The 254,501-nt window shown below is 43.7% G+C and overlaps 3 protein-coding genes across 5 annotated transcripts; 1 reads left to right on the top strand and 2 right to left on the bottom strand.

Moving 5' to 3' along the window:
* Positions 1-14,969: 14,969 nt before the first annotated feature.
* knop1 (lysine-rich nucleolar protein 1) lies at positions 14,970-53,230 on the bottom strand. Its single transcript, XM_041206226.1, has 5 exons — positions 53,165-53,230; positions 44,821-45,985; positions 44,520-44,603; positions 36,931-37,023; positions 14,970-15,747 (listed from the first exon to the last, which is right to left on the bottom strand). The coding sequence occupies exons 2-5, from the start codon at positions 45,982-45,984 to the stop codon at positions 15,436-15,438; spliced, it is 1,653 nt and encodes a 550-aa protein (XP_041062160.1). The 5' UTR covers position 45,985; positions 53,165-53,230; the 3' UTR covers positions 14,970-15,435.
* A 112-nt stretch (positions 53,231-53,342) lies between these two features.
* iqck (IQ motif containing K) lies at positions 53,343-216,721 on the top strand. The gene is made up of 9 exons (XM_041206229.1): positions 53,343-53,419; positions 89,522-89,649; positions 93,374-93,518; positions 100,970-101,067; positions 105,586-105,638; positions 109,775-109,852; positions 166,285-166,369; positions 177,209-177,323; positions 216,558-216,721. The coding sequence occupies exons 1-9, from the start codon at positions 53,362-53,364 to the stop codon at positions 216,677-216,679; spliced, it is 882 nt and encodes a 293-aa protein (XP_041062163.1). The 5' UTR covers positions 53,343-53,361; the 3' UTR covers positions 216,680-216,721.
* Positions 216,722-217,776: 1,055 nt separating this feature from the next.
* LOC121288013 (G-protein coupled receptor family C group 5 member B-like) lies at positions 217,777-231,764 on the bottom strand. 3 transcript variants are annotated; one of them, XR_005945293.1, is made up of 5 exons: positions 231,439-231,764; positions 222,282-223,306; positions 221,683-221,792; positions 218,025-218,157; positions 217,777-217,905 (listed from the first exon to the last, which is right to left on the bottom strand). XR_005945293.1 is itself a non-coding variant. In XM_041206227.1 (4 exons), exons 1-4 carry the CDS (start codon positions 231,483-231,485, stop codon positions 218,113-218,115), a joined length of 1,227 nt encoding a protein of 408 aa, XP_041062161.1. In that variant the 5' UTR covers positions 231,486-231,764; the 3' UTR covers positions 217,777-218,112. The 3 variants fall into 3 exon arrangements, 2 of the variants coding, with proteins under 2 accessions (XP_041062161.1, XP_041062162.1); XM_041206227.1 differs by having other exon boundaries at positions 217,777-218,157; XM_041206228.1 differs by lacking the exon at positions 231,439-231,764 and adding an exon at positions 230,830-231,258 and having other exon boundaries at positions 217,777-218,157.
* Between the last annotated feature and the right edge of the window lie 22,737 nt (positions 231,765-254,501).

The raw sequence follows: 254,501 nt of genomic DNA, 5'->3' as shown, positions 1-254,501 counted from the left end.
CAAATGACATCCTTTGAGTGTGACCATGGTGCACGATTCCTCCTCCTCGTGCTCAACTTCTCTGTAGCTTTCAACATGGTCAACCCACACCATTCTCCAATACATTGAATAAAGGCTTTGCAGGTTAATCAGCAGGTGAGCAATGGGGGGCCTTTTAAAGAGATGATACAGGCTGGATACATTTGCACCTGGGGAAAGGAAGGGCTAGCTTAGCTACAGCTTCCTGGGTGGTTAAAGGGATATAAATTAAAATAAAACCGATAAGGGAGGCTTATAACAAAAATAGTAACAGAAATACCTGGAAACTCAGCAGGTCTGGCAGCATCGGCAGAGAAAAGCACAGTTGACGTTTCGAGTCCTCACAACCCTTCAACAGAACTACGTAAAAATAGGAAAGGGGTGAAATATAAGCTGGTTTAAGGGGGGGGGGGCGGGGTTTGTTGGGACAAGCAGCCAGTGATGGGTGGAGATAACCAAAAGCCGTCGCAGACAAAAGAACAAAGAGGTGTTGAAGGTGGTGATATTATCTAAAGGAATGTGCTGATTAAGAGTAGAAGACCCACATGGATTTCAACTGAAATTCCATCCCTCATCTTTCGAACCCACCCAGGATTACAGGTATCTCCGGGACATACAATGCTCCTTGGACTGCTGTTCCCATCGCATTCTGAGATCCACACTCAATGCCATGCACCACCATATGAACACACTCGACCTCTCCCTCCAGCAGCACCACCGTACCCTTTTTCAAAGCTGCGCGTGCCCCCAGTTTCATTTTAATTAGCACATTCCTTTAGATAATATCACCACTTTCAACACCTCTTTGTTCTTTTGTCTGTGACATGTTTTGGTTATCTCCAACTATCACTGGCTGCTTGTCCCAACAAACCACACCCCCACCTTAAACCAGCTTATATTTCACCCCTTTCCTATTTTTACTTAGTTCTGTTGAAGGGTCATGAGGACTCGAAATGTCAACAATACTCTTCTCCACCGATGCTGCCAGACCTGCTGAGTTTTTCCAGGTATTTCTGTTATTGCTTTGGATTTCCAGCATCCGCAGTTTTTTGTTTTATTTAGGGGAGGCTTATAACGTGAGGCTCCTAACACACTGGAGAATCAAGCTGAACACAGGAAGCAGAGTAGAGAACTGAAAAAGGAAATGAGATGGATAAATGATTTGCTACTAACACGAAGGGGAACCCCCCAATTATTGAATGAAGGTGGGACGATTTGGACTCGAAGCTGTCCTGTGGTGGCAGAGGGCATAACAGATCCTAAATGAGTTCTTTGGCAGAATCCTCTTTAGTGAAGAGTGGGGCAATAATATCACTGTAAAGGAGGAGGAGGAAGAGAAAGCAAATAGGGTAAAAATAGATGAGTTATTTAAAAGGATGCCAGAGCTCAAAATAGAAGTCAGCCGATATATCCTAAGCTGATGGGGGTAAATAAGGGTTGAGATAGTGGAGTATCTGACCACAGTCTTCCAACCCTCCTTAAACTTGGGAGTGGTGACAGGGGACAGAAGAATTACAAAAAAATGTCCAAAAAAGAGGAAAAATCAGAAGGGCAAAGGTAGCCTAGATGAAGAATTCATAGAATGTTTTCAGGATAGTTTCTTAGATCACATGCTGGCAGCAACCAGAGAGCAGGCTGTACGAGACCTGGTATTGTGCAACAAGATAGGATTAATTAATGACCTCGGAATGAAAGTGCTCATAGTCATTGAAACTCCCTGCCTCAAAAGGCAGTGGAAGCAGAGTCTTTGATTATTTCAAGGCAGAGCTAGATGGGATTCTTGATGAGCAAGAGGGCGAGAGGTTGAGAGTAGGAGGGAATGTGGGTTTGAGGTTACAATCAGATCAGCCATGATTTTATTGAACGGCAGAGCAGGCTCGAGGGACTGAGTGGCCTACTCCTGCCCCTAATTCGTTTGCGTGTATGTAGATAAATGCACATAGAAACATAGAAACTAGGAGCAGAAGAAGGCCATTCGGCCCTTCGAGCCTGCTCCGCCATTCATTATGATCATGGCTGATCATCCAACTCAATAGCCTGCTCCTGCTTTCTCCCATATCCTTTGATCCCTTTCACCCCAAGAGCTATATCTAACTCCTTCTTGAAAACATACAATGTTTTGGCCTCAACTACTTTCTGTGGTAACGAATTCCACAGGTTCACCACTCTCTGGGTGAAGAAATTTCTCCTCATCTCAGTCCTAAATGGTCTACCCCGTATCCTCAGACTGTGATCCCTGGTTCTGGACTCCCCCACCATCGGGAACATCCTTCCTGCATCTACCCTGTCTAGTCCTGTTAGAATTTTATAGGTTTCTATGAGTTTCAACATTTGTTGGAGTTCACTTTATCCAGAGGTTTAGCTGCTTTTGCAATGCAGGGAACAAACCAGGACATAGACAGCAGCACCTGTCCTGTCAAAGGTCATCGTCACACTCAACCTTCAAGTCATGAGTTTCTTTCAAGCTGCAGGTGCTAATGGCAGCAGCAGAATAATAATTCACAATCCACAGATGTATCAGGAATGTCACTGAGGCTCCATACACCATGAAAAACACCTACCTCTCCTATTGACATAGAGAAGCAGGAGGATAGAGTACAAAGTGTTGCCTATTTATCCTGCCACCCAGTACTGTACACTGCCATTGGCTGATTACCATGCCGCCCAGTACTGTACAGTGCCATTGGCTGATTACCATGCCGCCCAGTACTGTACATTGTCATTGGCTGATTATCATGCTGCCCAGTACTGCACATACCTATAGAAACTTTTAGTCAGTTTTTACGTTCCCTGCAAGCTTACTCTTGTACTCTATTTTCCTCTTCTTAATCAATCCCTTGGTCCTCCTTTGCTGAATTCTAAAGTGCTCCCAATCCTCAGGTCTGTTGTTTTTTCTGGCCAATTTGTGTGCCTCTTCCTTGGATCTAATACCATCTCTAATTTCCCTTGCTAGCCATGGTTTGGCCACCTTTCCTGTTTTACTTTTGCACCAGACAGGAATAAACAATTGTTGCAGTTCACTCATGCGCTCTTTGAATGTTTGCCATTGCCTATCCACCGTCATCCCTTTAAGTAATGCAGGCCAATCAGCCAGATGTCAACACTGGATATACATAGGTCAATAAATGGTCAGTGTTGGCATGTGTATATATAAATTTCAAAAAGTGCTAAACTAGCACAAAATAGACTTGTTAGCAAAATTGCAGCCCATGAAGTTTAAAGTGCTGTGGCTGCAGGATATGAAATCAACTAAGGGACAGAAAACAGAGAAGATTCAGACTCAAGTGAAGTGTACAGTGGTGTCCTTCAACCCTTCTATTGCTTCATAAGAACTAGGAGCAGGATTAGGCAATTCAGCCCCTCAAGCCTGCCCCACCATTCATTACGATCATGGCTGATCTCATTTCGGCCTCAACTCCAATTTCCCGCCCTCTCCCCATAACCTTTCAACCCGTTACTAATTAAAAATCTGTCTATCTCCTCCTTAAATTTATTCAGCATCCCAGCATCCACTGCACTCTGAAGTAGTGAATTCCACAGATTCATGACCCTTTGAGAAAAGTAATTCTTCCTCATCTCTGATTTAAATCTACCACCCCTTATCCTAAAACTATGGCCTCTCAATCTAGAATGTCCCACAAGGGGAAACATCCGCTCCACGTCTACTTTGTCTATCCCGCTTTAGCATCTTATATACCTCAGTTAGATTTCCTCTCATCCTTCCAATCTCTACCGAGTATAGGCCTAGATTCAGTTGTTTAACTGCTTGTCTAACATCCAGTCCTGGATGAGTCATAATTTCCTCCATCTAAACATTAAGATTGAAGCCTCACTTTTGGCCCCTGCCAAAAGTCTGTATCTTGCTACTGAATCCATTCTCCTCCCTGAGCACCAATAGACTGTTCACAACTTTAGCATCATACTTGACCCCAAGTTGAACTTCCAATCCTCTACATGCTCCGTCACAAACTGCCTACTTTCACTATCATCTCCATTTCAGCCCAGCTCCTACTAAAATCTCATCTGTCTTTGTTACCTTTAGACAAAGACAACATTTTCCTGTCTAGCCACCCGTTCACCTTTAGCTTATCCAAAACTCTGCTGCTCTTTTGTCGCACTAAGTTTACCTCACCCATGTAAGGACCCATGTCCTTACACACCTGCAGTGTCTGCATGCCTCCAAATGATCATTCTCCTCATGTTGAATTTCATTGTCTGTACTTGCTTCTGTAATCTCCTCCATCCCTACAACCTATTCCCTCTGTCCTCCAACTGTGACCTTTGTGCATTACTTCAGCAATGACCTTCCTAACATCACAAAGTCAGAAATGGGGATGTTCACTGATGATTGCATAATGTTCAGCACCATTCACGACTCCTCAGATACTGAAGCAGTCCATGTCCAAATGCAGCAAGACCTGGACAATATCCAGACTTGGGCTGACAAGTGGCAAGTAACATTCACGCCACACAAGTGCCAGGCAATAACCATCTCCAACGAGAGAGAATCTAACTGTCACTCCTTGATATCCAAAGGCATTACCATCACTGAATGCCCCACTGTATCACTGTTCCCACTGGCACTGGTTCAAAATCCTGGAACTCCCTCCCTAACAGCACGGTGGGTGTACCTACACCACATGGACTGCAGCGGTTCAAGAAGGCAGCTCACCACCACCTTCTCAAGGGTAATTAGGGATGGGGCAATAAATGCTGGCCCAGCCAGCGAAACCCACATACTGTGAATGAATAAAAAATAAAAATTGCTCCCTCTCTTTGCTCCACCATTAGCTATACTTCTCCACTTCTTTGACCATGCTTGTGAGCACCTCTCCTAATAGGTTGTTTGGCTTGGTGTCCGTTTATTTCTGATTATGCCTTTCTGAAGTGCCTTGGGATGTTTTTGTGTGTTAAAGGCAGTGTATAAATGTGACCTGACACCATGGTGAAGCAGGAGACTCCCTGGAGGAGGGAGTGTCACTCCATGTCACATCAAGGCCGATTACAGTTTTAACACTGGCTTTCCATTACTGAAATATTTGGCATTGCCCTTTTTGAACAACACTGCAAGATGAGGTATTGTGGATTAGGAACAGTTAACCAGCTGACGGATAAAAACTGTAGCTGGTTAGTGCAACCTGGAACCTTAAAGCAAAAAGAAAGACATTAGGAGAAACTGAGTGATTCGGAAGGAAGTAAAGGTAGCAAATCCAGTTTGTATCTTTGATTTTCAATTTAATTATTGTCTCTGCTGGAGGATTTCAGACTTTCATTTTTATTTTTAGAATTCCAAATGTCTACAATGGTGCGAGTGGGTAGTGATCAAACTGAGTGCAGCCCATGGTTGAGTAAAAAATAAGGTAGTGCCAGATGTGCTCCCTCTTTCCAGCATTTTCTGATTTTATCTCTGATTTCCAACATCTGCAGTACTTTGCTTTAAGTACATCATCTATCATACAGACCAGGCACTTGTACAGGTATTAGATAACATATAATAGATATTGCAGATTGTAATATGACTGGAAGGTGTCTATTGTCTGTGAATAAGCTCTTCTCCGAACACCCCCGTCCCCCCAAAAAAAGGTTGTAACTAGTTGTAAGCAGTTGATTTCTGTAACCTTGTGCAAGCCCAAGGATACAGCATTACCTCGGAATTTAAATAACAGGCCAGCTTCATATGCTTAGATAATGAAAAGTCACAGCAATGGGAGGGTACATTCTGCTCAAAGGCCTCAGTCCTCCTGGAAAAAGCATGAGTTATAAACAAAGGATAGAAAAATTGAAATTCTTGAACCTTGATAAATATGATTCCATACTGTTAAAGATGTTCAAAAGAGCAACACCAATCAAAAGACTTAACCACCCTTGAATTTTTTTATATAAAGTAAAACTGCTGAGTGCTAGAATGTGGAATTCTCTGCCACAAAGCAATGTTGAAGTGAAGGCCACAAAAGTTGTGGGAACAGAATGGGAGTCAGAAGCACAGCAGCATTAAACTCGTTCAGAAAAACACCAGTGCAACTCGTTTGGTCAAACACAATGTTTTGGGGCTGTAGTGTTCTATGATAAGTAGATTGTAACCCACTATCTATAATCATTTCCAAAGGAACATACTGCATTGTGAGAAAACTGGATTAGACATGGTCCACAGCCCCAGACTGAAAGTGTTAAAGCCGTTAGAAGTTAGATTATAATTGGCAGATGCTAATTATAGAAGATTGATGTTGGGGGATATAAGTGTATACCCATCATGTAAAGTATTACAAAAACAGAAAATGCCTGTCTGAAAAAGATCACTAGCCTTCGTTCTGATGAACAGTCACCAACCTGCAACATTAACTCTTTCTCTCTCCACAGATACTTCCTGACCTGCTGAGTATTTGCAGCATTTTGTTTATATTTCAGTTTTCCAGGATCTGCTGTTGTATGTTGCACCTTCTGTCACTGTTTTAGCTTATTTGACAGAAGGGCCCTGTATCCATCTAATCTGACATAAATTGATCAAATTAATTATTAATTTCAAAATATACCAAATGTGTAGTAAAAACTGACCTAATTAGCCATAATGATCAGGGTCTTTGAACTGTTTGGTTTGGATATCAGATAATTCCAAGTCCAAATGCAGCAAGAACTGGACAATATCCAGGTTTGGGCTGACAAGGGGCAATGCATTTCATCTCAGCAGCACCGGGACCAATGTCCTTGTGGGATGAGGGTGTTTGCTAGTGCAGTCGGGGAGGGTTTAAACTAGAATGGCAGGGGGATGGGAACCTGAGCAGGGAGACAGAGGAGGGGGAACAAGGATAGAAACAAAAGGCAGAGAAAAGTAAGAAGCAAAAGTGAAAGGCAGAAAAAACAAGGGCGAGAAACAAATGGGATCATAGTGCAAAATAAAGCTCAGGTGACTAACAAGGTTAAAAAGACAAATCTAAAGACACTGTATCTTAATGCGCGGAGCATTCGCAATAAGGTAACTGAATTAACAGCGCAAATAGATCTAAACGGTTATGATGTAGTTGCAATTACAGAGACATGGCTGCAGGGTGACCAAAGATGGGAACAGAACATCGAGGGGTATTAAGTATGTAGGAAGGACAGACAAATAGGGAAAGGAGGTGGGGTAGCGCTGTTAGTAAAGGAGGAAATCAATGCAATAGTGAGGAAGGACACTGGCTCGGAAAATCAAGATGTGGAATCTGTTTGGGTGGGTATAAGAAACATCAAGGGACAGAAAACATTGGTGGGGGTTGTCTATAGTCCCCCAAACAGTAACGGAGATGTAAGGGAAGGTGTTAAGCAAGAAATTAGAGATGTATGCAATAAGGATATAACTGTAATCATGGGTGCCTTTAATTTACATAGAGGATTAGCAAACCAAACTAGCAATAATACTGTGGAGTAGGATTTCCTGGAGTGTGTTTGTGATGTTTTTTTAGACCAATTATTGAGGATCCAACTAGAGAGCAGGCTATCTTAGACTGAGTATCGTGCAATGAATTAAGTTACAATTTTGTTGTGCCTTCCCTTGGGGAAAAGCGACCATAAAATGATAGAATTGTTCGTTAGGATGGAGAGTGAAGAAGTTAAACCCGAAACCAGGGCCCTGAATCTAAATAAAGGAAACTACGAGGGTATGTGATGCAAGTTGGCAATGATGGATTGGGGAACCTTACTAAAAGGGTTGACGGTGGATAGGCAATGGCTAATATTTAAGGAACGTATGCATGAGTTACAACAATTATTCATTCCTGTCTGGCGCAAAAATAAAACAGGAAAGGTGGCCCAACCATGGATTGCAAGAGAAATTAGGGATAGTATTAGATCCAAAGAGAAGACATATAAAATTGCCAGAAAAAGCAGCAAGCCTGAGGATTAGGAACAGTTTAGAATTCAGCAAAAGTGGATAAAAGGATTGATCAAGAAGGGGCAAATGGAGTATGACAGTAAGCTTGCAAGGAACATAAAACTGACTGTAAAATATTCTATAAATATTTGAAGAGAAAAAGATTAGCAAAGGCAAATGTAGGTCCCTTACAGTCAGAAACAGGGAAATTATAATGGGGAACAAAGAAATGGCAGAAGAATTGAACACACATTTTGATTGTGTCTTCACAAAAAAGAGGACAAAAATAATTTGCCAGAAATGTTAGGGAACCAAGGGTCTAGTGAGAGGGAGGAATTGAAGAAAATCAGTATTAATAAAAAAAATAGTGCTAGAGAAATTAATGGGGTTAAAGGCTGAAAAATCCCCAGGGCCTGATAATCTACATCCCTGGGTACTGAAGGGAGCGGCCTTGAAAATATTGGATGCATTGATGGTCATCTTCCAATATTCTATAGGCTCTGGAGCAGTTCCTACAGATTGGAGGGTGGCAAAAGTAACCCCACAATTTAAAAAAGGAGGGAGAGATAAAACAGAGAACTACAGACCAGTTAGCCTAACATCAGTAGTGGGGAAAATGCTAGAGTCTATTATAAAAAACTTAGTAACAGAACACTTGGAAAGCATTAACGGGATTAGACAAAGTCAGCATGGATTTATGAAAAGGAAATCATGCTTAACTAATCTACTGGAGTTTTTTTTGAAGATGTAACCAGTAGAATGGATAAGGGAGAATCAGTGGATGTGCTGTATTTGGATTTCAAAAGGGCTTTTGATAAGGTCCCACCTAAGAGGCTAATGAGCAAAATTAAAGCACATGGGATTGGGGTTAATACTGGTATGGATTGAGAATTGGTTGACAGACTGGAAACAGCGGGAATAAAAGGATCTTTTTCCAGGTGGCAGGCGGTGGTGTATCTCAGGGATCAGTGCTTGGGCCCTAGCTATTGGCGATATATATAAATGACTTGGATGAGAGAACCAAATGCAATATTTCCAAGATAAAAGCAAAATACTGAGGATGCTGGAAATCTGAAAGAAAAACAGAAAGGCTCAGCAGGTCTGACAGCATCTGTGGAGAGAAAAAAAAGTTAACGTTTCCAGTCCTTATGACTCTTCTTCAGAACTAAAGAGAAGTGGAAATGTGATGAAGTTTATACTGTTTAAGGGGGGGTTGGAGTAGGTGAAGCTGGATAGGCGGCCAGCGATAGGTGGAGACAAAGGAGAGATTGACAAGGATGTCATGAACAAAAGGACAAAGGGGTGTTAATGGTGGTGATACTGACTAAAGGAGGTGCTGATGGTGGCATTAAGGTCAGAAAGCAGAATGTGATAATAGCAGGTCAAGGGTCAGCACTCTGGAAAGAACAACATGAACAAGTGAGAGATGGTCCTTGTGGGGGGAGGGGAGGGGATGGTGGTGGGGAAAAAAGATTGAAAATAGGATACAAGGTGGGGATAAAACAATGAATAAAAATGAAAATAAATAAAAATAAAAATAAGTGGATAAAAAATTTAAAAATTAAAATTAAAAAATGAAAAATAAAAATTAAAAACTAAAAATGAACATTTTAAAAATGGGTAGGGACAGAGGAGAGAGTTCATGATCTAAAGTTGTTGAGCTCAATATTAAGTCCGGGAGGCTGTAAAGTGCCTCGTCGGAAGATGAGGTGTTGTTCCTCTAGTTTGCTTTGAGCTTCACTGGAACAATGCAGCAGGCCAAGGACGGACATGTGGGCAAGACAGCAGGGTGGAGTGTTGAAATGGCAAGTGACAGGGAGGTCTGGGTCATGCTTGTGGACAGACCGAAGGTGTTCTGCAAACAGTCATCAACCTACCAGAGAAAAAGTTGTGGGAGAGGGCCTGAGTAGTACTAGAACTAGGAATGTTCCACATACCCCATAAAGAGACAGGCATAACTGGGGCCCATGTGGGTACCCATAGCCACACCTTTTATTTGGAGGAAGTGAGACAAGTTTAAGGAGAAATTGCTCAGCGAGAGAAAAAGTTCAGCCAGACGGAGGAGAGTAGTAGTGGATGGGGATTGTTCGGGCCTCTGTTCGAGGAAGAAGCTAAGGGCCCTCAGACCATCCCGGTGGGGGATGGAGGTGTAGAGGGATTGGACGTCCATGGTGAAGAGGAAGCGGTTGGGGCCAGGGAACTGGAAATTGTTGATATGACGTAAGGCATTGAGGAATCGTGGATGTAGGTGGGAAGAGACTGGACAAGGGGAGAGAGAATGGAGTCAAGATAGGAAGAAATTAATTCTGTGGGGCAGGAACAGTATGACACAATTTGTCTACAGGGACAGTCCTGTTTGTGGATTTTGGGGAGGAGGTAGAATTGGGCTGTCCAGGATTGAGAGTCTATGAGGTTGGAAGCTGTGGAAGGAAGATCTCCAGAGGAGATGAGGTCAGTGATAGTCCTGGAAACAATGACTTGATGTTTGGTGGTGGGGTCACGGTCCAGGGGGAGGTAGGAGGAAGTGTCTGAGAGTTAGCGATCAGCCTCTGCGAGGTAGAGGTCAGTACGCCAGACAACAACAGCACCACCCTTGTCAGCGGGTTTGATAAAGTCAGGGCTGGACCTGAGAGAACGGAGTGAAGCAAGTTCAGAAAGAGGTTAGAGTGGGTGAGAGGAGGAGTGAAATTGAGACGGCTGATGTCATGCTGACAGTTCTCAATGAGAAGATCAAGAGCAGGTAAGAGGCCAGAGGGAGGGACAATACTGGAGGTGGGTGAAAGGATCCGTGGAACAGCTTGTGGGGGAGGGGGGGAGACTCCTGCCCAATGAAGTGAGCACGGAGGCGAAGACGGCGGAAGAAGAGTTCAGCATCGTGCCGAGCCCGAAATTCATTGGGATGAGGGCGTAAGGGTATGAAACTGAATTCTTTGCTGAGCACTGAACGCTCAGCATCGGAGAGGGGAAGGTCAGGGGGTATGGTGAATACACGGTAAGAATTAGAGTGGGATTGGAAGACGGGATGAGATCAGAGAGACGGGAAGGGGTGGAGGATCCTGGATGGGTGTTGGTGTCGATGAGTTGTTGGAGCTTGCGTTCCTTTGCACCTGATAGGAAGAGACAAAGTTTCTTGTTGAGGCTTCGGATGAGACGAAGATTAAAATGAAACTGGGGACAAAGACAGCTTAGAAATAGGGTGTGTCAGTGCTGCTGGAGGGAGAGGTCGAGTGTGTTCATATGGCAGCGCTGGCACTGAGTGTGGATCTCAGGATGTGGCGAGAACAGCAGTCCGAGGACTGTTGTCCTGGAGACACCTGTAATCCTGGATGGATTGGAAACATGAGGAATGGAATCTCAGTTGGAATCAATGTGGGTAAGTCGGAGATGGAAACAGTCACTGAGGAAGGAGATATGGCTGTGAAAAACTTTTAGTAAACACCTTGTCAAACACCAGAAGGGAAATTCAGCGTTTTATCCCCACCTTTTATCCTATTTTCAATCGTTTTTCCCATTACTGTCCCCAACCTCCCCCCCCACCCCTCACCCATCCCACAAGAACCATCTCTCCGCCCCCCCACACACACACCTTAAACCAGCTTATATTTCAGCTCTTTCTTGGACTCGAACTCAAGTTCTGTCGAAGGGTCATGAGGACTCGAAACGTCAACTCTTTTCTTCTCCGCCGATGCTGCCAGACCTGCTGAGTTTTTCCAGGTAATTCTGTTTTTGTTTTCTCACTTGTTCATGTTGTTCTTTCCAGAGTGCTGACCCTTGACCTGCTATTATCACATTCTGCTTTCTGACCTTAATGCCACCATCAGCACCTCCTTTAGCCAGTGCCACTACCATTAACACCCTTTTGTCCTTTTGTTCATGACATCTTTGTCAATCTCTCCTTTGTCTCCACATATCGCTGGCCGCCTATCCAGCTTCACCTACTCCACCCCCCCCCCACCCCGTTAAATAGTATAAACTTCATCACATTTTTACTTCTCTTTGACTCTGAAGAAGTCGCACAGACTTGAAATGTTAACTTTTTTTTTCTCTCCACTGATGCTTAGACTTGCTGAGTTTTTCCAGCAATTTCTGTTTTTGTTGCAATATTTCCAAGTTTGCTGATGACACATAACTGGGTGTGGTTGTGAGGAGGATGCAAGGAGGCTTCTGGGTGATTTGGACAAGTTGTGTATGTGGGCAAACAAATGGCAGATGCAGTATAACATGGATAAACGTGAAGCTATACACTTCGGTGTGAGAAACAGAAAGGCAGAGTATTATTTAAATGGTGATATACTGGGAAATGTGGATGTACAAAGGGATCTGGGTGTCCTTGTACACCAGTCAATGAAAGTAAACAGACAGGTGCAGCAAGCAATTAGGAAGGCAAATGGTATGTTGGCCTTCATTGCAAGAGGATTTTAGTTCAGAAGTAGGGATGTCTTACTGCAGTTATACAGGGTCTTGGTGAGACCACACCTGGAGTATTGTGTGCAGCTTTGGTCTCCTTACCTAAGAAAGGATATAATTGCCATAGAGGGGGTGCAGCGAAGGTTCACTAGGCTGATACTGGGGATGTTGTATGAGGAGAGATTGGTTCAACTGGGCCTGTATTCACTAGAATGAGAGGGGATCTGATTGAAAAGTATAAAATTCTAACAGGGCTAGACAGACTGGAAGCAGAGAGGATGTTACCCCTGGTTGGGGAGTCTAGAACCAGGGGCCACAGTCTCAGGATACGGGGCAGGCCATTTAGGACTGAGCTGATTAAAAATTTCTTCACTCAGAGGGTGGTCAACCTGCAGAATTCTCTACCACAGAGGCTGTGGAGGCCGGGTCACTGAGTATATTCAAGAGAGAAATTGATAAATTTGTGGATATTAGGGGCATCAAAGGGTATGGAGAGAAAGTGGGAATATGGCGTTGAGATAGAGGATCAGCCATGATCATATTGAATGGCAGAGCAGGCTCACAGGGCCGAATGGCCTACTCCTGCTCCTAGTTTCTAAGTAACATTCGCACCACACAAGTGCCAGGCAATGACCACCTCCAAGAAGATAGAATCTAACCATCGCCTCTGATGTTCAAAGGCATTGCCATCACTGGATCCCCCACTATCAACATCCTGGGGGGTTACTATTGACCAGAAACTGAACTGGACTAGCCAAATAAATACTGTGGCTACAAGAGCAGGTCAGGGGCTAGGAATCCTGTGACGAATAAATCACGTCCTGACTCCCCAAAGCCTGTCCACCATCTACAAGGCACAAGTCAGGAGTGCAATGGAATACTCCCCACTTGCCTGGAAGAGTACAGCTCCAACACTGAAGAAGCTTGACACCATCCAGGACAAATCAGCCCACTTGATTGGCACATCCAGAAACATTCAGTCACTCTGCCACTGACGCACAGTAGCAGCAGTGTGTGTACCATCTACAAGACTGCAGGATCTCACCATGGCTCCTCCCACAGCACCTTCCAAACCCATGGCCACTGCTATCTAGAAGGACAAGGATAGCAGATACATGAGAACACCACCACATGGAAGTTCTCCTCTAAGTCACTCACCATCCTGACTTGGAAATATATCACCGTTCCTTCACTGTCGCTGGGTCAAAATCCAGGAACTCCCTCCCTAACAGCACTGTGGGTGTACCTACACCACATGGACTGCAGCGGCTCAAGAAGGCAGCTCACCACCACCTTATCAAGGGGAACTAGGGATGAGCAATAAATGCTGGACTCGCCACATCCCTTGAATGAATTAGAAACATTTTTAAAAAATGTTTACACTCTGTTCCGGTTGAGGCTGAACTGGGATCATCAGTTGACATCAGAACCTTGAGTTAAGCTACGAAAAGAGGAAGAAAAAGTCTGCCTGGGTTCCTCCTCCTAATTGCAACCCAATAACATGCTGGAATCGTGCATACAGTAATAACCTTTGATGAGAACAGTATTGAGCTCCACACATATCTCTGCAGTTCAACAATCTTTCAATGTACATTGTCAAAATTTGTGGTCTTGCCACTTAGTGGGGGGGGGGGGGTGGGGGGGTTAGTGACTACCACCTTGAACTGTGTCCTTAGCAAGAGAGAGAATGACTGGAGTCTGGACAGAAAGAGCCCTGGGCCCAATAGATTAGGTTTTTCAATTGGCATTTTAAAAGTAGCAGTGATTCAAATCTGTACTGACTCTTAAGATAGCTAAACAAGTAATTTAAGATGTCACTTAATAATTGCAATTTCCTGCTAACTGAACTGCTCAATCTTCAGTATGAAATTTTGACCAATCCAGCTTTAGAATTAAGGGTCTTAAAATGCATTTCAGTTTTATGATGTCTTCTGTTGAAAATGACTAAATCTGTATGTGGTATTGTGGAGAAAGATTCACTAATTTCATTCTGAAATTAAGCTCAGTCATCATCACAGAAAATGTGGTTTAAACCTCAGCCCATGAGCACCAGGAATTGAAGTTCCTCCAGAATTGGGCAAAATTCCACTGAGCTGCTGATCTAATCGAAAAGACACCAGCAACTTGGACCAACTCTGAAGCAAGCAGCAGGCCTCAGCTAAATCCTGTGGAGGGGGCCAAATGTGGGCTGGCAATTGTGTTGTGGATCCTGAAGGAACACTGCTAATCCTCTTGGATGCACACTTAGGCAAGTTGAAAGTGAAGAACTTACCCATTTTGTTCCATTGTATGCTCAGTGCAAATGAGTTTCTGAGAGATCCCCTGAAACAGTTGATCTCCAAGGACAGAGCAAAAATGGCACTGAATGTGGCTGAGACACCCTGTCAACACAAGGCAGAACACGGCAGAATTAGCCGTTTCAGCAAAGTGATGAATGGAGTCCAATTTTTCATCCAGAGTTTCTTTTCATGTTAAGCAGTCAATTAGTTTGAACAGACTGTTGTATTACCTAAAGAACTGAAATTCAATCCTTTTGGTGCTCATACAGCTGCCAGTATTTTTTTGACAACTCTCATCCATTTAAAATTATTTTTAAAGTTTTTTATTTCATTGATTGCTTCATTTTAATTGCATGAAAAATCTGTAAACTTTCCTTCTCAGAACATGAGTTCCATGTAATTATACTGCACTAGGCTGCTTTTTAATTTTTGCATTTATTATCCAGATAAAAATACTGTTGACATGAGGGAATGGAAATAACAGTCCTAACTGATTAGAAGCAGAAGTAAAATAGAAAAATAAAATCACAGGAAAATATATAAATAAAGCTGCCAATCTGCATTTGGCCCATTCAATCAGGACAGGTCCAGCTCTCTGTTCAACGTGAAATCCAATACTGAACTGACAAAACGTGCCACTGAGTCTGGATTCCAGCTGCACCATTGAGTTTGGAAGTAATTGCCGTGCTTCAGATCAGAATTACAATTTGACAGGCTTGGATAAGACTAAAGCAAACAGCTGAACCCAGTATGTTTCATTCAGCTCCATTTATACAAGCATGTAACTTCAAAACAGGAAGAAGAAAATCACTTATTCTTCAAAATGTTACTGTACAGTGTTTCATTTTTTGAAGCAAAATCTGTGCCAAGATTGGTTAATTTTGTCTTCTAATCAAAATCAAACTTCTTTGATTTTGAGGCATTCTTATCTATGAAAAATGTTTTGTTCATTTGATTGGAAAAAGGCTGGAAACCCAGGCCAATTCCTCGATGTTGCTGAAGGTTCAATGCTTTGTCAAATTCCTTCTGCAGAGTCCTGTTAAATTTTTGTTCTTCTTCCTTGTTAAGTGCCATATTGTGCTTTCCAGAACTAGATGCTTGAGGCAGATTTGACGATTTAAATCCACCCATAAGTCTCAAGAATTTATTTTTCTGCTCCATATTCTCAAACGTGGCTGTGTCCCATTGCGTGCCAGTACACTACAGGGGGAAAGAAATATAAAAGTAAGGATAATATAAAAAGGCTTTAAAAGGATTAAAGATTGCAATATTCCAAAATATCTAATTCTTAGTATCCTGGGTTTATGATTTCTTCATTCATAGTCAAATCATCTCCAAATAGATTTTAACTTCCTTAAGTATAGAAAACACACTGGGATTGTTTTATAGAACAGCCAACAGCTGGAGTGAGCAATCGGGGGTGCTCATTCTGTGGGTGAAGAAGCTAGAGCCATTTTGATGTTTCAATCTCATTTCAATGGAATTAACAATTCCTGCACATCAAGCAAATATACCAATGAAGCGGCAGCAGCAAGGTAAAACCAGACATGCTGCAGGGGGAACTCAGATTGGCACCTTGCATTATTTCTGCCTCAGGAAAATTGTTTTAAGAACTTCCTTAGGTTGAACAGATAGATCTCAGAATAATGTTTTTCTTTTTAAATTGCCCTAGTTCAGAGGGTATTTAAGAGTCAATGGAGTCACATGGTCAGGCCAGACAGTTAGTAAACCAGATGGGTTTTATGACAATTAGCAATGGTTTCATGGTTGTCATCAGCCTTTTAATTCCAGATGTTTATTGAATTCTAATTTCATTATCTGCCATGGTGGGATTTGAACCCAGGTTCCCAGAGCATTACCCTGGGTTGCTGGAATACCAGTCAGTGACAATACCACTATGCCATCACCTCCCCTTTTATTTTATATGGCCTTTTAGACTATTGTCAGTGAAGCTATGAGAACATATTGGGCTTGTTCCAACCAATTCTATCCTAAAATAGTAATTAGATATGTCATAGGACTAGAATTAAAGCAGCCTATCACCAACAACAAAGGATGCCAGTGCTGAGAATGGCAACAGCTCGATCGCCGGCATTAATGGGATAGTAAATGTATTGACTCCAGTTTGAGGTTATTATTGCTCATTAAACCCAATTTGGGATAGTTAAAATCAACCCGATTGGAAATGCAATTATTGCTGCAGAACATGAAACATTTTACAGCTCAGACCACCAATCTCCTGCTTAGAATATATTATTTTGTAGATTAGACAGTAAGAGCTGTAGACATTTTCAGTGGCTCGGTGAGTCGCTCAGCCATTTCCTAGATGAAGAGTCCCATGTTGAATCACAGAATTTTAACAGGCACAGGAGGCCATTCGGCCCATCATGTCTTCACCGGCTCCCCAAATGAGTATTTTGACTGAGTCTCATTGCCCTGCCCTGTAACCCTGCACATTATTTGAATAGAAATCATCTAACTCTTGAATGAGTCGACTGAGCCTGCCTCCACCACACTTCCAGGCAGTGCATTCCAGACCCGAACCACTCGCTGTGTGAAAAAGATTTTTCTCACCTCACACTTCCTTCTTTTGCAAATCAGGTTAAATCTGTGCCCTCTCTTTCTTGATCCTCTTACGAGTGGGAACAGTTTTTCCCTATCTACTTTGTCCAGCCCCCTTATTATTTTAAGCATTTCTATCGTCTCCTCTCAGCTGCCTTCTCTCCAAGGAGAACAGTCCCAACCTCTCCAATCTATCCTCATAGCTGAAGTTTCTCATCCCTGGAACCATTCTTGTAAACCTCTTCTGCACTCTCTCCAATGAGTTCACATCCTTCCTATCGTGTAGCACCTAGAATTGTACACAATACTCCAGCTGAGGTCTAACAAGTGTCTTATATAAATTCAGCATAACCTCCATGCTCTTGTGCTCTATGCCCCTATTAATAAAGCCCAGGATACTATATGCTTTATTAACTGTTCTCTCCACCTGTCCTGCCACCTTCAATGATATATGTACCTATACACCCAGTCTTTCGGCTCCTGTACCTCCTTCAAAACTTCACCCCCCCCCCCGCCTTATTTTATATTGTCTGTCCATGTTCTTCCTACAAAAATGCATCACCTCACACTTCTCCACACTGAACTTCATCTGCCGCCTATCTGCCCACTCCAAACTTGTCTATGTCCTATTGAAGTTCCATACCATCCTCCTCACAGTTCACAACACTCCCATACATCGTATCATCCGCAAACTTTGAAATTGTCCTCTGCACACCAAGATCTAGATCATTAATATATATCAGGAACAATAAGGGTCCCAATACCGGCCCCTGGAGAACTCCACTACAAACTTTCTCCAGCCTGATAAATATCCATTAACCATTACTCTATGCTTCCTATTTTTCAGACAATTTTGCATCCACGTTGCTGCTGTCCCTTTTATTCCATAAGCAATAACTTCTCAAGTCTGTCGTGTGGCACTGTATAAATGCCTTCTGAAAGTTCATGTACACCACATCAATAGCATTATCCTATAAGACCATATAACGCAGGAGCAAAACTAGGCCATTCAGCCCCTCGAGTCTGCCCCGCCATTAAATGAGATCATGGCTAATCTGATAATCCTCAACTCCACTTTCCTGCCTCTTCCCCCATAACCCTTGATTCCCTTACTGATTAAAAATCTATCTATTTCAGCCCTTAATATATGTAATGACCCAGCCTCTATAGCTCTCTGTTGGAAAGATTTCCATAGAGTCACTACCCTCAGAAAAAAATTTCTCCTCATCTGTCTAAAATGGGCACCCCCTTACTCTGAAATTAAGCCCTCTGGTCCTAGACTCTCCCACAAGGGGTAACAACCTCTCATCATCAACCCCCTAACAATCTTATATGTTTCAATAAGATCGCCTCGCATCCTTCTAAACTCCAATGAGTACATCTCTGTAGCTACTTCCTTTAATATCCTAGGATGCAACCCATCAGGGCTAGGAGACTTATTGGCATTTAGCCCCAATAGTTTCCCTAGTACTTTTTCTCTAGTGATAGTTATCGTGTTTATTTCCTGCCCTTTTGTCCCTTGATTATTTAGTATTTTTGGAATGCTATTAGTTTCTTCTATCATGAAGACTGAAGCAAAGCATTTATTCAACTTCTCTAATTTCCCAGCCCCCCATTAATATTTCCCCAGCCTCATTCTCTAAGGGGCCTATGTTCACTTTGGCCTCTCTCTTCCTTTTTATATATTTAAAGAAGCGCTTACTGTCCGTTTTTATATTACTTGCTAGTTTACCCTCAAAGTTTATTTCCTCCCTCATTATTTTTGGTCATCTTTTGTTGGTTTTTCAAACTTTCCCAATCCCCTGGTTACCACTAATCTTTACCACATTGTATGTTTTTTCTTTCAATTTGATACAATCCTTAACTTCCTCGGTTAATCCTCATCAACCTTTTCTGTTACTCTTCAAAAAACTCCAGCAAGTTAGTTAAACACGATTTCCCCTTTAGAAATCCATGCTAGCTCTTCCTTATCAACCCATATTTTTCCATGTGATCAATAATTCTATTGCGAATAATTGTTTCTAGAATTTTGCCCACCACTGAAGTTAAACTGACAGGTCTGTAATTGCTGGGCTTATCCTTACAACCCTTTTTGAACAAGGGCATAATGTTTGCAATTCTCCAGTCCTCTGGCACCACCCCTGAGTCTAGGGAAGGCTGAAAGATTATGGCCAGCGCCCCTGTAATTTCTGCTCTCACTTCCTTCAGTATCCTTAGATGCATCTCAGCCGGTCCCAGTGCCTTGTCAACTTTAAGTACCGACAGTCTATTCAGCATTTCTTCCTTATCAATTTTGAACTCTTCTAGTGACAGTTTCCTCATCTGTCACCATGGCCTGGGTTGCATCTGTCTTTACCAACAAGATAGATGCTAGGTGCTCATTTAATGCCTCAGCCATAGCCCCTTTGTCCAAATGTAAATTCCCTTTTAACTCCCTAATTGGCCCTATTCCTCCTTTTACCTTTAGATTTATCTGACTAAAGAAAACTTTGGGATTTCCCTTTATGTTGGCTGCCAGCCTTCGCAAAATCCCTTTTCTCTTCTCCAATATGCTTTTTCACCTCTCCTCTGAACCTTCTGTATTCCTCTTGGTTCTCAATGGTATTTTCTACCCAATGCCTGTCATAAGTGCCCTTTTTCTTCTTTATCGTAATTTCTATTTTTTTTCATCCAGGGAGCTCTGGATTTGTTTGCCCTACCTTTCCCTTTCGATGGAATATACCTTGACTGTGTCCAAATCAATTCTTTTTTTGAAGGTAGCCCACTGTTTAGCTATGGTGTTTCCTGCCAATCTTTCATTCCAGTCTATCTGGCCCAGCTCTGTTCTTGCCCCATCAGAGTCGGCTCTCATCCAGTTAATTAGTTTTACTCTGGATTGTCCATCGTCCTTTTCTACCATCCTAAAACATACAATACAATGATCACTGTCTCCTAAATGCTCCCCCACTGACACTTGATCCACTTGGCCCACCTCAATTCCAAGAACCAGGTCCAACAGTGCATCTTTTCTTGTTGGATTGAACACAGTGCTGTGGAAAATTCTCCTGAACAAAATCTAGGAACTTTTGTCCCTCTCCACCCTTTACACTACCACTGTCCCAATCTATATTCGGGTAATTAAAGTCACCCATTATAACTACTTTATAATGCTTGCATCTCTCTAATTTCCATGCAAATTTGTTCTTCTACGTCCTTATCACTGCTCAGTGCAGTCTATAGACCGCCAAATAATGTAATTGCACCCTTTTTGTTCCTTAGCTCTAGCCAAATTGATTCTATCCTTGAACCCTCAAGTCTGTATGGAAGGGGAAATTTAGCCTTGGGCTGTTCCTGAGTGATCCAGCGTAACTTCAAATGGAATCTTACCACCCATTATGCTAAGTCCCTAGGATCAATTAACAGAAGAAATTATAAGTCAATGGGGTGTAAAATAAATTAAGTGTGAATTAGGTTATCGCTGTGCAGGTCAAGTTAAATTCAGGACTTGTGACTGCATGGCTGCTGCTGACCAATTCTTATTTTGAAGCTAGTTTCCCTTTTCCTGGTACCCTCCTCAATGCAAAATGAACTGCGATGGTTAAGGCATAGCCTGATATAGATTCAAGATGATCCATCACTGTCAGCATGGATTAATTCCTGTGCGTAAGCAGTGATGGACTCTTTCGCTGGTAAGACAGTAATAGAACATACATTTAAGATAATCACATAAATTAAAGGTGAAGCTAGAAACCAGTTATTCCTAAAGGATAACTCTGAAGAAGTCATATGGACTCGAAACGTTAACTCTGTTTCTCTCTCCACAGATGCTGCCAGACCTGCTGAGTTTTCCCAGTATTTTCTTTTTTTATTTAAGATTTCCAGCTTCCGCACCCACAGTATTTTGCTTTTATCTTTCCAGAAGATAGTTAGAATGTGCAATTTCCTTGTGAAACTATTGTTGAATCAGGTTCCATAAATTCTTTTAAGAACAGAATTAGATTAGTAGGTTGAGCAGATAGATCTCAGAATAAATATATGGAGAAGTGAGTATGAAGAACAAGAGAATAAATACCAAACTGTAACACTTTATAAGGAATACTGGAACAAAGAGACTTAAGGGGTGTAGATACTTATTTTAAATAAAGGACAAGTTGATTAAAGCTATTAAAAATCATTGGGGTCCTAGTTTTTGTAAGCAGGGATATAGGGTATAAGAGCAAAGAGCTAAAGCTAAACATACATTTTTGGCCAATCCAGTGAGAACACCAAGCGTAGCTTTAAGCACCTTATGTAAGGCTAAAGGCAAAAAAAAGTCTTACTTTTTTTGTGGCAGGTAATCATGTAATTAGGGCACTTTTTAGTCTGTAGTGTTATAACCACAGCTGGTGTTAAATACTGCGCAAACAAAATCCCAGGGGAAACTTGGCTTACAGGCCCATAACAATTTTTTAATGTAACGAGATGCTGTGGTACCGATCCCAGCAGCAAGAGGGTCCAGCGTCACTTCTGGGTGTTTTACATATTAAAAGTAAAAGTTTTATGAACAAAAAATAAAAAAATCTTAAGCACACAAGATTACAGTTACATAATTAAGGTTAATCTTACAAAACATTCCCCCCAAAACTCTCTACTTGGTCAAACCCACAAGTAACCACTTTCCAGGCAACACTCCCTTATAGATGTTTAAATGTGAAATCCAGTAATATTACACAAGGCAAACTGCAGGAGCTGCAATAAAGTTGTGCCATATGACCTTTACCTTCTTCCGCTCTGCAGTGGAATCCATAAGACCATAAGATACAGGAGCAGAAATTAGGCCATTCAGCCCATCGAGTCTGCTCCGCCATTCAATCATGGCTGATAAGTTTCTCAACCCCATTCTCCCACCTTCTCCCCATAACCTTTGATCCCCTTACCAATCAAGAACCTATTTATCTCAGTCTTAAATACACTCAATGACCTGGCCTCCACAGCCTTCTGTGGCAATGAATTCCATAGATTCATCACTCTCCGGCTAAAGAAGTTTCTCCTCATCTCTGTCGTAAAAGGTCTTCCCTTTACTCTGAGGCTGTGCCCTCGAGTCCTAGTCTCTCCTACTAATGGAAACATCTTCCCCACGTCCACTCTATCCAGGCCTTTCAGTATTCTGTAAGATTCAATCAGATCCCCCCTCATCCTTCTAAACTCCATCAAGTATAGACCCAGAGTCCTCAAACATTCCTCATATGTTAAGACTTTCATTCCTGGGATCATTCTCGTGAACCTCCTCTGGACCCTCTCCAGGGCCAGCACATCCTTCCTGAGATACGGGGCCCAAAATTGCTCTCAATATTCTAAATATGGTCTGACCAGAGCTTTATAAAGCCTCAGCAGCACATCCCTGCTTTTATATTCTAGTCCTCTCAAAATAAATGCCAAAATTGCATTTGCCTTGCTAACTACCAACTCAACCTGCAAGTTAACCTTAAGAGAATCCTGGACTAGGACTTCCAAGTCCCTTTGCACTCCAGATTTCCGAATTCTCTCCCCATTTAGAAAATAGTCTATGCCTCTATTCTTCCTACCAAAGTGCATGACCTCACACTTCCCCACGTTGTATTCCATCTGCTACTTCTTTGCCCATTCTCCAAACCTGTCCAAATCCTTCTGCAGCCTCCTCGTCTCCTCAATACTACCTGTCCCTCCACCTATCTTTGTATCATCTGCAAACTTAGCCAGGATGCTCTCAGTTCCTTCATCTAGATCATTAATATATAAAGTGAAAAGTTGTGGTCCCAACACTGACCCCTGTGGAACTCCACTAGTCACCGGCCGCCATCCTGAGAAGGACCCCCTTATCCCCACTCTCTGCCTCCTGCCAGACAGCCAATCTTCTATCCGTGCTAGTACCTTGTCTCTAACACCATGGGCTCTTATCTTACTGAGCAGCCTCCTGTACGGCACCTTGTCAAAGGCCTTCTGGAAGTCCAAGTAGATAACATGCATTGGCTCTCCTTTGTCTAACCTACTTGTTACCTCCTCAAAGAATTCTAAAAGATTTGTCAGGCATGACCTCCCCTTGATGAAACCATGCTGACTTTGCCCTATGTTACCATGCACTTCCAAGTACTCTGAAATCTCATCCTTAATAATGGACTCTTAAATCTTACCAACGACCGAGGTCAGGCAAATCGGCTTGTAATTTCCCGTCTTTTGCCTCACTCCCTTCTTAAACAGGGGGGTTACATTAGTGATCTTCCAGTCCTCTGAGACCCTCCCTGACTCCAGTGATTCCTGAAAGATCACCAGTAACACCTCCACTATCTCTTCAGCTATCTCCTTCAGAACTCTGGCGTGTAATCCATCTGGTCCAGGTGATTTATCCACCTTTCAGTTTTCTAGTACCTTCTCCTTGGTAATGGCCACCATACTCACCTCTGCCCCCCTACTCTCTTGAACTTTGGGGATGTCACTCGTGTCTTCCACCGTGAAGACTGACGCAAAGTACCTATTCAATTCCTCTGCCATTTCTTTGTTCCCCACTACTACTTCTCCAGCGTCATTTTCCAGTGGCCCAATGTCCACTTTTGCCTCTCTCTTACCCTTTATATATTTAAAAAAAACTCTTGCAATCTTCTTTTATATTACTGGCTAGTTTACCCTCATATTTAATCGTCTCCCTCCTTATTTCTTTTTTAGTTGTCCTCTGTTGGTCTTTGTAGGCTTCCCAATCCCCTGGTTTCTTCGCCGCATTGTATGCTTTCTCTTTAGCTTTTACGCTGTCCCTGACTTCTCTTGTCAGCCATGGTTGCCTCGTCCTCGTTTAGCAAGCTTCTTCTTCCTAGGGATGAATTTTTGCTGTGTCTCTCAAATTACTCCCAGAAACTCCTGCCATTGCTGTTCCACTGTCTTTCCTGCTAGGCTCATCTCCCAGTCAATTCTGGCCAGCTCCTCCCTCATGCCTCTGTAGTTGCCTTTATTCAGCTGTAATACCGTTACATCTGATTCCAGCTTTTTCCTCTCAAATTACAGGGTAAGTTCTATCATATTATGGTCACTTCCTCCTAAGGGTTCCTTCACCTTAAGGTCCCTTATCAAATCTGCCTCATTACACATCACTAAATCTAGAATTGCCTGTTCCCTAGTGGCTCCACCACAAGCTGCTCCAAAAAGCCGTCTCGTAGACATTCCACAAATTCCTTTTCTTGGGATCCACTACCAACCTGATTTTCCCAGTCTACCTGCATATTGAAATCCCCCATGATCACTGTAACCTTGCCTTTCTTACACACCTTTTCTATCTCCTGGTGTATTTCGTGCCCTACATCTTGACTACTGTTCGGAGGCCTGTACATAACTCCCATTATGTTTTTTTAACCTTTGCGTTTCCTCAACTCTACCCATAGATTTTACATCATCTGACCCTACATCATTTCTTGCTATGATTTAATTTCATTTCTTACTAACAAAACAATCCCACCCCCTCTGCCAACCTGCCTATCTTTTCGATAGGATGTATATCCTTGGATATTTAGCTCCCAGACCTGATCCCCTTGCAGCCATGTCTCCATAATGCCCACTTCAGAATAAAACTGCTTGATGCAGCCCAAGGCATTTCTGGCTTGACTGGATGTTGATTCAAACTGCATCCTCTCCCAGCACAGAGCTCCAGCTATCTCTAGCTCATCAGCTCAAATAGCTCCAGCTATCTCTAGCTCAACAGCTATAAACAGTAACTCCAATATATCTTTTGTCCCCTTTCATCTCAGTCCAATTTTTCTCACGCCTCTTCGAAACTCAAACCCATCTGAATACAAGATCTTTCATGTTTCTATCCTGTCTTTGCTGTTATATCAATAAAACATCATATCCCCACTACTTATTTACCTATGAACTCCTGCAAGATGCAGACATTTTCCTCATTGTCTCTGACTCTCCATTGATATTCAAACAACCTCTCAATTTATCTAAAAATGCAAACATTTGATCTAACCTATTCACTTGTACCTCAACTTAACACCTCTATCCTTTTCATGTTTCCAAACCCCCAGACACCCTGACTCCTATGAAACTCTTGGCCGGCTTAATTAAATGGCACACACTTACATAACAGCACAATATTCCCCCAAAATATATTTTAAAAAATCCATTCTCACAGTGGTAAAACACGAATGCTTCTAGGCTACTTCAAATGGGGGAAATTATTAGAGTTCAAGTGGGTGGAAAGTTAGTTTTCCCTTTGTTTACTTTCTACTATCATCAAGACTGCAGACCAATACGTTTGTATCAAATCACCAAAGTGATTTTAGCATTCAATACAGTTAGTGCAGTAATACAGGATGAAGTCCATACTGTTATGAGTATTTAGTTCATGGTTCATGTTACTATGTTAGAGGTAATATTTAGTTCTGGGAAGATTATTATTGTGAAGACAAGGTAGTTAAAATGCTGGGCTTGATTGACAGAACACTAACAAATGGCAGTTCAGAAAGTTACCCACGTTTGTTTAATAGGCTCAGAATACAAGAGATAGAGCTACAAAACAAAAGTGGACTTACTTAGCTGGAGAAATTGTAAACAAGGGATAATTAGCTTAAGGTCAGTTTGAGAACAGCCCAGTGCAGGCTAGGTCATCATGGAGATGGGTGGAGCTTAGGAAGGTTCTCTGGTTTCAATTTCTCTGTGCGTTTGCCAAGAGGTTTTTGTTTCAGTGTGGACCTTGTGCAGTTTGCAGCTTATAAAGTGAAGTTAGCCAGAGCAAATGACAGTTAGAGAGACCTGCACTGTAAAAAGAGTAAAACACTAGCTTCATCATTGACAACGTGGAATACATCTTAATCTCATTTCAAATCTTGAGGGAACAGAAGCTGGAAGATTGTCTAGTTTGAAGCAAGTGGGAGAATCTAGTGTGGGTGTCAGTGTCTTATTGCTAAAGAAAGTAATCAGCTGAGCTAACATGGAAGTATTGAAAAGTAACCGGAACAAGGAACTGGGGCTCTGGTAGTCAAGTGAGGGTAAAAGAAAACTTCACCTCTAAGAATAACTGGAGCTGAGAGGAATTCTCCGGAAGACTGTGGCATACTTATCGGTGGTCCCTATAAAAGTAAATAACTTTAAGACTGATGTGTTTTATAAAAGAATTCTTGTGGGGAAGTAAAAAGTAAATTTGAATGCTTAACATACACAGTTATCAACCAAGTTAACAGTGTTTATACAAATGAATCAAACAAAAAAGTTTGTGTTTTGTTAAAAAAAAGTGAAATCTTGTGGTGTAGATCTATTGGTTAAAATGGGGCATTTGGATTTCTCTTTAAATATCAATTCCCCCCAACCTCATCCTATCAATACTAACAGAACATGACCTTGCTGGATTATGTACATGCAAAGTGAAACAAAAGACCATGGCAGTGCTTTACAAACTAATTATTTCCAATGTGTCTTCATTTTAACTCACCACCTTCTCAAGGGCAATTAGGGATGGGCAAATGCTGACTTTGTCAGTAATCCTCACATCATGTGAAATATATAAAATAAACTTGAAAATTAACATGATCCAGACCCTAGCAAAAACAAAATAGTAATAGAGCAGCATAGTAAGATTCCATTCTGTTTACTATTAAAGTCTGCATGTTACAGATTAGCCTATAATACATCATGTAAACACAAGTGTTTTTAAAGTACTTTGTAAAAATGTTATTATTTTCATCTAGATTTCAGCCAAGCTCTCCATATTCCCTGTTGACAGAAGACTCAATGAAGTCCCTCTCTCCCCCTGACACATACATTGTAATCAGCTCCTCTCCTCCCACCAGACAGCAGCCCCTCTTCCCAACCCCATTCTCTCTCACACAGACACACAGCAGCCCCCACTCCCAACTCCATTTCCCTGAATCATTTGGAAAGCCGGTCTTTCCAACAGCCTTACAGCAACTGAGCCATACTGGGGCCCCACAGGGCTTCATTACTGAAAACTGCCACTGATTCACTACGAACAGCCAAGAGTTCTGCCTGCTGAACCCTGTGGCTCCACCAAGCAGCCAGCAACACAGCACGCCGCCCCCGCCAACCCCGGCTAAGAGGAGTGACGTGACAACAGTCGGATCCAGGCTGGCATGAGGCTGAGTAGCAACAGTTGGGAGTTTGGGTCCAGGCGTGAAGTGAGATGGGCTTCCTACTCTGGACTGTGCCTTGGACCACCCAGATTTCCAGGATCAGCTAAAAGCTCATGAGATCAAGGTCACGCGCACCAACCACGGAGAGTCAGAGGTCAGAACATCATTTCAAAGGTTGGAATTCCATACTTGAAAAGTTGGAATTCTGCCAAAAAGTGGAAATTTCTTATCCGTACAATTGGAGAGGACAGGTCATGGCTGTGGTAAGATAACAAATGTCATGTGAAGTTGATTCAATGGCTGGAAGTAGGTGTTACATTACTCACTACTGAGCAGGTGTACTTTAAAACGGTGCTAAAAATATATTTACACTTTAATGACATCACGATCCTGGAGATATGAAAGTAATCTTTTCCAACTTTAGATATCACTTATAATAAAAAGTTATCACTAGCTAAATCCTCAAATTGTGATACACATGAATAAAAAATTAGCACCCACTCAAGCTTCAGTGATGTATTTGCAGTACATGCTAGTGACATCTATTGCACACAAATGCTTCAACATGATCTGATTGAAAGTTCATTCCTGTTCCACTTGCTCCTGTGAAATGCAGCTTGCAACCGAATAATGAAATTCTTTAATATTTCAAAAATCCCCAAAGTATATTCTATGCATATCCTATGAAGTATTGTTACCAGTGCCAAACCTTCTATGCAAAAATGAAATATTTTAATTAATCAATCTGCTACCACATGCCATTGCCTGCACTATAGAAGCTAATTATTTGACAGAGTATATCTCTGTAATCAGCATAAATTATGCTCATAAAGTTAATTTCAGCTAAATTTATTCAGCAGTACTTTATCCCCCTTGATGTTGACCCATGTAAATATCTGTTGGCCTCCCTTTCTTGGACTTTGTCTATTTCTCTTCCACTTTTCTGGCTGGCTCAGATGCCTTCACTTGTATCCGTCTTTCCCACATTTTCCTGCAAGTTTCTACTCTGTGATTGAAATTTAAATCTCCAAAATAAGTGAGTTTAGGCCATGTGGGACGTAAAATCTCAAACCCAATGCAACCCATTTCAAACTTGCCTTGATAAGGTGTAATGGAGGTGGGGCAGGAACAGGTAACCATTACTTAATGTTTAGATTATTATAATAAGGCTGTGTGCTTCAGATTTAACATCCATTTTAAACCGTACCCTGGTCTGCCAAGTTTTCCAAACCCTGGACAAACGGGAGTTAATGGGAGATGAGGATTGCAAGTGCCTTCCCATTTACCTGCTGGATCCACCTTATTTGTTCTCCCACATTGAAAACCTCCTGTTTAAATCCTTTCAATCTCCCCGCCCCCTGCACCCCTTTGCATGACACCCACCCCTGACTCCTCTCCCATCTGACCTATCCCTCTCCCAGTGTTTTCCCCCCACTGCCCTTCACGTCTACTCCACTCCTCAGCTGCAGCCTGGTGCTGCAGGTCTTCCTTGCTGACACATACCAGCCTCTCAATCTGTCTGGCTGCAATTGGGAAACAGGCACAAAGAAAGTTAATCAGGCCCTGCTGTAAAATTCGCAGAGCCTAGGCTGGAGGGCAGGGGGGAAGAGAGGGGGAGAGAGAGAGAGAATCCATTCTTCTGGGTTTCCTGACCACAAACCAGCTGACAAAGCCTCCAAGTTAGTATTGGAGCCTGTATGTCTATTGAACAGTTTATATCTCTGAATGTCTTCAGGCCATTTTTAAAAAATGATGCTTTCTTTTTTTAAATCCCCTAGTCTCAGCTCCAGAGTCATGAGGGAGTTAAGGGATGGAACAGGAGGAGGCCAGGACCTTAGCGTATGGTTGCACTCAAGAGGGCAAATGTAAGAAATGAGGGGAGTAGACCATTCAACCTCTTAAGCCTTCTTCGACATACGATACCATCATGGCATTCTGCCTTGTTGAAGATCCCAATACGTGATTGATTATGATCTTGTTCAAAAACATTAACACTGTACATAAATTGAAATGCAAAAGACATAAATTGCTATGAACATATTTTTAACCAAACTATTTCTGTCCATTTGTAGGGTTACGTATAGTCGTATTTGCAAACAATATAAGCTTTTATTCTATAAAAGTTCCATGAACTGCAATCAGAACAGATTTGGATCAATATCACCCAGATCTCAACAGATGTAAAATTTTTTTACATTAAAAATTTTGCAGAGAACATGTACTTCGTGTTCACAAACTGTAACTTTTGTTATTACGTTTTGTATTATTGGAAATTGTTATTGTAACATTAAAATTTCAATTCTGTTGTCAACTGCAAAGAAAGGCTCCATTTCACGGGACACTGGCACCAGTAGTGGACAGGAAGGAACTGTACCATTGGGACAAGCTCCACCTGAACTGGACTGGGGCCAGGCTCTTAGTGGAAATGAAAAACATGGCGGTCACAATGACTTTAAACTACTAAGTGCAGGAGGCATGAGGTGGAGGCTCAGGTGGAAAAGGGAGTATAGATAACAGTTTGAAAATAAACTAAAGCAAAGAGAGTACAGTAACAGTCAGAAATTATGCTTTAGACACCACATATAAAAAGGGAAAATTAATAAATGTAGCGATTAAACCAAGAGAGAGATAAAGTAATAAAACATTAGGCAGGAGGACAGGTTAGAATGTGTGGTTCAAATAAGCATCCTTTATACAAACACACAGAATACAAGGAACAAATTGAATGAATTGCAGGTGCAAATTCAATTTGGAGGGCATATCCATTAGTGACACATGATTGCAGAGAGTCAGGATGGGTACTAAATATAACAGGTTATATGGTCTACAAGAGAGAGAAAAAGACAAAGGAGAAGGATCTAGTGATTAAGGATGAAATCACTTCAATGGCAAAAGAGGGTATAAAGGAAGGGAAACAGGCAGTGGAGGTTTTGAGAGTAGAATTAAGAAATAAACAAGGGTTTAAGACTGTAGTGGGAATTGTTTTTATGTCCCTGGTAGCAGTGGTAGATTGTATAAATGCAGAGATTAGACAAGCATGTAATGAAGGCAGGGGGTGATTTTAATGAGGGATTTTAAATTTCATATAGATTGGGGTAAGCAAATTTGCACAGGTTGGAAAGATAATGTATTTCTTGAGTGTGTTTGAGGGTTTTCTGCAACAACATCTCCTAGAACAAAAGGGCATGGAATGTTTAGTTAATAGCCCAGCAATGCGTGAATATTTATTTAACAGTGATAATGTGATTTTCTTTTATTCTTTCATGGGATGCGGACATTGTCGGCTAGGCCAGCATTTATTGGCGATTCCAACGTAGTATTTAAGAAGAAACAGCTTCTAATATACTAGATTTGCAGGTCTAGAGGTGCAGGGGGAATAGGAGAAAGCACCTAGTGGTAATGACTGAAACTCACCGCCCTCTGGGTGGTGGAAGCACAGGTAATCAATGATTTCAAAAGGAAATAAACTGGCAGGGCTATGGGGAACGAGCAGGGGAGTGGGACTGACCGGATTGCTCCATGGGGTACAAGCATGGACTCTTTCTGTACCATAGGTGGAGGTGATGGCATAGTGGTATTGCTGTTGGACTAGTAATCCAGAGACCCAGGATAATGCTTTGAGGAGCCGGATTCGAATCCCGCCACAGCAGATGGTGGAATTTGAATTCAATAAAAATCTGGAATTACAAGTCTGATGATGACCAGGAAACCATTGTCGATTGTTGTAAAAACCCATCTGGTTCACTAATGTCATTTAGAGAAGGAGATCCGTCATCTTGCCTGGTCTAGCCTACATGTGACTCCAGACTCTTAGTAATTTAGTAGTTGTTTGTTATCTGCCTTTTGAAATGGCCGAGCCAGACACTCAGTTGTAACAAACCGCTACAAAGTCACAAAAAAGAAATGAAACTGGGCTGACCACCCAGCATCGACCTAGGCACCGGAAATGACAACAGCAATCTCAGCCCTGCCGATCCTGTGGAGTCCTAATTACTAACACCCTGGGGCTAGTGCCAAAATTGGGAGAGCTGTCTCACAGACGAGTCAAGCAACAGCCAGACATAGTCATCCTCACGGAATCATACCTTACAGACAATGTCCAAGACACCACCATCACCATCCCTGGGTATGTCCTGTCCCACCGGCAGGACAGACCCAGCAGAGGGGGCAGCACAGGGTATACAGTCAGGAGGGAGTTGCCCTGGGAGCCCTCAACATTGACTCCGGATCCCATAAAGTCTCATGACATCAGGTCAAGCATGGGCAAGGAAACCTCCTGCTGCTGATTACCATGTACCGTCCTCCCTCAGCTGATGAATCAGTGCTGCTCCATATTGAACACCACTTGGAGGAAGCACTGAGGGTGGCAAGAGCACAGAATGTCCTCTGGGTGGGGACTTCAATGTCCACCACCATGAGTGGCTCAGTAGCACCACTACTGACCGAGCTGGCCGAGTCCTAAAGGACATAGCTGCTAGACTGGGTCTGTGGCAGGGGGTGAGGGAACCAACAAGAGGGAAAAACATACTTGACCTCATCCTCACCAACCTGCCTGCTGCAGATACATCTGTCCATGACAGTATCAGTAGGAGTGACCATCCATTGTGGAGACGAAGTCCCGCCTTCATATTGAGGATACCCTCCATCGTGTTGTGTGGCACTAACACCGTATGAAATGGGATAGATTTCTAACAGATCTAGCAATTCAAAACCGGGCAGCCATGAAGCACTGTGGGCCACCAACAGCAGCAGAATTGTACTCGAAAACAATCTGTAACCTCATGGCCCTGCATACCCTCTACTCTACCATTACCATCAAGCCAGGGGATCAACCCTGGTTCAATGAAGACTGCAGGAGGACATGCCAGGAGTAGCACCAGGCATACCTAAAAATGAGGTGTCAACCTGGTGAAGCTGTAACACAGGACTACTTGCATGGCAAACAGCATAAGCAGCAAGTGATAGACAGAACTAAGCGATCCCACAACCAACAGATCAGATCTAAGCTCTGCAGTCCTGCCACATCCAGTCATGAATGGTGGAGGACAATTAAACAACTCACTGGAAGAGAAGGCTCCACAAATAGCCCCATCCTCAATGATGGAGGAGCCCAGTATGGCAGTGCAAAAGATAAGACTGAAGCATTTGCTTCAATCTTCAGCCAAAAGTGCAGGGTGGATGACCCATCTCGGCGTCCTCCGGCCATTCCCAGCAACACAGATGCCATACTTCAGCGAATTAGATTCATTCCAAGTAACATCAAGAAACAACTGAAGGCACTGGATACTGCAAAGGCGATGGGGCCTGACAATATTCAGACAATAGTACGTCAGGCTTGTGCTCCAGAACTTGCCGTGCCCCTAGCCAAGCTGTTCCAGTATAGCTACAACACTGGCAGCTATCCGACGATATGGAAAATTACCCAGGTATGTCCTGTACACAAAAAGCAAAATAAATCTAACCCGGCCAATTACCGCCCCATCAGTCTACTCTCCATCATCAGTAAAGTAATGGAAGGGGTCATCAACAGTGCTATCAAGCGGCACTTGCTCAGCAATAACCTGCTCACTGACGCCCAGTTTGGGTTCTGCCAGGGCCACTCAGCTCCTGACCTCATAACAGCCAAACAGTTCAAACAAAGACAAAAGAGCTGAACGACCGAGGTGAGGTTGGAGTGACTGCCCTTGACATCTAGGCCACATTTGACCGAGTGTGGTATCAAGGAGCCCTAGCAAAACTGGAGTCAGTGGGAATCAGGGGGAAAACTCTCCACTGGTTAAAGGCATACCTAGCACAAAGGAAGATGGTTGTGGTCATTGGAGGTCAGTCATCTCAGCTCCAGGGCATCACTGCAGGAGTTCCTCAGGGTAGTGTCCTCGGCCCAACCATCTTCAGCTGTTTCATCAATGACCTTCCTTCCATCATAAGGTCAGAAGTGGGGATGCTCGCTGATGATTGCACAATGTTCAGCACCATTCGGGACTCCTCAGATACTGAAGCAGTCCATGTCCAAATGCAGCAAGACCTGGATAATATCCAGGTTTGGACTGACAAGTGGCAAGTAACATTCACGCCACACAAGTGCCAGGCAATGACCATCACCAATAAGACAGAATACAACCATCTCTCCTCGATGTTCAATGGCATTACCATCACTGTATCTCCCACTATCAACATCCTGGGGGTTACCATTGACCAGAAACTGAACTGGACTCGCCATATAAATGCTGTGGCTACAAGAGCAGGTCAGGGGCTAGGAATAGTGTGACAAGTAACTCACCTCCTGACTCCCCAAAGCCTGTCCACAAGGCACAAGTCAGGAGTGTGATGGAATACTCCCCACTTACCTGGATGAGTGCAGCTCCCACAACACTCAAGAAGCTTGACATTGTCCAGGACAAAGCAGCCGCTTGATTGGCACCACATGCACAAACATTCATTCCCCCCGCCACCGACGCACAGTAGCAGCAGTGTGTGTACCATCTACAAGATGCACTGCAGGAATTCACCAAGACTCCTTCAACAGCACCTTCCAAACCCATGACCACTGCCATCTAGAAGGACAGGGGTAGAAGACATATGGGAATACCACCAACTGGAAGTTCCACTCCAAATCACTCACCATCCTGACTTGAAACTATATCACCATTTCTTCGCTGTCACTGGGTCAAAATCCTGGAACTCCCTCCCTAACAGCACTGTGGGTGTACCCGCTCCACATGGACAGCAGCGGTTCAAGAAGGCAGCTCACCGCCACCTTCATAAGGGCAATTAGGAACAGGCAATAAATGCTGGACCAGCCAGAGAAGCCCACATCCCATGAACGAATAAAAAAAAATTCTATAACTCTATTTAGGCAAGGCTGGGATTAGACAGTTCGCAGTAAACTAGGCAAATCTGTTATTGGGTAAAATGAAAGGAGGTCAGTAAGAGGTGTTCAAGAAAAGAACTTAAATGCGAAATAGAACCAGTTCACATCCCTAAGGGACAAGAGTTCTACTTGCCAAAAAAGAATAGCCATGGTGTCTAAAGAGATAAGAGATAACGTAAAAGTAAAGTGAAAGCCTAAATCTTGGCAACTGGAAAAGATGCAAAGAACAAAGGGCGACAAAACAGATAGAGAGCGCTACAAAAATGGAGTATGAGAGGAAACTTGCAAAGGATATTAAAATGAACACAAAAAGTATTCAGGAAAACAAAGTGGCCAGGAGCAACATGGGCCCTTTGAAAACTGATAACAGTGATACTGTCAATGAAAATAAAGAAATGGCTGACATGCTGAATAATAACTTTGCTTCAGTATTTAGTGAAGGAAGAAATCAACATGCCAGCATACTAAATCAGGGATGGGGCACACCAAAACTAAACGCAAGCAAAATACAGAGGGAATCTATGGAATTATAAACCAGTTTGCCCATCATCTGTTGTCTGCAAATTGCCAGATTCCCTAATTAAAATTGAAACTTTTCAGCTGATCAGAAAGAGATAGCATGGATTTGTAAAGTGTAGATCATGCCGAATGAACCTGATTGTTTACCTCTTCAATTCAATTCAATTCAATGTGATGGATATGGCTTTATTCATAGTGCCTTCCAGAAGGCCTTTGAAAAAGTCTTTCATTGGAGACTGTTGGCTAAAGTTGAAGTTCATGGAATTGAAGGCAAACTATTAACCTGGTTAGGAAATTGGTTGGCTGGCAGGAGACAGAGAGTAGGAATAATGGGCAGGTACTCTAATTGATAGATTGTGAATAATGGTGTCCCACAAGCATTTGCGTTAGGGCCTCAACTATTTATTGTATTTATTAATCACTTAAATGATGAATAGGAAACCACATATCCAATTTTTCTGATTTCACTAAGATAGAGTGCTGGGCTCTGTGGCGCAGTGGATAGCGTGGTGGACTTCTAGCTGCTGTTGTGTAAGAGATTCACTAAAATAGGCTGCACTATAAGCAGTGTAGATGGATGCATAAAATTACAAAGAGATATTAGATTGTGAATAGACAAAATGGTGGCAAATAGATTTCAATAGAGGCAAAAATTAGGTCATCCACTTCAGGCCTAAAAGGGATAGAACAGTGAAAAGCTAGAAACAGTGGAAGTTCAGAGAGACTTCGGGGTCCAGTCATCAACAGACACAGAAAGTAATTAAAGAGATTAAAGGAACGCTGACCTTTATATCTAGAAGACAGGAATACAAATGGGTAGAAATTACATTACTGCCATTCAAAATCCTGGTTAGACCATCCCTGGAACATGGTGAGCAATTTTGGGCAATGCATCTCAGAGAAAATTATTAGCCTTGGAGGATTGGAATGTAGATTTACCAGAAAGATAATTGGACTCCATGGGTTAAATTATAAAGGAAACAAGAGTTGTATTCCCCAGGTTAGAAGGTTAACGGGAGACCCGACTGAAGTTTTCAAAGCATTAAAGGGGAGCAGATAGGGTAGATAACGAGAAACTATTTCCGCTGGTTGGGGAGTCTAAGACTGGGGGCGTGGTCTAAAAAAATTTGAGCCAGGTTTTTCCAAAGTGAAATTAGGAAACACTTCCATATACAAAGAGCGGTAGAAGTTTGGACCGCTCTTCTGACAACAGCAAATGATGTCAGATCAGTTGTTAATTTTCAACCTGAAATTGATAGATTTTTGTTAACCAATGGTATTACAAGGTATGGGGCAAAGGTTATGGAGCTAGCTCGCAGATCAGCCATTATCTCGAGGGGCAGAAAAGGCTTGTGGGGTGTAAATGGCCCACTCCTGTTTCTACATTTTCAAAAGGACCTCTGGTGGCTGCTCAATGTGTGTCTAGGAAGAGTGAGGAGAATTTCAAAGGATCTGACCCGTGTATCCTCCAGAACTGCTGTAACAGTCTCTTTTGAAGCTGAATGATTTCCCAGTTGTCTGTTTGACATCCACAGCTGTGGGCAGCATTCAAAATAGGCCAAAGCCCAAATAGATTTTGGCCTCTGAAGCCAGCTTCAGGTGGGAGAAGCCACGACTTCACTGACCTTGATACTACTTGGGGAAGAAGTTGAATTCTCCTCCCCCATCCTGCGTTTATCAGTGCAGTTTCCATCTAAAAAAATTTTTTAAAAATTGCTGACATTAGCTGACCACAGCCAACACTGCAGTCAATTTATTGGTCTTTTTAAAAAAGAGGGAGTCAGTAACTTGATCTTGGCTATTTTAGATCCACGCCTTGAACCGGTGAACATTTTTTAATTTGCAAAATACCAATTAATTTACTGTAGCTAATTTTTAAATAAAATTAGATTCTTAAAAAGCCTAACACAATTTGACCTGTACGTGACCTGACTAATGACTTTAAAAATGCACAGCAATTACAACACAGACAAGCCCTAAACTGTGGTAAAAACAAAAAAACTGCGGATGCTGGAAATCCAAAACAAAAACAGAATTACCTGGAAAAACTCAGCAGGTCTGGCAACATCGGCGGAGAAGAAAAGAGTTGACGTTTCGAGTCCTCATGACCCTTCAACATTAGGATAAATAAGAAATACCAGGCAATGACTAAACATTTACTCCGACCTTTCAAAACATAGCTGCAGAATTCAAGTGGCTTTTGAAAACTCCTTGAATCAATTTGTTCATCTAAAGTTAGACCTTAAAATATGATTTTGCAGCTAATCAATCATAACTTCTTATATTAGTATCCAGCCATACTGATTTCCGTGAGGATCACTTCTACTAAACATACATGTTAGCCATGAAGTCTTTACTTACTCTTGGTTTGCCTTCTGGGGAAGCTTTATTTTCTAAAGTACCAGTTTTGCCAGATACTCTGTCAATTTCTTCTTGCAAAGCTTGTCGCCTAGCCTAAAGTAATCACATGTGGAACAAAGTCTTATAAAGTTTAGTATTTAATGACATTCATTACTCATTGAGTGAAGTGTCCCATTTGTGTGCAAATAAGTTATGTAACAAAAGAGTGGTAGTAAACCCAGACTGCAACATTTATATTTAGGTTTGTTTTAGAAATTACTGTGCAAAATAAAGCAGACTTCAAATTATACAAATCTCTTGTTCCTTTTTGGAATTCTTAATGCATAAGTAGATCTTTACTTAAATATCATCAATTGGAGCACGGTTACAGCACAGAGGTGGCCACTCTGCCCATCGTGTCTGCACTGGCTCTCTGAATGAGCAACTCATCTAGTGCCTTTCCCTCACTTTCCCCTCCCCATTCCCCATAATCCTGCACATTCCCCCTTTTCAGATAACTCTCCAATTCCCTTTTGAATGCTTTGACTGAACCTGTGTCCACCACACTCTCAGGCAGTGCATTCCGGATCTTAACCACTCACTGCATCAAAAAGATTTTCCTCATTTTGCTTTTGCTTCTCTTGCCAATTATTTTAAATCTGTGCCCTTTCATTCTCGATATTCTCATGAGTACAGCTTCTCACTATCTACTCTGCCCAGAGCCCTCATGATTTTGAATACCTCGATCGAGTTTGGATGTGAAATATAAAAAGATAATTTCCAAATGAAGCAAAATTCAAACAGATCCTGTCACAAAATGGAAGGACATAAGCTTTCCTACGCACTGCAGAAACATCTTTGCTAAACTTAAATAAAGGTAATTACAAAGGAATGAGGGCAGAGTTGGCTGGAGCGGACTGGGAAAGGAGTTTAGCAGAAAAGGCGGTTGATGAACAATGGCAGACGTTTAAGAAAATAATTCATGGCTCACAACAAAGATATCCCAGTGAGAAAGAAGGATTCTAGGAAGTGGATAAACAAACCATGGTTAACCAAGGAAGTTAAGGATAGTATCAAATTGAAAGAAAAAACATACAATGTAGCAAAGATTAGTGGTAAACCAGGGGATTGGGAAGTTTTAAAAACCAACAAAAGATGACCAAAAAAAATGGAGAAAATAAACCTCAAGAGTAAACTAGCAAGTAATATAAAAACGGACAGTAAGAGCTTCTTTACATATATAAAAAATGAAGAGAGAGGCCAAAGTGAACATAAGCCCCTTAGAGAATGAGGCTGGGGATGTAATAATAGGGAACCAGGAAATGGCAGAGGAGTTGAAGAAATACTTTGCATCAGTCTTCAGGGTAGAAGACAATAATAGTATTCCAAAAATACTAAATAATCAAGGAGCAAAGTAAGGGGGTGGTGGGAGAGCATAAATACAATAACTATCACTAGAGCAAAAGTACTAGGGAAACTAATGGGGCTAAAGGCCAGTAAGTCCCCAGGACCTGATGGGTTCCATTCTAGGATATTAAAGGAAGTAGCTACACAAATAGTGGATGCACTGGTAGTAATCTTCCAAGGATCCTAATGTCCCAGGGGATTGGAAAACTGCCAATATAGCAACCTTATTCAAAAAGAGAGGGAGACAAAAAAAACAGGCAACTATAGGCGAGTTAGCTTAACATCTGTCATTAGAAAAATGTTAGAGTTTATTATAAAGGATGTAATAGCAGAGCACTTAGAAATACATAATCTAATCAAGCAGTCAGCCTGACTTCATGAAGGGGAAATCATGCCTGACAAATTTATTAGAATTCTTTGAGGTGGTAACAAGCAGGATAAATAAAGGGGAACCAGCAGATGTAATATATTTGGATTTCCATAAGGTGTGGCACATAAGGCCACTTAATAAGATAACAGCCCAGTGCTGGCAGTAGAATATTAGCATGGATAAAGAATTGGCTAACTAATAGAAGACAGAAGGTTGGGATAAGGTGGGCATTTTCAGATGGCAGCCTGTAACTAGTGGAGTGCCACAGGGATCAGTACTGGGGCCACAATTATTTATTATATATTAATAACTTGGATGAGGGAAGTGAATGTACTATAATATTATGATATACTATCGCCAAGTTTGCAGATGGTACAAAAATAGGTGGGAAGGCAAGTGGTAAGGATGACACTGAGTCTACAGAGGGATTTGGACAGGTTACGTGAGTGGGCAAAAACTTGGCAGATGGAATACAACGTGGGAAAATGTGAGGTTATGCACTTTGGCAGGAAGAATAGAGAAGCTGAATATTCTTTAAATGGAGAAAGACAGCAGAAAGCTGCTGCACAAAGATTTGGGGGCTCTTGTGCATGAATCACACAAAAAGCTAACGTACAAGTTCAGCAGGTAGTAGGGAAGGCAAATGGAACATTGGCCTTTGTTTCAAAGGGAATGGAGTATAAAAATAGGGAAGTCTTGCTAAAACTATTCAAGGCTCTAGTTAGACCACACCTAGAATACTGTGAACAGTTTTAGTCCCCCTATCTAAGAAAACATATACTGGCATTGGAGGCTGTCCAGAGAAGGTTAACTAGGTTGTTCCTGGGTATGGAGGGATTTTTTTTATGAGGTAAGGTTGAGTAGTTTGGGCCTGTACTCATTGGAGTTTAGAAGAATGAGAGGCGACCTTATTGAAACATATATGGCAGGATTTTTAGGCTGGCATGTGGGCGCATTCAATTAACGGCCAGTCAGCTTGAAGCGCATGCTGAAATGCTCAGCACAGCCGAGGTGGGGCCGGGCGCTGAGGTAGCACAGGCAAGCGCTGAATGAAAGTGCCCTGAAGCCAAAGAGATGCCTCAGGGAGCTGAAGACTTTAAAACCAATAAATAAAGCTTTTAAGTGCCCACGCATCACAATCAGTCACCTGAACATATACATGATGTAAATTCTGACCATACATTTTTATTTTTAAAAATTTAATAACAGAAGCCCTTGGATGAGGTTTGCTGAAAAGTGCAAAGGCTGCCTGGCCAATTCGCCCGTCTGCCGACCATAAGGTTGGGCGGACTACAAAAAGCTGGAGATAATTATAACTTTAATTGCCTTAACTGCCCTCTTAATTGTTGGTGGGCACGATTCTGACTTTTGTGCGCGCCTGCCGATTGAAATATCTCAGGAGCTCGGGATGATGTTGGGACGCCTGCCTAATGACATCTCGCGCTATTTTGCAGCCGATTGGATTGGCGCACATCTGCACTGCGACCTAAAAATTCTGCCATAACATTCTTAGGGGGCTTGACAGGATAGATGCTGAGAGGTTTTTTGACCTTGTGGGAGAGTCTAGGACCAGAGGGGATAATCTCAGAGTAAGGGGTTACCTATTTAAGACAGAGATGCTGAGAGGGGGTAGTGAATCTGTGGAATTCTTTAGCACAGAGGGCTGTAGAGGTTGGGTTGTTAAGTATGTTGAAGACTGAGATAGACGAATTTTTAATCAGTAAGGGAATCAAGGGTTATGGGGAAAAGGCAGGAAGGTGGAGTTGAGGATTATCAGATCAGCCATGATCACATTGAATGGCGGAGCAGTCTTGATGGGCCAAATGGAATACTTCTGCTCTTACGTCTTATGCATGCCACAAGGAGTGGTATGGAGGAAGGCAGGAATATTGATTCAAAGAAAGGAAAATAAATAAAATTCAGAAAATTGAGACAGGATAGTCCACTTGCTCAACAGATCAGGATTCAGAAGGTTGTAGAGATCAGCAGTAGCCCAACGGGAGAAGCGCTGCTCTACAGCAAAAAGACTCTTGGGGCAGGATTTTGGGTTATGTCGCTGGGGTCAATTTGGGGTCCAGGAACAGTTAGTGGACGATAATTGCCCCTGACCTGGGCCAGTTGGTGGGCAAACAGCATATTTGTCATCTAATTAAGTATGGCAGGCAGGCTCTCGAAGCTGGAGGGCGAATAGGAGGTCCCCCAGCTCAGAAGGGGCAGCAGTCTGCTGCTGTAGCTAAGAACGTGCAAGAGCGTGAGAGCAAGAGGCACCTCTGGCTTCACCAACTTTTAAATTACAAATGACCACAGTTGCTGGGCACTATTGTGCAAGGGGAGTCTGTAACTGGGGGTGCTGTGGGGAGGGCTTCATAGCCTGTCCGGAGAGTTGATCCCACCACTCTACTTGTCTATTGCTAGGGGGCTGATATTTTGCCATAAACTTACCTCAATTGGCCTGTCCTCTTCTGGGCCAAAATTTCTGCCCTTGCCTTATTGGTCCTGTGACCCAGATACAGTCTTCCACAAACAGCCTGGTGCCTACATCTCCTTGTTCAGGTTGCTGTTCTTTTTCCTTCTCCTCCATCCAAAACAAAGAAGCAAGAATGACAGTCGCTTAAACCCTTTGACTGCTTATTCAGGGGCGACTATGATTGTTCTACTGCAGGCCCTCCAATCTTTTCAATACTGTTTCCAGTAACCCTTTGCCTAAAAAATATGGATTAAGTGGCAGCACGTACCAATGGGGTAGTAGGTTTAGAGAGAAAATTTTAACCATGCAGTTGTCCAGTTCCAATTGGGCATAGTCAGTTAAAAACACCTCCCAAAGTTTTTCACATTTTTTTAGATTGTTCTTTCAGATTATGTATTTAGAATGACAGAAAAGGAAACAGTAACAGCTCAAATTCAAGTAAGTTTAGTATATGTCTTACAAATGGTTTTCATTCTCTTGCGGTGCATTAATTTGTGCAACTTTGCAGATTCCAAATATAACAGCACTTTAATAAATATCTCCCATGCATTTGGTAAGTAACATGGCCAAAGAGGATAAAAACCTAAAAAAAATTGGAGTGGCAAATATTAACAATCCTATTCCTGCAACAGAGCCACTTTTCAAAACAAGAGTATCAAGTTCCCTCTTTGGCAGGTGAAAGCATTAGCAGAATGGTAGCGCTTGCCAGAGTCAGATGATTATAGGTTCAAGGATATTGCCTAGGCTGATACTCTGAGGGAATTAAAACTAACGTCCTATCCAAATAAATGGATATAAATGATACAATGGCACTGTTTGAAGATTGGGGAGCTCTTCCGATGCTCTGTGCAACTTTAATACTTTAACCAACACCATAAAGACAGGTTATCTGCTCATTTCTCTCAATTACTTTATGCAGAATCTTCCTGTGCACAAATTGGCTGCTGTGCTTACCTATAAAACAACAATAATTATACTTCAAAATTGCTTTGGGATTCCTGAGAACATGCAAGAAGCTATAGGAATGTCATTACCTTCTCATTTCTCCCCACACATCCATGCAACCCACTCGCCCACCTAACTCACTACTCCCAGATTCCTCCATTCTCCTAAAAGAGGCAATAAATACTGTTAGGATGGCAACACTTCATTTAAATAATAATTCTTTATGTGAGCTTTCACATGGCACGTCATGGGGCTAGACAACCGTGGGTGGTATTCACAGGAAGTTGGCTCATCTTTATATTCAACATCCACAGGTAGGCTTCCAATAGAGTTCTCACAATACTTTGATGATGGTGTACGCAGGGGTTATTCATTTATATATATGTACATAAATGATACAAATTGCCAGCAACAGGACTTAGTTAAGTGGCTAGACAAGTGCAGATGAAACTTAATGCAGAGAAATGTGAAGTGATACATTTTAGTAGGGTGGATGGGGAGAGGTAATATAGACTTAACAGCATAGCTCCCAAAAGTGTGCAAGAATGGAGGGGCCTGGGGGTACACGTGCACTGATCTTTGAAGGTGGCAGGACAGATCGAGAGTAGGTAGCTAAGCATACTGGATCTTGAGCTTCATAAATACAGACATTGAGTACAAGATCAGAGAAGTTATGCCAAATCTATATAAAGCTCTGCTACGAGAGTACTGCATCCAGTTCTATTCAAGGACACTTTAGGAAGGCTGTGAGAGTCCTTGGGAGGGTATAGAGGAGACTTACCAGAATGGTCCAGGGATGTGAGATTTTAGTCACAAGATTAGGTTAGAAAAGCTGGGGTTGCTCTCCTTGGAGCAAAGGAGACAGAGGGAGGTTTGACAGAGGCGTACAAGATTATGACAGGCTTAGGCAAGGTAGACAAGGCCCTTAGCTAATTGTCCCTTAGTCCTTGCAAACAAATTCAAGATTTTGGGGAAGAAATGCAGGGGGAATGAGAGGAAGAATTTTTTTTTTTTTGCACGAGTGATAATGATCTGAAACTGGCTGTACACAAGGGTGGTGGATGCAGAAACAATCAATTATTTCAAAAGGAAACTTGATGGGAACTTGAAGGAAATAAAGTTGCAGGGTTATCAGGAATGAGTAGGGGAGTGGGACTGACTGCATTGCTCTACTGGGGACCAGCATGGACCCAATGGGCCAAATGACCCTCCTTCTGTACCATAAATGACTCTATAACTTGTATGAGCTTGATTTGGGAATTAGTTTATATATAAAATTGCTTTAGCAGCCCCAGTGTCTTAGCCAGTGAATAACTAGGCTCAGGAAGGACTTAGCTTTGATCCTCACTGTGTGCTACACTTGCTAATCTGTCAGAGCAGTTGTACAAGTACTATTATTGACTTCATAGTGCCTGAGTTAGAGATAAGAGGCAAGGTTCCCACTCCTGATTGTTTTACAGCTAAAAGGTGTGCCAGCAAGGAAAGCAATGGATTGGGGTCCAACTATGATGCCTTCCATGGAAAAATAGCTAATTAATTCACATACAAGGGCAAGTTATTGGAAGGCAGCTGGTTCTAGCTGAACCATATTTCAGTCAGGGGTCAACCCTTTCAGGGGAGAGGAGAAAATTTGCAATAGAAAAATATCTGTTATTGTAAGTCAGCTAATATATTTATTGGGCTCTCTCAAATGTGTTAGTACGGTGATGGAAAAGCATACCATATATACTCATGTAAAAGACAAGTTTCATGAACAAATTTTAGCCAAAAAGTAGGTCAACTTATATATGAGTAATATGTCAGGGGTTGAAATCCACCTTCTCCCAGTCTTGCTACTTGTTTATGGGATTGGCAAGAACACTACAGCAACACTTGGTAGCCCATCAGTAAGGTGGAAAACCTTAGTTTGGCGGTTTGTGTTGACATGCACATACACAAGAAGCTGAATAGCCACAGTTGATGGTGTGCTATTCTATGAATGAGTAGGATTGCATCAGGATGAGTTTGAGTGCAGCTGTTTTGCTGTACAGACACATCAAGCAGAAGGTGGGTGCTCATAAGGATAGAGTTTGTACACCAAACAAAAACAGCGAACAGGAGAGTCAGGCAGCAGGTGGTGAGTAAAAAGAGTTAGGATATTTTGGCTAAAAAAAACCCAAGGGTTGACTTTCACACGAGGTCAGCTATTACTCAAGTATATAGGGTAATCAAAAACCCATTTTCTTCTCTGATTTTTTTCCTATTAAAAGCTTATTTATCTTCCTCTGCCCCTACACACCTTAGTTGGGTTTATACTGGATGAGAGCTGAATCACAGGCAACTAAAGTATTAGAAAGGACTATACAATCCACTTGGACAGCCTGTCCTTGTTGTTTAGAGCCTGTTGCTGCTAGAAACTAGGAGTTCAATGTATTTCTGTACCTTGTCTATTGTCACTTCAAATAAATTCCCTTTCTTTTCAGACATAATCTGCAAATCATCACTGTCGCATAGCTCCTCCTTTACCTGAGAAAAGAAAATTCAGTTACATAGCACCTAATTATAATTATGCATTTATAATTCTATATTGAAATAAACAAATTACTGTTAATCTGTTTCCAACCAGCAGAAACGATGCTCAGGAGGATCACAGTTTTATGGCTCAACATCAACTTACTGCAGATTTAATGCATTTAAAAAAAATTACTACTATGGTTTAAACACAAAAATTATTATGGTTTACTTTACAAACATGTATCCCCGATGAGGTTTCTTTCTTTTTCCTTTTCTTTTTGGTTTCTACAGATTCTTCAAGAACACTGAATGCTGTCTCCTGCTTTTTCCCTTTTGCAGTAAACGTGGAATTCTGCAATTTACAAACATTGTTAGTTTCATCAAGCTTCATTCTCTCTCTGTCCAATGCCTCAATTTCTTCCCGTTCAATTTCAATTAATTTTTTTCTTTTCTTGTTAGATTTTGTCATGTATTCCGTGTCATTTTCTATTTGCTCCACTCCTTTTCTCTTCTCAACCGTTAGAGTTTCTCCTTCGAGTGCTCTTTCTGGCTCCTCAGTATGCAGTTTATGTTTCTTTCTCTTTTTCATGTGTTTTTGGTCTGTATTATTGCTAAGAGCGTCCACTGTTTGTTTATCTTTTCGCTTCCTTGAGTCTGCTACTTTGAATTTGTCACTCCCAGCTTCAGGCTCATCGGTATTTCTGTCTCTTTTCCGTTTCTTCATTGATTTTTCATCTTCAGATGTGATGTCTACTGAATGAGACCGCTTCTTCTTCTTCTTCCTTTTCTTCACACTTATGGCATCGGAAACACAAGGCATTTCTATTGTTTCATCCAATTTGTCTGCAGCGCCATTTGAAGTCTCATTACTTTTCATTAATCCTTCTTCCATATCAGCATTTTTGGAATTGATTTTTCTCTTTTTCTTATTATTACAGACGCCTTCGTCTTGAACTGTGCTTGGGTCATCCTTACAGATATTTCTTTTACATCGCTTAGAAATTTTTTGAGGGTCAGAATGATCATCTGGCTTAAAGTTTTTTTTTCTCTTTTTCCTTTTCAAACCATCATATGTGTCCTCATCAATTTCACCTTCTCGTGCACTCTTCTTTGTCATTTTTTCCTCAATCTTGGAGTCTCGTTCTTCATCTCTAACGCTTGACTTCCTGGATTTGCTTTTCTTCTTCAATCTCTTTAAATCACTACACTCATCAACATCATTGGCTTCTATTAGAATATTTTTCATTTTGGTCTTTCTCCTTTTCTTTTTTTCTCCCTCAAGCTTGTCTCTTTCCTCATATTTTTTGTTTTGGTTGACAATGATGTTTATTTCAATTTGCTTTTTACTCCTCACTGATTTTGTTTGAGTTGTTTCAATGTCATTTTTGAACATTCTACAAAAGTTAGAAAATATATTACTACCATACATAATGATTTAGTATTTCATCAACATATACAATAAATTAGATAAGCAAATTAAATATTATGTTCAAGAATAATGATCATTTCAGATAAAATCATGTATTTCATCCTTATATTCTTTAAATAATTTGTAAAAACTATTGAGCTCTTTACAATGCATCCTGTTCAGTGAGGAAAAGGTTATGTGAAATCTTGGAAACCATGAAAGCTCAAGTTTATTACATCATTAACAATACTCACTTCATTAAATTACCTACTTTCACTATTTTCCAGAAAAGATTGATCTAGCCTTTACCCACCTGACTTCACAGATTAATGGATTGCACTTTTAGGAAATGCATGAATCAGTAACTAATATGATTTATTTAGAATTAACTAAGGCATCAGGAAGTTAATAATACACATTTATTTATTAAATGTTATCATGCCTTATTGGCTGTGCAAGAAAATGAAAAATATTTGGTAATCAAATCCCAAAAGTCCTTTCAATAAATTATCTTAAACTAGTGTGAAATGTTACATCTTGGATGGAAAATGAGGGGCAATTCAATGGTACAATGTTAAAATGGGTGCAGAAAAGAGGGAAATCTGGGGCCTCACATACACAAATCTTTGAAGATGGCAGAACAAGTTAAGAAGGTTGTTTACAAATACAGGATCCTTGGCTTTATAAATAGAGGCTTCGAGTACAAAAGCAAGCAAGTTATGGTAAAACTTTACAACTCACTGGTTAAGCCTCAGCTGCGATAATGTATGCAATTCTGGGCTTCACACTTTAGGAAGGACGTCAAGGCCTACAAGAAGGTTCAGAGATTTGCCAATATGACATCAGTGATGAAAGACTTCACTCAAGTGGAGATACTAGAGAAGCTGGGATTGTTTTTCTTAGGGCAGAGGAGATTATGGGGAGTTATTAAAATTTTCAAATGGTATTTATAGAGTATTTAGGGAGGAACTATTTCTACTTTCAGCAGAGGATAAGCAGAGGATACAGATTCAAGATTATTGGGGGAAAAAAGAGGAAAAATAGAAGCTATTTTAAAAAAAAGATATAATGGGTTGTTACAATCTGGAAAATACTACCCTGAAGTGTTGTGGAAGCAGACTGAATTAGTTACTTTCCAAAGAAATTTGAGTATGCAGTGGGAGAGACAATGGCAATGTGGTAATGCCACTGAACTAGCATTCCAGAGGCCCATGCTAATGATCTGGGGATATGGATTCAAATCCCGCCACGGCAGCTGGTGGATTTTAAATTCAATTAATTTATCATCGAAATCATAAAAAAAACCCCATCTGGTTCAATGACTTGGATGAAGGGATAGATGGTATAGTCGCTAAATTTGTTGACAACACAAAGATAGGTAGCAAAGTAAATTATGAGGAGAATGTAAGGGGGCTACAAAGTGACATAGGTTAAGTGAGTGAGTAAAGACATGCAAATGAAGTATAATGTGGGCAAATATGAAATTACCCATTTTGGCAGGAAGAATAAAAGAGAAGCATATTATCTAAATGGTGAGAGATTGCAGAGCTCTGAGATTCAGAGGGATCTGGGTGCCTTAGTGCGTGAATCATAAAAGGTTAGTATGCAGGTACAGCAAGTAATTAGGAAAGCTAATAGAATGTTAGTATTTATTGTGAGGGGAATTGATTACAAAAATAGGGAGGTATTGCCTCAGTTGTACAGGGCACTGGTGAGGTACAGTATTGGTCTCCTTATTTAAGGAAAGGTGTAAATGCATTAGAAGCAGTTCAGAGAAGATTTACAAGGCTAATACCAGGAATGGGTGGGTTGTCTTATGAGGAAAGGTTGTACAGGTTGGGCTTGTATCTACTGGAGTCTAGAAGAGTAAGAGGCAACTTGAGTGAAACCTTTAAGATCCTGAGGGGTCTTGACAGAGTGAATGTGGAGAGGACGTTTCCTCTTGTGCAAGAACCTTGAACAAGGGGGTCACTGTTTAAAGTCATTTAAGACAGAGATGAGAAGAAACTTTTTCTTTCAGATGGTCGTGAGTCTTTGAAACTTCCTCAAAAGGCAGTGGAAGCAGAATCTTTGAATATTTTTAAGGCCAACCTAGAAAGATTCTTGATTGACACGATAGATGCCACATATGCCTGGAATATTGTCAAATAATTAATTTCACACAATCTATCGAACCACCATGCAAAACTGGTTGAAAATAGCTAATGAAAATATAATAAGGCAACACATGCATATTCTAATTTCTTCACCTCCTCTCCACATCAACTCTATTCTTTTCTGCACACTTATGACTGATTATCTCATGTTGGGCAGGATGGAGTTAAACAGGGAACACAAAAGTAAGCATTTTTCTTCTGCTGGCTTAGTGAAACATGGACTCAGCATTCTGAGAAAAGAAAAGCAATTTGATGCTGAACAAGTAATGAGTCAGTGGAGAGCTGTTCACATTGATTTCTGTTCCAAGGGCTTAAAAAACTTTCAATGGAGTTTAAAGGACCTGGACTTTATTTAAAATAATATATAAAAACAAAATATGCAAGGAATTTTCCAGAAAGCATAGATGATGAAAACTTTCCATTCTAGTACAATTTCAATGTTATAAATTACTGGTTGATTAGGAAGAAGACAGTGTGGTTAATTATATTTTCTGAATGTTATGTAATTATTGCATATTCTGACATAATAACAAAAAGGGCAGTGTAATTATGCCTGAAGAAACGAAGGAGGAGATGGATATCCGAGAGAACTGGCAAGTCTGATTTTGATTTGGCCTATTGGACTCAAACTAACAGGCACCTGATGTGCCCAGGATGTTGACTTTGCAGTTACCTCACTATAAAGGAGCACAATACGAACCGTACTGAAGTATCAGTGATAGGAGAAGGTGTTTTGGGGATGGGTGGAAACAAAGTCCCTCAAAATGCCAACTTCCCACTGGGCGAACCTCCTGTTTTTCAAACAGTATCTTGACATCTTTAATATGCACAACAAAAGCAGACAGATGGGGCCTCAGTATAATTTCTCAAAGAGTAGCATCTCCACTAATACAGAAACTCCAGAGGGGTTACTGCACTGAAATGTTAATCTACTTCATGTGGTTAAATCCTGGAGTGGAGCTTGAACATACCTTGTAACACAGAGGCTTAAAGGAACCCAACTGAGTCAAGCTGACATTGTCAAAGATCTGAAGAGTTTGTTCCAGGTTTTTAAAGTGACCCATGATAAGAAAGGATAGTCAGCAAGGATTCATTCCCCTTAATATGTATACTTGATGTAGGAAGATTTCCATGTAAATCTTGATCAGCAAATCAGCCTTTTGCCTTTAATTCTTGAATCAGCTTTACAAAAGACTCATTGAGCAAAGAAAATTACATGGAAAGGGAAGAAGATCATCATTGTTGAGGAACACAATTCAAGAACAGGTGAAAAGAAAAAGTTTTTTTCTAAAAAGAGGGAAAAATGTCTTTGACTCATCCAGGAATTGTTAGGGACCAGTAACTTTTGTTTATAGATGACAAAACTTGAAATGCTAGTTATTTACTAAGAGAATAAAGCAATAAGATTCCACAGTTTTAAACAAACAAGAAATTTTACGACACAAGAGGCAACAAAGCAAACAGTGAATACTATATAATTTATATGCTAACATCCAGAATTAACATGAGGTAAACAAGAATTAACAGGTAAATTGTTGTCGAACACATCACAAACTGCACATTAAATGACAGACACAGCCCAGACAGATCCCTTGAATTTCTCAGCAACCCACCAAGACATCAGTGATCACTAAGTCACAGCTCTTCTCCTTCTAGGATATAGCCTCCGATTTCCCTCAACAGCAGCTCCAACTTAGCCAGCTCCAACAACTGCTCACCTCCCAGCCATTCAATCACTTCACCCAAGACTGCACGCCACAGTATTTGCCAGGCTGCACTATGGAGTCTATACTCAGGCACAGTTCCAGCTCCCAAGCTGCGCTGCAGCCAACCCTTCTTCCCAGCTGCACCAAGCAGTTACTGCTCCCAAGGCTTCTCTGAGCCCCAACTCCCAGCGGCCTGTCTCCTGCCATGCTCTGCACTTGCGCCGGAGCCCTGAGCATGCTAGAAATTGTAGTCCTTGGGACTGAAAATGCACACCTTGAATCCAAGAATATGGTTCCCTTCACAGAATGAACACTACTTTTGAATCTAGTTGTTCTGGAATAGGAGAATGTAAGTCATTCCATGCCCTAACTGGGTAATTCTGCGAATATAGTAAGGAAACTATACCACTGTTTACTATGCCTGGCGACCATTCAAATTAAGCTACTTTTCAAAAATAGCTATGTTTTGCCATTTTTTATTGCTGCTGCGGTGCTTCTGTCTTATCTCTTTGGGCCTATGGGAGAAAACATTTTGTGGTATTGAGGCTTCTAGAGATTATAAATTAATGATGGAATCAAAAAAGTTTTCAATGCAAGAATATTTCACCAAATTTATGATGTTTCAAAAAAATGTTCTGCTTTAATTCCAATTGTTGAATGATTACCCATTTGATAACAGTGGGTAAATAATTTACCCAGATAAAAGCAAAAAACTGCAGATGCTGGAAATCCAAAACAAAAACAAAAATACCTGGAAAAACTCAGCAGGTCTGGCAGCATCTGCGGAGAGGAGCACAGTTAACATTTCGAGTCCGAATGACCCTTCAACAGAACTAAGTAAAAATAGAAAAGAGGTGAAATATAAGCTGGTTTGGTGGTGGTGGTGGTGGGGGGGGGGGGGGGGGGGGGGGGGGGGGGGGGGGGGGGGGGGGGGGGGGGGGGGGGGGGGGTGGGTGGTTGGACAGGTAGAGCTGGATAGAGGGCCAGTGATAGGTGGAGATAGCCAAACGATGTCATAGACAAAAGGACAAAGAGGTGTTGAAGGTGGTGACATTATCTAAAGGAATGTGCTAATAAAGGGTAGAAAGCAGGACCAGCAAGGTACAGATAGCCCTAGTGGGGGTGGGGTGGGGTGAAGGAATCGAAAAAGGCTAAAAGGTAGAGGTAAAACAATGGATGGAAATACATTTAAAAATAATGGAAATAGGTGGGAAAAGAAAAATCTATATAAATTATTGGAAAAAAAAGCTGGCGGGGGGGGGGGGGGGGGGGGGGGGGGGGGGGGGGGGGGGGGGGGGGGGGGGGGGGGGGGGGGGGGGGGGGGGGGGGGGGGGGGGGGGGGTGGGGGGGGGGAAGAATCGGAAAGGGGGTGGGGGATGGAGGACAGAGTTCATGATCTGAAATTATTGAACTCAATATTCAGTCCAGAAGGCTCTAAAGTGCCTAGTTGGAAGATGAGGTACTGTTCCCCCAGTTTGCATTGAGCTCACTGGAACAATGCAGCAAGCCAAGGACGGACATGTGGGCATGGGAGCAGGGTGGAGTGTTGAAATGGCAAGTGACAGGGAGGTCTGGGTAATGCTTGCGGACAGACTGAAGGTGTTCTGCAAAGCAGTCACCCAGTCTGCGTTTGGTCTCTCCAATGTAGAGGAAACCGCATTGGGAGCAACGAATGCAGTAGACTAAATTGATGGAAGTGCAAGTGAAATGCTGCTTCACTTGAAAGGAGTGTTTGGGACTTTGGACGGTGAGGAGAGGGGAAGTAAAGGGGCAGGTGTTACACCTCTGCGGTTGCATGGGAAGGTGCCGTGGGAGGGGGTTGAGGTGTAGGGGGTGATGGAGGAGTGGACCAGGGTGTCCCGGAGGGAGCGATCCCTACGGAATGCCGCCGGGGGGGTGAAGGGAAAATGTGTTTGGTGGTGGCATCATGCTGGAGTTGGCGGAGGATGATCCTTTGAATGCGGAGGCTGGTGGGGTGATAAGTGAGGACAAGGGGGACCCTATCATGTTTCTGGGAGGGAGGAGAAGGCGTGAGGGCAGATGGGCCGGACACGGTTGAGGGCCCTGTCAATGACCGGGGGTGGAAAACCTCGGTTAAGGAAGAAGGAGGACATGTCAGAGGAACCGTTTTTGAAAGTGGCATCATCAGAACAGATGCGACGGAAAAAATTATTTACCCATCTCTGCATAAGTTTTTTTTGTAAAGCTGAGTTTTACTACCACTCAAAACTAACTGAGCCAGAATAATTCCCAGTTCCTTGATTTCACATTTTGATATCTGAAGTGTTTGTGCATCACTTGTAGAATAAACTTCCGTACAAAAATAGAATCAGCCTTGGCATTTGTACAGAATGTCAGAAATGATTATAAACAAGAACACAACTGTTATACCACAATACAGGTCATGTTGTTTCTTACATAATTGAAAAATCCAGACTAGAAACTGACTTATATTATTTAAAACTAATTGGATGGCAAGAGGCAGTGGGGAGTGAGATTTGATGGTATGATTATTTTCATGTTCATAAACAAATGTTACAAGTATTAATTGTATTTTAGACTTCTATTAACTTATGCATTCTTACATGTATCTTAGTATCATGATAAAGCCTTTATATTTCCTAGAAAAGTATCAACATTTCGCACCTTAACCATTCAGGGGTCAGCTATGGCTCAGTTGGTAGCACTCCCACCTCAGAGTTAGAAAGTTGTGGGTTCAAGACCCACTCCACGACTTGAGCAGGTTGATGCAGTACTGAGGGAGGGAGTGCTGCACTGTCGGAGGTCCCATCTTTCTGGTGAGACCTTAAACTGCGGGTGCCCTCTGTGCTCTTTGGTGAGCGTGGAAGGACTCATAAAACTAGGAGTTACCCCTGATGTGCTTGCTTCAGTCAATCATCACTAACGCGGATTTTGCGGTGAGGGTCACATAGCTGTTTATGGGATCTTGCTGCGCACAAAGTGAGGGTTGTGTTTCCTACACAAAAAAAAAATACTTCCCCGGCTGCAAAATGCTTTGCGATGCCCTGCGCGGTCACGAAGGGTGCTATCTAAATGCAGGTCTACACGTTATCACTTCACCCACACATTTAATTTACAGCGAATGCAGCAACCGATTTCAGGCATTAAAAATCTATTCACTTTATCCACACATGCGGCTTCTTACAAACACCAACCTGCAGCGCTTAGTCTGGAAATATAACTCCCCAAAACCAGCCCCCAAAACCAGCCCCTCCCGAATTACCGAATTTAATTTTTAACAGTTAAATCCCTGAACGAGCCGCACAGGACGCGGCCTCTCACCTGAAGCTCGGAGACTGTGAGGGAAGCTCAGGCTTCCCGCTCACACCAGGCCCCCTAACCCCTGACCCCCCGCTGACCTCCCCGAGCGGAAATCAGACACACGCCCGACCTTTCCCCTTTCACCCTCCTCCCCCCAACCCCCCCCCCCCCCCCCCCCCCCCAAAACCACCTACTTCCGGCCCCGTCTCCTAGCAACAATGGCCAAGCTCATCGGCAAACGAGCGCAGAAAAGCCTGTGGGAGGAGATCTGTGCAGGTAGGAGCGGGATAACTGGGGCACCCCCGGCCCGGCCCGGTAGGAGCGGGATAACTGGGGCACCCCCGGCCCGGCCCGGCCCGGCCCGGTAGGAGCGGGATAACTGGGGCACCCCCGGCCCGGTCCGGCCCGGTAGGAGCGGGATAACTGGGGCACCCCCGGCCCGGAGCTGTCCCGGTAGGATGGGGCCCGTTCCCGGCTGGCCTCCCCGCCTTTGGCTAGGATGCATCTAACTGGTGTTGCAAGCCGGATCCGTCCGGCCCTGGAGCGTAAGGCCACCCCCGCCCCCCGGTCCCCCCCCCTAGGAGCATATGGGGCCCCCCCCCCCCCCCCCCCCCCCCCGGTCCCCCCCCTCCCCTCGCCCTCCCCCCCCCCGGCCCGGGCCCCCCCCCCCCCCCCCCCCCTGACCCCCCCCCCCTCCCTCGCTGCCCCCCCCCCCCCCCCGCCCCTGCCCTGCCTCTTCCCTCAGGCCTCTCTCCCCCCTGCTCGCTCTCCCCCCCCCCCCCCCCCCCCCCCCCCCCTCACCGCCCTCGCCCCCGCCCCCCCCCCCCTGCTCCCCCTCCCCCCCCCCGCTCACTCACACCCCCCCCCGCTCCCTCCCTCGCCCCCCTCCCGCCCTCGCTCCTACCCCCCCCCCCGCGCCCTCACCCCCTCCCTCCCCCCCCCCCCCCCCGCCCGCTCTCTCCCCCCCCGCCCTCGCTCTCTCCCCCCCCTCGCCCTCCCCCCCCCCCCACCCACCTCCTCGCCCCCACCCCCCCCCCCCCCCCCTCCCCCCCCCCCCCCCTCCTCCTACCCCCCCCCCCACCGCCCCCCCCCCTCGCCCCTCACCCCGCTCCGCTCCCCCCCCTCTCCTCCCCACCCCCCTCGCTCCCCCCCCCCCCCCCCCCCCCCCCCCCCGCCCCTCGCTCTCCCCCCCTCGCTCTCTACCCCCCCCCTCGCTCTCTCCCCCCCCCCCCCCCCCCGCACCTCCCCTCTCCCCCCCCCCCCCCGCTCCCCCCGCCCCGCTCTCCCCCCTCCTCCCCCCCCCGCCTCTCTACCCCCCTCCCCCCCCCTCCCCTCCCCCGCTCCCTCCCCCCCCCCTCCCCCCCGCCCTCCCTCGCTCCCCCCCCCCCCCCGCGCTCGCTCCCCCCCCCCCCCCCCGCTCTCGCTCCCCCCCCCCCCCCCGCCCTCGCTCTCCCCCCCCCCCCCCCCCGCCCTCGCTCTCTCCCCCCCCCCCGCCCCTCGCTCTCCCCCCCCCCCCGCCCTCGCTCTCTCCCCCCCCCCCGCCCTCGCTCTCTCCCCCCCCCCCCCCGCCCTCGCTCTCTCCCCCCCCCCCCGCCCTCGCTCTCTCCCCCCCCCCCCGCCCTCGCTCTCTCCCCCCCCCCCCGCCCCCTCGCTCTCTCCCCCCCCCGCCCTCGCTCTCTCCCCCCCCCGCCCTCGCTCTCTCCCCCCCCCGCCCTCGCTCTCTACCTCCCCCGCTCCCGCTCCTGCTCTCCCCCCCCAACTCCCGCTCTCCCCCCCCCTGCCCTCACTCCTTCTCACTCTCCCCCCCCCCGCCCCCACTCCTTCTCACTCTCCCCCCCCCCCGCCCCCACTCCTTCTCACTCTCCCCCCCCCGCCCCCACTCCTTCTCACTCTCCCCCCCCCGCCCCCACTCCTTCTCACTCTCCCCCCCCGCCCCCACTCCACCTCACTCTCCCCCCCCCCGCCCCCACTCCACCTCACTCTCCCACCCCCTCCCCCCTCACTGTCTAGCCCCCCGCCCCCACTCCACCTCACTCTCCCGCCCCCTCCCCCCTCACTGTCTAGCCCCCCGCCCCCACTCCCCCTCATTCACTCACTACTCACTCTCTGGGACAATAGCCACTCTATGTGACTCCCCTCCCCTCCCCTTTCCTCCTCCTCCTCTCTGGGGAGCTGTCTCTGACCGTGTGGAGAATGCAGGACAGGTCAGACGAGGGCTGGATCTTCCTCGGTCCTGACTCCCCAGATCCTCTCCACCACCAGCTAGGCACACGTCAGGAGTCTGACATCGGAGATTATCCAATTGGCTGGATTCAGTGCTCTACCTACAGTTTAAATTGCAACAATTTGCCACCATTTCTAACAGCCCCTTCCAAGCCTGTGACTATCCCCCATGAATATAGATTGGTATTTGGTCTCTCAGGGAATTAAGGGATATGGGGAAAGGACAGGAAAGTGGAGCTGAAGCCCAAGATCAGCCATGATCGTATTAAATGGCGGGGCAGGCTCGATGGACCATATTGTCCACCCCTGCTCCTATTTCTTGTGTATCCCTTGTTGCACTTGAGAAGGTAGCGGGCTTTCTTCTTGAACCTCTGCTGTCCATATGGTGAAGGTGTTCCCATAATTCTGAGAGGTGGAGAGATCCAGACTTTGACTCAGTGATAATTAAACAATGGCAGTATATACCCAAAGTGGGGTGCTGTGCAGTTTGGAGAGGAACTTGGAGATGTCCATAAGGACAGGGCAGGAGGTTTGTGGGTCATAAGAACAGAAGAAATAAGAGTAGGCCATTCGGCCCCTCAGGCCTGCTCCGCCATTCAGCTAGATAATGGCAGATCTTCTACCTCAATGTCATTTTCCTGCACTATCTCCATATCTCTTGATATCTTTACTCTCTAGTAATCTATTGATCTGTTTCTTGAATATACTCAATAACTGAGCCTCCACAGCTGCTTGGGATAGAGAACTCCAAAGATTCACCACCCTGTGAGTGAAGATATTTCCTCTCATTTCAGTCCTAAAGAGCCTACCCATTAATCTGAGACTGTGTCTCCCGGCTCTAGACACCCCAGCAAGGAGAAACATTCTCATGCCTCTACCCTGTTGAGCCCTGTAAGACTTTTGTATGCTTCAATGAGATCACCTCTCATTCTTTTAATACAGGCCCAGTCTCCTCAATCTCTCCTTGTTGGATAATTCCATCATCATCTCCAAGTTCCTCTCCAAACCACACACCGTCCTAATTTGCACATATATTGCCATTGTTTAATTATCACTGAGTCTGAGTCTGGATCTCTCTCCCTAACAGAATTGTGGGAACACCTTCACTACACGGACTGCAGAGGCTCAAGAAGAAAGCCCACTACCTTCTCAAGTGCAACAAGGGATACACAAGAAGTAGGAGCAGGGGTGAACAATATGGTCTGTTGAGCCTGCCCCGCCATTTAATACAACCATGGCTGATCTTGGGCTTCAGCTCCACTTTCCTGCCCATTCCCCCGTATCCCTTGATTCCCTGAGAGACCAAAAATATGTCTACCTCAGCCTTAAATATATTCAACGATGGAGCATCCACAGCCCTTTGGGGCAGAGAACTCCAAAGATACACAATCCCATGAGTGAAGAAATTTCTCCTCATCTCAGTCCTAAATGATCGGCCCCCTACCCTGAGACTGTGCCCCCATGTTTTAGATTCCCTGACCAGTGGAAACAATCTCTCAGAATCTACCCTGTCACGCCACTTCAGAATCTAGTACGCTTCAATGATTTCACCTCTCATTCTACTAAACTCCAGAGAAAATGGACCTAATTTGTTCAGCCTCTCATCATAGGACACCCTCCCTCTCATCCCAGGGACCAATTTAATGGAACTTTGTCATTCCACCTCCAATGCAAGTATATCCTTTCTTAAATGTGGAGACCAAAACTGCACACAGTATTCCAGATGCGGCCTTACCAAAATCCTGCACAGTTGTAGCAGGACTTCTTTATCCTTGTACTCCAATCCCCTTGCAATAAAGGCCAACATGCCATTTGCCTTCCTAATTGCTTGCTGTACCTGCATGCTAACTCTGCGTTCCTTGTGCACGCACACTCAAGTCTCTTTGAACATCAACACATAAGTTTCACACCTTTTAAAAAGTATTCAGCTTTTCTATTCTTTCATTTAAATGGAATAACTTCACACTTCCCCACATTATACTTGATCTGCCATCTTGCTGCCCACTCACTTAATCTGCCTCTATCTGTTTTAAAATTAGGGGTCGCCTTTTAGGACAGAGATGAGGAGAATTTTTTTCTCTCAGAGGGTTGTGTGACTTTAGAACTCTCTGCCTCAGAAGGTGGTGGAGATGGGGTCATTGAATATTTTTAAAGCAGAGTTAGATAGATTCTTGTTAGGCAAGGGAATCAAAGGTTAACGGGGGTAGATGGGAATGTGGAATTCAAAACACAAAGAGATTAGCCATGTACTTATGGAATGGTGGGAAGGCCGAATGGCCTGCTTCTGCTCCTATTCAGTATCTTTCTATCTCTTTGCAGCCTCCCTGTATCCACCCCATAGCTTATCTTTCCACCTAGCTTGGTATCATCAGCAAAGTTTGATACATTACTCTCTGTCTATTCATCTCTGTCATTAATATAGATTGTAAATAGCTGAGGCCCCAGCATTGACCCTTGTGGTACTCTACCATTTACTACCAGCCAACTCGAAAATGTAAATGACCGCTCCTGCAGTACTTTCAAAACACGAATTGTGGGGAGCAGAGTTCCATCCATGTCCAAAATTGGGTGGAATATGATTCTCAGGTAGACAGTATAACTGAGTGAAGCTTGGCATTCTGTGATTACTGTTCTAAGGTCACTAATTGCAGCTTGAAGTTAGGGCTACTAGAAATACTGCAAAAATTGAATTGGCAAAGATCTATTAATTGCCATAACTAGCATTATCATTTCTAATAGTAAACCTGTTGGGTTATGAAAATTATAACAATAGATAAGTATATTCACAATAAAGGAGGGTCAATAAACAAATCAAGGGAAACTTCTTTATTTAGAAATAGGAAGAATATTTTAAAGATATGACTGCATAGATAAAGAGAATGCAGTAATTATAGTGTGTGGATTCTCAGAAAGCATTTTATTAATTTGTTGGCACAAGAGGCTTGTAAAAATGGAAATGTCGTATGAGTGGATGTGCATCAGCATGAATAGAAGCTTGATTGCTTGATATAACAGCAAGGATAGTTTTAGCTCTAGTCCTCTGATGCATGATTAAAATGGACAGTGATTTACCTACGAGTGTACCATATACCTTCAATTTTAACCTGCACTTCTGAACAAGTACTGAGAATGAAGCCAATAATGTTCTTAGTTAAATAGTTCAAGATCTCATAAAATAGTTTTCAAACAATGTCCATAAAAGTGAGGAACAGGATCTCAAAATTGGTTGACACAAAGTAGGTGGTTTGGCAAAATTGAGGGGGAGTGTAAAAACTTTCAGGAAGACTTAGAATAGCAGAACGGGCTGAAGGGTGGCAAAAGCAATTTTAATGTGAATATTTTTAAAGAAGAGCCAAGGATTGAGGTATATAAATCATTGGAAAGATGCTGAACAATGTGGATAAATCAAAGGATCTTCTCAAGGGCGATTAAGGATGGCAATAAGTGCCAGCCATACCAGTAACACCCACATGCCAGGAACAAATAAGAAAAGATGGATTAAACTATTACATAAAAGCCAGCAGCATTTTTAATTTTATGAATGGAGGCAGAAAGTGCAAAAGAGGAAAAAGTAATGATAAATTTGTATATAGCATTAAGTAGGCCTCACTTTGCATAGAATTTTGGTCACCATGATAAAGCAGCAGAGAGTACACAGCATAAATTCACAAGGACAATGCCAGGGATGGGGAAAGTATGAGGAGAAACTTGAAATCCTGGGACTGTTTCCCTTTGGAGGATAGAAGAGAAGGTTTAATAGAAGGTCAGGGGCTGAGAGTTCTGTAGGCGAGCCAGCTGTTTTGCCAAAGCCTGTCCACCATCTACAAAGCACCAGCCAGGAGTGTGATGGAATACTTCTCACTTGCCTGGATGAGTGTAGCTCCCACAAACTTCAAGAAGCTTGATACCATCCAGGACAAAGCAGCCCATTTGATTGGCACCCCAGCCTACTTAATGCTATATACAAATTTATCATTACTTTTTCCTCTTTTTGCACTTTCTGCCTCCATTCATAAAATTAAAAATGCTGCTGGCTTTTATGTAATAGTTTTATCCATCTTTTCTTATTTATTCCTGGCATGTGGGTGCTGCTGGCATGGCTGGCACTTATTGCCACCGACTTTAACATTCACTTCCTCCATCACCAATGCACATTGGTTACAGTGTGTACCATCTACAAGATACATGGGGAGAAGGCGGCATATCGGTAATGTCACTGGACTAGTAATCCAGAGCAAAAACAGAATTACCTGGAAAAACTCAGCAGGTCTGGCAGTAATCCAGAGACCCAGGCTAATGCCCTGGGGACATGGATTCAAATCCCACCACAGCAGCTGGTGAAGTATGAATTCAGTTAATAAGTCTGGAATTACAATGCTAGTAATGGTGACCATGAAACTATCATCAACTGTTGTAAAAACCCAACTGGCCTAGCCTACAATGACTCCTCTAAAATTACTTAGCAAGGTCAGTTCAAGGGCAATTAGGGGTGGCCCTGATCCCATGAGGGAAAAAAAGCAACTCACCAAGGCTTCTTTGACAGAACCTTCCTAAACTGGAACATTGTAACTAGCAAGTTTCCCTCCAAATCACACAACACTCTCTCTAGGAAACAGATTGTTGTTTGTTCACTGGGTCGAAATCCTGGAACTCTCTCTCTAACAGCACTGTGGATGTATCTACACCACATGGACTGCAGAGTGGGATGGGCCTTGGCAGCGATGCTCACATCCCACGAACGAATAGTTCTTAAAATGAAATAAATAGAAAGAACAGGGAAAGATTATTTCTTCTGAGAGAAAAATCAGTTGAAGTTTGTGGAGAATAGCTAGGATAAATTTTTTCACACTAGGAACATAGAATGGTTTGCTCCAGGAAATCATTGAGGTAGATCATATTTCATCTTTTAAGGTGAAAGTTGAATTCATAATTCAAGCAAAGCAAGATATAAAGGCAGTCCTCGGACTTACAACACAGTTGGTTCCTGTAAACCATGTCTTTGTCGAAACATCATAACTCGGAACCAATTTTCCCATAAGGACGATGTTATAAATGGGGGATTGGTTCCTGAACCAAGGCTCGAGACCCTGGCTGGAATTTTCCACCTCTGTTGGCATCGAGCCTCATGGCGGGCATGAGCAGACAATAAGGCGAGAAGGCCAAAACTCGGTTTCACGCTGTCATAAAACCAGTTTGTGATTTTCCGCCCTGCCCATCAATGGCAGGCTGTATTTCCCGCTCCTGGTCATCCGGAGTGTCATTTTAATGCATTTGTATTTAATTGGAAGCCCTACTCGCCGGAATCATCCCCCCACACTGGATCATCCGGGCATATCACAACACTACATAAGTGACGTGCACCTGGCAAGCTACATTTCGCTTGGGACTTCGAGGTTTGTTTGCCTACCTTTCTTCGGGAAGCACTCGCGGGCATCAGCACCAGGCTTTGCAGACAGCAGACTCACTTTTATGGGGGCTCATGAGCAGAGCTCTACTCACCAGGCCAGCTGTAAGGCGGTGGTGGCTTTTCAATGTCTGCAAGTTAAGGCTTGCTTGAGGAATGGGGGGAAATGGCTTCAGGCAAGGGAAGAGGCTGCAGGGTGAGGGATGTACTGGGGAAGGGGGGTATCTGAGGGCGTTTGTTGAGTTTCATGAGTATGATTAGCATCAGCAAGGCACACTGCTATAAACCCTCTCTCAGGTCATGACAGTTCTGATGGTGTAGCTCTTCAGAATCCCTTTTCAACCAAGCAGCCAATAACACACTGGTCCATTTCTGGTAGAACACCCAGCTCTTTAGCATCCCTGAGCTATTCACACAGCCTTCTGAGTTTTAGAAGTTTTTAGCCTGCTCGTACAGTACCTCCAAGAGCTCCCTCATCTGTGTGTTGATCACCTTCTGCCTCCAGTTCTCCTTTGTCTGCCAACTACATGACTTTCATATGCTAACTTCCTTTCTGTTGGTATTGCTTCCAAGTCCAGGGTCACAGGTCACACGAATCGGTATTTCTTATTGTCCAAGAAAGTAGTAATTGATCCCTTTACAATTGATGTAAACCCTTAAGTCCTTCTCAAATGTTTTTGTTCTTAAGAACAATTATGGATTCCACAGACATTTTAAAGAAATTCCAAATTTCCCTTACTGTACTGCTTCTGGGTCAAAGATTGTCACGATTTTGTTTTTTATAAACTAAATGCAGTGGTTCATGGAAAATTCACATTTTTAAGCGGCGTGTCTAAATATACCCAGCAGCATAAGCCATCCTTCTAACTGATTGCTTAGTTGTTACAGAATCGCTACTGGTAAATAAATCTTCGAAGAATTTTATGCCAATGTTCACCCAACTAATCTAACTGTTTTACCCACAATTAAGTTTTATACTTCCCAAAAAAGAATTCTTCCTCTTTGATTTTTAGTCCACTTTTATTGTATTTAATGCACTATTCAGCAATGGAATGAAACACTGATTCCAAATTATTGAAGGGAATATTCGATTGCGAATAATTTGAGACAAGGAGCTATATTTTCTTCTGGGTGCTGAGGTACATTTCGATGCACACATAGTCACAGTTAGGGCGGAATCGTCCCATATTTCCATTAAGCACAGTAGCAGGCGAGTAAAGCGACGTTTTATTCGTTGGCCGCAATGGCAGCTTTTCTCTCTGTATCATCCCAAACCCACCATATTAATCATGCATTCCCGGGAAACATGTCGCTTCCATGGCGGGCGGGCTCTCATTCGCTCGCCACACCATCATCTTGCTGCTTCTGCACGTCGGGCGTCACATTTAAAATCCAGTTGTGTGCACACCTCTCAGTGCTTCCAGCCCACGACTGCTGCACAGAAGACATGGCCCTGAAAGGCAAGAAGACTGCAGCTCCCAGGTTCAGTGATTCGTCCTTTGAGTGCCTTTTAGATAAAGTGGAGGCTTGGCATGTTGCCCTCTACCCCGCTGCAGGATAGGCAGCAACATCACTAATCCAGCTTGGGAGGCGGTGGCAATCGTGGTCAGGACCAATGCCCTTCAAAATGGTCTGGCAACATCGGCGGAGAAGAAAAGAGTTGACGTTTCGAGTCCTCATGACCCTTCGACAGAACTTGAGTTTGAGTCCAAGAAAGAGTTGAAATATAACTCTTTCTTGGACTCGAACTCAAGTTCTGTCGAAGGTCATGAGGACTCGAAACGTCAACTCTTTTCTTCTCCGCCGATGCTGCCAGACCTGCTGAGTTTTTCCAGGTAATTCTGTTTTTGTTTTTGCCTCAAATATTCTTGTTTGGTCAGAAAAAAATTGACATTATAGTGAGGTAGTCTGTGTAATAGAGTGGACAAAGATTATCTGATGAAAATAATAATACAAGGCTGTGAATTTGAGAGGGACGACAAATCTGCTTTTTATATTTGGTCAACCTGCAAGGAAAAGCCCACTTGCCTTCCACCCAACTCTGGGTGAGATAGCTAACTTGCTCCAATATTGTGTGCTTGTGATAAAGGGACAGCAATAATCATGGGTGATTTTAATCTACACACAGACTAGAAAAATCAGATTGGCAGGAGTAGCCTGGATGAGTTCTTGCAATGCTGTTGAGATAGTTTCTTAGAACAGCATGTTCTGAAACCAGCCAGAGAGCAGGATATACTAGACTTGGTATTGTGTAATGCGACAGGATTAATTAATGACCTCAGACTAAAAGCACTCCTTGATAGCAGTGACCATAATATGATTGAATTTTGCATCTAGTTTGAAAGGGAGAAAAGTGGGTCTGAGACTCAAATAAACTTAAATAGGGCAATTATGTGGGGATGAAAGTTGAGCTAGCTGAAGTGAACTGGGAAACTAGCCTTGAGGATAGATCAAAAGAGAAGCAGTGGCAAACATTTAAGGGGATATTTCAGTGTATTCAGAATAAGTACATTCCTATTATAAAGAAAAATTCTGAGAGGACCCACCATCCGTGGTTAACTAAAGAAGTTAAGGAAAGCATCAAATTTAAGGAAAAAGCATACAACTCCGCAAAGATGAGTAGCAGGACAGATGATTGGACAGAATCTAAAGAACAGCAGAGAATGACTAAAAGGTTAATCAGGAGAAAGAAAATAGAGTATGAGAGGAAGCTAGCGAGAAATGTAAAAATGGATAGCAGGAGTTTCCACAGCAATTTAAAAAGGAAAAGAATAAGTAAAGTGAGTGTTGGTCCTCTAAGAGTGACAGAGCGGAGTTAATAGTAGATACTAAGGAAATGGCGGAAGAAATAAAAATATTTATTTTGCTTCTGTGTTCACTATAGAGGATACAAAAAACATTCCAGTAATAGCTGCAAATCAGGAGGTGAAAGGGAGAGAGGAACTTGGTGAAATTGAAATCACTAGGGAAATAGTACTGAGCAAACTGATGGAGCTGCGGGCTGGCAAGTCTCTGGCTCCCGATGGATTACATCCTAGGGTCTTAAAAGAGGTGGCTAATGAGGTAGTAGATGCGCTGGTGTTGATTTTCCAAAATTCGCCCGATCCTGGAAAGGTTTCATCAGACTGGAAAGTAGCAAATATAACCCCTTTATTCAAGAAGGGCTGGAGGCAGAAAACACCCTCCCAGGCAGCGCATTCCAGACCATCACCACCCTCTGGGTAAAAAGGTTTTTCCTCACGTTCCCCCCTAAACCTCCTGCCCCTCACCTTGAACTTGTGACCCTTTGTGACTGACCCTTCAACTAAGGGAAACAGCTGCTCCCTATCCACCCTGTCCATGCCCCTCATAATCTTGTACACCTTGATCAGGTCGTCCCTCAATCTTCTCTGCTCCAATGAAAACAACCCAAGTCTATCCAACCTCTCTTCATAACTTAAATGTTTCATCCCAGGCAACATCCTGGTGAATCTCCTCTGCACCCCCTCCAGTGCAATCACATCCTTCCTATAATGTGGCAACCAGAACTGCACACAGTACTCCAGCTGTGGCTTCACCAAGGTTCTATACAACTCCAACATGACCTCCATACTTTTGTTACCTATGCCTCAATTGATAAAGGCAAGTGTCCCCGTATGCCTTTTTCACCACCCCACTAACATGCTGCTGTGCCTTCAGAGATCTATGGATACACACGCCAAGGTCCCTTTGTTCCTCAGAACTTCCTAGTGTCATGTCGTTCATTGAATACTTCCTTGTCAAATTACACCTTCCAAAGTTTATCAACTCACACTCTTCAGGGTTAAATTCCATCTGCCACTTATCTGCCCATTTGACCATCCCGTCTATATCTTCCTGTAGCCCAAGACACTCAACCTCACTGTTAACCACCCGGCCAATCTTTGTGTCATCCGCAAACTTACTAATCCTACCCCCCACATAGTCATCTCTGTCGTTTATATAAATGACAAATAATAGGGGACCCAGCACAGATCCCTGTGATACACCACCGGACACTGGCTTCCAGTCACTAAAGCATCCTTCTGTCATCACCCTCTGTCTCCTACAACTAAGCCAATTTTGAATCCACCTTATCAAATTACCCTGTATCCCATGTGCATTTGCCTTCTTTATAAGTCTCCCATGTGGGACCTTGTCAAAGGCTTTGCTAAAATCCATATAAACTACACCAACTGCACTACCCTCATCTACACACCTGGGCACCTCCTCAAAAAATTCAATCAAATTTGTTAGGCACGACCTCCGTCTGACAAAGCCATGCTGACTATCCCTGATCAAACCTTGCCTCTCCAAGTGGAGTGCCGGCTTTTGTTCCCACTCTGAGCCCTGGCAACTAATTATCTTTCACCATGTGTGCTGCATCAGTCCCATATACCCCTGCCTGCTAAATCATGGTATCTATCTCTACCATTTTGCTGCACATCACTGGCTTAATGGAACATAATGCGAATACATCAGTGATACTGAAGGAAATAGAGACGCAGTAGAACAATAATTATATATTTATCACAAGAAGAAAATTGTGTGAGCACCATACAGAGAGAAAGCGGAAGCAAATATAGACAAGGTGGGGGAGGGGAATGCAAAAATGAAGGTTTGGGAATGAAGCAGAGAGACTTATTTTGTAAAAACAAGCATAGTCTAGTTGCCAACATCTAATTCCAATTTTTCCAACGATAATTTAAAATGAATGTCTACGGTGGTTTCTGGTTTTGGCATTAAAAAGTTACATTAATTATTTGCCTCAGGTGTTTGAATAATGCCAAAACTTTAATTTTCTCTACAGTTGTTTCATTCTTGTATATGATTAATGCAGCAATTAATTTGAAATGTTGGCCATGAGGAATAGGACAATATACGCAAAGATTATTAATTTATACTCCAATGGATTTCCAACAGCATTAGTCAGATTAATGCAATCCTTAATTGTCATTGCTACTGTCTAAAATTTCTATTCTATCATATTAAAAGCTTTGTTCATACTTTATCTGTTAGATCAAATTTGGACAGTAAATTTCTTGTCAAAGTAATTGATTATTTACACTTTTCTTGAAACCGAAACAGGAATTTTAAAGATTTCCTTTACCAAGTATTGCATGATGGGAGATCAGAATGCTCAAAATGATTCAGTTCTTTCAAGTTATTACATTCTCATGAAAGTTTTAAACTTTTGGGACTCATAAACTAATTCATTAAATAAAATGGCCCTTTGCCCTGCTGAATTTTGCAAAGTTCATTACTATCAGCTGCCAACTGTTGGCTTATGCAATGTCCTGGAGGACAAAAAGATAGCCCTGTATGATGAGCATTCTTGTCCTAAGCTTGAAACAACATCACCATGTCCAAGTTCAGCCATCTGAGGTAATTGGGCCATGTGCCTTACCATTATTATCAATTTGCTGGAGGCATGCGGGGTGGGAGGTAGAAAGGGACAGAATTACTGCTATATGATTCGGTGAAGAGATTGCATGGTCTGACATAAGAACTTGGAGCTGAGTGAGCTGGTCAACAGCAGATTCTAGCTTTACAAGAACTGATTCCTCTGGAGAATGTCCTACAGCTAGCTCCAAGAGCAGCAGAAAGAGGAGGATCGACATTGTGTTTAGTGAAGATTGTCCAAATATGATCAATGGGATGTTTGTCTCATTGGATTTGCATCGTGTTGAAATCCGGACATATTAGACTGTCTCCTACTCTAATTCATTCTTTCCCTGGATATAAAAACTTTTTTTCTATCTCCCATTGTTATTCTTCTTTTCTTCTGTCAGACTTTTCAAACTCAAATTTGAAATAACTTAATCGCTACTTTTTGATTTAGCTCATTTCATCTTTGCTGGCGTCCGGTATTATGACCTGTTGTCCTTCACCTAGAACTTTCAAAAGAAAATCTTAATGGAAAAAAGGCAGTTAGGAGACAACCACATTGCTGTGGGTCTGCATTCACATTTATACCAGACCAGATAAGGGCGGAGGATTTCCTTCCCTAAAGGCCCTCAGTGAGTCACATGGGCTTTTAACAAATATCAATAGGGGAGGCGATGGTGTAGTGGTATTGTCTCTGGATTAGGAATCCAGAGTCCCTGGATTTGAATCCTGCCCCAGCAGATGGTGGAATTTGAATTCAATAAAAATCTGGAATTAAAATGATGACCATGAATCCATTGTTGTAAAAACAATAATGTTCAATGATGCCCTTTAGGGAAGGAAATCTGCAGTCCTTAGCTGGTCTGGCCTCTCCAGACCCATAGCATGTGGTTGACTCTTAAAATGTCTTCTAAAATGGTCTAACAAGCCACTCAGTTGTAATAAACCTCCAAAAAAAGGAATGAAACCGGACGGAGCACCTGGCATCGATCGAGGCACTGCGAAACGACAATGGCAATCCCAGCCCTGTCAACCCTGCACAGTCCTCCCTACTAACATCTGGGGGCTAGTCCCAAAACTGGGAGAGATGTCTCAAGGAATCATACCTTGCTGATAATGTCCCAGACACCACCATCACCATCCCTGGGTATGTCCTGTACCACCGGCAGACAGGATCAGCACAGGTGGCGGCACAGTGGCATAGATTCGGGAGGGAGTTGCCCTGGGAGTCCTCAACATCGACTTTGGATCCCATGACATCTCATGGCATCAGATCAAACATGGGCAAGAAGATCTGCTGATTACCACGTACCGCCCTCCCTCAGCTGATGAATCAGTGCTCCTCCATGTTGAGCATCACTGGGAGGAGGCACTGAGGATGGCAGAGGTGCAGAATGTACTCTGGGTGGGGGACTTCAATGTCCATCACCAAGAGTGGCTCGGTAGCACCATGACTGGCCGAGTTGGCTGAGTCCTAATGGACATAGCTGCTAGACTGCGATGTGGCAGGTGGTGAGCGAACCAACAAAAACATACTTGACCTCATCCTTACCAACCTGCCTGTCGCAGGTGCATCTGTCCATGACACTATCAGTAGGAGCGACCACCTCACAGTCCTTGTGGAGACGAACTCCTGCCTTCACATTGAGGATACCGTCCATCGTGTTGTGTGGCATTACCGCTGTGCTAAGTGGGATAGATTTCAAACATATTTAGCAACTCAAGACTGGGCATCCATGAGGCGCTGTACTCGAATTGTACTCGAACACAATCTGTTACCTCATGGCCCGGCATATCCTCCACTTTAACATTACCATCAAGCTAGGGGATCAACCCTGGTTCAATGAAGAGTGCAGGAGGGCATGCCAGGAACAGCACCAGGCATGCTTAAAAATGAGGTGTCAACCTGGTGAAGCTATATCACAGGACTACTTGCGTGCAAAATAGCATAAGCAGCAAGTGATAGGGCTAAGCGATTAAACAACCAATGGATCAGATCTAAGCTCTGGAGTCCTGCCACATCCAGTTGTGAATGGTGGTGGACAATTAAACAACTCACTGGAGGAGGAGGCTCCACAAATATCCCCATCCTCAATGATGGAGGCGCCCTGCACATCAGTGCAAAAGATAAGGCTGAAGCATTTGCTACAATCTTCAGCCAGAAGAGCCGAGTGGACGATCCATCTCGGCCTCCTCCGGAGGTCCCCAGCATCACAGGTGCCAGTCTTCAGCCAATTCGATTCACTCTACGTGATATCAAGAAAAGGCTGAAGGCACTGGATACTGCAAAGGCTATGGGCCCTGACAATATTCCAGCAATAGTACTGAAGACTTGTGCTCCAGAACTTGCTGTGCCCCGGTCAAGCTGTTCCAATACAGTTACAACACTGGCATCTACTCGGCTATGTGGAAGATTGCCCAGGTAAGTCCTGTACACGAAAAGCGGGACAAATCCAACCCAGCCAATTACTACCTCATTAGTCTACTCTCCATCATTAGTAAAATAAAGGAAGGGGTCATCAACAGTGCTATCAAGTGGCACCTGCTCACTGACACTCAGTTTGGGTTCCGCCAGGGCCGCTCAGCTCCTGATCTCATTACAGCCAAACAGCTCAAACATGGAGAAAAGAGCTGAACTCCCGAGGTGAGGTGAGAGTGACTGCCCTTAACACCAAGGCCTCATTTGACCGAGTGTGGTATCAAGGAGCCCCAGCAAAACTGGAGTCAATGGGAATCAGGGGGAAAACTCTCCACTGATTGGATCATACCTAGCACAAAGGAAGATGGTTGTGGTATTGGAGGTCAGTCATCTCAGCTCCAGGACCTCACCGCAGGAGTTCCTCAAGGTAGTGTCCTTGGTCAAACCATCTTCAGCTGCTTCATCAATGACCTTCCTTCTATCATAAGGTCAGAAGTGGGGATGTTCACTGATGATTGCATAATGTTCAGCACCATTCACAACTCCTCAGATATTGAAGCAGTCCAAGTCCAAATGCAGCAAGACCTTGACAATATCCAGCCTTGGGCTGACAAGTGGCAAGTAACATTCGCGCCACACAAGTGCCAGGCAATGACCATCTCCAACAAGAGAGTATCCAACCATCGCCCCTTGATTTTCCACGGCATTACCATCACTGAATCTCCACTATCAACCTCCTGGGGGGGTTACCATTGACCAGAAACTGAACTTGACTAGCCATATAAATACTGTGGCTACAAGAGCAGGTCAGAGGCTAGGAATCCTGTGACAAGTAACCCACCTCCTGACTCCCCAAAGCCTGTCCACCATCTACAAGGCACAAGTCAGGAGTGTGATGGAATACTCCCCACTTGCCTAGATGAGTGCAGCTCCCACAGCACTCAAGAAGCTTGACACTGTCCAGGACAAAGCAGCCTGCTTGATTGGCACCACATCCACAAATATTCACTCCCTCCACAGCCAACACATAGTAGCCGCAGTGTGTATCATCTACAAGATGCACTGCAGGAATTCACCAGGCTCCTTTGACAGCACCTTCCAAACCCAGGACTACTACCATCTAGAAGGACAAAGGCAGCAGATAGATAGGAACACCACCACCTGGAAGTTCACTTCCAAGTCACTCACCACCCTGACTTGGAAATATATCGCCGTTCCTTCACTGTCGCTGGGTCAAAATCCTGGAACTCCTTTCATAACAGCACTGTGGGTGTACCTACACTACATGGACTGCACTGGTTCAAGAAGGCAGCTCACCACCACCTTCTCAAGAGCAATTAGGGATGGACAATAAATGCTGGCCCAGCCAGCGAAGCCCACATCCTGTGAATGAACTAAGAAAATAATAATCGTTTCATCTTCAACATTACTGAGAAATTTCAATTCCAGACTTATTAATTGAATTTTAATTCCACCAGCTGCTATGGGATTTGAACCCATGCCCCCCTGAACATTAGCCTGGGCCTCTGTATTACTAGTGTATTGACATTACCACCACATTACCATCTCCATATGTAGTTTTTATGAAATGTCTCACAAACATCAACGAGATAAATGGGTGGACTTGAGATACAGATTCACCATGGTCTCATTGAATGGTAGAAGAGCCTCAAGGTGCTGAATGGCACATAGGAACAAGAGTAAGCCAATCGTGGGATATTTTTCATCCAACTTTAAATTGATTTCAAATTGTGTCTGACTTTTAATTTAAATGCTAAAATAGGGCTGAAATAAGAATATTTATGAAAATGGGAATACAATACGTATGAATGCAATATAAAAACAAAATACTGTAGATGCTGGAAATCTGAAATATCATAAGTCCTGGATCCAGAGGAAGAAGAAGGGGAGTTGGAGGTGTAAAAGTATAGGCCTGGGCTGTGATGTGCTTTTACAAAATATTTACAGTGCCACCCAACAGCTCCATGCTATTGTTTATAGACTGCCAACCTTTCCCCCCAACCTTCTTCAACAACTCTTCAACATAGCCCGTTCTTCCTCTGGATCCAGGACTTATGATATAATAATTTAAAAAATCCTTTTCAAGATCATAGACTTAGAATGTCCATGCAAATATTCTGATGACATAATTGTACACAATCATTATTTAGCTTCTCCTTAAATGCATGACTGCTCCTTATGGTAATGAGTTCCATATTTTAAACACTCTTTGGGTAAAGAAGTTTCTCCTGGCTTTATTGCTGACTATGTTATATTTATGACCCTTTGTTCTGGTCTTACCCTCTTCTCTACCTCTGCCCTATCAAACGCTTTCACAGCTTTTAGGATCTCCCTCAGATCTCCTTTTCTAGAGAGAAGATGCCAACCTGCACTCTGTTGACATACCATCCTAGTAAATTACTTTTGCACCTTCTTCAGTGCCTCTATTTCTGTTTTATAAAATGAAGACCTGAAGTCTGGACAATACCCCAAACGTGGTCTAATCAAGGTTCCATACAAGTTTAACATATTTTCTCTGCTTTTCAATTTTATCTCTCTAGAAACAAACCCCAGTGCTCTTTTAGCTTTTTTTAATGACCTTATTCATCTGCTTCGCTCCATTGTGATTTGTGTACATGTGCATCCAGATCTCTCTGATCCTAAGGCCCATTTAGACATTTATTTTTCAAAGAGTATTTATGACCTCCTTATTCTTGCGATCCAATTTGTCTATATTCTTATTTATCTATATTGAAGTTAATTTGCCAATTACATGCTCATTCTGCAAGTTTATTAATGTCTTCCTTTTGGTCACAGTCTTGCACTGTATTAACTACACCACCCTTTCCCAATCCTCCATTTTAGTAGATTTGGATTGGTGGTTTAAGAGTTTGGGAGTGGTAGCTAAGAGGAATGGAGCGTAGCTAAGGTATATAAATGCTGGGGGGAGTGTCTGTGTATTAGAATAATGGAGGAAGTTTTTCATTTGGGAGTGGCATTGAGTTTTGGCTGTGATGGGAAGTTGGTGTTAGCGTGGGAACAGTAGGTGATGACAGTTGGGAGAATTGGGTGTGGATGGTGGACGTTTCAGCAATGGGATGGAAGTCCCCAGGGAGAAGGAACAGTGGGAAGGTTTACAGGGTACCAGTAAGAAAGGTACTATAGTTTAATTTGTGTAAATTGGCTTATTAGATCTTTAAAGTATTTAATACATTTTTACCATGGTGCTAAATGCACGATCCACCGTTAAATAATGGTGAACCAAATTCTGGCCTCCAGTCAAGAGTATAAAAACTGAAACAATTTTTGTATGTGCTTATGAGAAATGGCATCACTGGCTAGGTCAGCATTTATTGTCCAAAGCCTAATTGCCCTTGAGAAAGTGGTGGTGAACTGCCTTCTTGAACTGCGGCAGTTCTTGTGGTGTAGGGATGCTCTACAGGGAGGGAGTTCCAGAGTTCTGACCCAGTGATAATGAATGAATGGCGACAAATTTCCAAGTCAGGATGATGGGTGACTTGAAGTGAAACTTGCTTGTGCCTCCTGCTTTTGCTCTTCTGGATGGTAGAGGTTGTTGTATTTGGGAGCTGTCGCAGGAGCATTGACGAGTTGTTGCATTGAATCTTGTAGATGGTATACACTGTTGCCACTGTGCACCAATGGTGGAGTGAGAGAATATTTAAGGTGGTGATGGAGTGCCAAAAAAGCTGGTTTCTTTGTCCTGGATAGTGTGAATTTGTTGAGTGTTATTGGAGCTACACTCAATCAGGCAAGTGGCGTGTATTCCATCACATTCCTAACTTGTGCCTTTTAGATGGTGGACAGACTTTGGGGAGTCAGCAAGTGAGTTACTCACTGCAGATGCCCAGTCTCTGACCTTTTAGCCACAGTTAAGGTACAGTTAGGTTTCTGGACCATGGTAACCTCAGGATGTTGCAGGTGGGGGAGGATTCAGTGATTGGCTAATTGCACGTTTCATTAGCAAACCCAAAGTTTGAATTGCACTGTGGTAATACTGAGTTAGAAGAGTGAAAGAAATGGGCTGTGGGGGAGAACAGAAGGGCAGATTGCGAAGGTAATTTTTTAAGATGGCTCTGAGGCAAAGGGGATGTGGAGAACTGTTGTGCTTGTATTGGAAACAGCTGGGAGGACTCACTTGAGACAAGTATAATGCATGAAAAGTTAACTGATAGCATAATGGAACAATGTTACATAAATTGTGTCCTAATGTAGATTGGCAATGTGCTCTTTACGCAGCTACCTTGAAGTCGTTATTTTTCTTATACAATGATGTTTTCAAGGCCAACTGAACAATGAAAACATCCCGAGTTGGTGTGGGAGGATTTCATTTTAAAGATATTTACGTGAAGTTTTTCAAATTGACAGATGAATTCCAGTGTGTTTCAAATGGAGCTGTTATATAAAAGGGGCTCTATGCCATATCTATACTTTACATATGGAACAAGAAAGGCTTACCCACCTGAAGAAATTGCTGATTTCCATTTACTCTGCAATGGTAACAAAAACCTTGGGACAGACTTTCCCTGCAGACTTTTGTATCCTGCCTTCAGGCTCAAATGTTCATCACAGGCCAGCACGGTGTGGGAAGCAGTGAATACGCTTTTCTCTAGAGTGTCCAACTAAAAGTGGCCAGAGGATGGACTTGTAGAGTAAAAGGTTAACATCAGGAGCATACATGCTGGTGTAATAATGATGTCAGATCACATGACTGAGAAGTAAGAGTATTCTGGAAGGAGGAGAAGACCTGTAGAGGTCCAAACGCATAAATACTTGCTGTAAATAAAGAGTAATGGTTTTGAGAAACTTCAGACTTGAGCAGTAGGCTTTGGGAGAATAGACAATCCCCAAAACCCCCGTCTAGACCCCAACCACACAACAAAACATGGTGGCAGCGAGCAAAAGACCCAGAAACCTTAAAAAGAAGCTACAGGGTTGGTAAGGAAAGAGATCCTTGAAAGAAGGACAAAAGAAAAAAAAAAGACTCACCAAGTTGTCAGAGCACTTTGGGAGCAACAGATGTAAGTTGAGGCACAGACCCAGAGACCGGACAGCAGTGAGCACAAGACTGAAGCAACAAGCAGCAGTACAGAAGCAGGACAATTCCAGGGCTTAACAGAAGATGGAATCCACACTACCAATCCCCAAACCATTTCAGATTGCAGTAGGCTGCCAACAGGCCCAGAACTGGGACAATTGGAGAAAAAGATTCACAAGGTACAGAACTGCTTCAGGGTTATGCAAAGAAAAAAAAAATCAGAAAAAGTAAGTTAGTACAGTACTTTATACAATAGGATCCATCGCTGATGACCTGATGGCAAAGCAGGGGTTGATGAAATTTCAACTTTTTATGAAGAAATTCCTGCAAGCTTTTGACTCTTATTTCAGCATCCATTGGAACTTAATACTAGAGAGGGCTCAATTTAATAAAAGAAAGCCAAGCCCAGATGAGAGCATGGATTTGTCCATCAACGTTTTCTATAGGCTGGCAAGCGACTGCAATTATGGAACCTCAAAGGTTGAGCTGATTCACGACAGAATCGTAGTTGGAGTTCTAGACGAAGCAGCATCAGATCTCTTACAGACAAGAGAGAATTTAACATTAGTAAAAGCAATGCAGATTGCGAAGCACTCAGGAAGTCAGGAAACAGAATCGAGCATTTGTTTGCAGACAAGGAGAGGTCCTATATAGAAGATCAAGTGAGACCATTCACTTTGTTGGCCATGAAAGAGAAAGTATGCCAAAGCCTAAGCCTGCCAAAATGGGGAAATGCAAGCCAATCACCATTTTGAAATGTCTTTGATGTGGCAAGAACAACAGCAGAAGCAAGAAGAATGTCCAGCTGGTGATGCAGAGTGTTGCAAATGTGGACAGCGAGGCCATTTCTAAACTGTCTCTCAGAAATGCTGATAACCTGTAAAAAAAAATAGCAGAAATTTTGAAAACAGAGCCACATACAAGAAGTGGAAGAACCACAAGCAAAGGAACTAACCTTCTTGGGGGAAGTAAATGATACTGAAAACAATTATTGGAGCATTAAAATCAAAGTGGATGGGCACCTCGTAGAGTTTAAACTGGACACAGGGGCACAGATTTCTGTTTTATCAGACAAAGTCAAATGGCTCAGATTACATTGGAAACCTCATCTATCAAATTACATGGCTCTGGTGGGACAAATTTAAAAGTCGAAGGCCAAATCATGGCTAAGCTAAAATATAAAGGCTGAGAAATCCTTCAACCTCACTATGTCTTTCAATATCAAGAGTGCTCTCTACTAAAGTGGATAAAGTTACTGATAAGAACTGTAGCAGTACATTTCGAAATGAATTTCCAAAATTGTTTACAGGCCTAGGGAAGTTAAAGACCGAGTACGATGTCACCCTACGAACTGATGCTGAACCAGTTTGCCTCTTCTCACTGAGGAAAGTCCCTCACCCACTCGTGGACAAAATCAAGGGTGAAATTGAAAAGATGCTGTAGCAAGAGTTTATCTCATCGGTCATCATGCCAACAAAATGGTTTTCTGGAATGGTTACGGTCTCAAAGCCAAACAAATCTGAAGGAACCTGAGTAGATTCAATTCAACTAAACAAATCAGTGGAACATGAGACAAAAACAGAAAATGCTGGAAAAACTCAGTAGGTCTAACAGCATCTGTGGAGAGAAAAACAGAGTTAGTGTTTCGAGTTTGTATGACTCTTCTTCAGAGCTTCTTCTTCAGAGTCATCCGCAGTGGGACGTGAGATCCACCCAATGCCCTCAAAAGATAAGAGCCTCGCCAAACTAGCTAAAAGTATTTTATTTACCAAATTGGATGTGAACAGTGAATTTAGGCAGTTGCCTCTGGACAATGAACCCAGATTGCTGACCACCCTTCAGTAATTATTGTTTCAATTGATTGCCCATTGGAATAGCGGCCGCTCTAGATATTTTCTAGAGGATTATGTCTTGCAGAGTCAGTGCAATCCTGAGAATCTTACAGGACGCAGGCCTAACATTGAATGAAAAATTTGCCAAACCTAGGTCACATAGTACAGGCCACTGGAATCACAGTTGATCCACAAAAACAAAAGTGATCAGAGAATTTTTATAATCCAGAAATACAATTGAGTTTCAAAAAGTCCTCGGAATGGTCAACCAGGTAGGCAAGTTCATACCAAATTTAGCAGAGGTCAATGAGCCCTTGGGACAGCTGTTGAGACAGGGTCAACAGTGGAGCTGGAACATGGACCAGCAAAATGCTTTTGAAAGGATTAAATAACTTTTAATCTCCTCTGAAATCTTGGCACATTACAACCCAGAATTACCAACCATTGTAGCAGCAGATCTGGGGGCAGTTTTATTTCAAGTGCAGAGTGACGGTATGTGTACACCAGTCTATGCCTCTAGGTCACTAACAGAAACGGAATAACAATAGAAAAAGAAGCATTAGCAGCAACATGGGCATGCAAAAAATTTTAGACTATGTTATGGATTTCGGACCATGAGCCACTCATCACCTTCCTGAATGAGAAAGAAATTGTGAAGATGCCACCCAGAATCCTGAGGTTCAGACTAAGATTGATGGGATATGATTCTATTACAGAGTATGTGCAAGGGAAGTATAAAATGATGGCAGATGCACTGTCACGAATATCATCAGAAGGGATCAAACAAGAGGATTTACACTTCTTCGAGGAGTGTGAAACATATATATCCTGAAACGCTCAGCACTTACCAGCTGCTGTAAAAAAATAGCAGGAAATAAAGCAAGCCCAGCAATGAGATGAAGAATGCCTCCAAGTCTGAGAAAATTATCTGGAAAGATGATCAACCTATATACCCACTAATCTGATACTATGGCAGTACTTTGAACACCGAGAGCACCTCATAGTCATTGACAACTTACTAGTCTTCAATGAGGGAATGGCTATATGAGAGCACTTCAACTTGATATTCTTCAAAGACTTCACCAAGGTGATCTTGGAATAGCAAAATGTTGTGCAAGAACAGAGCAATCATCTGATGGCCAGGCATTACTCGCTCTATAGAATAAATTATTTCTAACTGTTTTACTTGTGCTGTAAACAGACAAGATCAAAAAGAACCACTATTACCGTCTACTTTTCCATCAAGCCTGCGGGAGCACCTGGGAATGGACTTATATGAATTTAGGGGGATAACCTTCCCTATTGTCATTGATTAATATTCACGGTGGATTGAATCAAACAGATTGCATAGTAGAAGCAGGAGAAGCAGTCATCCAATCCGTCAAGAGAATTTATGCAACACATGGCATTTGGGATATTGTGGTTTCCGACAACGGGCTACAATTTGCTTTTTTTCATATGTTCATGGGATGTGAGTGTCGCTGGCTAGGCCAGCATTTATTGCCCATCCCTAATTGCTCTTGAGAAGGAGATTGTGAGCTGCCTTCTGCTGCAGTCCATATGGTGTAGGTACACCCACAGTGCTGTTAGGAAGGGAGCTCCAGGATTTTGACCTAGCGACGGTGAAGAAATGACAATATATTTCCAAGTCAGGTGGCTTATAAAGAACAAAGAACAGGCCCTTCGGCCCTCCAAGCCTGCGCCGATTATATTGTCTGTCAAACTAAAACATTTTGCACTTCCGGGGTCCGTATCCCTCAATTCCCATCCTATTCATGTATTTGTCAAGCTGCCTCTTAAACACCACTATCGTACCTGCTTCTACCACCTCTTCTGGCAGCGAATTCCAGACACTCACTACCCTCTGTGTAAAAAACTTGCCCCACACATCTCTAAAGTTTTCTCCTCTCACCTTAAATCTATGTCCCCTAGTAATTGATTCTTTCACTCTGGAAAAAAGCTTCTGACTATCTACTCTGTCCATGCCACTCATAATTTTGTAAACTTCTATCAAGTCGCCCCTCAATCTCTGTCGCTCTAGTGAGAACAATCCGAGTTTCTCCAATCTCTCCTCATAGCTAATAACCTCCAGACCAGGCAGCATCCTGGTAAACCTCCTCTGCACCCTCTCCAACGCCTCCATATCCTTCTGGTAATGTGGCGACCAGAATTGCACACAATATTCCAAGTATGGCCTAACCAAGGTTCTATACAGCTACAGCATGACTTCCCAGCTTTTATACTCAATACCCCTGCCGATGAAGGCAAGCATGCCATATGCCTTCCTGACTACCTTATCCACCTGCGTTGCCACTTTCAGTGACCTGTGGACCTGTACACCCAGATCCCTCTGCCCGTCAATGCACTTAAGGGTTCTGCTATTTACTGTATAATTCCTACCTGTATTAGACCTTCCAAAATGCATTACCTCACATTTGTCCAGATTAACCTCTATCTGCCATTTCTCCACCCAAGTCAACAAATCCCATTGTATCCTTTGACAATCCTCTTCACTATTTGCAACTCCTCCAACCTTAGTGTCGTCTGCAAACTTACTAATTAGCCCAGTTACATTTTCTGCCAAATCATTTATGTAGACTACAAACAGCAAAGATCCCAGCACTGATCCCTGCAGAACACCAGTAGTTACAGCTTTCCATTCAGAAAAGCACCCTTCCACTGCTACCATCTGTCTTCTATGACCAAGCCAATTCTGTATCCATCTTGCCAGCTCACCTTTGATCCTGTGCGACTTTGCCTTCTGTACCAGTCTGCAATGAGGGAACTTGTCAAGGGTCTTACTGAAATCCATGTAGATAACATCCACTGCCCTTCCATTGTCGATCATCTTTGTCACTTCCTCGAAAAACTCGATCAAATTAGTGAGACACGACCTCCCCTTCACAAAACCATGCTGCCTCTCACTAATACGCCCATTTGCTTCCAAATGGTAATAAATCCTGTCACGAAGAATCTTCTCCAATAATATCCCTACCACTGATAAAAGGCTCACCGGCCTGTAATTTCCTGGATTATCCCTGCTACCCTTCTTAAACAATGGAACAACATTGGCCATTCTCCAGTCCTCTGGGACCTCACCTGTAGCCAGTGAGGATACAAAGATTTCTGTCAAGGCCCCAGCAATCTCCTCCCTTGCCTCCCTCAGTACTCTGGGGTAGATCCCATCTGGCCCTGGGGACTTATCCACCTTAATATTCTTCAAGACACCTAACACCTCCTCTTTTTTGATCTCAACATGATCCAGGCTATCTACACACTCTTGCCTAGACAAATCGACCGCTAAGTCCTTCTCTTTGGTGAATACTGATGAGAAGTACTCATTTACTACCTCTCCCATTTCTTCTGGCTCCACACACAGATTCCCACCTCTGTCCCTGAGTGGGCCTATCCTTTCCCTGGCTACCCTCTTGCTTTTTACATGTGTATAAAATGCCTTGGGATTTTCCTTAATCCTGGTTGCCAGTGACTTTTCATGACCCCTTTTGGAGAGGAACTTCCAGTTGATGGCGTTTCCATGTATCTACTGCTCTTGTCCTTCTGGATGGTAGTGGTCATGGGTTTGGAGGGTGCTGCCTAAGGAGCGCTTTGGTGAATTCCTGCAGTGCATCTTGTAGATGGTACACACTGCTGCCACTGTGCATTGGAGCTGAGTGAGTGAATGTTTGTGGATGGTGTGCTAATCAGCAAATAGCTATGAGCTATCCATAATTTTGCAAACAAAAATGGTTTCGTTCATATCACCAGTTCACCTCGCTAGCCTCAAGCGAATGGAGAAGCTGAGAGAGGGGTACGGACCGTCAAAGATTTATTGAAGAAAATAAAAACCTTAATTTAGGTCTTTCAAGTTATCGAACCTCACCATTACAAAATGGTTTCTTACCATCAGAGTTACTAATTGGCAGAAGATTGCGAACACAACTTCCATCTCTAGAACTAAGAGTCAGACCCTATATCATCACGAACAACCCCAAGGGGGTGTGAGGAACTTTAATCACAGGCACAAAGTACGTGAGTTACCAGTGCTGAAACCTGGGGAGAGAGTGTGGGTCCATGATCAACAGAAGGAAGGCACATTCATTGAAAAAACTCCACAACCAAGATCTTACAGGATTGAGACAGATCAGAGTATCGTAAGGAGAAACCGCAGAGTGTTAATATTTTTGGAGAGAAGGCCAATAGAAACTTGGGCTTACTGTTCAGATGAAAGCAAAATACTGTGGATGCTGAAATAAAAATAAAAAATGCTGGAAAAACTCAGCAGATCCGGCAGCATCTGTGAAGAGAGAAACAGAGTTAACAGAGATTACTATTCAGAAGAAGAAAGACTTAATACAAACTCAATGGCCACTCAGGAGAAGAACATTCACATCGAGCCCTGCAATACAGTCTGCAGAGGGTGTCAGATATTGTTATCGCCTGCTGCACCCTGTACAACCTCATGCTACAATGGGGAGAGGAGCTGGCTGAGAAGGAGATACAGGAGCTGGAGGTCTCCTCGGATGAGGAGGACAGGGATGAGGGTGAGGAGGCCCTCCAAGGTGGCGATGACGGGGATGAGGCCCTCGCACAGGCCAAATGAGGCAGTTGTGCTTGTGCGGCCCTCATAGCTGCTAGATTTGTGGAGGATGATGATGGCATGCAGTGAGGAGACACCATAGATCCCCACATTACATCTATGAACGTTAGACTCCAGCCTGGCTTATGGAGGTGCGCATACCCTCTGTGATTTGTGATCAGGGTCATATCATAAAGACACAGCCATGAAACTTTAGAAGCACCTGATCCTTTGTCCACCTTCAGCACCTGACCCCTTCAGGAGCCTCAGCATCAGTGCTCACAGATGCTGAAGAGATTGGGGCTATTAAAGGTGCTGAGAGCACACAGAGAGAATGCCAGAATTCTGTTACTCCTGCTCAGTACATTCTGGCAGCAATGATGAACACTGTCGAGGCGCAGGCATCAGTAATGTTTCCAGGGAGTGTGAGGCTGGCCCATCACTTTGGTCTGAAGGCTGCACAGACACAGGGAAGAGGCTCTGGACTGAGACACCTGCCTTTATCGTATGCAGAAAGGTTTCACATCTGAGTGACATGAACACTGCTCATCAGAACAAGGAGTTATAGGCAGGGAGACATTCTGGGGAGTTTATTGACAATAGTGAATAGTATGTACAAGTGATTAACACCCGTGTCCAGGCTGTGCAACTATCTCTTAACATTCCTAACCCTGCCGCTACGTTGGGGTGCTCTCCGGACATAAACAGCGGAGGTGGAGGCAGTCTGCTGACTGCGACGCCCTGTCTGTGATGACCTTGGTGGGCGTCATCTGAAGGGCTAAGACCTGGAGAACCCTGGCCTGCTTTTGCGGTCCTGCTCTGTGGCACTGGCACCCTCCTCGGCCTGTGGAGCTGGAGCTGCTGAGGTCACAGGAAGAGGGGATTCGGATGGGCCGGACACTGCCGGAGTCATCTGGATGGATGGCCCTAGGGGGGTCACCTGCTGAACCTCCTCCCTTTGGGTGACTCCATGAAGAGAGGGGGTAGCAGTGAGATTGAACTGCCCTGCACCCCTCTTGCATACACACTGTTGGAGGCCAACTATGGCATCAGTGATGGAGTTGAGCCCGCACAGCAGTGCAGGAGCGATGTCCTGGACCAAGGTCTCCATGGTGGCCACCATCCTACCATTGTGGACCTCGGTGCGTTGGGATACTGGCACTATCACCTCAGAGTGAAGGCAGATGGAGTCCTCCATCGTACCTTACAATCTGAGGAGTGCAGCATACATCTCTTGCTGGTGTTCCTGAGCTTGCCTTTGCAGCTCCAGCAACTGTGACATGACCGAGTCCAGAGGCTCATCATCTGACTCGGACTCAACAAAGGTCTGGCCTCCAGCAGTCCTCTGAGTGCCGGACACCTGGGAAGTCCCTGCTGCTGCCTGCTGTGGATCAGACAGTGCGATACGCTCACCAGTGTGTGATCCTGAGGCTATTCTAGAGCTAGGTCCCATCAAGGTGTGTGTCTCTGCGCTGGTGGAGGGTGTGGGTGAGTGCTGTGATGGGACTTCAAGGAGGGTGTCTTCAGATTGCACTTCAGAGCTTTCTTCAGAGCTTGATCGGAGGCCCTGGGTCATGGACCCCATCGGCTAATTCTCGGATGTGCCTGCGGAAGCAAGGAGAGATAATTAGTGCATGACAGTGGCCTGTGAAACAGGACACATCACTCACAGCATGGTTGTCTGAGGGATGTTGCACTGCTGGACCCTCACTTGGTAGAGCAGCGATGACTTCACCGTCAGCACAGGGGAACGGCTTAGATCATCGCTGGCCAACTAGATGGCTGTTTTAAAAGTCCATGAGGACCTTTACTCAAGCATTCCCCCACCAGTCTGCGACCTCTGCCTGTTGTTGTGTGCCAGCTTGTCCTGCATGAATAGAGATGAAGAGAGTGTAAGCAGGATGCCTGCCAGGCCAGATGATAAGTATGGCTGTCATGTGCGGGTGGCGAGCGGTGCCATGGACGGGATGAGGACAATGTCAGTGTGTATGAGAGAATGATTGGTGATGTCCCTTGAACTGGCAGTGAGTGAGATCTTTGTAATTATGTGATGGGTTAGTGAGTGTGTGAGTTGAGAATGTGAGGAGAGTGACTTATCCTGGCGGAAAGGAGGAGATCATTCATCCTCTTCCGGCACCGAGTGGCTGTCCTCCTTTGAAGAGCAATGGCACTGACCACAGCTGCCACCGCCTCCCAAGCCTGGTTGGTCATGCCACTGCCCATCCTGCAGCCAGAGGGGTGTAGTGGGCCTCCATGGCATCCAAAAGGCGTTCCAGTGATGCATCACTAAATCTGGGGGCTGCTGTCCTTTTGCCTTTTGTGGACATCTTCCCTGCAGCAGTTGTGGGCTGGGAGCACTGAGATGTATGCATGGCGCTGGACTTTAAATTTGGCGCCTGGTGTGGTGAAGCGGTGAGGTGATGGCTTGACGGGCGAATGATAGCCCGCCCGCCATGGAAATGGTGTGTTTCCCACGAATGCACAACTAATATGGTGGGTTTTGGACAATACAGCGTGAAAACCTGCCATTACGGCTGGTGGGTGAAATGCCGCTTTACCTGCTCACTACCACACTTAGTGCAAATCTGGGACGATTCCACCCAGTGTTCTAGATTCCCTGACCAATGGAAATAATCTCTCAGTATCTACCCTATTAAGCCCCTTCAGAATTTTATGGATTGCAATGAAATTGCCTTTTAATTCCAGAGAATTTAAGCCCAGTATACTCAGCCTCTCATCATAGAACACCCCCCTCGTCCCAGGGACCAATTTAGTGAAGCTCCACTGTACTGCCTCCAGTGCAAGCATATCCTTTTTTAAATGTGAAGACCAAATCTGCACACAGTACTCCAGAAGTGGTATCACCAAAACCCTGTACAACTGTAGCAAAACTTCTTTATTCTTCTACTCCAATAAAGGCCAACATGCCATTTTTCTTAAAATAAAAGCAAAATACTCTGGATGCTGGAAATCTGAAACAAAAATAGAAAATGCTGGAAAAACTCTGAATTTTTCCAGCATTTTCTGTTTTTGATGCCATTTACCTTCCTAATTGCTTGCTGCACCTGCGTGCTAACTTTCTGAAGAGGAGTCATACAGACTAGAAACGTTAACTCTGTTTCCCTCTCCACAGATGCTGTCAAACCTGCTGAGCTTTTCAGCCTTTTCTGTTTCTGTTTCAGATTTCCAACATTCGCAATATTTTGCTTTTATGCTAACTTTCTGCGTTCTTTGTACAAGCACACCCAAGTCTCTTTGAACATCAACACGTTACTTCCCCATCCAAATTAAGTGCCCGCTAGCAGATAATTAGAACAGTCTGTTTCCCGACTGTGTATAAGTAGTGTGCACCTGGCGAGCTTCAGTTCACCAACGACTTCGAGACATGTAGACAAAGACGAATCACTGCCCGCCCCGCCATGAGATTGGACGAGCTCCACGCTGATGTATAATTAATGAGCTGAAAAGTGGAAGATCTGGCACGAAATTCTACCCTGCCTTCCAGTGGGAATTATGCCGACTTTGCTACCTGCCACTGCATTTAGTTTCATAGAATGGAAACTTTTCAATCAGTGAAAATAGTTTTTCAAAGCTATTTCCACCAGATGTTGGATGAGGCTAAGGTTGACTGTAGCTGCTTTTTCTTGCTTGTGGAAACCTGATTCTTTAGGGAAATTCTCTGACAAAGCTGATAGCATCCAGGGTGTGCTTATGTTACTACTCCTCCCCGCAAGCTGTATAAAACAAATAAGGTTTCCCTCATTTCAGAAGGATTTTAATTTTTGGTCTTAATTTTTCAGATTAATTAGCACGGCCCCCACCAACCCCCTCAGTAGTGTAGTTTTACTGTGAGCCTCCCCTTGTCATGAATAATTCTATTGACATATGTGATGCGCATATTGGAATTGTATGTTCCTGGCTTAATTAGAATATAAAGTAGTATGACCTACACTATAATGAATCCTAACCTTTCTTAATAAAGTAGGCACTGTTGCACATTGACAACTATAAGCATCCCTGATTGGTAATTGTCAGCAACAGCTCAAGTTAAAATGCCTACAAGGTGCAGTAATTTATAATTTCAATGTCCTAATTGTCATATCAGTTTTTAATCAAAAATAGAGGTTATGGGTGAGAATAACATACTGAAAAACCTTGGGCACTGGAATTGCCTCCAGAAAAGCTACAGCATGTGTCTGAAGAAATTCATGTGTAACATCACAATCCTAGTTGAATATTTTCTTCTATGTTTATTCAAACAACCATTGTGTATTTTCTACAGCACCAGGATGATTTGTAGAAAATTATTCAAGCCTATATTTTTAAAAATTTCATTCTTGCAATGTGGGCGTCGCTGGTGAGTCCAGCATTTATTGTCCATCCCTATTTGCTCTTGAGAAGGTGCTGGTGAGCTGCCTTCTTGCATCACTGTGGTGTAGGTACATCCACAGTGCTGTTAGGGAGAGATTTACAGGATTTTGACCCAGCAGGGCACTTAATTTGGAGGGGGAAGTAAGTGTGAAGGAACTGACCCAGCGACACTGAAGAATGGTGATATATTTCCAAGTCAGGATGATCAGTGACTTGGAGGGGAACTTCCAGGTAGTGGTGTTCCCATGTGTCTGCTGCCCTTGCCCTTCTAGATGGTAGCGGTCATGGGCTTGGAATGTGCTGTCTAAGGAGCTTTGGTGAGTTCCTGTAGTGCATTTTTTAGATGGTAAACACTGCTACCACTGTGCGTCAGTAGTGGAGGGAGTGAATGTTTGTGGATGGGGTGTCAATCAAGTGGGCTGCTTTGTCCTGGATGGTGTCAAGCTTCTTGAGTGTTGTTGGAGCTGCACTCATCCAGGCAAGTGGGGAGTATTCCATCACACTCCTGACTTGTGCCTTATAGATGGTGGACAGGCTTTGGGGAATCAGAAGGTGAGTTACTCTCCAAAGGGTTCCCAGTCTCTGACTTGCTCTTGTAGCCACAGTATTTTTATGGCTAGTCCAGTTCAGTTTCTGATCAATGAAACCCTAAGATGTTGATAGTGGGGGATTCAGTGATGGTAATGCCGTTGAATTTCAAGGGGTGATGGTTAGATCCTCTCTTCTTGGAAGGAAGATAGCCCTGCAGTATGTGTTTGGGTACTGTTTTAAAGTATTTTGGGAGATCCAGATTATCAGACAGTTGGGTATAATCTTGTCCACTTATAATCAAGGTTCCAAAGAGCCCCGAAAGCCAGAAAGTCACCATCCATGAGTTAGCCATTGGTGCTCATCAGAAGATGATAAAACCCCCTTCTTTTGATAAGGATAAGCCCAGCAATGACAGACCAATCAGTTTAACTTCAGTGTTGGGGAAACTTCTAGAAACAATTATTTGGGATAGAATTAATAGTCACATGAAAAATGTGGGTTGATTGAGAAGAGCCAGCATGGATTTCTTTCCGTGTTTAACTAACTTGCTGGAGTTTTTTGAAGAGGTAACAGAGAGGGCTGATGAAGGTGATGCTGTTGATGTGGTGTACATGTACTTCCCCAAGGCAATCAATACAGTGCTGCACAATAGAAATGTAAGAATAGTTATAGCTCATGGAATAAAAGGGGCAGCAGCAAAGTGGATACAAAATTGGCTGAGTAATAGAAAACAGCGAGTAATGTTTAATAGATATTTTACAGGTTGGAGGAAGGTTTGTAGTGGAGTTCCCAGGGGTCAGTATTGGGACCCTTGCTTTTCCTGCTATACATTAATGATCTAGATCTTGGTGTGCAGGAGACAATTTCAAAGTTTGCAGACGATACAAAACTTGGAACATTGTAAACTGTGAGGAGGACAGTATAGAACTTCAAAAGGACATTGACACATTGGTGGAGTGGACAGATAGGTGGCAGATGAAGTTCAATGTGGAGAAGCGGGAGATGATTAATTTTGGTAAGAAGAACATGGAGAGACAATATAAAATAAGGGGCAAATTCTAAATGGTGTGCAGGACCTGGGAAACCTGGTATGCATAAGTCATTAAAGGTGACAGGACAGATGGAGAGAGCGGTTAATAAAGCATACAGTATCCTGGGCTTTATTAATAATGGGAATAGAGTATAAGAGCAAGGAGGTTATGCTGAACTTGTATAGGACACTAGTTAAACATCAGCTGGAGTATTGTGTACAGTTCTGGGCACCACACTTTAAGAAGGATGTGAATGCATTGGAGAGAATGCAGAGGAGGTTTACAGGAAGGTTCCAGGGATGAGAAACTTCAGTTATGAAGAGAAATTGAAGAGGTTGGGACTGTTCTCTTTGGAGGGGAGAAGACTAAGAGGAGATTTGACAGATAGAAGTGTTCAAAATCATGAGGGGGCTGGATAGTGTAGATATGGAGAAACTATTCCCACTCGTAAATGGATCAAAAACGAGAGGTCGCAGGTTTAAAATGATTTGCAAAAGAAGCAAGTGTGATGTGAGAAAAAACTTATTCACATAGCGAGTGGGTTTGGGTCTGGAATGCAGTGCCTGCAATTGTGATGGAGGCAGGTTCAATTGAGGCATTCAAGAAGGCATTAGATGATTATTTAAATAGAAACAATATGCAGGGTTATGGAGAAAAGGCAGGAGAATGGAACTGAGTCATAATGCTCATTCGGAGAGCTGGTGCAGACACAATAGACCAAATGGCCTCCTTCTGCTCCGTAAGAATTTTGTGATTCTGTGATAACTTGAGTGTCAAAACATAAACCCTTGAGCCAACAATTCTTCAGCTGTAGTGGATGTGACAGCTGAAATGTTGTCCTTGGTCAGGTGCACTGTTCAGCATTATTAAATTTTACGATTTGAGAGCAGCTGTAGGAGGGGTGTCTGATGCATTCTTTTGAAAGGCCTGAAACATGGTAGTCTATGAATCTTTGGGGAGTCCTATAGTTTTAATGCCAGTAAATTAACATCTTAGGAATGCTGCATGTCAGGAACACTTTGCATTTTTGGTATCCATTATGATGAAGCAAATAGGAGGAACTCCTTTTGTTCATCCTCCAAGGCAAAGGTGACATATTTTCATCATCTGGGGTGCTTGCTCAGATTCCAGAGGGTACGTAGGTGACTGCTAAAGTTGATCTGTGCTCCGAAGATTTTCCTGCTAATTGTACAGGATACTGCTGATGATTGAGTTTTGGACAAGTTGCTGGCTCAGGATTTCCTCTGCTTGTGTTTCTGTCTCTGCTTCTGATATGTGCTTGCTTTTGAAGGAAGCTGCACCATTTTTTATTTTGTTGCGCCAGTGCGGGGATCCTGAGTGAGCCTCTCGCAGAACATCAAGTCAATATCAAAAGCCATAAGGGAAGCCTTCAGAATGTCCTTGTAGCACTTTGACTGCCATGAGAGTGCACCCCATACTCGAGGCATGTATGATCAGCCCAACTGATGGAAGAGCTCCTCATTTAAAAGGAGAACCTTTCCTAGCGCAATTGATTGTGCAGAAGTTAAACAAATGTATTATTTTTCAACTGATGTTGCCAACCACACTACACTGTAATAGGAGCAGGTCATTCTCTCTCATGCCACCTGAGGCAAGTGACTCAATGGTGGTACAAATACCAAGATACCGAGCACCAATATGCAAATAAATGTGAACTAGGATGATGCACAGGGTCATCAGCATTCATTATTAATGTGGCATTCAGGGTGGATTTGCACAAAGTGCAGTCACTGGGGGGGTGGGTGGGGGGGGGTGGTGGGGGGGGGAGGGGGGTAAAAGGATGTTTTACCCCGGCCACAATGGTGGTTTTTGCGCCATATCGTCCATTTCCCACCTCATTAATTATGCAGGCACGGAAAACACACTGTCTCGCTGGTGTGCAGCCTCTGAACCACCCTCCATGCTGTTACCTCACTGTTTCCTCACTCTGGGCGCCATATCTAAACAGCAGCAACCCACACAGTTCTCAATGCTTGCAGCCCACGACTGCTCCTGTGAAGGCATGACCCTGAAAGCCAAGAAGAGATCAGTGACCCCTCTGGGAATGTCTTTCGGAGGCACCACCACGATGTCCTCTACCCCCGTTTTGGCCACAGCAACCTCATCACTCCGGCTTGGGAGGCGGTGGCAGGTGGCAGTAGTGATCAGTGCCAATGCTGCACAGAAGAGGTTGGCCACTCAATGCAGAAAGAGGATGAATAATTTCATCCGTGCCACCAGGGTAAGGCAACCATCTCATCACTCTAAACTCACAAACCCATCACACATTCACTGGCATCTCACTCACTGCCAGCTCAAGGGACATCACCACTCACTCTCTCACACACACCCTCACATCGCCATCTGGCCTCATGTCCTCTGGAGGCTGCCTCCTCAGCCCTCACCATCTTAAGGCCGCTCACACAGATCAACATGTGTCCCCACACACACCCTGGGATACCCCCCTTCCCCAGTCCAGTCCTCATCCTGCAGCCTCTTCCCTTGCCTGAGGCCACTTCTCCCCCTTCCCCAAGCAAGCCCCAGCCCTGCAGCCATTGAAAAGTTACTCCTGCCTTATGGCTGGTCTGGTGGGTAGAGACCTGCCCGTGAGCCCCCCTAACAGTGATGTGGTGCTGCCTGCGAAGCCTGGCGCTGATGATTGTGAGTGCTGCCTGAAGCAAGGTGGCAAACAAGACTCGAAGTCCCAAGTGAAGTGCAGCTTGCCAGGTGTACATCACTTGGGTACAATAGTGAAACACACCGACGTACCTGCATGATCCAGTATGGGGGGATAATTCCAGTGAACAGGGCTTATAATTATACTCAGATGAATTAAAACGATGAAGCCGATGTCTGGCGGCTGGAAATGCGGTCCGTCACTGACGGGTGGAGCGGATGATTGCAAACTCGTTTCATGACGTTGTGAAACCGATTTTCAGCCTTCCTGCCATATTGTCCGCTCATGTCCATAATGATGCCCTACGCCAAAGGTGGGAGGGGAGGAATTCTGACCTCAAGAGACCTTGCCATCGATCCAGTGGGATTCCTGTTGGATCAAAATATCCAGCCCAGAAAGTGTTTTGGTTTGGAGATCAGCGTCAATGTATGTTTTTAAATTAATTCTTGGGATGTGGGCAGCCCTGACACAAGGCCAGGATTCATTGCCCAGCCATAGTTACAATTGAGAAGGTGATAATGAGCCTTCCTAAACCAGGGTGTTGTACGACTTGGATCTGCTGCTTTTAACCTTTTTAGGTGGTGGAATTTCAAGCAAAATGTTACATTAAAATGCTAATCTTAAAGCTGTTATCAATTTTCTGCATTTTCTATTTTTGTTTCAGATTTTCAACTTTGTTCACTGAACATGATGATAATTAATGCAATTAACATTTTACAATTATGTGTTATAATGGACTGAAATTGGAACACCTAATTCATATAGTAATTATTAAATTCTTGAATATGTTTCAGAATTATTTGTATTTATAAATTCAAAGCTTCCATTAAATAAAATATGTTAAAGAAATACCCCTTCTCGGTGCTTTTACAGAATTTGAAGCAATCAGTTCTAATTTTTTAGAGGATTCAAGACCGGATACAGCATCTGTGTCTACTGAAGTATCTCAGTATGATCCCAGCAAACATTCACCAGTTTTTTATGGTCATATGGTAGCAAAGGTAATTCTAAAATATATACTTTATTTATTGGTACAATCAAATGGTAAATTGCAATTTAGTTTATGTAGCCATCAAAAGTGCTTGCAGAAATTACAAAGGACACAACAAAATGTAAAATAAAATTACAATAAATGTTATGAAGCAGGAATGGAACTTTCTTTATTAAAACCAAATTTAACAGCAAGCTTCTTGTAATTTTAATTATTCTTATGGGTTTCCTCCAGTGCTTGTGAAATTGCAGGAATTGTTTATTAAAGCTTTGATTAAAATTAATGAAACTATTAAGACAAAATAATTGTTATTCACTGGGATTATACCTCCTAAGTATTTGTTGTATGAACAATATACTTCTGTTAAATTTAAAGTAAATGACTTGATCTTCTGTGAGATTGCTTATGGGCAAATTTTAATATTTGTATATTTACTATATTATACTATAGTTCCCAGTACTTACACCATCCCCACCTTATTCAACCATTGTCTTTAATGAGCAAATGGAGTTGACTATTTGTCAAACCATAGGTATCAATGACAAAGGTGCTGCTTAAAGCATATTAAATGCAGCTACTATTTCAGGCAATTGAATCATAGAATGGTTACAGCACAGGAGAACATTCAGCCCATAGCTCTACAATTTTTCATTTATCTTCAGCTGCTCACCCAGCTCCCTGTTGAAAACATTGGGGCTCAGTCTCAGAATAAGGGGCCAATAATTTAGGACTGAGATGAGGACATATTCCTCCACTCAAAGAGTTGTGAATCTTTGGAATTCTCTACCCCAGAGGGTTGTGGATGCGCCATTGTTGAATACATTTAAGACTGGGATAGACAGATTTTTGATCTCTCAGGGAACCAAGGGACCTGGGGAATGGGCAGGAAGGTGGAGTTGAATCGCAAGATCAGCCGCGATCATATTGAATGGCTGAGCAAGCTCGACGGGCCAAATTTCTTATGTTTTAAGCCACAATTGAATCTTCCTCTGCGACCTTGTCAGGCAGTGAGTCTAGATCCTAATCATTCTCCGCATAGAAAAAAATGTTCTCTCATCTCAACTTTGGTTCTTTTGCTGATCAATAAATCTGTGTTCTCTGGTTCTCAACCAGTCCACCAATGGGAACAATTTTTTCTATCTACTCTGTCCAGACCCCTCATGATTTTGAACTTCTCTATCAAATCTCCTCTCAACCTCCACCCTCTCTAAAGAAAACAGGCCCATCTTCTCCAGTCTATCCTTGTAACTGAAGTTCCTCATTCCTGGAACTATTCTCTCAAGTCTTTTCTACACCTTTCTGCACTCTAAAATCTTCACATCCTCCCTAAAGTGCAGTGCCCAGAATTGAACATAGTTCTCCAATTTAGGCCAAATCAGTGTTCTATAATGGTTCATCATAATTTCCGTGTTTTTGTACTTGATGCCTCAATTTATACCTTTGTAACCACTTTCTCGGCCTGCTCTGACACATCAATCCCCAGGTCTGTCTGTTTCTGCGCTCCTTTTAGAATTATATCCTTTATTTTAGCTTTTCCTCATTGTTCCCATAAATGTCCCAAGGTGTTTCACAAGAGTGATAGAGCAAAACTTGACACTGAGGCACATAAGGTTATATTAGGGTAAATGACCAAAAGCTTAGTCAAAAAGGTAGGCCGGAATTTTCCAGCCCCTCAGCCGGTGGGATTTTCCGGTCCCGCCAATGTGAACGGAGATTTCAGTGGTGGTGGTGGTGGTGGGTGGGTGGGTTGGGGGGGGGGTGTGGGGGGGCGAGTGGCCTACTCCTGCTCCTAATTCATACGTTTGTGCTGTCCTGACATCCGCAGGAGTGGAGACAGCCTGTGCAATGGTTGACCCTGTTGCATGAGTCCGGCGTGGGTTCCCTAGAAAGCTGAGGCCTTGAGGGCCCCGGCTTGCTCTGGCTGTCCTCCTATGGGCCAGCTGCTCCCTCTGCAGTGACAGAGGACAGTTGAGGAGGTCACAGGCAAAGGGGACTTGGAGGGAGAGGACAGCTTCTGAGATTCCTGAGTGGATGACCCAGGGGTGTTCAGCTGCTGCTCCTTCCTGTGAGTGCCTGAGGGCCCCAGCCTGACTCCTAGAGGGGAAAGGCCACCTGAAGGGACATTGAGGTGCCCCGTTTCCGTCTTATGTTGTCTCTGCAGGAAATCATCCATGGCTATTGCGATGGAGTGCGTCTGCATGCATCTCAGTGTTCTGTTGGATCAGGATCTCCATGGCGCCTGCCATGCTCCCCATGGAGACCTCAATACGTGCAAATGTGGGCACCACTTAATCAGAGAGCAGGCGGACATGCTCCACTGACTCAAGTACCACTCTGTTGAGGTACTTCAAAAGCTCTGAGTGATGTTCCCTGCCTTCTGCTGACCCTCTATGATGTGTTGGAAGGCTGAATCCAGAGATTCGTCATCTGACTCGTACCTCACTGATGCCTCTTCCCCAGCAGTCCTCCGAGTGCCGGAGAGCTCAACTGAACCTGCCTGCTCTTGCTGTGGACACCTGCCCGTGCAATGACCACCAGATTGTGAACTTGAGCCTGCTCTATATCTAGGTGCCACCAAGGTATGTGCCTCTGCGCTGGTGGAGGGTGTGGGTAAGCGCTGTGAGGGGTCTTCCAGCTGCTTATTTCCAGCTCTACAATGGAGGAGGTGAGCTCTTGGCTGGAGGTGAGGACCTGGATGGAGCTGAGGGACTGGCTGGCTGAGGGGTCAGTTGCTTGGTAGAGCTCCCTGCGATCCAATGTTGATATGATTAGAGCATGGCAGCAGAGTCAAAAGCAGGAGAGAGAGTGTTGAGAGAGGGATGATGTGGTACAGGATCCTAATGTGGGTGTTCGCCGCTGACCTCACTGTCACCACAAGCACGGTCCATGTCCTCACCAGTCAGCATCATGGCAGGCTCCTCAAAGTGAGTGAGGGGCCTAATGTGGGCCACTCTCCCTGCAGTCAGGGACTTCTCCCTGCTGTTGTGAGCCAGCTTCTCCTGCATGAAAACAAGTGGAGAGAGTGTGAGCAGGACACAGGGCACTGAGTGGAATATTTGTGTGGTGAGTGGAGCCATGGATAGGATGAGGACGTGAGCTCCAGAGGATGAGCCCGATGGAGATGCGAGGGTGTGTGTGAGAGTTAGTGATGTTATCCCCATTCATCCAGGTGCTAGAGGGAGGCGTCGCTAAATTTGGAGGCAGCATGTTTCCTCCCTTTGGCAGCCACCAGTTTCCAGCAGCTTCCTATGCCTTGAAGAGTGCTGGCTCTGTGCAGGGGCACCCTTTAAATATGGCGCCTGGTTTACTGAAGGCCTGAGGTGATGGGGGGGTGGGGGGGGGCAAATCAGAGGCTGCCTTGCCAGTGGCCCGGCATGTTTCCCAGGAATTAATTATTAATGAAGCGGGACACGCTGACCGATGCAGCCGGTGGGTAACACGTGCTATTTCCCGTCCACTACTGCACTTTGTGCAAATCTGGGACAATTCTGCCTGTTGTCTTTATTTATAAAGCTAAATATTATATTTGCCTTCTCTATAAACAATTTATCTCTCTTTCTCTGTTTTTCTCTCTCTCTCATGTACTTGCTTTATCCCTTGCAGATGCATTCTCTGCCACGTCCCCTATTGTGTATGTATGTTCCCCTCGTCTCTTTTCATTCTCCTCCTTTGTGCTTCATGAAGTAAAAATGAGTGGCAAGTTGATAAGCAACTTCATTGTTTTTAACCTCCAGGTTTCAGTGGATACATCATTGTTAGAAAACTTCAACGCTGAATATTCACATCCAGCATTTTTAGGCTATGCAGTTGTTCAGAAACCTCCTCCTCCTGCCAGTCCACCACCACCTCCACCTATTCCACCACCTGATCAAAAAACATGTAAGTAAAACAAGTAGTAAAATACTTATATCTGTGTTTGTATATTGTTTCCAACTTTAATAGTTTTTTAATCGAAGGGAAAGTGTAATAAAACAAACTAGTTCAAATTATTTACAGTGTAATTTAAATGATGTGAGCCTCTTGTGTAGTTATTTCAAATAAATTTTTATTCTGAGATTATTCCGATTTCCTTTTTGACCTAACCTTCAAAAAGTCCTCTTGGGTGTAGTGCATGATAAATATTTTTGAGCTACAATCATTACACTTAATGGGAAGAATGGATGAGCAACATTTAGTACTTTGTTTATACTTTGGTAGTTATCCAAATGGGTAACAAACTTTGTTTTGATTTATTTCCCTCTGAACTGTTTAGAACTGTTTTTTGAAGATTTTGGGGAGAATGCTTCAGCTAATAATGGCTTCCCTGTTTCATCTAGACTGTTTACCCTTAAGAATTTGTGATACTATTTTTTTGAAATTTGGATCACTGCATCTATCTTTTCCATATATTTAAAAATCTTCCATATGTCGCATGGTTTTTGTTCATTGTGTTACTCTCTGTAGCATTATGTCAACATTCACAGTGAAAGCTCCCATGTAAGTACTATTATTAATGGGAAAATACCATCTAACCCTGCCAAGATTTTGGAAAGGTTAATCATTGGCAAGAATTTTCAAGCCTCTGTGCCCCCAAGGCATTGGAACCTAGGCCATCTGTCTGGAGGTGACCTCCCGGCAGCAAACCAGAGGGCCGGTGCTTCACACACATCTTGAGGGCCCCCCTGTGTAAGGGGCTCCCCTCCACAATAATGGCCCAGCTGCTGATTCCATCTTTTTAAAGTTTAAAACTTATAAAAGTTGCAGACTGGGTGCACATGCCCTCTCTATGTCTTAGCTGAACTGCAAGTTGCTGCTCCTTCTCTGTTGGGGGGTCTCCTATTGGACCTCCTGGTTTAAGAGCCTGGCCACCATCCTTACTTAGCTGGACAGTGAGCCCCCTCCCCACCCCAACCACATCTAGCCATGAATTGACTGATTCGGGGGGGAAGTCACTGCCAGGTGACTGTTTCCCACACAGAGCGTGGCCCTGACACCCAATTTCACCCCGACATTGGGGTCCCAATCAAAATCCTGCCCCATATGTAAAGATTACACTGTTATTGTTTGCTGATGAACTGTTTAAGTTACTGAGTACTTTTCAAAAATGTTTTCATAAGGTTTTTTTTCAATTCTGATGTCTAAAATAAGATTCTAAACAAAATAAACGGTTAGGAAATGACAATTTTCCCAAGACATGATTAAATTTACCTGTCGACACATCTCCCAAAGGAAAAACTATTTGTAACTTTTACCTATAATCGGACAGAATAGGCATACCAATTGCCCTATGTCCAGTTTAATTGAAAGACCGGATTCTACCCAAATGCTGCCTCCTTTCCCTTTTTGCATCTGGGATTTCTCAACAATTGTCCACACATGACCTTTCTTCCAAATTTTCTCCAGAGAGAGCACACACCTTGAAGCCCTTTTCCTATCCATTAGTATTAAAAGCTTGTTCAGTTTAAAATCAAGCATTTGTGGACAACACATTTGATGACTCTTTATTGAACAGTCTGCTAATGCCCACCAGCTAGGCTTATATATCAGCATATATGTAAAGATGCACAATTGCTCTGTTTTAAGTCATTGCTTTCAGGAATGAAGGAGATAAAGAGAAAATAAAGGGGATGAAGGGTGGCCAGTGTTAGTGGGTCAATGAAGCTTGTTGTAATTACAAGCAATACATTAGTATTTTAGAGTACTGTTAGGAAATAGAGATAATTTAAGGAAGTTATATTGGTATTTGTGCATCTTAGGAATGAGTTTTAGCTTTAATGTTTAAGTTGATTTGTATTTCTGTATCTGTGTTTTAAGAAAAGGTGAAGTTAAGGTTTAGTTTCACTTTAAAAGGTGCCTGCATTTCTAATCAGAGCTACAACTGTAAGAGAAATTAAGCAAACACAACAGCAGAAAAACAGAACAAAAACAAAAACAGAATTACCTGGAAAAACTCAGCAGGTCTGGCAGCATCGGCGAAGAAAAGAGCTGACGTTTCGAGTCCTCATGACCCTTCGACCGAACTTGAGTTCGAGTCCAAGAAATATTTGAAATATAAGCTGGTTTAAGGTGTGTGTGTGGGGCGCGGAGAGAGAGAGAGAAGTGGAGTGGGGGTGTGGTTGTAGGGACAAACAAGCAGTGATAGAAGCAGATCATCAAAAGATGTCAACAACAATAGAACAAAAGAACACATAGGTGTTAAAGTTAAAGTTGATGATATTATCTAAACGAATGTGCTAATTAAGAATGGATGGCAGGGCACTCAAGGTATAGCTCTAGTGGGGGTGGGGAGAGCATAAAAGATTTAAAAAAAAATGTTTTAAAATAATGGAAATAGGTGGGAAAAGGAAAATCTATATAATTTATTGGAAAAAAAAAGGAAGGGGGAAACAGAAAGGGGGTGGGGATGGGGGAGGGAGCTCATGACCTAAAGTTGTTGAATTCAATATTCAGTCCGGAAGGCTGTAAAGTGCCTAGTCGGAAGATGAGGTGTTGTTCCTCCAGTTTGCGTTGGGCTTCACTGGAACAATGCAGCAAGCCAAGGACAGACATGTGGGCAAGAGAGCAGGATGGAGTGTCAAAATGGCAAGCGACAGGGAGGTTTGGGTCATTCTTGCGGACAGACCGCAGGTGTTCTGCAAAGCGGTCGCCCAGTTTACGTTTGGTCTCTCCAATGTAGAGGAGACCACATTGGGAGCAACGAATGCAGTAGACTAAGTTGGGGGAAATGCACGTGAAATGCTGCTTCACTTGAAAGGAGTGTTTGGGTCCTTGGACGGTGAGGAGAGAGGAAGTGAAGGGGCAGGTGTTGCATCTTTTGCATGGGCATGGGGTGGTGCCATAGGAGGGGGTTGAGGAGTAGGGGGTGATGGAGGAGTGGACCAGGGTGTCCCGGAGGGAGCGATCCCTACGGAATGCCGATAAGGGGGGTGAAGGGAAGATGTGTTTGGTGGTGGCATCATGCTGGAGTTGGCGGAAATGGCGGAGGATGACCTTTGAATGCGGAGGCTGGTGGGGTGATAAATGAGGACAAGGGGGACCCTATCATGTTTCTGGGAGGGAGGAGAAGGCATGAGGGCGGATGCGCGGGAGATGGGCCGGACACGGTTGAGGGCCCTGTCAACGACCGTGGGTGGAAAACCTCGGTTAAGGAAGAAGGAGGACATGTCAGAGGAACTGTTTTTGAAGGTAGCATCATCGGAACAGATGTGATGGAGGCGAAGGAACTGAGAGAATGGGATGGAGTCCTTACAGGAAGCGGGGTGTGAGGAGCTGTAGTCGAGATAGCTGTGGGAGTCGGTGGGTTTGTAATGGATATTGGTGGACAGTCTATCACCAGAGATTGAGACAGAGAGGTCAAGGAAGGGAAGGGAATTGTCAGAGATGGACCACGTGAAAATGATGGAGGGGTGGAGATTGGAAGCAAAATTAATAAATTTTTCCAAGTCCCGATGAGAGCATGAATCGGCACCGAAGTAATCATTGATGTACCGGAGAAAGAGTTGTGGAAGGGGGCCGGAGTAGGACTGGAACAGAAAAACAGGGCTGTTGTCTAGCAACAGGGGCCCAGAGAGGTAGTTCCCTCCCACAGACACATACACACAAGAAACTAGAAACAGCAATTCTGAGTTCAGTTTTGAAGATAGCTGACAGGCAGATGCAACCTAGAAGTGGCAGACAACCAGTCCCAGGCTAAAGCTAATTGAAAGTAGCGGCCAGGGAGAGGCTGGAGCAAAGGGGACAGCAAGTCCCAAGCTGAAGAATAAAGTCCCCAAAATCCTGGGAAGTGGAACAGGAGAAAGTCCTTCTAGTCAAAGGAAGGACAGGAACCTGGAAAAGGTCCTGTTCTGTGGAAGTAAAAGTAAAGAGCAAGAGAGAAAGTCTCCAAGCTTCAAGCTTAAAGAGATTAAGGCTTGGGTAAAATCAGAAGGCCCAAAAAGACAATTGAAGGTCTGTAGGTTTTAGCTATGGGTATAAGAAGCAGTGGTGTACTGCTGACAGCTGAGCCGGTGACAGAGAGTGCGTGGAAGAAAGCTTGAACGCATGTGGCGACCAAGGGAAAAGGAACATCAGAAGGAGAATTCAGAACGCTGGAGGTGAACCCCTACGGAAGGCATCTGAGAGAAAACATTGGTTTGGGAGAAGATTCCAAGGCGAGTTCAGTGAGACTGGTTTGCTCACGGTGTAAACAAGCATCTGGCGGGGAGCTGATAAAAGATCCATAGTATCTGTCTGTGGTAACATCTGTCACTTGGTTTCAGAGAGTGGTGTGTCTGACCATAGGTCGTCCATTGGTTTACATGGACTGTGTACTTAATGTGAATATTAGAGTATGACATAGCTTTTGTAACTTGTGTTGCCCTTACAGATCTCTATATAACTGTAAAGGTATAGGTGCCGGTGAAGGATTATTGTAATATAGTTCATCTTTTCTTGTTTAATAAATGTTTTATACCTTTGTTAAAAGTTCATTAGCTAACTCTGGTGACTCTGTTCAGTAGCCACTATCCACGTATCTAAACAAATAATTAAACTTAGGATCTATCAAGCTGGGTTCTACTCTAGGATCAGGCTTGTCCAGTGGAAACATCAATTGGGATCATAACAGTACTTTTAACATTTATAGCTAATCAGAAAGTATTCTGCTATATTGGATCAGAGCCCATTTTGTTGGTAGAATATTGTATGAAAATCTTCCCAACATTGTAGTAGGACCAAAATCACCGATCATGATGTAGAAACAGTGCCCTGTAAATTGCCTAAAGGGTACTTCCTAGATCAGTTGGGAAAATGCCCTATTAACTGCCTGGAGATTAGTCTTAAATTAGGTATACAAAATGGAGGCAAAGATTGGATTGAATGCTGGGAAATGGCTGGGCAGTATAGCGGATTAAAATAAAGCACAAGTGGATAGTAGACTGGTTTTTGTTGGGTCGGTGGTAGACTTGTCTTTGGAGGGTGGGAGACTGGTTTTTGGCAGGTGGGTTGTAGACTAGTCTATGGTAGGTGGGTGGGAGACTGTTTTTTGGCAGGTGGGTAGTAGACTAGTCTGTGGTAGGTGGGTAGTAGACTAGTCTATGGTAGGTGGGTGGGAGACTGTTTTTTGGCAGGTGGGTAGTAGACTAGTCTGTGGTAGGTGGGTAGTAGACTAGTCTATGGTAGGTGGGTGGGAGACTGTTTTTTGGCAGGTGGGTAGTAGACTATTCTATGGTAGGTGGGTAGTAGACTAGTCTATGGTAGGTGGGTGGGAGACTGTTTTTTGGCAGGTGGGTAGTAGACTATTCTATGGTAGGTGGGTAGTAGACTAGTCTATGGTAGGTGGGTGGGAGACTGGTTTTTGGCAGGTGGGTAGTAGACTAGTCTGTGGTAGGTGGGTAGTAGACTAGTCTATGGTAGGTGGGTGGGAGACTGTTTTTTGGCAGGTGGGTAGTAGACTATTCTATGGTAGGTGGGTAGTAGACTAGTCTATGGTAGGTGGGTGGGAGACTGTTTTTTGGCAGGTGGGTAGTAGACTATTCTATGGTAGGTGGGTAGTAGACTAGTCTATGGTAGGTGGGTGGGAGACTGTTTTTTGGCAGGTGGGTAGTAGACTATTCTATGGTAGGTGGGTAGTAGACTAGTCTATGGTAGGTGGGTGGGAGACTGTTTTTTGGCAGGTGGGTAGTAGACTATTCTATGGTAGGTGGGTAGTAGACTAGTCTATGGTAGGTGGGTGGGAGACTGGTTTTTGGCTGTGTTGCAAAACAAGCTGGCACTCGGTGAAAAAGAAAATTGTGTGGCATGCAAAATTGGAATGTCGATAAAAATTGCCCATAATTGTAGCTTCTTTTACATCATTAGGACATTTAAGAGCACTTCAAGTCAATTAATTACTTTTGAATTTTAATCATGGTTATTTCAGTAAACTGGGCAGCCAATTTGCACTCAGCGCAGTTCCACAAGTAGCAATAAAATGAATGACCTTTGGCTGCTCTTTTAACTTGTGCCAAACCAGAGGTGTTCCCCTTGCTATGTGATACCCTAGGAACCGCCTGGAAATGGAGAATGAGGCACAGCTGTGCACGCAGGCATGTCTTTGCTACATCTGTTCTGGAAATGTTGATATCTGTTTTGGTGTTGAAATCTGTTTTGGTGTTGCAATGGGATAGTTTGCTTCCATATGCACAGGCGGATAGAATCTGGTAAAAGTAAAATACTGCGGATGCTGGAAATCTGAAATAAAAACACAAAATGCTGGAAAAACTCAGCAGGTCTGACAACATCTGTGGAGAGAGAAATGGAGTTAACGTTTTGAGTCTATTCTACCCTTCTTCAGAGCTGCTTCAGAGCTCTGAAGAAGGGTCATATGAACTTGAAACGTTAACTCTGTAACTCTCCACAGAAGCTGTCAGACCTGCTGAGTTTTTTCCAGCATTTTCTGTAGATAGAATCTGGGCTATGTTTGTGGCACTTCCAACAATGCTTTGTTCCCTTAATACTGCACTTAATTGTCAGCCTAGATTATGTACTCAATTTCTGAAGTGAGACCTGAATCCACAAACTTCAGGCTCAGAATTGAGAACGTTACCACAAAGCCAAGTTGATACTTGTGCTTTCTATTGTGTTCACAGCACTTCCCACGGTCTTCCCACAGTGTCTATGGATGGATCACAAAAACTAAAGTAGAATAAACGGTTTTGTAACACAATAGTGTAAGAGTGCAATAAGGCCATAATAAGTCCAAAATGAGTAAACATTTCCTGTTTCATATTCCCTGGTTATTTCTCCTCCCGTCCTCATGACGTATGATGTTAAAAGCCTCGTATACCTCATCTGTGAAGTCCAGTGTATGCGTCCAGACAGTGAGTGAAAGCACATTGTTTGAGGACACCATAATGGAACCAAACCCATCAGCCAATGTTCACTCAGGCACACCCTCTTACAGCAGTTACAGCATTGTGATGAGGGAAAATGATTCTTTGGTTTCTTTTTCTCCAAACCCACCTTTCCTCCTTGCCCCGCCACCTTCCATAGCTTTATTAACTAGCTGGGGCTAGTAACAGTGTGTTACCACCAAAGATTCCTGTTTTTAGTAGTGCTTAAAACTGCACTGCTATGATGTATTGACTGCAGTTTTTGTGCTATAAGCAAACTAGTTTCCCTTGGTTTAGCTCCAGTGACCTCATGATTTTTACAATGCCTGAAGCCAATGCACCAACTGCCATTTCTGTAATCCTTTCATCAAAAGTGCCCAGTAAAATATACAGTTACAATCTACATGTAGCCACTTTTGAAACAAGCAATGTATTAAGTTATCAAGAATATCAGATTCTTTTTTGTGATTTTTGTTTTCTTTCTACTCATAATTTGTCAAGGTTCTCCAAGACAGTATTTGGAACACTACATATTTCCTGTACTTCTCCCAGGCCTGTTTGAAGCTCTCAAACAAGCTAAAATTGAGAAATGCTTTGAGGTTAGTGCCTTTTATCAGTTTAATATTTTCAGGCAATTTTCATTGTTAAGACCAATATTTTAGTTGATATTATGATTGGATTTTTCTCATCTAGTTTTCATAAATTTTCTCAGTTCCACTACCAGGCAGGGACAATGACATGCTTCCAATATTGTAATATAACATCTGGTTACATGTGTATGTGAGCGATACAAGTCAACTTTCCATAACAAGAGTGCTGTGCCCATGCTTAACATCTCCTTTGTGTCAAAAATCAACAGACTGCTGAATCTCAGATTAAAATTCTAACAATGGTACAGCAAATTAGGGCTTCCTTGCTGTTACTTGTCTCCAACACTTGTTTCAATTTTATCTTCTTTTAAAAATTAGTTTTGTGCATGTAAACATGGTAATTTCATACCTTCATGTTGAGGTGCAAGTATCGGTTTCCACTTCTAGGCTCATATTCTATCTCTCTGGTTCTACTTTGATTCAGTGTTGACAATGGGTAAAATAAACCGCATACCTTTTTGTCCATTCCATGCTATAGCCCAGCAAATTTAGATCAACAGCTCACGTCCCAACTCTCCATTCCAGAGCTGATGGATACTTCAACCGGCATTCACATTTTACCCTAATCCACAATGCTGACCTCTCGCTGTGTGCTGGGATTTGGAGCTGGCCTTCCACTCAATTCCTACCAATAGAAAGTACAATTTATGCACAATGAGAGAGGTTAAGTAGTTTTATTTCTATCCTTGCTTCCAGTTAAGCAGGTTTGCAACCATACTTATTCACATTCCACCACTGGCCTGAATTAGAGCTGGTGAAATTTAATAATGCAAATAAACTGGAGTGACTGACATTTTGGATGCGCTTAAATACTATTATTTGACACTCACACTTGAGTACTTGAACTGCTGTCCACACATTAACATTTCTAATAAGCTTTGTATGCTCAAGCAAAACTGTTTAATTGTTAATCTTTACAATTAAACTTCCAGTGGAATAAAATTTTAAAATGACTAACCAACAAAAGTGACAATTTTTCAGATGCATACCCACTGATCATTGTATTTAATGACTACAGAGTATTTATAGTGGTTTTGTCGTGTTTCTAAACCTTGAGTGCTTATGCAACTGTTTCCATTTCACTGTAATCTAAGTAAGACATCTGAAAGCAACAATGCACATTGTGCAGATATTTCCTCTGGTTTCCTGTACCATTACTTCATTGCCAGTTTACTTTCCCAAATGAGCAAAAAGTTTCCAATTCAGATTCATATTCAAGCTCATAAATTACTTTGCTTATCACAAAAAATGTACAGTAGAGATGACTTCCTTTGATTTTTCCTTCAATTTGTGTGTGTAATTTTGTATTATTGAGCAAATTAAGGTGACAGTGAACTAACATCTCTCTTAACATTCTTTTTCATTGAGGTCAAAAGTCAAAATGAACCTCCCATATGTTTGGGAGTGGAAACAAGTTTGATTAAAGCCAAGGGCTGAATGTCCCCTTTTAGAAAATGTACAATTCCTGCAAGGCAATATATCATTCGTTGCTAAATGTTAATTATTAATCAGCCATCATTTCCTGCATTATATGTTTCCTGATCTCCATTGAACATTGGCAAGAGTAACGGCATTGCTTGCAACCCGCTCTCAGTAAAATAAAAGAAAAATACTGCCAGAAATCTGAAATAAAAACAGAAAATGCTGAAGAAATTCAGCAAATCTGGCAACACCTGTGGAGAGAGAAACAGGGTTGACATTTTGAGTTCATATGACTCTTCTTCACAGCTGAAGAGAGTTAGAAATGTGATGGGTTTAATGCTGTTGAAAACTCGGTGGAGGGGGATTGCTGCTGGAGCAGGTGGCACAAAATAGACGGTCAGGGATAGGTTGGCGCTCAAGAGAGATAAAATGACAAAGATGTCGTGGACACAAGACAAAGGGAGTGGTAATGATTGTATTAAAGACTACCATATTCCAAAGAAGCCCAATGCAAACTGGAGGAACAGCACCTCATCTTTTGATTAGGCACTTTACAGCCTGCTGGGCTTAACATTGTGTTCAATAAATTCAGACCATGAACTCTGTACTCCATCTTGATTTTTTTTCCACCCCCTCCCCCTGCTGTCAGGTGCCAATATGTATCTTGTTTTCATGTTTTGTTTTCAGAAAGCACTGACACTGGTTCTGCTATTAACACACTGGTGTCTTGCTTTCAGACAGGGTTGACCTTTATGCTGCTACTAACACCTACTTTAGCCTTTCACCTAAATAAAGGGAACTACGAGGGTATGAGGCGCGAGTTGGCAATGATGGATTGGGGAACCTTACTAACAGGGTTGACAATGGATAGGCAATGGCTAATATTTAAGGAATGTGTATATGAATTACAACAATTATTCATTCCTGTCTGGCGCAAAAATAAAACAGGAAAGGTGGCTCAACCATGGATTACAAACGAAATTAGGGATATTATTAGATCCAAAGGGGAGACACATAAAATTGTCAGAAAAAGCAGCAAGCCTGAGGATTGGGAACAGTTTAGAATCAGTAAAAGTGGACAAAAAGATTGATCAAGAAGGGGAAAATGGAGTATGAGAGTAAACATGCAAGGAACATAAAAACTGACTGTAAAAGCTTCGATAAATATGTGAAGAGAAAAAGATCAGCAAAGCCAAAATTAGGCCCCTTACAGTCAGAGCTGGGGGGGGGGGGGGGGAATTATAATGGGGAACAAAGAAATAGCAGAAGAATTGAATATATATTTTGGTTCTGTCTTCACAAAAGAGGACAAAAATAATTTCCCAGAAATGTTAGGGAACCAAGGGTCTAGTGAGAGGGAGGAATTGAAGAAAATCAGCATTAGTAAAAAAAATGGTACTAGAGAAATTAATGGGGTTAAAGGCTGAAAAATCCCCAGGGCCTGATAATCTACACCCCAGATCACTAAAGGAAGTGGCCCTGGAAATATTGGATGCATTGGTGTTCATCTTCCAAAATTCTATAGACTCTGGAGCAGTTCCTACAGATTGGAGGGTGGCAAATGTAACCCCACAATTTAAAAAAAGGGGGGAGAGAAAAAACAGAGAATTTACGAACCAGTAGTGGGGAAAATGCTAGAGTCTATTATAAAAGACGTGGTAACAGAACAATTGGAAATAATTAACGGGATTAGACAAAGTCAGCATGGATTTATGAAAGGGAAATCATGCTTAACTAATCTACTGGAGTTTACTGAGGATGTAGCTAGTAGAATGGATAAGCGAGAACCAGTGGATGTGCTGTATTTGGATTTCAAGAAGGCTTTTGATAAGGTCCCACATAAGAGGCTGGTGGGCAAAATTAAAGCACACGGGAATGGGGGTAATATACTGGCCTGGATTGAGAATTGGCTGACAGACCAGAAACAGAGAGTGGGAACAAATGAGTCTTTTTCCAGGTGGCAGGTGGTGACTAGTGGTGTACCACAGGAATCAGTGGTTGGGCCCCAGCTATTGACGATATATATAAATGACTTAGATGAGGGAACCAAATGCAATATTTCCAAGTTTGCTGATGACACATAACTGGGTGTGGTTGTGAGGAGAATGCAAGGAGGCTTCTGGGTGATTTGGACAAGTTGTGTATGTGGGCAAACAAATGGCAGATGCAGTATAACATGGATAAATGTGAAGCTATACACTTCAGTGTGAGAAACAGAAAGGCGGAGTATTATGTAAATGGTGATATACTGGGAAATGTGGATGTACAAAGGGATCTGGGTGTCCTTGTACACCAGTCAATGAAAGTAAATAGGCAGATGCAGCAAGCAATTAGGAAGGCAAGTGGTATGTTGGCCTTCATTGCAAGAGGATTTGAGCTTAGAAGTAGGGAAGTCTTGAGAAAAATTTCTTCACTCAGAGGGTGGTCAACCTGTGGGAATTCTCTACCACAGAAGCTGTGGAGGCCGGGTCACTGAGTATATTCAAGAGAGAAATTGATAACTTTTTGGATATTAGGGACATCAAGTGGTTTGGAGAGAAAGCAGGAATATGGTGTTGAGATAGAGGATCAGCCATGATCATATTGAATGTTGGAACAGGCTCGAAGGGCCAAATGGCCTATCCTGCTAGTAGTTTCTATGTGTCTAAGTGTCTGCCACACTGGAATGAAAATCGCAACTTTTGGGGCACTTTCCCCTGGGTCGGGCTTGTGAACTGGGAGCAAAAATTCGGTCCCTTGGACCTGTTTGTATTCCCTTAGGAGAAGTCAAATAAATCAATTATTTTTTGTTTTCTGTTGCCTTTCATTCTATATACACATGTATGCCCCAATTGTTAGTTCAAACACAGGCTGTGCCTTCTGAGATGAAATTTGGCAGAAACCCAAATTTCACATTAATGGAGAAAGTGGCTAGATAAATGCTACAGGTTTGCTCTTCACAAAGATAATTGTGATTTCTTGACTGGTTTGAGGCCCATAGTCATTTAACATATGTTTCTTTGTAGTTAATTAATTTTGCAATCTCGCATTTGCTTTTCTTTGCAGAGAAAAAGGACTAAGTTTAATGCTTGTGACTTTCTGACAGAATGGTTGTACAAGTAAGTTTCTTGTCTGTTAGCAGCTCTCTTTCAATTTATTTAGTATTATAGATGGGGAACAGCCTTAGTATATTGGCCTTAAATTATTTGAACTGTGTCTTATATGCCAGAGGTGTGAGCAGTCATTTAAAATACGGGCCGGAATACTCCCATGCCCCCACTGGCGGGATCAATGCCGGGCAGGGGGGAGGATTCGGCGGGAGGCCCAAAAATCGGCTTCACACCGGTGTGAATTATCAGTGGGATCTTCCGATGCTGTCCAGCATGGCAGATCGGGAAACCCGCTGGAGGCCAGGGTGAAGCGGATTTACATCCAGCTAAGGGGATGCAAATGAAGGCCCAACTGGAACCTCCCCCTACGCTCAGTCTCCATTACGCCAGCCCAGAACACGTCTGGAGAAGCGTGACGTGCAGAAGTTGGGACTTACCTTTGGGGCTTTGCTCAGGTCGTGGACATCTGAGAAGAAGGTGCTGAAGGCCGACAGCTACCAGACCCTGGATACATGTGGCATTGCATGCTGGGTGGACCTTCATGCACGTGGCTCCTCCATGAAGCAACTCTTGGAAGGTGGGAGGTCTCCACACAGCAGCTTCAACTTTGCTGAGGCTTCGGATCTTCATGGTCTTCGCTGATGCTTTGGCCCTGCCTCCAAACTTTATGGATTTTGCCGTGGGCTGGGGGGGGGATGTGGCGAAGGAGTGGGGTGGAGGGGATGGTTAAAGTGACAGGGGGCAGAGGGAGCTGGTAGTTTGAGGATATGTCATTAAGAGTAGAAGGGGCGGTGAGGTTGGTTGGTGGGGACTTGGAGATGGACACGGACCCTGGGGGTGGGAAGGAGGAGAACGGAGATTTCAACGTGGACAGGGATAGGGTAGAAAGGTAGAGAATGTGCACGTTCACCTGGACGTCCTGGAATGAGAAGGGTTTGGGTTGTAGGGTGATGTTGGGAGGTCGATGGTTATGCCGGGGGGGTGCCTGTTGTTCTGGGGAAAAGGACGTGGGTGGTTGGGGAGGGGAATTGATGGGGGAGCTCATCAGAAATGTGACTGCTGTCATCCTGGCGATATGAGAAGTGAGCGGATCCTCATGTTGGACAGGCATTAGGTGCTGCATGGGAGAGCGATGAACGGGTGGATGGAGGTGCGGCTCAGTTCAGCTGAACAACTGAAAGCGTTCCTCAGCAGGCAGCATTGAAAACGCTGGCGACAGTCAGATGAGTGTGATGGACGAAGGCTCCGTGTGGGTGGGAGAGTGCTTGCACCAGGCTCTGAAAGGTCCTGCCACAGACACCCCTCCCTCCAGAATCACTCGTGGTCCGGATGCGTACAACTGAGAGCTGCTGGTGTGGGCGGGAGGTCTCACGAAGCGAGTATAATGACGCTGAATGACAACGACAGACATTGGACCATAACTTCCGAGCTCCCCAGCGTCGGATTTAGGGGGTTACCCCAAAGATGCGCTGGGAATCCCTCTCAGATGTCCCAAAGCAAGAATTTTTATGACAGTTGCCGAGAAGGGCAAACCTCATCTGGACAATTGCCCTGCTCTAGGAACCATCTGAAAATTCAATTAAATCACCAACTTCAGATGGTTCTGCCAGGGTTATATCAATAATTACCCAGAAAAAGTTAGATGAATTAAAACCTTTTCTAACTTCTGGGTAACTATTGTAAACACCCAGACCAACCCCCATGGGACTCCCCCCAAACTCCCAACCATCCCCCACAAGGATTCCCCCACCCGCCCCTGACCTCCACTTCCCCCAACCACCAGCCCCCTGATCTCCAAGACCCCCTTCATCTCCGAGACTCCTGACCTCCAACTCCTCCCAACCCCCACCCCTCGAAACTTCAACCACAACCTCCAACCCCAGCCTCTGACCTCCACCCCCCTAACCTCTGACTCTCCACCCCATCCCACCAGTCTCCGGCTTTCCCGATCCACGACTCCCCCCACGCGCGATATCTGAACCCCCACGACCTCCAACGCCCCAACCCCACACTCACCCAACCTACGACCCCCCCAACCACCCCAATCTCCAACCCCCAAACCCCCCACCCTCCGATCTCCCCCAACCCCTGCTCTCCGGTCCTACACAACACACCCCCCCCCCCTCAAAATCCTATCCACTTATCTTAGACACTTACCTTCTCCCTGGCCGTCAATTTCACTGGGCCCTTTAAACTTACCTGCTTCACGGCAGCTAGTGCTGTAAAAAAGGGGCGTGGTCTCCTTGAATCTGGCAGAGCTACACTTTGTTGGGACCTGCGAAGAGTCTTTTGATGCAGGCCCCAAGCAGCTCCAGCGTTAGTGTAATTTTCCAGGGCAGGTAAGTATGTATTTATTTCTTCTAATTCCTGTGGGCCATCGTTTTTGGATGCTAGTTAGAAGTTACTGCCCATTATTTAGTGAGAGTGAATATATTTGCAGCTAATACAGTGACAACGTTCACCTGTGAAACCAGTTGAGATCAAATTTTCTTGATTTTGCGTTCCCAACCACTCCTTCTAGGTGCTGCCCTGACATCCGCAGCATGGGTGGAGGCAGCCTTTGGAGTTGTTTGCCCTGTTGTCTTTGATGGCTTCGGCTTGCATCCTTGGAGAACTGAGACCTGAAGGGTCCTGGCTTACTTTGGCTGTCCCCCTGTGGGCCAGCTGCTCCCTCTGTGGTGACAGAGGATGAGGTTGAAGGGGTCACAGGCAAAGGGGATTCAGAGAGAGCGGACAGCCTCTGAGATTCCTGAGTGGATGACCCAGGGGTGTCCAGTTGCTGCTCCTCTCCCCTGACTTGACTCCTTGAGGGCAAGGGGCATCTGGAGGGACATCGAGGTGCCCTGTTCCCCTCTTGCATAGCCACTGTATGAACTCACCCATGGCAAAGGCAGTGGAGTGCAGGTCTGCAAGCATCTCTGACAGAAACTGGGCGTTCTGCTGGACAAGGGTCTCCATGGCATCCCACCTCCTCTCCATGAAGACCTCCATATGTGCACATGTGGCCATCACTTCATCAGAGAGCAGGCGGATGCACTCCTCTGACTCGCCTGCCACTCTGTTGAGGGCTTCCAACAGTTCTGCGTGAGATTCCCCAGCCTTCTGCTGACTCTGTGCCATGAGTTGGAAAGCTGATTCCAGAGGCTTGTCATCTGACTTGGACCTCACAGGTGCCTCTTCCCCAGCAATCTTCTGAGAGCCAGGGAGCTTGGCTGAAGCTGCCTCCTCCTGCTTTGGACACATGTCCATGCAGTGACCACCAGATTGTGAGACCCTTCCTAAACTAGCACTAATACCCACCGAGGTGTGTGTTCCTGAGCTGGTGGAGGGTGCATTTGACTGGGAACTCTCCTCTTCCGCTCCACCCTGGTATATCTCTGGGCTGGAGCTGGGGCTGACGCCTGATATGGAGTCCCCCTCCTCCTTCTCGGGCCTTGCTGTGTTCCTAGAGTGAGATAGAAGAGTGCAAGTGACAGCATCAACTGCCTCCAACATGGAGGCCATTCGACCCTCAGGTTTACATTGAGTGGATGAATCCTTACTAGGTGGACACCCAAGGCTGAGCTCCCCATCACCAGTGCCTCTGTTCTGCTCCACTCCTGCAAGCTCAGATGCCCTCTCCTTGAATTCCATCAGAGATGCGAAAATGGTAGCCCCCCCTCCCATCTTCTCATTATCTCTGCAATTGTGATGGAGCTTCTCCTGCTTAAAGAAGAGAATATGTTTGAGAGGAGTTGCATGTTGCATGGATTGGAGCAGTGGAAATTAGGTCATTTATCATACCTCCCCTGGTAAGATAGCCCACTTTCGTGGCATGTCATCACTGGTGCAATATGGCACCCTGATATGACAGCGGGACACACGCCATCAAGCTCGCCCCACGATGGAAGACGGTGCGAAACCCCCCAGATGCATAATTAATTCTGTCGGGGCTGGAGATATAGCGTGGTTTCCTGTCAGCCTCCCAGCGGGAGACACTCCCCGTCCCTGCTGCTGCCGCCACAGGACTTCGTCCTGGATGGGAGAATTCCGCCCGTATCTTTTTACTTGCTTAAGTAATGTATTTCTGTTTTTGGTAAAGCATATTATTACTTGTAATAAATGAAAGAAAAACTAATTATAATTTTGATCTTTTCCTTTCGTAGCAAGAACCTAAAGAGATCAGACAAGGAATTTGTTGCCTTCAATGAAATTCCCTTTGTTAAGAAGTGGCTTAAAGATCAGTGAGTACTTAATCAGTCTGATAAAAATAGGTATCTTTCCATTTGCAAATGACAGACTCTTTCAAAGCCAACAGATAGTTCTGTCATAAGGGTTATATCAAAAGATGTGCTGTGAAAAAAGACAAGAATTGAAGAATATGGGTTGCCCGTTTACTCCATTACATGTATGGTTGATAATAGAACAAGATCCAGGAAAACTATATATTTTAAACAAATATTGAATAGATGATGAATGAATCATCTTATTGGAAAAGAAATTGTATGATTCTTAATCAGGTCAAATTTTCAGTGAAATGTGAGTCAGAATGCCCTAATTAGTCACACACAGATAATTGTTTTTGAAAATTGACTAGACCACTGAGGTTACTTACTGTTCCCTTGGCATTATTTACATAACGAGGCCAAATGTCATGGAACCACCATAAAGATGTCAAAATATTGCTTAGTACAACGAAAAAGACAATCATTATTCTAACTTTCTTTTTATGATAACTCTTATTGAAAGTTACTTTTTAGGAATAAATGGCCAATAGCTTTTTAAAACAAATAGAGGTAATCTATTTAGAGCATAGTTTTGTCTGATTTTGTAGGAGCTTTTGTCAATAACTAGGAGGAACTCCACACAAACTGCTGAATGACCATGCAGGGTGGGTGGCTAGGTTCAAGTATGTCCGCTCATAGTTACTTCATGCCTACTCCTTTCATAGGTGTATGCTCCCAGCGTATACAATTATTTATTTTTATTGAGGAGAAGATTAGACACTCTACTGGAAATGCGATTTTTTTTAAGAAAGAACACAGTCACGCATCAAGTAACGATTATTATCGGAAGTCATTTCCCCCTAGTCCAGCTTGATAAGTAATCAAAATATAACCATCAGATTTAAAGGAGCTACATTTCAAAATTTGTATCAAAAACATTATTGATTTTAATATCCTTTGGAATCTGTCACAAAACATTTTATTTTACATCCATTTTATTGACTTGATTTCTCCTATTGTTGTGTCTACCACTTGACAATCAATACTACAAGGCAATTACATCATGCATTTGTTGTTGCATGACAGTAACATTAATGGACAAACTCAATGAACATCCTCTTGTACTCTTCTTGGAGATATTTCTTAATAGCATTGACTCAGGTCTGAGAGTAAGTCGTGCACCACTAAAATAGGGGAACCTAGGAGGGGAGAAAATAGACATTGTTTAAAAATTTAGAAGTTAAACCATAAAAATCTATAGAAGAAAAAAATGAAGGAAAACTAATAACAAACCTTTTCACATTGATAATCCTTTTTTTTGTCCTAGGGATGTAATCCCTAATGAGTGATTTGAATTTATACTAATCAAGGGGCTGGAATTGCATATTGGGAAATGGAACACTTTTTATGAAAGATAAAGACTCCTTTTGGTCTTAACCTCAAGAGGAACATCAATGTGATTTTGTTTTTCATTTAAGTCATCAGGCAACCTGTGGCCTCTCTGGATGAAGCTGCCAATTAATAATGAATTAAAGACAGTTTGATGTTATGCTGAAAATCATTTCTGTTAGATTTCTAACAATGAGGGTAAATAGTCATTTACAGAATGACAGAAATTGTGGAAATAGCCAGCAGGGCAGGCAGCAGTCATGCGGAGAGAAACAGAACTGACGGGTGGATTTTTAGGTCTCACCGGTTGGGGTGGTAGGAGAGGGTGGTGCTGAAAATCGTGGTTCAGGCCAGCATGCTGGTTTCCCATTGTTGTTCCGCCTCCGGCAGGCTTCCTCAGAACTGGAGAAGGTGGGACTCAGAAACCAACCCTATTTGGGAATGGAGCCAGTTAATATTGTTAACGAGCTTATTGTCTGCTTGTTGAAGGTCAATTTGGAATTTTGGTGCATGGCTTGCCTGCTGGATCAGGGACAGGCAGCAACACAGCAGGGAGCCAGTCATGGCTACACCATGATATTAGGTGGGTGCATGAAAGGGAGCATGGCTGAGAGGGGCATGCAGCCATTGACACACTGGTGTCCATGGTGTGTGCAGAGGTTGTGGAAGTGTGGTTTGTACGTGCTCGGGCAGTGTAGAGGGTTGTGGTTCCACCTAGCATCGTAGAGGCATAAGAGGAAGGAGTTAGGCTCCAGTTATTATTGGGAACCCAGCTGAGCACAAAGAAGGCAACAGCTGGTAATGAGAGCATGACTCTCAGATTTTGGATCTAAGAGCATTGAAGATCAGTATCCCCTGCATGAGAGGCAGAGAAGGGCAGAGGAGAGGGTCAAGTGATATGAAGGCAAGGGAGGCCATACGCTCAGCATGGGATCTACCAGTGAAGACAGAGCTATCTTGAGACATTGAAGAACCAGTGCCATAGGAAACTGTCTCTATCCATGTAGATCTCTCCTCACAGAGATTTGTGCCCTTATGGTGGAAGATCCCATATCTTGCAGCCTTGCTCATAGTTGCTAACATCACGACATCACTGTGATCTTGAACCTCTTTGTTTCTGGCTCCTTCAAGGATCAGCTGGGGATGTGGCCTCATAGGCACAGAGGGCAGTGGGTTTCTCTTCCATCACTGGCTTTCCCCAGGCGCAGGGCATCACTGATTGTCCCTATGTGACCATCAAGGCACCAAGTGACTGACCAGTGAGATTCATCAACAGGAAAGCTTCCACTCCCTTAAATGTTCAACTGACTTAGAATCAGTCAGTGCTTTGCCCAATGTGACATCCTTCGCTCTTGGCCACTCCTACATGGTGCTCCCCCAACCCGCCCCCGCCCCACAACCTTGTGGTCTCTGTTGAGGTGGAGGCAAACTGCTTGTTTGCATGTGCTTACAGCTGAGATGCACAGAGTGGTTATCCTCATCATGCAGAGCCAGTAGAAGTACATGTAGAAGCTGCTCTGCCAGTGTTAATGCAGGGGCAGCCTCAGTCATTGGGCCCTATTTCATAGATGGTTCCTTAGCCAGGAGTTTGATGATGATGATAATGGCACCCCGTGAGAGGTGACACCCTCGTACTCCTCGGTAGCTACCTCAGCCCTTGGCTCGATCTTCTGTTCTTTCTCCATAACTCTGCAAATTATCCAAATCTCTTTTGAAAGTTACTATTGAATCTGCTTCAATCACCCTTTCAGGCAGTGCATTCCAGAATTCCACAAACTTCGACAGCAAAACTGGAATAACTTACTTGAAGTGCTAACTTCTTACCAAAAGCGAAATCAATTATCATAGTAGATTAGGGAGTAAAATTGATTAATATCTAAAACCAGTCTATGGTTTTTACAATAGATTTATAAGAATGTACATAAAAGGTGATGATAATTGAACTGGGTATTGCATGCATGTTGTAAAACTTTTATTAAAATAAACCTCCCTTTTATATTACTGCACAAATGGCTTTCAATTTTAAAGGCAATGGCATAAATGCAACCACAACTTTTTAGGTACACAAAGTGCACACACACACTGGTATGAGTCATGCTTGGAGTGTTCTGGTGTTCTGACTCTTATGTATGCAGAAGTAGATCTCATTTCAAATACTAAATTATATGTCTAAATAGATAACGTAAGTGCTTAATATTTCTGTGCTGCATAAAGGTCTCAGCCCAATTCATATTCGTGATCTAGAAAACATATTGGTAGGGAAGGCACTTCCTTTCACTTTGAAATCTCAAAATAGGCACTGATTTTGGAAAATTGATGGCTGCAATAATTGCAAATGCTATTTAACACGTTGCTGAAATAAACGTGTGACTGACAATATTATGCATTCATCTTCCAAGCAAATGACGTATATAAAGAATGCCATTATAATGGAGCCCAAAATTGGCATGTTGCCTAGAGTAATAGTAAAGCAATTTGCATTAATATAGTGAATTTAAGTAAAGAATGTATTCAGGCACTTCACAAATAATTGTAAGAAAAATACATGAAGGAAAAGCTCAGAAACAGGGATTAATCTTGTTTAGGTTAAATTAAATTAAAGCTTATTTAAAGAGATGGTAGAATTGAAAAAGAGATTGAAATTTAAGTAAGTCGCCCAAAGAGTAGGAGTCAGATGGCTGAAAGTTCAGTTACCAGTAGCAGGGTAAAAGGAGGAGGAATGCATTGGTCTGAGTCAGAAGGGTGGCATGTCATCGGTGAGAACATGAATCTTATATGGATGGATCTTATATGGATGGATCTTGATGTGGCATAGGATATATGCAGCAGAGTTTTGGACAAGCTGAGTTTGGAGGGTGAATGAAGATTGGAGGTCAGCAAGAAGAGCGTTAGAGAAGTTAAGCATGAATGTGACACAAGCATGCTTAAGGATTTCAGTGATGGAATACGAGGCGAAGGTCATAGTGGAGGTTGTAAAGTCACATGGGTAAGTGCTCTTGGGAATAAATAAGATGTGAAGTTTAAAGACAGATTGCCAAAATTAGATGAAGTAGTTAATACTTAGGGAAGGGAATGGAATGGAATTAGTATCAAGAAAGCAGCGTTTGTGATAAGGCTGAAAACAGTGGCTACACCTTAATGATGTTGAGCTGTAGAAAGTTGTGACTTGTCCATCCATGATGTTGGACAGGCAGTTGTATAGCCCGGGAACATTTAAAGGGTTGAGAGAGTTGATCTAGTATAATTTCGTTTGATTGTGACAGTTGACCTCTTCCTTGTGGACGGAGTTGTTGAGAGCCAGTGTGCAGATAAGGAAGAGTGACTCTGGGGAGACCTATCAGTGTTGGGAGTGGGGGAAAGCCATTGATGAAGATTCCTTAACTTGTGTTCAAACGGATGGGAATGGAACCACGCAAGGCCATCCAATGTAGCTGGATGATGAGAGAGGCAAGGACGATGGCATGGTTGAATGGCGGAGCAGACTCAATGGGCCGAATGGCCTAATTTCTGCTCCTATGTCTTATGGTTATCCGTATTGAACATTGCAGAATGCTTTGGGAAGATAAGGAGGAATTAAGTACCATGATCACAAAGAATGAATGTGACTGGGGCTATTTCAGTGCTGAAGAAGTATAGAGTCAGGCAGGAGGAATTTGACTAGGAGCTTTGGGAGAGATAGGTGCAGAGTTTCAAGGTCCTTAGAGAAGAGAGGGAGATCCCTAATTGACCTTGAGAAAGTGGTGGTGAGCTGCTTTCTTGAACTGCTGCAGCCCATGTGGTGTAGGTACACCCACAGTGCTGTTAGAAAGGGAGTTCCAGGATTTTGATCCAGTGACGGTGAAGGAACGGCGATATTGTTCCAAGCCACGATAGTTTGTGACTTGGAGGAGGACTTGCTGATGGTGGTGTTCCCGTGTATCTGTTGCCCTTGTCCCTCTAGGTAGTGGAGGTCGTGGATTTGGAAGGTGCTGCCAAAGGGTCTACAGTGAGTTGCTGGAGTGCATCTTGTAGGTGGTATACACTGCTACCACTGTACATCAGCGGTGGAGGGAGTGAATGTTGAAGGTGGTGGATGGGGTACCAATCAAGCGAGCTGTTTTGCCCTAGATGATGTCGAGATTCTTGAGTGTTGTTGGAGCTGCACTCATCCAGGCAAGTGGGGAGTATTCCATCACACTCTTGACTTGTGCCTTGTAGATGATGGACAGGCTTTGGGAGTTAAGAGGTGAGTTACTCTCCGCAGAATTCCCAGCCTCTGACCTGCTCTTGTAGCCGCAGTGTACAAATGGCTGATCCCAGTTCAGTTTCTGGTCAATAGTAACCCCCAGGATGTTGATAGTAGGGGATTCAGTGGTGGTAATGCCATTGAATGTCAAGGGGTGATGGTTAGATTCTATCTCTTTGGAGATAGATTGCCCGGCACTTGTGTGGCGTGAATGTTACTTGCCACTTATTAGCTCAAGTCCGGATATTGTCCAGGTTTTGCTGCATATGTACATGGACTGCTTCAGTATTGGAAGAGTCATGAATAGCGCTGAACGTTGTGCAATCATCAGCGAACATCTCCACTGCAGCTGAGATGATTGGCCTCCAACAGCCATAACCACCTTCTTTTGTGCTACGTATGACTCCAACCAGCAGAGTTTTTCCCCAATTCCCATTGACTCCAGTTTTGTTAGGGCTCCCACACTTCATCAAATGCGGCCTTGATGTCTAGGGCAGTCACTCTCAGTCACCTCTGGAGTTCAGCTCTTTTCTCCGTGTTTGGACCAAGGCTGTAATGAGGTCAGGAGCTGAGTGATCCTGGCAGAACACTCATTGAGTGTCAGTGAGCAGGTTGTTGCTGAGTAAGTGCCGCTGGATAGCACTGTCGATGACACTTTCCATCACTTTGCTGATAATCGGGAGTAGACTGATGGGGCGGTAATTAGCTGGGGACAGGACAACCCTGGGCAATTTTCCAAATTGCCGGGTAGATGCCAGTGTTGTAGCTGGACTGGAACAGCTTGGCTAGGGGCGCGGCAAGTTCTGGAGCACAAGTCCTCACTTCTAATGCTGGAATATTGTCAGGGCCCACGGCCTTTGCAGTATCCAGTGCCTTCAGATTTGATATCACGTGGAGTGAATCAAATTGGATGAAGACTGGCAGCTGTGATGCTGGGGACCTCCAGAGGAGGCAGAGATGGATCATCCACTTGGCACTTCTGGCTGAAGGTGGCTGGAAATGCTTCAGCCTTATCTTTTGCACTGATGTTCTGGGCTCCTCCATCAATGAGGATGGGAATATTTGTGGAGCCTCCACCTCTAGTGAGTTACTTAATTGTTCACCGCCATTCACGACTAGATGTAGCAGGACTGCAGCTTGGATCTGATCCATTGGTTAAGATGGACATCTCCCAGTCTCCATTTGATGCTCTCCCACAGCTTCCTGTCATGGCTGATTAATGAATAGAACCTGCATCACTTAAGCACATTGATCGCTTAGCAAGCAGGAAGGCACCCGGCAGGGATGAAATTGCAGCTGAACTGCTCAAACACAGAAAGCCCATCTTCTGCCACACTTTCAAGATCTTCTCCTTCTCTGTTGGAAGGTGGGATCTGTTCCACTAGAGATGCATGTTGCAAAAGTCATCATATTATACAAAAGCAAAGGTGACAGAGGAGATTGCAACACTACAGGGGAATCTCGCTCTGCAGTGAAGGCCTTCACTAGGGTCGTGCTTAAAGGGCTTCATCTACTTGCAGAACAAATGTATCCAGAAGCACAGTAAAGTTTCTGTGCTGACAGATCTACAGTGGACATTATCTTCTCCATACACCAGCTACAAGATTAGTGTAGGAAACAGGGTGTACCTCTTTTCCTTATTTTCGCTGAAGCATTTGACGCCATTGGCGGGAAAGGTGTCTACAAGATTTTGAGGAAAATTGGCTGTCCAAAAAAGCCACTCAGTCTCATCCACTCTTTCCATGACAACATGCATTGCACTGTACAGATGCTGCACTGTACAGATGCTCCACTTCCAACAATTTTACGGTGAAGAATGAAGTGAAACAGGGCTGGTTGTGCCCTAGCTCCCGCTCTTTTTCTCCAGTCTCCAGACTTTGCCTTCCCTGCAGATATGGAAGGAGTTTAGCTGCATACTAGGTCAGATGATAAGCTCTACAATTTATTCAGACAGAAAGCAAAGAGCAAAATACAGCATATGTTGATCAGACAACTCCTCTACACTGATGATGCCATACTAGTCACTCACACGGAAACTTAGCTATAAATTCTTATGGACCGTCTCTCCCTTACCAGTAACTTGTCCTCTCTGACCATAAGCATCAAGAAAACCCTGGTCATGGCACAGGATGTCACATCTCTGCTCCGATCACACCAAATAACACCCCACTGGAAGTGATTAGCAAATTCAGCTACCTCAGGTTCACGGTGATAATTTTGTCTCTTGATGCAGAGCTCGATAAATGAATAGGGAAAGTAGCCCACATCTTTGGTGGACTGACGAAACATGCATTGAATAACATCAAGATGACTCAGGACAAGATGCGAGTTTGTGAGGCCTGTGTTCTCAGCAGTTTGCTGTATGGCTCTGAAATACGGACAACTTACAACTATCAAGAAAGGAAGCTCAACAGTCATCTGTGCTGTTTGCAGTGCATTCTGGGCAGGTCATGGAAGGACAAAATCACTAATATGGCAGGCCTCAAAGGCACATCTCCCAAGTATGTTGGCACTTATCCATCAGAGGAGGCTTCACTGCCTTGTGCAAGTTCGCAGGATGAAAAAAAGTTGCACACCTAAGGATTTTCTGTATGATGAGATAGCTGGAGCCATATGACCAGTAGGACATCAAAAGCTTTGCTTCAAGGATGCTTGCTAACATGATATGAAAGGCCTAAACATTGATTCTCACACCTGGAAGACAATAACAGGAGTGTGATGGAATGCTTTTCACTTGCCTGGATGAGTGCAGCTCCAACAACCCTTAAGAAGCTCAACACTATCCAGGACAAAACAGTCCGCTTGATCGGCACCCTTTCAACTACCTTCTACATCCACTCCCTCCCACACCAACACACAGTGCCTACCATCCACAAGATGCACTACAGCAACTCACCAAGTCTTCTTTGACACCACCTCTCAAACCCACAACCTCTACCACCTAGAAGGAGAAGGACAGTAGACACATGGGAACCCCACTAGCTGCATATTCCCCATCACGCCACACACCATCCAAGGCAATTTGGCAAATTGGATCCAGAATTGGCTGAGTGGCAGGAAGCGGAGGGTGATGGTTGAGGGGTATTTTTATGACTGGATGCCTGTGTCCAGAAGGGTTCCACAGGGATCGGCGTTGGGTCCCTTGCTGTTTGTGGTATATATAAACGATTTAGACTTGAATGTAGGAGGGTTGATCAGTAAGTTCGCAGATGACACGAAAATTAGTGGGGTGGTAAATAGTGAGGAGGAAAGCCTTAGATTACAGGAGGATATAGATGGCTGGTCAGATGGGCTGATCAGTGGCAGATGGAATTTAATCCGGATAAATGCGAGGTGATGCACTTGGGCAGGACAAACAAGGCATAGGAATTCACAATGAATTCTAGGACCCTGGTAAGTACCGAGGATCAGAGGGACCTTGGTGTGCATGTCCACCGATCCCTTAAGGTAGTGGGACAGGTGGATAAGGTGGTTAAGAAGGCATATGGGATACTTGCCTTTATTAACCGAGGCATAGAATATAAGAGCAGGGAGGTTATGCTGGAACTGTATAAAACGCTGATTAGGCCACAGCTAGGTTATTGTGTGCAGTTCTGGAATCCGCATTATAGGAAGGATGTGATTGCATTAGAGAGAGTGCAGAGGAGATTTACCAGGATGTTGCCTGGGCTGGAGAGTTTTAGTTATGAGGAGAGATTGGATAGACTGGGGTTATTTTCCTTGGAGCAGAGGAGATTGAGTGGGGACATGATTGAGGTTGTATAAAATTATGAGGGGCATAGATAGGGTGAACAGGAAGGAACTTTTCCCCTTGGTGGGAGAGATCAATAACCAGGGGCCATAGACTTAAGGTAAGGCGCAGGAGGTTTAGAGGGGATGTGAGGAAGAATGTTTTCACCCAGAGGGTGCTGGGAATCTGGAACTCACTGCCTGAAAGGGTGGTAGAGGCAGAAACCCTCATAACATTTAAGAAGCATTTGGATGCGCACTTGCGATGCCGTGGCATACAAGACTATGGGCCTAGTGCTGGAAAATGGGATTAGAATAGTCAGGTACTTGTTTGACCGGTGCAGACTCGATGGGCTGACAAGCCTTTTTCTGTGCTGTGGACCTCTATGAACATCCTGACTTGGAACTATATCACCGTTCCTTCACTGTCACTGGATGAAAATCCTAGAACTCCCTTGCTAACAGCACTGTGGGTGTACCTACACCACATGGACAGCAGCGGTTCAAGAAGGCAGCTCACCGCCACCTTCTCAAGGGCAACTAGGGATGGGCAATAAGTGCTGACATAGTCAGCGATGCTCACATTCCATGAAAGAATTTGAAAAAAAGTGCCAAAGCTGGTTGCCCCTTACCTCGTATCTCAGAATAAACTTCATACTGTCTCCAACAATCTAACACCCTTTGTTTTTACCCTCATTAGTCTATGGGCAACCACCAAAACCTCATGGTCATGAGCACTTCTGCTTCTATTCTGTTGTGCAATTATTCTGTGATCTATATTTTATTCTCTAACCTATTCAAGCTATGGCTTCTGCATGCACTTTAATGTCTATTGGGACTATGATTGCGAGATCTCCCTGTTGTACTGTTGAAGGGTCTTTCTCTGGCATGTAATCGTTTCCTGACACCAAATGTCACTTTCAGACTCACTAGCACTGCTTGCACTTTACTTTCTTGTTCTCCACTCTTTCACTCCATTTTTCTGCTCCATGGACCTCACTTATTGGACATTATCATAAACATTCAATCAATATTTAAACTTGCCAGTGGCTTTATCTGCATGTTTCATAATTGTCGCATCTCTCCATTCACTGGACCCCTCTGGAACTGTGTCACCACTTTGAGCAGTTGACCTTTGGATATGATAGTTCTATTGTGTGTGTCATATTCACTCACAGTACCACTTGGAACTTGGTTGTGGCAGGAGACTCCCATAAGGACAGCGGGAACACTTTAGGGATGTTCTTAGATCATCCCTGAAGCGGTCAAACAAACCCTCTGACTCATGTGAGAACCTCACTTGTTACCGACCAAAATGGAGAAGGCTCGTTCGGAAAGGCACCAAGCACGTTGAGAGTCATCATCAGGAACATGCAGAGGTGAAGTTGAACCGCTGCAGTCCATGTGGTGTAGGTACACCCAAAGTATTGTTAGGAGACAGTGCACAAACCTCCATACAACTTATCTACCAAACCCTTCTTGCACCACCTGCCTGACATGTGGCAGAGTCTGCAGTTTACACATTTGTTATCAGCCATTTCAGAACCCATCAAATCAGAATGGGTGTATATCACATACAATCCTGAGGGACGCCTAAGAAAAAGACATTGCCACTATCTAGTTATTGATTTAATTGTATTTCATTCCTCAGGACCTTCATTCACAAAAGTATTAGCATTTGATGTGCAAGGTGCCTTGTTTACTTCTATCAGCTGCTGAGAGTCAGAGATTTTATAATTAATTCCAACTAATAATGAGGATTGACCCTTAGCAGTTTGATCACTATGTTTGATGAGCACTGTCTTACCATCACGACCTATTACTTTACCAGGGCTTTTCCATGGAATTTAACCCTGAAAAGTGAGGTGATACACTTTGGAAGGAGTAATTTGACAAGGAAGTACTCAATGAACGGCATGATAATAGGAAGTTCTGAGGAACAAAGGGACCTTGGTGTGTGTGTGTCCATAGATCTCTGAAGACAGAGGGGCATGTTAATGGGGTGGTGAAAAAGGCATATGGGACACTTGCCTTTATCAATCAAGGCATAGATTACAAAAGTAGGGAGGTCATGTTGGAGTTGTATAGAACCTTGGTGAGGCCACAGCTGGAGTACTGTATGCAATTCTGGTTGTCACATTATAGGAAGGATGTGATTGCACTGGAGGGGGGTGCAGAGGAGATTCACCAGGGTGTTGCCCGGGATGAAACATTTAAATTATGAAGAGAGGTTGTATAGACTTGGATTGTTTTTGTTGGAGCAGAGAAGACTGAGGGGCGACCTGATCGAGGTGTACAAGATTATGAGGGGCATGGACAGGGTGGATAGGGAGCAGCTGTTCCCCTTAGTTGAAGGGTCAGTCATGAGGGGTCACAAGTTCAAGGTGAGGGGCAGGAGGTTTAGGGGGGATGTGAGGAAAATCTTTTTTACCCAGAGGGTGGTGATGGTCTGGAATGCGCTGCCTGGGAGGGTGGTGGAGGCGGGTTGCCTCACATCCTTTAAAAAATACCTGGATGAGCATTTGGCACATCATAACACTCAAGGCTATGGGCCAAGTGCTGGTAAATGGGATTAGGTAGGTAGGTCAGGTGCAGACTCGATGGGCCGAAGGGCCTCTTCTGCACTGTGATTTTGTGACTCAGTGATTCTCTATGACTCTCATTTTTATAATACACACATTCCCCTGAATTAAATCTTGTCTCAGATGGTCTTGTACGATGTCTCAGTGCTCTTTGAATTTTCTCCATGACCTTAGCCTTGATGAAAGACCATCATTCTGCATGTAAAACATTCAAATGTGCAGATAAGATGGAGCTCATTAGAATTTCAGAAAGCTTTTGATAAAGTCCCACATAAGAAGTTGGCGTGCAAAATTAAAGCACATGAGATTAGGGGTAGTATCTTGGCATGGATTGAGAATTGGTTAGTAGACAGGAGACAGAGAGAGGGAATAAATGGGTCTTTTTTGGAATGGCAGGCAGTGACTAGTTGGGTACCGCAGGGATCAGTGCTTAGGCCCCGCTATTCACAATATATATTAATGATTTGGATGAGGGAACCAAATGTAATATTTCCAAGTTTGCTGATGACACAAGGCTAGGTGGGAATGTGAGTGGTGAGGAGGACGTTAAGAGGCTTCAAGGTAATCTAGGCAAGCTGACTGAGTGGGCAAATACATGGCAGATATAATAAAACGCAGATAAGTGTGATCCTTGTGGATAAGTTTGATTATTACCCTGGTAGTAATCTTCCAAGAATCCTTAGATTCTGGAAGAGTCCTAGAGGATTGGAGAACAGCCAATGTAACACCCTTATTCTAAAAGGGAGGGAGACAAAAAACAGGTAACTATAGGCCAGTTAGCTTAACACCTGTCATTGGAAAAATGTTGGAGTCTATGATAAAGGATGTAATAGGAGAGCATTTAGAAATACATAATCTAATCAAGCAGAGTCAGCATGGCTTCATGAAGGGGAAATCATGCCTAACAAATTTGTTAGAATTCTTTGAGGAGGTAACAAGCAGGATGGATAAAGGGGAACCAGTGGACGTAATATATTTGGATTTCCAAAAGGTGTTCGATAAGGTACCGCACATAAGGCTACTTAATAAGATGAAAGCCCAAGGTAAAAATAAAAAAACTGCGGATGCTGGTTTTGTTTTTGTTTTGAAAGCCCAAGGTGTTGGGGGTAGCATATTAGCATGGATAGAGGATTGGCTAAATAATCGAAGACAGAGAGTTGGAAAAAGAGGGGCATTTTCAGGATGGCAGCCTGTAACTACTGGAATGCCACAGAGATCAGTGCTGGGACCATAATTATTTATAATATATATTAATGACTTAGATGAGGGAAGTGAATGTATTATCACCAAGTTTGCGGATGACACAAAAACGGGTGGGAAGGTAAATGGTGAGGGTGACACAAAGAGTCTACAGAGGGATAGAGACAGGGTAAGTGAGTGGGCAAAAACTTGGCAGTTGGAATATAATGTGGGAAAATGTGAGATTATGCACTTTGGCAGGAAGAATAGAGGAGCTGAATATTATTTAAATGGAGAAAGACTGCAGAAGGCTGCAACACAGAGGGATTTGGGAGTCCTTGTGCATGAATCTCAAAAAGCTAACATACAAGTTCAACAGGTAATAGGGAAGGAAAATGGAATGTTGTCTTTATTTCAAAGGGGATGGAGTATGAAAATAGGGAAGTCTTGCTAAAACTGTACAAGGCACTAGTTGGACCACGCTTAGAATACTGTGAACATTTTGGTCCCCTTCTCACCATATTGTTCACTCATGCCCACCATGACATCTGACACCACCAGGGGTGGAAAATTCTGGCCTTAGGCTCCTGTTGATGCATAATGCCCTGTAATTGCCCCTCCTTGGCTCAAGCTCCTCTTTCAAGTGAGTTCCTTATAGGTGACCCTCTTACTGGCTCTACAGCAAACTTGACCACAAAGTAGTCACAGACCAACTTCACTGGCCTGTCCTGCAGATTGAGCTGCAGTCCCCTGCTCTTCATTGTTCTCCTCTCTTATGCTGTTTTTTATCCCATTCTGGAGCTCTTTGGGGCACCCTGCATGATTCCTGCTGCCTGTGCAACCACCATGAATTCACATTGACTGCATTAAATTCCAGTGAATTAGCTACTTAATTGATGAAACAACTGCTTAATTGGCCTTTAATAGAAGGCAGGCAGACGGGTCGGCTTCTGACTTTTGGACCCGCTCACCTTCTATTATATTGGAACCATTTGTAATGATGTCAGGGACCTGCCCTGACATAATTATCCCCCAATTTCACATCAGATTGGGAGGGATATCTGTCCGCCTCCTGATCATAAAACTCTGCACCTTGTGACCAGTATAATTTGCCTGGATTCATCATTATCTGCATCCTTTATTTGCAATTCTCTTCACCATGTGTCATTTTGAGTGCCAAGCCTCTCTGTGGTGGGCAGTTCACTACATAATGATACTTTGAGCTGCACCTGAAATACCTATTAACTATTCCTTGGGCATTCCTGGGATTCATTTGCCTATTTCCCCCGGGAGCTAATTGCAACTGGGTAACCTGGAAGTGCCTTAACAGACTTAGAATTGGTGTAGGTCGTTCAAAGGTGTCACTAAGCAAATGGGGATGTACAATCTGCCCGACAACTTGTGAATGTGGAACTGAGCCACAGATTATGCAACATCTCCTGCAATGTCTATTGCTAGAGGAACCCTGCACTGTTGCAGATCTTGCCGAATTCAACAACAAGGCGCAAAAACGTGTCCAGTTCTGGCTGGGCCATGTATAGACTGTCTGTGGACACGATAACAAGAAGAAGAATTTGCCTATTATTGCTATTCCAATTTCATCTTCTGTTGTAATAGCTAGATTTACTAAATGTGCTTTCATCTTCATTGTGCCAGCCTTTAATTCTTTAATTGTTCCTGTGTCCAGTATCTAGACCATTTCGAAAGCTGGTAACCATTGAGTCTTCCATTCATTTCATAGTATGTCCCATTTGTTCCATGAAGGCTGAAGGTTATGACTATTTCTACAGGAACTTTTCAAGGCAGCAGACACCTGATCCAACAGGATCACCCTCTCCAAGAAGCGACCTCCAGTTAGAACCAGTAGCCTGTCCACATGAGGCACCTTAGCCCAATTCAACAATTTAAACACTATTACTAATCCCCAAATTGAATTTCATCAACCTTTTATACAATTTATTGAAGTCCATGATATTATTCCATGGAATGACCATGTTCTGTTTCTCTTTTCTGAAATCTGTCAAAGTCTGACCGTGCCTCATAGGCATTTAATAGATCATCTTTCCTGCAAATTTTGTCCAGGAACTCTAATACAAAGTCTAATTCTTCATTGGCATCCAGCTCACAAAATACTTTACTTTGGATTTTATTTATTGTCGGAAGCGATAAAGGCCAAAGCTTGTTTCCTCTTTAGTAGGGACGAATACCAGTGTCCACATATGCACTTCATTCTTCCGTGAGTCATATGGTTCAGATTCTAAGGATATCAGAGGGTAATCATATCCCAACAATTTATACTTACTTTCTGTCATTTCCCACAATGGCCACTAGGATTTCAGTTTTCTACTTGAAAATTTTTTCTTAGTTCACCTTTAGGCAACCATTATCATGGTAATTATGCAGAAAGCATGTTGGCGAAGGATAAAACTAGAGCCAATCTTTACACACTTTTATAAGTATTTATTTTAATTTACTTATTGCAAGCATACATTTCCTAACCCAACAATGACAGTTTCAGTCTGTGTCTATTTATAGGGTCACAAGTAAATTGTCAATTAGTGCCCACAATTAAACACAATTAATATACAATTAACAGCTCAATTCTGTGTCAAATACAATACCAAATTTGTGAACTGTCTGGTTCAGCCTCAGACAATTGCCAGGTAGAGGGATTGAGTTTGTGACTAGGGAACAGAGCTTATGGCGGTCTACAATATGAATGGCTTTTGCCTTTTTAGTATTCAGTCAGAGGAAATTTCTGCTCATCCAGTCCTGGATGTTGGACAAGGATTGTGAAAAATCAGAGACAGTGGAGGTGTCAAGAGAGATATTGGCGAGGTCAGTGTCATCAGTATATGTGAGGAGCTTGATGCATTTTTGGATGAACTGGTCGAGGGGAGGCATGTAGCTGCAAAATTGGAGGAGGCTAAAGCCCTTGGGGGACTGCAGAGGTAATACTGTGGGAGAAAGCCATTGCAGATGATTGGATGGACACTTGAGGAAAATAAACTTGCAGGGCTAGGAAGATAGAGGGGAATGGGGAATAATTGGTTGCTTTACAGAGAACCAGCATGGACTCAATGGGCTGAATAGCCTCCTTTGTGTAGTAATGTCTCTATGGGCAGAATTCTCTGACCTGGGTTGTGGGCTGGGCTGGCTTCTACTGTGATTATTTTTAAACAGGCGCAAAAGTTCACGGTAAGTCAATTTGTACTTCATATTTCAGAATCTCTTGTGCTTGTTCCCCAATCTCATGTAAATTATGGCAAAAAAAAAGAAACTGCATTCCTTTGTAAGTAACATTGATTATTGGTTTTATCAAATTTCAAATCTTTCACTTTGTTAAATTTCTTGCATTATAAGCAGTAATCACTTAGTGGAATGTGAATTAGTTCCATAAAATTTGCATATGAATTTCTTCAGATTATGGTTGCAAATATGTCTGATTATTTAAATAGGGGGAGATGGTAGTGTCGTGGTAACATCACTGGACTAGTAATCTGTAGGCTCAGGCTAATGCTCTGGGGACATGGGTTCGAATTCCATTAATAATCTGGAATAAACTAGTCTCAGTAATGGTGACCGTAACAATTATCATTGATTGTTGTAAAAACCTGTTTGGTTCACTAATGTCCTTTAGGGAAGGAAATCTGCCATCCTGACCTGGTCTGGCCTACATGTGACTCCAAACCCAAAGCAATGTACTTGTCTCTTAACTGCCCTCTGAAATGGAGTTTGTAGTGGAGTTCCCCAGGGTTCAGTATTTGGACCCTTGCTTTTCCTGATATATATTAATGATTTAGATCTCAGTAAGCAGGGGACAATTTCAAGGTGTGTGGATGACACAAAATTTGGAAGTATTGTAAACTGTGAGGAGTACAGTGTTTAACTTCAAAAGGACATGGACAAGTTGGTGGAGTGGCAGATAGGTGTCAGATGAAGTTCAATATGGAGAAGTGTGAGGTGATTTATTTTGGTAGGAAGAACATGGAGAGGCAATATAAAATAAGGGGTACGACTCTAAAAGGTATGCAGGAGCAGAAATACTAGGTGTATATGTGCATAGCTCATTGAAGGTGGCAGGACAGAGCGGTTAATAAAGCATATAGTATCCTAGGCTTTATTAATAGTTGCGTAGAGTATAACAGCAAGGAGGTTATGCTAAACTTGTAAAGGACACTAATTAGATCTCAGCTGGAGTGTTGTGTACAGTTCTGGGCACCACACTTTAGGAAGGATGTGATCGCATTGGAGAGACTGCAGAAGAGGTTTACAAGAATGGTTCCAGGGATGAGAAACTTCAGTTATGACAAAAGATTGGAGAAGTTGGGATAATTCTTCTTGGAGGGGAGAAGGCTAAGAGGAGGATTGATAAAGGTGTTCAAAATCATGAGGGAGCTGGAGAGTGTAGATAGGGAGAAACTGTTCTCGCTCGTAAAAGGATCGAGAATGAGAGGGCATGGATTTAAAGTGATTTGCAAAGGAAGCGAATGTGATGTGAGAAAAATCTTTTTCACACAGTGAGTGGTTTGAGTCTGGAATGCACTGCCTGGAAGTGTAGTGGAGGCAGGTTCAATCAAGGTACTCGAGGGCATTGGATGATTATTTAAATTGAAACAATGTGCAGGTTTACGGGGAAAAGGCAGGAGAATAGCACTCATTCGGAGAGCTGGTGCGGACTCAAGGGGCCAAATAGCCTCCTGCACCGTGATGATTCTGTGAAATGGCCTAGCAAGGCACTCAGTTCAAGGGCCATTGTGAATGGAAACCAAATGCTGGCCTTGCCAACGACGTCCATACCCTATTAAAAAAAATTACTTCTGTCTCAAGTGTTGTATCTGCCTGCTGCGAGAAATGTGATATTCCTCCCCTTGTATTCGCTGTCTGATAGCTGATTGATTGATCTACTGTTCTATTTATCAAAAGCTGTTTATTCAAATATATTATACTGAACAAGATTGAAGTCGGCAATTATCAATCCTGTCAAAACGATATCTTTCACTTTCCCTTGATTCAAAGACATTACTTTCAACTTTGGTTCAGAGAATGGCTTTTTCTGATATATCTATAGTTTGCAGTGCTATTAGCATAAGCCTTTTAGGCAGTTTCATTGATTTATTTTTCATTCATTTCAAATATGAATACAAAGACTTCTTGCAATTAACTTAAAAGAGAGATACTTTTTAATTACTGGATATATTGTAATCACTTTCTTACAGAAGGAGCTTTTTAAATATTTCCTTTATCCAGTAATTGCTAAACAAACGATTATTAGAAGTTATGTCTGTGGATGCTTTGATCTCTTGCCGAAGCCTTGTGATTTACTAAGATAGTTGTTTAATATTATATTATATTATGTTATGCAAATACAGCTGAGTGACCACGCAGAATATGCCTGCCATTTAGGCTACTAATCATTATCTATTCATAACATGGGAATTCTTCCAAATCACCATATGGGCTTTATCTTGCATTAAATTATTTCTAATAAATAATGAAGACATTCAAATGCAATTAGGACGTACTTTCATTTGGGAAATTGTTTCTTTATTACTTAAGGAGCAAACATTCTCCCTCTTGTTCCGGGTCAGATTGGCAATCATAACTTTTTTTGTTTGATAGTTTTGCTGTTTGACTCACAGTTTTGCTGTCAACAGTTCTCAGGTAAAAAGCCAAACCAGTTGACAAATATTAGCTTCTGTCTGTTGTAACATCAAAATTGATAGTCATGTTAAGGACAGGGCAAGGGAAGGACAAGGGCAGCAGATAGATGGGAACACCACCACCTGGAAATTCCCCTCCAAGTCACTCACCATCCTGACATAGAAATATATCGCCGTTCCTTCACTGTCGCTGGGTCAAAATCCTGGAACTCCCTCCCTAACAGCACTGTGGGTGTACCTACACCACATGGACTGCAGCGGTTCAAGAAGGCAGCTCACCACCACCTTCTCAAGGGCAACTAGGGATGGGCAATAAATGCTGGCTCAGCCAGCGAAGCCCACATCCTGTGAATGAATTTTTAAAAATGCAATATGTGAAATCAGGGTGGAAAGTAACTGTGGAGCAGAGTGCTTGAGTAACCTTGTAGCAGAGTGAGTGAGTAACCTTGGAGCAGAGTGAGTGAGTAACCGTGGAGCAGAGTGAGTAACCGTGGAGCAGAGTGAGTGAGTAACCGTGGAGCTGAGTGAGTGAGTAACCGTGGAGCAGAGTGAGTAACCGTGGAGCAGAGTGAGTTAACGTGGAGCAGAGTGTGTGAGTAACCGTGGAGCAGAGTGAGTGAGTAACCGTGGAGCAGAGTGAGTGAGTAACCGTGGAGCAGAGTGAGTGGGTAACCGTGGAGCAGAGTGAGTGAGTAACCGTGGAGCAGAGTGAGTAACCGTGGAGCAGAGTGAGTTAACGTGGAGCAGAGTGAGTGAGTAACGGTGGAGCAGAGTGAGTGAGTAACGGTGGAGCAGAGTGAGTGAGTAACCGTGGAGCAGAGTGAGTGAGTAATCGTGGAGCAGAGTGAGTGAGTAACCGTGGAGCAGAGTGAGTGAGTAACCGTGGAGCAGAGTGAGTGAGCAACCTTGGAGCAGAGTGAATGTGTAACTGTGTAGCCGAGTGCGTTAGTAACTGTGTAGCAGAGTGAGTGAGTAACGGTGGAGCAGAGTGAGTGAGTAACGGTGGAGCAGAGTGAGTGAGTAACCGTGGAGCAGAGTGAGTGAGTAACGGTGGAGCAGAGTGAGTGAGTAACCGTGGAGCAGAGTGAGTGAGTAACCGTGGAGCAGAGTGAGTGAGTAACGGTGGAGCAGAGTGAGTGAGTAACGGTGGAGCAGAGTGAGTGAGTAACGGTGGAGCAGAGTGAGTGAGTAACGGTGGAGCAGAGTGAGTGAGCAACCGTGGAGCAGAGTGAGTGAGTAACCGTGGAGCAGAGTGAGTGAGTAACCGTGGAGCAGAGTGAGTGAGTAACCTTGGAGCAGAGTGAGTGAGTAACCGTGGAGCAGAGTGAGTGAGTAACCGTGGAGCAGAGTGAGTGAGTAACCGTGGAGCAGAGTGAGTGAGTAACCGTGGAGCAGAGTGAGTGAGTAACGGTGGAGCAGAGTGAGTGAGTAAGTGGAGCAGAGTGAGTGAGTAACCGTGGAGCAGAGTGAGTGAGTAACCGTGGAGCAGAGTGAGTGAGTAACCGTGGAGCAGAGTGAGTGAGTAACCGTGGAGCAGAGTGAGTGAGTAACCGTGGAGCAGAGTGAGTGAGTAACCGTGGAGCAGAGTGAGTGAGTAACCGTGGAGCAGAGTGAGTGAGTAACCGTGGAGCAGAGTGAGTGAGTAACCGTGGAGCAGAGTGAGTGAGTAACCGTGGAGCAGAGTGAGTGAGTAACCGTGGAGCAGAGTGAGTGAGTAACCGTGGAGCAGAGTGAGTGAGTAACCGTGGAGCAGAGTGAGTGAGTAACCGTGGAGCAGAGTGAGTGAGTAACCGTGGAGCAGAGTGAGTGAGTAACCGTGGAGCAGAGTGAGTGAGTAACCGTGGAGCAGAATGAGTGAGTAACCGTGGAGCAGAGTGAGTGAGTAACCGTGGAGCAGAGTGAGTGAGTAACCGTGGAGCAGAGTGAGTGAGTAACCGTGGAGCAGAGTGAGTGAGTAACCGTGGAGCAGAGTGAGTGAGTAACCGTGGAGCAGAGTGAGTGAGTAACCGTGGAGCAGAGTGAGTGAGTAACCTTGGAGCAGAGTGAGTAACCGTGGAGCAGAGTGAGTAACCGTGGAGCAGAGTGAGTGAGTAACCTTGGAGCAGAGTGAGTGAGTAACGGTGGAGCAGAGTGAGTGAGTAACCGTGGAGCAGAGTGAGTGAGTAACCGTGGAGCAGAGTGAGTGAGTAACCGTGGAGCAGAGTGAGTGAGTAACCGTGGAGCAGAGTGAGTGAGTAACCGTGGAGCAGAGTGAGTGAGTAACGGTGGAGCTGAGTGAGTGAGTAACCGTGGAGCAGAGTGAGTGAGTAACCGTGGAGCAGAGTGAGTGAGTAACCGTGGAGCAGAGTGAGTGAGTAACCGTGGAGCAGAGTGAGTGAGTAACCGTGGAGCAGAGTGAGTGAGTAACCGTGGAGCAGAGTGAGTGAGTAACCGTGGAGCAGAGTGAGTGAGTAACCGTGGAGCAGAGTGAGTGAGTAACCGTGGAGCAGAGTGAGTGAGTAACCGTGGAGCAGAGTGAGTGAGTAACCGTGGAGCAGAGTGAGTGAGTAACCGTGGAGCAGAGTGAGTGAGTAACCTTGGAGCAGAGTGAATGTGTAACTGTGTAGCCGAGTGCGTTAGTAACTGTGTAGCAGAGTGAGTGAGTAACCGTGGAGCAGAGTGAGTAACCGTGGAGCAGAGTGAGTAACCGTGGAGCAGAGTGAGTGAGTAACCTTGGAGCAGAGTGAGTGAGTAACCTTGGAGCAGAGTGAGTGAGTAACCGTGGAGCAGAGTGAGTGAGTAACGGTGGAGCAGAGTGAGTGAGTAACGGTGGAGCAGAGTGAGTGAGTAACCGTGGAGCAGAGTGAGTGAGTAACCGTGGAGCAGAGTGAGTGAGTAACCGTGGAGCAGAGTGAGTGAGTAACCGTGGAGCAGAGTGAGTAACCGTGGAGCAGAGTGAGTAACCGTGGAGCAGAGTGAGTTAACGTGGAGCAGAGTGAGTGAGTAACCGTGGAGCAGAGTGAGTGAGTAACCGTGGAGCAGAGTGAGTGAGTAACCGTGGAGCAGAGTGAGTGAGTAACCGTGGAGCAGAGTGAGTGAGTAACCGTGGAGCAGAGTGAGTGAGTAACCTTGGAGCAGAGTGAGTGAGTAACCTTGGAGCAGCGTGAATGTGTAACTGTGTAGCAGTGCTATGACCAATGCAGTTGGTAAAGCAGAATTAGTTTTAAAACTCCCAGAGGGAAACGTTAAACAACTGTCATAAAAATAACACTTAAAATTATTGGTTGAGATGTGACTCTAACCTCAGGAATCAGACCACTAGTTTTCGAGGTTTTACATTAATAAAATGTTTCATTTAGTTTAATTACAGAGCTTAAAATATATGTAAAATATTATATACATTAATAGCTTCATGACATCCCCCTCCTTATCAGCAAAATGAACCATTATAATTCTAAAAGACGGCTTCATTTTAATAACTCATCTCACACTATCCTCTACACTTATTACACTATTACATTACCAGGTGCATGCATTAACATAACTATACACACACAAGTCCATGGTATCAACAGAAATCCCTCCAGTTCAGTGTCCAGGCCTTTTGTTTTTAAATGTCCCAATTTCCTTTAAGCTTCAAACTCTTGATAATGCAGAAATAAAAACAAAAAACTGCGGATGCTGGAAATCCAAAACAAAAATAGAATTACCTGGAAAAACTCAGCAGGTCTGGCAGCATCAGTGGAGAAGAAAAGAGTTGACGTTTCGAGTTCTGTTGAAGTGTCATGAGGACTCGAAACGTCAACTCTTTCCTTCTCCGCCGATGCTGCCAGACCTGCTGAGTTTTTCCAGGTAATTCTGTTTTTGTTCTTGATAATGCATCTGTGAACAGATTTTCTCTTCCAGAAATATGTATAATTCGTAGATTAAATAGTTGTAACAATAGACTGCATCTGAAAAGCTTTGCACTTTTGCCACAAAATTTGTCCAAAAACTTTAAAGGATTGTGGTCTGTATAAACAATTGTTTCTGATGAATTGTTTGCAACATAAATTTTAAAATGCTGCAATGCTAACACCAAACTCAAAGTCTCTTTTTCGATCGTTGAATATCTCCTCTGTTGTATATTCAGTGTCCGTGAAAAATACCCTATCGGTTTATCAATTCCAGTGTCATCTTCTTGTAACAGTACAGCCCCAATGCCTATATCGCTTGCATCAACAGTCAACTTGAATTGCTTGGCATAATTGGGTAATGCCAAAACTGGTGTCGTAGTTAATACAGTTTTCAAACTATCGAATGGCTTTTGACACTCCTGTGTCCATTGAAACTCCTTGTTCCTTTTTAATAGTTCAGTCACTGGAGCAACCACTTGGCTGAAGTTGGTACAAATTTTCGGTAAAACCCACTCATGCCCAGAAATCTCAAAACGTCTCGTTTGGTTGTAGGCGCTGGGAAATCCACGATAGCCTTGACTTTCACATCTCAGAGCCAATGATGTGGCCTCGATATGTAACTTGTGCTTTTATAAGTTCACTTTTAGCCAAGTTCATCACCAAATTAGCTCCTTGTAATCGAGTAAATAATTCTTCCAGTTGCTGTAAATGCTCCTCCCATGTCTGACTGGAAACAATTGGATCATCAATATAAACAGCACAATTGCTTAGACCCACAATTACTTTGTTGGTCTTTGAAAAGTCACAGGTGCATTCTTCATACCAAACGGCATGACTTTAAACTGATATAATCCACTTGTGTTATGAAAGCTGATATCTCCTTTGCCCTTTCTGACAATGGTACCTACCAATATCCTTTTAGCAAGTCAATCATTGTGATAAATTTTGATTGTTCCATTTTCTCAATGCAATTCTCCAACTATGGTATGGGATATGAATCCGCATTTGTCACCGCATTCACCTTTCGATAGTCCACACACAGTCTTTGTGTTCCATCCAGTTTTGGTACCAGTACAACAGGCGAACTCCAATTACTGCAACTAGACTCAATGATGTCATTTTGAAGCATGAAATCAATTTTTTTTGTACTTGTGATAACTTTGCCGGATTTTATCTATAAGATTGTTGCTTCATTGAAGATGATATTTCTATACATAGAGAGGTTGGATAGACTTGGGTTGTTTTCGTTGGAGCAGAGAAGACTGAGAGGTGACCTGATCGAGGTGTACAAGATTATGAGAGGCATAGACAGGGTGGATAGGGAGCAGCTGTTCCCCTTAGTTGAAGGGTCAGTCACGAAGGGTCACAAGTTCAAGGTGAGGGGCAGGAGGTTTAGGGGGGACGTGAGGAAAAACCTTTTTACCCAGAGGGTGGTGACGGTGTGGAATGCACTGCCTGGGAGGGTGGTGGAGGCGGGTTGCCTCACATCCTTTAAAAAGTACCTGGATGAGCACTTGGCACGTCACAACATTCAAGGCTATGAGCCAAGTGCTGGTAAATGGGATTAGGTAGGTAGGTCAAGTGTTTCTCACGTGTCGGTGCAGACTCGATGGGCCGAAGGGCCTCTTCTGCTCTGTGTGATTCTGTCACTCTGTGATACATCATGAAAAGTTAAATGTGTCTTTCCTGGCTTATTTCCATTATTAGGTTTGTGTGACTGTAGTAGCTCTTCCAAATCACTGACACTTGCTTAGAAGATAACTCAATATTTCATTTAAATTTTCACGCACCCCCTCATTATCCAATTTGATTAGAGGAAAATCAATTTCAAAGTCCTGCACTTCTACCTTTTTCTCATCATCCAACATCACTATCACCTCTTTTTGTTCCTCTTCCCTGTCAAAGTGTTTTTCAAGCATATTTACATGACACACCCTCTGCTTCTTTCTTAAATCTAGAGTATTTATTAAATAATTTACTTCACTCAATTTCTTTTCAATCCTGTAAGGCCCACTAAATCTTGCATTTAATGAATCCCCTAGTACTGGTAACAAATCTAATACTTTCCAGAAACAAAGCTGCGAATTTTAGCCTTCTTATCTGCTTTCACTTCCATCACTTGCTGTGATATGAAATTTGACCCCTGATCTGATTGTATTTCTTTAGGTAAACCATATTGTGAAAAATTTAATTAACTCCTCCATGACCTTCTTAGTTATAATATTTCTTAAAGGTATCGCTTCAGGAAACCTAGTAGACACATCCATTATTGTTAATAAATACTGATTTCTGCTTTAAGTCTTAGGGAGGGGTCCTACACAATCAATCATGGTAAAAGGTTCTTCAAATGCTGGTATTGGGATTAAAGGCGCTGGCTTAATCACTGCTTGTGATTTTCCTGTTACTTGACATATATGACAGGTTCTACAGAATGTGACTACATCTCTCTGCAATCCTGGTCAAAAAAAACCCTCTGTACCTTTTCCCGTGTTTTCCTAATTCCTAAATGTCCGCCCATTGGAATTTCATGAGCAATCCTCAGAATCTCATTTCTATAACCTAATGGGATAACAATCTGATGCACCTCCCTCCAGCTTTCACTTGCTGAGACATAATCCAACCGCCACTTTCTCATTAATATATTCCCTCGAAGAGAATAATATATTGGAATACTTTTGGCTTCAGTTTCTGAATAAGCTTTCTGATATAACTGTTTTAATTGCAAATTATTTTTCCGTAATGCCACTAACCTCTTTAAGTTAACAACTTCAACTAAACTGCATTGCATTCCTTCCTGCTGAACAATGTTATCAAATATAGTGCCAGCTAATTGGATTTGAACACCTTCTTCTTGCCTTTGAACTGTCTGCTTATCTTGTTTATTTTGTTCTTCCTGATGGGCCTTTGATCTCATTATAACACAATCTGGAAACAATCCAGGATGTTCCTTCTGTAGCACTTTGGTTGAAAACACTTCTATAGGCTGCTCAACTACCATAGGCATCACCCACATTTGCGATCCAGCTCCCTCATTACCCAGAATAAATTGAACCCCTGCAATGGGCTTTTTTTCCACCACTCCAACTCTAACTTCACCATCCTTCCATTTGCTCCAACCTCTCCAACACACTGACTTTGTGTACCTGACTTCATGACGATGAAAACTCCTTAATTTTCAAATGTCACTTCTACTTTCGGTACCTTCCTTTTTGTTTTGAGAAAAAACTTCTTGGGAATTTCCAGCTACTCCTTCTCTTCCCTTCCCCACTTTTTATCCTTTTCCAATTTGAAAGGGTGACAGAAAAAAGTTTAGCTCTATGAACTAACTCATAATCATCAGCTATCTCTGCTGCTTGTCTTACAGAATCAGCCCTCTGTTCCTCCACATGAGTTCTCACTACTGAAGGGATTGAATCTTTAAATTCTTCCAAAAGAATTACTTCCCTAAGAGCTGCATATGTTGTCTCTATTTTTAAGGCCGTATCTATCGGTCAAAATTAATTTTACTCTTTCAAACTCAATATAAGTTTGCCCAGGCAAACTCTCATATTCCTAAATTTCTACCTCTATGCTTCAGGAACCAACTCATATGCACTCATTATAGGTTTTTTCACATCATAATTCACCAATATTTCTTATGAAAGAAAAGCATATACCTCAAGCCCCTTACCTAATAACTTAGACTGCAATAATACCGTTCAGTTTCCCTGTGGCCATTTCATAGAGCCATAGAAAAGTTACAGCACAGGAGGCCATTCAGCCTATCTTGTCCATGCCAGCCCGAGGACACCCAGGTGCCTTTCTAATCCCATCGTCCTGCACCCGGCCCATAGCCCTGCAGTTTACAGCACCTAAGGTGCAGATCCAGGTACTTTTTAAAAGAGTTTAGAGTTTTTGCCTCTACCACCAACTTGGGCATCGAATTCCAGACACCCACTACCCTCTGCGTAAAAAAAGTTCTTCCTCATGTTCCCCCTACACCTTCTGCCACTTATCTTGAATCTATGTCCCCTGGTTCTAGAATTCTCCACCAAGGGAAACAATTTTATCCTGTCCACTCTATCTATTCCCCTCATAATTTTGTACACCTCAATCAAGTCACCTCTCAGCCGCCTTTGTTCTAAGGAAAATAACCCCAACCTATCCAATCTCTCCTCGCAGCTACACTTTTCTAACCCTGGCAACATTCTTGTAAACCTCCTCTGCACTCTCTCCAGAGCTATTACGCCCTTCCTGTAATGTGGTGACCAGAACTACACACAATACTCCAGTTGTGGCCTCACCAGTGTTTTATATAATTCCAACATTATATCCTTACTTTTATATTCTATACCTCTGCCAATGAAGGAGAGCTTTCCATATGCCTTCTTTACAACCTTGTCTACTTGAACTGCTGCCTTCAGGGACCTGTGTATTTGTACGCCAAGATCTCTCACTTCATCTACCCCTCTTAGTATATTCCCATTTATTGTGTAATCCCTGTAACTGTTTGACCTCCTTAAATATATGACCTCACACTTCTCTATGTTAAAATCCATCTGCCACTTTACCGCCCACTCCCACCAACCCACCTATATCGTTTTGGAGATTATGGCCATCCTCTACACTATCCACTACTCGGCCAATCTTTGTGTCATTTGCAAATTTCCCAATCGTGCCCCCCATGTTCACGTCTAAATCGTTAATCTATAACACAAACAGCAAGGGTCCCAACACTGAGCCCTGTGGAACACCACTTGAGACAACTTACCATTCGCAAGGGCATCCATCGACCATTACCCTTTGTTTCCTGTTACAAAGCCAACCTTTTATCCAGTTTGCCACATTACCCTGAATCCCATGGGCTTTTACTTTCCTGACCAATCTGCCATGTGGGACCTTGTCAAATGCCTTGCTGAAATCCATGTACACTGCACTACCTTCATCAACCCTTCTTGTCACTTCCTCAAAGAATTCAATCAAATTTGTGAGGCAAGACCTTCCTTTAACAAATCCATGCTGACCATCCCTGACTAGTCCATGCCTTTCCACATGACAGTTAATCCTATCTCTCAGGATTGATTCTACTAATTTGCTCACCATTGATGTAAGACTAACTGGCCTATAATTGTTTGGCATTTCCTTTGATCCCTTTTTAAACAATGGAACTACGTTTGCATTTCTCCAATCCTCCGGTACCTCTCCTGTATCTAGTGAAGATTGGAAAATCATCCTCAGAGCATCTGCTATCTCCTCCCTGACTTCGTTCAGCAGCCTCGGAAACAATCCATCTGGCCCTGGTGACTTATCAACTTTCAAGGATTTCAACCCTTCGAGTACTTCCTCTCTCTTTATGACTGTCCCATCCAATATCTCGCAGTGTTCCTTCTGGACTACTATATCTACATCCTCCCTTTCCTTTGTAAAGACCGAGACAAAATATTCATTCAAAATCCTTCCCACAGCCTCTTCATCTACACACAAGTTTCCATCTTCATCTCTGATAGGTCCCACCTTTCCCTTAACTAACCTTTTAGCATTAATATATTGGTAAAACATCTTTGAGTTATCTTTAACTTTACTTGCTAATCTTTTTTCATGCCTTCTCTTTGATTTCCTTATTTCCTTTTTTACTTCGTCCCTGCACTTCCTATATTCGTCTAGGCTATCTGCAGTGCTTAGTTCTTTGTGCCTATCGTATCCTTTCTTTTTCTGTTTGATCTTCCCCTGTATTTCTCTAGACAACCAGTGGGGTCTAGATTTGGCAGTACCACTCTTATTTTTGTAGGGGACATGTCTACTATGTACAATTAGGATCTCACTTTTTAGTGCTTCCCACTGGTTTTCCACTGTTTTATCCTGCAGCAGTGCTGTCTAATCCACCTCAGCCAAGTCCCTTCTCATTTCTGCAAAATTTGCCTTGCCCCTGTTCAAGACTTTTACTCCTGCCTTATCTGTCTTTTTCCATGGTAATGCTAAATCTAACTGAATTGTGATCACTGTCCCCGATATGGTCGCCAACTGTCACTTCACCCACTTGCCCTTCTTCATTCCCCAAGACTAGGTCTAGAATTGCATCTCCTCTTGTTGGGTTTGTCACTATTTGGTTGAAAAAGTTTTCCTGGACAGACTGCGTGAATTTTTCTTCCTCAGTGCCCCTTATATTGTTTGAATCCCAGTTGATATTAGGATAGTTGAAGTCTCTACTATTATTACCCTCTTGTTCTTACAAGCAGAAATTAGCCTACATATTTGTTCTTCTATCTCCCTTTCACTATTTAGGGGTCTGTAGTATACTCCTAGTAGTGTGACTGCCCCTTTTTTATTTCTGAGCTCAATCCATAAAGCCTCGTTTGTTGACCCATTTAGTGTATCATCCCTTCTCACAACTAGAATTGTTTCTTAAACCATTAGTGCTACCCCCTCCTTTTTTATCTCCTACTCTATCATGTCTGAAGACTCTGTAACCAGGGATATTTAGCTGCCAGTTTTGTCCCTCCTTTAGCCAGGTCTCCGTTATAGCAATGACATCCTGCTGCCATGTGTCTACCTGTGCCCTTAACTCATCTACCTTGTTTGTAATACTCCTTGCAGTGAATTATAAACAGTTTAACCCCATCAATTTCCCTTGCTGGACACTTTGTAAACTTTGCTTCTCCTGTAACTCCATGTCTATCACAATGTCCCTAGCTAATGTTCTACCTCCATTTTTCTGACCTGAATCTGACCTATCTGATCCTACTCCTGGGATCCCATCCCCCTGCCACACTAGTTTAAATACCCCCCAACAGAACCAGCAAAAGCCCCCACAAGGACACTGGTCCCAGCTCTGCCTGGGTGCAGCCCGTCCGGTTTGTACAGGTCCCACCTTCCCCAGAACCGGTCCCAGTGCTTCAAGAACCTGAATCCCTCCCGGCTACACCATCTCTCCAGACACGTGTTCATTTGGCCTATCCTCTTATTCCTGCTCTCGCTAGCACGTGGAACTGGGAATAATCCTGAGATTACTACATTTGAGCTCCTAGATTTTAATTTATCTCCTAACTCCCTGTACTGAGCTTGCATCCCTTAGTTTACCTATGTCGTTGGTACCAATGTGTACCACGACTACTGGCCATTTACCTTTCCTCTCCAGAATGTCCTGCAGCTGCTCCATGACATCTTGGACCCTGGGACCAGGGAGGTAACATACCATCCTTGATTCACGTTTGCGGCCACAGAAGGGTCTGTCTGTGCCCTTACTATTGAATCCCCTATCACTACAGCCCTGCCACTTGTTTTCCTCCCGCCCCTCTGAGCAGCAGAGCCACCCACGGTGCCGTGAACTTGGCTGTTGCTGCTTTCCCCTGAGAGGCCATCCCCCCCCAACAGTATCCAAAGCGGTATATCTGTTAGAGAGGGGGATGACCACAGGGGACTCCTGCACTCTCTTCCTGAGTTTTTTCCTGTTCTGGATGGTCACCCATTCCCTTTCTGCCTGTGTAATCTTCACCTGTGGTGTGACCACCTCGCTAAATGTGCTATCCATGACTTGCTCAGCATTGCGGATGCTCCACAATGAGTCCACCCGCAGCTCCAGCTCCGAAATCCGGTTAGCTAGAAGCTGCATTTGGACACACCTTGCACACACATGGTCACCAGGGACACTGGAAGTGTCTCTCATTTCCCACATCCTGCAGGAGGAGCATATCACGGGTCTGAGTTCTCCTGCCATGACATTCCTTTCGATTAAGCTAGTTACTCCCTTAAAAAATACGCTAGCTTGGGGCCTTATTTATGTTAGCTAGGAACCTTGTTTCTTGACTAATTATACTTGTACAGTACTACTCTATACTTTTTTTATTAGCTCCTGCCTCAGTATTTAGCAATGAATAACTTTAATAGATTGAGAAAAAACAACTCACCAGGATTTATTCACCAATCAACTGCTTTTTTTAAAGATCCACCTTCAGAAGAGTGTCCCTCGCAGGTCTGGTGTACTCCTGAAGGTATTGCCTCTCCCTCTTTTTTTTTGGTTTGAGGAGGAGGGAGGGATGGAAACACTACAGCAATGTAATGTTTGGGGTTATTCCGTTCTTTGACAGTGGGTCCTCCTCAATCCCATTCTGAGTCTCGGTGTCTGTGGTGACTTCTCCCAGAATACTTGAGTCACTTCTCACTACCGCCCTCTGTTGGATGCCCTTCCTTTTGTTGAGTGCAAGAGGCCTCCTCCTCAATGCCCTTCTTAGTCTCAGTGTCTGTGGTGACTTCTCCCAGAATGCTTCAGTCACTTCTCACTACCGCCCTCTGTTGGATCCAGCTTCGTCTTAACTTCTCACGAGTTTGGCCTTTTCAATCCGAGCATGAACTCCCACCCATATTCCTTTGTAGTGAACCACAGTGTCTTGCTGCCTATAAATGCTGTGTCTCTCCTGGACCCTGGCAGACTAACCCATCTGTCTGTAATATTCAGTGATATTTTAGGAAAGCCTGTAACCTGTTCTTCTTAATAGCTTTCTCTGTACTCTTCCCCAATGTAAATCAAATCGGCCTTGTATCCAGTTGGAAATGTGGATTTGCTGTTCTTTAAATCTCAACTCCAACCTATCCTGGAATCAAATATATAGTTCAAAGTATATCCTTTGAAACTTGACATTCTTAACATTTCCTTGGGACTTGGAGACTCACAGTCTGTCCACTAGCATCACAGCTGTCTTTGCCATTGTCTGCAAGTGTGACTATGTTGCACCTTTTCCCCAGTAAAACAACCTAGGCCTTCCTTTAATCTTTAGCAGCTCTATCACCAAGATCTGCTGTCAGGCAGACTTCAGCACAGGTCACAGGACCCCCTTCATTTTACCATAAATTTAAAGACACAAAACATAATAAGCTTATAAACCTCAATTGTAAGAGTGGTAATGATTTCTGTTATCTCGTTGAGAGATCCACCATTCATATTGAATGTGTGATGTTGCTGTACTCACCTGATGAATGGAAACAAAACTCGCCAAGAGAAATTCGAACTTGTCTATTCCAGTGTCAGTGCCCTTTGAGGATTTAATAAGTCCTCATTACTGCCAAACAACCTCACTGGCAGACAAATGAACTTTTACAGCTCTGGTTCCATTCTTTCAGATTTTAATAATTGGAGTTTAAAAAAAAGTTAAATATCTTTTCCTTCTTTAATTTCTCTCTCTTAATCCAATCTTTCTTTCCTTCTCTTTATTTCACTTTTTGTAACTGACTTAACATTGAATTGAGACTTCTTGGTTCAGTCCTTAGCAAAGGACTCAGTTTCATACCCTTACGCCCTCACCTCAATGAATTTCGGGCTCGGCACGATGCTGAACTCTTCTTCCACCGCCTTCAACTCCGTGCTCACTTCTTTGGGCAGGAGTCCTCCCGCCATTCAACAGATCCTCTCACCCGCTTCCAGTATTCTCCCTCCACCTGGACCCCTTCTTCTGGCCTCTTACCGGTTCTTGATCCTTTCATTGAGAACTGTCGGCATGACATCGGCCATCTCAATATCTCTGCTCCCCTCACCCACTCTAACCTGAACTTGCCGCACTCCGTTCTCTCAGGTCCAACCCTGACTTTGTTATCAAACCTGCCCACAAGAGTGGTGCTGTTGTTGTCTGGCGTACTGACCTCTATCTTGCAAAGGCTGAACGCCAACTCTCAGACATGTCCTCCTACTTCCCCCTGGATCATGACCCCACCACCGAACATCAAGCCATTGTTTCCAGGACTATCACTGACCTCATCTCCTTTGGAGATCTTCCCTCCACAGCTTCCAACCTCATGGTCTCCCGACCTTGGACAGCCCGCTTCTACCTCCTCCCCAAAATCCACAAACAGGACTGTCCCGGTAGGCCGATTGTGTTAGCTTGTTCCTGCCCCATGGAACTTATTTCTTCCTATCTTGACTCGTTCTCCCTCCCCTTGTCCAGTCTCTTCCCACCTACATCCGCAATTTCTCTGATGCCCTACTTCATATCAACAATTTCTAGTTCCCTGGCCCTAACCGCCTCCTCTTCACCATGGACGTCCAATCCCTCTACACCTCCATCCCCCACTGGGATGGTCTGAGGGCTCTCTACTTCTTCCTTGAACAGAGGCCCGAACAATCCCCATCCACCACCACTCTCCTCTGCCTGGCTGAACTTTTTCTCTCACTGAACAATTGCTCCTTAAAACTTATCTTACTTCCTCCAAGTAAAAGGTGTGGCTATGGGTACCCACATGGGCCTCAGTTATGCCTGTCTCTTTATGGGGTTTGTGGAACATTCCTTGTTCCAGTCCTACTTAGGCCCCCTCCCACAACTTCTTTTCTCGGTACATCGATGATTGTTTCGGTGCTGCTTCAAGCTTTTGTCTGGATCTGGAAAAATTTATTAATTTTGCTTCCAATCTCCACCCCTCCATCATTTTCACATGGTTCATCTCCGACACTTCCCTTCCCTTCCTTGACCTCTCTGTCTCAATTTCTGGTGATAGACTGTCCGCTAATATTTATTACAAGCCTACCGACTCCCACAGTTACCTCAACTACAGCTCCTCACACCCCGCTTCCTGTAAGGACTCCATCCCATTCTCTCAGTTCCTTCGCCTCCGTCGCATCTGTTCTGATGATCCACTTTCAAAAACAGTTCCTCTGACATGTCCTCCTTCTTCCTTAACTGAGGTTTTCCACCCATGGTGGTTGACAGGGCCCTCAACCGTGTCCGACCCTCTGCCCTCACACCTTCCTCTCCCTCCCAGAAACATGATAGCATCCCTTGTTCTCATTTCTTACCCCACGAGCGTCTGCATTCAAAGATCATCCTCCACCATTTCTGCCAACTCCAGCACTAAATGCCACCACTAAACACATCTTCCCCTCACCACCCCGTACCTGCCCTCACTCCTCCATCACCCCCAAAACCTCATCCTCCTCCCACAGCACCTTCCCATGCGATAGTTGAATTTGCAACACCTGCCCCTTTACTTCCTGCCTCGTCACGGTCTAAGGGACCAAACATTCCTTTCAGGTGAAGCAACGGTTTGTTCACTTGCACCTCCTTTGATTTGGCCTACTGTATTCGCTGCCCCCAAAGTGGTCTCCTCTACATTGGGAGAATAAACGCAGACTAGGTGACCGCTTTGCAGAACACCTTCGGTCTGTCCGCAAACATGACCCAGACCTCCCTGTCGCTTGCCATTTCAACACACCACCCTGCTCTCATGCCCACATGTCCGTACTTGGCCTGCTGCAATGTTTCAGTGAAACCCAACAGAAACTGAAGGAACAGCACCTCATCTTCCGACTAGGCACTTTACAGCCTTCTGGACTTAACACTGAGTTCAACACCTTCAGACCATGAACTCTCTCTCTATTCTCAATCCTTTTTTAAAATCCCTTTTCCCAATATTCATTCTTATTTTTTATCCACTAATTTTTATTTATTTTCATTTTTCTTCATTTATTCATTGTTTTATCCCCACCTTGTATCCTATTTCAATCTTTTTTCCCCACCATCGTCCCCTCCCCTCCCCCCACCCCCACAAGAACCATCTCTCACTTGTTCATGTTGTTCTTTCCAGAGTGCTGACCCTTGTCCTGCTATTATCACATGCTGCTTTCTGACCTTAATGCCACCATCAGCATCTCCTTTAGCCAGTGCCACTACCATTAACACCCCTTTGTCCTTTTGTTCATGACATCTTTGTCAATCTGTCCTTTGCCCCCACCAATCGTTGGTCTTCTATCCAGCTTCACCTGCTCCACCCCCATTAAATAGTATAAACTTCATCACATTTTTACTTCTCTTTAGCTCTGAAGAAGAGTTCATACGTATTTGAAACGATAACTCTGTTTTTCTCTCCACAGATGCTGAGTTTTTCTAGCATTTTCTGTTTTTGCTTCAGACCCTTTGCTTTTTTTTTTTAACAATTCTTCAGTTTAATTCTTTAAGGAGATATACAGTTGTTTTGCCCTGTTCACACTGTTCCCAGATGCTTTTTGGATGATTGGCTGTCAGGAACTTCCAGTGCAAAAGCCTATGGAAAGTCTCTGGGCAAACGCAAGCAAACAATTGGCGCCACTCATTCACCACTTACCACAAAATTTGGCCCACGTTTATCTTGTACTCCAGAACTTGCCGCTTCCCTAGCCAACCTGTTCCAGTACAGCTACTGGGGACTTACCCGGCAATGTGGAAAACTACCCAGTCCACAAAAAAAAAGGACAAATCCAACCCGGCCAATTACCGCCCCATCAGTCTACTCTTGATCATCAGTAAAGTGATGGGAGGTGTCATCAACAGTGCTATCAAGCAGCACTTGCTTAGCAATAACCTGCCCACTGACACGCAGTTTGGGTTCCGCCAGGGTCACTGAGCTCCTGACCTCATTACAGCCTTGGTTCAAACATGGGCAAAAGAGCTGAACTCCAGAGGTGTGGTGAGAGTGACTGCCTTTGACATCAAAGCAGCATTTGACCAAGTGTGGTATCAAGGAGCCCTAGCAAAACTGAAGTCAATGGGAATCAGGGGGAAAACTCTCCACTGGTTGGAATCATACCTAGCACAAGGCCAGATGGTTGTGGTTGTTGGAGGTCAATCATCTCAGTTCCAGGACATCACCGCAGGAGCTCCTCCATGTAGTGTCCTCGTCCCAACCATCTTCAGCTGCTTCATCAATGACCTTCCTTCTGTCACAGGGTCAGAAGTGGGGATGTTCACTGATGATTGCACAATTTTCAGCACCATTCGCAACTCCTCAGATACTGAATCAGTCTGTCTTCCAATGCAGCAAGATCTGGACAATATCCAGTCTTGGGCTGACAAGTGGCAGCTAACATTTGCGCCACACAAGCGCCAGGCAATGACCATCTCCAACAGGAGAGAATTTAACCATCGCTCCTTGATGTACATGCACAGACTGAGTCACATATGAGTGAAAATAAATATGTTCAACAATTGCTCAAATGTGATATGTTTTATGTAGTGTGAATACAGCTAACCATGGTGAATCCATCATTAGTGCTCTAGGCGAGACAGCGCCCTGCACTTGCACATATTCCTACAAAGTGCCCCCCCAGCCACCCTGACCTGTGTTTCCTTTGATCTCCTTCAGGCTGCAGCTTCTCCATCTCTGAATGGGCAGCGAGGGTCAGTGACACACGTGGAGAAGATGAGGGCTCTGGCGGAGGGGCCGGGGAGGTGGAGGAAGATGAGGGTACTGAGGACCACTCAGCACCTTCACCCTCCTCAGAGAGACCTCCGCAGCCCTGGGTTCCCCTTCAGGTAGGGTTGATGGGGCTGGCTGCTCATGCGCAGCAGTCACCCAATCCAGCAACCACTGGGCCAACAGTGCAACCGTCCTGTTAAAGGTGCTCAGCAACTCATGTACTCCGTGGATGTCAGCGCTAATACTCTGAGTGGACTGCTCCGGGCTACTGAGGGAGGCTTGCAACCTTTCCTGTTCGAGATGCTGCTCTTGCATCCAGTCTGAGTGTTGCTGTATGTGCCTATCCTTGAGATTGGCCAACCTCTCATGGTCAGAGCTCATGTGGTTGAGCCCCCGGGCAGTCCAAGAGCCCCCACTGTCTCAGGGAACTCCATCAGATGTTCTCACATCTGCTCTTGATTCGACAAATACTGTGGCCAAATGGTGACTCCCAAGATTCCACATTCCTGCCCATTGGAGCATCATGGTGACTTTCCCTCCTCCTGTGAGGGACCGTGCACAAATATCTCTGACTCTGACACCTCCTCCTGCAAACTGGCTTTCACTCTGTGCCACCTCCTCCTGCAAACTGGCTTTCACTCTGTGCCACCTACTCTAAACGTGCACTACACCTCTCTGACGTGCCTGTATCTGAGTTGACAGGGTGTTGCTAGTAGGATGTAACTCTGCATCTTCAGACATCTCTTCCTTGTCCTGAGGCCCGAGGAATGAAATGGACCTGGCGGTGGGGCGGGGGGTCAGGGTGAACAGCGAGCAGAGCTGGGATTGTGTGAGACACAAAATGAGATATTTAGGTATAGCCCTTCTTATTGTGAAAACACGCTCTGATGCACGCCACTGTCTTAACCATGTCCATGCTGCCCCCATGACTTAATCCCATCATTACACTCCCTCTCATGCCAACGTCCCATTGTGCTCAGCGAAGTGACAACATGACCTCCACCATTACCACTGTGTGCCAAAGCAACCTCAACACCTCCTTCATCACCTGCTACTGGACTTTCACCATCTCCTAAAGCCAGCAGCTCTGCACTCTGGTGATCTCCATGGCCATGTGTTCCACAGGACGCATGGGCCTCAGGTAGGCTCTCTCACTCCTGGTCTGGGCCATCTCTTTTGTGTCCTTCACCCTCTTGTTCTGCAACCACAAAATGAATTTATGCCACCCTCATATATGGCACATGCAAAGATTTTGATCTTCAATGCGTCTGTGCAGTATACTGCCTATTCACATCCATTTTGCGCACAGCTAAATGAGCTGTATACACATTCTTCTGCTTCAGCATTGAGGCTTATATATGCCCGATCTCACGTTTAACCTGTGGCAGATGTGACCCTTCCCTTGGACCTCTGTGTCTATGAGTCAAGTTACTCACCTTGCCAGAACACAAAAGGTTACTGAACCTTTTGTGGCACTGGATCCACAATCCCTGACAGTCTCTGGTGGTGCTCGCTGCCGCCGCAATCTGAACCCATACCTTCATGGTCGTAGCAGGCGGTTTGCAATTTCCAGCTGGGTGGATGATGCCTCTTCACCTTTGCATCTCGTTTACCAGGACCTCCATGTCCCGGTCAGAAAAGCTTGGGGCAGCTGGTCCCATCCTTTCAGATGTGGCTGCTCTGTGCGATATTCTATAAATTAATGAATTAATTAATTAAAATGTAAGGCGAGAAGAGTCATGAGCAATTCAAAATACATTGCTATAATTCACTTTTTTGTGGTTACATGCAGTAACCATTTACATGATCTCACCTATGAACACTCTTAATGATGTGGTTGAGAGAAGGCTCCACACATACACTTGGTGCCGTGTATGTTGCAGCTGTCACTCCAAACTGACATGCTGTACTCAACAACAACTGACAGTCCTACTGGCTTACTCTGTCTTACTTAGACTGTTATGCCACAACACTGTGCAAATGTGAGAGACCTGGTCAAGGTTTCATAGTGTGGGTGCACCCAGAGAGATGAGAGGCAATAGGGCAAGTGAATGGCATAATGACCATGGCAATATTGTTGATTCATCCACTATGTCTAGCCAGCTTACTAAATCAATGCATGTTATCTGCATCAAGTAGTGGTGGCAAGATAATGCCATCTCCATAACAAAAATACCTGGAAAAACTCAGCAGGTCTGACAGCATCTGCGGAGAGGAACACAGTTAACGTTTCGAGTCCGAATGACCCTTCAACAGAACTAAGTAAAAATAGAAGAGGTGAAATATAAGCTGGTTTAATGGAGGCTGGGACAAGTAGAGCCAATACCATCTCCATGGCTGTGCCTTGAAAATTCCACTCAGTGGTTTAGTTCAGCACACTTAAGCATCAATGACAATTCAACCAAAAGGAAAACCCATGATGGGCCATCCGTTCTAGAATAATCCAACAGCTGGACAACAGTTACAGCTTTGACACTCACCTGACAACTCAGTAATGTCTCCCCCAAGGCTCTGGATGTGCTGCATTCGGGAAGTAACACTCAGGCTTTATATATGTGCCCCACCGGCCTCCGACCCATCACCACTTCCAGGCTCACCCACTCTGACTCCGAGCCATTTTTAAAGGTTAGGTTCGCAGAGCTAGGCGTTCTCCCAGCCAGAGAGTAGGGAGTGGGGTGCGGTGGGGTGCAGTGGGGTGCGGTGGGGTGGGGTGCGGTGGGGTGCGGTTGGGTGGGGTGCGGTGGGGTGGGGTGCGGTGGGGTGGGGTGTGGTGGGGTGGGGTGTGGTGGGGTGGGGTGGGTGCGGTGGGGTGCAGTGAGGTGCGGTTGGGTGCGGTTGGGGTGGGATGGGGTGGGTTGCGGTGGGTTGGGGTGCGGTGGGGTGGGGTGCAGGTGGGGTGGGGTGGGGTGCAGGTGGGGTGGGGTGCGGTTGGGTGGGGTGCGGTTGGGTGGGGTGGGGTGGGGTGCGGTGGGGTGGGGTGCGGTGCAGTTGGGTGGGGTGGGGCGCAGTGGGGTGGGGTGCGGTGGGGTGGGGTGCGGTGCGGTGGGGTGGGGTGGGATGGGTTGGGGTGGGGTGCGATGGGGTGGGGTGCGGTGGGGTGGGGTGCGGTGGGGTGGGGTGCAGCGGGGTGGGGTGCGATGGGGTGGGATGCGATGGGGTGGGGTTGGGGTGGGGTGCGGTTGGGTGCAATGGGGTGGGGTTGGGGTGGGGTGCGGTTGGGTGGGGTGGGGTGCGGTGGGGTGGGGTGCGATGGGGTGGGATGCGATGGGGTGGGGTTGGGGTGGGGTGCGGTTGGGTGCGATGGGGTGCGATGGGGTGGGGTGCGATGGGGTGGGGGGTGGGGGGTGGGGTGGGGTGCGATGGGGTGGGGTGCGGTGGGGTGGGGTGGGTTGGGGTGCGGTGGGGTGGGGTGGGATGCGGTGCGATGGGGTGGGGTGCGGTGGGATGCGGTGGGGTGGGGTGGGATGCGGTGCGATGGGGTGGGGTGGGTTAGGGTGGGATGCGGTGCGATGGGGTGGGGTGGGTTAGGGTGGGATGCGGTGCGATGGGGTGGGGTGGGTTAGGGTGGGGTGGGATGCGGTGCGATGGGGTGGGGTGGGATGCGGTGCGATGGGGTGGGGTGCGGTGGGTTGGGGTGGGGTGGGATGGGATGCGGTGCGATGGGGTGGGGTGCGGTGGGGTGGGGTGCGGTGCGATGGGGTGGGGTGGGGTGGGGGTGGCGGCCGAAAATCTGGACCTTTGCTTTTATATTCTATTCCTTTATTTATAAAAACTTTTTTACACCACGTTATCAACTTGCTGTGCAACCTTTTAAGGATTTATGTGTTTGATACCAAGACCTCTCTGCTCATCTACTTTTAAAATTTTACCATTTATGGTTTATGGTCTTTCTCTATTATTCCTCCCAATGTTGATGTTTTGTATGATTAAAATGGCTGATAAAGAGCTGAATGCAAATTAATTAAAGTCTAGCCTATAGTATTAGCATCATCCATTGTTTTTTCCTCTGTCTTACAAATCCAAGTGGAGACATTAGTGTGAATGGACACTGGAAATATGTTGAGAGGGACAGTCTAGGGAAAGCAATGGACACAGCACATTGTTGGTCTACAAATGTTTCAAAGTGGCTGTTAGGGGGAAATAAAGGGATACAGTAATTATTAGGGGGAATATAGGGGTACAGTAAGAACTTATTGAAAGGGAATGAACTACTTACAATCTCCAAGCACATTGGCAGTTAAAGGTTACCAGATGAACCTTGCACAGCCTTAAGGGCCTGGAAACAACAGAAAGGCCTTGGAGCTGGACTGTAGTCAGAGGATGGTAATAACAACTAAGATTAAGTGTGATCTTCAACAGATAGGGGAAGTTCTCTGCCTGGGTGAAAACAAATAGGGACATACGGTGCATGTACTTGTTACCAGAGATTTCTGTTTAATGTAAACCTATGTGTTGACGAGATCAGAATCTGGAAACTGTTCTTGTACGTGACCAATAATGTTTAAATATGTTGAATACTTGTACTTTAGCAGAGTGCTGTCTTAAGCTGTATTGAGATGGTGCACCCCTTGCAATTGCTCGAATAAACGATCGTGACCTGTACCTGAGTCTCCTGTGGTCCGTTTGTCATAGTGACCACATCAAAAATAAGCCATTTTCCAGAGCACAGAGGCAAAAAAATTCACTTTCTTAAACAACCTTATGAAAGTCCATTGTTACATTTTTCGTGTGTGTGCGTGTGTATGTGTGTGTCTGTATGTGTGTGTGTGTGTGCGTGTGTATGTGTGCGCGTGTGTGTGTATGTGTGCGTGTGTATGTGTGTGCGCGCGTGTGTATGTGTGTGCGCGCGTGTGTGTATGTATGTATGTATGCGTGCGTGTGTGTGTTGCAAATGTAGCTCAGAGGCTGAGAGCTCCGGGTCTCAATAGACCTTGGAGTGTCTGTGCTTGCCCAGACCGGTAGTGGGTTGCACATGTGAAATTCAGCATTTTAAGTTCTTTGAACGAGTATGGGCCCAGTGAGATTGTGTAGAAAAGGGAAACCGGCGCAAAAGCCCGTGCAAAAACAGAACATCATTGAAGACAAATGTCCCAGGCAGGGGACAGGGAGAGGGCACAGGGAGAGGTCCCAAAGGGGAGTCCCAACCAGGGCACAGAGACAGGTCCCAGTTAAAATAAAGAAAAAGAAAGGAGCAGAGAAAGAGGCTCTGAGCAGAAAAAGGGCTACAGTTGGTACACTTTAAGTGATGAGGGCTCAGGAGAAGCCTTGGTAATGAAAGAGGTCTCTGGAGAAGCCTTGGCAATGGAAGAGGGCTCTGGAGAAGCCTTGGCAATGGAAGAGGGCTCTGGAGAAGCCTAGGCAATAGAAGAGGGCGTTGGAGAAGCCTTGGCAATGGAAGAGGGCTCAGGAGAAGCCTTGGCAATGAAAGAGGTCTCTGGAGAAGCCTTGGCAATGGAAGAGGGTTCTGGAGAAGCCTTGACAATGAAAGAGGGCTCCGGAGAAGCCTTGGCAATGAAAGAGGGCTCCGGAGAAGCCTTGGTAATGAAAGAGGGCTCTGGAGAAGCCTTGGCAATAAAAGAGGGCTCTGGAGAAGCCTTAGCAATAGAAGAGGGCACTGGAGAAGTTTTGGCAATGGATGAGGGCTCTGGAGAAGCTTTGGCAATGGATGAGGGCTCTGGAGAAGCCTTGGCAATGGATGAGGGCTCTGGAGAAGCCTTGGCAATGGAAGAGGGCTCTGGAGAAGTTTTGGCAATGGATGAGGGCTCTGGAGAAGCTTTGGCAATGGATGAGGGCTCTGGAGAATCCTTGGCAATGGTTGAAGGCTCTGGAGAAGCCTTGGTAATGTAAGAAGGCAGCAGAAGGTTGGTGATTTCGTGCTTCAGGCCGTGGGGTGAAGATGCCCCTTTGGAGTAATAGTATTCTGCTTGATGTGGTCGAAAAGATAAAGTTGTCCTTGTAAGTTAGTGTTTGACTGCGGACTGGGAGACAAGATTGAAACACCGCGAGATGAGCCAGCGTTGATGCCGTCTGGGATTTAGCGAATTGGAGAGGATTCTAAGGTTAGATCTTCGACAGTGAAAACTGGAATGCTTCATGAAAGAGGCAGTTTAATTGAGATTGGTTGACTCACAGTGTTTACTGGCATCTGTGTGGGTTGTTGAGAAATCCATGGGCTCTGTCTTGGTCACAGCTGTCATTTATTGTGTGGTGTGTTCGACCACATTTCGCCTGTTAATTCACGTGTACCTCATATTAACTCTGAATGTTAGAGTATAAGATATCTTTCTGATGATGTATAGTAAAGTTTATTTTTGTTTGTTCAAAACCCATAGAATCATGTGGTTTTATTCTCTTAATAAATAGCTAGAATCTCAAACTTTGTCTACTTTAAACTAAACATTATTGTTCCCTAAACGGATCGTACCAAAAACTTGGGGGTCTGGTCTAGGATCGTAACAGTGTGTATATGGACAAAGAGTATAACATTATCAGCTCTCCTTGTCTTAGCAGAACATTGTTTTAGATCCAGGAACTATACTCACATAGTAGACTAAATATAGCCATTCTTGCGGACAGACCGCAGGTGTTCTGCAAAGCGGTCGCCCAGTTTACGTTTGGTCTCTCCAATGTAGAGGAGACCACATTGGGAGCAACGAATGCAGTAGACTAAGTTGGGGGAAATGCAAGTGAAATGCTGCTTCACTTGAAAGGAGTGTTTGGGCCCTTGGACGGTGAGGAGAGAGGAAGTGAAGGGGCAGGTGTTGCATCTTTTGCGTGGGCATGGGGTGGTGCCATAGGAGGGAGTTGAGGAGTAGAGGGTGATGGAGGAGTGGACCAGGGTATCCAGGAGGGAGTGATCCCTATGGAATGCCGAAAGGGGGGGTGAAGGGAAGATGTGCTTGGTGGTGGCATCATGCTGGAGTTGGCGGAAATGGGTGAAAATCTGCCTGGGTGAAAACAAATAGGGACATACGGTGCATGTACTTGTTACCAGAGATGTCTGTTTAATGTAAACCTATGTGTTGACGAGATCAGAATCTGGAAACTGTTCTTGTACGTGACCAATAATGTTTAAATATGTTGAATACTTGTACTTTAGCAGAGTATTGTCTTAAGCTGTATTGAGATGGTGCACCCCTTGCAATTGCTCGAATAAACGATCGTGACCTGTACCTAAGTCTCTTGTGGTCCTTTTGTCAAAGTGACCACATCAGTTTGGCGTAGTTGGCAGGATACTTGGATCGGATCCTCGGGACAGCTCTGCTAAGTGGGCGAGTATATTTATTTACCACCCATAGTTAGTGCAGTAAGCCTACCAGAGAACGGTCCGGTCAAGTATCAAAGAATCAGGAGGAGGACTCAGGAGATAGGAGGCACCAGGTGTAAGAGGTGGAGCTGTGCAGGCGGGCTAGCGGTGCCAAAGCCGCACAGGGAGGGCTGGACTATTACCAGAGAGAGGAGGCAGAGCCGTGCTGGCAGGCTATGGTTTGAGATATAGCTTTAGCCAAAGCTGCGCAGGGTGGCCAGGACCCAATAAGAGGAGGGCGAGCTGTGCTGGCGGGTTGAGGTTTGATATATAGCCTTAGCCGCGCAGGGAGGCCAGACCCCAGTGAAACCACACATACTGCAAGAAACCATGTTGTTAGGGCCATGCGAATGTACCACGCGGAGATAGATGGAAAATAGGAACAGAATGCCTCAGGGAAACAGAATAATGCTATGGAACTCAAATGGGGAACCACGGACTCCATTACGAGGTTCATAGCGAAACAGCAGTCAAAACTAATCACAAAAATGCAGAAGGAGGGGTGGAATCCACCGAGAACTCCCAGAGAACAAAAACAGTGATGGATAGAGCAGAAAAAGGGTAAGGAAAAGAAAGGGGTGATGGTTATTATTATCTTGTACCTGCAGTCGTGTAGACAGATTAATACTAAGTTCCAGTCGATTAGAGAGTGAGAGACAAGGTCAGATCCAGGACAGATCAGAGCAGTGGCGGCAGCAGCCTGTAGTGATACTGATCAAGAGGAGGAGCGCTCCGAAGGAGAAACCTATGATGGAGCTGGGACAAAAGCACCCTCATATGAACCAACCCCCCACTGTGCCCGTTGAATCCCACGGTCCCTATGGCAGTAACTGTTAGGAAAAGTAAAGTCAGGAAAGGCGAATTAAAAAAAGGGGGCTGAGGAATAGGGGGAGGATGAAGAGATTGAGAGGGTTACGGAGCAAGTTAAGCGCGTAGCACTCAGCCCGGGGGAGAAGCAGGTTTTGTTTAAAGAACTGCCGAGACTTAAAACTCGGCATGGCAACCCAGATTTTTGGACCAAACTGCAGGAAATGCAAGATTTCCATGCAATGCACCCCCTTGATACCCATATACTGGTGAAGGCTAAATGCCCAGGGTATATCTGGGGAAGATTACTCCTGCAGTCTAGAAGTGGAGACTGGGCAAAACCTGGGCACCTCCTAGATCAGGAGGAGGCGACAGCCCTGCACGGGGACTTTGAGGAGGCAATTAAGGAAGCCTTGGGGGGAGGGAGAGACGAATTGGGGGTGTATAATGTCCCATGCGGGATGATGAGATTTTCCTGAAAATGTGGAAGGATGATTGGGATCCGAAAGGTCCGCTACTGAATTTTCTGTAACTTAAAAAAATGAATTGATCTAAGTTACAAGAGCTGCTTGTGCTGAAGAGGGAGAGAGAGAGAGAGAAAGAGAAAAAAGGAAAGCACTGACAGGCAGTAACAGGGGAAATGTAAGTTTTCGTCAGTTTGATTGTCCCTATAGGTGGAGCCTTCAAGATCCCTTTATTTCCCCCACTGCTATTTGAAGTTTCATTTAGAATATGAGAGTTTTAAGTCGTTAAACAGGGTTAGGTGAACCAGCCTTTGAACCACCTTCTTGCAGACTAGTATCACCGGCTTCCAAGCTGATTGGGATTGATACATACGAGTTACATTAACTCAGATGAGTTATCTGAGGGAAAAATTACCTGAAGTTCAAGGGATTCTAGGAAAACCAAAAGGAATAAACACACGGTCTAGATGGTTCCAATGGATAAAAAGGTTTTCTTTTGAAGAGATGAATTAAATATGAAAGGAAATCTGCATCCCAACAGCACTGTTATTTGAAGTTGGGACAAGGCTTGAGGTGTAAAGTGCAGTGTAGTTTCGAAAGTTACTTTTGAATCACTAGGATGCTATCTAAGATAATGAATGTGTCGATAAACATACGGGAATTATAACTTGGATACAAATCAATACACATAAGAAAGAGGTAGTTTTAATTTTGATAGCGTATTTACATTTCTGACAAAGTTTAAAATTTGAGGTTTGGTTCCTGATAATTTCTCGAAAAGGAATTTTCATTTTAAAAGGTTTGACAACAATTGGCACTAGTTCAAATGCTGCAAGGTTTTGTATTTGTAAGTCTGTTCCCAAAATATGAAGCTAAGCTCAAGACCTTGACAAAGTTTGGCAGAAATCTAATTTTTGGCCAAGTTAATGAATCTGGGATAATTCTAAGTAACGGGTCAGACACAATTTAGTGGGTTACTTTTGAGACAATAAAATGTTGTTTGAGAAGAAGAAAAGGAAGCAAAACATGTCAATGCCTGATTTCTGTTTTTAAAACTATTATGAGAATATTTTATTTATTTTAAAGTCTCTCCAAGCAATCTGAACAAGATAAGATGGTAACTGTTGCATGTGTAAAATGGTATGAGGCAAGTAAGAGGAAGAGTTAGGGAAAGAGAACACAATATACAAACTTTTTTAAGGGAACTGAATTTGATAATCTGGCCATCAACTGAGGCATTGGAAATGCACAGGGGGGGATAGCAAGGATCTAGAGACAGAGATCCTCGTTGACACGGAATAGTTAATACGGCCTAAAGAGCATGGAAACATTATAAACAAACAAGACAATAGAGAAAATGACATCAAGAGAATCTTAGGATGATCATGGTCAGGGGAAAAAAAACTTAGAGGTAAAACCATATGGAATCTGTAGTTCAGGAATTGAAATGTAAGGAGAAATAATACTTAACAACAATTTACCACAAGACGGATATAGGTAAGGGGAAAGCTGGAAAGAGGCTAAATAGATGTATTACTGATTGTATTACTGTGCCTGTGAGCTACAAAAAGTAAGGCCACAGGATTAACACTATGATGACAGACAGAGTTAAGCGGCTCGCAGAGAGAACTGTCACTGGGAGTGAAGATACTGAGACATTGAAAGATAGGATAAGAAGGTGCATTGTAGAGTTGTGTCGGCAGTTTAAGCGAATTGAGGTCCGACGTGGGACAGCAGCAAGAGACAGTAGACTGAAAGGAGTGGAGGGGGCCTATCTAGATGGATTCAGATCAGGGAACTCATTTCATAGGAAGAGTCATTAAAGAAATGTATAAATTTAAATTTAAACAGAATCCACATTCCCTACCAGCCACAGAGCTCGGGGATGGTGGGAAGGATGAACCAAACTTTAAAAAAAAAACATCAATAACAAAAGCAATTCCAGAGACAGGGAACAGCCCAATATTCTAATGCGCCTTAGGACTACCCCAAGCAGGACCACCAGGCTCACCCCATTTGAAATAATGACAAGGGGAGCAATGCACTTACCCGAGGGAATCATAGTAGTAGTGGGAGATGTAGGACCACTAAAAGGAAGGATGCGAGACTATATGAGGGAAATGTTAGCAATTGCATGAGTTAAGGAAGGATGTCAGAGACCGACAGGTGATTGAGGATATGGAAACAGGCAAATCCAAAGAGCAACAATGGACTGAAGGGGGGAATAAGGTGATGGTCAAGGTGAGCCCGGAGCGAACAGGCATGGACCATACGAGGTAATTATGACAGGTGATACATGCGCACTTGTAGATATGAAAATGGGAAGTAAATGGAAGCATTACACACAGTTAAAGATACATGACAATTGAGCAAGTGGTAACCCGGAGAACGGGAGCCGATATTAATGTCTCTGCAGATCTACGATCCTGGTCGTGGGCATATCAGTACTGGCAACAAGCTCGGGCATCATCACTGCTCATCCTGCACCAGAGGAGGAACTTTGGTACAGCATGTACAGTGCTGAATGCGACACACAACGCAATGATAAATGTAACAGTAGGAGAACAAGTGCTTTCGAATTGTAGTAAGGGTTTGCTTCAGATCGGGTATGGGAGTTCCGCCACTATCCAGCTACCTTCCACATCTACTTCCACAGTCTGAGTAGAGATAATTGAAGCCCCTCAAACCCCACACCGACTGACCCACCTTGTCTGGCCGTGTATCCAGGGCCGACAAATGGTCTCGTATTGATCAATCAAAATAAAGTGTTATATGATAATGTACACCATGAGCTGGTACCCGTAGTCTTGGAATGTGTCCGGTGTTTCCCTGCCCCAGTGGTGCCCAATCCACGCCCAAGCACTTTATACGGCTTGACCAGCCAGTTGATGGCTGAAGCGGTCCAGTTTAACGGCAGGATGTGATCAGGCCCAGAGGGGGACCAAGACAAGCGCAGCCTGATAAATGATGCTGTCATGTTGTTCAATACAGGGACATCAAAAGTTAATTCCATTGACCTGGCAACTGTAGATCAGAAGGTCCGTACCCTGAGCTTTAAGCTTAAGGAGATTTTAGAGCGGGGACAAGGGATCCAGGAAACCCAGATACGGACCAGGACATGACACAGTTAATCCAAAGCCTGGCTACCCTGCTCGAACGTTATGCGGGGACTATCGATAAGCTAATTGAAATAGGGAAAAATATTTCAGACGAAGCGAGCAGAAATGATGTTTGCAGCACCTATGGATCTTGGGCACTGGAACAAGCCCGAGAGAATTTAAGACAGATTAATGAAGGGGTAGTTCCTTTACGGGTAACTAATGAGCATTTATTGAATCTTTCACCACACAAGAATCATAACTTGACCAGTTGCCAGCTCAGAGGTTTAACACGCGTATATAGAATGAACGTCGAATGTATAGTGAAGAGTAGTATGCTAATAGGCATTGTATTAGTAATACCTGTGTCAACACCTGGAAGGACATTATATAGAGTAGAAAATATTGGGGTTATATGAGGGGATTACTATATTAAGTATCACGATATTCCACCATACGCAGTAGACTTAGAAGGAAATATAGTTAGCACCACATTAGAAGGGTGTAACATAGAAGCCACTGCAGTAGTATGTGCACATCTGATATATGAGATGGAGGAAGCGAAGTGTGGATTTAAAGCAGCAGCAAACTGTACAATGGAAACTATATGAGCTGCAAAAGAACCGACCCATGTTGCATATACAGGGAATGGGAAATATTGTATCACCACCTGGCAGGAAGGAATCCAGTATGGGGGTAACTAGATATGCCCCATCTACAATCATTCAGTGTGCTTACACCCCCAGGTGCCAAGGGTGGGGAAAGTGGAACTGGTTGAAATATGCAAGAGAGGAACAGGAACGACTACAATGCAGGTCAAGGAAAGCCTTAAGAATAACCTGACACAGTATTTGATCCAGTTCTCCTATGAAATTCCCCTATTACTAGAGCACCTAACCACGATTTGGAGACAGGCTCAGCAGATATTCAGAACTTCCTATGCACTGCAGCAAAAGGTTAGAGCCTTAAAGACGGATATTGAACAAATAGATGTTTCCACCTGATGGAAGGATCTGTGAAATTCGGGCTCGAGCATACAGATATACCCCTGGATTCGGATTATCTCCCATGCCTTAGTCATACTTCAGCTGATATTGATTATGTATCTAATGCACTTAATATACCGCACCCAGAGGTCACAAAAAAGGCATTGGGGGAGTTTTAGTAGGAGGAGCAGGAATCTGGTAAGCCAGAGGTTCGGATTAAAGGACCAGATGATACAGATGGTCTGACCAGTACCCGTACCCTTTATGTGCCAAAACTGGATACCTGGCCAGTATCAATGGGCGGTGGTACGTAAAGGGGGTGAATGGAATACGCCAATGTAGTTAGCTACCTTGGGCTAAGCCAAGGGCCAAAAAGGGGGACTGTTAGGGGGAAATAAAGGGATACAGTAATTATTAGGGGGAATATAGGGGTACAGTAAGAACTTATTGAAAGGGAATGAACTACTTACAATCTCCAAGCACATTGGCAGTTAAAGGTTACCAGATGAACCTTGCACAGCCTTAAGGGCCTGGAAACAACAGAAAGGCCTTGGAGCTGGACTGTAGTCAGAGGATGGTAATAACAACTAAGATTAAGTGTGATCTTCAACAGATAGGGGAAGGTCTCTGCCTGGGTGAAAACAAATAGGGACATACGGTGCATGTACTTGTTACCAGAGATTTCTGTTTAATGTAAACCTATGTGTTGACGAGATCAGAATCTGGAAACTGTTCTTGTACGTGACCAATAATGTTTAAATATGTTGAATACTTGTACTTTAGCAGAGTGCTGTCTTAAGCTGTATTGAGATGGTGCACCCCTTGCAATTGCTCGAATAAACGATCGTGACCTGTACCTGAGTCTCCTGTGGTCCGTTTGTCATAGTGACCACATCAAAAATAAGCCATTTTCCAGAGCACAGAGGCAAAAAAATTCACTTTCTTAAACAACCTTATGAAAGTCCATTGTTACATTTTTCGTGTGTGTGCGTGTGTATGTGTGTGTCTGTATGTGTGTGTGTGTGTGCGTGTGTATGTGTGCGCGTGTGTGTGTATGTGTGCGTGTGTATGTGTGTGCGCGCGTGTGTATGTGTGTGCGCGCGTGTGTGTATGTATGTATGTATGCGTGCGTGTGTGTGTTGCAAATGTAGCCCAGAGGCTGAGAGCTCCGGGTCTCAATAGACCTTGGAGTGTCTGTGCTTGCCCAGACCGGTAGTGGGTTGCACATGTGAAATTCAGCATTTTAAGTTCTTTGAACGAGTATGGGCCCAGTGAGATTGTGTAGAAAAGGGAAACCGGCGCAAAAGCCCGTGCAAAAACAGAACATCATTGAAGACAAATGTCCCAGGCAGGGGACAGGGAGAGGGCACAGGGAGAGGTCCCAAAGGGGAGTCCCAACCAGGGCACAGAGACAGGTCCCAGTTAAAATAAAGAAAAAGAAAGGAGCAGAGAAAGAGGCTCTGAGCAGAAAAAGGGCTACAGTTGGTACACTTTAAGTGATGAGGGCTCAGGAGAAGCCTTGGTAATGAAAGAGGTCTCTGGAGAAGCCTTGGCAATGGAAGAGGGCTCTGGAGAAGCCTTGGCAATGGAAGAGGGCTCTGGAGAAGCCTAGGCAATAGAAGAGGGCGTTGGAGAAGCCTTGGCAATGGAAGAGGGCTCAGGAGAAGCCTTGGCAATGAAAGAGGTCTCTGGAGAAGCCTTGGCAATGGAAGAGGGTTCTGGAGAAGCCTTGACAATGAAAGAGGGCTCCGGAGAAGCCTTGGCAATGAAAGAGGGCTCCGGAGAAGCCTTGGTAATGAAAGAGGGCTCTGGAGAAGCCTTGGCAATAAAAGAGGGCTCTGGAGAAGCCTTAGCAATAGAAGAGGGCACTGGAGAAGTTTTGGCAATGGATGAGGGCTCTGGAGAAGCTTTGGCAATGGATGAGGGCTCTGGAGAAGCCTTGGCAATGGATGAGGGCTCTGGAGAAGCCTTGGCAATGGAAGAGGGCTCTGGAGAAGTTTTGGCAATGGATGAGGGCTCTGGAGAAGCTTTGGCAATGGATGAGGGCTCTGGAGAATCCTTGGCAATGGTTGAAGGCTCTGGAGAAGCCTTGGTAATGTAAGAAGGCAGCAGAAGGTTGGTGATTTCGTGCTTCAGGCCGTGGGGTGAAGATGCCCCTTTGGAGTAATAGTATTCTGCTTGATGTGGTCGAAAAGATAAAGTTGTCCTTGTAAGTTAGTGTTTGACTGCGGACTGGGAGACAAGATTGAAACACCGCGAGATGAGCCAGCGTTGATGCCGTCTGGGATTTAGCGAATTGGAGAGGATTCTAAGGTTAGATCTTCGACAGTGAAAACTGGAATGCTTCATGAAAGAGGCAGTTTAATTGAGATTGGTTGACTCACAGTGTTTACTGGCATCTGTGTGGGTTGTTGAGAAATCCATGGGCTCTGTCTTGGTCACAGCTGTCATTTATTGTGTGGTGTGTTCGACCACATTTCGCCTGTTAATTCACGTGTACCTCATATTAACTCTGAATGTTAGAGTATAAGATATCTTTCTGATGATGTATAGTAAAGTTTATTTTTGTTTGTTCAAAACCCATAGAATCATGTGGTTTTATTCTCTTAATAAATAGCTAGAATCTCAAACTTTGTCTACTTTAAACTAAACATTATTGTTCCCTAAACGGATCGTACCAAAAACTTGGGGGTCTGGTCTAGGATCGTAACAGTGTGTATATGGACAAAGAGTATAACATTATCAGCTCTCCTTGTCTTAGCAGAACATTGTTTTAGATCCAGGAACTATACTCACATAGTAGACTAAATATAGCCATTCTTGCGGACAGACCGCAGGTGTTCTGCAAAGCGGTCGCCCAGTTTACGTTTGGTCTCTCCAATGTAGAGGAGACCACATTGGGAGCAACGAATGCAGTAGACTAAGTTGGGGGAAATGCAAGTGAAATGCTGCTTCACTTGAAAGGAGTGTTTGGGCCCTTGGACGGTGAGGAGAGAGGAAGTGAAGGGGCAGGTGTTGCATCTTTTGCGTGGGCATGGGGTGGTGCCATAGGAGGGAGTTGAGGAGTAGAGGGTGATGGAGGAGTGGACCAGGGTGTCCAGGAGGGAGTGATCCCTATGGAATGCCGAAAGGGGGGGTGAAGGGAAGATGTGCTTGGTGGTGGCATCATGCTGGAGTTGGCGGAAATGGCGAAGGATGATCCTTTGAATGCGGAGGCTGGTGGGGTGATAAGGGGTGTGACAAGGGGGACCCTATCATGTTTCTGGGAGGGAGGAGAAGGCGTGAGGGCAGATGCGCGGGAGATGGGCCGGACACGGTTGAGGGCCCTGTCAACGACCGTGGGTGGAAAACCTTGGTTAAGGAAGAAGGAGGACATGTCAGAGGAACTGTTTTTGAAGGTAGCATCATCGGAACAGATGCGACGGAGGCGAAGGAACTGAGAGAATGGGATGGAGTCCTTACAGGAAGCGGGGTGTGAGGAGCTATAGTCGAGGTAGCTGTGGGAGTCGGTGGGTTTGTAATGGATATTGGTGGACAGTCTATCACCAGAGATTGAGACAGAGAGGTCAAGGAAGGGAAGGGAATTGTCAGAGATGGACCACGTGAAAATGATGGAGGGGTGGAGATTGGAAGCAAAATTAATAAATTTTTCCAAGTCCCGACGAGAGCATGAATCGGCACCGAAGTAATCATTGATGTACCGGAGAAAGAGTTGTGGAAAGGGGCCAGAGTAGGACTGGAACAAGGAATGTTCCACATACCCCATAAAGAGACAGGCATAGCTGGGGCCCATGCGGATACCCATAGCCACACCTTTTATTTGGAGGAAGTGAGAGGAGTTGAAGGAGAAATTGTTCAGTGTGAGAACAAGTTCAGCCAGACGGAGGAGAGTAGTGGTGGATGGGGATTGTTTGGGCCTCTGTTCGAGGAAGAAGCTAAGGGCCCTCAGACCATCCTGGTGGGGGATGGAGGTGTAGAGGGATTGGACGTCCATGGTGAAGAGGAAGCAGTTGGGACCAGGGAACTGGAAATTGTTGATGTGACGTAAGGTGTCAGAGGAATCACGGATGTAGGTGGGAAGGGACTGGACAAGGGGAGAGAGAAGGGAGTCAAGATAACGAGAAATGAGTTCTGCGGGGCAGGAGCAAGCTGAGATGATCGGTCTACCGGGGCAGTTCTGTTTGTGGATTTTGGGTAGGAGATAGAAGCGGGCCATCCGAGGTTGGGCGACTATCAGGTTGGAAGCTGTGGGAGGGAGATCCCCAGAGGAGATGAGGTCAGTGACAGTCCTGGAAACAATGGCTTGATGTTCAGTGGTGGGGTCATGGTCCAGGGAGAGGTAGGAGGAAGTGTCTTCACTTCCTCTCTCCTCACCATCCAAGGGCCCAAACACTCCTTTCAAGTGAAGCAGCATTTCACTTGCATTTCCCCCAACTTAGTCTACTGCATTCGTTGCTCCCAATGTGGTCTCCTCTACATTGGGAGTGACCAAACGTAAACTGGGCGACCGCTTTGCAGAACACCTGCGGTCTGTCCGCAAGAATGACCCAAACCTCCCTGTCGCTTGCCATTTTAACATTCCACCCTGCTCTCTTGCCCACATGTCTGTCCTTGGCTTGCTGCATTGTTCCAGTGAAGCCCAACGCAAACTGGAGGAACAACAGCTCATCTTCTGACTAGGCACTTTACAGCCTTCCGGACTGAATATTGAATTCAACAACTTTAGGTCGTGAGCTCCCTCCCCCATCCCCACCCCCTTTCTGTTTCCCCCTTCCTTTTTTTTCCAATAAATTATATAGATTTTTCTTTTCCCACCTATTTCCATTATTTTTAAATATTTTAAAATCTTTTATGCTCTCCCCACCCCCACTAGAGCTATACCTTGAGTGCCTACCATCCATTCTTAATTAGCACATTCGTTTAGATAATATCACCAACTTTAACACCTATGTGTTCTTTTGTTCTATTGTTGTTGACATCTTTTGATGATCTGCTTCTATCACTGCTTGTTTGTCCCTACAACCACACCCCCCCCTCCACTTCGCTCTCTCTCTCTCTCTGCCCCCCACACACACACCTTAAACCAGCTTATATTTCAACTCTTTCTTGGACTCGAACTCAAGTTCGGTCGAAGGGTCATGAGGACTCGAAACGTCAACTCTTTTCTTCTCCGCCGATGCTGCCAGACCTGCTGAGTTTTTCCAGGTGATTCTGTTTTTGTTTCAGTATCCAAATTAATGCCTCGGATGATGTACATTAATTATGCAGTCACACATTGTTACTCCATAATCAGATCATAATCCTGGATAGACCTTTGCAGAAGTAACAACTCTAACTTTTATTTTGTGCAACAATATTATATACTTATTTATTCAATATGATTACTGAACTGAATTACCTTGACCAGATAGAATTTATCATTGGCAGGTACTTCTTTAGCAATGCATGTTGCTTCCTGCGTGTCGTTTATAATTTACTTACAGTTAAGTAACATGTGCTACTCTGCTTAAACATGCAGAACAATGTTCTAACCTAGTTCATTGAGGTTTTTGAAATATTTGGGGGGTGGGAGAAGTGGGTAGTTGAAATGAACTTTTTGTTTAAATATTGGCCTATCAATAGTATAGTTTAGCATCCAATTAACCTAACTGAAGGAACATGGTCAAGTTGCTGACTATTCCTTCATTATGTGCCCCTGCTATAAGCTGTTAATTTTGCAGTGGAATTACTGTTATCTGTACTGATCAGCAATTTTTCTGTCACTGCCAGTCTTATTCAGGTCACCAGGTTTATCTCAACACTGAAATCCTTACTAACCATATGAAAACAGAAAATGCTGGGAAAACTCAGCAGGTCTAGCAGCACCTGTGGAGAGAGAAACAGAGTTAATGTTCAAGTCAGCTCTGAAGAAGAGACATGCGGACTCGAAACATTAACTCTGTTTTTCTCTCTCCACAGGCGCTGCCAGACTTGCTGCGCTTTTGCATTTTCCAGCATTTTCTGTTTTTATTTTGGATTTCCAGCATCCGCAGTATTTTGCTTTTATCTTTACCAACCATGTTTAATTCAGAGCTCCTGGGCTGAATTTTCATTTTAGCATTGGGGTGTTGGTGCATATAGATCGATGCAATTTAAATGGCAAATGGCAGCTATTATTGTAGTCACAGAGTTATTGAAGGACAGGAGAGAGAGGAGAGCAGCGAGGCAGCAGCACATCAGGTTCCTATGCAAGGGGAGCCCCACAATTTTCAGATGCCTTTCAGATGTTACTTTTAGAGGCAATGGCTGCACAGTGGACTGTTCTATTTCCAAAGAATGGTAGGAGATGGTTCAGAACAGGCATGGCTGGAAGTGGCTCATGAAGTGAATAGCCGCAGCATTGTCAGCAGATTGTGGGCACAGTGCTAGAAGCTCATCAGTGACCTTCTGAGAGCTGGAAAGGTGTGTGCAGCTTGAAACCCAGATGACAGGTCTCCGGTGCTGTAGTGAGTAGCACACCTATTTGCTGAGCGGCCTGAGAGCACATAATGCTCCAGAACATTGAAAATCCATGTGCTCCGAAGCAATCCTGGGCTGTTAGAAAAGCTCGTATCACGAGCAAGTGGAGAAAGCAACACTGAAGGCAGTGAAATCACATTGTGCTTGACCTGCTGGAAGTGGTGAAGAGGGCAACAGGGAGGCAATTCTGTTACCCTTAACCTTTCAGGAGAAGACAGCACACAACTCCAGAGAAAGGGCTCATTCAGCTGGTTGAGTGTCCCAGCTAGTATTCTACTGTCTGTGGAAGAGGAGACCCTTGACATTTCCTGGGTGGCAGCACATCAGAAAGTTGGCAATGGCAAAATGGGAGTCCTTCCTGCCAGGGTGAAATGACATTAGCATCTCCACATGACGGGGTTGGAACTCCCTCCTCCTCAATTTGTTCCTTGCCAAAACATGAGTTCTAATGGTCTGCTGCAGCTCTGCAGAAGCAGCTGCTAACAGAGGTGAGTTTTCCTGACCAAATTGAAGGAGGAAGTGCTGCTTCACCTGAAAGCACCTTCTGCGATTGCATGGGAAGGTGCCATGGGAAGGGGATGAGGAGTTGGGGGTGATGGAGGAGTGGTCCAGGGTGTCATGGAGGGTACCATCCCTATGGAATACTGATTGGGGTGGGGAGGTGAGGTGAGGCGAAAGGAAGATGTGTTTGGTGGTGGCATCATGCTGGAGTTGGCAGAGGATGATCCTTTGAATGCGGAGGCTGGTGGGTGATAAGTGAGGACAAGGAGGACCCTATTATGGTTCTGGGAGGGAGGGGAAGGGATGAGGACAGAATTGTGGGAGATGGGTCAGATATGATTGAGGGCCCTGTCAGCCACCGTTGGGGCGGGGGGGAATCCCTCAGTTAAGGATAAAAGGAAGACATGTCAGAAGCACCGTTTTGGAAGTTGGAAGGTGGCCTGATACAATGCCTTTACTTAGCAACTTCATTCATTTTTTTTCTTTAGTGAGGATAATTGAGTGTGCCAGCTAATGGACCCTTCATCATACGATCTTTGTCTACTTTGTTCATCGGACAAGATGGGCGGGATTTTCCGGCCCTGTTCACCACCGGGATCCTCTGATCCTGGGATAAGTCAATAGACTTTTGGCTGGGCTGCCAAATCTCTTGCAGTGAGTCCCGCCATGACAGGGCCGGGAAATCTAGGCCTATATTGGTCTGTTGTCATCTGCTGCTGGCTTTACTACAAAAATTCATAAATGAAACATTTACATAGAAAAATGCTTTGTTAACAATTGATTTTCTAGACTCTTAACATTAATTAATTCCTATTATCTGAAATGCCTATTTAATCAGCCCTGATATAACGGAATCTGAAATAATGTTTCAGTATTTTGTTTCTCCCCAGTTTTCTTCATTCTGCTCTCCCTGAATTTATTATCTGCTTGTGAGGGAAGGATTGCATTACACTTAAGCGTAAGACAAATGATTAATAATTTATGAATAATCACAGATTCATTTTGCTTTTCTTCCAGCCCTAGGCCACCAATTCCTCTGTCTCTCTTGTTGTCAGATGATGAAGCTGCACTTATAATTCAGTCTTTCTGGAGAGGTTACCAGGTAATATGCTTTTCCTTTTATTGTTTAATCTTTAATCTTGAGATTTTTTTTAAAGTAGATTTGTTTTCCTTGAGCCAGAATTTTTAGCTCGTTGGGTGGGACGTGCCCGACCCGACCAAACGTAAAATGATGCGCGATGATGTCGGGTGAGCGTCCTGATGTCATCGCGATATTTTGGTTGGTGGGCATGCTGCCAACAAGTAAAAGGCCGTTATAGTTATAGGGCAATGCTTTCCCCCCATTGGGGGTGGGAGTTGTGCAGTAGCAGGCGGATCCCCGATCGGCTCCCCCCTAGCTGGGGGCGCGCCGCCATTTTACATGGACAGGCCGATTAAAGCCCGCCCAGCGTGACGTCCGAGCAGAAGCGCTGTGCGCTCCACGTGTGGGCGGGGTGGGGGAAGAGCCCACAGATCTCCCCGAGGCAAAGTGCTGCCTCAGGGAGATCGGTTGAACTTTAAAGAAATGTATTAAAGGTATGAAGACATTTTCCTGACATGTCCCCTCATCTGACACTATCACCTGGGCTGGGACATGTCCATTACTTTTATTTAAAAATTTTCCGAACGTTTAAAATCCCCCACGAAACCTCATCCTGCCAGTGGATGAGGTTTCATGCTTTTTCAGAAGGCTGCCTGGGCTCTTTGCCTGCCCGCCAACCATAAGGTTGGACAAGCAGCCCTGACAACCACCTCAATTAGGTAATTAACAGGCCTTAGTAGGTCTTTGACAGTTGGGGTGCATGCCTGCTGAACTGAAAATCTAGATGACGCGGGGCGACGTTGGGAAGCACCGCCCGACATCATCCCGCGTCATTTTACACGGCATGTAGGTCCCACCCCTGCACGCCGACCAGGAAATCCTGCCCACAATGAAAAGAAATTGAAAGCAACATTTCGCTGCTGCCTGTCCAACCTTACAGTTGGCAGACAGACGAAAAGGCCCAAGTGGCCTTTACGTTTTTAAGGAAACCTCACTCCTCCTGTGTCCGCTCTGTGCCTCGGGAAGCTTTCCCAGTGCGCGAGCGCGCTCTTGCCCTCCTCCCCCCACCCACACAGGCAGCGCTGAGCCCTGCCGTGCAACACTCACACTGGGTAGGCCTTAAATGGCCCGCCAGGGTGAAATCACAATCCGGCTTCAGGGCACTCGGACTCATCCCCGCCAATGCTTTGGATGGTGAGAGGTGAGCCCCAGCAATCCGAAAAATTCTGGCCTTAGAACCTGGTCATTATCTTATTGTTGATTGTGGACCTTCGCTGTGTGCAAATTGGATGCCTTGTTGCCTCTATTCCTACAGTGACTGCACTTCAAAAAGTACTAATAAGATATAAAGCCCGTTGGGATACTTCAGATACTTCCCATAGAATACTCTTGTGGTAACTGATTCCATAGTTTGCAGGGTGTGGGTCGTGTCGGTATTTTTAAAAGTGTGGTTCAAATTAAACTTCCTTATAATCTGTAGTTGTTATATCGGTGCTTAGCTCAAGTGTCCACCAGTGTAAATCAAATTACTTAAAAATGAAACAATGTAAAAGATGAAAAAGACATTGAATTGCTATTAGACTTGTCACTATTCTGATTTAGTGACTGAATCTATGATTAGCAAAGCAAACATAAAGGTGGGCAATATGGATAACTCACTGTGGTTAGGAAGTTTAGGATGATGTACTAAATTGTTCAGAGCTATCATTGCAGCACTATTTGATTGAGTTTGGATACAGAGATATAAAGGATACAATTGGGCCCAGTTTGAAGCAGAGTGGAGCTATTATACTGAGTTAGTGTTGATTTATGAAGACAAAGAGGAGAAACTTGGGGAGAATCGTAATATAAATCTATAAGCCTATAAATCTATAATGGTAAGGAAAAAGTTAATTTGGAGAACTACTTCAAATTAAAACAGGATAAAGTGACAGATTTAAACTGAAGATAGGCAAATATAGGGCTAACTTTGGGAAGTTATTCACACATAGTGATGAATACTAGATAGACTGGAAAAACTCAGCAGGTCTGGCAGCATCGGCGGAGAAGAAAAGAGTTGACGTTTCGAGTCCTCATGACCCTTCGACAGAACTTGAGTTCGAGTTCGAGTTAGGAACTCGAACTCAAGTTCTGTCGAAGGGTCATGAGGACTCGAAACGTCAACTCTTTTCTTCTCCGCCGATGCTGCCAGACCTGCTGAGTTTTTCCAGGTAATTCTGTTTTTGTTTTGGATTTCCAGCATCCGCAGTTTTTTTGTTTTTAACTAGATAGACTGGGGTTGTTTTACTTAGAGTGGAGAAGGCTGAGGGGGGACCTGATTGAGATGTACAAAATTATGAGGGGAGTAGATAGTGTAGATAGGAAGAAATTTTTCCCCTTAGTGGAGGGGTCAATAAGCAAGGGGTGGGGGGGGGGCATAGCTTTAAGGTAAGGGGCAGGAGTTTAGAGAGGATTTGAGAAAAAAAAATTCATCCAGAGGGTGGGGTTATCTGGAACTCACTGTATGAAAGAGTGGTAGAAGCGGGGATCCTCACAGCATTTAAGAAGTAAAATGAACAAGATGAACATTTGAAACGCTACAGCATACAAGGCTACGGGTCAAGTGCTGGAAAATGGGATTAGAATAGATAGGAGCTTGATGACCAGCATGCACACGATGGGCCGATGGGCCTCTTCCCATGCTGTAAAACTCTAGGACTCTATGACTAATACCTGAAGTGGACTTCAAGATAATTAGTGAAAGCGATACAGGTAATTAGGAACCAGATACCATCTAAGCACATACTCATCATCATTCTATGGAGTAAGTTTTACCAGCTTTAATCATTGGATGACTTGATGCTTTATTTGCCTGGGGCATTTGGATTGGATAAATTCTCTGTCCTTAATTTGGAAGGAAATCATAACACTATGAACTGAGGCAAAAATAGGGTCATTAACATCAACGCAAGAGAGCCAAAACTAAAGCTTCACAATTTATGTAAACAAGCACCCTTAGACATAATTTTTATTTTACCTAAGGGAGAAATAGGTGTACATCAGGACAAGTAAATGTGAGATAGATAACTATTTCACTAGCTTCAAATGACTTTCTGTAAATTCCTTGTTTTTAAACAAAGAAAAAAGATTGTTCTTTTAGCTTCTATGCATATTGTTAAAACCATTTTGAAACAACGTTCCCCATTATTTTGTCTATTTTTGGCGAGGGAAAGTAACAAGGTAGGCTGTTAATAAGAAAGGTATGGTATCATTAGATCTGTAATGTTTTCACCGTGAAATTAACTTTAGTTAACGAACAAAGATGCATGAAGGTCACACACTTGCATACAGGCAAAGATTAACCCAAGGTCACTTTATTTTTAAAGGCTAGATTTTAACACCTGTATTAACTATACAAGTTTAAAAATATAAAGCAAATATACAAAACGACTCAAAGGCTACACAGATAGACAAAGGCGAAATCTTCCTGAAAAGGCAGTGGAAGCAGAGTCTTTGAGTATTTTTAAGGCAGAGATGGATAGATTCTTGGCAAGCAGGGGGTGATAGGTTATCGGGAGTAGACGGGATGCATATTTCAGGTTACTATCAGATCAGCCATTGTCTTATTAAATGGCAGAGCAGGCTCGAGGGGCTGAATGGCCTACTCCTCCTTGTTCATATGTTCATATCATTCTGAACAAACCTTAATTTAAAAATGTGAAAAATATTAACCATCATTTATTTTCATGTGGAGATAGAAAAAAAGCTAGGTTTTTAGTTTCTTGTCTTTAATAGAAAGAAAGAAAATATTTGGTGTAAATATGAATAATTCTTCTTCTCCGGGTAGTATCCTTGATTATTTAAGGGTTGCTGATTTTGCTGTGGGGCAGGGTGAGGAGGCAGGCCCCAAGTTTACTTGATGCTGTTGGTGTTATTCTGAAACACATGCTGTCTAGGTAACTGAGCTCACTGTCCCCTAGCCATGAATAATTAGGATAATTTTATTGTTGTCTCAGAGCAAATATTTAACAATTTATTCATCAATCACAAATTTTGCAGTGGGAATGATCTGAATGACTTACACATCAAATATGCTATTTTCCAGTAGGAAATCATGTGGAGCTGATCATATTACATTTAAAAAATCTTGGTCTGCTTAAAATAAGTTAAACATTAACCAGATTGAATCAATATTTCAGTCTTGATGAGGAAAATGGAATTTGAATCTCAGACTCAACATATTTTTGCATTTGGGCTTCTCCATGGAGCTCAAATGCGTCTCCAAATAACCAAATGAAAGGACTGGATTTTACTGTGTGCTGCAGTCCCCGACCCCACTAAAACAACAGGAACGGGGGAGTCAGCCTATAATCCTGGCGGCTACCCCACAGCAATTTAACGCTGGGACCAGCATTAATTTCTTTAAGGTGAGACATCTGCCCCTTTCTCGGGGGGATGGCCGGCAGCTCTGTAGGCCCAGCTAGCAGCGATGGCCACTGCTGGGATTATAGCCATTTTGACCACGCCGAGGAGCCCAGGTAAGTCCAGAGTCAGGGGTCTTGGCGAGAGTGTTGGGGGACCAGGTTCAAGAGGCCATGGGCAGGGAAGGGATTTGACCTGGCGGGGGCGGGTTGTCTCTGATGGGACCTGGGGATCCCACAAAGGAGGGGCTTCCACCTGCTTGAGAGTAGCCCGCGCAGCTAAAGCTGCCATACAGCGTACCATAGGCCGCTCAGCGTGGGCCACCACCGTCATAGGTTAATTAATTAATTGGCAACTTAGTGGCCTCAGTAAGCCCAAAGGTGGGCAGGCCGCTTGATATCCTCCAGACCCCTTCCCACCTCCTGTAAAATTTCACACAGGTCGGGGAGGGTGGGGAGTGCAGGAAGGTGGCAGGAAGGCCACCCAATGTTTGTGGATAAATAAAGGAGTCAAGGGGGCAGACAGGAAAGTGGGGCTGAGACTAAGATCAGATCAGCCATGGAATGGTGGGATGGAAGGGCTGAACGGTCTACTCCTGCTCCTATGTCCTATGTTCCTATCTCTGCAACCACTTCTTTTAAGACCCTAGGATGCAGCCCATCAGATCCTGGGGTCTTATCAGCCTTTAGGTCCAATAGTTTTCCCAGTACCTTTTCCCTGGTGATGGTGACTGTTTTAAGTTTTTCCCTCCCTTTCACCTCTTGATTTTTGAGTATCTTTGGGAAGTTTTCTAAGTCTTCCACAGTGAAGACAAACATAAAATACCTGGTCAATGCCTCCACCATTTCCTTGTTTTCCATTAATTCCCCAGAATCACTCTCTAGAGGACCAACAATAACTTTAGTTATTCTTTTCCTATTTAAATTCTTGTAGAAATTCTTAGTATTTATTTTTATATTCCTAGTTAGCTATCTCTCATAACATCTTCAGCTGCTTCATCAATGACCTTTCTTCCATCATAAGGTCAGAAGTGGGGATGTTCACTGATGATTGCACAATGTTCAGCACCATTCACAACTCCTCAGATACTGAAGCAGTCCATGTCCAAATGCAGCAAGACCTGGACAATATCCAGGCTTGGGCTGACAAGTGGCAAGTAACATTCACACCACACAAGTGCCAGGCAATGAGCATCTCCAGCAAGAGAGAATCCAACCATCACTCCTTGATGTTCAATAGCATTACCATCACTGAATCCCCCACTATCAACATCCTGGGGGTTACCATTGACCAGAAACTGAACTGGACTAGCCATATAAACACTGTGGCTACAAGAGCAGGTCAGAGGCTAGGAATTGTGCAATGAGTAACTCACCTCCTGACTCCCCAAAGCTTGTCCACCATCTACAAGGCACAAGTCAGGATTGTGATGGAATACTCTCCACTTGCCTGGATGCGTGCAGCTCCCATAACACTCAAGAAGCTTGACACCATCCAAGACAAAGCAGACTGCTTGATTGGCACCACATTCACAAACATTCACTCCCTCCACCACCAATGCACAGTAGCAGCAGTGTGTGTACCATCTACAAGATGCACAGCAGGAATTCACCAAGGCTCCTTCGACAGCACCTTCCAAATCCACGACCACTATCGCCTAGAAGGTCAAGGGCAGCAGATAGATGGGAACACCAATACCTGGAAGTTCCCCTCCAAGCCACTCACCACCCTGACTTGGAAATATATCGCCGTTCCTTCACTGTCGCTGGGTCAAAATCCTGGAACTCCCTTCCTAACAGCACTGTGGGTGTACCTACACCACATGGACTGCAGCGGTTCAAGAAGGTAGCTCACTACCACCTTCTCAAGGGGAACTAGCGATGGGCAATAAATGCTGGCCCAGCCAGTGAAGCCCACAGCCCGTGGATGAATATTAAAAAAAACTCTACTTTCTCTCCTTTTTTTAGTCATTCTTTGCTGGTTCATAAAATCGCACATTCTAAAAAACTAACTATCTTGATGATATGCCTTAACTGTATTATTGAATGAACATTTTTATTACATTAAAAATACAATGTTATTATGCAAGATTGTTAAGGCAACATTACTGTCCATTGATACTGACTGCCTCTACTCTTTAAACAGAGAACATAATTGCAATTAAATTGTCATTGTTAGGAAAGAACAGTTTAATAACTCCAGTTTAGTTATTATATATATTAGGAAAAGCAGAGAAATGAAATGTGACACATTTTAGTTGTAAATAAAATGTACACAAAATAAGTGGAAATGTACAAATAATTTAAGCAATGCAGTAAGCCATAGAATGCAGTGTGTGAAACATTAAAAAAAACAGGCTGCTTAAAATGAAAATCATGTGCAAGAGTGAATAATACAGTGTGATACAGAATGCATGGCTGTGTCTTCAGGGCAGCTTGAAACTAACCTAAGTCTGGCAGTCTCCCTGTGCAGAGTATTACATAACTGGACTGTGACATTGAAGTAACTGCAGTGTACTGAATGTCCTTTCTGCATTGAGCTTTCTGTTTGAACTTCACCTGAGGGTCTTTACAATTTATCCTGTTTCAATTCTCAGGGGTTGTGTTTTTATCGAAGGGATTTTTGAAATCAAATATTGTGTTTCACAAATTGTTATCTTTGGAAAAAAAAGCAGTCACTTTCCAAGATTCATAAATTGTCTTAAATTAAAACTTGATGTACAGCATTCATGTTTTGTTAAAGATTAGACATTAGAGCAGATTTCCTTGGCCCTAGAAGCAAAGTCAATTGGAAATATGGGCAGAGATCCACAATGCATTATCTGTGCTCCAATAGCATTCCCACAAGCTTGGCCCCATGAGTGGCAAATGCCCATCTAATGCCGTCCCTTAGGAAAGTGCACTGATGTAAATTCAGTTTTGTTTTTGTTTGTATAGGATATTACAGGAAGCTGTGCTCCAGCAGTGCCAGTTCGATGGTTAGTTGTTTAGGATATTGCATTATTATAGTTAGTTGTATAGGATATTACAGGAAGCTGTGCTCCAGCAGTGCCAGATGCCTTCACAAAAAAAAAGGCTTTTGTGAAAAGTTAAAGTTGTTAGTCCTGAGGTCTGAGTTATGTGTAAGTGCTCCAGGTGATTGAGCTCTGATTTTTCTCTGCTCAGAAGAAATGCTGAGTCTCCATCCAATGACTGTTCAACACCTCGTGATTATTTTACCAATCTGTAAAATAGCTCATTTAGAATACCACACCATTGTGCTGCCTTTTACATCATAATTGAAAATAATGTTGCACATCAGGGATCGAATACTGAATTAAAAACAGAAATTGCTGGAAAAACTCTGCAGGTCTGGCTGCATTTGTGGAGAGAGAAACCAAATTAACATTTCAAGTCCGTTGCTTCATTTTTGTCTACTTCACTTATAAGCCATTATTTGGGCAGTTGGCTTTGTTTCTTACACTAATAGATGGCTGAATATTCACTGGAATTAATTATGCTCATTATCATGGGTATAAGACATCATTGGAACCTGAGGAGGCTCCTCGAGCAGGCCATTCAGTCCCTTTAGTTTGTTCTACCATTCAGTTAGATCATAGCTGATCTATATCCTAACTCTATTTAACAGCCTTTGTTGTGTAACCTTAATACCTTTTCCAAAAAAAACTTATTAACCATAGTTTTGAAGTCCCTCACAAGATGCAATAGATGCCAGTGGTTGTATAGCCGTAGCACGCATTAGGTAGGAGTAACCTTCCATCCCCTTCAGCTGAAGATTGAGCTATTAAATGACTCTCCTCTCGAGGACCTCCCATCTCGCCATTGCCACTGCCTGATGTGATGGCAGCCTCATGATCTCCAGTGTTTCCTACTTCATTGGGGTCAGAGTGTGGAGTTTCAGCACACCTCCAGCCATCCAAGATATTTCCCTGGAATTATGTGCACTCTTTTCCTACAGGATGGAGAGGGAAAGATTTATGAGTAGACTGCCCTCACTCACCTATTTCAGTATAACATCCACATGAAATGTTGTGCTCCTCAGTAATGCTCCCTGGCAGAGCAGACCATTGGGATGCCTGGACCAGTCTGGTGGAGCCCTGCAATACAGTCCACAGATGGTGTCATGCATCTTCGTTGTCTGCTGCGCCCTTTACAACCTGGCGCACCAGTGGGGAGAGGAGCTGGCTGAGGAGGAGATGGAGGAGCTGCACATCTCCTCCGATGAGGAGGACGCTGATGGGGATGAGGGTGAGGAAGTCCTCGGAGGCAACGATGACAGGGAGGAGGCCCTTGCACTGGCTAGACAAGGCAGGCGTGCTCAGGAGGCCCTCATAGCTGCTAGATTTGCAGAGGATGATGATGACATGCAATGAAGTGACCCCCATAGATCCTCAGCTGAGAACATCTGACTGCAGTCTGGCTTATGGCAGCGCCAATACCCTCTGTGAGAATGCTCCTGTCATGGAGAAACAGTGGAGGCCCTAATAGTCACTCGATTGCTGGAGGAGGATGAAGATGAAATGCAGTGAGGACACTCCATAAATCTTCACATAGCTTCTGAGAATGTTTGACTCCTGTGTGGCTGAGGGCGTTCCATGATCAAGGTCATATCAGAGAGACGCGGGGAGGTGCTGGTTTAGTGATATTGTCGCTAGACTAGTAATCCAGAGATCCGGGGTAATGCTCTGGAGACCCAGGTTCGAATCCCACCACAACAGATGGTGGAATTTAAAATCAATGAAAATCTAGAAATAAAAGTCTAATGATGACCATGAAACCACTGTCAATTGTTGAACTCTTCTGGTTCACTAATGTCCTTTAACGAAGGAAATCTGCTGTCCTTACCTAAGTCTGACTCCAGACCCACAGCAATGTGGTTGACTCTTAACTGCCCTCTGAAGAAGGGCAATTAGGGATGGGCATTTAATGCTGGCTTAGCCAGTGATGTCCACATCCCATGAATGAAAAAAAAAACGCAGCCATGAAACTTTCAAAGTTCTGATGCTTTGTCCACTTTCAGCACCTGACAGCCCTTCAGGAGCTGGAGCACAATTTCAGTGGTCACAGATACTGGTGTGATGGGGACCAGCCCCCCAGCTTTAAAGGTTCTGAGAGCACACAGAGAGTATGAGAGAACTCTGTCGCGCCTGCCCACTACATTTTGGCAGCAATGACCAACACTGCCAAGGCGCATGCATCAGTAATGTTTCCAGGGAGTGCAAGGACCATCACTTTGATCTGAAGGCTGCACATGGAATAGTCAAGAGGCCCTGGACTTAGGCACCTTTATCTTGTGCAGAAAGGTTTCACACCTGAGTGACAAGAATGCTGCTCATCAGAACAAGGAGCTACAGACAGAGAGACACTCTTTGGAGTTTATTGACAATAGTGAACAATATGTACAAGTGATTAACACCCGTGCCCAGGCTGTGCAACTAATTCTCCTTAACTGCCCTAACCCTGCCGCTACATCTTGGTGCTCCCTGGACATCCACAGTGGAGGAGGAGGCAGCCTGCTGACTGCGACACCCTGTCTGTGATGACTTTGAGGGCGTCCTCTGGAGGGCTGAGACCTGTAGGGCCCCGGCCTGCTTTCGGGGTCCTGCTGTGTGGCAGTGGCACCCTCCTCGGCCTGTGGAGCTGGAGCTGCTGAGGTCACAGGAAGAGGGGATTCGGTTGGGCCGGACACTCCCAGAGTCACCTGGCTGGATGGCCCTGGGGTGTGCACCTGCTGATCCTCCTCCCTATGGGTGCCTGAGGGCCCCTGGCTGACTCCTTGACGAGCTGGGGTAGCTGGAGTGAGATTGAGCTGCCCGGTACTCCTCTCGCTTACACGCTGTTGGAGGCCAGCTTTGGCATCAGTGATGGAGTTGAGCCCGCACAGCAGTGCAGGAGTGATGTCCTGGACCAAGGTCTCCATGGTGGCCACCATCCTACCATTGTGGACCTCGGTGCGTTGACATGCCAGCGCTATCACCCCAGCTTGAAGGTGGACAGACCCCTCCATCGTGCCTTGCAATCTGAGGAGTGCAGCAGACATAGAGGTGTGTTTGGGATGATATGGCATGAAAACCCGTTATTGTGGCCAGTGGGTAAAACGTCATTTTGCCAGCCTGCCACTGCACTTAGTGCAAATCTGGGAAAATTCCGCCCATTGTTAACAAAAGGCATTAAGGATATGGGGCAGAAGTGGGTATATGGAGTTAGGTTGCAAATCAGCCATGATTACATTGAATGATGGAACAGGCTTGAGGAGTTAAATGGCCTCTTCCTGTTCCTATAATGTGCTACATCTTCTTCTATTGAAGAACATGTTCTAAGTTGAAACAGCATTAAAAAAAACAAAGCAACAGAACATCAGAGCTGCTTTAATCAGTTTTGTTTCATTTAGCCCTGAAATAAGACAGTTGATGATAAAAAGTACTTGAACTAATTTTCCCATGTATCTGTGTTGTTGCAGGTTCGCTGTGATCCAGAAATACAAGAGCTGCGGCAGTGGCAAAAAGAACTGAGAGAAGAAAAAAGAGGTTTTAAGAAAAAAGTAATTACATTTTGGGCTGAACAAGAATCTAAAGGTAACATGAGCTTTTATCAAGACTTGAATTAAATCATTGTATAAGATACCCTTACAGATTTTCAGAAGGTAATATTCCAAGACAAATCGGCAATGAAATGATCAGTGCATCAGTTTGTCTGGCAATGCTAATTAGTCCCAGTCAAACTGAGTCAGTTAGTCACTGTTGCATAGTACTTTTCATTTGAAAATAACTGGACTAATAATCCAGAAACCTGGACTAATCTTCCAGAAACAAGAGTTCAAATCTTACCCCGGCAGCTGGGGGAGGTAACTCAATTAATAAAACTGGAATAAAAAGCTAGCCTCGGTAATAGTGACCATGTAACTACCTGATTGTTGTGAAAAGCTATCTGGTTCATTAATGTCCTTCAGTGAAAGAAATCTGCAGTCCTTACCAGGTCTGGCCTTCATGTGACTACAGACCCAGAGCAATGCGTTGGACTCCACTGCCCTCTGAAATGGCCTAGTAAGTCACTCAGTTGTATCAAATGGTTAATAAAATAACATAAGAACCAGGAGCAGGAGTAAGCAATTCAGCCCCTCGAGCCTGCCCCACCATTCATTACGATCATGGCTGATCTCATTTTGGCCTGAACTCCAATTTCCCATCCTCTCCCCATAACCTTTCAACCTTTTACTAATTAAAAATCTGTCTATCTCCTCCTTAAATTCATTCAGCATCCCGGCATCCACTGCACTCTGAGGTAGTGAATTCCACAGATTCACGACCCTTTGAGAAAAGTAATTCCTCCTCATCTCTGATTTAAATCTACCACCCCTTAGCCTAAAACTATGGCCTCTTGTTCTAGGATGTCCCACAAGGGGAAACATCTGCTCCAAGTCTACTTTGTCTATCCCCTTCAGCATCTTATATACCTCAATTAGATCTCCCCTCATCCTTCCAATCTCTACCGAGTATAGGCTTGAACTGCTCAATCTCTCCTCATAAGACAAGCTCCACATCTCTGGAATCAATCTAGTGAACCTCCTCTGAACCGCCTCCAGTGCAGCTACATCCTTCCTCAAGTAAGGAGACCAAAACTGTGCACAGTACTCCAGGTGCGGTCTCACCAATGCCTTGTACAGTTGCAACAACACTTCCCTATTTTTATACTCTATTCCTTTAGCAATAAATGCCAAAATTCCACTTGCCTTCCTTATTACCTGCTGTATCTGCATACTAGCTTTCATTGATTCATGCATGAGGATACTCAGATCCCTCTGCACTGAAGTGTTCTGAAGTTTCTCTCCATTTAAATAATAAGTCGCTTTTTTATTCTTCCGACCAAAATGGATAACCTCTCACTTATCCACGTGGAACTCCATCTGCCAAATTTTGGCCCATTCACCTAACCTGTCCATATCCATTTGTAAATTTCTTATTTCTTCCTTGCAACTTACTTTCCCACCTATCTTGGTGTCATCTGAAAATTTAGCTATAGTACCTTCTACCCCTGAATCCAATCATTAACATAGATTGTAAATAGTTGGGGTCCAAGGACCAAGCCCTGTGGCACCCCACTAGTTACAGCTTGCCACCCAGAAAAAGACCCATTTATCCCAGCTCTCTACTTTCTGTTGGTTAGCCAATCCTCCATCCAAGCTAATATATTACCCCTAACTCCGTGTGACCTTATCTTGTGTATTACTCAGATTGTTCTCACTAGAGTAATGGAGATTGAGGGGCGACTTGATAGAAGTTTACAAAATTATGAGTGGCCTGGACAGAGTAGATAGTCAGGAGCTTTTTCCCAGGGTGGAAGAGTCAATTACTAGGGGACATAGATTTAAGGTGAGAGGAGAAAACTATAGAGGAGATGTGCGGGGCAAGTTTTTTATGCAGAGGGTAGTGAGTGTCTGGAATTCACTGCCAGAGGAGGTGGTGGAAGCAGGTACGATAGTGGTGTTTAAGAGGCAGCTTGACAAACACCTGAATAGGGTGGGAATAGAGGGACACGGACCCCGGAAGTGCAAAGTAATTTAGTTGACGGGCAATATGATTGGCGCAGGCTTGGAGGGCCGAAGGGCCTGTTCCTGTGCTGTACTTTTCTTTGCTCTTTGTTCTTTTCTCTTTGTATTAATCTTTTGTGTGGCACCTTATCAAAGGCCTTCTGGAAGTCCAGATATACTACATCTACAGGATCCCTATTATCCACTTTGCTTGTCACATCTTAAAAGGACTCTAGCAAATTAGTCAAACACGATTTACTCTTCATAAAACCATGCTGACTCTGATGGATTGCACTTTGACTTTCCAAATGTCCCATTACTACTTCCTTAATAATGGATTCCAACAATTTCCCAACGACAGACGTTAAACTAACTGGTCTACAGTTTTCTACCTTCTGCCTCCCCCCCTTTTTGAATAAGGACAAATAAGAATTAAACTGGACAGACCACCCATCACCACACTGGACTACAGTAGTTCAAAGAAGGCAGCTCAACATCACCCTTTCAAGGGGCATTATGGATGGGCAATAAATGTTGGCTTTGCCAGCGACACCCACATTCCATAAACAAAGTTTTAAAAATCTCATTCAAATTAATGTTCTGAAAATAAGGCAGCTTTCACAATGGGCAGGTAATCTACTCCACCAAATTATCCTTTGACCTTGACCTGCAGTCGAGATCACAGCGTACTACAGAACAGATACCAGGAGCACAAGTGATTGGAAAATCCTGGTGACCATGTTAAAATCAGAGCCAGAATTTTCCGTCCTGCGGTTGGACGCGTGCCCAACCCGAACAGGCGTGAAATCGTGCAGGATGATGTCGGGCGAGTGTCCTGAAGTCATTGCGCACTCGCGTGATATTTTGCTTGGCGGGCATGCACAAAAATTGGAAGAGCGCACGTCGACAACTAAGAGGGCAATTAAGCCCATTAATGGCCCAATTGGCAGCGATTTTTCGTGGCCTGTCCAACCTTACAGTTGATGCACGGGCCAATCAGCCAGGCAGGCTTTACATTTTTGATGATGCCTCATCCAAAGGCGGGATGAAAACTCAGTTAGGATTTAAAATTGAAATAAATATCTCAGGACTGTTTTTTTGCATGAGGTCTGCTTTCAGGTGCTCGATTGTGCCCCATGGACATCTTTCACTGCATTTCTGGGCTTTCTTTTATTATTTGGAAGTCTGAAGCTCCCTGAGGCACCTGTCTGCCTTCATGGAAAAATTCAGGCCCAGGAATAGGAATGAGAACAGAAATTCACTTCCATAAATCTGCATTGGCTAAACATATTATGATTTTCCAAGTGCCCTGTTACCTCGACCCTAATATATTGTAGTATTTCCCTAACACTGATGTCAGGCTAACTGGCCTTTAGCTCCCCTCTCTCTCTGTCCTTTCTCGAATAATAAGTTACATTTGCTACCTTGCAATCCACAGGTACCATTCTAGGAATTAGGGAATTCTAAAAGATCAAAACCAATGCATCCATTATCTCTGCAGCCATCTCTTTTAAAATCTCAAGATGTAGGCTATCAGGTCCAGGGGATCTGTTGGCTCTCAGTCCTATTAATTTCTCCGGTTTTTCCTTTACAAATACTAATCTCTTTAAGTTCCTTATTCTCAATAGACCCATGGTTGTGTCTTCTACCTTGAAGGCAGATGCAAAGTATTTGCCTCTGCCATTTTCTTATTCCCCATCATAATTTCTCTTCTCAGTGCCCGTAAGGGACCCACACTTACTTTTGCTAATCTCCTCCTTTTACATGTCTATGGAATATTTTACGTGGTTGGGATCTGGAAGGCACTGCCTCAGGGTGATGGAGACAGGATCAATTGAGGCTTTCAGAAGGGAAATAGATCGTTATCTGAAAAGGAAATAATTTGCAGGGCTACAGGTTAAAGGCAGGGGAGTGGCACTAGGGGAATTGCTCCTTCAAAGAACCAGCACAGGCATAACTAGATGAATGGCCCCCTTCAGTGTTGTAACCATTCTATGTTTCTATTCTATAAAAGCTTTTATGTTATTTACTGGTTTACTCTCCTATTTTCTACTTATTAATTTCTTGCTCAACCTGTAGCTGAATTCTAAAATCTTTCCAATCCCCAGCCTTTACTGTACTTGGAACCTTAGAACCATAGAAAAGTTACAGCGCAGAGAGAGGCCATTCAGTCCATCGTGTCTGCTCCGACCAAAAATAGAGAAAAAAAGAAGCTAGCCACTTATGTTTGATCCTATTTCCCAGCACCTGGTCCGTAGCTTTGCAGGTTACAGCACTTCAGGTGCAGTTCCAGGTACTCTTTAAATGAATTAAAGGTTTCAGCCTCAACCACCAATTTAGTCAGTGCCCACCACCATCTGGGTGAAAACATTTTTTCTCATGTCCCATCCAATCCTTCTACCAATCATCTTCCCAAGGGCAATTAGGGATGGGCAATAACTGCTGTCCTAGCCAGCAACACCTACATCCCATGAATTAATTTTTAAAAATGCCCCCTAGTAATTGACCCCTCAGCTAGGGGAACCAGGTCTTTCCTGTCTACCCTTTCTAGGCCCCTCATAATTTTGTACACCTCAATTAGGTCACCCCTTAGCCTCCTCTGTTCTAACAAAAACAACCCTTGCCTATCCAATCTCTCCTCATAGCTGCAATTTTCAAGACCTGGCAACATTCTTGTAAATCTCCTCTGTACTGTCTCCAAAGCAATGTGATGTGGTGACCAGAACTGTACACAAATTCCAGCTGTGGCCTAACCAGGGTTTTATACAGTTCCATCACTACATCCCTGCCTTTGTATTCAATATCTACACCAATAAAGGAAAGCATTCCATAACATGCAGTCCAAGGCCTTTCACTTCCTCAACCCCTCTCAATATCCTCCCATTTATTGGGTATCCTCTTGTTTTGTTTGCCCTCCCCAACTGTGTTACTTCACACTTTTCCAGATTGAATTCCATTTGCTACTTTTCGACCCACAACCAAACCATTGATATTATTCTGGAGACAACAAGCTCTCCTCTTCACTATCAATTATGTGGCCAATTTTTGTGTCATCTGCAAATTTCCCGATCACACCTCCCACATTTATAAGTGTGAGGTGATGCACTTGGGCAAGACAAACAAGGCAAGGGATTACACTATGAATGGTAGGACCCTGGGAAGTACCGAGGATCAGAGGGACATTGGTGTACATGTCCACCGATCCCTTAAGGTAGCGGGACAGGTAGATAAGGTGGTTAAGAAGGCATATGAGATACTTGCCTTTATTAGCCAAGGCATAGAATGTAAGAGCAGGGAGGTTACGTTGGAACTGTATAAAGCGCTGGTTAGGCCACAGCTAGAGTATTGTGTGCAGTTCTGGAATCCACATTATAGGAAGGATGTGGTTGCACTAGAGAGAGTGCAGAGGAGATTTACCAGGATGTTGCCTGGGCTGGAGAGTTTTAGTTATGAGGAGAGATTGGATATACTGGGGTTATTTTCCCTGGAGCAGAGGAGATTAAGGGGGGACATGATTGAGGTGTATAAAATTATGAGGGGCATAGATAGGGTAGACAGGAAGGAACTTTTCCCCTTGGTGGAGGGATCAATAACCAGGGGCCATAGATTTAAGGTAAGGGGCAGGAGGTTTAGAGGGGATGTGAGGAAGAATTTTTTCATCCAGAGGGTGGTGGGAATCTGGAACTCGCTGCCTGAAAGAGTGGTAGAGGCAAAAACCCTCATAACATTTAAGAAGTATTTGGATGTGCACTTGCGATGCCACGGCATACAAGACTATGGGCCTAGTGCCGGAAAATGGGATTAGAATAGTTAGGTACTTGTTTGACCAGCGCAGACTTGATGGGCCAAAGGGCCTTTTTCTGTGTTGTAAACCTGTATGTCATTTAAGTCCAAGTCATTAATATATACAACAAACAGCAAGGGCGCTAACACTTGAAACCATTATAAGCCTCTTCCTTTAATCTATTAATAACCTCTCTCTCTTGTTAGCCACCGTTAGACCATTTTTCCCATGAGTTTTTTTGTTTCTTTTTCTTCAGGAGTGTTCATCCAGTGTAGGATGTAGCCCTCATGAAAATGCTATTAATTTCCTGGATGGCTGTCAGTGAGAATGCTTTAGTGTGATTTGCTGCTCGGACAGCTTGATGACATCATTGCAGCTTGTCACTGGGAATCCCTAATAAAGAACGCCACAAGAATACAAGGGGTAGGATTAGGAGTGGACCATACAGTCTGTCAAACCTGCTTTGCCATTCAGTATGATCTCTGATTGCTGTTCTCAATATGGCTGATCTTGGGCTTCAACTCCACTTTCCCACGCACTCCCCATATCCCTCAATTCCCTGAGTCAATAAAAATCTGCTTATCCCAGCCTTAAAAATAATAAACAATGGAGCATCCACAACCCTTTGGGGTAGAGAATGCCAAAGATTTACAGTCCTTTGAGTGAACAAATTTCTCCTCAACTCAGTCCTGAATGCTTGGCCCTTTCCTGAGCCTGTATCCCCATGTTTTAGCTTCCCCAGCCTGTGCAACCTCTCAGTGTCTACCCTGTCTGTCAAGCCCCTTCAGAATCTTGTACGTTTTAATGGGGTTGCCTCTCATTCTTCTAAACTCCATCTACAATTAATTGCATGTTGAGGGGTAAAGTTCCCTCCATAGAAATTGCTCGAGCTCTCAGCAGTTTTCTTGCAGGTCACTGGGGAGCACCTTTGCATTGCCACAAAGTCCAGGCCATTATTTGATCCAGAAAGAAAAGTACAAGGTTCTTAAGAGGCAGCTATACAGGCATCTGTAGATTGGCTTCACAGAATATTAATGGATAAATCATCCATCAGCATCATCATAAAACACAACAGAGATATGTTAAATCAGAAATGCAGCTGCCTATAATTAAAACAGAAAATGCTGGGAAAACTCAGCCGGTCTGGCAGCACCCGTGGAGAGAGAAACAGAGTCAACGTTTCGAGTCCATGTGACTCTATATCCTGGACTGTTTGGGGGGTATTCTACAGTAGGGGTTGACAGTAATCTGCTGCATGCAGTGTTCTCACAACACCCTACAATGCATCAAAACAGTATGGAGTATCTAGAGGAGGAAACAATGAACAGCACAAAAGAAATGACTTTGAGCTCAAAAAGGCTGAAGGTGCATCTTTGCCAGCCACTAGCATTGTGTATGAGACTCTGATAATTCCTCTCCCTATATCTGCATAAACAATTCTCCCTATATCTCCATCATGCTCTCAACAAATATTATTTTACTTACATTGCCTTGATGTACTACTGAAGAGCAAAAGATATACCCTTATCATCTGCTGATATATTGTCCAACATCATACAAAAAACATTCTCCAAACACAGCACTATATTCAATATAAATTTTAATTCTTCCAAGTATGAAAGGTGTGTGTATGTGTATCGCTGCTGTTTTGCACCATGCTGCTTCTCTTTTGTGAGAGTGCATAACTGATGTGCTCTATAACATAATCTGGTGACTGCTCAATGTGCTTTTGTAATGGTAGGATTGAGGTGCCAGTGGCCTCTGTAAGCCAGGGCCTAATATGGCCCTGTTACCAGTTCAGCCACTTCTCCAATTTTGAATTTGTCCTGAAACAGAAAATGCTGGAAGAACTCAACAGGTCTAGCAGCATCTGTGGAGAGAGAAAGAGAGTTGACATTTTATAAATTTCATCACTTCCCTCTAGCTCTGAAGAACGGTCATACGGATTCTGTTTCTTTCTCCACAGATGCTGCTGAGTTCTTCCAGCATTTTCTGTTTTTGTTTCAGATTTCCAGCATCCGCAGTATTTTGATTTTTTATTTTATTGAATTTGTCCTGACTTGGTCTACTTTTTGGCACGTTTGCAGTGATAGAATAAGGCTGTCTGGAAGTACATATTTTGGCATTCTACGAAGTAGTACTATCAGTCATTTGGAGTACGGAACTTGAGAATTGCTGAAAAAAGAGACATGTCGAAGCTTTTCTTCTTGCTCTCATCAGGACACTTTACAAGAATACCAATGTAAGGGGAAAACAGCAATTTATACTGTATGAGAAGAGAGTGCTGATTTGTTGGCAAGTGAACTCTAATTGGTAGAGGTATTGCCATGGGGAATGCACCAGTGATGGTGACTGACAGTTAACTAACGAGCAGGTGTGAAATTTAAACCAGGCAGCTTGACCCTGATTGGTCAAGGCATTGCCTTGAGTCATTTATCTTGTTTAGCTGAAATAAGCGTAATGTGTGTACATGTTCTTTCTATCTGTATAGAACAGGGCCCTGTGTATTAATATATGTAGCTTCCTGTACACACAGTGTGCCACACTGCGAGTCCAACTGATTGATTGTCAGCGTAATTCTTAGCACTGTGAGGATTCTTTAGCAAATGTTGTCCAATCGGGTAATCTCAGCTAATGTTGGACACTGTGTTTCGAGTTTTGCCAGCATGGTCTGGTTGGGTACGCTCTGTACCCTGCCCGTGCGAATAGTGGCTGGGACATGCTGTATTTTTACAATCCACGAGTCTTTGGGAGGTACGGCCTACATACCTAGCATCACACTAGCACTGAAATTCATACACATTACTCCTTTGGGTGATAGGCAGAATATCTTTTTGGCTTGAGGGCAGCATCCTGTTAGTGGCAAATAGTAGCAGCGTGAAACAGCTAGCTTCACCTGTTGCTCAAATTTTTGAGGTATCTTGCCTTTCCAGGATATTCTGAGATAGACTGGGCACTTTTCAGGACTGAAATTGACAGCCTTAGGCCTGTTCATGAGTTTGTGTGATATACAGCGCCAAGTGATTCTGATCAGGGTAGCCAACTGGCCCATGCTTGCAAAACTCAAAACACAGTGGCCAAAATTAGATGTGATTCCATGATTGAACAACATTTGCTGAAGAATTCTCACAGTGCTAAGAATTACGCTGACAATCAATCAGTTGGACTGGCAACCAATTTAAGATTGTCAGTCAGGCTCACACAATTTGGCACATTTGCATGTACTGGAAGCTGCATATATTAATGCACGGGGCCCTGTTCTTTGCAGGCAGAAAGAACATGTACACACGCCTGTTTCAGCTAAACAAAATAAGTGACAGCCATTTGCTGACTCATTCCTCAGGGTAATGGCTTGACCAATCAGGGTCAAGCTGCCTGGTTTAAATTTCAAACAATGCTTGACAGTTAACTGTCAGTCACCATCACTGGTGCATTCTCCATGGCAGTGCCTCTACCAATCAGAGTCCACTTGCCATCCAATCAGCACTCTCATCTCATGCAGTATAAATTGTTGTTTTCCCCTTATATTGGTATTCTTGGAGTGTCCTGATGAGTGTAAGATGAAAAGCTTCGACATGTTTATTTTTTCAGAAATAGTACAATCATCCATGCCTATTCCATTCATACGCTGCTGCTAGATACCAACTCATCATGCCCACTGAGATGCATGGCAGAAATTCTGATGGAAACAATGTCCCTATCAAAAGTTCTATACGTGTGACCCCCATCGTGTTGCAGATAAATATCCAAACTATTGCAGCAGTTTGAGTATACTCATGATGGACTTAATAACCTTGCCTAGGGGTACTGGATGGAGCCAGGGTGAGTATTGCTTTAAGTGGAGCTGGCTATGTGTAGATGCACATAGCACACGCTATATTGTGGACTGAGGTTTTTTGGTTCCGCAAACTAATTCAGTGTTTATATGGGTGATGGACTTTTCAATGCTGTTATGATCCGAGCTGATGTACTCAGCTTGATAGATCCTAACTTTTATTTGTTTGTTTGCATATGTGGAGAGTGGCTACTGAACAGAGTCACCGGACTCAGCTGATGAACTTTTAACAAAAGAATAAAACATTTACTAAACAAGAAAAGATGAGCTATTTTACAATAGCCCTTCACCCACACCTATACCTTTTCAGATATACATACAGATTTGTAAGGATAACACAAGTTACACAAGCTGCCTTGTACGCTAATGTTCACAGTAAATACATAGTCCATATAAACCAATTAGCGACCTGTGGTCAGACACACCACACTCTGAAACCAAGTGACAGATGCTATCCCAAAAAGATGCTATGAATCCTTCCTCAACTCCCCCCAGACGCTTGTCACACCGTGAACCAACCAGTCTCACTGTACTCCGTCTTTCACATGAGGGTTTCCAATCTCCACTTTCCAAGAACTCGCTTTGGTTTCGTCTCCCAAACTGACGCTTTCTCTCAGACACCTTCCACAAGGGTCCACCTCCAGGGTTTTGAACTCTCCTTCCAGTGTTCCTCTCCCCTGGGTCACCACATACGTTCAAGCTTTCTTCCATACACTCTTTTTCACCCACTCAACTGTCAACAGTACACCACCGCTTCACAGACCCATAGCAAAAAGTTACCGACCTTCAGTTGCCTCTTTGGACCTTCTGACTTTTCAGAAGCCTTTCTATTGCTTTGACTCTGCTTCCTGCAGCTTGGAGCTTTAAGCTTGAAGCTCGGAGCCTTTCTCTGCCCCTCACTCTTAACTTCACTTAACAGGACCTTTTCCAGGTTCCTGTCCTTTCTTTGATTAGAAGATCTGGTTGGGAATTTCTCCTTCAGCTTGGGACTTGCTATCTGTCCCCTTCGCTCCAGTCTCTCCCTGGCAGCTTCTTCCAATCAACTTTAGCTTGGAACTGGCTATCTGAGCCTTCTGGTTGCCTTCTGCTTGGCAGCTGTTTTCAAAACTGAAGTCAAAAACAGCTGTTTCTAGTTTCTTCTGTGTGTATCTATGGGAAGGACCTGCCTCTCTGGATCCTTGTTGCTCGGCAACAGCCCAGCTTTTCTACTCTTGTTTGCCTAACGCCTCCTACAGTCATAAACTCTCATTAGAAATGCAGGCACCTTTTAAAGTGAAACTAAAACTCAACTTGACATTTTCTTAACACACACATATAGAAATACAAATCAAACTTAAACATTAAAGCTAAAACTCATTCCTAACACTCACAAATATCAGTTTAATTTACTTGAATTATCTCTATTTCCTAACAATGCTTGCTGTCATCTGTTGAAAGTTGCTTAGAACAACCTCATTTTTTAAAACCAATTCCCCTAAGGCCTGCATCCATTACCTCACTAACTAAGGATGGATTATAGCTGGCTACCAAAGAGCAGATTCCTGTTCCTCTGCTACCGTAACCTTCTCCTGCCTGCTCCTGCCCTGTGTATCACCCAAGTCACCTCCTCCAACTTCAGTCTTGAAATTCCCCAAGTTAGATGTGCCTAAGTTGGTGCTTTGGTGATTAGGAGTGATGCTACATCATGTGAATTGTTGCTTTGCTCAGAATCGCAAGGGCCAGACTTTTTCTGACACAGCTTTGCAAAACTAACAGGTATAGCTTTTAGTAAAGTGCATGACATTATATTGCGCTTCAATCTCTCTTTTGATGTCAGTTAAAGAGTGAATAAATTCAATGAGGAGAAGACTGATATGAATAATAACCCAGAGCTGCACCAGGCCTCATTTTCCATTTGCTGTGTCAGTGTTGTCTCTTCTCAGTATTTCCATGGTCACTTCCTCAACAAGGCTACATTATGGTGTCCCCTTCTTGTGCAGGTTCCTTTTTAATTGGGCCAGGATTTTCTGTTAAAAGACAAGGGTAAAGGCACACTCCATTATTTCTGGGTAAATGGTACAGCAACTTCAAGCGAGGAGCAGATGCACATTTAAATGTGAATATCCAAAAATTGCATGGAGAGTTGTGCACTTGCTGTTGCTTTGCAAAAGTGGAATCTCGGCCTTAGCTACATTTTTCTTTAGGATCTTGCTCATTAAATTCTCAACGAAAGGCTGTCTGGTCATTATGAACTTAAGCTTCCTTTTAGCAACATGATAATTGTTAGCAACTGCCAAGCAACCTATCTGGCACCAATAAACTAACTAGTATATGAACTGAGGTTCATTCCTTCAGGTTTTGCATTTTTAAATGTCATTTTAAACTATTTAAGTTATGTTGCTCTTCTCCTTGGTCCCCTTTCTCTCTCAATCCAATCTTTCTTTCCCTCTTGCTATTTCTTTTTCTGCAACTGATTTGATATTGAACTCACCACATTTAATACACCCTCCTTCTCATTGCTTCCGTTGTTTATTTCCTAATCTTTAAATCTCATTGGTTAAGGAGAAAGCCTGTTGGTTACACTGTTCATTTAAGCCTCAAATGCCTTATTTTCCTGCCTGTGCTTTGTCAGCTCATAGTTTCAGCAACTTTGTGGGCAAAATTTCATGGGTAGATGGTGGCATAGTGATAATATCACTGGACTAGTAATTTAAAGGTCCAGGCTAATACTTTGGGGGCATTAATAAATCTGGAATATAAAGCTAGTCTCAGTAATGTTGACCATTAAATTATCATCAGTTGTTGTAACAATCCCTCTGGTTCACCCATGCCCTTTACAGAAGGAAATCTGCTGTCCTTATCTGGCCTGGTCTACACGTGACTCCAGATTCACAGCAATATTTTGATTCTTAATTGCCTTCTGAAATGGCCTAGCAAGCCACTCAGTTCAAGGGCAATTAGGAATGGGTAACAAATAGCCTACACCCCTTGAAAGAATAAAATAAATTGTTTTGCAGTGGAGATACAAGCCTAATGACAGATGGTGTTAAATGCCCCGCCAAAGCAAATTCTGGCCCATTATATCCTGTCTTCCTACCCACAAAGAGACATGTTGTCACTAACTGCTGTTATTTGTGCTGGGAGCTCAGCCACAGAATAAGAATGAGTAAACTCTCTTGATACTTTGACAGTTGGACATATGCTAATATGCACCACCTTAAGGGTGTCCTTAGCAGAAATTGGGGCCAACTTGGTTATACATGGCCCAGAGGGGAGATTTCTGCTGTTTTCATTCTGCAACTTGAAACAGGATAAAGAATACATTAATAATATTGCCAAAAATAATGAACAGTGGAAGTCCCTCCCCTCCAGAATTGTAAATATTTTATTGCAGTGAATATAAAAGTAATCATGGGCACAAAACATTTTTCCTTTGCCTTTGTCTTTCTCCATGAGTGATGATCTGTTCATTACTATATTCCCAAAACTGCATTTGATAAAGTCCAGACATTTCTTCCTAACTGTGGAAAACCTGGCTGCCATGGTGTTTGTATTTATGAGGTGCTGTGCTCTGTTAGCAGAAAGTGTGCACTTTGACTTTATGCCCTTTTTATGTTGTGTGTGTATGTTGCGTAGCTGCAAGAAGCCACTGCAGTATCAGTGAGGAGCGGCATCTGCTGCTATTTTCAGCTGTTGTATTAAATTTCCAGTGAAAGTCAGAGTTCAGATTTCACTGAGTCAGACTATACAAAATCCATGTATAAATGATTTTTCAAGGACAGAACATGGTTTTGTGTTGCCATGGTTGCATCCATTTAACTGTTAAAGCTGCAGAAATGCCCTGACAAGACATTTTTTAAAAATATTCATTCTTGGGATCTGGGAATCACTAGCAAGGCCAGTATTTCTTGTCCCTCCCTTGTTACCCTTAAGAAAGTGGTGGTGAACCATCTTCTTGGTCTGTTGCAGTCTGTGTTATGAAAGTGTTCGTGGTATTTATGTAGCTGAACCAGTTGAACTTCTGGTCATTAATGGCCGTCATTGCTGATAGTTGGGAAGTTAGTGATGATAATATGGATATGACTAGAAGAGGTAAAGAATGGGAGGCAGAGAATGGAGCATTTACAATGTTGCAGGATTCTTTCCTTATCTAATATGAATAAAGTCTAACGTGCGAGGGAGCACTGCTGAATCTAGTGATGGGAAATGAATCAGTTCTGATAAGAAAAGTAAGCATAGGAGAACATTTAGGTAATAAAAATCACAACATCATAGGGTTTAAGACAAAGATTGGGAAGAACAATGATTGTAAGACAAAGACCAAAGTAATAAATTTGGGAAAGCGCTGATTTTAAGGGGATGAGAATGGACCTAGGGAAAAGAAACTGGAAAGTTTTACAAATGAAGAAATAGAACAGCAGTGAAGAATATTTGAAATGGTAACTAGAGTCCACTAAAAAGCAAGCCAGTAATGACCCATGGTGGATGATTAATGAAATAAAGTCAAAATTAAAACTAAAGAGAAAAGCATAAACTAAGTACATAGACAACAAAGTAGAGAGAATGATGAAAGGGAATACAAAAAGTCTAGGAAAGTACAGCTATCCTTTGCTAGCATTCTTAATGTGTTCCTGAAAAATGGCATGCTAAATAAAAATTACTTTTCCACAGCAAAAATGAAATAAGGATGGGTTATGATCTTGACCTGTAATTTTTTGATTAAGTTTGGTTAATTTGATTAAGCTGACTGATTCCAGGTGTGAACTGGATGACTCCTGCTCCTCCTGTTAGAAACAGGAATTTGCTGTCTGTTCATTTCCTGGTGGAGAATGGGAAATGGCGGAAAAGTATTGGCCTTTACCTCAGCTGCAGCAACATGCTGCTGGCTAGTGGCACCACGGGCGCAGAGAAGTCATAGTGGTCTACAGCACAGAAAAAGGCCCTTTGGCCCATCGAATCTGCTCCAGTCAAACAAGTACCTAACTATTCTAATCCCATTTTCCAGCACTAGGCCCATAGCCTTGTATGCTGTGGCATCGCAAGTGCACATCCAAATACTTCTTAAATGTTATGAGGGTTTCTGCCTCTACCACTCTTTCAGGCAGTGAGTTCCAGATTCCCACCACCCTCTGGGTGAAAAAAATTCTTCCTCACATCCCCTCTAAACCTCCTGCCCCTTACCTTAAATCTATGCCCTCTTGTTATTGATCCGTCCACCAAGGGGAAAAGCTCCTTCCTGTCTACCTTATCCATGCCCCTCATAATTTTATATACCTCCATCATGTCCCCCCTTAATCTCCTCTGCTGCAGGGAAAATAACCCCAGTCTATCCAATCTCTCCTCATAACTAAAACTGTCCAGCCCAGGCAACGTCCTAGTAAATCTCCTCTGCACTCTGTCTAGTGCAATCACATCCTTCCTATAATGTGGATTCCAGAACTGCACACAATACTCTAGCTATGGCCTAACCAGCATTTTATACAGTTCCAGCATAACCTCCCTGTTCTTACATTCTATGCCTCAGCTAATAAAGGCAAGTATCCCATATGCCTTCTTAACCACCTTATCTACCTGTCCCGCTACCTTAAGAGGCCTGTGGACATGTACACCAAGGTCCCTCTGATCCTCGGTACTTCCCAGGGTCCTACTATTCATCATGTATTCCCATGCTTTGTTTGTCCTGCCCATGTACAAACCTCACACTTAAATGTGGGAGGTGTGATTGGGAAATTTGCAGATGACACAAAAATTGGCCACATAATTGATAGGGAAAAAGAGAGCTTGTTGTCTCCAGAATAATATCAATGGTTTGGTTGTGGGTGGAAAAATGGCAAGTGGAATTCAATCCAGAAAAATGTGAAGTAATGCATTTGGGGAGGGTAAACAAAGCAAGGGGATACTCAATAAATGGGAGGATATTGAGAGGGGTTGAGGAAGTGAGAGGCCTTGGATTGCATGTTCAGAGGTTCCTGAAGCTTATGGAGTGCTTTCCTTTACTGGTGGAGATATTGAATACAAAAGCAGGGATGCAGTGATGGAACTGTATAAAACGCTGGTTAGGCCACAGCTGGAATTTGTGTACAGTTCTGGTCACCACATCACAGGAAGGACATAATTTCTTTGGAGACAGTACAGAGGAGATTTACAAGAATGTTGCCAGGTCTTGAAAATTACAGCTATGAGGAGAGATTGGATAGGCTGGGGTTGTTTTTGTTAGAACAGAGGAGGCTAAGGGGTGACCTAATTGAGGTGTACACAATTACGAAAGGATTTGTTAGGGTAGACATAGAGAAGATATTTCCATTTGTGGGGGAGACCAGAACCAAGGCTATTATTATATCTAATTAATAAATCTATTAATATATCTATTAGTAAATTTAACAGGGAATTGAGGAGAAACTTCTCTACCCAGGGAACAGTGAGAATGTGGTACTCGCTACCACAAGGAATAGTTAGGCAAATAGCATAGGTGCATTTAAGGGAAAGCTAGATGACCATATGAGGGAGAAAGGAATAGTAGGAAATGTTGATCAGATTAGATGAATAAGAATGAGAAAGGTAAATGGCGATTTGGACCTGATGGGCCAAACAGCCTGTTTCTTTGCAGTAAATACCATTAAAAACTATGTAATGATGCCATTGAAATGCCATGGGAAAGTGGTTAGACCCACCCTTGTTGGAGGAGAATGTGAGAGGAGGACAGTGGGAGGAGGAGAGTGTGAGAGGAGGATCCTGGGTCAGGCAGTCAGCAGCACCTAGAGGAGAGTGCGAGAGGAGGACCCTGGGTCAGGCAGTCAGCAGCACCTGGAGGAGAGTGTGAGAGGAGGATCCTGAGCCAGGCAGTCAGCGGCACCTAGAGGAGAGTGTGAGAGGAGGATCCTGTGTCAGGCAGTCAGCAGCACCTAGAGGAGAGTGTGAGAGGAGGATCCTGAGCCAGACAGTCAGCAGCACCAAGCACCTAACATCACAGGAGAAACGTCTCCGGGCTCACTTCTTTGGGCAGGAGTCCTCTCCCTGTTCAACGGATCCTTTCACCCACCTCCAATATTCTCCCTCCACCTGGACCCCTCCCTCTGGATTCTTACCTTCTCTTGATCTTTTTATTGAGAACTGTCGGCGCGACATTAGTCGTCTCAATTTCTCTGCTCCTCTCACCCATTCTAATCTATCTCTCTCTGAACTTACTGCACTCCATTCTCTCAGGTCCAACCCTGACATCGTCATCAAACCCACTGACAAGGGTGGTGCTGTTGTTGTCTGGCACACTGACCTCTACCTTGCGGAGGCTGAGCGTCAACTCACAGACACTTCCTCCTACCTCTCCCTGGACCATGACCCCACCACTGAACATCAAGCCATTGTTTCCAGGACTGTCACTGACCTCATCTCCTCTGGGGATCTCCCTCCCACAGCTTCCAACCTGATAGTCGCCCAACCTCGGATGGCCCGCTTCTATTTCTTACCCAAAATCCACAAACAGAACTGCCCCGGTGGACCGATCGTCTCAGCTTGCTCCTGCCCCACAGAACTCATTTCTCGTTATCTTGACTCCCTTCTCTCTCCCCTTGTCCAGTCCCTTCCCACCTACATCCATGATTCCTCTGACACCTTATGTCACATCAACAATTTCCAGTTCCCTGGCCCCAACCGCTTCCTCTTCACCATGGACATCCAATCCCTCTACACCTCCATCCCCGACCAGGATGGTCTGAGGGCCCTTAGCTTCTTCCTCGAACAGAGGCCCAAACAATCCCCATCCACCACTACTCTTCTCCGTCTAGCTGAACTTGTTCTCACACTGAACAATTTCTCCTTCAACTCCTCTCACTTCCTCCAAATAAAAGGTGTGGCTATGGGTACCCGCATGGGCCCCAGCTATGCCTGTCTCTTTATGGGGTATGTGGAACATTCCTTGTTCCAGTCCTACTCCGGCCCGCTTCCACAACTCTTTCTCCGGTACATCGATGATTACTTCGGTGCCGATTCATGCTCTCGTCGGGACTTGGAAAAATTTATTAACTTTGCTTCCAATCTCCACCCCTCCATCATTTTCACGTGGTCCATCTCTGACAATTCCCTTCCCTTCCTTGACCTCTCTGTCTCAATCTCTGGTGATAGACTGTCCACCAATATCCATTACAAACCTACCGACTCCCACAGCTACCTCGACTACAGCTCCTCACACCCCGCTTCCTGTAAGGACTCCATCCCATTCTCTCAGTTCCTTCACCTCCAGTGATGATGCTACCTTCAAAAACAGTTCTTCTGACATGTCCTCCTTCTTCCCTAACCAAGGTTTTCCACCCACGGTCGTTGACAGGGCCCTCAACCGTGTCCGGCCCAACTCCCGCGCATCCGCCCTCACGCCTTCTCCTCCCTCCCAGAAACATGATAGGGTCCCCCTTGTCCTCACTTATCACCCCACCAGCCTCCGCATTCAAAGGATCATCCTCCGCCATTTCCGCCAACTCCAGCATGATGCCACCACCAAACACATCTTCCCTTCACCCCCCCCTATCGGCATTCCATAGGGATCGTTCTCTCCGGGACACCCTGGTCCACTCCTCCATCACCCCCTACTCCTCAACCCCCTCCTATGGCACCACCCCATGCCCACGCACAAGATGCAGCACCTGCCCCTTCACTTCCTCTCTCCTCACCGTCCAAGGGCCCAAACACTCCTTTCAAGTGAAGCAGCATTTCACTTGCATTTCCCCCAACTTAGTCTACTGCATTCGTTGATCCCAATGTGGTCTCCTCTACATTGGAGAGACCAAACGTAAACTGGGCGACTGCTTTGCAGAACACCTGCGGTCTGTCCGCAAGAATGACCCAAACCTCCCTGTCGCTTGCCATTTTAACACTCCACCCTGCTCTCTTGCCCACATGTCTGTCCTTGGCTTGCTGCATTGTTCCAGTGAAGCCCAACGCAAACTGGAGGAACAACACCTCATCTTCCGACTAGGCACTTTACAGCCTTCCGGACTGAATATTGAATTCAACAACTTTAGGTCTTGAGCTCCCTCCTCCATCCCCACCCCCTTTCTGTTTCTTCCCCCTTCCTTTTGTTTTTTCCAATAAATTATATAGATTTTTCTTTTCCCACCTATTTCCATTATTTTTAGTTATTTTAAAATCTTTTATGCTCCCCCCACCCCCACTAGAGCTATACCTTGAGTGCCCTACCATCCATTCTTAATTAGCACATTCGTTTAGATAATATCACCAACTTTAACACCTATGTGTTCTTTTGTTCTGTTGTTTGTGACATCTTTTGATGATCTGCTTGTATCACTGCTTGTTTGTCCCTACAACCACACCCCCCCCTCCACTTCTCTCTCTCTCTCTCTCTGCCCCCCCCACCACACACACACACACACACACCTTAAACCAGCTTATATTTCACCCCTTTCTTGGACTCACTCAAGTTCTGTCGAAGGGTCATGAGGACTCGAAACGTCAACTCTTTTCTTCTCCGCCGATGCTGCCAGACCTGCTGAGTTTTTCCAGGTAATTCTGTTTTTGTTTTAGAAACATAAGTTCATTGGTTGGTGAGAAATTGCTGTTAGGGAGTGTCATCAAGTAGCTCGGAATTAGGAAAACACATTCTTTTTAAAGGTAGGAGCTACTTACATTTAAGTAAGAAACACAAGCAATAGGGAAATGGAGTTTAAGTCAAGGCCAGATAAAATAAAGTTGCATAACTAAACCAAAGTAAAATAAAGCTAACGCAAAGGAAGTAAATTGCAGCCGTGGCAGGACATCTCGGTTGTGTGGAATGCATGTCTTGTAATATGTGGGAAGTTGTGGATGCTACTAGTGTCCCAGATTACCACAAGTGCAGGAAGTGTCAACAGTTGCAGTTCCAGGTTGCGGAGCTCAAGCAGCGGCTGGAGTCACTGTGGCGCATCCACGAGTCGGAGAGCTATGTGGATAGCATACTCAGAGAGGTGGTCACACCGCAGCTTAGGAGCTTGGAGGCAGATAGGGAATGGGTGACCACAAGGCAGTCCAAGAAAATTAGTTCAGGAGTCCCCTGGGGTCCTGCTCACCAATCAGTTTTCTGCTTTGGATTCCGGAGAAGGCGTTGGTTCTTCGGAGGAGTGCAGTCAGAGCCAGGTTTGCAGCACCACAGGCAGGTCTGCTGGACAGGAGGGGAGAAGGAAGAGGGAAGAGCAGTGGTAATAGGGGATTTGATAGTTAGGGGAACAGACAGGCATTTTCTATGGCTTTCTATGGGGAGTTGGGGGGGGGGGAGAACCATTTTGGAGACAATGACCATAATGTCGTTTAATTTAGCATCACTATGGAAAAGGACAAAGAAAGAATAGGAGTGAAAGTTCTAAATTTGGGGAAGACAAATTTTCCAAAGCTGAGGGGTGAGCAGGTGAACGTGGACTGGATACAGCTTCTAGAAGGAAAAACTGTCAAATCAGTGGGAGGCATTGAAAGGCGAGATTCTACAGGCACAGTGTAGACATGCCCCCACAAAGGAAAAGGGTGGTACTGCCAAATCTAGAGGGCAAGATAAAGCAGAAAAAGAAAGCTTATGATAATCACAAAGGACTTAATACTGTGGAAAGCCTAGAGGAATATAGAAAGTACAGGGGTGAAGTAAAATAGAAATTGGGAAAGCAAAGAGAGGATATGAAAAAATATTGGCAGGTAAAATCAAAGAAAATCTTAAAATGTTTTACAAGTACATTAAGAACAAGAGAATAACTAAGGAAAGGGTAGGGCCTATCAGAGATGTACATAGTAACTCGTGGGTTGATGCTGAAGATGTGAACAGGGTTCTCAATGAGAGCTTTGTCTCTGTCTTCACTCAGGAGAGGGATGATGCAGACAATCTAATTGCAGGAGGAGTGTGAAACATTAGATACAATAAGCATAGTGAGAGGGGAAGTACTGGAGGTACTGGTATCTTTGAAGGTGGAGAAATCACCAGAGCCAGATGGATTGTATACCAGGATGTAAACAAAGTCTGGGAGGAAATAGTGGATGCTTTGAGGATCACTTTCCAATCCTGACTAGATACAGATGAGGTCCCAGAGGATTGGAGGTCTGCGAATATTGTACCATTATTTAAAAAGGGTGCGAGGGATAGGCCGGAAAATTATAGGCCGGTCAGTCTGATTTTGGTGCTGGGCAAATTATTGGAAACAATTCTGAGAGCCAGGATAAACTGTCACTTAAAAAGGCACAGATTGATCGGGGATAGTCAGCATGGTTTTGTTAGGGGAAGATCGTGTCTTACGAATTTAATAGTACTTTTGAGTAAGTAACAGAGAGGATTAATGAGGGTAGTACAGAGGATGTTGTCTACATGGATTTCAGTAAGGTATTTGAGAAGGTCCCACATGGCAGACTGGTCAGGAAAATGAAATTCCATGGGTTACAGGGGAAGGTGGCAGGTTGGATCCAAAATTGGCTCAGTGACAGGAAACAAAGGATAATGGTCGATGGATGTTTTTGTGAATGGAAAACAGTTTCCAGTGGTGTTCTGCAGGGCTCAGTGTTGGTGTTCTTGCTGTTTGCTGTATATATTAATAATTTGGTCTTAAATGTGGGAGATATGATTGAAAGATTTGCAGATGACACAAAAAATGGCCATGTAGTTGATAGTGAAGAGGATTGCTGTCGACTCCAGAATTATATCAGTTGTTTGGATGAGTGGGCGGAGAAGTGACAGATGGAATTCAGTCCAGAAAAGTGTGAGGTAATGCAGTTGGGGAGGGCAAACAAAGCAAGGGAATACACAATAAACGGGAAGTTATTGAGAGGGGGAGAGGAAGTGAGAGACCTTGGAATGGATGTCCACAAGTTCTTGAAGGCGGCAGGACCTGTGGACAAAGTGGTCAAGAAAGTATATGGAATCCTTTCCTTTACTGGGCTTGGTATTGAATACAATAGCAGGGATGTAATGATGGAACTGTATAAAACGCTGGTTAGGTCATAGCTGGAATTTTGTGTCCAGTTTTTTTTATTCATTCAAGGGTTGTGGGCTTCGCTGGCTGGGCCAGCATTTATTGCCCATCGCTAGTTGCCCTTGAGAAGGTGGTGTTGAGCTGCCTTCTTGAACAGCTGCAGTCCATGTGGTGTAGGTACACGCACAGTGCTGTTAAGAAGTGAGTTCCAGGATTTTGACCCAGCAACAGTGAAGGAACGGTGATATATTTCCAAGTCAGGATGGTGAGTGGCTTGGAGGGGATGTTCCAGGTGGTGGTGTTCCCTTCTATCAGCTGCCCTTGTCCTTCTAGATGGTAGTGGTTGTGGATTTGGAAGGTGCTGTCAAAGGAGCTTTGGTGAATTCCAGCAGTGTATCTTGTAGATGGTGTACACTGCTACTGTGCGTCAGTGGTGGAGGGAGTGAATGTTTGTGGATGTGGTGCCAATCAAGCGGGAACCTTTGCCCTGGATGGTGTCAAGCTTCTTGAGTGTTGTGGGAGGTGCACTCGTGCAGGCAAGTGGGGAGTATTCCATCACACGCCTGACTTGTGCCTTGCAGATGGCGGACAGGCTTTGGGGAATCGAGAGGTGTGTTACTCATCGCACAATTCCTAACCTCTGACCTGCTTTTGCAGCCACAGTATTTATATGGCTAGACCAGCTCTGTTTCTGGTCAATGGTAACCCCCAGGATGTGCTAGGAGGGATTCAGTGTTGCTAATGCCATTAAGCATCAAGGAGCAATGGTTGAATCTCATCTGTTGGAGATGGTCATTGCCTGGCACTTGTGTGGCGTGAATGTTACTTGCCACTTGTCAGCCCAAGCCTGGATATTGTCCAGGTCTTGCTGCATTTGGACATGGACTGCTTCAGTTTCTGAGGAGTCGTGAATGATGCTGAATATTGTGCATTCATCAGTGAACATCCCCACATCTGACCTTATGATGGAAGGAAGGTCATTGAAACAGCTGAAGATGGTTGGGCTGAGGACACTACCCTGAGGCACTCCTGCAGTGATATCCTGGGGCTGAGATGACTGACCTCCAACAACTACAGCATCCCGTTTAGCAAGATGGTAGTACCCAACAACTTGCTGAGAGTTTTCTCCCTGATTCCCATTAACTCCAGGTTTGCTAGGGCTCCTTGATGCCACACTCAGTCAAATGCAACCTTGATGTCAAGGACAGTCACTCTCACCTCACCTTGCGAGTTCAGCTCTTTTGTTCATGTTTGAACCAAGGCTGTAATGAGATCAGGAGCTGGCGGAACCCAAACTGAGTGTCCCTAAGCAGGTTATTGCTAAGCAAGTGCCGTTTGATCGCACTGTTGATGACCCCTTCCATTACTTTACTGATGATCGAGAGTAGACTGATGGGGCGGTAATTGGCCGGGTTGGATTTTTCCTGCTTTTTGTGTGCAGGACGTACCACTTGCTGCTTCTGCTGTTTGGTACCCAAGTAGTCCTGTGTTATAGCTTCACCAGGTTGACATCTCATTTTTAGAGCTTGTGCTGCTCCTGGAATCCCTGGCTTGATGGTAATGGTAGAGTGGGGGATATGCTGGGCCATGAGGTTACAGATTGTGTTCGAGTACAATTCTGCTGCTGCTGATGGCTCACAGCACCTCATGGATGCCCAGTCTTTAGTTGTAAGATCTGTTCGAAATCTATCCCATTTAGCACAGTGGTAGTGCCACACAACACGATGGAGGGTATCCTCAATGTGCAGTCAGACTTCGTCTCCATGACTGTGCGGTGGTCACTCCTACCGATACTGTCATAGACCGATGCATCTGCAGCAGGCAGGCTGGTGAGGATGAGGTCAAGTATGTTTTTCCCTCTTGTTGGTTCCCTCACCACCTGCCGCAGACCCAGTCTAGTAGCTATGTCCTTTAGGACTCGGTCAGTAGTGGTGCTACATTGAAGTCCCCACCCAGAGTACATTCTGTGACCTTTGCCACCCTCAGTGCTTCCTCCAAGTGGTGTTCAACATGGAGGAGGCACTGATTCATCAGCTGAGGGAGGGTGGTACGTGGTAATCAGCAGGAGGTTGCCTTGCCCATGTTTGACCTCATGCCAGGAGACATCATGGGGTCGGGAGTTGATGTTGAGAACTCCCAGGGCAACTCCCTCCCAACTGTATATCACTGTGCTGCCACCTCTGCGGGGTCTGTTCTGCCGGTGGGACAGGACATACCCAGGGATGGTGATAGTGGTGTCTGGGACATAACCTGTAAGGTATGATTCCGTGAGGATGACTGTGTCAGGCTGTTGACTAGTCTGTGAGGCAGCTCTCCCAATTTTGGCACCAGCCCCCAGGTGTTAGTAAGGAGGACTTTGCAGGGTTGACAGGGCTGAGATTGCTGTTGTCGTTTCCGGTGCCTAGATCAATGCTGGGTGGTCCGTCCGGTTTCATTCCTTTTTTGTGACTTTGTAGTGGTTTGTTATATCTGAGTGGCTTGCTAGGCCCATTTCAGAGGACATTTAAGAGTTAACCATATTGCTGTGGGTATGGAGTCACATTTGGGCCAGACCAGGAGCATTACTCTGGGTCTCTTGATTACTAGTCCAGCAACAATACCACTACGCCATCACCTCCCCTTGGTCATCACATTACAGGAAGGACATAATTGCTCTGGAGAGAGTGCAGAATGTTGCCGGAACCTGAAAATTGCAGCTATGATGAGAGATTAGAGAGGCTAGGGCTGTTTTCCTTAGGACAGAGGAGGCTGAGGGGTGACCTAATTGAGGTGTACAAAATTGTGACAGGCCTAGATAGGGTAGACAGGAAAGACCCGTTTCCCCTAGCTGGGGGCGGGCGGGGGGTCAATTACCAGGAAGCATAGATTTAAGGCGATCGGTAGAAGGATTAATGGGGACATGAGGAAAAACCATTTCACCCAGCGAGTTGTGAGTGTCTGGAATTCACTGCCTAAGTTGGAAGTTGAGGTTGAAATGCTCAACTCATTTAAATGGTACCTGGATCTGCATCTGACTTGCTGTAACCTGCAAAGCTACAGACCAGCGGCTGGAAAGTGGGATTAAAATGAGTGGCTAGTTTCTTTTGCCTCATTTTGTTGGGTGCAGACATGAAGGGTTAAATGGCCTCTTTCTGCACCGTAACTTTTCTTCATTCTATGGTTCCATGGAGTTGCTCATTGTTTGGTAGTTATGCAATGTGACTGTTTCCTGTTGTGTATCAGCCCAAACCTGGATATTATCTATCATCAGGGACAGCGTGGCTAAAATTCAGACAAGTATGAACTGTTGAAAAGAGAGCCAATGTGGATTTGTGAGGATCGACCGCATCTGATTAATCTGATTGAATTTTTGAGAAGTAAAATGACATGGTGGATTTGGTAATGTCTATAGATGTTGTTAATATGGACTTTCAGATGGCATTTGATATGGTTCCGAACAAAAGAGTATTAGAAAAAACAAAATTGCATAGAACTGAAGGTAACTTTACAATGCGGGTCTGTAATTTGTTGGGAGGCAACAGACAATGGTAGCGGAACTAGGGGATTTGCATGCCCAGGTACAAAAATCACTAAAAGCTAGCAATTTTAAAATTAGAGCTAGATTATTCAGGAAACAATTTTTCACATAGAAGGTTAGTGGAAATCTAGAACTCTGTTTCCCAAAAGGATAGCCTGTTATTGGCCCTCATGTCTAATAAAGATTTGCTCATGCTTTCTATTAATAACTTACAACCATCAAAAGAAGTTGTTGGTTTTGCTTGTTCTTCTATGTCGTTCCATTCCAAGTGGATAGAATTCCACATTCACAATGCTGTTGTCATGGGTTAGGTGCATCACTTCAGATTCCATCTGATGGCAGCCGCTCGCAGTAGTCATTACCCAGAAAGAATATACAAAAATTCCAGAGGTTTGCGAATACAAAGTATTCTAATAAATAATAGAATGCTGATTCCTTGTTGAGAAAGCCTACCTGTTTTTGTCTCCACTTTAAATAACAAAGAATATGCAAAGGGATATAAATAAGTTAAATAGGCTGGCAAAAATTTGGCAGAGGGAATATAATGTGGGAAAATGTGAGCTTGTCCACTTTGGCAGGAAGAATAGAAAAGCAGCATATTATTTAAATAGAGACAGAATACAGAATGCTGCAGTAGAGGGATCTGGGTGTCTTTGTACATGAATCATAAAAAGTTGGCATGCAGGTACAGCAAGTAATTGGGAAGGCAAATGGAATGTTGGCCTTTTTTGTTAGGAGGGTGGAATATAAAAGTAGGGAAGTCTTGCTACAACTGTATAGGGCAATGGTGAGACCACCAGAGTACTGCATATAATTTTGGTCTCCCTATTTACAGAGGAATATATTTACTTTGTAAGTAGTTCAGAGAAGGTTCACTGGGCTGATTCCTGAGATTAAAGGGTTATCTTATGAGGAAAGGTTGAGCAGGTTGCACCTATACTCATTGGAGTTTAGAAGAATGAGAGGTGATCTTATTGAAACAAGTAGGATTCTGAGGGGGCTGTTCAGGGTAGATGCTGAGAGGAGTTTCCCCTTGTGAGGGAATCTAAAACTAGGGGGCACTGAAAATAAGAGTCTCTTATTTAAGATGGAGATGAAAAAGAATTTATTTTCTTAGAGGGTCATTAGTCTTTGGAATTCTCTTCCCCAGAGAACAGTGGAAGCTGGGTCATTGAATACATTCAAGGTAGGGTTAGACAGATTTTTGATCAACAAGGGAGTCAAGGATTATGGGGGATGGGCAGGAAAGTGGTGTTAAGGCCACATTCAAATCGGCCATGATCTTATTGAATGGTGCAGCAGCTTTGAAGAACCGAATGGTCTATTTCCGTTCCTATTTGATCTTAGTATGAATATCTTCAGGCAAGAATGGATAAATGGTTGAAGACAAATAAAGGGTTGTGGTTGGTGGGAAGTAACGGTTTTTATCAGAAAGGATATTCCTGGCTACCAACTATTCTAAACCTGTTCCAATTTGAGCCTATCCTGTGACATTTCAGGAGGTGACAACTCTATACTAGCTCCTTGGAGAAGCACAGCCTACTTATGCACTGCTCCTGGGCCTATGTTACAACTCTGTCTGATGTTAATATTGGATAATTCCAGTTCCCAGAGTGAAACCTAGTTTGTTAGTTCCTAACCTTTTTTTAAAAGCTATGAAAGAAAGTTACTGAACAAATTCACAGGAGTCTGCTGATGAACTTTTAACATGAAGAATGAAATATTTATTAAAGAAGAAAAATTGAACTATATTACACCAGACAAAATGGTTGGAAAGGTCCCAATATAAACACAAGAAGATGATTCAAATTCCCACTATTCCTTTACCCCAGCAATATGTTTACAGTGAAATGTTCTCACTATCTTGACACATAGGCTTCTCGCTTGGGACTGGCGCAGTTGTAGATGGTTTGCTTCTGGTGAATTCTTGAGCATTTACTCGATGCTTTTCACCCAACTTATATCTCACCCTGAGATACCCAAACTGCACTCCAAACTCCGTTTTTTTAAATGCAGAGCAAACAAATGAGTTCCCTAAACTCATTCTCCCTGTAGCACCTCTGTTAAACTGATCATTTTACTGAGTTCTATAACTGACTATTCAGTCAACTGTTGTCCTCAATATCCTTGTAGTCTTTCTTAACAGCGAGCTTGAAATTCCTGTCCTCTCTCTCTGACACACACTGAACTCTCTTCTCTGTCTTTCTCTGTGTCTGTGTCACTTGATCACTGTCGCTAAGCAATGGTAAAGTTTTTCTACTTTGTGTTTTTTCTACCTATAATCACTAAACTTCTAACCCTTTTTAACCCAACTCTTTACCTTGAGGTTGTAAAACCTCATTAAAAATGTATATATACAAACAAACCCAAAAGACCTGACTCTTTAGTCAGGAGTCTATTCAGACTCCCACACAAGAAGGCTCACAAACAACATAAATGAAACTGAAACCATTTTACCTTTCTTAACAGATAAATATTTATATATATATTCAACTTAAAAATTATACTTTGTTCATAACCGTCTAGAAATTATGTTAGAAGGATAAGGATTCCTGTGAGCTCATGCCCATTATGCTGATCCTCCTGTACATGTGCAGCTCCAGTTCAAAGTGCTCCTTTTACTTGTTGCTGCCACTCTTCCTCTAGCCATAATTGCCAATTTAAAAAAGTGTGTTGCTAGTCCCCCTTTAAGATTTCAGAAGGGTGTCCAGCCACCACAAGCACTTTAAAACCAAGTAATTTTTCAAGAACCGCTATGAACTAACAACAAAATTCCCACCAAACCTTTGCAGTATTTTATTTGAGTGCAAGTGAATATACCTTTAAATAACATTAGAAACGTTCACTCCCCACTTGTAGGAGTTGTGACTGATTGACATGAAAATGGCTTTGGGGCTTTAACTGTAACACTTGAGTTTTGTTTAAATAATTTAATTAGCTCCCTGCATGGCTGGAAGAGTCATACATTCAGCGGCAAGTTAGCATTTTTAATTTGTTGTTCCTATTTTCATTCTGCTATTCCCCTATTTAAAAACTATATAATTTCTTTAAGCCTTAAAAATTATCCAAGGAAGAGATTTATTCATTGACTCTTCAACAGGTCAATTAGCAAGTTATCATCAAAAAAATCTTATTTCTATAAACAATCCATTTACTTTTCTAACTGTCATTCAAGAAATGGTGATCATAGATACTGTTATTTACAGTTATATGTTATGATCCTAGACCAACCCCCAAGTTTTTGATAAGATCCAGTTTGGGACTAATAACATTTTGTTTAAAATAGACAAAGTTTGAGATTCAGGACACATGCTAAGAGAAAAAAGCCACAAGATTCTATGGGTTTTGAACAAACAAAAATAAGCTTTACTGTACAAGATCAGAAAGATAAATCAAGTTACAATATCTTTCTTATGCTCTAAACATTCAGGGTATGTATGAAGTACATGTGAATTAACAGGCAAACTGTGGTCAAACACACCATACTGCACAATAAATGACAGAGGTGACTAAAACAGAGTCCATGGATTTCTCAACAATCCACCCAGATATCAGTAAACACTATGAGTCAACCAATCTTACTTAAACTCTGTCTCTCTCACGAAGGATTCCCATCTTCACCTTCGAAGATCTTGGCTTAGAATTCTTTCCACAAATCGCTCCAATTCAGATGGCCTCAATGATGGCCCACCTCGCAAGGTTTCAATCTTGTCTCCCGAGATTCTGTTTCACTGGATTCCCGAGTATGCACTCAAGCATCAACTCACAAGCACAATTTCAGCTCTACAGCCGGGCAGAGCAGAACCCCGCTGCTCCAAAGTGGCTTGCGGCATGGAGTCACCGACCTTTGGCCGCCTTCTTTGATCTTCAGAGCTTCCCCTGAGCTCACTTCACTTAAATCCTGCTACCCACAGGCCTTTTCCTGTTTTTAACTTAACTGGGAGATCTTCCTGTCCCTGTCCCTTGTCTGGGATGTTTTGGGACCTCTCCCTGTCCCCTCTCCCTTTGGGACCTCTTCCTGTCCCCTGCCTGGGACACTTCTCTTCAATGGCACTCCACTCCCCGTCACCTGACCCAGGTTTTCGCATCACCTTTCTTCATACACAGGCCCGCTGGACCGTTCTTTGGCCCAAAGAATTTAAAAATGCAGAACTACCCATGTGCAGCCCGCTACTGGTCTGTACGTGCCTGGAAACTCGGAGGTCTATCAGAACTTGAGAGTTCCTGACCTCCTGCTCTCTGACGAGGCGAATGTAGCTTTCATAACAGGTTCTATATCTGAATAATTCATAATATAATTTGTTAATTAATTTAAATCAATGCCAGCCTTTCCTGAAATCCAACTTGGAGAATTTAATCTTTTTGAAAAATATATGAACATCTGAACATACAAGTATACGAAATGGGTGCAGAAGTAGGCCAATCAGCCCCTCGGGCCTGCTCTGCCATTCATTAAGATCATAGCTGACCTGTTTGTGTTTCGAATTCCACATTCCCATCTACCCTCGATAACCTTTGATCCCCTTGCCTAACAAGAATCTATTTTACTCCATCTTAAAAATATTCAATGGCCCCGCCTCCACCACCTTCTGAGGCAGAGATTTCCAAAGCTGCACAACCCTCTGAGAGAAAAAAATTCCCCCCATCTCTGTCCTAAAAGAATGACCCCAAATTTAAAGATGTGCCTCCAGTTCTGGACTCACCCACAAGAGGAAACATCCTTTCCATGTCCACCTTGTCAAGACCATTCAGGATCTTGTATACTTCAATCAAATCACCCATCAGTCTACTGAACTCCAGTGGAAACAAGCCCAGTCTGTCTAACCCGAACTGAAACTCAAATTATTACAGGATAAGGGTGTACACCCACTCTTCGACTCCCGTTGATGTACAGAATGTATGCTGAGATATTCTGCAAACTGTGCAGGTTGATTTTAACTGATCCCACCCGGCAGAAGCATGGAGCTCACCACTCCTTTCTTGCTGTGATCTGGCCAACTGTAGCTTTAAATTGCAGGCGGCAAAGACACTTTCCCCAAATGTCCTTCTCCTTAAATCTTTCCCCAAAGTCACAGCTAATGTGTTTAAGAAGCTATAAAAGTGCCACCAACTTCCCTTTCCTCTGCTATTCATAAATGCAAGTCAGCTTATTTGATTAAACACAACTTAGAGGATAAAAAAACTATTCAACTATGCTGAGGTATGTACAATGGAAGATATTGCATCGTCAATAAAGCAGTCTATTTATACAATTGAATTTTTAATCAAATCATGCAGCTATCTGTGAATTTGTAAAAGCGACTAACCTTCGTGCATTGGTGTTCAATAGATATTGAATGCAGATTTGCAAGAATAGGATTCCTATAACATTTACATCCTGAAGTCCTGATAATTTGAATTCCCTGTTAATTATGAGATTGGACTCTGATGATGGTCTCAGAGCCCTATCTACCATGTTAATCCAAGGCCTTGGGGTGAGGGGAGGGTGGGGTCAGTAGGGTTCCCCATCAGGTAAAACCTGCCTGAAACTTCAGCCAGATCCAGAAGAGGCCCAGCAAGAAAGTTTACTTTTGTCTCTCATGGGCCCCAGAACAAAGCCTTTGGCCACACCTGCCCCTCCCCCAATATGGATTTCCCTTCTGGAACTTACCTCTTTACAGGGACCATTCCCATGGATCCCCAATAATTGCTTCCTGCAACCTCAACAGCAACTTCCCATCAATCGTCTTGGACCCTTAGCAACCAGTATGCTATTGAGGTCCAGCCATTAAAATCTGTCTAACCTACCAGCTGCTGGTCCCAGATACCGTAGCTCACTCTGCTGTATTCCTGCCTGGAAGTTAAAATTGAGAGCTACTTTCCCAGAATTTGCCCCTGCGATTGAAAGATGTCTCCAGCTACTGTAAGTAAAATTACAGAGTTAAAGCTCAGTATTTTGAGAGAGGCTGAGGTCTTGAAGCAGATATCTTAGTGAGTTTATTTAGTGAATTTATTAAACAACATAAAAAGCAATTCAGTGGGAAATGTTAATGTTATTGTGAAATAAGTAATCTTCTGGCTTTTAAAACTTGTATAAAACCTTAGTTTGGCCATTAGAAATTAGAAAAGAATGTTTTTTTAAATTGAGCTATTTGATTGGTTCTCAGAACCGTAGATATTTGAAACACAGAACGAGGGTTCTGGGCTCTTGGAGTGATCAATCCAAAACGAATCTAACAGTTCTCTTCACAAAGCTCCTCTCATTTAAATATTATTCTATTCTTCCTTAAAAGGTGCAAATGGTGTCTACATCCATTACTCCTGTGGTAAAGTTTTTCACGTCTCATTCTCAGTGACAATTTTAAAATTATTATTCCCACATCACTCTCCAACCAGAGGAAATAATCTTTCCCTGTCCACTCTATCAAAAACCTTCATAATTTAAAAAAAAATCTTTACCTATTTTCCCTAGTCTCTGTCTTTTCTGCTCCAGTGGAAATAGTGCAAAGATCTCCTCATAACCATAGTTCCCATTCCTCCTACCATCCTGGTGAATCTCCACTGAATGTAACCTTTCTATGACTCTATGATTTTTTGAACTCAATGGGCTGTATTTTATGGCTCTGCCAGGGCAGAAGCAGGGCATAAAATTGTACGCCATAGTAGTGGTGCCATTGCCAGCTCCCACCTGCCCACCCCTGCTGCAATTTTACCAGCGAAAAAGGTGGTGTTGGGAGGCTACTCACCCGTGGGGCCAGTTGAGGCTTTTGAGTGGTCAATTAATGGTCATTTAAGGGCCTCCTTTGGTTGATCCTTGGATTTTATCCACAGCCGAGGAAGGCCAGTCCCAAGTGTCCAGTCACCCACTGAAACCTGGTGGATTGGTGGCAGGCAAGGCAGGACTTGTTTGCAGGGTCCCTGTGCCCATGAGAGCCTCCACCCCTTGTGTTTACCCTCCCTCCTGCCCTGTCCACCCTGAGCTGCCATCCCTTCCCCTCTAAACCCCCCCCCCTTTCATCAGGACCTGCCAGCCTGCACCCCCCCCCCCCCCCCCCGCCGTGTACTCTGGACATATCTTCAGGTCCTGTCCATCGTAACATGCTTCCCCTGGGACTCACTGCAGTCCTAGCAGTGGCCACCATCCCTGGCAATGCTGCTGGGATCATTTGATTGGCCAGCTGCTCTCTGAGAGCTTCCTCCCCACTGGGGACAAAAGTCTTGCATCAAGCCAATTAGCCGTTAAATGGCTGTGGGGCAAGCCAGCCAGGAGTGGACTTGCCCCAACTTTTCTGCACAGCAGAGAGGTGGGAGTGGGAACCCCTCCCCCAGTGTAAAATTTAGCCCTATGGTCTATAACAGGATACCTAAAACTGCTCACAACACACTGTGCACAACCTTACTAATACTCTGTAGAAATTTAACATTGCCTTTTTTTACTCCTGTTCTTTTGAAGACCCAAAATGCCATTGGCCTTTTTTATGGCTTTATCTACACTTACACTTTCAAGAAGAACCATACAAGCAAATTGCTTACATTTCCAATTATAGATACTTTAGGTTCTCCAATTCAGGTACATTTTCTGAACACACTTCATAAAAGTAAAATAATTCTAACTAAAAGAAATAATTTACCATTTTCACTTCACAGCATGTAGGAGAGAAACTATCAAATGAAACATCAACAGATGCCATATTCTTTGAATTTGAGTATGAAAAATTCTACTGAAGATCAAACACTCACTTTTAAACGTTCACTACCCATTCAGCAATATAAAGAAAACATGGTCAAATTTACATCTTTCCTCTTTCTTACCGTACATCTATGCAACAGTATTTGGTGTATTGAGGCAAAATACTTTGTTAATAAAATAAATATAACATTTTATTATTCAGAATCTCCTTCCAGAAGTCACCAGTTCATGAAAAACTTGACTTTCCAGTATGAACATATAAAAGACAACTTGTGATTATTTAGACTGTACTACAAAATATAAAAATTCTGCTCTGTAATTTCCTGTTGTTCATATTCGTCACACTATACCCAAACAATCAATACGAGAAGTTGTGTTGCTTTTTTTAGGAAAATTGCTTCATGTGTTACCTTATCATTGATGATTTGAACAAAAGATAATTCTGACTACTTTCACTGCCCTAAGATAGGGTTTCCCTGGAGGTTAGCACAGCTAACTCAGATTATTTGAATTGTACATGTTACGTAAATATGCTGTGTTGCCAAGATTGCTTGTGGAAGGATCAGTAACCATAAAGACTCAAACTGCAACGCATGCATTTATAAAAAAAATCCTAATTTCTCTGTCACATGATCCCTTTTGCAGTTTTTAGAGATTAACTTGTGTATTACGATCTCTCTAAAAAAGCAATTCAAATTCCCAGTATTCAATTTAAAGGATCACATGACAAGATTGCAAGCTTTAAGACTTTTACAGCAACAAACAAACAGCAACACTAACTAATCATGATTTTTGGTAGGCAATCTATATTTTAAACTACAGAGCAGAATTTTCTCCTTTTATTTTTAACACGACCCAAAATCCCACAGCTTGGTTATACCTTTTACTAAGCCTTAAGTCGACATTTAATTCTCCAGGAACCAGTCCAAAGGGATTCTTAGCTCTGGAGAGTTTGCTTCCGTTCTTTTCTTTCTCTAGCCAAGTAACTTCGAAACTCAGAACTTTCTTTCACAGTGAGTTCACAGTGAGGGTTTTCCTGGATATTCTCCCTCCAACTCAAGCTAGGCAAATCTTCCAGCCTCGTTTTGAATCTTCGCAAATTTGCTTTTTTCAATCCCCTACCCACATTCCTGCGCAGTAAATCGTAGACACTTGCTGCCTTTATCTGTTCTCTTGTTTTCGGATTCTGGTAGACTGACATGTCTGTGAAATTCAGCGATATCTTTTAGGAGAACCTTGTAATCCAATCCTACAACGGCTTCCTATACACCCTAGCCCTCTCAAAGCCCATCTCCATGGTAACATGAATCACAAAGGCCTAGTATCCAAGGAAACATGCTAATCAGCTATCCTTTAGACTCCCAACTTCATTCTATCTTGAAATTCAAAAGACAGTTAAAGTATAACCGTTTACCAAATCTGATATTCTTAACACCTCCTTGGGACTTTGGAAATTAACAACCAATCCACTATCAGCACAGATGCTTCTGCCATTGGCCACAAGTATGAACACCTCGCATCTGCTTCCCAGTAAGACAACCTGGGGCAGGTCACATGACTCCCTTCATTCCGCCATCTTACCCTAAATTAAAAACACAGTCCCGAAACATAACAACCTCATAAAACCTCACATTTGTAACACTTAATACTGCTGTACTTTATATAGTAATAGTTCTATAGTTTTGATGCATTGCTGTTTATTAATATTTATTTATTTGTACATTCATTCATACATTCATTCTACATTATTTATTTGTACATTCTTAACACAGGCTTTGCATTTTCTTCAATTAAAAAGGGTATGCCCTCCAGCACTTGCAGATATTTAATGGTGTAAATAGAGTAAATTAGGAAGTGACTTTTTCCCAGTGTTACCTTTTCCACAAGGTTAGCTTACCCATGTAAAATAGACAGAATTTTGACAAGTTGGTGACGGTTTCTACTTTATGATCTGGGAAAACAGTCACTAACAATTTTCTGCTGGTGTGTCAGAAATCCCAGAATGGTTTCAGCACAGAGAGAGACCATTCGTCTTGTCACGTCTGCACTGGCACTCCATAGGAGCAATTCACCGAGTGTCATTCCCCCACCTTCTCCCCGTGACCCTGTACATTCTTCCTTCTCAGATAACACCCAATTCCTTCTTGAATGCTTCGATTGAACTTGCCTCCACCACACTCTCAGGCAATGCATTCCAGACCTGAACCACTCGCTGTGTGAAAAATTTCTCATGTCACCACTGCTTCTTTTGCCAATTATCTAAAATCCGTGTCCTCTTGCTCTCGATCCTTCCACCAATGGGAACAGTTTCTCACTGTCAACTCTCTCCAGATCCCCAATCATTTTGAATACCTCTATCAAATCTCCCCTCAACCTTCTGTTCTCTAAGAACAGTCCCAACTTCTCCAATCTACCTACATAACTGAACTTCCTTCTCACTGGAACCATTCTTGTGATTCTTTTCTGAGCTCTCTTTAATACCTTCATAGAACTGGACACAATGCTCCAATTAAGGTCGAACCAGTGTTTTATACAAGTTTAACATAACCTCCTTGCTGTTATACACTATGCCCCTATTAATAAAGCCTAGAATACTGTATACTTTATTAACCACTCTCTCAACCTGTCCTACCACCTTCAATGATTTATACACATATACACACAGAGGTCCCTCTGCTCCTGCACCCCCTTTAGAGTTGTACTCTTAACTTTGTATTGTCTCTCTGCGTTCATCCTACCAAAATGAGTCATTTCAAACTTCGCTGCATTAAATTTCATCTTCCACTTGTCTGCTCATACCACCAACTTGTCTATGTCCTTTTGAAGTTCTACACTATCCTCCTCACAGCTCACAATGCTTCCAAGTTTAGTATCACTGCAAATTTTAAAATTGTGCCCTGTATTCTTAAGATTTAGGTCATTAACATCAGGAAGAGCAGGGGTCCATACACTGACCCCTGGGGAACTCCACTACAAACCTTCCTCCAATTCAAAAAATACCCATTAACCACTAGTCTGTTTCCTGTCACTCAGCCAATTTCATACCCATGTTGCTATTGCCCCTTTTATTTCCGGGAGTTTATCAACTTTAAGTTCAGATAGCCAAGCAAATACCAACCCCCCCCCCCCGCAACTTATCAATTTTAAACTCTTCAAGTTACTGAATTGCCTCCTTTTGCACCATGACCTGAATAACATCTTCTTCCTTGGCAAAGACAGGTGCAAAGTATTCAATTAATTCCTCACCCTTGTCCCCTGCCTCCATGTGTAAATCCCCTTTTTGGTCCCCAATCGGTTCTGCACTCCTTTTTACCAACCCTTTTCTACTTATATGCTAATAGAAAACTTTTGGATTTGTTTTTCTTACTCTTTGCTTCCCTTTTTGCATTTTAACCTTTGATATTCAGCCTGGTTCTTGGTTGTCCATCTGACATAAGCACACTTTATCTTTTTTATTTTAATCTCTTTTGTCATCTGGAGCTCTGGATTTGTTGGCACTGCCTTTCCCCTTTGTGCGAATATACCTTGACTGTGCCTGAACTCTCTCTTCCATAACAGCAGCCCATTGTTCTGCTTACCAACCTTTGATTCCAGCCCATCTGGGTCAGATCCATTCTCACTCCATTGAAGTTGGCTTTCCCCAGTTAATTATTCTTAATCCAGATTGTTCCTTGCCATTTTCCAAAACCAACCTAAACCTTATGATACAGTGATCACTGTCCCCTAAATGTTCCCCTGCTGACACTATTCCCTAAATGTTTCCCTGCTGACACTATTCCCTAATTGTTCCCCTGCTGACACTATTCCCTAAATGTTCCCCTGCTGACACTATTCCCTAAATGTTTCCCTGCTGACACTATTCCCTAATTGTTCCCCTGCTGACACTATTCCCTAAATGTTCCCCTCCTGATGCTGGATCCACTACAATAGAAAGATGATCATTTTTTTTCACATTCATTTACAGGATGTGGGCTTCACTGGCTGGGCCAGCATTTATTACCTATCCCTAATTGCCTTTGAGAAGGTGGTGGTGAGCTGCCTTCTTGAACCGCTGCAGTCCATGTTGTGTAGGTACAGCCACAGTACTGTTAGGAAGGGAGTTCCAGGATTTTGACCCAGTGACAGTGAGGAATGGTGATATATTTCCAAGTCAAGATGATGAGTGACTTGGAGGGGAATTTCCAGGTGGTGGTGTTTCCATGTATTTACTGCCCTTGGGTTTTGAAGGTGCTGTCTAAGGAGCCTTGGTGAATTCCTACAGTGCATCTTGTAGATGGTACACACTGCTGCTACTGTGCATCGGTGGTGGAGGGAGTGAATGTTTGTCCTGGATGGTGTTGAGCTTCTTGAGTGTTGTGGGAGCTGCACTGATCCAGGCAAGTGGGAGTATTCCATCACACTCCTGACTTGTGTCTTGTAGATGATGAGGACAGGCTTTTGGGGGGGGGCGGGGGGAGAAGAAGGGGAGTCTGGAGCTGAATTAGAACACACCAAAGTGCTTCATAGTCTATGAACTGCAGTCTGTTGTCACATAGGCAAACAGAGCAATAAATTAATGCATACAAAGTTCCACAGAGTCCTGCTGCCAAACATGGTGGATGTGGTTGCCTTCATGTGCTGAAAATTGCTACCCTCTAACAGCATCTGCTTTGTGATGAGATCGTAACAGGAGTAGGCCATTCAGGCCCTTATGCCCGTTTTACCATTTAATTTGACCATGACTGCTTTGTGTCTTACCTCCATCTCCTTGGCTTAGCTCCATGTCCCTTAATACCCTTGCTTGGAAAAAAAAATCAGTCCCAGTTTTGAAACTTGAAAATGGACCTAACCTCAAAAGCTTTTTGCAGAAGAGACTTTCGCATTCCCACTATCCTTTGTGTGAAGTGCTTTCTGACATTACTTCCGAACAACCTAGCTCTCATTAGAAGGTTACGACCTTTTGTTCCAGGCACCCCACATCGCTCCAAAAATGCATTATTTTCTCCAAGTCCACCCACCACTCTAATTGCATACTACAGTGAGCAAGAGATTCTTCATGCCAGCTAAGGTGCTAACCTGTAATCATTTTAGCTTAGCTTTCATTGTGTGCCTAACATTTTGCTGCTGTGAGTCATGTAATTCTGAATTTTTAAGAAGGTATCTCATTCCCCAATTATGTTCTGCACATTTGTCAAAGTTAAAAGTCATCCCTTCTGATGTGCCTATGAAAAATATTCAATTATCCTCAGTAAACATCTAAGCAATACATTTTAAAACTTAAGATAATGATATTAATTTGTTACTGTGTAAGTGGTTAAAAACTGTCCTAGATTTCAAGTACCTGCAACAGAAAAGTTGCCAATTTTAATTTCTAGCATCATTGAAATGTACTGAGATGAGAGATGAAAATATATATTTAGTACCTGCAATTAATGAAAAGAGACAAAGATCAGAGGGATATCTTCTGGAGTGTCCCCTAACATTCAGTACATGCTGTGATTGTTAAAGGGAAGCAGTGACATCTATACATTGTTTAAACAAGGCCCTTGGTGGTATTAGGCATCATGTAACAGCTGTTATTCCAACTGGCATTAGGATTATCAAATGCAGAAGGTAGGTACAGTAATTAAAGTTAAGTATACATTTAATTTACACATTTTACTCTAATGCATTCATAGTTTATATGCAAAATACTGAACACCGAACACTTACAGAATTTGCTTTTTTTAAAAAAAATGCACAGCTGAAAAGCTTTGCATTACATTGGCTGCACAAATGTATGATAGCATATAAGTAATTTATGGGCATAGAAACAGGAATTTCATGTGGTTAGACAGTCTGGAATTACAATCTCACATGTGTTCCAATTTTAATAATGTGTGTGTTAGGACCTAGCTGATTCACTACTACACTTGCAGGCCAGGTGTAAACTTCAGATGAGAAGTTCAAAAGCACTTAGTAGAATATGTTCTCTTATTAGAAAATTCCTGGAACACGCTAACAACTTTCCTTCCTGCTGAACTTTATGCAGCTGTATTTGGTGTATTGAAGCAGTTATGTTCACAGTCTCTCTCCAAAGTTTAAAAATGGTTATATCCTCCTGTTCATACAAAGATTGTTTTTGAGCTCAGTATAAATAAAAGACAACGTGACCATTTATTTATTTCAGCTCAAACAATCTGAAAGCTAAGAAATCATAGTAGAAAGCAACCATCCTTTATCATCATTTATGCAGGCCTGACCACTATCTTGTATAGCTGAGTGAAGTTTCAGTTTGAGCAAAAAGAGAGCTGCAGCCAATTATCTGTCAATGAGATACGCTTCAAGATTGAAACACAGTTTGCTCCACTATCTGATAACCTCCTCCTGCTCCAAATTAGTTCAAAAATCAGCTAGGTGGAATGATGATCAGATTCAGGATTTAAACTTACAGCTAAAGCAGTGAACAATTCTCTACTGAATTAAAAATGTTAAACAAATGCATAAATCATAATCTTTAGTAAAGTCAGTGTTTGATACAGTACAAAAAACATTATTCAACAAATAATTAACTTTTGGTTATTTGATTAATCCGCTTTTATTTTATATATAGTTGGACAGAAAATGGAGGAAACTGAAGAGTCCATGCCCTCTCCTTCTGAAGAAGTGTCTGTTAAAGTGCTCCCACCCATCCCCCAAGAGATTATGCTGAGCATCAGAGAAGCTTGTGATTAATGGCACGAATTATCTTTTCTCCTCCAATAATATTCATCTGTATTAAATTTTGTTCTGCATTTCAAAAACAATAGGAGATTTGACACTAAGTAAATATAATTGTTATTTATTTAATAGCATTTTGAAAATAAAACTTTTGCACATGCTCGATATTGTCAACATGTGATGTGTCTTATATGTATGCACTGCTGCAAGTGTACACACACACACACACACACACACACTCTGGAATATGCACAGATTGATTGTCTTCATTGGATATCTTGTAAAAACAGTGCATATGTGCAAAATTTCATAGTATGGTAGAAAAAGCACAATGTTTAATAGACTTGTCAATAGATTGAGCAGCAGTTTAGTTATAAATAAAATCTGTTGTACCAAAGACAGGTTTTGAGCTAAAATATTAGGCTTCTTAGTATTAATGCAAAAGAGTAAACCACCAAAACCTACTTGGTTTCTATGAATCATCTATAAATCTGTGCTTAGATTTTTTTTAAACTTACAATATACACTATAAAGTGGTTTTGTAATTTAATGAGCCAAATGGAACTTTCAACTTGTAGCTACAAGGAATTTGGCAAATTGGCATTTTACAAAAGTAATTTTTTTTTTGTTAAAAGGTGGATAAATGTAGTAATTGAGGATGAGGTTTATACAAGCTTTAAAAGTCTGCACTTTACTAATAATCTTTTGTTCACTATTTTAACAAGTATGGCATTAACAAAAAACTTATTGCATACAAAGCATACTAGTGTTTTAATTATTAAAACTCTCAGATCTCACTTACTTTCAGTATACAGTACACATGCACCAGACTGAATCTTCATTGCAAAAGGAAATATTACTGTTTAAGTCATGTCTAGAACAAACTACACTGCAGATTGCCACACCAATTTACAATACAGCTTTTCTATCAGATAATATGGAATGCTCAATCAATTTAAAATACCAAAGTTACTACTCTGTTTCAATTAACTCACCTCCACTAGTGACATACATTAGTCTTCAAGTAGCAGCGTCAGTAAAGATAAACAACTTATCCCCATCTCCTCCAGGGAGTCTCAGTGAAATATTGGTTTTACAGAAATGAAGCAGTATTGAAAGTTACACATTGCCACAATTTATTAAATGTAATGCAATCCCTATATACATCAACACAAAAAAACTGCAGAGCCAAGGTTTCCTTCAGCATCACTCTGGTGCTGCTTTCAACTACAGTCTTGAGGCTTTAAAAGAAAGAAAAAAGTACTTTGTATGTACACCCTACAAGCTTCACTGTACATCCTATAAAAAGTTATCAGTTTAGAATAAATTCCCATTTAATTGGGCTTTCAACAGCTCCTACTTGTGTTACTATCACAGTCTTCATTGCTTGTATTGAATTTTGTCCATTGAGCTGCTGGAATTTGCTTATAACTTGAATAGTTTAGCCTTCACCAAAGGTGCCTTCCTGCATAACTCGGAGGAGCAGTTGGGATCTGAAAGATAATTTAAAAAAATTATAGGTACTTGTTGGAAGTTAATTTTGAGAAGTCTTGCAGCTAACTTATAGTTACAATGTGCAATAGATGGTTGAAAACCTGAATTTAGCAAAATTATTTTTTGTGTTCAATTTTAATAAAATGTAATTTCATTAGGAGTTGAATATCTACAGTTACATAAATGTAGATAAAAGATAAAGTCTGCAACAAATATTGAACAGCACTGGGGCAGATTTTCTGTCAAAACAACAGTGAGACTAATCAGACTATTATTTCTACATAAATGGCACAGTGACTTCAGGCAAGGAACAAATGTGCAATTAAATGAAAATATCCTAAAGTTGTGCCATTCCGCTGTTAGCTTTGTAACAATGGCATTTTGTTGTCACCATTGATCTGCATTAAGTGTCAGAATATGTGCTGTATATGTACGATAGGTCAGAACTAAACCCACCAGAGATTTAGGGCTAGTAATTACAAATGCAAGTGCAGTAAGAATATGATAAATGTTAATTACTGCCAATCAACATCTCTGGCACTGAAAGTTAATTATTACAAGTGTGGAGTCTCATTCCTTCAGGTTTTGAATTTTTGGGGGACATTTTACAAATATCAAGTTTTAAATTTCATATTTCTCATTTTTTCTTTGGGTCTTGTTTTGCTTTTTTAATCCAGTCCTTCTTTCCTTCATTATTTCTCTTTCTGTATCTGATTCGTCATTGAATTCATCCCCTTTAATTCACCCTCCTTCTCAATCCTACCACTATTTATTTCTCAATCCTTAAATCTCATTTATTAAGGAGATGCCCTGTTGGTTGCCCTGTTCACTCAGATCCAAGATATCCTATTTCCCCTACTACATCACTATCAGCTTGCACTTTCAGCAATTCAGGGGCAAAGTTCTTTTGAGTTAATAGGTGCAGGGCCAAGTCTAACTGGCCATTAGATACTGTATTACATCAACACCTGGCCAAATATATTGGTTACACACAATTCAAAAGAAAGACAGCCTATGAAAAACATTCTTTGACTATTATACCGAAAAGTAGGTATGAGTTGGATTTTACGCTCCCCCACTGACAGGTGTTTCTCACGTGTTGGTGCAGACTTGATGGGCCAAAGGGCCTCTTCTGCACTCTGTGATTCTGTGACAGGGTTGAAGGTGGGAGGGGGCTCATAAAATCCAGTCGATGACCTTCCCACCACCTAGCTGAGTGCTCTCGACCTGTCTGACATTTTTTTTTAAAAAGCAGGGGGCAGGGGAGTCATCCGGTGGCCCACCCACCCCTGGACCAAATGAGACCCTTACGTGATCAATTAATGCCAACTTAAGGGCCTTAATCCGACCCCACTGGTATTTTACCCACAGTTGGGGGAGACCTATGCTAAGCAACAAGTCCGGCAACTTTGGCTGTGTGGACTGGTGTTGGGCAAGGTCAGAAGTGGGGATGTTCGCTGATGGTTGCACAACGTTCAGCATCATTCACAGCTCCTCAGAGACTGAAGCTGTCCATGTCCAAATGCAGCAAGACCTGGATAATATCCAGGCTTGGGCTGACAAGTGTCAAGTAACATTCACGCCACACAAGTGTCAGGCAATGATCATCTCCAGTAAAGGAGAATTCAACCATTGCCCCTTGACATTCAATGGCATTACCATCACTGAATCCCCCATCATCAACATCTTGGGGTTACCACTGACCAGAAACTGAACTGGACTAGCCATATAAATATTGTGGCTACAAGAGCAGGTCAGTGGCTAGGAATTTTGTGGTGAGTAACTCACCTCCTGACTCCCCAAAGCCTGTCCGCCATCTACAAGGTACAAGTCAGGAGTGTGATGGAACACTCCCCACTTGCCTGGATGAGTACAGCTCTAACAACACCCAAGAAGCTTGACACTGTCCAGGACAAAGCAGCCCGCTTGACTGGCACCCCATTCATTATCTTAAACATTCGGTCCCTTCGCCACCACCACAGTAGCAGCAGTGTGTACCATCTACAAGATGCACTGCAGGAATTCACCAAGGCTCCTTAGACAGCATCTTCCAAACCCACAACCACCACCATCTAGAAGGACAAGGGCAGCAGACAGATAGGAACACCACCACCTGGAAGTTCCCCTCCAAGTCACTCACCATCCTGACTTGGAAATATATCGCCGTTCCTTCACTGTCGCTGGGTCAAAATCCTGGAACTCCCTCCTTAACAGCACTGTGGGTGTACCTACACCACATGGACTGCAGCAGTTCAAGAAGGCAGCTCGCCACCACCTTCTCAAGGGCTACTAGGGGTGGGCAATATATGCTGGCCCAGCCAGCAAAGCCCACATCTCATGAATGAATAAAACAAAAGGCAGCCACCCCCCCTCTACCCCAGCTGCACAACAAATTCATCCATCCCTTTAACCCTCTCCCTTGAACTCGGCTCCCATACCCACCCCCAACCCTGGACGTACCTGTCAGTCCAGGCTCCTCAGTCTTGGGAATTGCTTGTAATTCAGTGGCTTCCACTGCTGGGAGTACAAAGTTGCTGGCCAATCCAATTGGCTGGCAGCTAAGGTGGGCCTTCCTCCCGAAAAAAGAGGAAGTCCCACCTTGAAGCAATGAATGCTGGTCCCAGCGTTAAATAACTGTGGGGCAGGCATTTGGATTGTGAGGATGCCGCCCTCCCACCTTTTAACCAGGGGGGTGACGGTAGGGAAACGACAGTGAGCGTAGCACCCCAGCACCATAGGTAAAGGATACAAACAGACTACTAGAACTTGCATATCACAATCCAAATAATTCCAAACTGTCTAAAAAAATTATAGTTTCAGTTAGTTTCCTCAGTTTATCCCCTTTAAATAAAACGATACTCTGAAGAGGAAACTAAATTCTTAATGGTAGAGCGGTTTAGTCCAATTGAGTAAATCACCTTTAATCTTTCAAAATCAAAGAATTTTCTTTATGTGCTTGTCAATTTTTTTTAAAAAGATTATAAAATTAAGCAGTCAACTTTATCTTACAAAAAAAACTTAGGATATGAGGGAAGAAGCTGAGCTCAGTGTAGAATAAAGGTAAGATTTAATGCCTGACTCAGATCGAGTTGGCAGTTAGATAAGATGGTGATTTAAGGCCAGAGACTTTACAGTAATATCTATACGAGTGCCTGCAAAATCGTTGCTTATTTTAACTCCCTCTCTGACATTGAAGGCTCAAATGATCCATCTGTTGAAATACATTGGAGTTTTAAAAAGTTAACATCTGAAAATTTGATGAGATTAAAACTACCATTAAAAAGTTGTATTACTATATTATGTAGATCCAAAGGGTCACTTTTTATTTTAAATAATTTGCTTTTACTCAATAATTATCCATATATTGGAATTACAAAAAATACTTCTGCAGCAATTTAATTTCAAAAGATGATCTTGATATCCTTTCATCATCAATATCAATTAATTTCTCCACCTTTAGACTTTAAGTTGAAACACCAGACGTAAAATTCAAAGTTCAGCAAATTGATTTTTTAAAAACTTACATTTCCACCATTAAGGACAACTGCCATTTCAGTAGGTTGATAAACATTGCTCCGAAGTTGAATGTTGGGTCTATGTCCCAGACTCCCATTGCGAAATCCAGATTTATAGGCTACGTGGTGGAGGCAAGAAAATACAGGAGACACACAAATTTGCACAGTACATAAAAGCAGCATAACAATCCTACTAAATTTCAAACTTCAACATTTCCTATTTTTGTTTTATGCTTTGAAGTAGGAAAGTATAACTGAAATTTTTTTTTTAGCCAAAATCCCACTGAATCAATATGAACCAGATATATTAGCTTATGTTATTGTTAAACAATACAGCAGCAAAAACATTTTCTGGTTAATAAGCCTATACAATCCCTCCTAGCTGTTACTATCTTTAAAAACATTCAGTCGGACCCAGACCTCCATTTTTTGCAGTAATAATGGACTGAGTTAACTCCTGTTGTCTATATGTGTCACACAGAAAACCATGCATTCCCTTCTGGCTGGGAAAGAAAGGTGGAGGAAGGGACAAGGGGAAAATAATGCAGCAAGGTCAAGCCCCCAGCTTAACAATATTTATCAACAAATCAAACGTAGCTTTTACTTACCTGCCCCAGATTCATCCAAAGAGAAAGCTTTATTCTCCATGTAAGTACGTGGAAGTTGCAAATCTTCTTCAAAGTTAGTCTCACGTATTCTGGGCTGAACTGCATCAAAGTAATCTGGTGTGTTGTGCTTTGATGGGATAATTGAACAATGGACTTCTGGGATGGCATGAAAAATAAGAAACACCCATCCGTTGGTGACTAGTGCAATGGCGAGAGCAGGGTCATCCCACAAGGGTTGTTTCTTCAGTTCTCGGTTGCCGTACAGGTACATGGCCATCCACGCGACCCATATCAAGATGGAGAAGAACATGGTTAGAATAACGCAGGCTCCATTCTTCTTCCATTTCTTGAACTTTCCGCAGAGGGTTAAGAAAGAAAGCAACAAGGTGACAGCCATCAGGAACATAACATAAATCGATGCCATGACAAAGTCCATCTGCTCGTAGTTGCAAGCAGGTTTTTGATCTCTGACAACAGTTAGGATCAACCATTCCACTGCAATTATAACTTGAACTAGCATGAGGCAGATTGCAATGCCAGCTAGCAGCCATCCTGATGGGCCTTTGCCATGATGAACCAACTGACGCAGTCTCCATGCCTGCGCCAACAGGCATGAAAAGCAAAGTGCAAACAGAACTCCCCATAAGAATCTTCTTGTGGGACATGTTCTCTTGTCTTCTGGTATAATGAATGCAAATGATAGTCCAAACAGCCCGAGTGTGCCAAACAAGAACAGGAACTGGATTCCCAAAGGACTTTTCTTTTCTTTGTCTTTAATGAATGGTAACTTCACCAGAAGAATCAGCATCAGTAAGAATGCAGTTAGTACTCCTGCACCTGCCACTGCCTCCACAACTATTCCCCAGATTACATCCAGGCTGCACAGGTTCAGGTAGTGAGGAAGGAGGTTTAACCCGCAGCCTCTGTCCGGAAGAGGATTGCTCGAGTTCTGGGAGGATCCATAATTAATCACCGAGAGAAGAATAAGTGAAGCAGCCGGAAGTATTTTCATATTGAAGTCAATGCTGGAAAAGAAATGGGGGTGGGGGCAGGGGAGGCAAAGAGAAAAGCACATGTTAGCTCTAAGCAGACTGCATTGCACACTATTATCTTTTACCTTTGCTGCTTTCAGAACGATAAGTTTTTGCTGGTTTGAACACACATTATTTGTAAAGAGGCCAACATTCAAATTAGACAACACTTCAGTTCCATAGTTGATGAAACAGAATGAAACAAACAATTCTCATCTCCATTTGTGTCATAGAAATGAAATTAGTTATACTGAAAGTTGTACAACAGGGAGTTTAATACCTTTAATTTTATAGTGACATCTTGTAGAATGGTAACAGTCAATTTCAGAAAACAGAAAGAAAAGGTGAGCAAGGGGAGATATTTTTAAATTCAAGGTAGGAACCTCTACTTGATCAATATTCTACAGAAAGCCTGGGACCCTGGGCTGTAAGATCAAGTCTTATTTGTGCACCAAGTGTTGTACACACTAGAAAGTAATTGCCCTATCCATGAAATTGCTTCTTTCAATTGATCAAAAAGTGGTGGTCTTAAAAAGGTAGACTTGCTTCATTATGACTGGGTGCAGAAGATCAGCTGGGCAGAACAGAGAGGACAGCAGTCTGCACACCTGCCATTCCACTCATTTCATGTGCAGATATCCAGCAGCCAAGACTACCAACCGTGAGATCCTGCCATCCAACAGCTTCCTTCTGAAGCAATCCTTTCAAACCCAAGAGGAGGAATTAAGTCTTATACCTCTAATTTACATCTAACGTTGAAACATCAGTCTAAAGCTGGAAATAAATTGTATGGTTTCCTTTTTTGCAGAGGAAGCTGTTTACCTTTTTAATCACTTTAATTCTGCATAGATTAGCAAGTTGATCAGAAGTGGAGAAGTTTACAATTTAAACCAATAAAGCCATTTGTAAACTATTGTAATTATTCTATAAGTATCTTTAATATAATCAAACATTTAACAAGAAAAAAATGACTATTTAGTTGCAAGATATTCTAAACTTATAAAATGTTTTGCTGCACAAAATGACCTTCATTAATTTCCATTTCCAAATACTTGCACCCTAAATTTCTTAAAAATCTGATGCAATATAAATATAGGACAAGGTATGGTACTGAATAATAATCAGGAAGAAGCTTCTAATTATCTGTACTACTGAAGCCCATCAACATAATGGAGAAAGGAGGAAAGATAAAATAAAGTGCAAGATCTAATAAGGGAGAATAAGTCAGGCTTGTGACTACTATCCTTGGAATGATTACATGTGTCAAACTGAAGGCAATTGGTTTCCACAGCACAGAGATTTGATAAACATAGCAATAAATATGCGTCTGATCTGAAGTACAGATGGTTATATGAAATAATTTTCAATGGAGAGGAGGTTTGAGAGGTTTAAACACTTGAAAACTAACTTGTGGTTGCCCGAGAGCCACAGTTTAAATAGTGATGTGTTTTTGAGAATCTGAGTACAAAAGCCTCTTTCAGCAATATAAGGCTGGAAGCCTATAATTAATATATCACATATACTGGTTTCCATGGTTACTAAATCAAACAAACATTTCATGGAATCTCTAACACTCCTGCATTTATTTCAAAGTAATTCTTTCCAAAATGTTTACAATAGAAATAGGAATGATGCAAAAGCTGAACTCAAAACAATTCTGTGATCTGTACCCTTAATGTACAGGTAACAAGGTGGTTACACTGTCATTTCAGTACATATATTAACATGTATACACAAAACAATCCATTGTGATTGTACACTAATCAACCCAATCTATAGCCCATTTTAACTTTGTGGTTTTATTTTTTGCCAATGCAAGAACCCAGTTTTTGTCACAAACCATCATTCTATTCTGTCCAATTTGCTCGCATATCCAATTTTCAAAAAACATGCATTTTAGGTCTACTTTCAATATTTACAACCTTCAAATCAAAGTCAAAATGAAGAAGGTCTAATCTAGAGCTTGCTAAAGGCTATGCTGAAAGCCTCGACAAGAGGAACTCTGCCGCTCTGAAAGGATACTGAAGGAAAAGTTTTAAAAACTTCATGTCATCGTGACTTAATTCTCCTCACCACTGCCAATGGGTTTAAGAAACAGGAAAGCAGTAACGGCACAGCAAGCTAAAAAATTAAATGGAATTGGAAAGTTGGCCCTTATCTCAAGAGGGCTAGGATACAAAAGGCTAAAGAATGATTTGATGAAAGTTGAAGGCATTAAGGGAAATGGATTTCCACTGCTTGGGGAAACTAGAACTAGGGGGTGGAGTCTAAAAATCAGATCCAAACTTTTCAGGAGTGAAATTTAAAAAAACACTTCCACACACGAAAGAGATGGTAGGAGTTTGGAACTCTCTTCCACAAATGGTGATTGTTCCTAGATCAAATCTAAGATTGATAGATCGTTACCCCAAGGGTAAGGGATATAGGGCAAGCCAGATTTATGGAGTTAGGTCACAGATCAGCCATGACCTCACTGCATTACAGAACAGGCTTGAGGAGCTAACTGTCCTACTCCTGCTCCTATAGATAGCTTACTCCTTGGTGATATGTGGGCTAGGGTAATCATGGCCCCTTTGTCTGCAAACTCCCAAGACCTAGTAGAGAACTAGCATTGAGCAGAAAGTCTGGCTTCGGGAACAACATCACGTCCTCCAGATTCCCCCTCCAAGTCACACTCCATCCTAAATCGTTGTTCATTCATTGTCAATGAGTCAACATCCTGGCTCACCCTACTTACCAGCACTATGGGTATACCATCACCACATAAACTGACACAGTTTGAGGCAGCTCACCACCACCTTCTCAATGGGAACAAGGGTAGCTATTAAATGTTGGCCTTGATAGCAATACTCACATCCAGGAAGGTGGTGTGTTTTTTAAAAACAGATCTGAGATTCTAAAATGGGACTGGTCGGGAGAGGGACAGATGATACATTACAACGTCTTGCTGAGAACTTATTTACAAAATGGTGATGGAAATCTGTACCATCCAATCAGAGGCTTCACCAGGAGTAGCAGCTACAGCCATGGAGACGAGTGGTCAGCAGAGATTACTGCACTAGACCAGGCACTGTGTACAGGAAAGTAGATCCACAACATTCTCATTACCCAGTTCTCCAACTCTGCTGTACAACTGAATAGGATTGTTATTTACTATCCCCATTTAGTTAATGCTGCATGTGCAGCTTTGCTTTCGAACAACAGATGCTTTATCTGCTGAACAAAGAAGGAACAGTAGACTAAATGATCCTGAAGTTATTTTGTGCAGTATTAGCAGTGTATGCGGTTAGAGGTAAATGCAGAATCAGAACCTGCTAAGTTGTTATGAACGGCTGTGATGGTTTTGAGTTTCGAATGTGCTCAAAGTCATTCTCCAAATTTAGGACTGGTATTGATAGATAAGCAGCTGCAGAGAAGCAGGCTGTCCAGAAAGTCCTGCATAAAACTGCATGAACCTGCATCATGCCAGAGGTTTCTGATGCCATACACTTTGTTGTCTCAGTACATTCAGAGCCAGCACCAATTGTCATTTGTGCAAAACTACTTAATGGCATAGAACAAGCATGAGAGTACTTACACTACATATATAACATGGTTTGAGGGCATTTCAATGTCCAATCTGCAGAACTATAGCAAAGTTGGCATCTGTCATCATCATGCGTGCTCTGCCCAGAGGCAGCTCCTTGTTTTATAGTCTTTCCATTTCTCTCTATCCTGTGCCAGTTTTTAAATTTGCCAATGACTTCCTTCAACATTCGAGGCATATTCTCTTCTTCCCCCTTTTCCCCTGAAATCTTCTCTCCATGATGTCTCTTACAAGGCCATCTCCTCTGAAGATGTGTCCCACCCAGACTCTGTCTTTTCCTAATTACATTCAGCAAATGTCTTTGTTCATTCATCTCCTGAGTACTCAATGTCTTATTTTTATCTGTCCAGCTGATACTTTTTATTCTCCTCCAAATCCACATTTGTTATTTAGCAAATTGGTTGCCTGTTTCCATAAGGTCCAAGTCTCCCACCCAGACAAAACAGCGTTCCAAATCAAACTCTTTACTTCTCGAGTTGTTTATTCAGCTTTCCAGTTCGCAACCTCTTACCCCAAATACAGCCTTTTCCATTGCTATCCTCCTCCTCCTCCTCTTTTCTTTTCTTGTTGCATCTGCAGATATGACGCTTCTAAATACTTCAATTCTGGCACCGGTTCTAGTTCTCTATGAATATACAAATACGTCTTGGCATCTGCAAGGTTTCAGAATCCCCAAACTCTCACACAGCTTCAGCTTCTCTGCCACTCCATCCAGCCTGCCTGCCCCATTTTACCACAGGCAATAAGGCTCAATGCAAATGCCTTTTGTGAGCTGTGCTCAGCATTCAGGGTAGGGACCCGCACATTCTGAACATATTCCTGCACAGAGATGCTGCTCCTGTGCCATTGTAGCTCCTCATGATGTTCCTATGTATTTCTGACAGGTCCTGAGCATTATGTTCATATTGTTGTGATAATGTTCATATTACCATATTTCATTCTTTGTGAGCAGAGAGGGGGCTGTTTGTGACCCTCCCCCTCTGATTCTTCTGTCCATCCTAAAACATGAATTGACATAGCACCTTCCATATCCTTAGCTCATCCCAAAGTGCATCACAGCCAACAAAAACAGAAAATGTTGGAAAAATGCTGTCAGACCTGCTGAGGCTTTCTAGCATTTTCTGTTTTTGTTTCAGATTTCCAGCATTCACAGTATTTTGCGTTTATGCTTGCATCACAGCCTATTTGTTTCAGTTGACTGCATTTCTGTAAAACACACTAATAGCCAACGTGCACACAAGGTCCCAGGAACAGCACGAAGATCAAAGACCAGCTGCTGTTTTGGTGGAGGAGACACTTTGGTTTAAGCGCTAATAGTGCTCTGAACTTCAAAGTGGGCCTCTGCATTTCCTATCTGTACTAGATATTAACAACTTGTGTTTATAAAGCATCTTTAATATTAAGAACTTGTGTTTATAAAGCATCTTTATGTCCTGTAGCACTTTACAGCTGGCATATTCAGCAAAGACAATTGATACTCAGCTGAAAGGGGAGACATTAGGATGTGTGAACAAACTCTTGGTCAGAGAGATAGGTTTAAGCAGTGTCTTAAAAGGAGGTAGTGGCATGAAGCTGTGAATGTTTAGGCTTAGGGCTGAGGTGGATGAAAGCACAGCTGTGCCAATGGTGAAACAAAGGGAAGAGGGGATGCACAGAAGACAAGAGTATGAGCAGTGAAGAGTTCTTGGACAGAAATAGGGAGGGTTAGAGCATAGAGCAATTTGAACAGGAAGGTGAGAATTTTCAACTCAAGGCATTGATGATTCAATAAAGCAAAGTAGAGCAGCAAACCCGGGAGTGAACTGGACTGAGTGAGAGTTAGGACAGAGGCAGCAAGTTTTCAATGAGCTACTGGAATAATCAAGTCTGGGAGACAAGAAAAGCACTAAAGTGGCTTTGGAGAAGCAGCTGGGATGAGGCAGGGAGACTGGCAGATATTATAGAGGTGGAAGCTGACAGGTTCATGATGGTTAGTGGAACATGTAGTGGAACTGAAACCTATAACCTTCTCACTCAGGAGGAGAGTGTGATCCCACCAGGTCAACAGTGACACAACTGGCATTGCTGCATTTACTGTCTGTCCCAGCACCTGCAGAGCTTTCTCACTAAGTTAGGTTCCCCACACCTGCCCAAGATATTCTCATCAGGTGATGTACCTTGGTCAGATTCTGGGTTTTCAATTCCTGAAGGGCATTGGCAGCTCGATAGTTATCACCGACACACCCCCCCCCCCCCCCCCCCCACCCCGAGGGAGAGGGCTATCAATGACACCCCCACCCCCTAACGGGGAGGGTTATCACCGACACCCCCGCTGATGCTGATAATTGAGGTGTCACAGGGCATTTTGCTGCTAAAGTCATTATTGCTACTTTTTTTTAAGTTTCTAATTTCCAGAGATCTCAGGCCTGGAATATGAACTCCTGCTTCAGAAAGAGGAGCCTCATCTTGATGGTGATTCCAGTTCTGATACAAGTCTCTTATTTTAAAATAAAATAAAATTGTCCCTTTGTGCCACTTGGTCTCTGCTCCCTCAATCATTTTGGAAATTGCCCCAACATTTATAACAAAAAGCAAGGTCAAAATGCAATTGTAATGATTTGCACTGCAGCATTGGAAAAGACGGCAGATGATTTTATAAGAGCTTCTGAAAAGGAATTCCAAGAGATCTACTTGGAAAAAAAATCCAGGCAGTGAGAAACGAGCAGGGACGAATCTTCCAGTCCATTCAAAACTGGGACAAAGAGGATGAACCAAATTTGGTTGTATAATTCTAATGGAAACCAAGAATCAAAGGGTTAAAAATGACACGAGACGCCAGTGATATATTCCATCAGCCTAAATTATATAAAAGCCATTTTTACATTAATCTCTGTTCGTATTTTCAATAGAACAGAAACAAAATTTAAGTTAACGAGATGTTAATATTCACCAGCCCTGGCTCAGGATGTTTAAAAAATAGGAAATCCGTAATAAACACATTGAGCGAGCGGCTTAACGTTTAGTTAAGAAACATTTCAATTCAAAATTGACCCTAGAAACCGTGGGCAGCCAGATTGCTTTGCAATTCCAGACCAGAATAAACCACCGTGTGTAAAATTAGCAGCGACAGCTGCAATCCCGGTCAAAATATTTGAACAATGAACCATCTCATTCCCTGGGCATAAATAACAAACCAGTGCACAACATTTCAGGAGCGGAATCCTATTCACCAGTTACCCAGTTCAAAGCAGATGAAGCTGTCACTGTCCCAGTGTCTCTGTCAGGAGTGACAGAATCCAAAAGTGATGTGTAACCCCAATTAAAGATCCATGTTGGTGCTCCATGTGTGAACAGTCGACGTGTGTCCAACACTGATCCTGATCCAGATATACAAAGATTCTTACTCGGCAGCAAACGCCTGTTGTATAATCACAATTCCTTGCACTAATCTCCAGTCATTTGGCCTCTTTATGGGGTTGTTCCCCCGCCGCTTTACACCCAACTATCTTCGATTTTAATCAATATCCTGCACAATTCACACGAAGGGGCCATTGTGAAAATGTTCGAACGGTGAGATGCTGTTTTACACTAAAAAAACACATTTCCTCCAATTACTTTAACCGAATAGGGGTCTTTTTTTTTTAAATAATAAAACGTGGTAAATGTATTGTGGTGAAAAACAGGAATAGGATTTCGGTGGAAATAGAAACATTCTCGCTGTCAATTCCCCGGTTAACAGGAATTCAACATCTGACAATTCTGTACAAAACCAGCCCCAGTTTATCACTGACCACACACACATCCAGCCTTTCACACTGAACCACCCCCCCCACCCCACCACCACCACCACCACCCCCAGTACAACCAGCGGCTTCACAGTTACTTTCAAACCAGTTCTAAATACCAAATAACAAAAAAAAAAGATTTCAATTCGCCGGAAACGGGGACGCACCTGAAATGTTCCAGGTTTGAGCCGGGATTTCGATCTAAAATGCGGCGCAGAGATTGAGTGAAGAGAGGTCGATGCTGTGGCTCATTCTCCCGGGGTGAGTGGTGTCCGGCTGAAGCGGGGACTCTCTCTCTCTCTCTCTCTCTGTGTCTGCCTGTGTCTGTCTGTCAGTCTGTGTCTGTCTGTCTGTCTCTCTTCACTCCGAATGGCTGCTCCCCAATTGTAATTTCACTCCTGACGTCAGCCACATGGCCCCCTTGTGAAATTGACAAACACCAGGTCCTGCACCAAGACTGTGCAACTGAGACAGGAGGACAAGTGTTGGGAATAATAATTCCACCCCCAGTCCTTTCCTAGTGTCACAATGTGTGTGTAACAGAGTTTGACTCGTTACAAACTGTAACGTGACCCATTTGGGAATTGGGCTCCGCTCGGATTCTCTGTCAAAACTTTTCCAACGTTTCCCAGTGGTTGTCACCTCTTGGTGTCCATCAGATAAACCACTTCAAAGGAGCCGCTTACTCTCGGAAACCCGCACACAGGCAGGGATCTGTTTCCATGTGCCTCTGTGCAACGACTCCTTAAATTAAATTAAAACAATAACCACCTCACCTGAAATGATTCAATTTCGCGCTGACGTTGGCTCTTACAAAGCTCATGTGAGCGCCGAGCAGCTCCTATAGATTTACAGTTTACATTCAGAAATGACGAATAAGGCTCCTCTCAATAATGTTCAGCAGCCTCAGACCCTGTGTTCACCAACAGCAATTGTACAAATGACCCAGAACCAATGTTTGACGGGCTAGTGAACGACTCGCATTGCGTTTTGCAAACAAAACTGCGCGAGTTGATTAAGGACCGGGTGAAGTTTTTTCCCCCCTGAATAAATGTTGTTTATATGAGGCATCTTAACTCAGGAGCCCTTGGAGATGATTTTTATAGAAAATCTGCACTGCAGCAACTGAAACCAACCAACGCTGCCCTCTGGCGCTGCTCCTTCAAAACTGACACTGGAAAGACCATTCTTTTGTTTAACAATGTTAATTTATTATTCATAAAAGCCATTTTTGTAGTTTTCTCATTTCTCTCTTTTTTTGATCGTTCGCCGTCCATAAAAAATGTTAGTTTGAATTTTATGCTTATTGATTAACTTCCTCCACCATGATAAACACCGCTGTTTAGTAATATTTAATTAACACATCGTTAGGATAAAATGACAATCAGATGCAGATTAATATCGCTATTTGCTCAATAATATTTTATTTAAATTATAAATGTTTCAGCTCTTGCAGAATTACATTTGTAGAACAAAATGTTTATGTATATGAGGTTTAAATCCAGCCAGAGGGGCAGTTTCTGCATTGACATTGATATTTTCAAATTAATTGCAAATTAAGATGCCCTTTTAAGTCCTTAGATACTGAGAGGTTGAACAGCCATCAGGACTTTGCTTAGAGCACCCTAATAGCTTTTAACACTTTTCAATTTCCCTTCCTGTCAGGAATTGCTTTCCCAGCTGAGTTTGAACATTCTCTGTATCAACTGCAGGTGTGAATCCCACTGTTTACCACCTTGTGCTACAGTATAGCAATGCTTCAGTAAATGCCATTCCAAATATCTTTAATTCTTAGACTTTTAACTGTGAGGTGGCAAAAAGTTACTGCATATCAAATCAGGAAAGAATTACTCTCTGATGTAGATAGTAAAATACTTTTTCTGATTCAATGGCATAGTTGTAATGGCTTCTCCCTTAATAGATGTCTTTTAAAGGCATTTGAATGTTGTTCATTATGTCAGCTATTAAAACTAGTCTGGTAGGAGCTTCTTAGATGCCTTATGCTTCCTATAGTTATTCAATGGATTTTGACTGGATGTTGTCAGCTTGATAGTTAGTAACATTCTTGCCTCCTTGTCTGAAACTAGTTGGTCAGGCCCGACTCCTGGATTTGAATCCTTAATTGATGCTCTGCCATTCAGAGCAGCTGCATTGTCCCACTGCGGCATCCTGTGACCCCAAGGCTTTAGCTGTTCATTCCTAAGTTTCAGAAGACTATGAAAGATTCCATAGCACCTAACCAAGGAGGGACCAGGATGTCTTGTCTAGTGTTCCTCTCTCAAGCATCACCAAAAGCAGATCATGTCATTATTTATCTGATTTGATGTTTGTGTGATTTTACTAAACACAAATTGACAGCTGTGACTGTGTAAATAACAAAATGACTGCACTTTACAAAATAATTCAATCCTTCTAGAGTGGATCGGGAGATAATGTTACATAAATGCAAATTCTCTCTTTCGTTAACGATCTTACAAAGGGCAGCAGCTTCTTGCAGCTAATCACTGTCCAAAGAAATAACTAAAATGAAGTATTTTCATATTATGCTGCTGATGTTTTCCTCTGCTTTTATACCATCAGTTTGATATGAGTTCTTAGGGCATTTTTTAAAAAGTAAATATGGAAGTTGTCAGCTTGAGATGCTTTGAATGAATTCAATCGACTTACTAACCATAGGCACAAGGCATAGATATCCAATCTTTGAATGCACTTGCTCATTGAAACATTGAAGATTCTGAAGGTGCTTGACAGTTTATTAGTGATGTCCCTTATTACCCTTTTTAATTGATGACACTGCTTGTTAATGATCAATATAAAAGAGGTAGAATCACGTCCATGACAAGGAATCAATGCAGAATCATATCAGTAAAGAACACAACACTCAAATCTACACAAGTCCTGGTGAGATTCATATATTCATGTTCAAATCCAAAGGGAAATGAATGAAATCCTCACATAACTGAGACAAAAACATTTTCTATAGAAATAGCCTGAAAGAGAAAAGCAGTTGAAGTTGTAGATCAGTGTCAACAAGGATGACAGATATTTAATTGTATTTAACATTTATTCAGCATGGAGAGACAATGCTGAAATGATATTTATATTATAAGACCATAAGACATAGGAGCAGCATTTAGGCCATTCGGCCCATCGAGTCTGCTCAGCCATTCAATCATGGCTGATAAGTTTCTCAACCCCATTCTCCCGCCTTCTCCCCGTGACCTTTGATCCCCTTACCAATCAAGAGCCTATCTATCTCGGTCTTAAATACACTCAATGACCTGGCCTCCACAGTCTTCTGTGGCAATGCATTAAATAAAATTACCACACAATGAAAAGGATGTGCTTTCATCGTCCTCTTCAAAAAGGATCAAAACTCCGGGCCTAATGACAACAGCGGCTAAACCACACATTGAAAAAAGTACCAAAGATAACCCTGAAATGTAAAATGCCCATTAAAGATGAAAGCATCACAGTCCACAGGCTAAGATGAGCACTGGGATTTCAGTTCCTCCAGTAGGTGCAGCCCACTTGTAACCTTTAAGTCCTGACTATTTTTATCAAAACTAAAATTTAATAAAAAGTTTTAATAAAAGCTATTTTGCACAGCTCACCAGAGAGATGACACATATAAAAAGTTCAATAAGAGCCTGATGTGTGAGCTATTTATATAACCTGCAGATCTGATGTTGACAGCAACCTGTCTCAGAAAAAAACTTCACCAGATATCAGAAATAGACAAGTAGGAAAAGGGAAAAAAAATCAGAGAATGGGGAGAAGATGCAAAGACAATAATAGTTTTTTAGAAGGAGTGTCAAGGGTGCTCTGAGGGAGAGTCATATTATACCCAAAACATTAACTCTGTCTCTCTCTCCACAGGCGCAGTCAGACCTGCTGAGTTTTTCCAGCATTTTCTGTTTTTATTTCAGATTTCCAGCATCTGCAGTATTTTTGCTTTTATTTTAGGTTTTTTAGAAACCTTTTGAAAAGAAGTCAGTGTGCCTTTTGGAGAGATGTACAATGATATTGTGACTAAATGGTTAGGATTCAGTGGGGTGATAAGGAAAAAAAACATTGAATAAAGTCAAGGCAGGTCCAGGGACTTGAGGCTAAAGAAGATTGTTCGGAGGGTGGGTGGAACTGAGGCCATAAAGAGTTTTTACATACAGATTGAGTCAATTCACTGTTATCTAAGGTGACAGGATAGCTTAGCTAGCACAAGGGTGATGGCTGAGAAGGGGAAGACATAGGCTATGAATTTCTGGATTAGCTGAAGTTTTGTGAATGTTGGAGACTGGGAGGGTAGTGAGAAGACCATTGTGAGTGGGGGTCCATGACTAGTGTTCCAAACCTAAATAAAGGTAGCCATGAGGGAACAAAGGCAGAGCTGGGTAAGGTGAACTGGGAAACGAGGTTAAAAGGGTAGCACAGTCGAGTTGAAGTGGCAGATTTTTAAGGAGATATTTAATAACTTTCAGCAAAGATTTATTGCAGTGAGTAAAAAAGGCTCTTTGAGAAGGATGCATTGTCTGTGGTTAAATAAGGGAACTAAGGATGGTATCGAATTGAAAGAAATTCTGTACAAACCTGCGAAGACAGAGGACTGGACAGACGTTAAGAACCAGCAAAGAATGAGAAAAAAACAAGAGAGGGAGAAAGAGTCTGAGAGGAAGCTATCCAGGAACAAAAATACAGAGAGGAAGAATTTCTACAAGTATTTAAATAGGAAAAGAATAACTAAAGTTAGTGTTGGTCCTCTAGAGAGTGATTCTGGGGAATTAATGGAAAACAAGGAAATGGTGGAGGCATTGACCAGGTATTTTATGTTTGTCTTCACTGTGGAAGACTTAGAAAACTTCCCAAAGATACTCAAAAATCAAGAGGTGAAAGGGAGAGAAAAACTTAAAACAGTCACCATCACCAGGGAAAAGGTACTGGGAAAACTATTGGACCTAAAGGCTGATAAGTCCCCAGGATCTGATGGGCTGCATCCTAGGGTCTTAAAAGAAATGGTTGCAGAGAGAGTAGAGACATTGGTTATAATCTTCCAAAATTCTGAAAGGATCCCAGCGGATTGGAAAATAGCTAATGTAACCCCTTTATTCAAGAAAGGATGGGGGCAGAAAGCAGGAAACTATAGGCCAGTTAGCCTAACATCTGTCCTGGAGGAAGCGCTGGAATCCATTATTAAGGAGGTTATTGCAGGAAACTTAGAAAATCATGATTTGATCAGGCAGAGCCAACATGGCTTTGTGAAAGGGAAATCATGTTTACCTAATTGGTTAGAGTATTTTATACAATAATAACATTCAAGGTGGATAAAGGGGAACCTGTAGATGTGAGGGAATTCTTTTTTGCCCAGAGCCTGGAACAAACACACCGAAGTGTGATGGAGGCAGATTCAATCAAGATACTCAGATTCACAGAATCACAGAATTGTTACTGTGCAGAAGGAGACCATTCGGCCCATCCTGTCTGCACCGGCTCTCTGAGCATTTTAACTTAGTGCCAATCTCCTGCTTTATCCCTATAATCCTGCCCATTGTTTCAATTAAAATAATCATCCAATCGAACCTGCCTCCACCACACTTCCAGGCAGTGCATTCCAGACTCAAACTACTCGCTGTGTGAAAAAGCTTTTCCTCACCTCGCATTTGCTTCTTTTGCAAAACACTTTAAAACTGTGCCCTCTGGTTCTCGATCCGTTTATGAGCAGGATTGGTTTCTCCCTGTCTACTCTGTCCAGACACCTTATGATTTTGAAAACTTCTATCAAGTCTCCTCTCAGCCTTCTCCTCTCCAAAGAAAACAGTCCAAACTTCTCCAATCTTTCCTCATAACTGAAGGGTCTCATCCCTGGAACCATTCTCGTAAACTCCTTCTGCACTCTCTCCAATGTGTTCATATCTTACCTATAGTGTGGCGCCCAGAACTGTCCACAATACTCCAGCTGAGGTCTAACCAATGTCTTATATAAGTTCACCATAACCTCCCTGCTCTTGTACTCTATGTGCTTATTAATGAAAACTAGAATACTGTATGCTTTACAAACAGCTCTCACTACCTGTCCTGCCACCTTTAATGACTTATGTACATATACAGCCAGGTCTCTCTACTCCTGCACACCCTTTAGAATAGTACCCTTTACTTTATACTGTCTCTCCATGTTCTTTGTACCAAAGTGTATCACCTCACACTTCTCTGCACTGAACTTCATCTGCTACCTATCTGCCCACCCCACCAATATGTCAATGTCCTTTTGAAGTTCTACACTGTCCTCTTCACAGTTTACAATTCTCCCAAGTTTTGTGTCATCCACCAACTTTGAAATTGTCCCTTGCACACCAAGATCTACATCACTTATATATATATCAGGAAAAGCAAGGGTCCCAATATTGACCCTGGGGAACTCCACTACAAACCTTCTTCCAGCCTGAAAAATACCCATTACCCATTATTCCCTATTTCCTATCCCTCTGCCAATTTTGTATCCACGTTGCTACTGTCCCTTTTATTCCATAACCCATAACTTTCCTCACAAGCCTGTTGTGTGGCACTGTATCGAGTGACTTTTGGAAGTCCAAAAACACCACATCAACCATCTCTGTTACCTCCTCAAAAAACTCCAGCAAGTTAGTTAGACATGATTTTCCTTTAACAAATCCATGCTGACTCTTCAGAATCAATCCACATTTTTCCATGTGACTATTAATTCTATACCTGATTTTATTGTTTCTGGAAGTTTTCCCAATACCGAAGTTAAACTGACTGGTCTGTAATTGCAGAGCAGAACTTTACAACCTTTTTTGAACAAGGGAATGATGTTTGCAATTCTCCAGTCCACCGGCACCTCCCCCGAATTCAAGGAACATTGAAAGATTATTGCCACTGCCTCTGCAATTTCCACTCTCACTTCCTTCAATATCCTTGGATGCATCTCATCTGGTCTCAGTCCCTTATCAACTCGAAGTACCGACAGCTTATCCAACACCTCCTCCTTATCAATTTTAAACTCTTAGTGTGATGGAGTTTCCTCCCCTGTCACCATGGCCTGGGCAGCATCTACCTCATAGGTAAAGACAGATGCAAAGTATTCATTTAACACCTCAGCCAATCAATAGGGAATTGGATTGCTACCTGAAGACGGAGAATGTGCAAGGTTACGGGGATAGATAGGGGAGTGGGTGGAATGTTCTTTCAGAGAGTCCGTGCAGACTCGGTGGGCTAACTGGCCTCCTTCTGCTCTGTAAAGTTACTGTGATACTGTGTGTTTGATGTATTTCGATTTCCAAAAGGCATTTGATAAGGGGCCATATCAAACGTTACTACACAAGATAAGTGCACATGGTCTAGGGGGTAACATATGATCATGGATAAAGGATTGGTTAGCTAACAGGAAGCAGAGGGCAGGGATAAATGGGTCCTTTTCGGATTGGCAAGCTGTAACTGGAGTGCCACAGGGATCAGCACTGGGCACTCGAGTACAAGAAGACCAACTAGTCACCCCTGCAGAAGCCTCTGTCTCTCTGTTACTGGAGGCACAGGCACTTAAAGCAGAAGTGACAATCAGAAAGGAAATAGGCAGCTCCTTCAGCTACGCTGCAGAACCAAATGTCTCCAAACCCACTGCCAAACTACCAAAGTTAGCGCTACCGGAATCAGCCAACACAACAGCTGCGACATATCACTATCTACTCCTCACCGTCAAGCCAATGACTGATTCATTTAAACAAAAAACTTTTATTTGGACTCTTAACTTCTCATTTCTGATCTGTGTGTATGTGGGTTGCATATTTATTGTTCGCTTGGGTTTTTAGTAACTAATAAACTCACGCTTTCTTTGACTCAATTCAGCCTGGTTAAATTAGCTCCTTCTAAAACAGATACATTTGGACTGGAGAAAGGTATCTAGGAGGGAAGGGATCTTTTTTAAATTAACCTTGTTGCCACTAACCGAGAAGGGGAGCCAGCTCATTCCCCCACACCCGGGAGCAGAACAGAACTGGGGTCCCGTTTGGGAAGTTAACAAATTTGGGGACCTTGCCCAGGGACCGATCGTATCAAGGTGGTAATTGGAATCTAGTACAACTTGAGATATGGCTGCAGCCCAGGGAGAAGCTGAATGAATTGGCTGGTCCCATTGGTGTCGGGTGTCAGGGTGAAGCTTGAGTGAACCATATGGTGAGAAGGTCAAAATTCAGTTTTACGCCATCGTGAAACCAGTTTGCGATTGTCTGCTCCACCCGTCAATGTTGGGTCACAGTTCTTGTCGGGAACCTAATTTCAATACTTTAGCATCTCATTATAAGCCCTGCTCACGAGAATCATCACCCCACCCTCCCCACCAACGTCAAATCCACCGCCCATGTCCGTGTGACTTTAGAACAGTGTGTGCTTCATGACTGCCAGGAGTTCACCAGGCCAGCTGAACTGTCGAGGGGAACTCAGAGGTGAGTGCACACAACCTCGCCCAGTGTTCGCGAGCATCACCCGTGGGACATTGAGGGACAGGCGCTGGGAAGTTGTGAGGTGGGCACCGGAAAGTTGTTTTGTCCCGGCTGGCTCTCAGTGCAGTGCCGGGGCAAGGACTCCAGTGAGGGTCAGACTTGGGTGGGGAGTAGAGGGGGGGGGGGTGGGGGGCAGTGGCAAGGTAGCATCAGCTGAAGCAAGCACAAGCTCGGGTGGGGTGAGAGGAGTGGGGGGAGTGGAGTGGGGTGAGGAGTGGGGGTGAGGTAAGTGGCCACGCGCTTGGAAAAGTTTGTCAGAAGTGAGCATCCTTCCAGCGCTGAGACTGTTCAGCTGCAGCTCCATTGACCTGCTGGGAGTCGGAGCCTCTGAAGCTTTTCTGTCCACTCAAGCAACACAAAAGCATGAAAGTGCCACCAAATACTCCAGAACATTTCCCCCCCCAGGCGCAGACTGCAAATTAATGTGAGTTTTAGGGGGCAGCTGAACAATTGGCCGACTGGGTAAGTTGTACAATCTCCTTGTGAAAGGTGGAGATGGCGCAGTCACTGGTGGAGGTGCTCACAGCTCCTTGTAACGTCTTTATTCAGGGTTGGACCCGTATCCCTCATGGTTCAAGCTAACAGTGCAGCCTTGCCATGTGGGTTAGGAGAATGCCTGTACCTGAGCTGAGAGCACAACGTGCAGTCCAGTGGCTAAAGCTGCTGCCAATCGGTCAAGTGGAGTGGGGCGGAGGAGGGCGGGGTTTCGGGCAACCAATCAGCGCACCGCACACTGGCCATTCAATTTCTATGCCAATGACTATCTCCAGGACTCCACAGGTGACCTGTGTGGGATTTCACAAGCCTCCAAGCACAAGTGTATCCAGGAGGTCATGGACACCATCTTCGCAAAGGCACAGAAATTTGTGCATTTCAGCCGGGATCAGGAAAACCAGGAAGCAAGAGCGCTGGGATTTACACAGATCTCAGGTTTTCCACAGGTGCAGGGTGCCGTTGACTTCACTCACGTGTGCTTAGATCTCCATGGCAACAAGCAGTTAACTACATCAACCGCAAGGGCTTCCACTTGCTGAATATTCAGCTGGTGTGTGACCACCACAAACACATCCTGTAGGTCTGTGCACGACTCCCAGGGACTGTGCACAACTCCTACATCCGTAGCAGGTCTCAGATCCCTGACATCCACAGAGGCTGCAGGGGTGGCTCCTTGGGGACAAGGGCTACCCACAGAGGATTAGTCTGATGATGCCTGTGTAACGACCTCAGACTGTAGCAGAGCGATGGTACAACAAGACTCATTCCGTGAATGGGGCTTTGGTGGAACAAACTATAGGCTTTTTCAAAATGAGATTCAGGTGCCTCAACAGGTCTGCTGTGTCAGGAAGATATAATAATTCTCATAACGTTCTTCGAATTTATTGTAAAGTGCAGTAATAATGGGTTTGTGTCCATGTCTGTGTGTGTGGGACTTAATTGAATTAAAGGCAGCTGGTCTGAAGGCTTTGGCGTAACAGAAGATAAGCTAGATTTGAAATGTTAAGTAGGTAAACATAGGTGTAAAGGAAACATTTGCATTTTGATATAAGCCAGACTAGATTGATTTCAAAGGAGGGGTGAAATGTGTCACCTGGCCAGGAGAAGTTTAGAAACAGTTTGTTTGTTTTTACTGAGATTACTGATAAAATTGGTACTATGAGAGGTTTTTATTATCAGAGAGGTAAAGTCCAAAGACATAGTGAAACAATGGTAATTTTCATTCAACGGGGTATATATGGATAAAGGAGAGAAGGCTGTGTGAAAGGAAAGGAATTCTAAGATCTAAACAAATGTGAAAGGCCTTCAGCATCTATGCCTCAATCTGCTGTCTTCAAAGAACTGAAGTTAAGAAAACTCACTTAGAACTCGACTGGTTCAGGGTATTGTGTGTCACCTTGCCTGGGTCTGTTAAAATCGGTGTGTCTTACTGATGCCTTAATGAAAGTGTAACTGGGGGTCAGATTAAATAGGGGATTTAGAAGTTTTCATAGTAGTAATTTGTAGATCTATGTATGTGTTTAAAATAATTTCTTCTATTAATAAATGTTTAATTTAGTTTTATAAGAAACCTATAAGACTTGGTGGTCTTATTAATATTGAATTCAAGGCACGCATCTTGAAATTTATACAAATTGGAAAACAGTAGAAGCAGTTGTTTCAAGTTTCCCTCTGGGATATGAGCAGCTCAGCATTTACCATCGGCTGTGGGCCATAACATATCTGGGGGCACTTTGCAGGATATATTTGAAATTCTGTGATTGGTTTGGAGTTGATGACTCTTAAGATTACGAGTATGAGAAGCACTTTGAATTCAGGAGTTGGCAAGAGGTATTTTTTCAAGTAGTGAGACTGCAATATGGCTTTGGCTCTTGCTAAGACTTGTCTGGGAGTTGAAGTTAGAACTTTGGCTGGTTCACAAAAGGTAAATAAAGTTAAGTTAATGGAATTAGTGGATCAGTTACAATTGGGATTACCTGCAGGGGCAATGAAGGCAGACATAATAGGAGGTACAGCACAGCATTTAAAGTTGGAAGCGATACCTGACACTAGTGAGTCACAGCTGGAGGTAGTGAGAGTTCAGTTACAAATGAAGAAGCTTGAATATAAACAAGCAAAGGAAGTGAAAAAGTTGGAACTTGAGGCTGCAGATAAAGAAAGGGAAGAAAAAGAAAGGGCATTTCAAAGGGAGCAAGTGGAAAGGCAGGAGGAAGAAAGGTACCTGAAACTGGAATTCCAGGCAATAGAGAAGGTGGAGAAAGAGAGAAGGAACGAGAAAGGGAATATCAATTTAAAAGGCTGGAACTAAAAAAGAGATCTCAAATTCTGAGAAAAGTTCTGATGATGAAAATAACATTTAACCTGAAACCCAGTGGGGAGATGATTAAATTTGTACAAGCTCTTCCAAAGTTTGAGGAAAGAGGTGTTGAAGCATTCTTTATTTCATTTGAGAAGATAGCTAAACAGATGAAATGGCCACAGGAAAGCTGGACATTGTTGTTACAATCCAGGTTGGTGGGTAGAGCACATGGGGTTTATGATTCACTGTCAGAAGAAATGTCAGTAATCTATGATTTTGGTTAAAAAAGAGGCTATTTTGAGTGCATATGAGTTGGTTCCTGAGGCATCGAGGCAGAAATTTAGGAATGTGAAATAACAGCCTGGGAAAACTTATACTGAGTTTGAGAGAGTAAAACAAAGAATTTTGACTGGTGGATACAGGCATTAAAAATAGAGACAATATATACAGTCCTTAAAGAGGTAATTCTTTTGGAAGAATTTAAAGATTCAATTCCTCCGGTAGTGAGAGCTCATGTGGAGGAACAGAGGGTTCAAACACTAAGACAAGCAGCAGGGATAGCTGATGGTTATGAGTTAGTTCATAGAGCTAAAGCATTTTTTCATCATTCTTTTAAATCTGAAAAGCATAAGAAGTGAGAGGGTGAAAGGAAGGCAAGTAGTCAGGGAAGAGAAGTAGCTGGAAATTCCCAGGAAGTTTTTTCCCAGAATAAAAAGGAAGGTGCTGAAGGTAGAAGTGACATTTGAAAATTGAGGTGTTCTCATTGTAATAAAGTGGGACACATGAAATCTGTGCATATTAAATTGCAGGGAAAACCTGTTGGGATTATTGGGTTGCAGAAAAGTTCTGGAAGTAAAAGTGCTGTGGGTTCTGAGGTTCAGGCACAGGAGAAACCAATGGTTTGTGTACAGGTGAAACGGGGAGAACCAGTGATAGATAAAGATGTGGAAATGTGTTCACAATTTACCCAAGAGAATTCTGAGGAGCAGGTTGCAGAAATGTTTAATGACTTTGTGTGTGAAGGGAAAGTATTTCCATGTGTACGGGGTGGAGCAGGGAAAGATGTTAAAATATTAAGAGACACAAGGGCTAGTCAATCCTTAATGTTGTGGAATAGTGACATTTGTTGTTCAGAGGGAGTATTGCAGGAGCAGGTATAATGACACAGCCAATGCTAAATGCTGAGTTGTACAAATCCCAGAGGGAAACATGAAACAACTGTCATAACCCATTTTTACAGTGTGTATGTTTTGAGGTGCAGGCCTTGAATTCATAGGGCAGACATTTTCACTCGGTGGGTGGGCACATGCCCGACTTGCTCGAGTGTGAAATGACACATGTTGACATTAGCCAAGCATTCCGATGTCAAGGCACAGTTACGCAATAGTTCAGTCAGAGGGCGCACAGTGCAGTTGGCAGCGCACCCTCTGACTATTAGAGGACCTGTTATGGCCATTAAATAATCAATTAAATTAAAATTTTCGCTGCCCATCCAATCTAACGGTGGGTGGGCAGGTGAAAAGGCCAAGCGGCCTTTGCATTTTTTTCGTAACCTCATCCATGGGCAGAATGAAGTTTCCAAAAGCAAATAAAAATAAAATAAAAAGTTTTAAAATTTAATTAATAACACGACCCTGCTGATGAGGGGACATGTTTCATTACGTTTTTATTTTATTTACTTCATTTTCTTTCTTAAAGATGCTTCATTTCCCTGAGGCAGCTCTGTGCCTCAGAGAGATTATGCAGCACTCACTCGAGTGCCCACCTGTCCTCCTCCCCCTCCACGTGCACAGGCAGTGCTGAACCCTGCCACTTGCCTTTCACGCTGGGCGAAACTTATTTGGCTCACCAGGGTGAAATCAGGGTGCTGTGCCAATCATGGGCAGTGGTCAGCTTCCTGACCGTCCCCACCCAACCCCGCTGAGCCCACCCACCAAGGGCAAAACTCTGCCCGTAGCAGTAAGACCACTGATTCCCAAGAGGTTTTTATAAAATTAAATTAAACAATTATTAATACAAGAAAGATTGTAAACACATACATACATCTACAAAATTACTACTATAATAACTACAAAAATCCTCTAATTAATCTGACTCTCAGTTACCACCCCTGTTAAGGCAACTGTAAATCTCATAGATTTAAAGAGACACCTGGCAGAGCAGACCCCGGTTCAGTCACATTCAAAATGAGTTTCTTTCAGCTCTGGGTCATTGCTAACAGCAGCTTGAAGCTTACAAGCTGGAGGCTTCTCACACTTACTGGATCTTAAAATGTCTCTACCTTATACACGATCCCCTTTCTCCTTTATACATATCTTTCTTTTTGAATGTAAATTTTCCATTGTATAACTAGGATTTTAACTTTACTTCTTCTAACAATAACATCCTTTCATCCTGCCAATTTTATTAGTAAGCTGAAAAATAAACACATTGCTTGGTGTCTTCTAGCTAGGTGTAAGATTTCACCCGCAGCCTCGAATGGCTTCTTTTAATAAATGCAAATTTACACTTTACCTTCTGCCCTCCTTATGCTTACCTGATTAACAGCCTGGAGAAGTGTGTTCAATAGAAGTGGTCCAGAGAGAGCATCCTGGATTGTTTCCAGCTTGTGTTATAACAAGATCACAGGTTCACCGGTTGAAACAAGAAGAACAGGAAATTCAAAGGCAGGGAGAAGGTTTGGAAATCCAATTAGTTGACACTGTGTTTGATAAGATTGTTCAGGAAGAAAGGCTGGAAGACAATTCAGCTGAAGTGTTTAACTCAAGGAGGTTAGTGGAGTTATAGAAAAAGGATTCGCAAATACAACAATTATATCAGACAACTTACTCAGAAACAAATGTAAAATGTAAAGTGTTTTAGTGAGAAAATGGAGGCCCTATCATGTTTCAGCAAACGAAATCTGGAAGGAGGTGCATCAGATTGTACTACCATTTGGATATAGAAATGAGATTTAAAAAAAAATTCATTCATGGGATATGGGTGTCACTGGCTGGGCCAGTATTTATTGCCCATCCCTAGTTGCCCTTGATAAGGTGGTGGTGAGCTGCCTTCTTGAGCCGCTGCAATCTATGTTGTGTAGGAAGGGAGTTTTGACTCAATTTTGACCCAGCGATAGTGAAGGAATGGCGATATATTTCCAAGTCAGGATGGTGAGTGGCTTGGAGGGGAACTTCCAGGTGGTGGTGTTCCCATCTATCTGCTGCCCTTGTCCCTCTAGATGGTGGTGGTCATGGGTTTGGAAGGTGCTGTCTAAGGAGCCTTCATGAATTCCTGCAGTGCATCTTGTAGATGGTACACATTGCTGCTACTGTGCATCGATGGTGGAGGGAGTGAATGTTTGTGGAAGGGGTGCCAATCAAGTGGGCTGCTTTGTCCTGGATGGTGTTGAGCTTCTTGAGTGTTGTGGGAGCTGCACTCATCCAGGCAAGTCACACTCCTGACTTGTGCCTTGTAGATGGTGGACAGGCTTTGGGGAGTCAGGAGATGAGTTACTCGTTGCATGATTCTGAGCCTCTGAACCGCTCTTGTAGCCACAGTATTTATATAGCTAGTCCAGTTCAGTTTCTGGTCAATGGTAACCCCTAGGATGTTGATAGTGGGTGATTCACTGATAGTAATACCATTAAACATCAAGGGATAATAGTTGGATTCTCTCTTATTGGAGATGGTCATTGAAACTTATGTGGCCCAAATGTTACTTGCCACTTGTCAGCCCAAGGCTGGATATTGTCCAGGTCTTGCTGCATTTGGACATGGACTGCTTCAGTATCTGAGGAGTCGTGAATGGTGCTGAACATTGTGCAATCATCAGCGAACATCCCCACTTCTGACCTTCTGATGGAAGGAAGGTCATTGTTGAAGCAGCTGAAGATGGTTGGGCCGAGGACACTACCCTGAGGCACTCCTGCAGTGATATCCTGGAGCTGAGATGACTGACCTCCAACAACCACGACCATCTTCCTTTGTGCTAGGTATGACTCCAACCAGTGGAGAGTTTTCCCCCTGATTCCCATTGACTCCAGTTTTGCTGGGGCTCCTTGATGCCACACTCAGTCAAATGCTGCCTTGATGTCAAGGACAGTCACTCTCACCTCACCTCGGAGGTTCAGCTCTTTTGTCCAGGTTTAAGCTGTTTGGCTGTAATGAGGTCAGGAGCTGAGTGGCCCTGGCGGAACCCAAACTGGGTGTCATTGAGCAGGTTATTGCCGAACAAGTCCCACTTGATAACACAGTTGATGACCTGTTCCATTACTTTACTGATGATGGAGAGTAGACTGATGGGGCAGTAATTGGCTGGGTTGGATTTGTCCTGCTTTTTGTGTACAGGACATACCTGGGCAATTTCCCACATTGCCGGGTAGATGCCAGTATTATAGCTGTACAAGAAAAGCTTAGTTAGGGGTGTGGCAAGTTCTGGAGCACAAATCTTCAGTGCTGTTGCTGGAATATAGTCAGGGTCCAAAGCCTTTGCAGCATCCAGTGCCTTCAGCCATTTCTTGATATCACGTAGAGTGAATCGAATTGGCTGAAGACTGACATCTGTGATGCTGGGGACCTCCGGAGGAGGCCGAGATGGATCATCCACTCGGCACTTCTGGCTGAAGATTGTAGCAAATGCTTCAGCCTTATCTTTTGCACTGATGTGCTGGGCTCCCCCATCATTGAGGATGGGGATATTTGTGGAGCCTCCTCCTCCAGTGAGTTGTTTAATTGTCGATCACCATTCACGACTGGATGTGGCAGGACTGCAGAGTTTAGATCTGATCCGTTGGTTGTGGGATTGCTTAGTTCTGTCTATCACTTGCTGCTTATGCTGTTTGGCACACAAGTAGTCCTGTGTTATAGCTTCACCAGGTTGACACCTCATTTTTAGGTATGCCTGGTGCTGCTCCTGACATGCCCTCATGCACTCTTCATTGAACCAGGGTTGATCCCCTGGCTTGATGGTAATGGTAGAGTGGGGGATATGCTGGGCCATGAGGTTACAGATTGTGTTCAAGTACAATTCTGCTGCTGCTGATGGCCCACAGCACCTCATGGATGCCCAGTCTTTAGTTGCTAGATCTGTTCAAAACCTATCCCATTTAGCACAGTGGTAGTGCCACACAACATGATGGAGGGTATCCTCAATGTGAAGTCGGCACTTCATCTCCACAAGGACTGTGCGGTGGTCACTCCTACCAATATTATCATGGACAGATGCATCTGCAGCAGGCAGGCTGGTGAGGATGAGGTCAAGTATGTTTTTCTCTCTTGTTGGTTCCCTCACCACCTGCCGCAGACCCAGTCTAGCAGCTATGTCCTTTAGGACTCGGCCAGCTCGGTCAGTAGTGGTGCCTCCAAGCTACTCCTGGTGATGGAGATTGAAGCCCTCCACCCAGAGTATATTCTATGAACTCATGGGAAATCACCTGGATTGCATATGGATGTAGTCAAATTCTGTAGAACATGTCACACACATCAGGTGATAGGGAATCCATGAGCAGTGCTTAAGCCGGCACCTTTAATTCCCATTCCACCATTTCAAGAACCTTTCACTAGGTTCATGATTGATTATGTAGAACCCATCCCTAAGACCAAAAGTGGAAATCAGTACTTATTAACAATAATGGATGTGCCTGCATGCTTTCCTGAAGCGATACCTTTGAGAAATATTACAACAAAGAAAATTGTGGAAGAGTTAACTGCATTTTTTACAAGATATGGTTTACCTGAAGAAATACCATCAGGTCAGAGCTCAAATTTCCTGTCCCAGCTGTTTAAGGAAGGAATGTACAGTTTGGGGATAAAACAGTTTAAGTCAACAGCTTATCATGCTGAGTCACAAGGGGCTTTGGAAAGATGACATCAAACTCTAAAAACTATGATGAGGGTGTATGACCAGGATTAACTCCAGGATTGAGATAGGGGAATTCCGTTCTTGTTACTTGCTATCAGGGACACTCCTAATGCATGAACTGAATTTAGTCCTTTTGAACAAGGTTATGGTCATGAGGCACGGGGATTGATTCATGAGAAATTGATGGGTCAAAATTCAGAAAGTACTCTCCTGGATATTGTGTCAAATTTCAGAGAAAGATTGGACAGAGTATGTTAGTTTGGGAACATTTAAAGATATCACAGCGAGTGATGGAAGTGAAGGCAGACAGGAAAGCTACAGCTCAGAGTTTTGTTGCTGGAGAGAAAGTATTAGTTCTGTTACCAGTACTGGGTGACTCATTAAAGGCAAGGCTTAGTGGGCCTTATAGGTTTGAAAAGAAACTGAGTGAAGTAAATTATTTAATAAATACTCCATACAGAAGTAAGGAGCAGAGGGTGTGTTTGGAAATATGCTTAAAAAGTACTTTGACAGGGAAGAGGACCAAAAGGAGGCATTAGTGTTGGTAGATAATGCGAAAGAGGTAGAAGTGCAGGATTCTGAAATTGATTTTCCTCTAATTAAATTGGATAATGAGGGGGTGCAAGTATCAAAGTGATTTGGAGAAGCTATTGCAGTCACACAAACCTATCTGTGGAAATAAGTTGGGGAGGACAAATTTAGCTACACATGATGTGGGTGTAGAAGTTTCATCTTCACGAAGACAACACCCTGGCAAAGTTATCACAAGTACAGAAAGAAATCAAATTCATGCTTCAAATGATATAATTGAGTCTAGTTGCAGTAACTGGAATTTGTCTATTGTGCTGGTACCAAAACCTTTGGGATTTGAGCGGCTTAACATTTACTAACAGCTGTGCCATAACAGCTGGAGCACTGCCATACAATCCACCCAAGGGGCTGCGCATCATCATCGCTTGCTACACGTGACACAAACCCGGCACTGCAACCAGGGGAGGACCTGGCTGAGGAGGACCTGCTGCTGTACATCTATTTCCCATCGAGGTGAGTGTCTCTGCGCTGGTGGGGGGTGTGGGTGAGCGCTGTGCCGGGACTTCAACGGTACTGCCCTCAGGGCCCTCATCCGAGGTGCTCTTAGCGCTAGGGTCAGGGCCAAGGTTACCCGAGGGCGACTTGTCGGCTTTGCCTAGGAGAGAACGTGGAGACTGTTAGTGCTTGACAGTCACGTTACACACAGAACAATGGACTCAGAGGGAGGGATGATGTGATGCAGGATCCTCACACGGGTCTTCGTTGCTGAACTCACCATAACTGCAGGAACGGTTAACGGTCTGGCCAGCTCCAAGGTGCGACTCTCGATTGGGGTAAGGATCTTGATGTCTGGCACTCTGCCCCTGGTCTGGGACCCCTCCTGCTGATTGTGCGCCATCTTGTCCTGCATAAAGACAGATGGAGAGAGTGTGAGCAAGGCACATGCCCGGCCAATTGAGAAAGACACCAGGCGTGCGTGTGTGCTGAGTGCAGCCATGGACGGGTTGAGGAGGCTGCCTCCAGAGGAGATGAGGCCAGATGGCGATGTGAGGGTGTGTGTGAGAGAGTGAGTGGTGATGTCCCTTGAGCTGGCAGTGAGTGAGATGCCAGTGAATGTGTGAGGGGTTTGTGGGTTTAGAGTGATGAAATGGTTGCCTTACCCTCGTGGCATGGGTGAGATCATTCATCCTCTTTCTGCACTGGATGGCTAACCTCTTCTGTGCAGCATTGGCACTGACCACCTCTGCCACTGCCTACCAAGCCGGAGTGTTGAGACTAATGGGCTACCTGCAGCCAGAGTGGGGGTATCAGGCATTGCAGCAGCCCCCATGGAGTCCAGAGGGATGTGTCACTGAGTCGGGGGGCTGCACCCTTGTCTTTTGGGGCCAGGTCTTCACTGGGTCAGTCCTGGGCTGCAGACATTGAGAAGTGTGCGTGTGGCTGCAGTTTAAATATGGTGCCTGGTGTGAGGCAGTGGCAAAGTAACGGTGTGGTAGGCAAGTCGGAGGCTGGCTGCTAGCAATCCTGTGTTTATCCCATGGCTGCATAAGTTATGAGGCTGGATGGGGACAATATGATACAAAAACCCACCATTGTGGCTGGTGAATAAAATATTTCTTTTCGTACCTGTTAGTGCACTTAATAAAAATCTGGCATGATTCCACGCACTACGTCCACCAGAGAGGAAGTTTCTCTGTCTATTCTACATTCATTAAATTCACAATGTGTGGTGTACTTTTTACTCCCAAAGGCAGGACTGTGACAATTTCGTGTGAAAGTGTTGCACTGTCTGACACACTAAAATTGCGATTTAATAATGTGTGTATATGAGTCAATCTCCTTATTCACACACAGTAATTTGGAGAATAAGGAGCAGGGGCTTCAGGTCAGTGTGAGGATCCCAATCCTGGGAGTCAAATGCGTTTGGCGACCCTGTATGATGTCAAGAACAGTCAGTGACCCTGTACGACATTGGGAACAGTTAGTGACCCTGTACGATGTCAGGAACAGTCAGTGATCCTGTACAACGTCAAGAACAGTCAGTGACCCTGTACGACGTCGAGAACAGTCAGTGATCCTGTATGACGTCGAGAAGAGTCAGTGACCCTGTACGACGTCGGGAACAGTCAGTGATCCTATATGACGTCGAGAACAGTTAGTGACTATGTACGACATCGGGAACAGTCAGTGAACCTGTACAATGTCAGAAACAGTCACTGTTCCTGTACGACGTCGAGAACAGTCAGTGACCCTGTACGATGTCAAGAACTGTCAGTGACCCTGTACGATGTCAAGAACTGTCAGTGACCCTGTACGATGTCAAGAATTGTCAGTGACCCTGTACGATATCGAGAAAAGTCAGCGACTCTGTAAGATCTCGAGAATAGTCAGTGACCCTGCACGACATCGGGAACAGTCAGTGAACCTGTACAATGTCAGAAACAGTCACTGTTCCTGTACGACATCGAGAACAGTCAGTGAACCTGTACGATGTTGAGAACAGTCGGTGACCCTGTATGATGTCAGGCACAGTCAGTGACCTGTACGATGTTGAGAGCAGTCAGTGAACCTGTACGATGTCGAGAACAGTCAGTGACCCTGTACGAAGTCGGGAACAGTTAGTGACCCTGTATGATGTCGGGAACAGTTAGTGACCGTGTACGATGTCGGGAACAGTCAGTGACCCTGTATGATGTCAGGAACAGTTAGTAACCCTGTATGACATCGAGAACAGTCAGTGATCCTGTACAACGTCGGGAACAGTCAGTGACCCTGTATGACATCGAGAACAGTCAGTGACCCTGTACGATGTCGGGAACAGTCACTGACCTTGTACAATGTCCAGAACAATCAGTGACCCTATACGATGTCGAGAACAGTCAGTGACCCTGTACGATGTCGGGAGCAGTCACTGACCATGTACGATGTCGAGAACAGTCAGTGACCCTGTACGATGTCGGGAGCAGTCACTGACCTTGTACGACATCGAGAACAGTCAGTGACCCTGTACGATGTCGAGAACAGTCAGTGACCCTGTACAATGTCGAGAACAGTCAGTGACCCTGTACGATGTCGGAAGCAGTCACTGACCTTGTACGATGTTGAGAATATTGAGTGACCCTGCACAATTTTTGGGAACAGTCAGTGACCCTGTACGATGTTGAGAACAGTCAGTGAACCAGCACGATGTCAAGAACATTGAGTGACCCTGCACGATGTTGAGAACATTCAGTGACCCTGCACGATGTTGAGAACATTCAGTGACCCTGTACGACGTTGAGAACAGTCAGTGACCCTGTTCGACATTAAGAACAGTAAGTGACCCTGTACGATGTTGAGAACAGCCAGTGACCCTGTATGTCATCGAGAACAGTCAGTGACCCTGTACGATGTCAGGAACAGTCACTGACCTTGTACAATGTCGAGAACAGTCAGTGACCCTGTACGATGTCGAGAACAGTCAGTGACCCTGTACGATGTCGGGAGCAGTCACTGACATTGTAAGATGTCGAGAACAGTCAGTGACCCTGTACGACATCGAGAAAGTCATTGACCCTGTACGATGTCGAGAACAGTCAGTGACCCTGTACGATGTCAAGAACAGTCAGTGACCCTGTACGATGTCGAGAACAGTCAGTGACCCTGTACGATGTCGAGAACAGTCAGTGACCCTGTACGATGTCGAGAACAGTCAGTGACTCTGTACGATGTGAAGAACAGTCAGTGACCCTGTATGATGTCAAGAACATACAGTGACCCTGCATGACGTCAAGAACAGTCAGTGACCCTGCATGACATCGAGAACAGTCAGTGACCCTGTACGACGTCGAGAACAGTCATTGACCCTGTACGATGTCGAGAACAGTCAGTGACCCTGTACGATGTTGAGAACAGTCAGTGACCCTGTACGATGTCGAGAACAGTCAGTGACCCTGTACGATGTCGAGAACAGTCACTGACCTTGTACGATGTCGAGAACAGTCAGTGACCCTGTACGATGTCGAGAACATTCAGTGACCCTGCACAACGTCGGGAACAGTCAGTGACTCTGTACGATGTCGGGAGCAGTCACTGACCTTGTACGATGTCGAGAACATTCAGTGACCCTGCACAACGTCGGGAACAGTCAGTGACCCTGTACGATGTTGAGAACAGTCAGTGAACCAGCACGATGTCAAGAACATTCAGTGACCCTGCACGATGTTGAGAACATTCAGTGAACCTGTACGACGTTGAGAACAGTCAGTGACCCTGTTCGACATTAAGAACAGTCAGTGACCCTGTACGATGTCGAGAACAGTCAGTGACCCTGTACGACATGGAGAACAGTCACTGGCCTTGTACGATGCCTAGAACAGTCAGTGACCCTGTATGAGGTCAAGAACAGTCAGTGATCCTGTACAATATCTGGAACAGTCAGTGACCCTGAACGATGTTGAGAAAGTCAGTGTTCCTGTATGATGTGAGAACATTCAGTGACCCTGTACGATGTCGGGAACAGTCACTGACCTTGTCCGACATCGAGAACAGTCAGTGACCCTGTACAATGTTGAGAACAGTTAGTGACATTGTACGACATCGGGAGCAGTCAGTGATCCTGTACGATGTTGAGAATAGTCAGTGACCCTGTACGATGTTGAGAATAATCAGTGACCCTGCACGACATCAAGAACGGTCATTGACCCTGTACGATGTCGAGAACATTCAGTGACCCTGTACGATGTCGAGAACAGTCAGTGACCCTGTACGATGTCGAGAACAGTCAGTGACCCTGCACGATGTGAAGAACAGTCAGTGACCCTGGATGATGTCAAGAACATACAGTGACCCTGCATGACGTCAAGAACAGTCAGTGACCCTGCATGACGTCGAGAACAGTCAGTGACCCTGTACGACGTCGAGAACAGTCATTGACCCTGTACGATGTCGAGAACAGTCACTGACCTTGTACGATGTTGAGAATATTGAGTGACCCTGCACAATTTTTGGGAACAGTCAGTGACCCTGTATGATGTTGAGAACAGTCAGTGAACCAGCACGATGTCAAGAACATTGAGTGACCCTGCACGATGTTGAGAACATTCAGTGACCCTGCACGATGTTGCGAACATTCAGTGACCCTGTACGACGTTGAGAACAGTCAGTGACCCTGTTCGACATTAAGAACAGCCAGTGACCCTGTATGTCATCGAGAACAGTCAGTGACCCTGTACGATGTCAGGAACAGTCACTGACCTTGTACAATGTCGAGAACAGTCAGTGACCCTGTACGATGTCGAGAACAGTCAGTGACCCTGTACGATGTCGGGAGCAGTCACTGACATTGTACGATGTTGAGAACAGTCAGTGACCCTTTACGATGTCGAGAACAGTCAGTGACCCTGTACGATGTCGAGAACAGTCAGTGACCCTGTACGATGTCGAGAACAGTCAGTGACCCTGTACGATGTCGAGAACAGTCAGTGACCCTGTACGATGTCGAGAACAGTCAGTGACCCTGTACGATGTCGAGAACATTCAGTGACCCTGCACAACGTCGGGAACAGTCAGTGACCCTGTACGATGTCGAGAACAGTCAGTGACCCTGTACGATGTCGAGAACAGTCAGTGATCCTGTACGATGTCGAGAACAGTCAGTGACCTTGTACGATGTCGAGAACATTCAGTGACCCTGCACAACGTCGGGAACAGTCAGTGACCCTGTACGATGTTGAGAACAGTCAGTGAACCAGCACGATGTCAAGAACATTCAGTGACCCTGCACGATGTTGAGAACATTCAGTGACCCTGTACGATGTCGAGAACAGTCAGTGACCCTGTACGACATGGAGAACAGTCACTGGCCTTGTACGATGCCTAGAACAGTCAGTGACCCTGTACAATGTTGAGAACAGTTAGTGACATTGTACGACATCGGGAGCAGTCAGTGATCCTGTACGATGTTGAGAATAGTCAGTGACCCTGTACGATGTTGAGAATAATCAGTGACCCTGCACGACATCAAGAACGGTCATTGACCCTATACGATGTCGAGAACATTCAGTGACCCTGTACGATGTCGAGAACAGTCAGTGACCCTGTACGATGTCGAGAACAGTCAGTGACCCTGCACGATGTGAAGAACAGTCAGTGACCCTGTATGATGTCAAGAACATACAGTGACCC

This window comes from Carcharodon carcharias, chromosome 15, assembly GCF_017639515.1.
Source record: "Carcharodon carcharias isolate sCarCar2 chromosome 15, sCarCar2.pri, whole genome shotgun sequence".
Classification (NCBI taxonomy): Eukaryota; Metazoa; Chordata; class Chondrichthyes; order Lamniformes; family Lamnidae; genus Carcharodon; species Carcharodon carcharias.
Note: the sequence above shows the minus strand (reverse complement) of the source record. Positions and strands in the feature narration are given on the sequence as shown.

Bases quoted from the DNA above. Each gene is read 5' to 3' on its own strand.
- iqck (XM_041206229.1), top strand. From the start codon at position 53,362: ATGGCCAAGCTCATCGGCAAACGAGCGCAGAAAAGCCTGTGGGAGGAG. The intron at 93,519-100,969 runs GTAAGTAAAACA...TAATTTGTCAAG, and splicing joins ACCACCTGATCAAAAAACAT to GTTCTCCAAGACAGTATTTG. The intron at 166,370-177,208 runs GTAATATGCTTT...GTGTTGTTGCAG, and splicing joins CTTTCTGGAGAGGTTACCAG to GTTCGCTGTGATCCAGAAAT.
- knop1 (XM_041206226.1), bottom strand. From the start codon at position 45,984: ATGTTCAAAAATGACATTGAAACAACTCAAACAAAATCAGTGAGGAGT. The intron at 37,024-44,519 runs GTACAGAAATAC...TGATTACTTTAG, and splicing joins TTGAAGTGACAATAGACAAG to GCTAGGCGACAAGCTTTGCA. The intron at 15,748-36,930 runs GTAAGTAAAGAC...TTCCCCCTGTAG, and splicing joins CCCCAGAAGGCAAACCAAGA to TGTACTGGCACGCAATGGGA.
- LOC121288013 (XM_041206227.1), bottom strand. From the start codon at position 231,485: ATGAGCTTTGTAAGAGCCAACGTCAGCGCGAAATTGAATCATTTCAG. The intron at 223,307-231,438 runs GTGAGGTGGTTA...TTTCTTTTCCAG, and splicing joins GCGAAATTGAATCATTTCAG to CATTGACTTCAATATGAAAA. The intron at 221,793-222,281 runs GTAAGTAAAAGC...TCCACCACGTAG, and splicing joins TTTGGATGAATCTGGGGCAG to CCTATAAATCTGGATTTCGC.